Here is a 288,358-nt window from a genome sequence, read left to right as displayed (position 1 = left end):
ACGTAGGCAACCTGCTCACAGGTTCGGTTGAAATCTTTGTTGAACCTTAAGCCATTCTTTGAAAAGCTCTATCCTACCTATAAAGTCCTTCAGATGTTCAGAATCAAAGATCCAAAACTGAAAAAATAAATAAAGAAAAGAACGGAGTTTGAAGATCTGCTAGACTGAAAACCTGAAAGAGCGGTCTAGGCAAAATTTAAGATCATTCCCCTGCTAAGTTGAAAACCCGAAAGGGCAGCTTAGGCAAAAGTCAATGGGATAGCCTGCTGAGTTAAAAATTCGAAAGGGGGACTCAGGCAAAAGTTAAGGCTAACACGGTCCGCCAAATTAAAAATCTTGAAAGAGGTGATTTGCTCACGGTAAGAGAATAATTATAAGAAGGCTACAGTCGGTATCAAGACTGAATCTCAAAAAAATGTTTAAGCGAGTTCAAGTGCCCTTCTAGAAATTGGGGGCATTGAAACCAAGCAATCCTAGGAATGGTAACCAAATCCTTGAGGCATTATTGTTTTAAGGAAGAAGTCCAGTGTTTATCAATTGAGAAACTACTATTTGAAATGATAGACTTACCAAACAAAACGTTAACTAAGTCAGAAGCATCATTGTGTCTGTCAGTATAGTTTGTCAATCTTTGTCATTCTAAGTTCACTCTTTCAGAGTTCCTCAATCCTTTGAATAATGTCATTTACCCAAATTTCCTCTTTACAAAAAGTCAACCACCGTCCTTGTGTCCAAATGATGGAAATGTCTTGGTGAAAGAGGCCCGGTGTCGGCAGCTCCCTGCATTGGTACCAGAGCCAACTTAATCCTGAAGGAAAGACCTTAAGAATCTAGTCAAGGAGCTTTATTTTAGAGAAGATCAGCTTAGAAATATTCAGAAGAAGAAGCATCGGAAAGTGCAGTTACAGTAAGAAGTAGGGCTGAACAACAAAACCGCTCAAACCGATAAACCGAACCGAACCAGGCCATTCGGTTCGGTTCGGTTCGGTTCGGTTTTTATATCTACCGGTTCGGTCGCAGTTACGATTTTCACAAAAGCGATCTAATCGGTTCGGTTCACGGTTAAGAAAATATTAATCCGCAAACCGAACTGAACCGGTTCAAATATCTATTTTTAGTATTTTTTGCCATTCAACTTCAAACTTCAAACGGTTCGTCCATTATCCCCAAAATCAAATGGTCCAAAGCTGTCCATTCTCCCCAAAAATCAAACGGTCCAAATCCAAACCCACTTTGAGACTTTAACTTAACCCAAACCCTAACCAAAAAGCCAAAAAGAAGTAAAAGACCCAAACCCTAAAGGACCCTTCTCTTCTCCTCTTTCACCACCCTTCCGCCCTTTTCTTGTTGAGGTCGCTGGTCTCTCTCGATCTGGACATTCTTCTCCCTCTTGATCTCTCGTTTTCGATTGAGAGCCAAAACTTTTCTCTCTCTCTGCAAAAGGGTTGAAAGCCAAACGTTCTTTTTTTTGTTATATGCTTTGATTCAATGGGGTTTTTTATTTACGATTTTTGTCTCTGCTTTGAAAAACCCATCTATGGCTTCTGATGAGCACATTTATGTGTGAATGGTAGGAGTTAAAAGCATATATTTTTCTCATTTAAGGCGGTACTACTAAGGTATTTTCATTTGTTTTTGGTATTTCAGGCTTTTGCGGGAATTCCGAGGAAAATAAGCTGAAGAGATAAAAATCAAAGGAAAACAACAAATTTCCAAGAAAATCCAAAATTTCAAGATACTTTGGTAGCCAGGTTCAAGATGCTTTAGTTGGGGTGAATTTAACGGTTCGGATTATCTTATTGCAATTAGTTTAAGGAATGCAATCAATATTTATATTGTGGCCCAATAAAGTGAACGGTCTATATCAGCCCACGAAAATGATTTTTAGGAGTTAAGGCCCATTTAGGTTGCATGCCATTAATTTGATGGTTTAGATCGTCCATAGAACTTATTTTCTAGGCACAACGTATGTATGAAATGAACGGTTTTGATCAACCCAATAAAGTGGGCGCACATTTGCATAAGATTGTAATGGCTATACCAAAGGGATGATCCGAACCATCCATTTGATATTTCAGTAAGAATTTTGGTCAATTAAAATGCAGCCCACAAATTTGGATGTTTGAGATCATCCTTAGATGATTTGAGGGTGAAATGAAAGAGTGGGCTGTAAATATCAATAGGGATGGGCTGTTTTGTCAAATTTGTGTGAATTGGGCTTGAAATTTAATCCAAAAAAGTGGTTCAGCTATTGTTGGGATTAACATGTGAAGCCCATACATGTGGAATCACACACGTGGGATAGCTCAAGGGTGAAGAAATGCCAACCTGCTATTCTAATTTTATCAAAAAGGAGTTGGAGTTTTTTTTTTGGAAATATCTATAGAAAGAATCACTCGGCATATATTTTTTTTGGTAGAAGGTTTTATATTTCTAAATTTGGTATAGTACATGCTATCTTCATAGTATTTCCTTCTCCTCATTACCAAGTCATAACTTCTATAAACAGCAGCAATGTTACTAAAGTGAGTGAGCTGGATGGGTGTCGTTATTAATAAGGGATGACACTGGAATAGCAAAGTTGTGGCTGATTTCTATATTACTAATAGCAACTTGCCATTTAATTTTATGAGAACGTGGGAATGAAGACAACTTACCATGTTTCTGCCATGATACAAAAAGGATGTTAATATATTTTTGAAGAGAGAAAGAGGGACGTGCAACATTTCAAGGAAGCATGGCACGTGGGACCCACTTGGAATAGAAGATGCCAAGATTGTTTCAAAAACAGCAGCTCACGCCTCTCTATCTATAGTTGCCCACGTTTCCTTTTGAAAGAAATAGCAATTTCCTAATTGCTATACATGCATATGTGGGACCCACTTGCACCTTCCCTTCTCTTTTGTCCATATATGCAAGCTATTTTGCCTTGTTTCAAAGAAAGCTACCCAATTAGGGGTGTAAACGAGCCGAGCCGAGCCGAGCTTGGCCAGGCTCGGCTCGGCTCGTTAATCTCAAAAGCTTGGCTCGGGCTCGAACCAGGCTCGGCTCGGCTCGGTCAGGCTCGCGAGCCTTACCGAGCTCGGGTTATATTAAGTTCACACCCCTCATCTTCCCTGGACAGCCCTATCTAGTGTAATTTGACTACTTTTTTTACACTATGTGGGGTGGTCCAAGTAACAAATGGGGTTCCAAAAATGAAGTGACATATTTTGCCTCCCCCTTTCACTCCCTGGATAACCCTTTTAGTGTATATATTAATATATAATATATATATATATATATATATATATATATATATATTTAAATATATTAAATTTTTAACGAGCCTTAACGAGCCGAGCCTGGCCTAAATCGGGCTCGGCTCGTTAAGGATTCGAGCCGAGCTCGAGCCAAAATTGACACCCTTATACCCAATTCCCACGTAAGGCTAGAGAAAAGTCAACTTGAAATTACCAACAAAAGGTACTAAGTTGCTGAAATTGTGAAGAAGAAAAGAAGAAGTTTGTCATTACAAACAAATAGTGAAGTCTCTAAAATTATCAAAGACAGGTGGAGTTGCCAAGAATACAAAAAGATGCCAAGTGGAGATGAAAATAGAAGGAAAAAAAAAAGCTACATATTGGAGAAGAAGAAGACATTATTTTTTTCTTCTCTACAACTCTTTACACTCTTTCTCTCCTCTCTCTCCATTCTCTCTACTTCTCTACCACTCTCAAGCTCTCTCACTCTTTCATATTTTTTTGGTTCTCTAATTTGTAATACTTGGAATTTTCATCAACAAAGATCTTTCCCACTTGGAAATTTGGTTCAACACTATTCTTCTTCAAGTTTATGTTTCGGCACCGTCATATCTCTCGGCCAAGGATTCAATCATTGCGAAAAGACTAAGTGTTCTTTTATTTTTGTTCTTTCTTCCAAGAATTAGTTAAATGTATTTTTGTTTCAAATTCAATTAAAGTAGAGCTTTTTTTGTTTATTTAATGGCAATTCCAATTTCCCTCTCTATTTTCTGTGTTTCTTTCCTCTTCTCCATGAGTAGCTAAACCCACTATACTTAGGGTTTAGATGAAGCCATGGGGAAGGAGAAAGAGAAGTAATTAAAACAAGTAGATTATATAACAAATTATGTAAGATTTTGTTTTTGTACAAATCCCAATCATCCATGCCATTGACTTTCCCCTTTTGTATGGATGATTGTTGATTGACAAAGATTAAATTCTATGTAATTAATATAAATTAGAGGGTTAATTCGATTAAATACTGATAAATAATGACATCTTTTAGATCTTATTATTTATTGATTGTTTAGTTGGATTTTCAACCTAATTCAAATGATTGTTTTAATTAATCAATTTTATCCAAACCCATGGCGGATTCTAACCCTAAGTATTCTCTTATATTAAATTAAAGTTTTTACACTATTCCAAATTACTTTTGTAATTTTTCAATTTACTTAAGCCCTTAGAATTTGGTTTTCTAATTAGATTAGATAAGTAGTTAATAAAGATCATTAGAATTTTGGTACACTTTGCCTAAATTAGGATTTTAAATCAAAAAGATCTTAGTTGAATTCGATTCTTAGATTGAATAGAATGCACGCTTATATATAGTGTTGGCTCCGAGGTCAAGTCCATGGAAATCCTGAGATTTTGCCAGGCAACATTATATCATAGCTAGTATTCTAATCGGTACAAGAATAGGATTGACAACTAGATTTCTCTTCTCTGAGTTCGACCTGTATTTACACAATCCGTGCACTTGCGGTTATTTAATAAATCTAACAAGTTTTTGGCGCCGCTGCCGGAGAAGAGAGTGGCATTAGAATCTTAATTATTCGAAGTGTTAGATTAATAGTTCTTTTTAGTTTAGTTATATTTTTTTAGTTTCTTGCCTATCCATCTCTCTTACTTGGTTTTCTTGTGTTTATTACCGTAGGTTGGGTGCGGAACTCGGCCAATCGACTAGAAAGAGCAAACCGGTTAGAGACGGCGGAAGACATGGAACCAAATCCAAATCAACTAGTCATGGCGGAAGAACAAGAGCCACCAAAGATCTTACGCGATTGCTTCTATCTGGCCCGAACCGCGCAACCTTCTTGTATTAGATTGCCGATTGAACAGAGCAATAATTTTGAGCTAAAATCGCAATTTATCTCTTTGCTTCCTCATTTTCATGGCCTCCCTTCGGAGGATGCTTATTTATTTTTGCGTGAGTTTGAAGATGTATGTGCTTTGATTAAGTTGCAACAACTTACCGATGATGCGGTAAAGTTGCGGTTTATTACGTTTTCACTCAAGAATGGAGCCAAAAAGTGACTCTATGGCTTACCAACGAACTCCATCACCACTTGGGAGGAGTTCGCCGTCGCTTTCCTAAAAAAGTTTTTTCCATTACATAAAACTAATAAGCTTAGGAACGATATTTTACAATTCAAACAAAAGCCATTAGAGTCATTTTCTAAGTTTATGGAGAGGTTCAAAGACCTACTCCAAGAGTGTCCTCACCATGGAATTGATTTGTGGCACTTATGCCAAATTGTTTATGAGAGCATAGATTACCAAACAAAGTAACTTCTTGAATCCATGTGCCCTAACAGTTTTACATCTTTCACGGATGAGGCCGCGGCATGGAACTTCTTACTTGATTTGGCGGAAAAAACAAGAGAGTGAGAATCCACTCAAGACGGTGAGAGAGCCACTTCAAGTAAGGGATTTCTAATAGAGGGTGCCGTGATAAAAAAAGGCCCATCTTGATAGCTTAATCAAAAGGCTAGAAGCAATAGTTGTTAAAGGACCTTCACAAGTCAATCAAATTGCACATAGTGTTTCCATGTGTAATTGGTGTCAAGCCACGGACCATGTCATGGTAGAGTGTCCAACTCTTTCTAAATTTGGTAATTCTAATGAGAATGTGAGTGTTCTTTATGCTAATAATCCTTATTCTAACACTTATAATCCGGGATGGAGAAATCATCCCAACTTTTCAAGGAGTCAAAGTGGGCCATCTAATTTCCAAGGCCAAGGCCAATTCGGCCAACCTAGGCCCACCTTCCCTCCCACTTTTGTTCGGCCATCCCCTTCCCCTCCTACTTTTCAAAACCCCATGATTAATAATGTTTCAAATCAGCAACCGCCAGGTTTTCAAAAACAAGGAGAGTCGGCACGCATAGCTTCCTTAGAAAAAAGCATAGAACTTCTCACTAACACTTTCATGACAAGCCAACACAACATGGAGAAGCAAATCTCCCAACTTGCCATGGTGTTGCATGAGAGGGAAAATGGGAAGATGCCAAGTCAACCCGTTCCTAATCCAAGGAACGTGAATATGAATGTGAATCAACAGGTACCGCCAAATCAGTTGAATGCCATTCAACCAATTTGGCTGCCGCAAGAGCCCTCCAACGAATGTAATGCCGTATATGCTTTAAGGAGTGGTAGAGATTACCACAAGGAGGAGGTCAGATTTGAACCTTCTATAGATATACAAGATACATCCAAAAAGGTAAGAAAAGACTCCCCTCCAACAGGCTCGATTGCTGAACCCAAACAGGTAAGTAAAGAGCAGGCTGTTTCTCCACCTGAAAATGAGTATGTGCCTAAAGCTTCTTTTCCAAGGAGACTTGCTAATAATAAGAAGGTGGATGCCATGGATAAAATTTTAAATGTGTTTAAACAAGTGCAAATTAACATTCCTTTATTAGATGAGATTTCTCAGGTTCCTACTTATGCCAAAGTGTTGAAAGATTTGTGCACACAAAAGTGCACAACTAATGTGCCCAAGAAAGCTTTCTTGGCCGCAAATATAAGTTCCATCTTGTCTCAACAAATGGTGGCTAAGTATAAGGATCCAGGATGTCCTACTATTTCTTGCACTATTGATAACACAAATATTGAACATGCTCTTTTGGATTTGAGTGCAAGTGTAAATCTCTTGCCTTTTTCTGTATTTAAGCAACTAGGATTAGGAGACCTCAAACCAACCACCATCACTCTTCAATTGGCGGATAGATCAATGAAAACACCCAAAGGAATGGTTGAGGATGTGTTAGTTAAAGTAGGTGATTTTTTATTTCCCATAGATTTTGTTGTGTTAGATACCGAGCATGTTGCTAATATCAAGGATCAAATTCCTATCATCCTTGGTAGGCCGTTCCTTGCCACTAGCAATGCTCTAATTAATTGTAGAAATGGATTAATGAAATTGTCTTTTGAAAACACATCAGTTGATTTTAATGTCTTTAGATTGGGTAAGCAACCAAATTTTCATGAAGAAATCAATATGTTGCATTCCTTTCCTGACGATATTGTTTCTAATTTTGAAATTGATTTTGATGCAGGATTCCAAGAATGCTTGGACGAACTAGGAAATGATGGAGATGATTTCTTTTCCAACGCTTTTGCCATCCAAAACGTGGAGCCTGTTGGACCACTCCCAACATCTCTTCCAAAGACATCAATCGAAGAAGCTCCACAGTTGGAGTTGAAGCCCTTGCCTTCTCATTTACGTTATGCATTTTTGGGTGATAATTGTACTTTGCCTGTAATAATTGTTGCGGACCTAACCTCCCCTCAAGAGGAGGAACTCATTAAATTGCTAAAAGATAACAAGGAAGCCATAGGTTGGATAATGGCCGACATCAAAGGAATTAGCCCTTCGATTGTACAACATCACATCCATCTCGTTGAGGGTGCCAAACCTTCAAGGGAACATCAAAGAAGGGCTAAAAATGGTTAGATAATGGGATCATTTATCCCATCTCGAATAGCCAATGGGTGAGTCCCGTCCAAGTAGTGCCTAAGAAGTCGGGAGTCACGGTTATACAATCCGCCACCAATGAGCTTATTCCAACTCGCATTCAAACGGGGTGGCGGGTTTGTATTGACTACCGAAAGCTTAATGCCGCTACTTGGAAGGATCACTTTCCTTTGCCTTTTATTGATCAAATGTTAGAAAGGTTAGCAGGTCATGAGTATTATTGCTTTCTTGATTGATATTCCGGTTACAACTAAATTCCTATAGCTCCTGAAGATCAAGAGAAAACGACATTCACATGCCCCTTTGGAACGTTTGCTTATAGACGTATGCCTTTTGGGTTATGCAATGCACCGGCAACTTTCCAAAGATGCATAATGAGTATCTTTTCTGACATGGTGGAGACCTTCTTAGAGGTTTTTATAGATGATTTTTCTATTCATGGCTCTACCTATGCCGAATGTTTACATCACTTAAAATTGGTCTTAGAAAGCAGTAGAGAAAAGAACCTTGTCCTCAATTGGGAAAAGTGTCATTTTATAGTAAAAGAGGGCATCGTTCTAGGACATGTGGTTTCTAAAGAGGGAATTAAGGTTGATAAAGCCAGGGTGGATCTCATTGTCCATCTTCCACCGCCCAAAAGTGTGAAGGATATTCGATCATTTTTGGGCCATGCAGGCTTTTACCGGCGTTTTATAAAAGATTTTTCTAAAATTGCTAGGCCTCTAACCAACTTGTTAGCAAAATATCAAAAATTTGAGATTTCCAAAGAATGCTTCGATTCTTTTGAGTGTTTGAAAAAGGAGCTGACTACGGCTCCCATCATTCAAGCACCTAATTGGACCGAACCGTTTGAAATTATGTGTGATGCTTCCGACTTTGCAATAGGAGCCGTGTTGGGTCAAAGATTCAATAAATTACCGCATGTAATCTATTATGCAAGTAGAACTCTCAATGATGCACAACTCAACTACACCACTACCGAGAAAGAATTTCTAGCGGTTGTGTTTTCATTAGAGAAGTTTCGGTCCTACTTGATTGGATCGCATGTGATAATTTATACGGACCATTCAGCAATCAAGTATCTTGTTGGAAAGAATGATGCTAAAGCTCGCCTCATTAGGTGGGTTTTACTTCTTCAAGAGTTTGATTTGGAGATTAGAGATAAAAAGGGTACGGAAAACTTGGTTGCCGATCACTTGTCTAGACTTCCTAATGCAAAGAATGACGAAGGTCCAATTAATGAAAACTTCCCTGATGAGCAATTGTTTGCTACTTTTAGTGAGCCATGGTATGGAGATATTATGAATTACTTGGTTACAGGTGCTACACCGGATCATTGGTCCGACCAAGACAAATACCGGTTTCACTCACAGGTAAAGTATTTCTTTTGGGATGATCCCTATTTGTTCAAAACTTGTTCGGATCAGATTGTCCGACGATGTGTGCCCGTTCATGAGTAGGGCTGTGCATTATTCGGTTACAACCGAAATAACCGACCGAACCGAATTCGTTCGGTTATTTCGGTTCAGTTGGAAGATCAATCGGTTCAGTTTCGGTTTTCATGGATGCCAAATTTTGATTTTCGGTTTCGGTTTCGGTTTTGAGTGGAAAACATTCAGTTTGACCGAAAAAACCGAATTATTATAGCAAACTTGCATTCGGTTTGTTCGGATTCGGTTTTCGGTTTTCGGTTTTCGGTTTAAGGTTAAAAACCGAATAATAAGAAAACAAGTAAAAATGATATCACCTCCTTTTTTACTTAGGACAGCCAGCAGTGAAGCAGCAATGGCCAATGGGGTGTGTCCCGAGTAAAAAATGGGTGAATATTATAATTAAAAGAAAATAAAATCGTGAGAGTACTTCAGAGTTAGGGACTTAGGGTTTCTCACTTTCTCTTTTCTTCTCATCTCTTTTCTTCTCACTTAGAAAGCCTCCACCGGACCACCGCCTCCACGCCTCCACCACGGCTCTACGGGTGACGGCTCCACGGCTCAAGCCCGGGTTTTCCATTTTCTTCTTCGTTTCACTTTCAAGTTTCAACCCTACTCCGGCTCCACGGCTCAACTCCTACCACGGCTCCACCATCCGACGACCCTAACCTAGGGTTTTCTTCTTCGTTTCTTCCACCTCCACGGCTCAAGTCCTCAACCTCGAACAGGTACCTTTATTTATTTTAATTTCTTTGGGAAAAATTTATGATATGGGTTTCTGATTTTCATGCTTGAAATGGGGAAAAATTTATGATATGAGTTTCCCATTTTCATGCTTGAAAGGGGGAAATTTATGATATGGGTTTGAGGGTTTCTTATTTTCATGCTTGAAAGTTGAAAGGGGGAAAATGTTTAAAAGTAATATTTGTTCTTTCCCATTTTAGGCCCTGTTTGTTTTGGATTTTGAGAACATGATTGTATGTTTTGGATTTTGAGAAACTGATTTTGTATGTCTTGGATATTGACAACATGATTGTGAGTCCAAATCTGATTACTTGATTAGGGCCCATTTGCCCGTTTGGATGCCGAGAAGCTTTTGATTTGGATTTCTCACATTTGCAGCCCTTTTTGAATTGTAATTTGGATCGGATCAAAATCTTGGATCCCTAATTCAGCAGCTGACAGTGAAAAAATCAGATTTCTAAATATGCTGTCGAAATAAGAAATTAGAAATCCACAGATCTTGTAGTTTCTTTCACCCTCTTTGCTCCTCAAGCTCTCCCTTAGTCCCTTTGCTGTCGGATCTATTCATTTTGTACTCAAAAGTCAAAACTCAATTCCAAATCCAAATACAAAATGGGAGGTAATCCAAATACAAAATGGGAGGTATCCAAACGGGTCCTTATTTAATTTTGAGTCCAATAATCAGTTTTGGATTCTCAATTCGTTATCAAAATCCTAATCATACAGGGCCTTAAATTCTTAAATTCCTATAGTAGCTATTACATGCCTGTTCCAAATTAGTTCTTGTCCTATAAAATAGTTATTACAGGCCTGTTCCAAAATTAGTTCTCCTAGAAAATAACATATTTCCAAATTAGCTCGACTGTGGCATCTGTGTAATTTTTGTTATTGGATTGGATACAGTGGTGGGATTGGGTTCTCTCAACTTCACTCTGCAATTGTGGGGAAGTTATATAGGAACAAGAAAAAGAAGAAGGAGAAGAGATAAACAGTAAAAATATCAGGTATATAGTTTTTTTTATTTTCAGTCTTTATAGAGAAAGGATTGCAGTCTCTTTCGAAATCTCCATATTCTTCTTATAAATTAGTTGCATGTACTAGTCATTGCTCTCATTTTGGAGCCATTTTTTTCTTCTTTAATCTATTCATAGAGATGTAGTTGCAATTTTTGAGTTTAAAGTGACCATTTACTTGCAATTTGAGTAGTGGTTTGATATTCTGATATGCATTTATGATGCACATTTCTTTTTCTCCTTAGATGTCGCACGAAGGAGAGGCTCCTAATATTATTTTGAGCGAGGAATCTTCAAACCCCATTGACTCAAACCAAACAATTTCAACCTCACGTAAGAGAAGGGGGATGAAGCCAAGGTCAGATGTGTGGGACCACTTTACCAAATTTGTTAATGAGAAGGGTGATCATAAGGCTAAGTGTAACTATTGTGAGAATGAGTTATTTTGTGATCTAAAAAGAAATGGAACTACCTCACTTAGGAATCACCTACCTTCATGTAAAAAGTTTCCCGCCAATATAAACACAAACAAGCACAGTTGAATTACCAACAGATCAACGGTCAAGAGGGGGATGGTATTGGTACCCTTACTACTTGGAGATTTGATCAAGAGGCTATTAGAAATGCCTTGGCCTATATGATCATTGTAGATGAGCTTCCTTTCAAATTTGTAGAGAAGGAAGGGTTTAGACATTTGATGACGGTTGCGTGTCCTCGGTTTCATATCCCATCACGTTCGACAATTACGAGGGATTGCTACCAATTCTTCTTAGATGAGAGGACGAAGTTGAAAAATTTCTTCAAACACTCAAGTCAAAGAGTTTGTCTCACCACAGACTCGTGGTCCACTTTGCAGAGAATCAACTATATGTGTCTCACAGCTCATTTTATAGATAATGATTGGAAATTGCACAAAAAGATAATAAAATTTTGTCCAATTTCTAGTCACAAAGGTGAGGCCATTGGAAAGGCGGTTGAGAAGTGTTTACTTGAGTGGGCGATTGATAAAGTGTTCACCATTACCCGTAGATAATCCAAGTTCTAATGATGTTGCAGTTGGTTACCTGAGGAGAAGAATTGTTAATTGGGGGTCTAGTGTTCTACAAGGAAAATACCTCCATATGAGATGTATTGCACACATCATTAATCTAGTTGTGAGTGACGGCTTGAAAGAGGTGGAATTTCAGTTGAACGGGTTCGAGCGGCGGTTAAATATGTGAGGAGTTCTCCAGCTAAGTTGAAAGTCTTCAAAGAGTGTGTTGAGACCGAAAGAATCCAAAGCAAGAGCTTCTTGTGTTTAGATGTTGCTACTAGATGGAATTCAACTTACTTGATGTTGAGTACAGCTGAAAAATTTGAAAAGGCATTTGATAAGTATGATGACCAAGATCCTTTCTTTAGTAGTGAACTTGATTCGGGGAATGAGAATGGGATTAGGAAGCCCGATTGTGAAGATTGGAAAAACGTGAGAAGAATGGAGACCTTACTTCAAAACTTTTATGACCTCACCATACGGGTTTCAGGCTCCTTGTATGTTACATCTAATACCTTTTTTCATGAAATTAGCGAGGTTGAATGCCTTTTTAAAACAATGGAGAGAGAGTGAAGACTTTGAGTTGGTAATGATGGCCATAAGAATGAAAGAAAAGTATGATAAGTATTGGGGAGACGTTGATAAGATGAATAAGATAATTTATATAGCGGTTGTTTTTTACCCCCGACATAAATTGGAATTTGTGAAGTTTGCACTTACCGCAATGTATGGAGATAAAAAAGGAAAAAGAGTTGGGGGGGAAAGTGTTTGATGCCATATATGAATTGTTTAATGACTTCAACAAGGGCAATATCAACACCGTCAATACACCGCAAGTTCACTTGGGGCAATCAAGTTCAAGTGAGAATTCTCAAAACTCACAATCTCAACAACCGAAACAATGTATGAAGATAATGTTGCAAGAAATGTATAAGAAGCACAAGATCGAGTCGGGTGTTGGAGATAACAAATCAGAGTTGGATAGATATTTAAGTGAAGACACCGAAGAATGTAGTGATGATTTTGATATTTTAGAGTGGTGGAAGGTTCATAGTCCTAGATTTCCTATTTTATCACAAGTGGTTCGAAGTGTGTTGGCGGTTCCCATCTCTACTGTTGCCTCGGAGTCTACATTTAGCACGGGAGGACGTGTTCTTGATACATTTAGGAGTTCTTTGACTCCTAAGATTGTACAAGCTCTTATATGTTGTCAAGATTGGCTCTGATCATCTTCGGTTAATATTGAAGAAGCTTTAGAGGATCTTGAAACAATTGAAAATGGTAAATTTGTTTTCTTTATTTTTAAATTTTTCATTGTGTTCTATTTATTTTATTTTTTAACTTGGAACTTCTTTTTTTTTATATTTGTTTTCTTATTTGCAGAATTTTCAAACATTGGGGTCCTTGGGGATGTTTCTTCAACTAAAGATCTTTGAAGCCTGAGGTTTCTGACTTTCAGGTTTGATCCAAAGTATCTTTGCCTTGGAAAGTTTATGGAAAAGGAAGGGTAGCAAGTTTATTATGTCTTACATGTTCTAAAAGGGCATCTAAATTGAATGCAGGAGTGTTCTACAGTCTCTGTTCTTGCTTAGCCATGGAAATAAGTGCAAAATTTTATAACACACGGGCTCATCTCACCACTCTTTGACCTAGATTTTGTGAACAAATTAGTGTAGAACATGATCTTGCATCTAAATTAACTTCTGTATTGTCAATTTTGATATTTTCCATTAGGCTACTGATATTCCCACTACCATATTTTGATAACGAGACAAACTCAACTTGTCTTTTATTATTTAAGCCGCTGTCAAAAGCTATTACAATTCCCAAAACGTTCTCAGCAGCCAATTAAAAAGGAAAAGACAAGGTAAGTTTGTCTCATTGTCAAAACATGGTAGCAGGAATATCAGTAGCCTTTCCATTTTTTCTTTGAGCACACATGCGAGTTAAAGACATAAATAATGGATAAAGTTTCTACACCTAAACCTAGCTTGCTGGCTTCCATTATATTTTTTAATGATTTTTTTTGTTTTGTTGCTGACTTCCATTGTATTTAGGTGTCTACTACTCTCGTCCAGAATCTTTTATCATTAAGATCAGCTCTATCTGGTTTTGCTGAGTTTTAAGTATTTTAATTTTAAATATTCCATTCTAATCGTAGTGAAATTGCATGCACGTAAATTTTGGCCATCAAATAAGTCTTATGCCTATCTCTTGTACTACTGAATTTGTTTTAATTAGGTTAGATCTTTTGCAGGGACCCGAATATGAAGAATTTGTGAAAGCAGCAACTACTGATAACGAAATTCAGTTTGTTGAAACTAGCAATCCTGAGGTCGCGGTAGTTCTTTTCCCAGATACTACACTGAAAAATCATTTCCTTGGCATTGTAAAAAATGAGCCTGAGAGATACGTGATATTTGGTAAGTAGGTGGTTTTTGGTGATATGTCCAACTACCTCTCTTCCACTTCTAAATGGGGGTTCTGATCATTGAATATTATGACCTTTTGGTCGAAGGTTAAAAACTTGAAACTTGTTCTGGTAAGATCTTGAGTATTTTGTGTTTAACATGCTTATGGTACAATCTGATTTTTTTTTTCTGAGTTATGTATTGAGTCTTTTGGTTTAAAAAGTATCGAGTTACTCAACCTAACTAGTCACCCAAGTCGATATGAATCAATGAGTTTTTCAAGATCTTGATTGAATTTTAAACGTGATGATGGAGTAGACTAGAATTGGTTTTCAAGTTGGTTTTTTCTTCCAATGCCAAAAGATGATTCTGAACACCAAATGCCTCTCAAATGTTTTTGTCAATGGTGTGAAACTGTTTTCTAGTCGAAGCTCATATTGGTGGCTTTGAGATGATCTTTGTCAAAAAGTTGGACTTGATGCTTCATATGATTTTCATTAACTGCATTTGTCAGCAAAGCTGTTCTCTTTGTTGTCTAGGATATTGGTCTTTTACTGTGGCCTATTTAATCAATATATTTGAGTGGTGCTTGTAAAAATTAGCAAGATATATGTAAGAGTTCTTATGGTTGTAATCTACACAAATCTATCTTCACATTATTTATGTTTATCTGTTTCTATGATGCATGGTGTGAATTCAATAAAGATCTTTTTTTGAATGGAAGTCAATATCTTTCAGAAAAAGATAAAAAATAAAATTAAAAATAAATGAATATTGTTTCAATTCATGTATAGCTTTAAGCTTTTCATTCAAATTCATTTCTGTTCAAAATTCTCTCGTTAAATGTTCATTTACATAGAGTTTTTATATGGTGCCCGATTGTCAAGTACCGTCAAAACGGTACCACCCTTGATATTTGATCCAACAGCAACCCACCTTTTAAGAGGCTGCTGTTGGATCAAATATCAAGGGTAGTACATCTGACACACCACCTTCACGGGACTTGACGGTCGACCACCATATAATTTCTCTTATATAGATTAAAGAGAGTACCTTGTATTTGTGTCAAGTGTGCTGTTGTGCTAGAAATTAAAACAAAAGAAATTGCAGTTGTGAAGTCATGCATGCCTTTTTCTTGGAAATCATTTTTTCAACAACAACTGATTGTTGACACCTCAGTGAGGAGTGCCATTATAAAAAATACAGTGCTGATAGCCTGAAAGACAGAAAGAATGCCTGATACCTTTATGACAAAGTCACTTTTCGGTTTTTACCGAACTAACCGGAAAAACCAAAATATTTATTCGGTTTCGGTTATTTCGATTGGGAGCAATTCGGTTTCAGTTTCGGTTCCCATTTTTAACTAACTGAATTAGGTTCGGTTATTTCGGTTCGGTCTATTCGGTTCGGTTAAAACCGAATGGACACCCCTAATCATGAGCACAAATCGATTCTATCTTTTTGCCATGATCAAGCCTGTGGTGGCCACTTTAGTGCAAAGAAAACCACGCACAAAGTTTTACAATGTGGTTTCTACTGGCCAAGTATTTTTAGGGATGCTTTTGATTTTTGTAAGGCATGTAGATCTTGTCAGTCGTTAGGAAGAGTTACAAAGCGAAATATGATGCCCCTCAACCCGATTTTAGTGGTAGAAATCTTCGATGTGTGGGGTTTTGATTTTATGGGTCTGTTTCCCAACTCTTTTGGAAACTTGTATATTTTGTTAGGTGTAGATTATGTGTCAAAATGGATTGAAACCATTGCTTGCAAATCCAATGACCACAAGGTGGTGGTCAAGTTTCTTAAAGAAAACATTTTTTCACGCTTCGGTACACCTCGTGCCATCATTAGTGATAGGGGTAAGCACTTTTATAATAGACCGTTTGAAGCTCTTATGAAGAAATATGGTATTACTCATAAGTTGGCCACCCCTTATCGTCTTCAAACGAGTGGTCAAGTAGAGGTTTCAAATAGGCAAATTAAGCAAATTTTGGAGAAGACAGTGAATCCAAACCGCAAAGATTGGTCCATTAGATTAGTGGATGCCTTGTGGGCTCATAGGACGGCATTCAAGACTGATCTTGGTCACTCTCCTTACCGCCTTATGTATGGAAAAGCTTGTCACCTTCCGGTTGAATTGGAACATAAAGCTTTTTGGGCTATTAAGAAACTAAACTTTAATTTGTCTTCTGCAAGTGTTCAAAGGAGATTACAACTTTCTGAGTTGGAAGAGTTGCGGAATGATGCCTATGAGAATGCAAAAATCTACAAAGCGAAGACAAAAGCTTTTCATGACAAACATATTTCGAGAAAATTGTTTCAAGAGGGCGACCAAGTGCTTCTCTACAATTCCAGATTGCATATCTTTCCAGGTAAGTTAAGATCCCGTTGCGATGGACCATATGTGGTTAACAAAGCTTTCTCCCATGGTGCGGTCGAGGTTCTAAATCCAAGCAATGGTGAAATTTTTAAAGTTAATGGTCAAAGATTAAAGCCATTTATTGAGTTGTCAAAGCCGGATATGGAAGAGGTCATGGATCTCCATGAACCTTCCTATTCGAATCATGCCTAAACAAATACGGTACGTACCCTCATTTCTATTTTTAGTCCTCATATTTTTCTTTCTATTTTTAACGCATTGAGGACAATGCAAAATTCAAGTATGGGGGGTAGCTTTTAGAAACTTTCCTTCTCTAGTCTTTTCTATAATTTAAAGTTAGAAAGTTTCTTTTCCTTTTGTTTTTGGTATTTCTCTCAAATTAGAAAGAACTTGGTATTCTTAGAAAGAAAGTTGTTTTCCTATTTTAAGAAATAAAGTTAGTGGATGTTTTAATTTTGGAATCCGAAAAAATTAGAAAGAATACTTTCTTTTCTTAGTTTTGTTTTCTTTTGGAATCTTTCTTTTAAAAAGAATTTGAAAAAGAAATAAAAATAGAAACTTGCTTTTTATATGGTATGGTTAAAAAGGAAAGAAAGGTTGAAACAAAACAAAGAAAGAATTATTTTTAGAAAGTTTACTTCTTGATTATAGTTTTGATTTATAGCCTTTTTGACTTGAGCTATTAAGTCTGAAGGGTTTTCATGCCTAGTTCCTTAAAGCCAACTGGCTTGAGAGCAACTGGCTGAAAACTCCATACATGGGTCAATTAGAAAGCTTAATGAATCAAAGCATTGCACATAATGAAAGGTAAAGCTTGGACTCATATGCATCAATGTCTATGACATATGCAAATCAAAGATTAGTCGGACACTGCTTAGTAGCCTGGGTGTCTGGTGCATGCCCTGCATGTCATTCATACCAAAAGCAGTAGATGATTACAAAAAGTGAGTTCTATTCTTAGAAAGTATGGGAAAAGTGAAAAGTATGGTGGGCCATATAAATTTGTAAATTTTCTACAAAGTTTCCGAATCAAATTTCTTTTATGGTACGATTACACTAGAACCAAATTTAAGGGAGAAGAGTAGGACAAATTCAAAAGAAGATTCCTTACTTAAAGTATTTTTCTAATTTTTTCAACTTGGGATAGGATGCAAGGTTCAAGTATGGGGGTATTCTTGTTCTTCTATTTTGAGTAATTTATCCAAGAAAAAGGATTAGAAATTTTTGGCTTTATTCTATAGTGAGATTTGGAAAGAAAAGTTTATTTTTAGAATTTTGTGTGTATATTCACTGCAAACACTCACGAGACACAACTCGTCCACTAGGGTAACCTAGGGATTTAAAGGCTTGTTGCACATGCTAAGTATAATCGTAATTCCTACGAAATTGAGTTAGGTCATTTTTGTTTAGTTTTATTTTCTTTCTTGTTTTGGTTTTCTTTTTCTTTTTTTTTGTTTGCTTGAGGACAAGCAAAGCTCAAGTGTGGGAGAATTTGATGAGCACATTTATGTGTGAATAGTAGGAGTTAAAAGCATATATTTTTCTCATTTAAGGCGGTACTACAAAGGTATTTTCATTTGTTTTTGGTGTTTCAGGCTTTTGCGGGAATTCCGAGAAAAATAAGCTGAAGAGATAAAAATCAAAGGAAAACAATAAATTTCCAAGAAAATCCGAAATTTCACAATACTTTGGTAGCCAGGTTCAAGATGCTTTAGTTGGGGTGAATTTAACGGTTCGGATTATCTTATTGCAATTAGTTTAAGGAGTGCAATCAATATTTATATTGTGGCCCAATAAAGTGAACGGTCTATATCAGCCCACGAAAGTGATTTTTATGAGTTAAGGCCCATTTAGGTTGCATGCCATTAATTTGATGGTTTAGATCGTCAATAGAACTGATTTTCTAGGCACAACGTATCTATGAAATGAATGGTTTTGATCAACCCAATAAAGTGGGCGCACATTTGCATAAGATTGTAACGGGTATACCAAAGGGATGATCCGAACCATCCATTTGATATTTCAGTAAGAATTTTGGTCAACTAAAATGCATCCCACAAATTTGGATGTTTGAGATCATCCTTAGATGATTTGAGGGTGAAATGAAAGAGTGGGCTGTAAATATCAATAGGGATGGGCTGTTTTGTCAAATTTGTGTGAATTGGGCTTGAAATTTAATCCAAAAAGGTGGTTCAGCTATTGTTGGGATTAACATGTGAAGACCATACATGTGGAATCACACACGTGGGATAGCTCAAGGGTGAAGAAATGCCAACCTGCTATTCTAATTTTATCAAAAAGGAGTTGGCGTTTTTTTTTTGGAAATATCTATAGAAAGAATCACTCGGCATATATTTTTTTTGGTAGAAGGTTTTATATTTCTAAACTTGGTATAGTACATGCTATCTTCATAGTATTTCCTTCTCCTCAATACCAAGTCATAACTTCTATAAACAGCAGAAACGTTACTAAAGTGAGTGAGCTGGATGGGTGTCATTATTAATAAGGGATGACACTGAAATAGCAAAGTTGTGGCTGATTTCTATATTACTAATAGCAACTTGCCATTTAATTTTATAAGAACGTGGGAATGAAGACAACTTACCATGTTTCTGCCATGATACAAAAAGGATGTTAATATATTTTTGAAGAGAGAAAGAGGGACGTGCAACATTTCAAGGAAGCATGGCACATGGGACCCACTTGGAATAGAAGATGCCAAGATTGTTTCAAAAACAGCAGCTCACGCCTCTCTATCTATAGTTGCCCATGTTTCCTTTTGAAAGAAATAGCAATTTCCTAATTGCTGTACATGCATATGTGGGACCCACTTGCACTTTCCCTTCTCTTTTGTCCATATATGCAAGTGAAATACTCAAGAGGGGGGGTGAATTGAATTTTTCTTCACTTAAATAAATATTTGGTTAGTGCAAATATAATTGAAAGAACAAAGTGAAATGCCAAACCAAAACAATAATGGAAATGCAAGAGTGAGAAATTGACACACCGATATATAGTGGTTCGGCCAACGGCCTACTCCACTCTACTCAAGGTCGCACTTGAGGGATTCCACTATAGGAGACCTCCACGATGCCCGGCTCCGAGGCGGTTACAAATCCAAGGGATATTAAACAAGGATGCCCTTACACCTTTACAAAGACTCTCCTTCTCCGCCGAGTTCTAAGCGGTTGCTCTCTAGGGAATTAAAAAGGGAATGCCCTAGCCACCTACACTAGATTTGAAAGAGAATAGCTTGGCTTCTTCTTGAAAGCTTGATGCTCTTTGTAGACCCTTGATTGCTCTTCAAAGATGGTGATTTGCAAGTGAAAGCACTACTATATCCAAACTCAAAAGATTCACAAGTGAAAGGCAAGTTTGGGATGAAAAACAAAAACTCAAGCTAAAATGGATTGCAAATGTTTTTGATGCTTAAGGATGTTTTTCAAAGATCAAGAGAGAGTGAAAAACTTCTCTACATGTTGTATATATAACCACACCAAAGAATATGACCGTTTGGGGGTGGACATATCAAAAACCAACAATTAATTTGAATCCCAACGGCTATTTTTTAGTCTGTCGCGAGGTTCTCGGAGTTCCGAGAACCATTCTCGGAGTTCCGAGAATTCTCGGAGTTCCGAGAAATATTCTCGGAGTTCCGAGACAACGGCCAGAAGAAATAAAATTTCTACTGGACCATTTCTCGGAGTTCCGAGAAATTGTCTCGGAGTTCCGAGAAAGTGTCCAGATGCTACTGGACCTTTTCTCGGAGTTCCGAGGGAACTCTCGGAGTTCCGAGCTCGGAGCTCCGAGAAAAATTCTCGGAGTTCCGAGAAGCCTAAAAATCCGCACTTTTTGATTTTTATTGCAAATTTGATTTTTAGCTTTTGGAACTCAACTCCTATGGTTATTTTGGAATGTTTATGAGGGTCCCAACATGTTGGTCCACCACATAACCATTCACTAATGCATTTTAAGTTCTTAAGTGTTCTTTGAAAAAACAAGTTGAAAACACTTTGCCTTGACTTGGAAATCTAAAGAGAAAGGATGTACAATGATACCTATGCAATCTTCAACTTCTCTTTAGTCTTGGTCTTCAATTGATCTTCCATCTTGTGTATGCTTTGCTTGAGAGATGAGGTGAGCTTCACTTAGCTCCTTTGACTCTTGTATGGGATTATCTCCAAGCATGACCATGTTGTGTGTTGGTTTCTTCAATGATCAATCCTATCTTAAACACAACACTTCAAAGCAAATTGATTAGTATTCAAAAACACAATCAATTATGTTTAGAATCATCAAAACAAGATAGGAGAGTAGACCCTTGGGCTTACAATCTCCCCCTTTTTGATGATGACAAACAAAATTGATTATGAGGTGTGTGTTGAGTGACATAGTAGGCAAGTGAATACTAGAACTCCCCCTCAATATATGCACACATATAAATGATACAAGTTATAAGCAAGTGGTGCATATAGTCAATTGAATAGATAATCAATTTCAAACTTCTCCCCCTTTTGTCATCGACAGAAAGGGTGTAAAAAAAAATAGGAGTGGATAACTCCCCCTGAATCAATGCTTATGGTATAAAATTATATAACTAAGTAATGCACATATACCTGTTCATGATCGAGATGTTGACATATGTCAAGATGTTAGGTATTTTAATTAAAGTGAAGATACCTCTCCAACTTAGAAAAACTAAGAAGGCTAAGAATATCAATTGAGTGATTTTTAAGATTAAAAATTTGACATCTCATTCATGCAGATACTACCAAACAAAGATTATATATATAAATACTATATAGATAAGCTGGTTAAAGGCACAAAGTATTTATTTGGCAATTTCTTTGATTTGATCCGCACTCCATATGTTTAAGGCACTTCGGATATAGCAAATTCTATCATCACTAAGGGGTTTTGTAAAGATATCCGCTAATTGTTCTTCAGTGTTGATATATTTTAAGCAAATATCCCCTTTTTGTGAGTGATCTCTGATGAAGTGGTGCCTAATCTCAATGTGTTTTGTTCTTGAGTGTTGTATGGGGTTCTTTGTTAAGCTTATAGCACTAGTATTGTCACATTGGATGAGAATATTTTCCATTTTGATTGCATAGTCCATCAATGTGCTTTTCATCCATAGGACTTGAGCACAGCAAGCTCCAGCTGCCACATATTCTGCTTCTGTTGTGGACAGAGCTACTGAATTTTGCTTCTTGCTAAACCAAGAAACAAGTGATTTACCCAAGAATTGGCAAGTCCCACTAGTGCTTTTCCTATCTACTCTACATCCAGCAAAGTCTGCATCTGAATATCCGATGAGAGTGAAGGAAGATGATCTTTCATACCACAGTCCTAGACTTTGGGTTCCTTTTAAGTACTTGAAGATCTTCTTAACTGCCGATAGGTGAGATTCTTTAGGATCCGATTGAAATCGAGCACAGAGACAGACAGTAAACATAATGTCTGGTCTGCTGGCTGTCAAATAGAGCAAACTACCTATCATACCCCTATACAATTTCTGATCCACAGATTTGCCAAATTCATCTTTTTCTAGCTTAGCAGTAGTACTCATGGGAATTCTTGATGTCTTACTGTTATCCATGCCATACTTCTTTAATAACTCCTTTGTATATTTTTCTTGATTTAAAAATATTCCATTTTTGTATTGTTTAATTTGGAGTCCTAAGAAGTAGGTTAACTCTCCCATCATGCTCATTTCAAATTCATTTTTCATTAAGGTTGCAAATTCATCACACAATTTTTGATTAGTTGAGCCACAGATGGTATCATCCACATAGATTTGGACAAGGAGGATATCATGATTTTCTCTTTTGATAAATAAGGTTTTATCCACCTTTCCCATCTCGAATCCCTTTTCAACTAAGAAAGTGCAAAGCCTCTCATACCAAGCTCTAGGAGCTTGCTTTAATCCATATAAAGCTTTATCAAGCCTGAAGACATGGTTTGGATGTTTGAAGTCTTCAAAACCTGGAGGTTGCTCAACATACACTTCCTCTTGGATATAGCCATTTAGGAAGGCACTTTTGACATCCATTTGATATAGTTTAAATCCTTTATGAGATGCATATGCCAAAAGTATCCTAATAGCCTCCATACGGGCAACAGGAGCAAATGTCTCATCATAATCTATCCCTTCCTCCTGATTGTACCCTTGGGCTACAAGCCTAGCTTTATTCCTAGTGATAATTCCATTTTCATCCAATTTATTTCTATACACCCATCTCGTGCCAATGACTGGATGATCACTAGGTCTAGGTACTAGCCTCCATACCTTGTTCCTTTCGAATTGACTCAACTCTTCTTGCATGGCCATCAACCAATATTCATCCTTTTCTGCTTCCTTGATGGATTTTGGTTCTAATTCGGATAGGAATGCCAAATTATTGCTCACACTACGATAGTATGATCTAGTTCTTACTGGCAGTGTGGCATCACCTAAGATTTGGGATTCAGGATGATCAACCAATGTTCTCCTATCCCTAGGTAATGAGGCATCATCTTCATTTTCTACTTCCTCACTAGGTGGTGTATGACTAGTAGATGCATGAGGAGGAGCACTCAATTTTGGAAAAAGATGTTCAACGGGTTCATCCTCATCATGTGGCATTTCTTGAGGTGTTGGCTCTCTTTCATCAAATGTCACATGCATGGATTCTTCTACTACTAGGGTTCTCCTATTAAATACTCTATATGCTTTGCTATGAGAAGAATACCCTAAGAATATTCCATCATCCGACTTCTTATCAAATTTATGTAAATTATCTCTAATGTTCAAAATGAAGCATTTACATCCAAACACTCTAAAATAGCTTATATTTGGTTTCAAGTTTTTCCAAAGCTCATAAGGTGTTTTCTTAGAGATTGGCCTTAAGTATACCCTGTTTATGATATAGCAAGCGGTGCTAACCGCTTCCGCCCAAAAATATCTAGGGAGATCATTTTCATGCAACATTGTTCTAGCCATTTCTTGGAGAGTTCGATTCTTTCTTTCTACTACTCCATTTTGTTGAGGTGTTCTAGGTGCGGAAAAATTATGTTTAATGCCATGTTCATTACAGTAAGTGTCAAAGTGTACATTTTCAAATTCCGTTCCATGATCACTTCTAATGTGGGAGATGGCAACACCTTTTTCATTTTGAATTTGATTGCATAATGTTAGGAAGTTTTCATAAGTTTCATCTTTATGTCCTAGAAATATGACCCATGTGAATCGTGAGTAGTCATCAACAACTACAAACACGTACCTCTTTCCACCTAGGCTACTAGTCTTCATTGGTCCAAAAAGATCCATATGAAGTAGCTCCAAAGGGTAGGAAGTTGAAATCATATTTTTAGGTGCAAAAGAGCTTTTCAATTGTTTTCCTAATTGACAAGTTCTACAAATGTGATCCTTGATGAATTTGAACTTAGGCAATCCTCTAACACTTTCTTTTGAGGAGAGGGTCAAAATGAGATCCATTCCGGCATGACCCAACCTCCTATGCCATAGCCAAGAATCCTCACTAATGGCATTTAGACAAGTCACTTTTTGGAGTCTAAGATCATCTAGTCCAATTGTATAAATGTTATTGTCTCTAGACCCTATGAATTTTACTTCTCCATTTATCTTATTTTTAACAATGCATTTGTCGGGATTGAAGACAACTTCAAAACCATTATCACATAATTGACTGATGCTAATAAGATTATGGGACAAGCCATCAACAAAGAGTACATCATGTATGGGAGAGGTAGAGTTACCTATGGTGCCTTCACCTTTGACTTTTCCTTTCTTGTCATCTCCAAAGGTAACTTCTCCACCATCCTTGAGTGATAGGGATGCGAATTGAGTGAGATCTCCGGTCATGTGTCTAGAGCATCCACTATCAAGGTACCATGTGTTCCTCTTGTTGTGGCTTTTAAGGCATACCTACATAGGAATAGGCAAGTGAGATCCCTTAGGTACCCAAATCTTCCTAATCTTGCTATGTTCATTTGTTTTCACTTTAGAGTTCAATTTGATCTTATCTTGTTTAGCATGCAAGCAAGCAACTTTATAATGACCTAACAATCCACAATAAAAGCAAATTTTGGTACTACTAGAGGAGGTCTTTTCAAGTTTGTTTTTATAGTTAGATATTGTGGTATTCCATCTATGTCCAAGTCCACTTTTGTCACTTGACATTCTTTGAAGATTTACAAGTTTATCCAATTTTAATGAACTATTTTCAAATTTTTCAAAGAGTTTCTTGAGTTCATCATATTCAAAAGATAGTTTACCGTTTTCATGCTTTAGTTTGTTATTTTCAATAGAAAGATTTTGTCGATTTTCATTCAAAGTCTTAATGGTAGCATTTAGCTCATGAATCTCTACTTTGCATTTTTCATTTTCATTATCTAAGAATTCATGATCCTTTTTTAACCAACCAAATTCTTTTGTCATGTTAGCAAGAGAATTTTCAAGTGATGCAATTTTATCAAATTGAATTTCAAGTTCATCATTTGCACTTTGTAAGGAATCTAAAACTTCTTGTAAGATAATGACATCATTTAAAGTGTTTACCTCATTGTTGTCATTTGTTGAGGCCATGAAGCACACATTTCTTGCTAATAGGCAATCTTCCCCATCATTTTGTTCGCCTTCGCTTTCAATCTCCTCATCCCATGTGGCGGACATTCCTTTCTTGCCTTCTCTTCTCTTGAAGCGGTTGTTTGAAGTAGGTTCATTGTTGAGTGGACAATCCGGGCGAATGTGTCCAAGCTTCTTGCAACCGTAACATCGGGGTTGAGAAGATCCATCACCAACTTCTTCTTTCTTCTTGAATGGAGGATTGGTCCTTCTATTTCTCATGCCTCCCATGTTTCTTTGCAAGAACTTGATCCTTCTTGTTAGGAGAGCTACTTCATCCTCGATGTCTTCCTTTGCATCTTCACTTTCACCTACATTACAAGCAAAAGCAATTCCTTTTCCTTTTTCGATTTTAGTTTCGATTTCGGGTGTTTTTGTTTTGAAAATCATTTCATGTGTGATCAAGGACCCTATAAGTTCATCTAGGTTCAAAGTGTTCATGTCCTTGGCTTCGGTGATTGCGGAGGTTTTGGATTCCCAAGACAAAGGTAGGGACCTAAGAATTTTAGTTACTAAATCTCTATTGGAAAATTGTTTTCCAAGTCCCCTTAATCCATTTACAAGGTTGGTGAATCTAGTGTACATGTCGGCAATTGTTTCATCGGGTGTCATTTGAAAAAGTTCGTATTGCCGAAAAATATGGTTCATTTTAGATTCTTTAACTTGATTGGTTCCTTCATGGGTGACTTCTAGAGTGTCCCAAATTTCCTTAGCCGAATTCAAATTTGATACTCTATTGAATTCTCCGGGAGATAGAGCACAAATGAGAGAATTCATGGCTTTGGCATTATAATTCGAAGCTTGTTGTTCGGCTTCGGTCCAATCGTTCAAATTTCTTGTGGGTAGGATATATTCATTATTAATTGCTCTCCACATTTGATAGTCTTGAGTTAAAAAGATTTTCATTTTAGTTTTCCAAAAACCATAATTTGTACCATCAAAATAGGGTGGCCTAGTGTTTGAATAACCTTCATGATGTTGAGGGTAGTTTGCCATTTTTGAATCTTTACTCTAAACCGGTTAGGGTTTTCAAAAAAAATAGAGACGAGGCTCTGATACCAATTGAAATACTCAAGAGGGGGGGTGAATTGAATTTAACTCAATATTAGGCCTTTTGAAAATTATCTATAAACCCTAATTGGAATTTTTCTTCACTTAAATAAATATTTGGTTAGTGCAAATATAATTGAAAGAACAAAGTGAAATGCCAAACCAAAACAATAATGGAAATGCAAGAGTGAGAAATTGACACACCGATATATAGTGGTTCGGCCAACGGCCTACTCCACTCTACTCAAGGTCGCACTTGAGGGATTCCACTATAGGAGACCTCCACGATGCCCGGCTCCGAGGCGGTTACAAATCCAAGGGATATTAAACAAGGATGCCCTTACACCTTTACAAAGACTCTCCTTCTCCGCCGAGTTCTAAGCGGTTGCTCTCTAGGGAATTAAAAAGGGAATGCCCTAGCCACCTACACTAGATTTGAAAGAGAATAGCTTGGCTTCTTCTTGAAAGCTTGATGCTCTTTGTAGACCCTTGATTGCTCTTCAAAGATGGTGATTTGCAAGTGAAAGCACTACTATATCCAAACTCAAAAGATTCACAAGTGAAAGGCAAGTTTGGGATGAAAAACAAAAACTCAAGCTAAAATGGATTGCAAATGTTTTTGATGCTTAAGGATGTTTTTCAAAGATCAAGAGAGAGTGAAAAACTTCTCTACATGTTGTATATATAACCACACCAAAGAATATGACCGTTTGGGGGTGGACATATCAAAAACCAACAATTAATTTGAATCCCAACGGCTATTTTTTAGTCTGTCGCGAGGTTCTCGGAGTTCCGAGAACCATTCTCGGAGTTCCGAGAATTCTCGGAGTTCCGAGAAATATTCTCGGAGTTCCGAGACAACGGCCAGAAGAAATAAAATTTCTACTGGACCATTTCTCGGAGTTCCGAGAAATTGTCTCGGAGTTCCGAGAAAGTGTCCAGATGCTACTGGACCTTTTCTCGGAGTTCCGAGGGAACTCTCGGAGTTCCGAGCTCGGAGCTCCGAGAAAAATTCTCGGAGTTCCGAGAAGCCTAAAAATCCGCACTTTTTGATTTTTATTGCAAATTTGATTTTTAGCTTTTGGAACTCAACTCCTATGGTTATTTTGGAATGTTTATGAGGGTCCCAACATGTTGGTCCACCACATAACCATTCACTAATGCATTTTAAGTTCTTAAGTGTTCTTTGAAAAAACAAGTTGAAAACACTTTGCCTTGACTTGGAAATCTAAAGAGAAAGGATGTACAATGATACCTATGCAATCTTCAACTTCTCTTTAGTCTTGGTCTTCAATTGATCTTCCATCTTGTGTATGCTTTGCTTGAGAGATGAGGTGAGCTTCACTTAGCTCCTTTGACTCTTGTATGGGATTATCTCCAAGCATGACCATGTTGTGTGTTGGTTTCTTCAATGATCAATCCTATCTTAAACACAACACTTCAAAGCAAATTGATTAGTATTCAAAAACACAATCAATTATGTTTAGAATCATCAAAACAAGATAGGAGAGTAGACCCTTGGGCTTACAGCAAGCTATTTTGCCTTGTTTCAAAGAAAGCTACCCAATTCCCACGTAAGGCAAGAGAAAAGTCAACTTGAAATTACCAACAAAAGGTACTAAGTTGCTGAAATTGTGAAGAAGAAAAGAAGAAGTTTGTCATTACAAACAAATAGTGAAGTTTCTAAAATTATCAAAGACAGGTGGGGTTGCCAAGAATACAAAAAGATGCCAAGATTGTGTCTTTTCTTGGAGATGAAAATAGAAGGAAAAAAAAAAGCTACATATTGGAGAAGAAGAAGACATTATTTTTTTCCTCTCTACAACTCTTTACACTCTTTCTCTCCTCTCTCTCCATTCTCTCTACTTCTCTACCACTCTCAAGCTCTCTCACTCTTTCATATTTTTTTGGTTCTCTAGTTTGTAATACTTGGAATTTTCATCAACAAAGATCTTTCCCACTTGGAAATTTGGTTCAACACTATTCTTCTTCAAGTTTACGTTTCGGCACCGTCATATCTCTCGGCCAAGGATTCAATCATTGCGAAAAGACTAAGTGTTCTTTTATTTTTGTTCTTTCTTCCAAGAATTAGTTAAATGTATTTTTATTTCAAATTCAATTAAAGTAGAGCTTTCTTTATTTATTTAATGGCAATTCCAATTTCCCTCTCTATTTTCTGTGTTTCTTTCCTCTTCTCCATGAGTAGCTTAACCCACTATACTTAGGGTTTAGATGAAGCCATGGGGAAGGAGAAAGATAAGTAATTACAACAAGTAGATTATATAACAAATTATGTAGGGTTTTATTTTTGTACAAATCCCAATCATCCATGCCATTGGCTTTCCCTTTTCGTATGGATGATTGTTGATTGACAAAGATTAAATTCTATGTAATTAATATAAATTAGAGGGTTAATTAGATTAAATACTGATAAATAATGACATCTTTTAGATCTTATTATTTATTGACTGTTTAGTTGGATTTTCAACCTAATTCAAATGATTGTTTTAATTAATCAATTTTATCCAAACCCATGGTGGATTCTAACCCTAAGTGTTCTCTTATATTAAATTAAAGTTTTTACACTATTCCAAATTACTTTTGCAATTTTTCAATTTACTTAAGCCCTTAGAATTTGGTTTTCTAATTAGATTAGATAAGTAGTTAATAAAGATCATTAGAATTTTGGTACACTTTGCCTAAATTAGGATTTTAAATCAAAAAGATCTTAGTTGAATTCGATTCTTAGGTTGAATAGAATGCACGTTAATATATAGTGTTGGCTCCGAGATCAAGTCCACGAAAATCCTGAGATTTTGCCAGGCAACATTATATCATAGCTAGTATTCTAATCGGTACAAGAATAGGATTGACAACTACATTTCTCTTCCCTGAGTTCGACCCGTATTTACACAATCAGTGCACTTGCGGTTATTTAATAAATCTAACAGCTTCAAAAGTCCTCCATTTTTTCCTCTCTGATTTGAAGGAGAGGGTTTCTTATCTGATTAAGTACTTTGTTTGCTTGATCTTTGGGGTTTCCAATAGTCGTGTGCTTGTGGGTTTGGGGAGATAATGGTACAAGTAATTTCACCTTTATTTCATTTCCAATTTATAAGTTTAATCTAATCTCTAATTTATATTTTTTTAATCTAATCTCTTCTGTTGTACAGAACCGTTGAAGGTTGTCAAATAAGAGGAAAGCAAGGTAATGCACTCTGCAATTAGGGAGAAATTTGGGTTTTTTCAGATCGAAATTTGGGGATTTCTCTATGTTTTTTTTGTTACTATTATTTCTTGGCAAAAAAGTTCATGAACATTATAGAACTTTGCTTAGATTTGCTTAAATTTTTTCAGAACTTTGATGGAATTTGGGGGTTTATGAAATTTTTGATTATATGTGCTGAAATTTCTTACATTTGCTTAAGTTATGGTGGGAGTTTGGTTGTTTGTGCTAAAATGACTTTTGATAATTACGTTGTTTTTTCAGTACTGCTTCTCGGTTACCATTAAAAAAGTTTTTTTTGTTATATGATGGTGAAATTTCTGAGAACTTTGATAAGTTGATTGCCACAGTAGTACAACTATTTAATTATGCCATGGTAGTACTAATACTAGGAAGCAAAGCCCCTACCACCATCCAAATCCATGTTGGTTGGAAATTTATTTGTTGTTTGTTCACTGTAATTTGAGCTAGGTGGTGGTTCAAGTTTTGTTACTTATTGATTCATATGTTTTACAAATTGATTGGGTTTTTCTTAATCTGTGTTTTCTCATTTCTGTGTTATAGTTCTTCGTGTTTGAAATCTCCATTTCAAAACAAGTGGTCCAAAGTCCAAACAAAGGAGATCTTGTCTAAACAAGCGGTTAAAATTACAAAACAAGTGGAAGAGCACGAGCAATTCATCAACAAGGTACCTTCTTATTTTTGTTTTTGTGGTCTATTTTGATCATTTATTTGGGTGTTTGTATTAATGGGGCTTTTCTTATGTTCATGTGAATAATAATCATTTGGGTGGTTATGTTGGCAAAATGGCAGATGTTTGTGGGTTTCTCATGTTGATTTCATCACATTAAATTTTATTTACTGATCATTTTGGTAACTTTTATTCATTTTCTTATTAGAAGTCAAGCATGGGAGATACCTCCAATCCTACTGTCGAACGTAGCATCGAACAACCTGCACAAGAAACCTCTGGATCAAAATCAAAGGGAAAAAAAAGCCTTACAAATCTGATGTGTGGGATCACTATATTAAAATTGCAAAAGTGGAAGGAGCAAAGTCTTCTAAGGACAAGGTAAAGTGCAATTATTGTGGTGTTGAATACGTGCATGGTAGTGCTAATGGGACTAGTACAATGCGCACACACTTACAAATATGTGAGAAGTATCCCTACAATAATGACAAGTGACAAAAGCTTCTATCTTGGCAATCAGTGACACAAAAAGAATGAGATAGTAGTCTTGTCTGTTGGAAATTTGACCAAGATGTATGTAGGGATGCGCTTGCAAAGATGATAATAATAGATGAGTTGCCCTTTAAATTTGTGGAGCACGAAGGATTTCAGTATTTTTGTAGTGTTATGCAGCCTAGGTTCAAGTTGATCTCTTGTTTGACCGTAGCTAGAGATTGCTTAACTTTGTATGCTGTGGAGAAGAAAAAATTAAAGAATTTGCCTCACTACGGATATATGGACTTCTTTGCAAAACATGTCATTCATGTGTCTCACCGCTCATTTTATTGATAAAAATTGGAAAATGCATAAAAGAATTATCAATTTTTGTGTTATTGCTAGTCACAAAGGTGATGCCAATGGAGGGGCAATAGAGTCGTGCATGCTTGATTGGGGTACTGAAAAATTATGCACAATAACTGTGGATAATGCTAGTTCTAATAATACTGCTATTGCATCTTTGAAAAGAAGAATTGTTAAGACAAATGCTAGTTCAGAGAATTGTTTGTTGTTGAATAGTGATTTTTTGCACATGAGGTGTTGTGCACATATACTAAATTTAATTGTGAATGATGGTTTAAATGAGGCGAAGATGTCAATCAATAATATTCGTGGGGCAATGAGGTATATTAGGATTTCTCCTGCTAGAAGCCAAAGATTTAAGGAATGCGTGGAGAAGGAGAAAATCACATATAAGGGTCTTCTTTGCCTAGATATTCAAACAGGATGGAACTCAGCATACCTTATGTTAGATGCTGCATTGAAATTCCAAAAAGCCTTTGAATGGATGGCCGAAGAAGAATCATCATATTTGATTGATCTAAATGATGCGGTTCCTACAGAATTTGATTGGGATAATGCTTGATTATTTCATAGATTTTTGAAGTCCTTTTATCATATGACTACTCGTTTGTCTGGAACTTTGTATGTGACTTCTAATATATATTTTCATCAAGTGTGTGTTGAAAAAATTCTATTTGATTGGTAAAAAAATGTAGATCCATCTTTGAAATTAATGGCAATGAAGATGAAGGAGAAGTTTGATAAATATTGGGGAGATATAGAAAAGGTCAACATGATGTTGGTTGCGGTAGTGCTGGATCCTCGATACAAATTAGAGTATGTGACATTTTGTTATGGAAGACTTTATAGTTCTGAAAAGGTTGATTTACTTGAAAGGAGAGTGAGGGACACATTGAGTCGTCTTTTTGAGTATTACCAAAAGGTAGACTCACTCTCATCATCTTCAAGTAGCACACCTAAAGTTGCAAGTGACATGGATGTTGATCAACCAAGTGTTGAGGGATGTGAGCAAGTAAAGTCAGATTTCATGTCGGATTTTAGAAAGAAAATGAAACAAGATAAGGGTTTGGAATGCAAGACAAAATTAGATAGATATTTAGAGGAAGATGTTGTGGAGGGAGGGTCGACATTTGAAATATTAGATTGGTGGAAGTTAAATTGTTCCAAATTTCATGTTCTCTCATTCATTGCACGTGATGTTCTAGCTATTCCTGTTTCCACAGTTGCCTCGGAGTCGGCTTTTAGTACGGGAGGTCGAGTACTTGATAAATTCTGTAGTTCTCTAACTCCTAAGTTAGTCGAATGCTTGATTTGTACACAGGATTGGTTGCAAGCTTCACCAATTCCTATAGATGTTGAAGAGAACTTACATGAGCTAGAAGATTTTGAGTCAGGTATTTTTTTTCTCTTTGTTTTAATTTTTAACTTCTTGTTGGCAATTTTAATTAATGCCAATTTGTGTAGTTATCGATTCTAATACATATATAATAATTTTACTTTTTTGTAGGCATAACTACGGATTTTGAAGCTTTTGATCTTCACTCTTGAGTAACATAACTCTTGAGTTACTTCATTCATGGTAAGATTTGAGGAAAAGAGGTGCAAGATTTTTTTTCTTTTCTATTTGCCATTTTGCATTTTTATTTTGAAACCTTCTTGGGATCATTTGAATTCTTTCATGTAATATCAATGGAGGAACTGAACTATGAAGCTGAGATGTTTTACTTTATCATGTGCTGTCTGTCCAGTTTGATAATAGAATGTCAGAAACCATGAGTCCTAACAACTAGGGTAGAAATGCCCATTGCTCACTTAACTGCCATTTTCTTTTTTGTGTTTCTGTTGTCAGGCATCGAAACTCTTCACAAAAGCCGTCTCTCTCCATAACACAAGGACTGATTATTGGATTATCATAAAGGACAAGGTTGTGGTGATGGCTTCATAATTCATATCATTCCCAGTTTGGTGTTGTTTAGATGGAAGTTGGAACTACCATGCTTATGGCACACTATACTTATTACTTGATGTCATGTAGGTATATGATGTTACTCTATATGTGGAGGAACACCCAGGTGGTGATGCAATATCATATCTTTTGTAGGATACTTGGTTCTTTTCCTGTTTTGGTGTGAATGTTGTTTCCTTTCCTTTTGAATCTTGATACAGGGACTAAAGTACATTTGACTATTTGAGGGTTTTACTATTTGGGTTCAACTATTTCTTTTACATATCTTTTTTGAATTGGATTCATTTGTGAACGTAGATAATATTTTCACCTAATATTTGCTATGTAGACAGTTGCCTATATCATCTGGGATCTTGATAAACTTGCTGAGTGGTTGACTACTAGCTAGGTTTTATTATTTGCAGCATAGATTTTTTGTTATGCTGGATACTCGTTGACCCTTGTTCCCAACAAATTTATGCATGATAACTATCAACACCTTCTCCATTACATATGCACATCCATTTGGTTTATATGAATGAAACAATTATATACTACATATACTGGTATGCAAATCATAGGGTGATTTGATAAAACTTACAAATTCTTGACTGTTTACCAGGTCCCAGCTTTGAGTATCGTCTCTCTTTTGGCTGCTGGATACCTTTTACACACATGAAATTGGATATGTGTGTGTGTGTGTGTGTGTGTGTGTGATACATATACCATTCAAAATACACACACACATATTATGTCTTTTTCTATTTATGATTGCCCATTACTTATAGGAAAAATACAGATAAACCGTGAACCGAACCAAACCGAACCGGTTTTGACCGGTTCGGTTTGGTTCGGTTCAACTGCCAATCGGTTCAGTTACGGTTTCGAATCCAGACCGAACCATGTGCAGCCCTAGTAAGAAGACCATGCCCCAGAAGGGGACACGAAGCTTGAGAGAGCTTTGGATGTGATGATGGTTGGGCTAATTTCTCAGAAAGATGAACCATTAAAATTCAGAATTTCCTTTCAGTTAGTTGAATACTATCCTGGTTAAGAAATGTTATTCTAAACACCTGTCAAGAGGAAAAATCCCACTTCCCAATTTTCAATATCCAAGAGAGCCGTTATTCTAGATTACCAATCCCAGGTATTGGATCAAGGTTTCAGTTATCAAAATCTCTAGAAGAAAAGACCATCAGTCTCTTTGCAAAAAATCTTATTGAAGCTTTCTGAAAGTGTTCCTAAACCATTCTCGTTAGTCATGCTTCTTCATTCCTAAGGTTTGTCGTCTCGTCATTCGTCAAAGTCTTAGTTTCAAATATCTTCATCGGGTACGATCTCTATTATCCCCGATTTCATCATTCATTGATTTCAAGAAACTAAAGTTCATCCAATTCAACTTCAAATCGAATTCAAGTTCATTAAAAATCTCCAAATTCTCCATCTTCAAAGTCATCAATTAATCAACAATTGATCAACCAAGCAATCTGAATTTGATCTCCCATCTCGCTTGCAAACAAGTTAAATCTCTCTGACTCCATGTAAATATGATATTTCATTCTCTCTGAGTCCATTTGAAAATGGTCACTTATTATTTTTTAGCATCATACAAATGTGATGTCTCATTTCTATGAACTCCGTATAAATACGGTATTTCATTCTCTCCGAGTCCATACAACTATGGTCCCTTATTCTCTTTGAGCATCATACAAATATGATGTCTCATTTCCTTAAACTCCGTATAAATACAGTATTTCATTCTCTCAGAGTCCGTTCGAAAATGATCTCTTATTCTCTTTTAGCATCATACAAATGTGATTTCTCATTTCCACGAACTCCGTATAAATATGATATTTCATTCTCTCTGAGTCCATTCGAAAATTGTCTCTTATTCTCTTTGAGCATCATACAAATGTGATGTCTCATTTTCATGGGAATTCGTATAAATACGGTATTTCATTATTTCTAAATCCATTAAAAAATGGTCTCTTAATTCTCTTTGAACATCGTACAAATAAGATGTTTCATTTCCTTAAACTCCGTATAAATAAGGTATTTCATTCTCTCTGAGTCCGTTCGAAAATGGTCTTTTATTCTCTTTGAGCATCATACAAATGTGATGTCTCATTTCCATGAACTCCGTATAAATACGATATTTTATTCTCTCTGAGTCCATTCGAAAATGGTCTCTTATTCTCTTTGAGCATCATACAAATATGATGTCTCATTTCCATTGGAATCCGTATAAATACGGTATTTCATTATTTCTAAATCCATTAAAAAATGGTCTCTTAAGTCTCTTTGAACATCATACAAATATGATGTCTCATTTTCTTGGAATCCGTAAAAATACGATATTTCATTCTCTTCGAATCCATACAATTATGGTCTCTTATTCTCTTTGAACATCATACAAATATGATGTCTTATTTTCTTGGAATTCGTAAAAATACGGTATTTCATTTTATCTGAGTCCATTAAAAAATGGTCTCTTAATTCTCTTTGAACATCATATAAATATGATGTCTCATTTCCTTGGAATTCGTATAAATACGATATTTCATTCTCTCTGAGTCCATTAAAAAATGGTCTCTTAATTCTCTTTGAACATCATACTGTAGACACCCCATTTTGACAAGGCCCTAAATTCCCAAAAATTAAATAAGAACTTCAAAAATCCAATGAAATTCCCAAATTCCTATAGGCCTGGGCCCAGAATGAGGGGAAGGCCTGAGTCTTTGAGCATCTTATTGCGCATATTCCTGGGTACAAATTCCCCAGGAGGTTGTCAGTATTCTCGAGAATCCCCCTGCAAAATTTTAGGACAATCGGGCGAAAAATGAAGAATAAGACAGGCGAAGTATGTGCGATAATCAAAGCTGGGTTGTGGTAGGGTGAATTATCAAAGCATGGTTGTGTGGATATCCCCCCTTTTTCCAAAAAAGACAAGATATTTTGTTTGGCAAAATGGTGATTTGCCATCCTTGGAGGGGCAATGTTGGAATTCCAATAATACTTAGGGTGTAAGCAAACCCTAATGGCCCTTGGATCAAATCAAATGGTCAGGATCGTTTGAAGAGAAGAAAATTTCTACCCTTGTTTTCCAATCAGCCCGGTTAAAAATTGTCAAAGAATACACTAGGGGCGGTTGTCCAGGGAGGATAGGGGGGAGAAAATTCGGCATTTTCCCATATATGTCGTCGGTTTAGGGTTCGAGAGAAAAGGGGGGAGCCTCATTTTACTTTGCAAAAAATCGAAACAGAGAGAGGGAGGAGGAAGAAAAGCCGCCGGCCATCCACCCTTTTCCGGCAACCCCCATCTTCCACCACCTCCGCCTTGCCCTCTCTTCCACCTTCATCTCCATCTCGACCGTCTCCTCCTCCATTTTCCCCTTTCTCTGCAACCACCACCTCCTCCATCTTCTCCTTCGTTCACAACCACCGCCAGCCAGAATCCGGCAAGGACAAACCCCATCTCCGGTAAGCCATCCCCGACCCCAACCTCTACAACCCACCTCTCCTCAAACCCGTTTTCCATCTACCACCACTTTTCTGCAAACCCAAAACCCATTTTTCGAAAAACCCAAGCTCCGGCCACCCTACAACCTCCGGCCACCATCCAACCTCCGGCCTCTTCCCAGCCACCCTCACACCTCTGCAATCCTCCTCCATCTTCTCCTCTAAACCCCCCTTTTTTCTTTTTTTTCTTTTTTTTCCCTCTCCTCCTCCGGCCGAACCCACCACCATTTCCTCCTCCACCGAGCCGCCACCTCCATTAAACCCCCTTCTCTTCCCACCTCGCCGCGCCTCCACCATACCCGAACCACCTCCATCAGCCATCGCACCCCACAACCTCTGCAACCCCACCTCCACCGTCGGCCACCACTTCCACCTTCACCCATTCTACCCAAACCCATTTTCGAAAACCCTACCTCAGCCACCCATCATCATCTCAAAACCCATCCCCAACCTCCATTAAACCTTTCATCCACCACCACCACCTCTACCATTTCCCCTTTTTTTATTTTTAAAACCCATCTTCCACATTTTTTTTTCTTTTTTCTCTACCTCCATCGCCGGATTTGTACGCAGAGAGGAGAAGAAGAGGGGAAATTGCAGAGGAGCTTTGGCTCCGTCATCACCTCCATCGCCTTCTCCGGCCGGATTGCCGGAGCTCCGGCCAGCATCACCACCTTCTCCATCTTTTCCCTCATCATAGCCTCATCTTCCTTCATTGAAACCCCTTTTAAGCACCCAAAACCCATCAATCCCAGACCAATGCCCCATTCCCATCAGGTTTAACCCCTTTTTGTTCCTACCTGTTAGCTTGAAACCCATTCGGACCTCACCCATTTATTTCACCTCTAAAACAAAAAAACAAAAAAATTACTCCACCAAGATCCAAACCGACCGTCATTACCACCTTCATAACCCATATCTGCCCTTGGAACCCACCCCTTCCACCCTCACCGTTTCAATACCTTCTCCCACCAACTCCAATTTATATCTCCTAAACCGCGGCTCATTCCCATTTTGAATTACCCAGACAAATACCGCCATCGTCCCTCTCACATCGGGCTGCGTCTGTTGCCTTGGCTTGTCCGTGAATCCACCATTGCTAGCGGACTTCCCAAAGAATCAAGGAACTGTCCGTAGCATCAACCTACTGTAAGTGTAGATCGCCACCTTCAAATCTCTTTGTGCCTTGTTCTTGATCTTATGATATTTTAATGTGCATATCATTGCTGCTAGGATGGTGCTGCGATTTACATATGTTTTGTGTGGAGTTCGAATATAAAAAAAATTTTATTATGCGAATAAAGGGTTGTTTTGCTGCAATTTTCCAATTCATGTTTTGTTCGATCCATTTTTCTATATAAAGGGATTTCGATTTCATAACAGATTTTACAAAATCCTGTAGGTTCGGGGATAAATTGTTAGCGAAAGGTAAGTTGGGCTCTCAGAGTATTGTTCTCTTTAGTTGTTTATTTCTTCCGAGCAGTTGTGATTTGAAAATTGTGCCTTGTTACCAAGTGGTCCAACTCTTGTCTTTGGAAATCCCCAAATGCGAGCAATTTCGACTTACCGGACTCATGGTATATTGTTTTCTGCTCGGGTGTGCAAAGGGGTCTGCCGGTTTTACATGCTCGCCACCCAATGTTCTAAGCTTTAGATCCATACATAGATCTCTCCTCTGCTCTGTGTCGATGCATTTGGGGAATTGTAGCTTCCATACTCGGATGGGTAGGTTTTCAAGCTATGTTTTATCACTTCTTTTCCTCTGCGTGTGCGTGCGTAGAACTTCAGTGCGAAATTGTTAAATTTCTGGGCAGTTGCTCTTGTCGAGGAGCCCTTCAAGAACTTGATCTTTCTTCTCAATTTAGTTCACAGCCCTGTGGGCAGCTAGCGCCTTGAAATAGAGTGATTTCTATAGGATCATCGAAATAGAATAGTGGCTACTGGGTCTGTTTAGACTTTTGATCTCACCCTCATTTTGTTTCTTTGATGTATGTGTTTTAATTCTTGGACTTTGATTCATTGGGTCTCGGTTATGCTTGGTTTATTGATTTCTGAAGACAGAGTCTAGTCTCTTATTACTGTTTTTACTCAGACTCCATGGTACGGAGTGGATGTCCGGTACTAGCTTCCTTTCTTTTACCCTACCATCATAGAGTTTAGTAGCCCGTCCTATCCATCCTAGGGTTTGGGGAGTCTGTCCTACCCTTGTAGAGTTTAGGATTCCGTCCTTCCATCTTTCAGAGTCAGTCTTCAGCATAGGAGTCGGTCCTTCAGTCTTTCAGGAGTCTGTCCTATCTTCATAGGGGTTAGGATTCTGTCCACCCTCTCATCAAGTCGTGTGTTTTTCTATCCACTCCTGCAAGGTATAGGATGCTGTCCAACCTTTGCGGGATATCAGGAGTCAGTCGTACCCTTACGATGATAGGGTTCTGTCCTCTGGTGTCAAAAATTCCAAAAAATATTTCAAAAACACTTGAAAATTCAAAGACATCTAAAAATCAAAAATCTCAAAATCTCGAGTCATTAGGGGTAGTCAAGTCCGAACTACGGATGGCTTGATCCCTAGCTGAGGGGTACGTAGGCAGCTCAGGCGTGCAGCTGGCATCCTGAGTCCAGTCACCTTTTTTTTTACACCATTTTTACACCCTTTCACCTTTTTTTCATCACCATTTTACAAATATTTCTCACCTTTTCGTCCGAACTACGGATGGCTTGATCCCTAGCTGAGGGGTACGTAGGCAGCTCAGGCGTGCAACTGGCATCCTGAGTTCAGTCACGATTTCACAACTTCCATAAGCTTCAAAACCTTTCAAACCTTCCAAAGCTTCAAAAAATCTTCAAAATAACCTTGCAAACCATTTTCAAAAGATCTTCCCATAGAGTTAGGAGTCTGTCCTGATTTTGTGGATTTGCTGTGTCTTGTCGTGTGAGTGTCCTCAGAGTTAGGAGGCCTCGAGTCGTGGTCGGCTAGACACTTAGTCGAGCTGATGGCTAGACTAGGACGCGCTTAGAGAGCCCATGGTTTTCCTTAGGACACACAACCTAGTCACACATAGGGTGTAGGGTCCACTTGCATTAGTTAGGGCATATAGGGAGTCCTAAAAATTACCATTCACTCCAACTTAAATAATGGCGCAAGAAGCTTTAAAAACTAGTCAGGTCTAGTTTGATCGAGTCTAGGATAGCGGTCCTAGAAGGTTAGGCATTGTAGTTTAGCATAGGTCGCCGAACTACGTTGGTTCTGATTCTTCCCGAGGCCGGGATACGTAGTGCAGCTAGGATGGATGGCCATCTTGGTCCGACTCAAGTATCGCATTAGAGTCTAGGGTTTGTCATATTGTATGTTTTGCTGTGTTTTCTTACTTTCCTGTACAGATCCTATACCTTTAGCTGTAGCATGCATGTGTTTGTCCACCAGAACATAGACACCAATTAGGCATGACACTCATAACCTAGCTATTCTTAGGTGGCATGTCTTTCGTTTCTTTTTTCTTTTGTGTATGCTTCTTATTCATCTCCGAGACATGCATGATTAGCTAGACGTTATCTCGGGGATATTCGTTCCCATTTCGCATGATTTTTGCCCAAAACTCTTCAAAGTTAATAATAAATGGCATAAGAGACCAGGTGCTTGCACTTGGGCGAATTGGGGGCGCCTAACCCCTTCCCCATTTGTCATCAGGCACGGACCTTTTGTATCTTTGGTTATCTGTTGCGACAGAGCACAGCATGGGATCCAGGGCCTACTTCCTTGGATGGCGACTCTTTCTTTGTTTAAGGTACGCCTCGAATCCGGGCTAGTCCCCGAGTCGAGAGGTATCTCATTTTACATCGCCGCTCATGCTGTGAGGGGCACTCTTTCGAGAGTTCCTTGGCGGAGCTCTCCTTCACGTGGATGATCGCGAGACTCGCGTGGGGGCACGTCCCCCCGCCTCTCTCGGATCGGGGTCCACAGATTGGCGACTCTGTTGGGGATCTTTTGAAACATTGCCTAACTCTGTAAAAATGCCATTTTAATTAATTTTGAAGAAATTTGGGTCAAAACCAAGTTAAATGGGAACTTTATCGTTAGAAATCCAAGGGCACCAAGTAGGTGCGTAAGTAAAACAAGGGATTCACACACTGCACAGTATGCATTGTCATATTTTTTATTTCTTTCATTGTCTTTCATTGTTTTTCATTATTGGTTCCACGGGATAGATTCAATGCGTGCCCGACTGGGATGTTATTACACCCTGATGGTACTGTTGAATCTATTTCCAAGCTATGCGCCGGTGCTGCAGCCGTAGACATTGGGCGTACTTTTGTCAACAGCAGCCGATGAGCAATGAAGCATACTATGTATAACATGGGGCGTACTTGTGTTATACATATTAAGTATGGTTCATACCCATAGTACCCGATAGATTGAGTCCGGAGCCATACGTTGTTTTATATATTATGTATATACTTACTGACTTAGTGAAACCCAACTAGGAAGTACCCGTGTTTATTTACATCTATATTGCATTCATATGAGGACGAACATATTGCATTCATATGAGGACGAACATGTGTTGCTTACACATGTGAAGCCTAGAGTTAGGAGCCTTGTCCCATTTGTAGACTAGGATGGCTCACCTTGCGTGGCTACAGCGCGGTCCTAATACACTCATCAGTCTGTCACGAGTCGAGACCTCCTTGGCTCCGCTAGATTAGACTAGGGTTGGTGCCCCTGGTTAGTATATATATATATATATATATATATATATATATATATATATGTACATATTTGTTATTAGATTAGGGTTTACTTCCTAGTTAAGTTTTCCTTCATAATCTAATCAATTATTCTTCTCTATCCATTCTGTGGATTATCATCAGATGCTTGGCTCTTTTGGCCATGATCTATCTCCCATGTGCTTGATCATTTGATTGATCCTGATCAGATGTACTCCGCATGTCGATTATGAGTCTATCTTGCCATTATCATTACCGGAGTGTGTGTTCTTGCTGAGAGCCCTGCTTTATCTTGACCATGACGGCATACTCTTCATGTTTAGTTTCTGAGACCCTCCTAGTATAGCCGTCATGCTGCCGATTTTTTTTTAGAACCCTTGAGCGTAATCATTATCCTTTTGGGTTCGTTGACAAACCATGTGCTTACCTTACCACATCTCCTAGTATAGCTGTTATGCTGCCGAATTTTCTCCGAATACTTTGAGTGTGGTCATCATCCTTTTAGGCTTGTTGACGAACCATGTACTTGCCGTACCACATCTTCATGTACAGTTGTTATGCTGTCGGATTTTTATCCAAGGGAAGGATGTCTTTGTGCTGCCTTTTGTTTCAACTTGCGCATTACATTGTCATGCGATTAATTCTCATTGAGCCTAGTGTTTATGGTATCCATGACAGGAGTCTTAGTCACTCGTCTACCATCAACCTCAAAAGAGCTTTCATCTCTGAACTCGCTTGATCTAGCTAGTCCGTTGTACCTATTTCCTCTCACATTACCCAGATGGCTGAGTAAACTGAAAATCTCATCTTAACAGAAATGAGAGAGATGATGATGATATCCATGACCTGATAGACAGGGATCCCCTCATTATTCTTGAACTCAAGTGCTTCCAAGAACCCTACACCTAATCGTGTTGCACCTCCTACACCCACCATGGGAACCACTCTACCCTTTCAACCCTTCATAGATCTCACCACCTTTACCTGTACCACCTCTGGGCTAGAAAATGATTGGGAAGGAAAAAGAAAAATGTCAGAGCTTGAACTCCTTGAAAACATCATACCAGAGAAAGCCTTGCCATGGTCAGGTGCTAAAGAACAATTTGAGCTGGGTCAACAGAAACCAAAGAGGCCCTCTCTTCTGAGATTCTAACTCCAGGATTGCTCTCACCAATCATTATCATCATTAATGAAGGCACGTTGTCCTTGAACTTTTAGCGCCAATCCGTTGCCTCCGATGAAGTGCCTCATCTTTGAAATTTGTTTTGAAGTGTGTATACCAACCCCCCTGTCAAAGTTGGTAAGTCTAACCATGTCAATATCAATTCTAAGTACGTTGTGTTTATTGGTCTCTCTCATTGTGAGCCAATATCCAGTCTTTTGTTGAATTTGATGGAGAGCCTATCGTGGCGCGTCAAAAATCATTGTATGTACTTCAAACATTCAATGCAATGAACATTTCATTCCAGTGTCGTCAATATTCTTGTATATTTTCGCTCTTGGATCTAATGTTAATAAACAAATTAAGACACCCTCCTCGGAAGAGGATGCCGATGAAATTCTCCTCGAGATTTGAAAGATAATCAAACGAGAGGAAGAGTGTCGAGCAAAGCCACTTGAAGATGAAATCGATACCGTGGATAGTGGTATCGAAATCCGAAACTCGGGAAATAAGGATTGGCAAAATTTTATCTCCCGAAGAGCGCAAAGAATCGATAAACCTATTTAAAGGGTTCAAAGAAGTGTTGCTTGGTCCTATGAGGATAAACCGGAAGCATGCCTTGGCACTGTTCAACGTAAGTCACCCTCAGCTTCAGACATCAGGTCGAAAGAAGAAAAATTTCAAATGAAGAATACCAGACATCAAATGAAGTTAATGAGAAATTGAGAGAAGACTTTCGAACAACAAAGTCATGAGCATAGAACCTGAACCCAAAAAAAAAAAAACTTGGGCTATACATTCCGATGGAATTTTAAGTCAAAGTAATCAAGGAGTAGGGGCATTCCCGCATTTCAAGTGAAAAAAGAAGAAGAATGAAAAAAAGAAGAAGATAGAATCCAGAGAAGAAAGGAGAGGGGAGCATGCCCCACGTCAACTCCTCAAGAACGTCAGAATCGCAAAAAGAGAGCTGATAAATAGATTGAAAGATTTCAAAATCTTCAGCATTCAGAGAAGACCCAGAGTCGTAGAATCCCGAATATCAGTGCGAGATCCCAAAGAAAAAGTGGGAATTCAATCAGTCTAGCTTGCACAGTGCAGATGAAGTCTTGCCAGGAAATGCCGCCAGACTCCTCAAAAAAAAGAGAAAGAGAAAAAAGTTCAAAGCCATTGAACCGTAGTCACTCAAGAAGCTTGTATGCCAAAACACCAGAAGGCCATCCTTGGACGCCTGCGCTTTAAACGCCAAAAATCCCAAGTTTAAAAAAAAATCCTTTTGCAAATACCTTCAAGCCTCAACAAAATCAAACATTCTTTTCAAACACCCTCAAACCAGGGGCATTTATGTCCAAACTACGCGGACCTGATCCCTTTCTACAGGGTACGTAGGCAACCTGATCAATTCAGGTTCGGTCAACCTTTGGAATAAAAGTCAAATTATTCCCTTTCAACCTTTGAGCTTAAAAGCCAAATCATTCTGTTCTAAACCCAGCGAAGTATGCAGACCTGATCCTCCATTTTTGGAGTACGTAGGCAACCTGACCAATCCAGGTTCGGTTGAAACTTTGAAATCCAAAATAAATATTCAATCCTTTTGAACCCAAGCCCGCCTAGAAAGTCCTTCTGGTGAACAAGCAGAGGTTTAAAGTCAAGAAGAAAAGACGATGGAGTCTGAAGACCCGCTAGGCTGAAAACCCGAGAGGGCGGTCTAGGCAAAATTTAGGGTCATTCACCCGCTAAGTTGACAACTGAAAAGTCGGCTTAGGCAAAAATTAGGGTATCAAGCCCGCTGGATTGAAAACCCGAAAGGGCGAACCAGGCAAAAGTTAGGGCAAGCGGTCCGTCAGATTGAAAACCTGAAAACGCAATCTAGTCAATGGCAATGACTTCCAACAAAAAGCGAATCATTGAGATGGAGAAACAGTCTTCAACCAGGGTAAAATCTCGGAGTCCAAGTAGTGCCAGCAAGCTTACTTTAACATTCCTCTAAACTGGGGGCATTGAAACCGAGCAATCCAAAATGGATAATAACCATGACATAAACACCGAAAGAGGAGAGTAGTGCCTCTTGACATGGTCTTCGAAATACTCTAAGAGTGGCCAAGCCATACCCTTGAAAAATAACACATCGGATCCAAGAGTGAGTCGAAAGCGAGTCGAGTCCTTCGAACAATAAGAATCTTCTTTGATTGAGTCATTGGAAATCTGTTTCTCCTTAATATTTGAGTTCTCTTTCCTTGCAAAGTCCAAACTGTCGGGTGCTAGAAGAATGGGAGTGTGCCCTCCAAAGTGCAAAGAAAATTCAGAGTAAATCCTGGTTTAGGTATCAGAAGGGGCGAGAGACATCTTGTTCAAACCTACCAGAGACCTTAAGCCTCCAAAAGTGAGCAGTACGAAAGAAGGGATTTTCAGACTCAGCCATCATGGTGATTGTCCTACTCTCTCCATACAAAAAAAAATACTGTGCAACCTCAAGCCTTCATGAAACGATGCATCTTTCTTCAACCATCATTGTCCTGCCTCCTTAAAACTCCTGTCATGGAAACACAATATACTAGGGACATCTTGTATGACGTTGTATGACTTGCGTCATAAAAGATGTCAAGCACACAAAGGCAATCAGTAACAATGTCTCCAACAAGTTAAGATAAGAAGGGTACGAGCACATCTCAAGCCAAACCTCTAAACTCCTCAGTTGAGTCCACTCTTCAGAAGAGTCAATTCTCCAAGAAAATCAGTTTCTCTAGCGGAGTCTAAAATTTGCTCACGCAACCTTCAATCCCAGGCAAAATTCAGTTCTCTCAAAAAAAATGGTCAATACTCAAAACCTCAGCAAGTTACTTGTGTCTGGTTCTCAGCAGAGATCGCGCACTCCTAAAGTTCTCGGCAAGAGACAATCAATCCTGTAAGGGAATCGATCGAAATCTCGATTTCTTGAATCAAAATTGTTCCTTCTTGAGTTTCGTGTTCTTGATTCCTAGAGTGGTTTGATCATGATAACTATCTTATCATTCCGCTTTGTTCATCTGTCAAGATGCTGTCTTCTCAGATCCCAATTTAGGAATGATCATGATGCCGTCTAATCATTCCGTTTTGTTCATCTGTCAAGATGTTGTCTTCTCAGATTCCAATTTAGGATTGATCATGATGTTGTCTAATCATTCTGCTTTGTTCATCTGTCAAGATGCTGTCTTCTCATATCCCAATTTAGGTTTGATCATGATGCTGTCTAATCATTCCGCTTTGTTCATCTGTCAAGATGCTGTCTTCTCATATCCCAATTTAGGAATGATCATGATGCCGTCTAATCATTCCTTTTTGTTCATCTGTCAAGATGCTGTCTTCTCAGATCCCAATTTAGGAATGATCATGATGCTGTCTAATCATTCCGCTTTGTTCATCTGTCAAGATGCAGTCTTCTCAGATCCCAATTTAGGTTTGATCATGATGCCGTCTAATCATTCCATTTTGTTCATCTGTCAAGATGCTGTCTTCTCAGATCCCAATTTAGGAATGATCATGATGCCGTCTAATCATTCCATTTTGTTCATCTGTCAAGATGTTGTCTTCTCAGATCCCAATTTAGGAATGATCATGATGCTGTCTAATCATTCCGCTTTGTTCATCTGTCAAGATGCTGTCTTCTCAGATCCCAATTTAGGTTTGATCATGATGCTGTCTAATCATTCCGCTTTGTTCATCTGTCAAGATGCTGTCTTCTCAGATCCCAATTTAGGAATGATCATGATGCCGTCTAATCATTCCGTTTTGTTCATCTGTCAAGATGCTGTCTTCTCATATCCCAATTTAGGAATGATCATGATGCAGTCTAATCATTCTGCTTTGTTCATCTGTCAAGATGCTGTCTTCTCAGATCCCAATTTAGGTTTGATCATGATGCTGTCTAATCATTCCGCTTTGTTCATCTGTCAAGATGCTGTCTTCTCAGATCCCAGTTTAGGAATGATCATGATGCCGTCTAATCATTCCGTTTTGTTCATCTGTCAAGATGCTATCTTCTCAGATCCCAATTTAGGAATGATCATGATGCTGTCTAATCATTCCGCTTTGTTCATCTGTCAAGATGCTGTCTTCTCAGATCCCAATTTAGGTTTGATCATGATGCTGTCTAATCATTCCCCTTTGTTCATCTGTCAAGATGCTGTCTTCTCAGATCCCAATTTAGGAATGATCATGATGCCGTCTAATCATTCCGTTTTGTTCATCTGTCAAGATGCTGTCTTCTCAGATCCCAATTTAGGAATGATCATGATGTTGTCTAATCATTCCGCTTTGTTCATCTGTCAAGATGCTGTCTTCTCAGATCCCAATTTAGGAATGATCATGATGCCGTCTAATCATTCCGTTTTGTTCATCTGTCAAGATGCTGTCTTCTCAGATCCCAATTTAGGAATGATCATGATGCTGTCTAATCATTCCGCTTTGTTCATCTGTCAAGATGCTGTCTTCTCAGATCCCAATTTAGGTTTGATCATGATGCTGTCTAATCATTCCGCTTTGTTCATCTGTCAAGATGCTGTCTTCTCAGATCCCAATTTAGGTTTGATCATGATGCTGTCTAATCATTCCGCTTTGTTCATCTGTCAAGATGCTGTCTTCTCAGATCCCAATTTAGGAATGATCATGATGCTGTCTAATCATTCCGCTTTGTTCATCTGTCAAGATGCTGTCTTCTCAGATCCTAATTCAGGTTTGATCATGATGCTGTCTAATCATCCTCTTTGTTCATCTGTCAAGATGCTGTCTTCTCAGATCCCAATTTAGGAATGATCATGATGCTGTCTAATCACTCCGCTTTATAATCTCCAAATCCTTGAGTGGCTTAATTACAGGCTGTCTAATCATTCCATTCTGCAATTTGCGAGAATCTGTCTCGTCAATTCATCTTATCATTCCTTCTCGATGAGAATCTGTCTCGTCGATCCATCTCGTCACCCCCTTGCATCCCTTTCGTTTGTAATCTTGGGCCAGTCAAAATGTGTTGTCTGCTCGGCTTTGGCTTCCGTGCGACAAGCACACTCTGCCAAAGAGGGGCATCTATAGACACTCCATTTTGACAAGGCCCTAAATTCCCAAAAATTATATAAGAACTTCAAAAATCCAATGAAATTCCCAAATTCCTGAAGGCCTGGGCCCAGAATGAGGGGAAAGCCTGAGTCTTTGAGCATCTTATTGCGCATATTCCTGGGTACAAATTCCCCAGGAGATTGTCAGTATTCTCGAGAATCCCCCTGCAAAATTTCAGGACAATCGGGTGAAAAATGAAAAATAAGACAGGCGAAGTATGTGCGATAATCAAAGCTGGGTTGTGGTAGGGTGAATTATCAAAGCATGGTTGTGTGGATATCCCCCCTTTTTCCAAAAAAAGACAAGATATTTTGTTTGGCAAAATGGTGATTTGCCATCCTTGGAGGGGCAATGTTGGAATTCCAACAATACTTAGTGTGTAAGCAAACCCTAATGGCCCTTGGATCAAATCAAATGGTCCGGATCGTTTGAAGAGAAGAAAATTTCTACCCTTGTTTTCCAATCAGCCCCCCCTCCCTTTTGGGGTTAAAAATTGTCAAAGAATACACTAGGGGCGGTTTTCCAGGGAGGATAGGGGGGAGAAAATTCGGCATTTTCCCATATATGTCGTCGGTTTAGGGTTCGAGAGAAAAGGGGGGAGCCTCATTTTTCTTTGCAAAAAATCGAAACAGAGAGAGGGAGGAGGAAGAAAAGCCGCCGGCCATCCACCCTTTTCCGGCAACCCCCATCTTCCACCACCTCCGCCTTGCCCTCTCTTCCACCTTCATCTCCATCTCGACCGTCTCCTCCTCCATTTTCCCCTTTCTCTACAACAACCACCTCCTCCATCTTCTCCTTCGTTCACAACCACCGCCAGCCGGAATCCGGCAAGGACAAACCGCATCTCCGGTAAGCCATCCCCGACCCCAACCTCTACAACCCACCTCTCCTCAAACCCGTTTTCCATCTACCACCACTTTTCTGCAAACCCAAAACCCATTTTTCGAAAAACCCAAGCTCCGGCCACCCTCCAACCTCCGGCCACCATCCAACCTCCGGCCTCTTCCCAGCCACCCTCACACCTCTGCAATACTCCTCCATCCTCTCCTCTAAACCCCCCTTTTTTTCTTTTTTTTCTTTTTTTTCCCTCTCCTCCTCCGGCCGAACCCCCACCATTTCCTCCTCCACCGAGCCGCCACCTCCATTAAACCCCCTTCTCTTCCCACCTCGTCGCGCCTCCACCATACCCAAACCACCCCCATCAGCCATCGCACCCCACCACCTCTGCAACCCCACCTCCACCGTTGGCCACCACTTCCACCTTCACCCATTCTACCCAAACCCATTTTCGAAAACCCTACCTCAGCCACCCATCATCATCTCGAAACCCATCCCCAACCTCCATTAAACCTTTCATCCACCACCACCACCTCTACCATTTTTCCTTTTTTTATTTTTAAAACTCATCTTCCACATTTTTTTTCTTTTTTCTCGACCTCCATCGCCGGATCTGTACGCAGAGAGGAGAAAAAGAGGGGAAATTGCAGAGGAGCTTTGGCTCCGTCATCACCTCCATCGCCTTCTCCGGCTGGATTGCCGGAGCTCCGGCCAGCATCACCACCTTCTCCATCTTTTCCCTCATCATACCCTCATCTTCCTTCATTGAAACCCCTTTTAAGCACCCAAAACCCATCAATCCCAGACCAATGCCCACATTCCCATCAGGTTTAACCCCTTTTTGTTCCTACCTGTTAGCTTGAAACCCATTCGGACCTCACCCATTTATTTCACCTCTAAAAAAAAAACAAAAAAATTACTCCACCAAGATCCAAACCGACCGTCATTACCACCTTCATAACCCATATCTGCCCTTGGAACCCACCCCTTCCACCCTCACCGTTTCAATACCTTCTCCCACCAACTCCAATTTATATCTCCTAAACCGTGGCTCATTCCAATTTTGAATTACCCAGACAAATACCGCCATCGTCCCTCTCACATCGGGCTGCATCTGTTGCCTTGGCTTGTCCGTGAATCCACCATTGCTAACGGACTTCCCAAAGAATCAAGGAACTGTCCGTAGCATCAACCTACTGTAAGTGTAGATCGCCACCTTCAAATCTCTTTGTGCCTTGTTCTTGATCTTATGATATTTTAACGCGCATATCATTGCTGCTAGGATGGTGCTGCGATTTACATATGTTTTGTGTGGAGTTCGAATAAAAAAAAATGTATTATGCGAATAAAGGGTTGTTTTGCTGCAATTTTCCAATTCATGTTTTGTTCGATCCATTTTTCTATATAAAGGGATTTCGATTTCATAACAGATTTTACAAAATCCTGTAGGTTCGGGGATAAATTGTTAGCGAAAGGTAAGTTGGGCTCTCAGAGTATTGTTCTCTTTAGTTGTTTATTTCTTCCAAGCATTTGTGATTTGAAAATTGTGCCTTGTTACCAAGTGGTCCAACTCTTGTCTTTGGAAATCCCCAAATGCGAGCAATTTCGACTTACTGGACTCATGGTATATTGTTTTATGCTCGGGTGTGCAAAGGGGTCTGCCGGTTTTACATGCTCGCCACCCAATGTTCTAAGCTTTAGATCCATACATAGATCTCTCCTCTGCTCTGTGTCGATGCATTTGGGGAATTGTAGCTTCCATACTCGGATGGGTAGGTTTTCAAGCTATGTTTTATCACTTCTTTTCCTCTGCGTGTGCGTGCGTAGAACTTCAGTGCGAAATTGTTAAATTTCTGGGCAGTTGCTCTTGTCGAGGAGCCCTTTAAGAACTTGATCTTTCTTCTCAATTTAGTTCACAGCCCTGTAGGCAGCTAGCGCCTTGAAATAGAGTGATTTCTATAGGATCATCGAAACAGAATAGTGACTACTGGGTCTGTTTACACTTTTGATCTCACCCTTATTTTGTTTCTTTGATGTATGTGTTTTAATTCTTGGACTTTGATTCATTGGGTCTCGGTTATGCTTGGTTTATTGATTTCTGAAGACAGAGTCTAGTCTCTTATTACTGTTTTTACTCAGACTCCATGGTACGGAGTGGATGTCCGGTACTAGCTTCCTTTCTTTTACCCTACCATCATAGAGTTTAGTAGCCCGTCCTATCCATCCTAGGGTTTGGGGAGTCTGTCATACCCTTGTAGAGTTTAGGATTCCGTCCTTCCATCTTTCAGAGTCAGTCTTCAGCATAGGAGTCGGTCCTTCAGTCTTTTAGGAGTCTGTCCTATCATCATAGGGGTTAGGATTCTGTCCACCCTCTCATCAAGTCGTGTGTTTTTCTATCCACTCCTGCAAGGTATAGGATGTTGTCCAACCCTTGCAGAGTTGTTATTCTGTTCATTCCCCCGCTGTGGGACTCGATCCCGCGAGAGGGGTGGGGCGCGAGCCGCCACACTCTCTCTTGGTCTCTCGTACCCACGCGATTGGCGTGTGCTCTTTTATTATCGATTTTAATTCGTCTTTTATGTGAATTTGGGATTACTAAGGCAATCCGAATTCCACACAAAAGAGAGTGACAGAGTCGCCACCTAGATGTGGGATCTAGGACCCATAATTAACCAGAAATCTAGACTCGCTACCTGGTTACGAGAATGGAAGGTATGGGGAGTTATCCACCACATGCACCATTCCTGCCCGATAATCGGTCTTCGATTCCAAAAGCTAACTCTTTTAAATTTATTTTAAATGGCTCATTCAACTCTCTGTTAATGTGCGAACTATGTAACATGCATCCTATGATCTAATTTCAATGTGAATCCTAAATGTGTATCTTGATTTATTAATTTGTCTGGATTCAATCTAAGTGAAAGTTCTCCTAAAATTCTAATTTCATGGAAAATCCTAAGTGATTTAATTAAGCATTTACAAGAAAATTAATATACAAAACACCACAATTTGTTGTCGTGCCGACTCGCGGTTGGTATGCCATCAGACATCCAAGCTGCCTATGCACCCAAGCCTCACTGGGATCAGAGTCGACGTAGTTCGGTGCACCTAAGCTAAGCTACTTATGCCTAACTCAACTAAGACACAGACTTAGACGGGATTGACTGTTTCAACAGTTTTAAGAGAAGTTATTTAATTCAAGTTGAAGATTTTATTATCTTAGGATTTCATCTAGGATGCTATATGATCCTATCTAAATGCAAATTGTTTCTTAGACTAATGCAGGTTAGCCTACATCCTAGTTTACTAGGCTTGTCCTAGGGAAAGATTGGGTGACTAGTGTAACTAGACCTATGGGTGATAAGGCTGGACTCCTAACTCTAGGACTCCCTAAAACCTAAGACTCCCTAAAACCTAGGACACGACCTAACACCAGTGTTCCTAAATTGGGCTCTAATGATTCTTATGACGGAAACCGTGATCCAACAGTTCCTAAAGACACGAGATGAATCGATTTCAGTTCTTGAAGTTAATGAATTTCAGATTTTAAAGATTTTCAGTTTATGGACAGTTAAGGAATACCAATGGTTCTAGGGTTCACCAATTTCGGCCCAGAATGACATCCAAGGAAGGGAATCGTGCGCTCTTTCCTTGTGCAATTTAATACTTAGGTTATAGCATCTTATTGCCTGGCATATCTCAAGATTTTCGTGGACAGTGAACCTCGGAGCCAACAACATGCTATAGCTTAAATATTCAAATTGTCAAAGATCGAGTGCAATTGGGATACGATTATGGCTGCACTGGCCATTTTTCCAGGGAGATCTAAAGATCCTAAAATTTTTGTTTCAATAGATTAAGGAGTGAACGTGTGACAGAGTTTTAAGGTTCTTTAGAAGCTTTAAGATGATTTTTAATTAATTTTCGTTTTTCAGTGGATTTTATCAATTTTAAACCGTATGAGTGATTTTACAAGTGAAATTATTGCAAATGAATTCGAAATAAATTGAAACTTCTACAGCAGTAAGACATGATGGGATGTAGCTTACTGGAAGATTTTTGCAGATTTTTACAATAAGCTCATATTTAATTTTGATTTAACAATAACGAGACCAGATTGCAAAAATAACACGGAAACTACTAGAAATAGAAATATAAATTCATTGAAATTTCTACAGTAGTGAGATATAAGTAAAAATAGCATTCTCTGAGATTTTCATGAATTTTAGAAACTATTTACTATCAATTTTGGATTTTTCAATTTTCAGACCAGATTATGAATTAACACTACATCCCATAGGAAACAAGATCCAAATGAATTGAAAATTTTAAAACAGCAAGAAATATGAAATATAAGACTACTGTAAAAATGTTGTAAATTTTAATGGTGATCTGATGTCAGTAAAAATTCTCACAAAATCTGAAACTTTTCAAAGAAAGCATAAAATAATATACCAAACAAAATCCAAAAATTCTCAATAATTCAAGGTGGAATGTATCAGCATCATATTATTTTGCCCACAAAATTTCATTGTTTTTGGAATCTGTTTAGTATATATTTTATTTTTCTTCGTCGAAATGATATTTTTGAAGAGTTTTTCCATTTTTAAAACACAATTTTCGAGAAAATTACGACTCCGGAAAATGTCCTTTAATATTGTTCTGATATGATGAACACAAGAAAAATTTTAAATTCCAAAAATAGATCATCCTGAGATGGCTATTTTTTCGAATTTCGTAATTTCTTAGCCATTATTTTAAATAAAATTCCACTATTCACTCAAATTCTAAAAAACCTTTGATCCAATGTCCGATCCGATCCGATAGTTATTTTAGTCTATTTAATTATATCATTGTATTAAATTTCGGGACGAAACGGAATTGAAACACTCATGTAGATCGTGATTTTGAGCACACACATATAATATTAAATTAAATTCAATTAAATGCTAAAAATCGTGCAAAATTACATAAAAAAAATATCAAATAATCCTGGAAAAATCTGAAAATAGTGCACCTACCTGTGATGGAGATTTTGGGTATCCTTTGAATAGGACAAGATTTGAAGGCGGGGATATGGAGGATTTCTCTAGTAGTTTTCTTTGAGTCTTCTTCCTCTCTTTTTTCTCCTTTTCTGAAAGAAGAGAGCATGGGTATTTATAGGTGAGGGATGAGCCAAGTTGTCATCTTTAGGGCCTAGAGGTGTAGGGTGGAGATTGAGTGATGGAAAAAGGAAGGGGAAAGAATGGCCAAGATCGGATTTTTCTAGAATATTCTCCATCTTCTTTGGCATCTTCCATTTAAGCCATGGCTATGTTAAAAATGACAGGCACTTATGCGGCCAGGATCAAGTACTAAAGATTTAGGAACAATTCAAGGTCCAAGATGATGCCATTTGTCCTTGAAATCTTTGTAGATTTTGGAAGCAAATTTCAAGGTAAGGAAAATGTCCAATTTGGTTGCCTTTGTAGAGAATGGCAACGATTTGGATGGTTGCGATTAACTGCAATCTCCATGTGATCAAAAGAACGGGCGAGATCGGGTCTCCAAATATCCTGAAATCTTTGCAATGATATGGAATAAGATTGGGTGGTTGAGATCAATTCGATCGAAAGAATAGACGAGATGATGCCTCCAAATCTCCTAGAATCTTGTAAAAGATTTTTCAAATATTTTGAATGTAAAAATCGAAAAACGCGGTTTTCAGGAGATTTTGAAGTCCGATTTCGATAATTCTTTCGCCATTAAAATCGTCGATTTTTCCTCTTTCATTTAAGCCCAATGTTGCCATAGAAATATTATTTTCAGAATTTTTGACCAATGCGAGCCGTCGGTTTTTAACAGCGAATCGTTTTTCCAACCGTTGATCAAATTGACGATTCGATTGATCCAACCAACTTAATCAATTTTTGATGAATGATCCTAACCTTTGAAATATGAATTTTGACAACAATTAAAGTACTGAAAGCACTGTTGTTGATAATTTGGTTAAATTATTTCGACGGCTCTCGTTCACCCACATTGAATCGTGATTTTTCACTGGGTTTTTGCTCAATTAAGTGACACAATGTTTAATCTGAATCTGAGATTAACCTTGATCGATCCTATTTTGACTAAATGATCACAAATTCTTAATAAGGAAAGACACCCAGGTTAAGATCTGCCCTTGATCTAACGATTTACGGAAATCGGGTCTCGGAATGGAATCAGGTCCCGGGCTGTGAAGTGACCCTAGCTTATTTTGTCCCGAATGATGATCCGTAAAGTCAGATTGAGATATTAATGACATAAAACATATAAATCCATGATAGAGGGGCTCTGGCATGGATTTAACACACTAAATTCACCAATCAGGGTATTTTTCAATTTTTCGGATCTAATCATCTCACCAGGTACATCTCTTTATCATTTCGGTTTTCAGAAAATTTGAGGATGCATACTTTACCAATGAAATTCCACGGATCAATATATTAGGTTATTGTTGGTTAAAGTGTAGCAAAATGAGGGTGTCTACACCCGCAAAGCATAGGATGCTGTCAAACCTTTGCGGGATATCAGGAGTCTGTCGTACCCTTACGATGATAGGGTTCTGTCCTCTGGTGTCAAAAATTCTAAAAAATATTTCAAAAACACTTGAAAATTCAAAGACATCTAAAAATCAAAAATCTCAAAATCTCGAGTCATTAGGGGTAGTCAAGTCCGAACTACGGATGGCTTGATCCCTAGCTGAGGGGTACGTAGGCAACTCAGGCGTGCAGCTGGCATCCTGAGTCCAGTCACCTTTTTTTTTACACCATTTTTACACACTTTCACCTTTTTTTCATCACCAATTTACAAATATTTCTCACCTTTTCGTCCGAACTACGGATGGCTTGATCCCTAGCTGAGGGGTACGTAGGCAGCTCAGGCGTGCAACTGGCATCCTGAGTTCAGTCACGCTTTCACAACTTCCACAATTTCACAACTTCCATAAGCTTCAAAACCTTTCAAACCTTCCAAAGCTTCAAAAATTCTTCAAAATAACCTTGCAAACCATTTTCAAAAGATCTTCCCATAGAGTCAGGAGTCTGTCCTGATTTTGTGGATTTGCTGTGTCTTGTCGTGTGAGTGTCCTCAGAGTTAGGAGGCCTCGAGTCGTGGTCGGCTAGACACTTAGTCGAGCCGATGGCTAGACTAGGATGCGCTTAAAGAGCCCATGGTTTCCTTAGGACACACAACCTAGTCACACATAGGGTGTAGGGTCCACTTGCATTAGTTAGGACATATAGGGAGTCCTAAAAATTACCATTCACTCGAACTTAAATAATGGCGCAAGAAGCTTTAAAAACTAGTCAGGTCTAGTTGATCGAGTCTAAGATAGCGGTCCTAGAAAGTTAGGCATTGTAGTTTAGCATAGGTCACCGAACTACGTTGGCTCTGATTCTTCCCGAGGCCGGGATACGTAGTGCAGCTAGGATGGATGGCCATCTTGGTCCGAGTCAAGTATCGCATTAGAGTCTAGGGTTTGTCATATTGTATGTTTTGCTGTGTTTTCTTACTTTCCTGTACAGATCCTATACCTTTAGCTGTAGCATGCATGTGTTTGTTCACCAGAACATAGACACCAATTAGGCATGACACTCATAACCTAGCTATTCTTAGGTGGCATGTCTTTCGTTTCTTTTTTCTTTTGTGTATGCTTCTTATTCATCTCCGAGACATGCATGATTAGCTAGACGTTATCTCGGGGATATTCGTTCCCATTTCGCATGATTTTTGCCCAAAACTCTTCAAAGTTAATAATAAATGGCATAAGAGACCAGGTGCTTGCACTTAGGCGAATTGGGGGCGCCTAACCCCTTCCCCATTCGTCATCAGGCACGGAACTTTTGTATCTCTGGTTATCTGTTGCGACAGAGCACAGCATGGGATCCAGGGCTTACTTCCTTGGATGGCGACTCTTTCTTTGTTTAAGGTACGCCTCGAATCCGGGCTAGTCCCCGAGTCGAGAGGTATCTCATTTTACATCGCCGCTCATGCTGTGAGGGGCACTCTTTCGAGAGTTCCTTGGCGGAGCTCTCCTTCACGTGGATGATCGCGAGACTCGCGTGGGGGCACGTCCCCCCGCCTCTCTCGGATCGGGGTCCACACATACAAATATGATGTCTCATTTCCTTGGAATCCGTAAAAATATGGTATTTCATTCTCTCTAAGTCCATTAAAAAATGATCTCTTAATTCTCTTTGAACATCATACAAATATAATGTCTCATTTCCTTGGAATCTGTAAAAATACGATATTTCATTTTATCTTAGTCAATTCAAAAATGGTCTCTTAATTCTCTTTGAACATCATACAAATATGATATCTAATTTCCTTGGAATCCCTAAAAATATGGTATTTTATTCTATCTGAGTCCATTTAAAAATGGTCCCTTGTTCCTCTTTGGGATCCATATAAATATGATGTCTTATTTCCGTGGAATCTATATAAATACGGCATTTCATTGTTTGTGAGTCCATTCGAAAATGATCTATCTCTTATTTTCCTTTGGCCTGTATAATTACAGTGCCTCATTTCTGTTGAGCCTTTTTGAAAGCAGTATCCATTCAAAATTGATCTCTCATTTCCTCATTGCCTGTTTGAAAACGGCGCTGCCTCATAATTATCTTTCATTTTGAGTTGCGTAATTTTTGCAAATCAGATTGGATCCATTTCTCCATTATTCTGAACCCCAAGTCACGGTGTTTAGAGTAAATGATCTTGATTATGTTCTTGGACTTCATCTAGGGTCTTGTATTAGGTTAGGTTGCATTGTCTAGTGAATCATTTGTTGATTAATGCTACGCAAAATAGTTCTGTCACTTTTGCTTTGATATTCGATGACTACGTCATCTTTACCAAAGAGGGGCATCTGTAGACACCCCCATTTTGCTACACTTTAAAAAAGCAAAAGATTTGGTAGTTTATCAAGTTTTGAGTCTGTATTCCACCTAGGATTAAGCATCTGTGCATTTTAGGATAGATTTCGCCTCGTTGAAGGAATTCTGAAGTTGATTCGCGATCCTAAAGGTTTCTAGGGTGTTCCAATGGTATCTAGAAGATGAAAATTCTAGTTCTAACCAACTGAAAAAACCTGTTATTTTTAGAATTTTTTGGCTTTCCCTCATTTTTGCCCATTTTTACACTACAGGGGTATTTTGGTCATTCCCAATGTATCTTGTCTGACCCCCGAGTTATATTTGAGAAATCTTGAGTGATTTTACAAATTTTGAAAAAGCTGCTATTTTTAGAAACTCATGGGGCTTCCACATTTTCATCATCTTATGAATATTTCAATCATTTCTCATATATCTAAAACCACCTTGAGGGTACGGCTGATGGATTAGGAGTAATTTCGTAAGATTAGGAAAATCTGTTAAATTTAGATCTCTCAAGATTTTCTCTTAGTCTTGCACTTCGGGGGTATTTTAGACATTTTCAACATATCATATTTGGTCTCTAAGTTGTGTCTAAGAAATCTTGAGTCCGTTCATAAATTTTTGAAAATCTGCTATTTTTGGAATTTCTCAGGGTTTTCCCTAGTCTCGCCAAATTCTAGTACCTCAGGGTAATTTGGTATTTTCCTGTATAATTCTTTTGATCACCGAAATATGTCTGAGAGATTATGAATGATTTCCTGAATTTTGGAAAACCTGCTAAATTTAGAATTTCTCAGGGGTTTCGCTTAATTTGGAAATTCTGAGTGTTAGGGCATTTTGGGTATTTTTAGGGGATACCAAATGATCATGTTTAATATTGCTCATCGAAAGGACCCAATTTTAAAAGTTTCTATTTTTTAAGTGTGACCACCAAGACTTTCCATTTTTAATTTTTCCCTTTAGGGGTGGACCAATCTAAGGGTATTTTGGTCGCATTTGGATGTCTAACAGTCAAATAGGGGTATTTTGGTCCGAAAAGTTATTTTCTAAAAAAAGATGATCAGATCATGTGTGAGGGATGCACCATAAATGTCAAATTGGTTCGGTCCATATATAGAATGTTGAATTTAGAAAGATTTTATTGAATTTTTACGAAAAAACCCGAAACCCGTGTGAAATGGCCCATTGGGCTAAAGCCCGCAAAGATGGAGCTCATGTGGGTTCACCCATATGGGTCGACCACCATGGTGGGCGCCCCACATGAGTTGAGCACCCAACCTTGATGATGTCACAATGGTGACATCATATTTGTTAAAAGAAAAATAAAAAGAATAAAAAAAGAAAAGAAGGAAAGAAGGAAAAGATGAATGATTGCTTAAAAAATGTTTTCTTCCAAAGAAGCAATGTGGAATGAGAATACCATGTCTTGATTGACAAGAAATTAAGATTGGAGTAAAATCCAATTTGAAAACAAGAAAGAAAGAAAGCAAGAGGGGAAAATTGGAAACAAGCCAAAAATGGAGCTCTTACATTGGAAACTACTATTTCTCTCTTAGCCCTAGCTTTTTTATATAAAAATCAAAGCAAACAATCCTAGGAATGATCCAAAAAAAATCCAAATTCGTCATTTTTCTATCTCCTCCCAAGAAAAAAAAAGAAAAAGAAAAAGAAAAAAACCTCTTCTCTCTTGAAGTGTGTTCATCTCTCTCAAGGGTTCTTCACAAAAGGGATTCTTAAATTTCCTTTTCTTCTTCAACAAATCATACATTAAGGATCTTTGGGGTGTTCTTTGGGTCTTCTTCATCATACCAAAAGGTTGGACAAAGCGAATATCTCGGATTACCAACCCAAGAGACACGGATCGCGATCGACGGTAAGAATTTTCCTTCTTTGCGAATTAGAAAAACATGCTAGGGTTTTATTTTTTTGAAACATCAAATCTATAAGTTTTCTTTTAAAATTCCAGTATGTTATAACATAGATTATAGGCTTTAAAATCTAAAATTTCGCACGAAAATTTATTTTCCTCCACATAAATCTTGAAAGCAAGTGTTTGAAAAAAAAAGATCTTTTTCAAAAAACAAATTTTTTTAGAGTTCTAAAAATTCTAAAACTACTGAAAATCATGATCTTTGACCATGGTTTGACCGCCTCGGTTTCCGTTCTATTTTTCGAAAGTTAACCCAACAAAGGGTTATTTCTTGAAGAACAAAATGGAAAACGGGTCCAATCAAGTCCAAAATTTATGAAATTTTGTTTTCCAGCCGATTTTTGGATTTCGAGTTCACCATAAAAGTTTTGGAATTGTTTGATTTTTTTAATCCGGTTTTAATTTACTTTAATTTTGGGTTATTTTTAATAAATATCAAACGATTTTAAAAATTGATGAAACTTTCCAAAACTCATGTTTAATTATAAATTGAACTTTTCATGGAATAAAATTTGAAAAAAATATTTTCTTTACTGTTTTTTAATCAATTCTTCGGTTTACGTGCCGCAATTCTTTTTCGTATTAAATTAGTAAATTTTTTGAAATTTTTCTTTACAAACCAATAACTTAGGTTACTGGAATGTTAGAGAAAATTTTTCAATTGGTTTTGCAAAGTTTTAATATGATTTTGTAATTTATTTTAATAAATGAGTTTCAATTCCTAGGAAACAAATTCCCCTTTTCTATTTAAAAATCGATTTTATGGAGGAGATTTAATTTTTAAGTTCTGAAATTTTGATAGAAAATTTTATAATCTATTATATATCTACTAAAAATTTTTATTTGATTTTAGGATACCATTAGGTTTGCTTTTTAAGTAATTCTTTGGTTTCATCCGATGTTTGTGTGAATTTCAATTGGCATCAAATCGTAATAAAAAATCATGAACGTCATACAGTAGTCTAATTTCATGATTATCTTTATACTGTAAGAGTTTGAGTCGATTTGAAATTGATATGTTATAGGTTGTTGTGTTAATCTATAATCTGATTTGAATTTTACAAAATCGGAAATTGATATCAAACCTTAATGATAATTCATGAAACATTTCTAGTAAGCTCTAATCATCTATATCTTTATTCTGTGAAAGTTTGGATTAATTTGAAACTGATATACTATAGGTTGCTGTGTTAATCTATAATCTAATTTGAATTTTGAAAAATCAAAAATTGATATCAAATATTAATGATAATTCATTCAGTAAGCCACAATCATCCATATCTTGTTACTGGAAAAGTTTCAACCAATTTGGAGTTCGATTGCTTAGGGTTTCTGTGTAATCCTAGCAATCTGGTCTAAATGTTAATAAATCATAATTTAATAGCAAATCAACACAAAAGTCAGTAAAAACCTCCAAAAAATCTTAACTTTACATCATGAATTTAATCCCCAACTTGTTTGAAACAGAAACCTTAGGGTTCATAGATCTCCCATGTAAATTTGCTATACCGCGATAGTCTAACTGCTGAGATCGCAACCACAATCGTATACTAATTGTGATTAATCTTGTATAATTGGAGTGCGTAAATTATAGTATGATATTGGCTTCGAGGTCCATTGTCCACGGAAATCCTGAGAAACATGCCAGGCAATAAGATACTATAACTTACGTGCTAAATTATACAAGGGTTGAGAGCATGATTCTCATCCATGGTTGCGATTCGAGGCCGAAACTAATCAAGCCCTAGAGCCTTTGGTATTCCATAGATCTTAGGTTTCGAAAACTTTCAAAGAATTAAAAATCCTTAAGTTCAACAAATCGAATTAACTCGATCCGCGTCTTAGGAGCCGTTGGATTACGGTCTCCTATCGTAGGTACCTTTAAGGCCTCTTAGGAACACTTACGTCACATTGTGTCCTAGATTTTAGGAAGTCCCAGAGTTAAGAATCCAGCCTCATCACGGCCGTTTGCTATAGATAGCAACCGTTCTATAGATCTAGTTATACTAGTCACCTAATTTTCCCCTAGGACAAACCTAGTTACCTAGGATGTAGGTTAACCTGCATTAGTCTAAGGGATGTCTTGCACTTGGCTAGGACCATATAGCATCTTAGATGAAGTCCTAGGATAATAAAATCTTCAACTTGAACTAAATAATTTCTCTTAAAACTGTTGAAACATTCAATCCAGTCTAGATCGGTATCCTAGATGAGTTAGGCATAAGTAGCTTAGTTTAGGTGCACCGAACTACGTCGACTCTGATCCCAGTGAGGCTTGGGTACGTAGGCAGCTTGGATGCTTGATAGCATACCAATCACGAGTCGCCCCACACACAAATGGTGGCGTTTTGTATATTACTTTCTTATGAATTCTTAACTAAATTAATTAAAATACCTAGGATTTTTCATGAAACTAGATTTTAGGAGAACATTCACTTAGATTGAATTCAAACAAATTAAGAAATCAAGATGCACATTTAGGAATTACATTGAAATTAGATTTTATGATGCATGTTACGTAGTTCGCACATTAATGTAGAGTTAAGTGAGCCATTTAAAAGAAATTCAAAAGAGTTAACTTTTGGAATTGAAGACCGATTATCGGGCAAGAATGATGCTTGTGGTGGTAATTCCCCATACCTTCCATTCTTGTAATCAGGTAACGAATCTAGATTTCTGATCATTTACGGGTCTTAGATCTCTCATCTAAGTGGCGACTCTGTCATTCTCTTTTGCGTGGAATTCGGATTGCTTTAGTGATCCCAAGTTCACGGAAAAGATGAATCAAATTAATAATAAAAAGGACACGCTAATCGTGTGGGTACGAGAGACCAAGAGAGAGTGTGGCGCCTCTGGCGCTCGCAACCCTCTCGAGGGATCGGCTCCTACAGTAAGGTACGAGGTGGTGACATTATAAACCAAAGCTGAAGTGCCAGGATCTTATAATATAAATCCCTCTACCTTTCTTTTACTTTTCTGCAATTTCCTTTACAAAGTAAGGTACGAGGTGGTGACATTATAAACCAAGGCTGAAGTGCCAGGATCTTATAATATAAATCCCTCTATCTTTCTTTTACTTTCTGCACTATCATTTTTCGTTAGTTTTAAGTTAACCTGATCATGAGTAGTTGCGAGTTATACAGAGAGCCGTACACAGCTTACAACACCAATCATGATAACAATCACTTATTTTTAGTTTTTTCTGTAAATTCAATCTTATTTACATCCTGGAATTAAGCATAACTTAAATAAAGGATAAAAAGATAAGTTATCCTAGTTCAAATTCTTCGAAAAATGCAAACATAAGTTAAGAGATCGGATTCATCCGGGCAAGCGGGGTGCCTAACACCTTCCCCAATTATCACCATAACCCTTAGCCAGATATCTGTAAGGACCATGCCTCAAGCAAATAGAGCAAAATATAAGGTTCAAAGGCCCGGAGCTAAAGAACCCCTTTTGTTACTGTTCTTCCAACGAAATTCGAGTACCGCTACTCATTTCATTGGAAGAACAAGCACGGGTCCTAGGTCCTAACCTAGGTGGTGACTCTGAGTTTCTCCATCTTTCAAAGTTAGGATCACGGTCCCGAGTCCTCAAGTAGCGCAGATCAAATAAACACTCCCAGAAAACCCGATGTGGTGATCCCCTGTCGTCCTACGCTCGCGGGAAAAAACCGGATACGACAGGCTGGCGACTCTGCTGGGGAGATTGATTTTTCTTTTAGTAGACTTGTTTTCAAAATAAAAAAAGGCTATAAATTTGCATTAACCTAACTTGGCATTTTTGAAGAATTTAACGAAATAATTTGGCTTTTTCTCCTTTATTAGGGTTATCCTTAACCCGATGTAGCCTTTAGAGGTATCCGCAAGTTGCGAACACCCCTAATGTTCAAAATAAAACAAGTGTTAGACTTATGTTTCAGTACCATACATATGTTATGCTCGCTATGCAGGGATTGCTAAGAGCCAAGGCCCAAAATTGCCACCAATTGTGCGAAAATGCCCCGGGAGGCACCTAGGGTTGCCCATTTTATATATGCAAACACGCACACACCATTTGAGATTTCATCACCCGCTTGCATACCTATTTACCCTTGGGAGTGACTAGCACTTGGAACAGATTCGGTTGTATTTGGAATTTCATCATCTGAATCTGCTGGTCTCGCCTCCATTTGATGTGAAAGCACCACCTCTTTGCACGTCACCCTTGTGGTGGCATTAAAACGATACTGTATTAACTTCCCGCCGCGCTGGGGCACACCTGGCAAGGGTTGTTTAATCACTTCGGTAAGAGGAACCTTCACGCCTTCATCAAACTGCATAAACCCAGCATACGCACATAGATGTTACCATGCCTGCATAAGGCATGCTGAGCTTACAGTTAGGCAAAGCCTACCAGTTACTCTTGAGAGATGTGAGCGTCTTCCAAAATAGGAATACACTAAACCTTTGGCCCACCTCGGGCATGTCGAGCGAGTCTAGAAAGGTGTCCTCGGGTTGCCATTTCTTGATAGGGATGTCATTGCCCTAGCCCTATGCGCAAACGGTCGCAGTTTACTTTTGCCCAAGATTAGAGGTTACTTCTAACCTTTAGTTTTGTCCAGAGTCGTCTTTGCAAACCCATATCATCACATTCTTTGGTTAAGCAACCGTGGTACCCTGGAGGAATGTCCGTCTTACGGTTAATACGCTTAACCAAAAGACCCTCATTTTGGTCCCATCTTTCAAAGGTTATTACAATCGCTCAAACATTTTCCCATCCAGACCGTCTTGGTCTCAACCGCATCAGGCTCTACTGCTTTACGTGCCTTGGTCCGTCATAACTATCATTATGGTTAAGACGACGAAGCTCTGTTCAAATAAAGTCTATCTGTCCCTAGACTCATCTTGACCACCCCGATCAAATCCCCTTTTGAGTTGTCTTCTCACACAGAGACAGACCTTCCCTGATCCCTGTTATGGTCAAGAGTGGTGGAGCTCTGCCCAAATTAACTCATCTTCTTTTACGAAGATAATCATGTCATGAACATTGTTATGGTCACAGTACCCGAGCTCTGGTCAAATTTCAAGTCAGTCTTTTAGAAAGATTAGACTCATCTCGACCACGCCGTTCAAATTCCTTTTGAAGTTGTCATTCTCACACAGAGATAGACCTTCCTCGACCTCTGTTATGGTCAAAATTGGAGGAGCTCTGCCCAAACAAACCCATCTTCTGGTACGAAGATAATCTTTTCATGACCATTGTTATGGTCGCAGTACCCGAGCTCTGCTCAATCCAAGTCAGTCTTTCCAAAAGGTTAGACTCATACCGATCACCCATTATGGTCAAGACAGCAGCAGAACTCTGCCCAAATTGTCTTCATCTTCCTCTGGGAAGATGGCCCTTTCTCTAACCAGTGTCTTGTCTGTAACTCAGGAGTCACACTCAGGTCATGTTGTCTTCACTTTTGAAGACAATCCTATCCTGACCATTTTTCATGGTCATAGCGTCAGGGTTCTGTTCAAATGAATATGTCTTCTCGTGAGAAGATATACCCAGCCAAACCTTTGTCATTCAAAGTGTCGGACCTCTATCCAATTGTCATCACAAAATCAGGGTTTGGTCTGTATCTCAACTCTAATCTTTCTAAGGGTGTCCTCCCAATTCTCAAATCGCAAGGGCAGATTTTACTCGCAACTCCTAGCTTGTCCAGGACCGGTCCAAAATTTGTAAAAATTACAAAAAAAATAAAAATATGCGAACAAATGTTACACCGGTCATTTTACTGTTATTTTGTCGTGTTTTTGTTCTCTGTCTTCCGTATAGGTAGATCATGGACCCAGACGATCTGGTCGATTGGATGCACCGATTTTACTCTCCGGAAAGTCTCAAGCATGTCGGATGGATGATAGATCCCAATGAAGAATTTGTTCCCCTCTTGCCCACCATTATGGTAGAGATGAATTTTCTTAGGGCAGCTAATACATTTTGGGACACCCAGCATCATGTTTTCCGTTTTGGATTAGAGGAGATATGCCTAACGTATGAAAAATTCTACGCTTTGTTGAGGGTATCATCTAAAGGACCTATGGTCATTCCTACGGTTATGGGTCGTCGTCGAGCGATGGTCCAACGGTTATTCTGTTGGAATCACTTTGAACCTTCCACATTTCAACACGAGGGTGGTATCATAACCTACACTGTCCTTCGGGCTTTCTCCCCAGATAGAGATTTGGAAGACTCCATCTACAAAATGCATCGTTATAGCACCCTTCTATTTTGTGTATGTGCCCAATACGTCACTGTCCAAAATTATGAGATAGCTTCTCCTCGCATCCTCAACCTTGTTGATCAAGCCCCAGGCAGAGCCAATCCTGTTTCTACTATCTTAGGAGAAACTCTTAACGGTCTAGATAAGGTCTCTGCAGATTTGAGTCTCACCTTTCCAGGATCTCCTGTTCTGTTGTACATTTGGCTTACTCTCAAGCTTGGAGTTTTTATCCCAAGATCCGAGATAAATATCTCCATTTTCAACTTTAATGCTTGGGCGTTTGGTCCACGTTTCACTACTGATCCTGAATGGAAAGCCAGGTTAGGCAATCGCTCTTCAGGAGACATATATTGGCAATTAGGCGGATGTGCCTCTTTTTCCCTAACAACTCATAAATCCAATCATGTCGAGATCTTGGCCTTAGAAAAAACCTCTTTCTATGTTCCAGATCACATCATGTGGCAGTATGGAGCCAGACAGGAAGTTTGTCACCCTCTTTATTGATTCTGTCCTCTAGCATACAGCAAACAAGGTGGTCGCTAGATAGAAAAAGAGGATTATCATCTCCAACCACCATGTCTTTGCAGCCCAAGTAAATGAGGTGTCACCCGACTATTACCCCGCTTTGCAGAGAGATGTTACTGGTCGGATGCTGACTTTCGACCGTTGATCTAGCCTGCGTAGGGACAGAGAACATCGTCTTTTCTTTTACTTGTTTTTGTTTTGTAAATAGCCTGATAATGGCCTCTGTGTAAAACAAAAAGGAAATGTGAATAAATAAATAGTATGTGCATAGGTATTGTATCAATCTTTTTGTTTGTCTGAAGTTTCTTTGTTATCTTCTGTATGGAACAAACCATGTCTGCAGAAATGATGTTCGGATGGATACAAAGCTATGGTGAGTCAAGAAGATACTTATGGTTCAGTCATCTCACGGAGCATGAGCAGACTTTCCCCTTGTATGATTCTATCCCAATAAATTGGAACCTCCTCAAAGCCACAACCAAATGTTGGGATTCCCGATACCATGTCTTTCGTTTTGGTCTTCAGGAAGTGTGTCCCACTTTTGAAGAATGTTGTACTCTTTTGCAGTTCATGCAAAACGGGCCAATCATTCGCCTTGAAATTAGGTACGGAATGAAGAGACTCATGTGTCAACGGCTACTTTGTGTTCCAGGACAAGACCCAGAAGACTTCATGTCTTCATATGGCCTTTACTTGGATAGGGTCATCGATACCTATGCCTCGAAAGGAGACTTAGAGGACCTGACGTTCCAACAACGTCATCATGAGGCATATATACTTTGCGTATACGCCAAATTTCAGGTGGATATGTAGTTACCATTGCCTTTCTTAGTGTGGTTGAAATTCCAAGGGTGGTCCCTAGTACGGCAACTTTGAGGAGTGAAAATTAATTAGGTTTCAAACAAGTTTTAATCCCTTTTGAAAACTCAAACCTAAAATGAAGATTAAGAGATCAAAAAGAAATTCAAGCACACAAGTTAAATCTAAAGTGCAAATGCAAATAAAGAGCAAGAGTAAGAGAGATTGCACCCGAGATTTAAAGTGGTTCGGTCCTCCAAACGCGAGGCCTACTCCACTCCACCAACCAAACCCGTTGATGGCTTCACTATGTGATCTTCTTAACCTCGGCGAAGATCGGTGCCGATTACAAATTCCGATTACCTTTAACCTTGGTGGCAATCTTCACCACGGAGAGTGGGCTACGCTTCTCCGAACACTCGCCCGATACAAGTTCTTGACTAAGAAAGAAAGAACAAAAAATCCCTCACAAGGGTTTACAAATTGTAGAAGATGTACCAATTGAGCCTATAGATCTGAATCCTAATCTTTAGAGGATGAGAGGCATAATCAAGTTTGGTTCACTCTTTGGATGTTCAAATGAAGTTTTAGAGTGTTAGGATTGATGATTTGAATGTTTGGAATGCCCATATATATAGGAAAACCAAAATATGACCGTTCAATGGCATTGTTGTAATTCCTGGAAAAATCGCAACGGCTAAAAATCCGACCGTTGTAGTTTTCTCGGAGTTCCGAGAATATTTCTCGGAGTTTCGAGAATTCTCGGAGTTCCGAGAAAAAATCTCGGAGTTCCGGGAATACTAACAGAAGTTAAAAAAAAGTCTACTGGACCATTTCTGGGAGTTCCGAGAATTTATCTCGGAGTTCCGAGAAGCCTATGAAGAGCAGATTTTCACTTCATGTTTTTAGGCTTCCAACTTAACACCAAGTTGGGATTGCTATGAGGGTTCCAAGGTGTTGGAACTCCACAAGGACAATCACTTAGTTATTTAGGGTGTTTGTTTATTTGCTTAATTATGCCTCTAAAATCTAAAACTAAGATTGGATCTTTTACAATCTAAATAAGACTTTGGTCTTCAATGGATTCTTCAAGTCTTCATTTGTCTTGGACTTCGATGTCTTTGGCCTTCATGATGTGGTCCAATGAGATCTTCTTGGCCTCAATCCAAGCAATGTTGTCTTAGCACCAATGTGATCTACAACTTAGACAATCAAACACATTAGTGATCATAAATCACTTGTGTATTGGAATCATCAAAATAAGATGGGAATGCCAAGGTGGAAACCATTGGGCTTACAGTGGTGGATCAGTTGTCACTGGAAGCGAACCCCATACCCACCATACTCGCTGAAACATTCAGAGGGTTAGACTTTGGCTCTAAATACCCTCACCCACCCTTCTCAAGATGCCCAATCCTACTCTATATTTGGTTGTGTCTAAAGCTTCTCATAGTGATTCCCCGTCCCCGGACAACCCCTTGCATCTCGAACTTTGGGTCATGGCGACCAGAAGTTCATTTCGATAGTGTACCTAGTGGCATGACTGGTTAGAAACCCGTGGTAGTTATGATATCGCTTGGAGGGCTCCAGGTTCTAACTCTTTCACCATGAGAACTGCCAGAACTAAATATGTTTGTCTCCTTGACTTAGAGTACACGTCCTTCTACATCCCTCACCGGATCATGCGTCAGTTCGGAGGAAACCAGCAACCATGGGAACCTCTCTCGCGTTTCTATCCGCCAAGGGAAATCAGCTCGAATCTCGACAGGACTTTGTACTCAACATGGGAAAATCATATAGTAGTCCCCTTATGCAACATCTATATTTCGTGTGGAGAAAGGATACATCCGGATTACTACTCCACACTCCTTGTACACATCCCACCAGATAAAGAGCCTGCAAAAGCCGAATAGCTCCCTGCTACTTTTCACTCAGCTCAGGACATCCAGGCTATGGACTGTTTCTGTACAGAAAATAACAAGTTTCTTTCCTGTTTTGCAAAATCTTGTAAAAATGTTGGTTAGAAGTCAGGCTAGCACAGGCCTTGTTGTACAAAAAGTTATAAAATATTGGTCAGACATATAAATAAATAAAAGTTTTGTTTGTACTCTTCCAATTGCTTGCACAGCTCTTCCACCTTGCATGGATGAAATCTAAAACTAGTGTATCTTCTCATCTATAGGTTGAAAGTTCTTACACTTGAAACCATTGCACCTAAGAGGCCAAAAGCCTGGGCACGTACCCAAACCCGTTTAGAAAGAACCTTGGATCTACCTAGCCCTTCAATTCCTACTCCTTCTGTAGCAATTTCAGGACCGTCTAGTCCTTCAACTCCCCTTGCCTTCATGGCAGAACTGATGGACCAGTCTCAAGTTATCCAAGAGCTGCAACAGGCAGTAGCTGAACTCACTCAGAATCTCCGTCATCTTTCAGAAGAGAACGGCGTGTTGAGGTCACCTCCTCAGGTCATTATGCCACCCGCTGTGGGAAACCAAGCTTTCTTGGTCCCACCACTATCCCTAATCTAAGATGCATATTGGAACTGATAGGGACCATAAATTCCACAATAATGGCATCTAACATGAGGGTTAGATATACTACTCTTATCATAAAACACATGATTAGGTCTATGACTAGCCTTCTTCAAGATTATTTCAATAGTTTTATCACCATTTAAAAATCCATGAGGACATAATCTTAATCTTTCTTTTTCATTATAAAGATGGGTTATTTGGTTCAAAAACTCATTTTTTCATCTTCTTAACATTTGGAAGAGCTTGCCACATTTTGGAATTTGACTATTTGGTAAGTTTTCTCATCCAAACCACCCTTAAGGGTTTCAATCTCAAGTTTAAGATTTTCAATTTACACTTGAACTTGAGATTTGGAAGAAGATGATTCATTTTTCAACATATCAAGCTCATTTTCTAATTTGAAAATAGATTTCTTAAGAGCTTTATTTTTTAAATTTTGGGAATGCAAAGTATTACACAATTCATCATAAGACATGTTTCCACTATCACTACTAGACGAACTATGAGAAGGGTTTGAATTTATCTCATCTTCATGGGTAAGTACCATGAAGCATAAATCATCTTTCTTTGTTTCCCTTTCACTTGAGCTTTTGCTTGAAGCGCTTTATGCATCCCAAGCGGCTACAAGACCTTTGTTCTTCTTTTAATCGTTCTTCTTTCCTTTTTATATCGAGGATGATGACTTGAGAAGTAGACACTCTGGTCTTTTGTGTCCCGTCTTCTTACAATTGTAGCAAGTGTTCAAAGAATTCTGCAGTAGCGGTTTCTATAATAGTATTTGTTTTCAAATTTAAGAATCTACAAGCTTTAGAGTTTTGAGCATATCCTAAAAATATTGATTTTATACCGTTTGGGCCAGACTTAAGTCTTTTCTGAAACGGATCTAAAGCATATGCAATACATCCCCATACTCTAAAATAATTTATATTTGGTTTTTGATTTTTCCATAGTTCATATGGAGTTTTATTTTGTTGTTTATGTAAAATCCTATTACATATATGATTTGCAGCTAATAGTACTTCTCCCCAAAAACTAGATGGTAAATTAGCACTTACCATTTCCATTAGTGTTCTATTTTTACGTTCCGCTACTCCATTTTGTTGTGGGGTTTTAGGAGCAGCAGTTTGATGAATAATTCCATGAGTTTCATAAAATTCTTTAAACTCATTGGATAAGCATTCTCCTCCATCTGATCTAAGAATTTTAATTTTCTTTCCTATTTGGCTTTCAACTTCTGCTATAAAAATTTTAAATTTATCAAAAGCCTCATTCTTAGATCTAATTAAGTATACATAAGTATATTTTGAAAATTCGTCTATAAATGTTATAAAGTAACGTTTTCCTCCTCTAGCTTGTTTAGATTTATCACATATATCAGTATGTATTAATTCTAATAGTTCAGTAGTTCTCTTAACAGATTTAAATGATTTCCTACATAATTTTGCTTGGGCACAACTTTCACATTTATGTATTAATAAACTACTACTATTCATAGGAACTAATTCAAATTGCATCATCCTGTCAAGAGTTTTCTTTCCTACATGACATAATCTATAATGCCAAATATTATTTGAAGAACAAAAGTAAGAAGAAGCCGGAATATCTTTATTCATAATAGAAAACACATACATCACTTTGTCGGAATCAAATACAACACGATAACCATGATGGTTGAGTAGGAATACAGAAATAAGGCTCTTCCTCATGGAAGGTGCATGAGATACATTCTTTAATTTTAGGACTTTTCCACAAGAAAGAGGAATTTCGACCGTTCCAGTACCAACAACTGGAATTGAAGTAGAATTTCCCATAAACAACACTTCTTTAATTGGTTGGTAAGTCTTGAATGCACTCTTATAAGGAGTCACGTGACAAGTAGATCAGGAATCAATCCACCATCCGTTGTCAACATCCACCAGGTTAGATTCAGATATCATTGCCACCCATTCAAGTTGTTCTAGGACATTTGCCTCATTCTTACCTTTTTGATCATTTTGATCCTTTTGTTGTCCCTTTCGGTGGAAACAACGACTTGCAAAATGTCCTTTCTTTGCACAAACGAAACATGATCATTTCTCTTTCTTCTCCTTCATATTATCCCTTTTCCTGGGTTTAAAACCCTTTTTAAAGAACTTCTCTTTCTTATTCCTTTTCCAAGGTTTGTTCTTGGACTCCTCAACCATATGTGCTTTTTCTCCTTTCAATTGAGTTTCTTCAAGTAGATCACGTTGGCGAGATTGCTCCTCAATTTGAAGATGTTGAAGCAATTCTTCCAAAGTTTGAGATTCTTTCTTATGGTTCAACATTTTACGATAATCCTTCCAAGATGGTGGAAGTTTTCCAATAATAGTTGAAACTTGAAAGTTCTAGTCATTGGTTCGCCTATTGCCGCTATATCTTGAGCTATACGTTGCATTTCATGTACTTGCTCAAGTATAAGCTTTTCATCTACTATTTTAAACTCAAGATACTTATTAATTAGGTAAGAACGATTTCCTAGCATCTTCAGTGACATACCTCGCATGGAGCGCATTCCACATTTTCAAAGCAGTTTTGTGAAGATAGAAAATGTCAAATAGAGTATCCGTCATTGCATTTAGGATGGTGCCACGGCATATGTAGTCATCTTCCAACCACTTAATTTGTTCCGCTGTATAAGTATTATTTGTTGCATTTTCACTTGAAGATCCGCTTTCTGGATATGGTACTTGAAGAACGTACGCCACTTTTTGTATCGTCAAAACATAGTGAATTTTCAAAATCCATCGCTTGAAGTAGAGACCATCAAATCGATTCAATTTCTTGAACTCAACAGTAGGAACCTTCACACCGCTTGTTGCCATTGGGATTGAAGAAGTTCTACTGTCTTAAAATTGTTGGAAATAGGCTAAAGCGGTGAACGAATTTGAAAATGACGGGAGGAATAAAATTTGATGGGAGGAATAAAATATGATAATAATCAATATAAGGGCAAGGCGCACCACTTAAGGTACTGTCTTTAAGACAGTAGATTCCTCCACAATAGGATGATATCCAAAAAAAATTCCAGCTGCTCTAGGAATTTCTGCCCCTAGGATACAATGCCCGACACGTTCTAGAAAATCAACGGCTATAATCCGTTGATTAACAATAAATCAATTGCCCAAAAATAACAAGAAACAAAAAATAATATTGGTAAGGGTTAAGTCAACAAGAGCACTTAATGGGAGATCATATGAGAGAGAGAGAGAGGGCACATTTTCAAAGTGAGTGTATTGTTGGAAAGAACACTCCCTTTTGTAAAGTGTTTTTTTCTCTCCTTTCTGTTTTGTTTTTTCACTCTATTTATAGAGTTGTAGAATTCTGCCAACTACCCTTTTTTCTCAAAGGGATGTGTCTTTTAAGACACTTTTCCCCATTTTTCTCCACCCATTTGAATTCTTGCACAAAAAAGGCATGCTCTTGAAAAGACTTGAACCCATGACCTTTAATATAGAAAATCAAATACTTACCGCTATACCCAAATGCTTTTTAATGAAAAAACATGGACTATTAATAAATTTAAGATGATTTCTTTTGTAAATACCCCAACAATTATATCTTCATATCCATCCCCGTAGGACCCAAAAATTGCCTATTACCATTGCACTAAAAGTGGCTTTATTGGTAGCCCCTCTCTGAAAATGAAACTACTCCATGGACAAATTAGTGTTACAAGTTTAGCCTACACTGTACCTACATGTCATACACCAATACCATGTGTTCTCGTTGGGATACCAGGGAATTTGTATATCCGCCCCCATGTAAAGAAAAGGGGTGAATTTATCATTTCCCATCACAAAAACAAAAAACACAGTGAGTGATCTTTTCTAAATAGGAAACCATTTAGGCAGAGTTTAAAATCAAATGGTAATATAGACTAGAAATAGAACTAAACGGCCATTTATTCAAATTTCGAAATCAATCGCAAATTTTAGAAATATACTCCAGAACAAACATCCATACATCTTCTTCTTCTACGTCACAAAAAATCCAAAAGAATATCTGGCTCCATAATCCCAAGATTTGAATAATCAAATCCAATAAAACAATGAAACAATCTTTACAAAGTAAAATATACAGAGAAGAAAAACCCCATGAATTCATGGATACCACTCTGGAACTCTTCTTTCTCCCCTTGGGATCTTCAAATCCTCCTTGAAAACTTGTGCGGCCCGATGTAACACCATATCATCATCAAAGAGCACAACGTTTCATGCATTTCGGACAAATTATGCTTTCATTCACATACTTTTTCTCAACTTCTACCACATGAAATTTAGAACACCAGTAACAAATCGTCCAAAACCATGAGGGAAAAGTAGTAGTAGGAGGAGCACCACAATCGAATTTAGAAGCTTTGGTCTGAGGTTTCGGTTGCGGTGACGGAGGAGCGTCCGATCATGACCGATATCGAGGAGTAGCAGTAGTTTGATCATCATCTGGGCCGTCCATTTCTCCACAGCTTCTTTTCCTCTTCAACTCATCATATCTCTTCCTTTTGCTTTCATCCAACAAGAAATCCATAGCTTCTTTAACCAATTTAAACACTCCTTTAGCAGCTACAGAACGATTCTTGTCCGGGTGAATCTCCTTTGAGAGCTTCTTATATTGGGTCTTGATTGTTTCAACATTGGCATTCTCATAAATGCCCAGAATTTTATACCAATCCGTAAAATCTCTATTTTCGGCCACTACAAGATGAATGTCGTAAGCTTTAAGAATTGCGTGGATTGTGGGAAGTGACGTTGAGTGTAGAGAAGATAAATCAGGGCTAATTTCAAATCCCCTGCCATGAATTTCTCCTCTACAATTTCTAGCGCTCTCTCCTCCCACTTATGGATGCTCTCAATATCACTGGTTCCTGACATTTCCAGCTTTAGGGTTTTAAGTTTTTTTCGGGTTCGTTTGATTTGAGAGAGGCTGTGGGAGATGAATGAAAATTAAAAGGAAGAGACTCAATATAAAGAGGAGAGAAACTCGTATAGCGAAAGTAGCTTTCTAATTTAGACAGTATGTGCCTTTTTGAGAAAGGGAAGGAGAAGAAAGTAAGCCAAATTTTCCCGTGATCGGACATGATTTGACATTTTTCATCGTTCATTTGTTTTCTCAGGAAAGCGGAATTACACCAGGTGGAAAATATAAATAATGACATGGAAAGCCAACTTTCTTGCACTTTCCCTCTAAATTTTCTCACCAAAAGGATGGGAAAATCACTTTCCTATGAAAACCACTTTGCTTGCATACTTTCTTTTCCTTTCTCAGCTGAGTGAACAACGAAATTTTCTCACAAAAGGAATTTTCTCACAGTTTCTCTTCCTTTCTTTTCTAGTTTTCCATGTCAGATTCTTTTCCTTTCTTTTATTTTCCTGCGGCTAGAAAACAAGTGAACAGAGCCTAACGGTTAAGGAGGAAAGCTACTTTCTAATTTAGACACACCGTGTGTTAACGGTTCAATTTCCTCCACGTATCACATGCTGGACCGGCTAAGATTTTTACTGTTTTGAAAGCGAGTGATTGTGCACTTGCTTTAAAAATTATCATAGGAAATAGGGTGATGATTGTTTCGCCCCACTGTAGGATAATACACCTCCTTGTTGACGTGATTTGACATCAAAAAGAGTTAAGTCTGCCCACAATTCACGTTAACAGTGGTGTATTATCCTATAGGTGGCGAAAAAATCATCTCCCATCATCTTAGGAAAGCACGCTGTTGTGATCTTTATCCACCTTAAACGACACTCGTAGCCCTGCTATGATGGTATTTTTGTGCATTCTATACTCATTAATTAATGTATTTACGTTAACATCTACCGAACACGTGTCTGGATTTCTAGCTGGAAATTTTATATGCGGTGTGCGCGTGAAAGTCCAGTGAGCCCACTTCATTAGATGATCCAAACTGTCCACTTGTATTACGAACACTTAAAGTGGTATCACTAATTAAAATTAAGCTTATAATTATTTTTTCAATAAAAAGATTAATTTAAAAGTAATTTAGAGGTTTCAGTTGCAATTTAATCAATCCAATATTTGCAAGATATTCTTCAACCTCATTACCTTGCTACGGGAATAAGGCCCCCTTTGTTTTGGATTTTGAGTCCCGATTGTGACTCCAAAAATGATTATTGTGGTCTAATTATGTTTTAGACCCTATTTGGCAACCTTAAAAGTTTTTTCTATGGAATATTATAGTTTAATCAAGTGGTGAGAGAGGGGTACGGGTAGGGAGTGAGAAGTAAAAAAGTAAGTCTTTTTTTAGTGGAGTTTTATTTTTCCTTGTTTTTCAGGCTTTGGTTACCCTCTCATTACTCAGTCCCTCTAAGGCACAATTCCACGTTTCCACCCCCTCACCATTGGGTAAGCTAATATTCTATGGAAAAAATTTCTTCATTGCAAACATGCGGCCTTAATTTAGTTTGCAATAATCAATTTTGGACTTATAATCAATTCTCAAAATCCAAAATAAACAGTGCCTAAGGACTTGTTTGGATATAGGGAAAAGAAAATTATGGAAAATTATATTTTTCTTGAAAATTTTTATGGGTTTTTATTTTCTAGATTTTCTTTTTCTTTGATTTGATCTACATCCATCAATTTTTTTAGAATTTTAAATTCTTTTTCTTTGATTTGCTCATCATCCAAGGCATGGGTTGCTGTATAAACGTTACAAAGACAGAAACCCCTATGCTATACAAAAAGACTCCTTTTACAAAGCTGTCGTCATATTGCAAGAAGATATTTCGCCAATGGTAGGAAGAGATTGGAACTGTTCATGACTATGAAGTCCATAGCTAGAATAATTGTTTAAAATTTCTTTAGTAGAAAAAACTCTTTGGATTCTTCACTTCTATGACCTCTTCAACGAACTGATTTAGTGATTTCCCTACCGGTTGCTTACTGACCTTTTTTTTAATCGCTTAATATTAATAGTTCTAATTAGGCCCTGTTTGTTTTGTATTTTGAGAACCAATTTTGGGTCGAAAACTGTCAGCAATAATCAGTTTTGGGCTCGCAATCAATTCTCAAAATCCAAAACAAGCAGACTCACCATCGGTTCTAAAAGTCCAAATCAAGCAATAGATTTTAATTTTTTTTAAAAGAATGGTAGGCCTTATTCTATTTATGCTATTGTGCTTTATTTGATTCTAAAGCTCTAAATCTCAGATCATTATAGAAATCAATTTTCTAGTTTATTTGAATTGTTGAGTTGCATAAGATCCGGCCCCACTTTGCCTCGTTTACTTGATCATATCTATTGCTCCAAGAGGCAACCCATAGGGCCGGACAAATGCTGGTGAGAACTCTTGATCGGATGATTCTTGGCTCTCTATCTGCGAACATCAACGGTTCTGATCTCACAGCTAATTAGTCCAACTTGATAGACGGATATCCATTTACGTGCGAATGTTTAGAACCAAACGGCTATTTATTCAAAATTCAAAATCCAGTTTTACAAATATACAGGAAGAACATAAGACCATCTTCATCTTTTCCGCCAAAAATTTCAAAGAATTCCTAACTCCATAATCTCAAAAGTCTGAATAATCAAATGCAATAAACAATGAAACAATCTTAAACAGCAAAAAAAAAGGCCATGAATTCAATGATAACACTATGTAACTCTTCTTTCTCCCGCTGTGATCTTCAAATCCTCGACATGCAATTCACATGCAATTCACTACACCAATTACAAACCTTCCACAACCGAGATTTCGGCCGATATCGAGAAGTGGCAGTACTGGAGTGTTGGGAAGTACTGCAGGCAATTCCTTTGAGTGGTGTTGGGAAGAGGCGTTGAGCGTAGTGAATTAAAATCCGGGCTAATCTCACTCCCCTGCCTTCAATTTCTCCTCTGCTATTTCTACCATTTTCTCCGCCTCCTTACGTATCCTTTCCATCTTCCTTACACTTTTGGGTGCTTTGATTTCAGGGTTTCTGATTTTTAGGGCTTTTAGGGTTCTGGGCGGGTTTGATTCGAGAGAGGTGTTGAGGGAGATGAAAGGAAGTAAGTTGAGAGTGTCTCATATATGAAGGTAAGAAACTTGTGGAGAAAGCAATCTCTGTTTCTAAAAACACTCCTTAGATTAACGGTACGATGTTCCTCCACGTGGAGCACATAGTAACGGTCACAACAGGAATTAGTTTGCACGAAGGCAGTCTCAGGTTTTTTGCCTTTTCCTAAATTGCCCTCGAAATATCGGCATGTACAAGTTCCTGAATAAGGCAGATATGGTGACATTTTTGTCCTTAAAATGTTCATTAATCGGCTTCCTGCATCCCTCTCTCGAGATTTTATTATTATATGCCCTGCAAGCGCCAATTCCAGTATTTTTCAAAATGTACAATGCGGCCCACTTCATAGATGTTCCAAAACCGTTCATTTGTTTGGCAACAACATAAATTGTTTGTATTGTGTTATGTTGTGGCCCCACAAATGAACTGTTAGGATCATCCTGTGAAGTGGACCTGACATGTAAAACCAGGTCCGTTGCATATAAAATTTTGGAAAAATTACCGACAAGGGACACAAAAAAGCTGGAATTGCCAACCGGGGACACAATTTTGAAAAATTGTTAAAGAGGGTTGATAACCCCATTTAGAGGGTTGATAACCCCCTCTTAGAGACTTGATAGCCCCCATTTCGTCCCTCTCTAACAATTTCTCAAAATTGTGTCCCCCTTTGGCAATTCTCGTATTTTGGTGTCCCCCATTAACAATTTCTCCTAAAACTTTAAGCAAGCAATGATTTATAAGAGGCGGGGAATGCTAAACTGAGGGGGCCTGGTGCACAAGGCTCCCAAAGGGGTGTGATTATCAAAAGAAATGAATGGAAGCTGAGACTAGAGACTAGATGTAGGGAATCAAACCGGGTAGAACTCGCTCCTAAAAGCTAGCCATTAGAGGAAGGGTGCCCATTCCCTTGTAACCCATCCCCATGCATTTCACTTGTCGGATGTAGGACTTTTTGCTTTTGCGAGCTACCTTGGTTGCACAGGGAGAAGGGGCTTAAGCCGCATTCCTCACGCTCTACTAAGGCATAATTAAAATCAAGCAATTAACAATACCAAAGAGTGGATTTCCCTAAGGCTCTGTTTCTTTCGACGTAAAATTTGTTTTATATTGTAAAAATGAACATAAAACAAATTTTACGTCCATTTTTTACGTTGAAAAGAACAGAGTTTTCAAGACGAATTAAATGAAACACAAATCTCATTAAAACCAGATCCGTGAACTAAAAAATCAAACCAGATCTTTACTAAAACCGTGCTTGTTGAAAATCATGGCCATTGAAAATGGAGGGCCATTTGGCACCTTTCAAATGACAATTTGCTAGATTTAACCAAGGGAAATGTTATCAACACCACTGTATTTTGATGGGGGCACTCCTGACTTGATTAAAAGTACGGTATGGCCCACAGGAGATAATTTTTGGGGCACAACCTATTTAGGCTGTGGTCCGTCTAATGGACGGTCTGGATCATCCTATGGTGCGGGCCATACTGTACTTAGAGTGCCCGCATCAAAATACAGTAGTGCTGATAACATTTCCCTTAACCAATTAAAAGACACGTAAAACCACTTCATGATCAAGGGCTGAGCATCCATCATTTCCGCATTTCTTGTTCAACCAGATCACATGGTACACATACCTATCGGCCCCACTTTTACCACGTTTATGCGATCAGAGATTCATTGCTCCAAGAGGCAACCATAGTGCTGGCCCATTACTGGTGATGAATCTCAACCTTCGATTCCACAGGAGCAGTTAAACCGTAAATTTTTTTGGTTCTTTTGTCTTATGCATGAAGACATGGAGTGATTGTTCGAAATGAGACCAGGACAGGGTGACTCGTCTCTTGATGTTTTACAACATCAACTGTCCAGATCTCAAAGATTATATCCCCGTCTACTCTTCTAGCACCCAAAATTTCTCTATTACAGTTAGTGTAAAAGTGACTTTCTGCGTAGGGTCTCTCAAAATGAACCAACTCCATGGACAAATGTGTTCTCGTTGGATGACCATTTTCAGAAAACAAAATAAAATCGGTGAAAATGTTAGAAAAGAAGGGTGGAAATACCATTTCCCCTTACAAAACAATGGAAAACGAGAAAATTTAAAGCTAGAGGAAGAACCAAAAAAAAAAAAAAAACAACAGAGTAAGATTAATACCATTCCCCACACTTTATGCAAACAGTGGTAGCAGGAAATTGAAAAGATCAAATGCTAATAAAAAAGAAAGATATTTAAGTCACAAACGAACATATATACATCCATCTTTTTCTTCTCCCACAAAAAATTGAAAGAATCACTATAACTGCATAATCTCAATGTCAAATTAAAACAAAATGAATAGTAAAAAATGTACAAATTGTGAAGAAAAGAGGCATGAATTCATGGATACCACTCTGGAAATCTTCTTTCTCCCCTTGGGATCTTCAAATCCTCCTTGAAAACCTGAGAAGCCCTACGTAACACCATTTCACCATCAAAGACCACAAAACTTTTCTTGCATCTAGGGCAATTTGCACTTTCATTCACATACTTTGGCTCTACCTCTACCACATGGAACACAGAACACCAGTAACAAACCGTCCAAAAACGTGAAAGAAGAGGAGGAGGAGGAGGTGCACTACGGAATATGAAACCCTTCGACCGAGGCTTAGGAGGCGGTGAAGGAGGAGCTTCCAATCGCGGCCGATATCGAGAAGTGGCCGTACTTTTTTCATCATCTGAGTCGTCCATTTCACAATGGCTTCTTTTTCTCTTAAGCTCTTCGTATCTCTTCACAATTTCAGAACGATTCTTGGCCAGATGAAGGTCGTAAGTTTTGAGAATTGAGGCAATTCCCTTGTGAAGTGGTGCGAAGAGGCGTTGAGCGAGATGAAGTAAAATTCGGGCAACTCTCACCTCCCCTGCATTGACTTTCTCCTCTGCAATTTCCACAATTTTCTCTGCCTGCTTTTGGATCATATCCATCTCCATTAAACTCTTGCCTGTGCTTTTTGGTTTCTGGGTGATGGGGTGTAAAAACTCCAGCCACTCACAGGCTGCCACCTGTCCCAGAGTAGGTGAACTCCAGCCACTCACAGCCTGCCACCTGTCCTGGAGTAGGTGAACTCCAGCCTCTTACAGGCCGCCATCTGTCCTGGACACCTCACCAGGTTTTCCCTATAAAAAGGGATTCAAAGCTCAAACCAATGGGTAATGCGAAAATCCCTTCTCTCCCTAAACTCTTAGACATCTCCCCTTCACTCCTGCTCATACTGACTTGAGTGTCGAAGGGCCTGTCCGGAGTAAAACCCGGTCTGGTCTTCTGACCTCGCTTGCCTTGTGCAGGACTCAGCCCTCATAGCAGGACTCTCTCTCTCGACCACCTCACTCATCGTTCACCCCGGTCCTTCAGGACTCAGCTCCCCTAGTCATCCAGCTCAGCTCTTACATCACTGCTGTACCTGTTACCGATTTTAGGCCTAACAGATTGGCGCCATCCGTGGGACCCCAGAACTAAAAGCTGTCTTTACACATCCCACTCACAAAAATGGCAGAACGCAAGAGTACGCGGATGCCTACTGCGCGGGCGCGGACTACCCAAACCGCGCTACCCCGCAGGACCCGGAGCGAGCGAATTGCATCACTAGTAGTAGCAGCTTCTGCTACAGGAGAGCAGAGCCCGGCTCGCTCAGAACATCTGAACCCCTTGCCCACCCCGGAGCAGGTTCAAGCTCTATTTCAGCAGATGACAGCCCTCGTTGGGCAGTACCAGCAACTACTTCAACTGTCCCATCAACCTCCCCCAGAGGCTCCGCGATCTGTCCAAGGAAGGCCAGACGTCCACAGGGGAGAGTCATCACACCATGGTGAGGGCCGAACTCATCATTCCACCAGACAAGTCCCTCACCCCACGACGAGGCATGCCCAAACAGAGCCTCATCACCGTGAAAGGTCGCGGTCCCCCTCCGCACAGAGGCGCCGAGCTCATCAAGATCGTGTGCCACCGGGGAAACCTCGACCTCGTCGTATGAGTCGGGAGAGCCAATCCGGCTCCGCGGCGAGCCAGTCTGTGGAAAGGATCAGGTCCTTGGACCACAGGACAGATCCGCTGCTACAGAGAATGGAGGAGATGGACCATCGGATAGAGGAACTGGCGAAGGACCAGAGCCGGCCCGTCTCCAGGGCGTTCTCAAGTAGGACGCCATTCACTGATGATGTTCTGGGTGCCCCAGCACCCAGAGGGTTTAAAATGCCCGCCGTCCCTCAGTATGACGGCACTACAGACCCCGTGGACCACTTGGAGACGTTCAGAACAATTATGCTCCTGCACGGAGCTTCCGATGGCTTTCTTTGCAGAGCGTTTCCAACGACGCTAACTGGCGCAGCAAGAGACTGGTATTCCAGGATCAAACCAAACTCCATCAACAATTTTGATGATTTTGGGGAGGATCTTGTCCGCCACTTCATGAGCAGCCGCAGGCCAAGGAAAACAACAGCTTCCCTGATGGCCTTGCGACAGGACGACAACGAGCCTCTGAAGGTGTTCGTCCGCCGATTCAACAAAGAGGCACTTCAAGTGCCAAATCTAGATCCCTCAGCAGCAATGAATGCGCTCCTCGCAGGCGCCAGGTCTAATGAATTCCGTCGAGCGGTGGCTCGACAAAATCCGCACTCACTAGCGGATCTTATGGCCGGGGCAGAAGAGTACATAACGGTGGAAGAAACACTGGCAGCTCTTAATTCAAATCGGAGGATAACCTCTGAAGAAAAGAATCTCCCTAAGCAGCGCAGGGAGGATAAACCTCTCAGGAGAGAGAAGTCTCCGCCTCCTCAGAGAAGAGAAGAAAACTTCACGCCTCTCAACACCTCCAGAAAGCACATACTGGCGGCGATCAGCGAAGAAGAGTTCGTGAAGTGGCCTGCTAGAATGATCTCCAAGGGAAACAGGAGAGATCCCTCAAAGTACTGCCGGTTCCACAAGGACCACGGCCACGACACAGATGATTGTTGGCAACTCAAGCAGGAAATTGAACAACTCATCAGCCGGGGCTATTTGAAAAAGTATATCCGAACTGACAGCCGCAACCAAGAGCGCAGAGGAAAGAGCCCCCAGGGCCGCAGCCCTCGAAGATCACTGCAGCCCCCTGCTCGGGACAAAACTCCTCAGCTGGGCAATGCGCAGCCTGAGGCACCCCAACCTCAGCCAAGGGGGGTCATCGGTACAATTATGGGTGGGCCTGCAGCTGGGGGCACCTCTTCTACCGCCCGCAAAGCATATGCACGGCGAGTTAACGCCGTGCACACAACCAGCAAAAAGACGAGAACGGAGAATGAGATCTCATTCTCAGATGCAGATCTGGATAATCTTATCCTGCCCCACGACGATGCACTGGTTTTAACCATGCTCGTCGCCAACTGGGAGGTGAAGAAAATCCTCGTAGACAATGGGAGTTCGGCGGACATTCTATACTACCACGCCTTTGAGAAAATGATGATAGGCGACGACCGTCTGAAGCCGGCAAACTCAGATTTATTTGGCTTCTCCGGAGAGGTCGTGAAAGTGGTGGGGCAGATCGAGCTCCCTGTTCTTGTCGGAGATCCACCTTGTCAAGCTTTCGCCATGATCAACTTTCTAGTAGTAAGGGCCACTTCGGTCTATAATGCTATCTTGGGACGGCCTGGCCAGAACCTCATCCGTGCAGTAGCCTCGGCCTACCACCAAAAAATGAAGTTCATAACCCCCAATGGTGTGGGGGAAGTTCGAGGAGATCAGCCTCAATCCAGAGAGTGCTACGCAACGGCACTTAAAGGCAAAAATGCAGTAGAGTCACTGCCAATTGAACTGCTCGATGTAAGGGACGAGCTCAGAGGGACTCAACCTGCTGAAGACCTCCTCTCCATCCCACTGTGCCCAGAGGACAGTGAGAAAGTCGCTCTGATCGGTTCCTCCCTCAGCACCGACATTCAGCACCAGCTCATCACTTTTCTCCAGGACAATGCAGATGTCTTTGCATGGGTTCCCGCCGATATGCCCGGCATTGATCCAGAGATCAGCACACACAGGCTCAGTGTTGATTCAACCTGCAGACCGGTGAAGCAGAAGAGACGACATTTCGCCTTCGAAAGGCGGCAGGCAATAAAAGAAGAAGTGGAGAGGCTTCTGAAGGCTGACTTCATTCGCGAGATTCGATACCCGGACTGGTTGGCAAACGTAGTCCTAGTCAAGAAGACTAATGGGAAATGGAGGACCTGCGTCGACTTCACCGATCTGAATAAGGCTTGTCCTAAGGACAGCTATCCACTCCCGAAGATCGACCAACTCATTGACGCCACAGCGGGTCATGAACTGTTGAGCTTCATGGACGCCTTCTCCGGATATAATCAGATCAGGATGTACGAGTCGGATATACCAAAGACCTCCTTCGTCACAGATCAAGGGACTTACTGCTACCGAGTTATGCCCTTCGGCCTCAAAAATGCCGGAGCCACTTACCAAAGGCTTGTGAACAAACTTTTTCAGAACCAGATCGGCCGTAACATGGAAGTCTATGTAGACGATATGCTGGTCAAAAGTCGGAGTGCGCAGGATCATGCGTCTGATCTCAGAGAAACATTCCAGGTCCTGAAGAAGCACAACATGAAACTTAACCCCACCAAGTGCACATTTGGTGTCAGCTCGGGGAAGTTCTTAGGATTCATGGTGAGCCAGCGAGGAATAGAAGCAAATCCAGAAAAGATCAGAGCCGTCATGGAGCTTACTGCCCCAAAAACCATCAGGGAAGTCCAGCGGCTCACAGGAATGATAGCGGCGTTGGGTCGCTTTATCTCCAAATCAGCGGAAAGGTGCCTCCCCTTTTTTAGCGCGGTCAAGGGACTCAAGACCGCGCCCTGGACGGAAGAATGCCAGGTTGCATTCGAAGAGCTGAAAAGATATTTGTCCTCTCCGCCATTATTAACAAAGCCGGAGCCGGGCGAGGAGCTATTTTTGTATCTCTCCATCAGCTCCACGGCTCTGGCAGCTGTACTCGTCCGTGAAGAGCACCGCCAGCAAAAACCTATTTATTATGTTAGCAAGGTTCTTCACGACGCAGAAACAAGGTACCAGTGGGTCGAGAAATTGGCTTACGCGCTGGTAATGGCCGCCAGGAAGTTAAGGCCGTACTTCCAAGCTCACACTGTAAAGGTCTTGACTGATCAGCCACTTCGACAAGTTCTCCATCGACCAGATATCTCCGGGCGACTTGTGAAATGGGCTGTAGAGCTAAGCGAGTTCGATATTCAGTACGCACCCAGGCCAGCTATCAAGGCCCAAGTACTGGCAGATTTTGTAGCAGAGTGCACTATCCCCCAGCAGGTCGTCGACCCTGAAGCATTGCAGCTCCCAGTTATAGAGAAAGTAGTCCCTGAAGAGCGTATGACAGAGGAAATTCGGACAGAAATCAGGCCACCTTCAGCCGGACAGGACTCCATAACCAGCACACCGACTTGGGAAGTATATGTCGACGGATCTTCAAATAAAAACGGCTGTGGAGCTGGCCTCATCCTCACTGGACCTGATGAGTTCACTGCGGATTACGCCCTGAGATTCGGGTTCCGTGCATCAAATAATGAGGCGGAATATGAGGCCCTCCTTGCCGGAATAAGCCTAGCAATTCAGACCGGCGCCCAAAAATTGAAAGCATACTGCGACTCGCAGCTGGTAGCAAACCAGATCCAAGGTGTCTACGAAGCCCGAGACGAGCGTATGATTAAGTACCTCGCCAAGGTTTGCCAACTTTCCAGCCGGTTTGCAAGTTTCAAGGTCATCAGAGTGCCAAGAACAGAGAATGCCAAAGCTGACGTGCTGTCAAAACTGGCTGCCTCTGGATATACCACTCTCGGAAGCATACACATGGAGTTTCTACAGAGGTCCAGCATCGACAGTAAAGCCATGGAAGTCATGCAGGTGGAAGATGAGCCGTGCTGGATGGATGAGATCATAGGTTATCTGCGCGATGCTAGACTCCCGGAGGATAAGAAAGAAGCTCGTAAGGTGATACAGAGAGCTGCCCGATTCTCCCTCAGTGGTGACAATCTATACAAAAGGTCATATACTCTCCCATATCTGAAGTGTCTGAGGCCGAGCGACGCCGCGTATGCACTACAAGAGACTCATGAAGGAATTTGCGGAGAACATCTGGGGGGCAAAGCCCTGGCGATAAAGGTGCTGCTCAGAGGACTGTATTGGCCTACTATCAGGCAGAATGCCCTGGATCTGGTTAAAAGGTGTGAGAAGTGTCAGAAGTTCTCTCCTAGCATCCACCAGCCTGCCGTAGCAATGGCTCCAATTATTAGTCCGCTTCCCTTCGTAGTATGGGGGATAAACATCCTAGGCCCTTTCCCACCGGCCTCTGGAAAGCGCATGTTCGTGGTAGTAGCGATCGACTATTTCACTAAGTGGGTGGAGGCAGAACCTCTGGCCCAGATCACTGAGCAGAATGTGCAGAACTTCTTCTGGAAGGCAGTAGTCTGTAGATTTGGGATTCCCCGTATCTTGATCACAGACAATGGCAAACAGTTCGACTGCCGGAACTTTCGAAAGTTCTGCTCGGACCTAAAAATTGAACAGAGATTCACTTCGGTTGCTCACTGATGAACACATTTATGTGTGAATGGTAGTGATAGGAAACACACATATTTTGTCCTTTAAAGCAGTGCTACTAAGGTATTTTCTTGTTTTTGGTGTTTCAGGGTTCTAAGTGGATTTTTGAAGGAATTGAAGCTAAAAGATGAAATATTGAAGAGAAATAACCAATTTCCAATGTTGGCTGAATTTCACAAGAGACCAAGAGGGTGGAAATTTTGACTATATATGATGATCCAGACCATTTGTTGGGCAACCCAACTGTTGGATTTGTTGATATATCCGGACAAGATCATATTATTGGAATTGTAATGTCCCAATAAAGTGAATGGTTTGGATCGGCCGTGGGAAATGATTTGAGGGGTTTTACTAACATTCATTAAAATTGATGGTTCGGATCAAGTTATGGAGATGAATTAGAGGAGTACAACCAATTTACATTATCGCCCACTATTTGGACGGTTAGATTGCTCTATGAAAACCACTATGGAGACTTTCATATTGGTGGTTTGGATCATGCCATGATGCGCAATTCACTTTCTCTAAAAGAGGGAACTACATTAGCATTTTTAGAAAGTGATGGAATTTTTAGAAAGTGATGGATCAAGAAAAAGTAAACATTCTCGAACATGGAAAATAGCATATCTATTCTTTGATAAATAGAAGCTTCACTTTTATAATTTGGGCCCACTTGAGGTTTGCCTCAATTCAGAAAACGTTGGGAAAAAGGGGTTGTGGTTACTAATTTGAAAATTCTAAAAACTTTGGAATTGTTGACCATGGCAGTGAGCAAGATGCCATGTATAGAATTTTCTTGTTCTATTCTTGCTTCAAGAAATCACATGCAGCCACTTTTTGGAAGGCAATATTTCCTAATTGCTACACATGCATACTCACGTGGGACCCACTTGGACATGGGTAAAAATATAGCATGCATGCAGCCCACGTTTTTGAATTTGTAAGAAAAGAAATACTTTGCAATTTTCTACATGCAATGGTGGGACCCACGTGTGGCTCTCTCTATTGGATTGGGAAAGCATCCCACGTTTTTGGTTTTTGGCTTGCAATATATATTATATAATATAAGTGGAACCCACCAAAGAAGGAAACAAAGAGTTGCCAAATTCTCCACCTTTCCCACGTATTTTCTAATTGCATGTAATTTATATATATTCAATTATGTGGGACCCACTTGCATTTGCTAAAATTCATTCCCTTTATGTATGAGATTTTATATGGTGTATAATATATGCATAATCATTCTATTTCGTCTTGTAGCAAAAATCTTAACCCATATTCCTACGTTGGAAGGTCAAAAAGGAAGAGACAACTTACCAAAAATGGGTGCTAAGTTGCTGAAATTGTGAAGAAAGAAAAGAGTAAGTTTGCTCTTACCAACAAATACTAAAAGTTTCAGAAATTGCCAAAGACAGGTGGGGTTGCCAAAAATACAAAAGATGCCAAGATTGTGTCTTTTCTTGGAGATAAAAATAGAAGGGGAAGAAAGCTACATATGGGAAAAAAGAAGACATTCTTTTCACTCTATTTTTTTCTCTTTTTCTCTCCACTACTCTCAAGCTCTCTCCCTTAGGTTTTCTTGTTCTTTTCTTTTTCTTTTTCTTTTCAACTCTCAATCCAAGGCATCATCACCACCATTCAAACTCAAGGTGACATTAAAGCTTGAAGGAGGAAGATGCAACCAAAGTTGGAGGAGAAAAAGACTAAGTTCTATTTAATTTTTGTTATTTATTTTAAGTTCAATTTCATGTAATTTTGTTTCAATTCAAGTTAGTGAAGAAGTAATTAGTTTTTGTTTAATTTTCTTTCAAGTTCTATATGGCAATTCTTCTCCCATCTATCTCGTTTATTTTTGTTTTTCTTCCCTTCTTCATGAGTAACTAAATCCTATTTACTTAGGGTTTAGTTGAAACCATGGGGAAGGAGAAATAACTACAATTAAATCAATCTACTCAATTGAAAAATTGTGTAGGAGTTTGTGTTTGGAAAATCCCAATCATTCATGCCATTGGCTTTTCCCTTTCGTATGAATAATTGTTGATTAACAAATATAAAGTTCTATATAATCAATGTAAATTGGAGAGTGGGTTTGATTAATTACTTATAAGGAATGACATCCCTTTGATCTTATTCTTTATTGACTAGTTAATCGAATTTTCAACCCAATTCAAGAGTTGTTTTAATTAATCAATTTAATCCAAACCCATGGTGGATTCTAACCCTAAGTAATCTTTTATATTGAATTAAGGTTTTTACACTATTCTAAATTACTTTTGCAATTTTTCAATTAACTTAGGCCTTTAGAATTTTAGTTTTCTAATTAGATTAGATAAGTAGTTAATCAAGATCATTAGAATTTTGGTACACTTTGCCTAAATTAAGATTTCCAAATCAAGATCATAGTTGAATTTGATTCTTAGATTGAATAGAATATAAGCTTATATATAGTGTTGGCTCCGAGGTCTAAGTCCACGGAAATCCTGAGTCTATTCCAGGCAACATTATATCATAGCTAGTATTCTAATCGGTAAAAGAATAGGATTGACAACTAGATTTCTCTTCCTTGAGTTCGACCCGTATTTACACGATCCGTGCACTTGCGGTTATTTAATATTTCAATCAAGTTTTTGGCGCCGCTGCCGGGGAAGAGAGTTGCATTAGAATCTTAATTATTCGAAGTGTTAGATTAGTAGTTATTTTTATTTTAGTTATATTTTTTTTGTTTCTTGGCTATCCATCTCTCTTACTTGGTTTTCCTGTGTTTATGAGTGAAGGTTGGGTGCGGAACTCGGCCAATCGACTAAAAAGAGCAAACCAGTTAGAGACGGAGGAAGACATTGAACCAAATCCAAATCAAGTAGCCATGGCGGAAGAACAAGAGCCGCCAAAAAGTTTACGCGATCGCTTCTATCCGGCCCGAACCGCGCAACCTTCTTGCATTAGATTGCCAGTTGCGCAGGGCAATAATTTTGAGCTAAAATCGCAATTTATTTCTTTGCTTCCTCATTTTCATGGCCTCCCTTCGGAGGATGCTTATTTATTTTTGCGTGAGTTTGAAGATGTATGTGCTTTAATTAAGATGCAACAACTTACCGATGATGCGGTAAAGTTGCGGTTTATTACGTTTTCACTCAAGGAGGGAGCTAAAAAGTGGCTCTATGGCTTACCAACGAACTCCATCACCACTTGGGAGGAGTTCGCCGTCGCTTTCCTAAAAAAGTTTTTTCCATTACATAAAACTAATAAGCTTAGGAATGATATTTTACAATTCAAACAAAAGCCATTAGAGTCATTTTCTAAGTTTATGGAGAGGTTCAAGGACCTACTCCAAGAGTGTCCTCACCATGGAATTGATGTGTGGCATTTATGCCAAATTATTTATGAGGGCATAGATTACCAAACAAAGCAACTTCTTGAGTCCATGTGTCCTAACGGTTTTACATCTTTCACAGATGAGGCCGCGGCATGGAACTTCTTACTTGATTTGGCGGAAAAAACAAGAGAGTGGGAATCCACTCAAGAAGGTGAGAGAGCCAACACAGGTAAGGGATTTCTAATAGAGGGTGCCGTGGCTAAGGAGGCCCATCTTGATAGCCTAATCAAAAGGCTAGAAGCAATAGTTGTCAAAGGACCTTCACAGGTCCATCAAATTGCACATAGTGTTCCTATGTGCAATTGGTGTCAAGCCACGGACCATGTCATGGAAGAGTGCCCAACTCTTGCTAAATTTGGTAATTCTAATGAAAATGCAAGTGCCATGTTTTTAAATAATCCATATAGTAGCACATATAATCCGGGATGGAGGAATCATCCCAACTTTTCTTGGAATCAAGGGAATTATCAAGGAGGGCCATCAAATTTCCAAGGTCAAGGCCAATTTGGCCAACCTGGGCCCACCTTCCCTTCTATGAATGTTCGACCACCCCTAACCACACCTCCACCTTTTCAAAACCCAATTTTAAATAATGTTTCAAATCAGCAACCACCGGGTTTTCCAAAACAAGGGGAGTCGGCACGCATAACTTCCTTAGAAAAGAGCATAGAACTTCTCACTAGCACTTTCATGACAAGCCAACACAATATGGAGAAACAAATCTCCCAACTTGCCATGGCCTTGCATGAAAGGGAAAAGGGGAAGATGCCAAGTCAACCAGTTCCTAATCCAAGGAATGTGGCCATAAATGGGAATCAACAACCACAGGTAAATCAGTTGAATGCCATGCAACCAAACTTGCCGCAGCAGGAGCCCTCCGATCACTGTAACACTGTATTTGCTTTAAGGAGTGGCAGAGAATATCAAAGGGAGGAGGGCAGATCCGAACCTTCTAAAGATGCTCAAGAATCTCCACTTAAGGTAAGTAAAGAGTCATCCTCCATTGGTTCCGAAGAAGAGCCCGAACAGGTAAGTACAGAGCAGGCAGTTTCTCCACCTGAAAAAGAGTATGTGCCTAAAGCTCCTTTTCCAAGGAGACTTGCTAATAATAAAAATGTGGCTGCTAAGGAGAAAATTTTAAATATGTTTAAACAAGTGCAAATTAATATTCCATTGTTAGATGCGATTTCCGAAGTCCCGACTTATGCCAAAGTTTTAAAAGACTTGTGCACACAAAAGCGCAAGTCTAATGTACCCAAGAAGGCATTCTTGGCTGCAAACATTAGTTCCATCTTGTCTCAACAGATGGTGGCTAAGTACAAGGACCCGGGATGTCCTACCATTGCATGCACTATTGGAAATACTCATATTAATCATGCTCTTTTAGATTTAGGGGCCAGTGTGAATTTATTACCTCTTTCTGTTTTTAAACAATTAGGATTAGGAGAACTCAAACCCACCACCGTCACTCTTCAGTTGGCGGATAGATCAATGAAGAAACCGAAAGGGATGGTTGAGGATGTCTTAGTTAAAGTAGGAGAGTTCTTATTTCCTGTAGATTTCATTGTGCTAGAAACTGAGCCCGTTGCTAATATCAAGGATCAAATTCCTATAATTCTTGGTAGGCCTTTCCTTGCTACGAGCAACGCCTTAATTGATTGTAGAAATGGTTTAATGAAATTAACTTTTGGGAATGCTTCCATGGACTTTAATGTTTTTAGATTAGGTAAGCAACCTAATTTACAAGAAGAAATTAATATGTTGCACTCCTCTCCTGAGACTAATTGTGAAAATATTTTGAATGCAGGATTTGAAGAAGCTCTGGATGAAGAAGGCTTGGAGAATGTAAGAGATATAGGGGACTCCTTTTCTGATGACCTTAGCATCCAACAAATAGAATTTGGAGCATCCCTATTTCCGCCCCTTCCCAAGTCTCCACCCAAAAAGGCCCCACAGTTAAATTTGCCGCCTTTGCATTCAAATTTAAGAAAAGCATATTTGGGTAAGACTTGCACATCTCCTGTGACAATCAAAATGGACTTAAACTCGACCCAACAAGAAGAGTTAATTAATTTTTTAAAAGAAAATAAGGACTCTACTTGGAAGGACAAGTTTCATTTACTCAGATTGAAGTCCTTTGTTGAGTTACCAAGATCTAATTTAGAAGAGGTCATGGATCTTCATGAGCCTCTTTATTCAAATCTCTCTTAAAAGAAAAAGGTATGCCCCTCTCTTCTCTTTATTGTCCTTGTTTCTATTTTTGCATGCATTGAGGACACTGCATGATTCAAGTATGGGGGGGTAGCTTTTAGAAACTTTCTTTTCTAATCTTTTCTATAGTTAAAGTTAGAAAATTTCCTTTCTTTTTATTTTTGGTAATTTTTCGCAAATTAGAAAGAACTTGGTATTCTTAGAAAGAAAGTTGTTCTCTTATTTTAAGAAATAAAGTTAGTGGATATTTTAATTTTGGAATTTGAAAAATTAGAAAGAATACTTTCCTTTCTTAGTTTTGTTTTCTTTTGGAATCTTTCTTTTTAAAAGGATTTGAATAAGAAATAGAAATAGAAACTTGCTTTTTATATGGTATGGATAAAAAGGAAAGAAAGGTTGAAACAAAGAAAGAATGAATGATTTTTAGAAAGTTTGCTTCTTGATTATAGTTTTGATTTGTAGCCTTGTTGACTTGAGCTATTAAGTCTGAAGGGTTTTTATGCCTAGTTCCTTAAAGCCAACTGGCTTCAGAGCAACTGACTGAAAACTCCATACATGGGTCAATTAGAAAGCTTAATAAATCAAAGCATTGCACGTAATCAAAAGTAAAGCTTGAACTCATATGCATCAATGTCTATGACATATGCAAATCAAAGATTAGTCGGACACTGCTTAGTAGCCTGGGTGTCTGGTGCATGCCCTGCATGTCATTCACGCCAAAAGCAGTAGAGGATTACAAAAAAAAAAAAAAAAAGAGTTCTATTCTTAGAAACTATGGGAAAAGTTGAAAGTATGGTGGACCATATAAATTTGTAAGTTTTCTACGAAGTTTCCGAATCAAATTTCTTTTATGGTACGATTACATTAGAGGCAAGTTTAAGGGAGCAAAGTATGACAAATTCAAAAGAGGATTCCTTGATTAAAATATTTTTCTAATTTTTTCAACTTGGGATAGGATGCAAAGTTTAAGTATGGGGGTATTCTTGTTCTTCTATTTTGAGCAATTTATCAAAGAAAAAGGATTGAAATTTTTTTTTGGCTTTACTCTATAGTGGGATTTGAAAGAAAAGTTTATTTTTAGAATTTTGGGTGTATATTCACTGCAAACACTCACGAGACAAAACTCGTCCACTAGGGTAACCTAGGGGTTTAAAGGCTTATTGCACCTGCTAAGTGCAATCGTGATTCCTACGAAAGTGAGTTAGGATTTTATTTTATTCCTATTTTGTTTTAGTTTTTCTTTTTGTTTGCTTGAGGACAAGCAAAGCTCAAGTATGGGGGAATTTGATGAACACATTTATGTGTGAATGGTAGTGATAGGAAACACACATATTTTGTCCTTTAAAGCAGTGCTACTAAGGTATTTTCTTGTTTTTGGTGTTTCAGGGTTCTAAGTGGATTTTTGAAGGAATTGAAGCTAAAAGATGAAATATTGAAGAGAAATAACCAATTTCCAATGTTGGCTGAATTTCACAAGAGACCAAGAGGGTGGAAATTTTGACTATATATGATGATCCAGACCATTTGTTGGGCAACCCAACTGTTGGATTTGTTGATATATCCGGACAAGATCATATTATTGGAATTGTAATGTCCCAATAAAGTGAATGGTTTGGATCGGCCGTGGGAAATGATTTGAGGGGTTTTACTAACATTCATTAAAATTGATGGTTCGGATCAAGTTATGGAGATGAATTAGAGGAGTACAACCAATTTACATTATCGCCCACTATTTGGACGGTTAGATTGCTCTATGAAAACCACTATGGAGACTTTCATATTGGTGGTTTGGATCATGCCATGATGCGCAATTCACTTTCTCTAAAAGAGGGAACTACATTAGCATTTTTAGAAAGTGATGGAATTTTTAGAAAGTGATGGATCAAGAAAAAGTAAACATTCTCGAACATGGAAAATAGCATATCTATTCTTTGATAAATAGAAGCTTCACTTTTATAATTTGGGCCCACTTGAGGTTTGCCTCAATTCAGAAAACGTTGGGAAAAAGGGGTTGTGGTTACTAATTTGAAAATTCTAAAAACTTTGGAATTGTTGACCATGGCAGTGAGCAAGATGCCATGTATAGAATTTTCTTGTTCTATTCTTGCTTCAAGAAATCACATGCAGCCACTTTTTGGAAGGCAATATTTCCTAATTGCTACACATGCATACTCACGTGGGACCCACTTGGACATGGGTAAAAATATAGCATGCATGCAGCCCACGTTTTTGAATTTGTAAGAAAAGAAATACTTTGCAATTTTCTACATGCAATGGTGGGACCCACGTGTGGCTCTCTCTATTGGATTGGGAAAGCATCCCACGTTTTTGGTTTTTGGCTTGCAATATATATTATATAATATAAGTGGAACCCACCAAAGAAGGAAACAAAGAGTTGCCAAATTCTCCACCTTTCCCACGTATTTTCTAATTGCATGTAATTTATATATATTCAATTATGTGGGACCCACTTGCATTTGCTAAAATTCATTCCCTTTATGTATGAGATTTTATATGGTGTATAATATATGCATAATCATTCTATTTCGTCTTGTAGCAAAAATCTTAACCCATATTCCTACGTTGGAAGGTCAAAAAGGAAGAGACAACTTACCAAAAATGGGTGCTAAGTTGCTGAAATTGTGAAGAAAGAAAAGAGTAAGTTTGCTCTTACCAACAAATACTAAAAGTTTCAGAAATTGCCAAAGACAGGTGGGGTTGCCAAAAATACAAAAGATGCCAAGATTGTGTCTTTTCTTGGAGATAAAAATAGAAGGGGAAGAAAGCTACATATGGGAAAAAAGAAGACATTCTTTTCACTCTATTTTTTTCTCTTTTTCTCTCCACTACTCTCAAGCTCTCTCCCTTAGGTTTTCTTGTTCTTTTCTTTTTCTTTTTCTTTTCAACTCTCAATCCAAGGCATCATCACCACCATTCAAACTCAAGGTGACATTAAAGCTTGAAGGAGGAAGATGCAACCAAAGTTGGAGGAGAAAAAGACTAAGTTCTATTTAATTTTTGTTATTTATTTTAAGTTCAATTTCATGTAATTTTGTTTCAATTCAAGTTAGTGAAGAAGTAATTAGTTTTTGTTTAATTTTCTTTCAAGTTCTATATGGCAATTCTTCTCCCATCTATCTCGTTTATTTTTGTTTTTCTTCCCTTCTTCATGAGTAACTAAATCCTATTTACTTAGGGTTTAGTTGAAACCATGGGGAAGGAGAAATAACTACAATTAAATCAATCTACTCAATTGAAAAATTGTGTAGGAGTTTGTGTTTGGAAAATCCCAATCATTCATGCCATTGGCTTTTCCCTTTCGTATGAATAATTGTTGATTAACAAATATAAAGTTCTATATAATCAATGTAAATTGGAGAGTGGGTTTGATTAATTACTTATAAGGAATGACATCCCTTTGATCTTATTCTTTATTGACTAGTTAATCGAATTTTCAACCCAATTCAAGAGTTGTTTTAATTAATCAATTTAATCCAAACCCATGGTGGATTCTAACCCTAAGTAATCTTTTATATTGAATTAAGGTTTTTACACTATTCTAAATTACTTTTGCAATTTTTCAATTAACTTAGGCCTTTAGAATTTTAGTTTTCTAATTAGATTAGATAAGTAGTTAATCAAGATCATTAGAATTTTGGTACACTTTGCCTAAATTAAGATTTCCAAATCAAGATCATAGTTGAATTTGATTCTTAGATTGAATAGAATATAAGCTTATATATAGTGTTGGCTCCGAGGTCTAAGTCCACGGAAATCCTGAGTCTATTCCAGGCAACATTATATCATAGCTAGTATTCTAATCGGTAAAAGAATAGGATTGACAACTAGATTTCTCTTCCTTGAGTTCGACCCGTATTTACACGATCCGTGCACTTGCGGTTATTTAATATTTCAATCACTCACCCCCAGACCAATGGGCAAACGGAAGTAACTAATAGAATCCTGCTTCAGGGGATAAAGAAGAGGCTGGACGAAAAAGCTGGCCGTTGGGCAGCTGAGCTCTACCACGTTCTGTGGGCTTACCGCACTACTCCTCGCACGACGACTGGTGAATCGCCATTCAACCTTTCCTTTGGTACTGAGGCTGTGATACCAGTCGATATAGGCGCTCCGTCTCCCCGAATCACCAGCTTCAACGAGCAGCTTAACGGCGACGGGCTCCGTGCCGATCTCGACTTACTAGAAGAAATCCGGGAAGAATCTCGAATCCGGGTCGCCGCTTATAAGCAGAGGGTATCAAATTATCACAACTCCAAGATTCGCCCCAGAGAATTCAGGACAGGAGATTTAGTCCTGAGAAAGGCAGCCGTCTCCCAACCGACGAAAGTCGGGAAACTCTCCCCGACTTGGGAAGGGCCATATCGAGTGAAAGAAGTTATCCGGCCAGGAAGCTATAAACTGGAGACACTGGAAGAGCACTTATTACCTCACGCCTGGAACTCCAAAAATCTCAGGAGATATTATCAATAGACAAAATGTACAGCGTAAAAAGGTGACTTTGTAAATTTGTCAATTTGTTGTTATAAATAAATAATCTTTTTGCAGACTTTGTTTCACTCTTACTCTCTGGAAACCCAGTTCACAAAACTTGGGTACTCACTGGAAACCCAGTTCTTAAACTTGGGTACTCACTGGAAACCCAGTTCACAAAACTTGGGTACTCACTGGAAACCCAGTTCTTAAACTTGGGTACTCACTGGAAACCCAGTTCACAAAACTTGGGTACTCACTGGAAACCCAGTTCACAAAACTTGGGTACTCACTGGAAACCCAGTTCTTAAACTTGGGTACTCACTGGAAACCCAGTTCACAAAACTTGGGTACTCACTGGAAACCCAGTTCACAAAACTTGGGTACTCACTGGAAACCCAGTTCTTAAACTTGGGTACTCACTGGAAACCCAGTTCACAAAACTTGGGTACTTACTGGAAACCCAGTTCACAAAACTTGGGTACTTGTTGTTCCTGAACTTGGGTACTTGTTAAAAGACCAGTTCGTCACAATTCGACTATCAACAGCCTCAGTCCCAGGTTATCAAAATTAAAAAGACACAGTCAAGCAAATCACTCAGTTGAGAAGTATCAGAGACAGACATGTGATTTCATTGATCAGAATATGTGGGGCCTCGAGGGCCATTACAAAATTCACTTTAAAAAGGCTGGTAAGAGCTGTAGGGTCTCAAGGACCATTACAAAAAGAGGTCAAAAAAATAATAATAATACTAAGCATCTGGAAGAGAGGTGATGTCAGCAGGAGCATCAGCAGGAGCATCTGGCTCCTCATCAGTAATCTTCGGCCTGGCAGGGAGAGTCATGTTCTGCATCAATAAGTTTGGATTGCAGGCCTGGAGCTCCTGGAGGCAGTCGTAGTATCCAAGACTATAAGCCTCGCTCGACAGGCTGAAAAGTTCAGCCTCCTTCGCCTCTGTGGCCTCCTTCACTGCCTTCTCCTGCCTCTCAGTGGCTCTTCCTCTTTGAGCCTCCATGGCTTCAGCAGCCTTGACCAGTTTCTTCTTCTCTGCGGCCAGATCCTCCTTCAACAACCTCTTCTCCTCCTCTACTCGCCCGATGCTCGTTTGAAGCTCCTGCACCTCAGCGGCCAACTTTCCGTTCACCTCTTCAGATGCAGTAATGGCTTGGGAGAACTTCTTACTCTTCTCCTTGAGGTCATTATAGTAGAGCAAGATCTGAAGAAAGAAACAGGCATCAGTATGGTGAAAGGAAGAAATGGGCAGAAAGTTAGCAAACGGATCACCACTTCCTTACCTGGTAAGCTGAGGATAGCACAGCCTCCTCTCCTGTAGCTGGCGGCTCGTGAAGGATCTGTTGCTTGTCCTTCCGCAGCAAACACTTGCTCATGATCTCTGCTGCCACTCGGCTCTCGCCTAGGGCAGTGTCATCCTTCAGAACGGCCAAATTGGGTCGAAAGACGTGCTCACTAAGCCCCGTAGGAGGACGAGCCCCAGAACCGGTTCCGGTAGAAGCACCACCGGACTTAGAAGAGCCACCGCCCTGAGCAAAGGGGCCTATTAGCTTCACCGTAGTCTTGGGCCTCTGGGATGGGGGAGGAGTGCCCTGTGACGGGGCCGGACTCCCCAGTACAGTCGCCTTTCTCTTATGGCGCTCCTGTTGTGCCTGTGCAGCACCCTCCTGTGCCCGTGGCTGGGCTCCCTGTCTTATCTTCTCGACAGTCGATTGTTTCTTCATTTCTGCCAGACAAGCAAGCAGTCAGAAGCAAGCATATAAAAGTAAACATATTTTAAAAGACAAGTCTAGCTACATACGTTCTGGAGTCGCGGCACTCACGCCCAGTCCAACTAGCACCTCCTCTCCTGAGAACTCTGTACAGCGGATAAGGCCTGATTGCTCAATCTCCTTCCGCATCAAGGCGAAAGTCTCTTTGTCCTCACTCTCGAGGAGCGGCTTTCGACTTAATTTGGAAGTGTCCGGAGTGTCCCACACTAGAGGGACAGGCCAGGGCTCACTGACCTCCTTATCCTCGACGTAGAAGAACCTATTCTTCCATGAATGTATTGACGAGGGGATACTGGTGATGATTTTGAGTTCAGGGCGCTGGCTGATGTAGATCCAGCCCCCTTCCTTATGCCTCTTCAGATGTGCACAAGCACGGAATAGCGACAAGCTCACGCTCCTCTCTAACCGGCCGTGGACAAGATACAAGAACCCAGTCAGTAGTCTCCATGAGTTCGGAGCTACTTGAGCTGGGGCCAGTTCGTAGTATCGAAGCACCGCTGCGAAGAATGGGTGCAGAGGAAATCGGAGTCCCGCCCTCATTGACTCCTCATAAATACAGAGATCTCGACTCTCGTTACAGGCTCTGTCTCCCTCTATAGCTGCCTTCAGTTCAAATCTTGGAGGCACACAGTACTTATTCCTAATGTCGCCTAGCATGGACCTGGTGAGGTAGTTCTCTTCGACTAGAGCTCGCAGGTTGTATTTCGGGTTGGCATCCATCCGCGCTCTAGCGACTACCTCCACCGCCTGACCAGGAGGGAATGTTGTAGACGCCTCAGCAACGTCACTTTCAACACTCCCTTCTGCTCGGGAGAGACTAACAGTGGGGAGTGGAGTGGCGTTTAAGTCTAAAAACACCTCCTCCTTGTCCCCTTCGTCGTCACTATCTACAAGATCTACTCTAGCGGACGTCCTAGCCATTACAGGCTCCTGCGGCGGCCTAAATTCTGAACTACTGCTAGTGGAGGACTCCGTACCGGACTCGGAACTCGAATTACTATCAGACATGTAGTAAAGAGAAGGGCTGAGAGGAATACCGGTGAGTGGAGCTCGTCAAGTCCTTGCGCAACTCGAACTGCGAACTGCGAACTGCGAACTGCGAACTGAGAACTGAGAAGTCGAAGCTCCCAGAGCAAGAAAAAGAAGAAAAGATGAAAAGTAAAAAGGAAAGAATGAAAGGGGGTAAAACCTCCTTTTATAGCTTTTCAGAGGCGGTGGGGCATTAAATACGACGCACGCATCTCGAGGACACTCGAATGGCGCCACGTGTCCCATATTTATGACGGACACATTCTCCCACTCAAAAATACGATCAAGCACGCGCGTGTTCCTACGTGCATGAAAATTCACATCTCCCCTCCGTACTACATGCTCCGCACTCCATGCTCCGTACTACATGCTCCGCACTCCATGCTCCGTACTCCGTACTGGATCTTTAAATCCGAACTGGATATAACGCGTTTCAACAAAACGACAAAAACCAGTCCGGTCCGAACCGGACTGGCCGCAAGACGACAAAAATCAGTCCGGGAAAATCCGAACTGGATATATAACGCGTTTCAACAAAACGACAAAAACCAGTCCGGTCCGAACCGGACTGGCCGCTAGACGACAAAAATGAGTCCACATCCGGACTCAACTTCCAGCCGGACTCCGGACTGGACCTCCGGACTCAACTTCCAGCCGGACTCCGGACTGGACCTCCGGACTCAACTTCCAGCGGGACTCCGGACTGGACCTCCGGACTCCACTTCCAGCCGGACTCCGGACTGGACCTCCGGACTCAACTTCCAGCCGGACTCCGGACTGGACCTCCGGACTCAACTTACAGCCGGACTCCGGACTGGACCTCCGGACTCAACTTCCAGCCGGACTCCGGACTCCACTTCCAGCCGGACTCCGGACTGGACCTCCGGATTCCACTTCCAGCCGGACTCCGGACTCCACTTCCAGCCGAACTCCGGACTGGATCTCCGGACTCCACTTCCAGCCGGACTCCGGACTCCACTTCCAGCCGGACTCCGGACTCTACTTCCAGCCGGACTCCGGACTGGACCTCCGGACTCAACTTCCAGCCGGACTCCGGACTGGACCTCCGGACTCCACTTCCAGCCGAACTCCGGACTGGATCTCCGGACTCCACTTCCAGCCGGACTCCGGACTGGATCTCCGGACTCCACTTCCAGCCGGACTCCGGACTGGATCTCCGGACTCCACTTCCAGCTGGACTCCGGACTGGACCTCCAGACTGAACCCTCCGATTCACTTCCACACAACACCTGTCCATCCAGATAAGCGATCAACCACACTTTCCCAAGTCACTCAATGACTTGGAAAACTGGGGGGCAACTGATGGGGTGTAAAAACTCCAGCCACTCACAGGCTGCCACCTGTCCCAGAGCAGGTGAATTCCAGCCACTCACAGGCTGCCACCTGTCCCAGAGCAGGTGAATTCCAGCCACTCACAGGCTGCCACCTGTCCCAGAGTAGGTGAACTCCAGCCACTCACAGCCTGCCACCTGTCCTGGAGTAGGTGAACTCCAGCCTCTTACAGGCCGCCATCTGTCCTGGACACCTGTCCAGGACACCTCACCAGGTTTTCCCTATAAAAAGGGATTCAAAGCTCAAACCAATGGGTAATGCGAAAATCCCTTCTCTCCCTAAACTCTTAGACATCTCCCCTTCACTCCTGCTCATACTGACTTGAGTGTCGAAGGGCCTGTCCGGAGTAAAACCCGGTCTGGTCTTCTGACCTCGCTTGCCTTGTGCAGGACTCAGCCCTCATAGCAGGACTCTCTCTCTCGACCACCTCACTCCTCGTTCACCCCGGTCCTTCAGGACTCAGCTCCCCTAGCCATCCAGCTCAGCTCTTACATCACTGCTGTACCTGTTACTGATTTTAGGCCTAACACTGGGTTTCTAGTTTTTAGGGTTTTTGGGTTGGTTTGATTCTAGAGCGAGGTTGAGGAATTCTCAATACAAAGGTATGAAACTTGTAGAGGAAGCTATCTATGTTTCTAAAAATCACTCCTAAGATTAACGGTCGGATGTTTCTCTACGAGGGGCACGTGGTAACGGTTACTACAGTAATGAGAGCCCCAAAACTTGAAAAAAGAGCAGCAATAGTACTCTACATCCTTTTTTTCTTTAATACCAAGGTATGATTTAATCTTGTAAACAAACCAAGAAAAGAAGAACAAAGGAGAAGAGAGGAGGGGAAAAGTGTTTGTGGGTTTTCTTGATGATACCCACAACTCTATATGTTTATTATATATAAAGCACATACATTAATAATTACAAGAATACCCCTCATAAGTGATGATCCCCTTCAATGAGGTATAAGGCAAAATATATCAACACCTCTAAAAATGCACCATGTTTTCTGCATTGTGGAACTTTTCTACTTCTGCCACTATTTTTATAAGCAGTCTATAAGCAATGAATAGTTTATGTTGCTCATCCCCAGTTAATTTATTTTTTTTTGCGTTAATTTCAATATTCCTTTGGAACTGTTCAATCTAGGATTTGAAGCATGGTTAGTGCCCTATCCTTCTACAGAAATTATCGAGGCTTAGATTATATGTACAGAACTAGGAAGTTTTTACATAGTTTTTGATATATGTTGTCTATCTGTTGGTAAAATAAATAGTATTTGGCTCATCTCATTTACCTGACATCTCGATAGGAAATTTATTTCCACTTTGGTTCTATGTCAGGCTACAAGCAGACGTGAAATGTATTGTTTTTGTGAAGAGGATCATTATTGCAAGATCATTAGCATTTATACTTGGGAAAATAGAATCCCTAAATTTTTGGAAATGCGAGTTCCTTGTGGGATTTCACTATGGACTGAAGAAGATGTCGCGGAAAATGATGAATGGCATTGTTGATAAATTTCGCTCTGGAAAGGTACTATTGTGCCATTGTAACCACATGAAGTTATTTCTGAAATTATATTGTAAATTACACATGATGTGTTATGATGAACATTTCTGTTTAATACCACTTTTTTCAATTAAATGAATTTTGGATGCAATAAAATCCAACCGAAAACCTGATAGAATTGGTTTTCTTGGTTGAAAGATGTGAATCTTCCGAGGTATGCATGCCAACTATGTTACAGCTCTCATGGGAAGTCAATGCAATAATGAAAGAAATGCGAAATGGCATGCATACCTCAAAATTTAGCCAATGGCTGAATGGCCAATATCAAAGACTTGTCAATGAAATGGTATACATAATATTATTTGGACCGAAACCAAAAGTACATTGAATCGGAATTTTACTTGATTTCCCCGAAATCTGAAATTTCAGACCGAAATTTTGTTTTTCACCTTTTATTACAAAATTGCCACCGAAATTACCGAAATATCCACTGAAATGGCCGAAATTTCCATAGAAATGACCAAAATTTTATACATTTTGGTGGAAATTTAAAAAAAAAAAAAAAAAAATTTGTCCAAATTTTACATGATTTTGGCCGAAATTTCCACTGAAACCGAAATACTTCGGTTTCGGATCGCCGAAACCGACATTTAAAACCTTATCCCAAACTTGGTGGGGTTGGCTAACAAATCCTTTAGAAATTTTTCATGAAGAAAGGTGAAAGAATCTACCCGGCTCAAATTGACCAAGTCTAATCCTTACACTAGTTGGACACAATTACCTTCAATACTGAAAATAAACTTTAGTTTTCTATAAATAATCTTCAGAAGTGAAAGTTCCACCAGCGTAGGTAATGAACAATTTTTTGGCAAAACCTTTGGAAACCAGTAACTACTAGTCCATGATCTAATTATTCAACATGTACTGTCTTACAGTGGTACAATTCTATCATATACTCACATTATCCCTGATGTGATCATGGTTTTAAATTTCGTCCGAAATTCGAAATTTTGGATTTCGGTTGGGACCAAAACGAAATTTCATGAAATCCAAAATTTTGGATTTCCCAAATTTCTTTCGGCCGAAATTCCGAGTTTTTTTTTTCAAAAATTTAATATTTTTCCTAAATTTCAGCCAAAATTACCAAGTTTTTGGCCGAAATTACCGAAATAATTAATTGATTAATTTTTTTTACCTGATTTCGACCGAAATTTCTGTTCGGCCAAGGCCAAAACTGAAACTGAAACTGAAATTTAAATCCATGGGTATGATGTTATGTGATTGAAACTAGTAGTTTTTGTATGGTGTCCGCACGTACGTGCAAGTACACCGAAAAAACTCAGTGGGGACCACATTATTTGATGATCCAAACCATTCACTTTTTTGGGTTTGTAAAGGTTTTTTATGCGTGCCATCCTTTTTAAACGTCTACACATCAGATGGTTAGGATAATCCAATGTAGATGGTTTTCGAGGCACGGCCTGTTTAAATCGGGGCCCAAAAAATTAATGGTTTGGGTCTTCCAATAATGATTTTTTTTTTCCGGTGTGCCAGTGTGCATTGCGTACACCATATAAAAAACTCTTGAAGCTTGATATCATGTAACTTCTCAAACTTTCTATCACATACATATCACTCTAATTTCCTTATCAAAATGATATTGGGGCTACTCTACACCTAAGGCGTTTAAGAAGATACATGCTTTACTTTAAGAAAACAAATTTCTTAATTTTCTCAAAGGTTCAGCTAAAAAGTTTCGGAATTTACCCAAAATCTTTCAGGAAAACCAACACTTAAATCTTTTCTTCGAGTGGGCCCCCACTGTATTTTAAGCTAACTTATCTACACCAGTGTATAAGAACCCTTAGCACCTACATTCACCCAGTAGCAACTAACAAACAACTTTAGATGTTTCAACTTTCAAGCATTCTTTCCTAAACATTTGCATGAAGAGACAAACAAAAAGGAGTGGAAAAGCTGGGAAAGGCGATGGAACTATGCCATTTGTCTTCCAGGAATTGTTTTTCACGCGTCAAGCGGAGATGAGGATGAAATCGGATAAAAAAAATCAGGAATTGTTTTTCAAGCGTCGACTCAAGCTGTCCTTAAAATAGACTCCTCTCGGCTAGTGTTGGCCATGTATAGTGAGGTTATGAGTAATTTCTCCAGGCCTTATTGAATAGCAGAGGATTTATCAACGTTGTGTGTGATTCGCTAAGCTACAACAAACGCTGCCAAACATAATGACATGAATAGTGTATGAGAGTGTGCGTGCACCATAAAATTCTAAAGTGACATGTGTATCATGAGCCAAGGCAGTTTCTATAATAGATATAACTTCAATATTCTTTCTCTTTTGACTTTCCTGAGCTGAATCGGAATTCATCTGTTGAAATGCCTTCCTTTATACTGTATGACTCTTATAACATTTACCAAGTGCTGTTTTTTCAATAATGTTAAATTTTTTTAGATAGACATTTACCAATTGTTAGTACTCCAAAAGGCACGTGTAATCATTCCAATGAATATTTAGTCTCATTGTTGTAAATGAACTCATTGCTTGACTATCGAATACTCTGTGCAGATTTTCACCAGCAGCTATGATGGATTCATTCGTTTGATGGATATCGGAAAAGAGAGCTTTAATATGGTTTATTCCAGCGACGATGCTATTTTCTCCCTCTCTCAGCGGCCAAATGATATAAAGTCCATATATTTTGCTGAGGCTCATGGTAATTTGAAGGTTTGGGATGAAAGAGCAGGATGCATCTCAACCTCGTCTATCCTGCATGCCCACAGGATCAACTCCATAGATTTCAACCCTGAAAACACCAATTTGATGGCTACAAGTTCAACGGATGGAACAGCTTGCATTTGGGATTTGAGAAGTATTAATGTCCGTTACCCAAAAAGTCTCAAAACGGTAGAGCATCAGAAGGCTGTTCATTCTGCATACTTCTCACCAAGTGGAAGATGTCTTGCGACGACAAGGTACTTCTCCAATATCTCTCTTTAGATTTCAGGAAGTATGTGTATGGTTTTGTTTAATAATGGTTTCAGATATATGAAACACAGTTACTCAATAATATTACCCCTACCTTCAAAAGAATGAAATAGTCAGACTAGTGCCTTCATTATTTTAGCTTGTTATTGAGTTCTTTCACCTTGTTTTTTTTCCTTCCAATTTTGAGTTCAGGTTCATCATGTATTTATCAGGTCCGTGTAACTTGTTTGCCACTAATTTTACTTGGAAGCACATGACATTCTGCAACAAGGACAATCTAAGCCTGACTGGGTGCCTTTGAATGAAATTGACAGCTCCAGAAAATTCACAGCCCTAATTGTAGGGATACAAACTCATGAAATGAACCTTTTAAAAAATTAAATAAATACGGACTCATGAAATGTTCTTGTCAAATATTATTTAGTTAGGAATCTCGGTGACCCTTATCCATGGCAGTAGATGCTGCAATGTTGCATATCCTATTAGGTACTCGTTGAAGGTTATTGAGTTAGGAATCTCAGTGACCCTTATCCATAGAAATAGCTGTTGCAATGTTGCATATCCTCTTAGGTAGCCAAAGATCTTTTGAGTTTTGACAAATTACATGAAAGCTGTTCATTGTGTGTTTTAAGCTAGTGAATATTCTCTAGGAAAACAGAGGTTGGATTAACTCACTTTCATTTTGACTCCGTGGGTCCCAAGAAGGATGCCCCAGTTGTCTGGACCAAAGTTCTACGATGACTGCTTCCGCCCACTGCAACTTTCTTTCTTCTCTGAGGGACCTCATGCTCAAAGCTTAGACATCATTGTGTGACTTAAAGCATATCCCTCCTGTTTTTCCCTGTGTACCAGCCCCGTCTACTCCTATGCAGATTTCCTCAATTTTACTGCCAATTTATGGATTTGCCAAGTTAGGATTTGTATCCACTTATGTAATTATTCATTATTATCTCCAATACTTTCTATCACACATGTCTGATAGACACATGAACTTGTGAATTCCAGAAATCAATATTTGTCACCGTGATAGTAACTTAACTGGTGAGAAGTGACACTTCTGAAATATGTTTCAATCAGGGATATGATGGGTGGAGCCTCACTAATTTTCTGTTTTAATCATTTTACACAGTTACGAAGACAATATCAGATTACTGAGTGGTGTTGATTTTGGGGATATGGCCATGATTAGACATAATAATCAGACTGGTAGATGGATTTCTTCCTTCAGGTATGGCATTTTGTTTGGGTACATGAGTTATTATGTTTTCGTGCCTTGAGAAAAAGTGTGCTTGATGTTGTGTCTTGATATAACTAACTGGTAGGATCTTCCCTTTCCTGAAATTGTGGCTAGCTTCCCAAATGAGATTAATTTTCATCCGTTACGTTGTTATATAACTAAATGGTAGGATCTTTTTTATCCTGAAGTTGTTGCTAGCTTCCCATGTCCATGAGATTAATTTTCATCTGCAAAAATAAAAATTATACGACATATTTTTACAGATTTCTCGGATATTTAGGCCTTTTTATTATGGAGTCTTTTTATTATGGAGTCTGATAGTGATAGGTAAGGATTTGCCTCTTGAAATTTTTAGTGTGATCTGTTTCACAATGCCTTCTGCTTTCTTAAAGTGTGAATCTTTTCAACTACTTGAGACTGCCATGTTTGCTAGATATAGTACTGCAGGTGGTCTTTTTCTTTTTGGAAGAAAGATATCATTTATTAAGTAAAAGATGATTACAAGTGCACTTTAGGGGGTATTGGGCTTTCAGGCTTTCTGTGCAACACTCAAATGCTTCTGAAGCTCTCTTATTTTTTCACGGTTTCAGCCAAATCTAGTAGTGTTCTTATTTTTGTGTCACGAGTCTTAAAGTTAATGAAGGGAAAAGTGGAAAATTTTGACAAACACAGTAGCAATGAGTTGCCTGTTTCATAGCCAGTTAATTAAAAACAGATTTCCTGAAGGCCACTCAAACTTTATGCAAATTTCATGGCCTTATAATACAGTAATCTTTTTTTTTTTGAAAGGTCAGCAAAGAAAACATCCAATTACAGTAATCTTTTCTAACATCTAATTATACTCCCACTCGGTCCCAGCTTCAGATTCAAGTTCCACTATAGCCATTGCCCATCAATGCAAAGATTCCACCAAATCCAGCTTCACCTCAACTAACATCCTTTTGCTTTGCACTCTCTGACATTTTTCTAATCTGTTCATTGAGCCATTTATTAAATAAAAAAAACTAGGTTTTACTAAAAACCCACATATTGGGTCCAACTCTTGTATTAATGAAGGAAATCAGTCAAACTTAATTTCTTTTGTTTAGTTTGGATGAAACTCAGTGTTATCAACCAAGCTCTAAGCGAATCCAAGTGGCTGCACCTGTAATCCGCCGAAAGGAGGGTGTTCATCATGGAAGCAAGCCGGGGTTTATTTTATCCTTGGAAAGACTTGATATCTACTGTTCATGTCGACCTTTGTTGTTGGATAAAATTAGTAGATCAAAATTGAACTGAAGACGAGATAATTTCAAGATAAAACTTATCCAAGCGAGATAATTAATCCAGGGAACGGCTTATCCAAAGATTTTTATTCCCGTTGTGAATATCGTGGTGAATATCCCCAAAAGATTAGACCTGATTTATGTTGCCCCTGGCATCACGGAAGTGTGGAGTTTACCTTTTTCCATATTCAGATATATGCAGGGGTTTGGTATACTTCCTTTCTGTGTAGAAGCTGGTTCCAAACGTTTTAACAACTTTAGTACCTTGTCCTCTTTAGCTTCCCACATACAACAACCACAGACATTATCTACCATGGATTTAAAGTTTTACATCCTAGAAACACCACCTAATATATTGGTGGTGCAGTGCCACAGTTTACACAAGATTCCTTTTCCATGTTATCCAGATCACATGCACGATAATTCACTGATGAATAGGGGTTCTCTGGTTATCGGTTATAAGCTTCCACTAGGTAAATCATCATTATATTGGAACACCATTTCCGATGAACTGATTCTTGTAGCCTCGCAAGATTTGCCCTCCATCTGAAAAAGTGATTAGCAGAGAAAACACTCCTCATTGCCTACTCCAAGATAATGGTTTCACTATTATCTGACAGACATGTCCACATTTGTTTTATTGTCATGCAATATCTTTGCTGAATGTCCTAGAGATTTGTTTATAGCTGTTCTTTTAACAATATTTTTTTCGTGTGATGTTACAGAGCCATATGGGGATGGGACGATTCATATCTCTTCGTGGGTAATATGAAAAGGGCAGTGGACGTTATCTCCACTGTTAAGCAAACGGCCAAAGCTTTGGAGAGCCCGTACATGACAGCAATTCCTTGCCGCTTTGCTTCACATCCTTACAGGGAGGGAACCCTGGCTTGCGCCACAGGTGGGGGTCAGGTATACATGTGGACAACAAGCTAGGGAAGTAAAAAAGGAATGCAAATGGTTGAGCAAAACATTGCATGTGAAAGCAAATCAATTTAGTCTTATATTTAATCTGAAGCAGCATAAGAGTTATTCCATTGTAAATTTTGCCGAACAAAACAAACATGGTTCCTCTGTACTCTGTAGTATGCTACTTTAGAACTTGTATATCATCTGCTGGCATTCAAGTTGCTGATTTTTAGTACGAGCTTCATCAGAGCTGTTTTCTTAATCTAAGTTGCCTAATCTACAAATATTCTAACAGCAAATAATGAATAACTCTCATTTTGGAATAGATCTTTTTCAGGACAATCTATTCGAGTTAAGCAATCTTTAGTGCGAGGAGCGAAGAAAGTATGTGGGGCTCACCGCTTACCTATTTAATGATTGTCGCACCATGGATGAGCTAACCCTTCAACTATTGTTGAATGTCCATCCAAATTACATGCCTCCATCAGTTTGGATCACCCCATGGTGATCTCTGCATCATGCAGGGGTAGGTGCAAAATTTAGTGGATAATGTTTGGGCAAAATGAATGTTTAGGTCTAGCCCATTGGTCCCTCTACTAGTGGGAAGATGATTCTGTACGCATTGTTCCACAAATTTAGATTTACCATAACTGCTAGTTGGGAGTTACACGAAAGCAAAGATCCCACATCAAAAAAAGTGAATTGGTGTGGAAGGTTTATAAAGGCTTGGGCAGCCTCCCCTTAAAAAGGCTAGTCCCAACACTGCCAACTGATAAAGAGCCTCCATTTCCAGTACCCGGATCCCAACACTCCCAACTGATAATGGCGGCAATGGCATTGGAAACATGAGGACCCGTAATAAGGCGCTATTGGGGAAATGGATACGGAGATTCGGGGTTGAGAAGGAGGCTTTATGGCATGATATTATAAGGGAAAGATATGGATGTGGTTGGGGTGAATGGGATTTTAATAGCCCTTAATCGGGAAGGGGATCTGCAACGTGGTGATCAATTTCCAGTACCAGATCCCTCATTGCTCTTAACATTCGTTTCAAAGTGGGAAAAGGTGACAATGTGAGATTTTGGAAGGACCTATGGGCGGGTGACACTCGCCTTATGGATGCGTTCCCTGATTTATACCATTTAGCCGTTGATCCAGGAGCTAGAATTGCTGACTATCTCGAAAGAGGCGACAGTCACGGTAATTCATTCTGGGATATCCGTCTTAGAAGGGACCTTAAAGACGAAGAAATCTGCCTCTTTACATCTTTGCTACAAATATTGGAGCCATACTATCTGTCCCCCAATGTGGAAGATAGTTGGATCTGGACCCCTGACCCCAAGGGGAGTTTTTTCTGTTCGATCCTTTTTTCGTCTCCTGACTGATGACCAAGGGAAGATTTCTAGGATCTCTAGCGTATGGGATTCCATTGTTCCTCTGAGAGTTGCTGCCTTCGCGTGAACGGTTGGTCATGGGTGCATTAACACTTGTGAACGGTTGAAGAAAAGGGGTTTTCACATGCCAAACTGGTGCGTTCTATGTTGAGCTGAGGTGGAGTCTTTGGATCATTTGTTCGTCCTGTGTAACTTCGCGCACAGGGTGTGGATGGCCATGTTTAAAGCCTTTCGTATGGACTGGGTATTACCCAATCAGATATCTTCTATTATACTTCACTGGGCCGGTGCATTTAATGCCTGCATCGGGCAAAGCATGTGGAAAGCCCTTCCTTTGGCGGTTATTTGGCATCTTTGGAGAGAGAGGAACTGTCGAATTTTCCTCAATAAATCTATAACATGGCAGCATCTCGTTCTGGACATTCGCATATCCCTTATCTCATGGTCTCACTGTCGTGCTGGTATTCCGTATCCCATCGGAGTGGCCCTGCGCAATTGGATCATCATCATTTCGGAACGAAGGCGGTCCTGTAGCATCACTCCATGTTGGGCTCCACGCCCGGATGAATGGCTTAAACTAAACTTTGACGGAAGTTCTATCGGAAATCCTGGAAGAGCCGGTATTGGGGGTCTTATTAGGGACTCCACGAGCCTCACCATTATGTCTTTCTCCAGCTCTGTTGGTGTTTGTGATGCCAATGAGGCTGAGGCAAAGGCTCTCGTCTTTGGCCTAAAATGGTACGCATCTAACAACCTTGGGTCCCTCATGGTCGAAGGTGATTCGGCCAACGCGATTGGGTGGGCTCTTGGAAGGCCATCTGATCCGTGGAGATTGTACTGTACGCTGGATCATCAAACCTCTGATTGGGCACAGAGGAGATCGGTAAACTCTCATGCCCTATGTTCTAGCTAAGGAAGGGGTTGATATTTCACCAACGCGTATTGTAACTATGGACATTGGGTTATAATTACCTCTGGGTCCTATGGGGTATCGTTGATCAATGTAACACCTGTGGGGACATCTTGTACCCTTCTATTTACGGAATAAAAATTATCGTTACCTTTCAAAAAAAAAGATAAAAGAGCCTCCATTTTCATGGGACTCTGCACTGGGAACAATCCGTGCTCAACGAACATGGAATGGAAGCGTTGCCATATTGAGAGTGAAAGAGAGGGAAGCGATAGGCATGTATTAAAATTAGTATCATCCACTATTAGACGCCTCATTGGCTTGGTTTGGTTTCTTACGTGGTTGGACATATCCTCTCTTTCTTTTCTTTTGCTTTTTGTGTAATGATCCTACTTCCACTGGAGTCTGCTCCAATCTTCACCATAAAGCTCAGCTGCTCAGCAATCCTAACCATCTGATCCAGACTTACGTTCTTAATTTGAGACATTGAATACTTTTGTTCACTAATTAAATGCTTAGGATTGTTGGATTAGCCTAACTTTGGAGCTATGGCATCCTCCAATTGTGATCATGATCAGCGTCAAGTGGCTGGAGGACCAACTTCATTTCATCAAAGAAAATTAGATCATTGTGCTACCCTGTGACTTTGGGCACATCAGTGCAGTCTGGGTGGACCGGCGGGTCACCTGTATTTTTTTTTTTTACTGTGTTTATTCTCACACTATAATAGGATGGTCCAAACCGCCCATTTGACGGGCCATAACGTAAATAGGTTGTGCCAAAAAAAATCATTTCCATAGGATGATCCTAGCCCTCTAATCTATCGAGAAATTACATATTATTATTTATGGAAACCTCTATAGATCGGAGGGCTAGGATCATCCTATGGAAATGATTTTTGAGGCACAACCTATTTACGTTGTGTTCCATCACATGGACGGTTTAGATCATCCTATGATGTGGTGGTCCTCACAGTATTTTTGAATGAGAGAAAGGTCTGAAATTGTTTGTGATATATATAAAAAAAGTAAGAACACCAAAAAAAAAAAAAAAAAACAAAGAAAAGGAGGGTTAGTACGTTTTCACACCTGCCAACTTCTCTTAAAAGCTTTGCCATAAATTCATCAAAACTAATATACTTTTTGACTCGGTTATGCGAGACCTCTGTTTTCGCCAACCAAATCCACACAAAAAAAATAAAAAAATCCCACGCTCTTCCTCCAAAACCCGTTATTTTCTCCTCTGTTCCGTCTTTCCCAGCGTCAGAGCTCTGTCGAGAGGAAGATCGAGAGAGATCGATCTTCGAGAATGGCGTCAGATCGCTGCTTTCTTGCGTTTCTCTTCTTCCTTTTGACGAGCTTCGCCTCTTCTTCTTTCATTTCAGGTGACAAGATCCCAAACCCTACCTTTGTAGATTTTATAAACTAGGATTTTAAAATCCTAGATTTTACAACCTAAAACCTTAATCTCATACACTAAAAATTAAAATTTTCATTTTCAGGATTGTAAAATCCGAGTATTAGCTTGTGAAATCCACGATTTTGCAATCCTGGACTATAAAATCGATGCATCTCCAGATCTGATAATAAATAATAATCGCTCAATTTCACGTTTTTTGACGCTCGAATTTCCTGATTTATTTCAGATGATGTCTTTGACTCTCACGGATCTACCGGTCGCAGCCTCCTTCAGGCCAAAAAGAGTGAGTTTTTCTTTCGTCGGTTTTTTTAGGTGAATTGTCGTGTTTTGTTAGAGAATATCAGATAATTTAGATTAGAAGATTATCTAGTTAGATGGGATTAGGAGATTAGGATTATGTTTTCCTTATCTCTCCAAGTCCATTCTTATCTTTTATTATTTTTATGTGTTATGTTTGTTTTGAATCTCGGGATCGGATTCTAGCTCGGAAACTGACATCTTGTTTTTCTTCGACTTTTTTTTCTCGCCTGGTTATAGAAATTGAAGAATTCATAGTTAAAAAGACATGACATTGTATTAGAAAAATATCCGAATTTTTAGCCATTTTAATTGCATTTAGGGGAATTATTAGACAAAGAAATATCTTGGGAAGGGATTCTAGCTCGGAAACTGGGATCTTGTTTTTCTTTCACTTTTTTGCTCACCTGGTTATGAAATCGAAGAATTCATGGTAAAAAGCCATGACATTGTACTAGTATGTGTAGTATGTGTGCTTGATATGTGAAATTAGGGTTTTGGCCATTCATTCACTTTAAAGCAAGGAGTTTGGCGTTGGATGTTGTCGGATTTTCAATGGTTTAACTGTATGTAGGGGAATAATTAGAGAAGGTGAAACCATAAGGTAGAAACATAACTGAATTTTTAGTCATTTTAATTGTATTTAGGGGAATTATTAGACAGAGAAACGAGTAGCCAAATGGAAAAGAAATGCTTTTGGAAATATAAAAGTATACAAATTATATGTTTATATGACTTGAGAACAGGAGATGGGTTGTTTTTTGTGTGACATTTGTTTTGGAGTTCGTCTTTCTCACTTTCTTTTTGGAATTTAAAAAGCATGGGATGTCATTGCTTGATCTCTTAGAATAGTTATCACAGTGGTCTGCTTTGAGGATGCTGGTTTCCAGTTTGAAATTGCCTGTTAGAGAAGGAATAATTTCATGTAAAGGTACATTTTTTTTCTTTGTAGGATGGCCACTAATGCCAACATTCTGTGAAGAATTGATAGAACAGAAGGGATCGTTGACTTGATGTAATGTGTAGATCCCACCCAATCACTACTTGTATGTGGTAGTAATGTAGACAAGTAATTAAATGAATAAGGATCTGTTCAAGAGGCAGATGGGACATATCTTGCTATTAGTTAATCTAGTAAATGATTATTCCAAACGGAATACTTTAAACTAGTGCTTTGTAACTCAATTGGAGCTCAGAAGAATTCTGGTTGAGTTAAGACTTTAGAGGTAATAGCTTGATTCCAGTTTTTACACCTTCAGAAACTAAATCAAGCTGTTGAAAAATATTGTTCAAGACAGTGTTCCAAACCTCGTTGGATGAGAACCCTGCCACAATAAAAGAGAGTCAACTCGGGCGACTCAATGATTGACACGGTCGATTTTTTGATAACTTGGGCAAATCAAAGGAGTTTTGATTGATTTGAAGGGAAAAACTTGGACTCAGACAGAATTAGACCAAGGTAACACGGAGTCGACTCGGGAGAGTCGACGATTGAGCAGGAGTGTTTAAACAGTGGTTCAAGTTGGAAGGTAGCATAATTTTATTTTATTTTTTTGGAATCAAAATAGTTGCATACGTTGTCTAAACTTGAAAAGCTTCATCGAGTACCATCATCGAGTACCAGGTCTGGTGTCTCTTGAACTTGAACCATCATCTAGTCTGCTTCAATTTTCTAGTTTTGCACACTGTTTTAAACCAGTTTCATACTTTTATGGAGATGGGATGGTTGATTCTTATTTAAGTTTTGTTACTGGGAAATCTTGGTTCCAAAAGTCTATTCTTCTGTTTTTAAGGAACAATATTATTCTCCTATTGCTCGTAAGTTATAACATATTGTTGAACTGAGATGGGTAGGATCGATGACTACATCACGTTAGGATCTGGAGTTTTCATATATAAAGGTGGATGTATTCAAATGTCAAGATAGAGACTCATGTGTATCGTTCTGTTAACAAGTGTCGCTAAAATTAAGTATATATATTTTATGAATGGTTAAAATTAAGTATATTAATTTGTTGAAGAATTAAGCTTATTACAACTTCATAAATAATGTGCTAAAATAAGGAAAAAAAGATGAAGTAGGATGTGTAGCACGATTGCACATTGGACACCATCAATTTTTTTATTTTTTGGGTACCGACAACTTTTTATTTTTTGAACTGAAGTGTCCTTTTTACATGGCGGCCAACTATGTTCCAACAGTGGCATGATTATTATTCTTTCCAAAATCATTGAAGGTACCTCCTGTAAGTTAGATTATAATATAAATACTATAGAAAAGGAAAAAACATTACTGCACAGCTTTAGCCCACCATCCATTCCCATGTTTCACATGTATCTGAGTAGTATGTGTCTGAGACTTAAATCCGCAGCATTGTTTTGAAATATGGAGTTCTCCTATTACATTCCTTCAGTTTAAAACATCGCTAGGTTAAAAATGGAACTTGGTTTGGTCTATGTGAAGATCCAATCCCCAGTCACCTCAAAACCCGGTTGGTAGAGTAGTCGATCAAGTTTTTCAAGTTTCAAAGGCTTATATTGTAGTCTGATTGTGGGAGTTTTTGAATACCCAAATGATTTTATTTTAGGATCTGGAAAAAACTATTTACCTTGCACTTGATCTGGCCACTTGGGTGTTGATGAGTTGTCACCAAGTATTTTATTTTACACCATGATGAATATTGCAATCATCTAATCTCTTTCTTTGCAGGTTGCCCCGTCAACTTCGAGTTCCTGAACTACACGATCATCACAAGCCAGTGCAAAGGACCCAATTACCTGCCCACGCTCTGTTGTGGAGCATTCAAGGAATTTGCTTGCCCTTATGTAGATGAGATAAATGATGGCAGTAACGACTGTGCATCGACCATGTTCAGTTACATCAACCTCTACGGGAAGTACCCCCCAGGCCTGTTTGCCAGTGAGTGCAAGGAAGGGAAATATGGACTGGCATGCCCGGCATCAGCGCCCCTGTCAGAATCAGACACTGCAAATGGATTTCAGATGACTCGGACACTCTCCCTGCTCCTGATACTCACAGTCGACATTTTATTACTGTTCCAGATTTTGTGAAACTCATGTTTTCTTATCTAAAGTTCCTCTTTTTATAATCCTTGGAAACCTATCATCGAACTGAATTTCGTTCGAGACTTTTGTTTTCCGGAGCATCTTGTTTCCAGTCCATGTACTCTTATCAAAAGACGCTGAGACATGATATTTGTTAATTAAAACAACGTGAAAATTTATTTATTCATGCATTCCACTTACTTGTTATGGTGTATGCGATTTGGTTACAAAGTAGTTATTGTAGGCTTTTTTCATTTTAGATTTGTGGGTGTTAGTTACTTGTATGTGTCATGTAAGTGAGGGTGTTGGTTATTTGCTATGTGTCATGTAAGTGGGTTAATGGGGTAGTGATATGGAACTACCTTTGTTCTTGTATTTAAGAAGTGTATTTGAATGAAATGAAAAAGGAAGAAAAATTTACAGCAAACAAGGGAGACTTTGTTTAGGAGAGTCATGGTTCCTCTCGATTTGAGCCATTAGGAGGTCCGATTGGCTGGAATCAACCTTCCCCCATCTCTTTTTCTATTTTCCATTTGTTTATTTCCGTTACGGCCGATTAGGCACGTAATATGTGCATGTTAGTTAGAATAGTTAGATTGTGGTTATTAATTATGTGGTTATGGGTTTAAGGCTGTGGATATTAGTTATTTCCTATGTGTTATGTAAGTGGGTTAGTAGGGTAGTAGGGTAGTGCTGTAAAACTACCTTTATGCTTGTATTTAAGTTTGTATTTCAATGGAATGAAAAAAAAAAAAAATTCTACAGCAAAGGAAACTTTGTAGGAGAGTCATGGTTCCTCTCGATTTGAACCACTAGGAGGTCTGGTTGCCTCGAATCAACCTCCCTTCCCTTCTCTTTCTATTTTCTCTTTGTTTATTTCCGTTATGGCCAATTAGGCACATAACAATTTTTTATTATTAGTTGTGAACAATTCATGAAAATTCATGAAAATTCATGAAAATGCATTTGTGATATCATGAACCACGTAACTAGATCATTTGTGAACAATTCATGAAAATGAACATATCAAGAACAACGTCAATTTATGGAAGGCTTAAAAAAAATCAGCACAACGATAGAGGAAATACGCAGATACGAAAGAAGGCTAAAACTTGAAGATTTTGATGTTCGGACAAAGAAAAAAACGGCAGTTGATGATCATGAAAAATCGCATTTCTTCTCAACTTTGATCACAATAGATTTCCAAAATAAGATTCGAAAGATCACAATCATTATCTATGAAGAGGCCCCGGAAAGGGCAATCTCGACAATAATTCGGGTGGCAACGGCATTTCTGATTCTAATTCAAGGACAAGGCCTTCTGTCTCGGTCGCCCGGTATCAGGCCACTCATTCACAGGTACCTTTTTGTTTTTCTTCTTCTTCTCTCTTGTTCATATGTGATTTCCATGTATCTAATGACTAGTAAATTGTTTCTTCAACCCATGGGTCCTCCTTGTTAGTCAATGATGCTCATAAATAGAACATTGAGTTTAAGTAAGATTGGATTGTTTTGTATGAGAATACCATCATCTTTTCTTTTCTTTTATTGATTAGTAGGCATTCAGTGATTTTCTGGGGCACATTTAGTGTTGAATGACACCCTCGACTATTGGTTTTTCATCACCAATACATTGAAATTTTTGAAATTAAAAATAAAAAGCTTCCTGATAGAAAAATGTCAAGGCTTGCATTTTTAACTCTTTGGACTGGCTTTGAATTTGGATGATAATCCACAACTACTTCACCCAAATGTATGGATTTTACACAGGAATAGTTTGTAAACTTTTTTAGCCATTCAGTCCTATAATTCAGTTTGGGTCCCATCCGGATGATTCACAACACTTTTTTATTCAAAAACTGCACCTAAATTATACAATTCAGTCAGAGTGAAAACTTGTACAATTTCATGACTCTTAACTACATGTTATATTATAAATTGAAGGGTGATGAAATTTAATACTATGTAACATACTATGGTTGGATTTTTTTCCCTTCTCCTATTGATCTAGAAGAGATTTGTTATGATATGTTGTTCGTTACTACCTAGAAATGCCACAAAAAATTGTAGTGACCAACTGTTGGATTTATATTATCAACTCTCCCATTTTTTCCTCTTAGTTCTATGTGTTTCTACTTTTGTTAATTTTCTAAAAAAAAAATTGAAGACGATGGCGACGAGGATCCTCAACCGCTTTTCTGGCCGGTTCCATCCGTCAGACCCTGATGACGAGCATCAGCACCGGAGCGGAAGATTTGTGAATACTGAGAGAGGATCTGGCTTTCCGGAAACAAGCCTTGACGATCTCGGGAGTGAGTTCTTTCTGGCAAATGAAGACGATGGAAGAGAGAGCACAAAGGGTAGGTTGGGTTGCCGGCTATCCGCTGCCAGCCTTTCGACGTTAGGGACCGTAGTGGATGAGAGTTTGAGAAAGGGGTTGTTGGTATCAAGAAACCATGGAAAGAGCAAATTCGATAATAATTCGGGTGGTAAGGACGCTTCTAATTGTAATTCAAGGAGAAGGCGTTCTGTCTCAGTTTCGGGTGACAAGGACTCTTCCAATTGTAATTCAAGGAGAAGGCGTTTTGTCTCGGTCTCGCGGTATCAGTGCAGTGATTCAGAGGTAACTTTGTTTTCTCTGTGTGTGTGTGTGTGTGTGTGTGTGTGTGTGTGTGATATGGGATTTCTACATATCTATGACTACTAGATTGGTCTCCTTTTTGGCTACTTTTATTATTCTTCAAGCAACCGGGGTCCTAGTTAGTCAATGATGTGCATAAATGGAACGTCAGTACGATTCTACTGATTTGTATGAGAGTAACATGATTTTTTTAATATAATTTTTTATGTTAAAATATTTTATCTAATAGATATAACATTGCAAAGTAGGATGTAAGTTTGCTATTAGTAACGATATGGCTTTGGATTCTTCATATTTTTATTATTTTTCTGCCCGTTAAACAAGTAGTGATTTTATTGATTAGTAGGGTACAAGCCTAGATTCAAGCAAACTTGGTAACAATGGCTTTGGATTCTTTATGTTTTTATATTTTTCTGCTCGTTAAACCAGTAGAAATTAGATTAGGGTTAGAAGCTGTGTTGCATGGATTCGGATTCGAGGTGTCGGATTCGGCAAAACCCAAAATGTAGGATTCGTGGATTCGATATTTTTTAAATAAAATAAAATTTTAAAATTTAAATTATATATATATATATATATATATATATATTCAGCAACCTATATATATATATATATATATATATATATATATATATATATATATATTCAGCAACCTATATATATATAATATATGAAAATATTGAGGATGGAGGGTTGAGGCCTTGGAGTTTTTATTAAGAGAGTCAAATAAGAAGGAAGGGGGTTGGTGTTCTAGGTTCGAGGGACTATGGCTTTTATTAAAAGAGTACGGGTTGTGCTTTCATATAAAAAAAGTTAGGAAGGAAGCTTGTTTAAAGGGAAAATATACAAGATTTACATTTTAAAAGAGACAATAATGAGTCAGATTCACCGAAAAAAACAGGATTAGTACGGGACACAGCTACAAGAAGAATCCGGGTGTGTCCCACGTGAATCCTTGTCCGAGTCACATGTGGAGACGTGTCGACACAGATTCTGCATAGGGGGGGCAAAGAATCCATGCAAAACAGGTTATAAGAGAGGAAGAAGAAGATGAGTAGAGAAGATGAGAAGTCTCCACTAGGGAGCTCCTCATGAACATGATGTATATATAGGCCCAAACTAGGCCAACAATGTAAAATGACTACAGTATGATGCAGGACAATACTCCTCATGAATATGATGTATATATAGGCCCAAACTAGGCCAACAATGTAAAATGACTACAATAATGCAGGACAATACCTAATTGTCTTTTCGGTCCGCACCATAAACATGTATAATTTCTTGATAGATTTTATATATAGAATAGAGAAAAGCTAATTCTTACTTCTTTTATCATGAACAGAGTGACACGAAGCATTCTCCTAATTCCATCAGTCATACCAAAACAAAGAGTTTCAGTAATGGGAACTTCCAAAGGCCCTCATTGCATAAACCCAACACCCCAAACCATCAACATGTCTTGAAAAGGTCTCTGAGTCTAAAAGATTTATTACAGTAGCATGATGGCTACTCTGTAAGTATTTTTTTTATTTATAATAGTTAAGGGGTCGTATCCTTCTCTTCGAGATGGGGTGAATGCTCTTTTATTGAAAGAAAAAATAATAGGAATAAGGGGTACATATGGGCTGAAGGACCACCTTTTCTCTCTTAATTCTGTCTTTATTTTGTCTCACCTCTATGTTTAGAGTGGTTTGAAGAGAGCTCACCCTGAAAAGGAAGAGAACTTATAAATTTGGATCTTTTCAGAACTACTCCTCTGCATTAACTGATGATGAAGAACAGGATGCTTGAGGTCAAAAAATGGGATCGAGAAGACAATACGTGCAGTTTATGCACAGGAAAAAGTTAAACTTCTTCACTACTGTTTGTTAATTAAATTGCCAATATCTTCAACTTTAAATGTTTATGATTTACTTCTGTATCTTGTTACGCTTGCAGTCAGAACATCCCATTGGGGATGGAGTGGATCGTGGATTGTATGAAGCCATGCGGCTAGAAGTTAGGCATGCTGTTGAAGAGATCAGGACTGAACTTGAACAAGTAAGTTTATGCACCAATATTGCTAGAATATACCATTTACAGTTTAAATCTCATGAATGAAGCTGAATACTGTAGAAACTGGTTTAAGGTTCCTGATTCATATTTGGTAAAAACTGTATACGGACTGTGTGGTACAGTAAAAGACTAGGAGGATATCGATTCGTGTTTGTTAATGGTTTGAAATTTTAAAATTAGTGTCTTATGATTGACAAAAGATAGAGTGGACGAGTTTTAACATACTAGATTTGATTCCCTTTCTAGGCTTTATTCTTTTGATGCTTTGTATGGTTCATTATTGCATTAAAAAGCAATATATAACATAATTCAATTTATTTAGACTGATGGAATACAATTGATTTGGTTGTATCTAATTTTCTCATAATTTAAAGGTGATATTTTTTTCATCAATTTTCTGAAAGAAAAATTACTATCCAAATATTGTTCATTCTGTTGAGAAATCTGTCAGGTAAAATCCGATCTGATCGTGCAGAAACAAACATAAAAGTAGAAATAAAAGTAAACCACAAGTTGAACATCGAACTTTTACATGGTTCGGCTAAGATGCCTACGTCCACGGGAACACTATCTTTTTTTTTTTTTCTGTAGGTAAGCTGGGATTGAACCTCCGACCTCTAGGTTGAAGAGCAAAGCCTTTACCATTGAGTTAGAGGCTCAATCCCAAACACGATCTTCATTATGAGAAAGAAAATAATACAAGGATTATAATGGATTATAGCGCCATTACTACAAATTGTAACCCTTTCCTGTTCTTCTCAACCATGACCGTACGTAAGAGAAACCAAGAGAAAACCGAGAAGCAACCCAAGAGAAAACCAAGAAGAAAACCCTTCCCTCTCTTTTTCTCACCTCTCGCCTTCCATATGGAGAAACCGTACGCAAGGGCACTCATGTCTCCCACTCCATATCAACTTTCCTCTCCATTGTGGTCATGTGTAGTGTTGTCCTTTTTGACCTAGGATTTTAGAAAACCTAAAAGGGCCATTCTTGTTTTGGTTTCCAACTACAATACCACAACTAGAAACCTAGTTGTATTTGGGAACTCCTTCATGAGAAACAGGGCAGCTTTCCCAACACATTCTTACATTAAAAAACAGTATATAACATATTTCAATTTATTTTAGACTGTTTGAATACTTTTGATTTGGTCATATCTAAATTTTCATAATTTAAAGGTGATATGTTTTTAACAAACTTTCTGAACGAAAGATTGTGATCCAACTTTACATGTCAGTTCTTTCTGACACACTCAAGATATTTTATAAGCACGATTATAAATTTCCACCAAAACTGACACGAATGACGAAACGATTGAAATGCATTCGTTTTCATCCCTACAGAATTACATACTGAAATCGAAATGCATACCGAAACCAAAACTGTAAATGTATTAGTGGCATGCTATATTAGCATGTGTTATATAATTATATTTATATGAATTGCATATGAAATGTGGTGTATATATTATGTATAAAAATCTAAATGAATTACATGATAAATGTGGTATGCTAAATTATCAGACATGTGCAACAGTGGATGTCGTTAGGTGTCTGATGTTGTTAAACCATTATGGAAGGCTGGTTTACTTATTCGATGATTTCTAGGTGCATATTTGTGCTTATTCTAGTATTTTCTAAAGTTCCATCCTATGATTTGTGGACATAGATATGAGTGTCACGTCACTCGCGTGTCAACATGAACACAAAGTGTCAGACATGGCAACCTCCTAAAATTCTTAAACAAGGACACGGCTAAAACAAAAAGTACACACACACACATATATGATTTATGCACACAATAAGATACAATGAATATAATAATGGAATAAGAGTTTGCTAGGGTTTTAGGTTTAGGGGAGGGAATAAAACAACAAATATTAGTCAAACAAGAGTTAAAAGAAGAGTATATAATAAATGAATAGTTAATAATAAAACAGGTAAACACAATATTCAATAATAAAACAAAATTATAACTCTTGACAGGGTACAAAAACGTGTTGACACATTCACATTAAGTCGTACACTTCTAGCAGTACATTTATAAGTATCGAAAGGAGTGTTGACATGTGTTGACACACGTGCTAGTCTTGACACAACACAACACGTGTCAATAATAAATTCACAGTGTCAGCTAAATCATAGATTTCATCGTGATATTCTATCATTTGCAATGTTTTCATACGTTTTCGTGATTTTACAGGATTTTCACTGAAATTTTCAACCGAAACCCGTGATTTTATAGGATTTCTACCGGAAGAGAAACTGAAACTGAAACCAAAGTTTAAAACCTTGGCTATAGGTTTGTTTAATAGTGAAATTAATCATTAGTCAAAAGCTTAAAATTTATAAATTCTTAAGATGCTAATATGTACTATTTAGTAGTAAACTAACTGGTAATTTTTAAATTACTTCAAATTTTTTGGACTGGGTTATATCGTAGTAGTAAACTGTAAACTAACTGTTAATTTTTAAATTACTTTAAATTTTGGACTGGGTTATATCCTAGAAATGCTAGTTCCTAATTAAGAAACAGGTTTTGTAGTCCGAGCAAGTTCGGGTTTTTAAATTGCTTTAAATTTTTTGACCGGGTTATATCCTAGAAATGCTAGTACCTACTATACCTAGGGCATGGTCAAGAAACAGGTTTTGAAGTCTAAGTAACTTGGGGACCCTGCAAATGTTTTCCCCCCAAATGTAGTGTCCTTTCTAAATAAGTTGTGCATACTTGTCGTTAACTCACACAATTTTGCTTGGTCATAATTTAAACAGAGGAGCAATGAGAGAGGCAGGGTGTCCAGGTGTTTGACAGAAGAGGCAGAGAAGCACTTTGAGGATTTCATTTCAAACATCGAAGATACAGATTTGTCATCATTTGACGGGGAAAGGAGCGATGCAAGTTCAACAATGGGACGAAGCAGAAAGTTAACACAGTGCACGAAAAGCGAAATAGGTGGAAATCCAACAAGAGCTGGTAGTTTGACTGTTGAAATGGATGGGATTGTTTTGCCATGGTTGCAGTGGGCAACTAACAATGAGAGCTCTCCTTTATCATTCAAGACTAAGATGGAGTTGGCAGTGGCATCAGGGAATAATGTGCTCAGTACAGCTCAGGTAATTTATTAGAATTGTCTTCTTTGAATTGATCTTGAAATTAAGGTTTCCTTGCAAAATAACTTTTTATATTTCACTTATAAGAAATTAATTTTAGAGGCGAGCCTTGGCGCAACGGTAATGTTGCTCCACCTGGTGGTCACGTGTTCGGGTCACAGAAACAGCCTCTCTGCAAAGCAGGGGTAAGGCTGCGTACATCAAGCCCTCCCCAAACCCTGCAATGGCGGGAGCCTCGTGCACTGGGCCGCCCCCTTTTTAATTATAAGAAACTAGTTTTCAGTATGACTGGATTGGAAATATGAGAAATTATATGATGAGTGGGCGTCCATGCAAGGGGAAACAGCCCTTGATATTTGATCCAACAGCAGTCCCATCAAAAGATGAAAAAGTGGTCTGCTGTTGGATCAAATATCAAGGGTGGCTTTGCCTGCAGTGCAGTTCCCACTCACTCATCATATAAAATCTCTGGAAATATATTGATATTCCCACCTTATAAGATTTTCTCTATAGCTATAACATTGCTAGAGCTTGCTTGAAACTAAAAATGGGTTAGCATATTCTTGTTTATGGCTAGATATGTTGACATTTGCATACTTGGTAATTAGTGGCTATGTGCATTTATTTGTATGCAGATGGACTTTAATAATAAAAATTGGGAAACATTTAAAAGGAAAACAATGTGTAGCATGGACCACTTCATCCAATACCCACTACAATTTGGATGGATAAACGATTTGATAGATGGAGTGAAAATCAAAGTTTTTAAAAAGAGTAAAGTGTTCCTGAGCAGGGAGCTCCCTGATTTGTGGGTTTACTCAATTTTTGCTAGCGTCCATCGCATAAGCCATTTCGCAGATGGTCTGTCGCATTTTAGAGCAGCCACACAGGCCCACTCTTCGGCAGATTTTGTCTTCATTCATAAGGTGGCTGCTCTCACATGCGACAGACCATCTTCGAAATGCTTTTTGCGATGGACGCTAGCAAATCCCTAATATTAATATTAATTATATCATTCAAAAAAAAAAATTATATTAATTCAGCATTGTTTTTTGTCTGGTTTTATTTTTTAGGATCGTGAATTTTCATTGTTATATAACCTTGAATGCAATATTCTGCATTAAATGCCGTCATATAATGCGAAAACCAATTTTATTGTAAATATTGAATAAATTTGACGACTTCTTTTTTTCTCTCTTTTTTTCACGTCTTTTTTTTTACTTTTTTATATTTCTGATCTTATTTTTATTTAATATTATTTAGAAATTTTATGGGCAAATTGGAATTATGACTCAATATTGTCGTTGACAATAGTGATTGAATCATATTGCTATAGTTGCAATAGGATCGATACACAGAAAATAAACCCGATATCAACATTGTATTTTGCCTACCATATCAGATCATATATTTTATGATTCTTATCTTATGTTCGAATTTGAATCATCTTGATGAATGTCTTGCATATTAAGTTGAATCATGTTTTACAAACAGTACACAAACTCTAAACTCCCTTAGAAACGGAAAGGCACAGGATTTCATTATTCCCAGGAGTTTTGATGTTCACTTCATAATATAAATTGCGGGTAACATGCTGTCACCAAATTCTTTTCATTTCTAATTGGTCTAGATTATTCATTTTTTTTTCTTAAATGGAGATGCTATGGCTTATATTTCCAATGAATTGTTTTTTATTTTTAAGATTTTCATATTTAAAATCTAAAGAAATTCAATGAGATTTGCCTAGTTGGCCGTAATAGAAATAAACAAATTTAAAAAAAAAATAGAAAGAAGGGAGAGGTTGTTTCGGGGCAACCGGACCTCCTAAAAAAAAAACTTGGGCTTATGTTCTTGAAGATCCAAACGTTTTCATAAAGTGAGGCCTACGTTTTCAAAGATCTAAATCATTCAATTGGTGGGCCCCACGTTGAGAGAGAAAGAGAGAGGTGTACGGTGTGTGTATTCAGTGCTGATAACAGCTAATAGCCAAGAGTTTGTTTATACGTATTGATGATCCATGCGGACAAATGAATGTGGTGTACGCGTTTTTGACTCGGTTATGCGAGACCTCTGTTTTCGCCAACCAAATCCACACAAAAAAAATAAAAAAATCCCACGCTCTTCCTCCAAAACCCGTTATTTTCTCCTCTGTTACGTCTTTCCCAGCGTCAGAGCTCTGTCGAGAGGAGGATCGATCTTCGAGAATGGCGTCAGATCGCTGCTTTCTTACGTTTCTCTTCTTCCTTTTGACGAGCTTCGCCTCTTCTTCTTTCATTTCAGGTGACAAGATCCCAAACCCTACGTTGTAGATTTTATAAACTAGGATTTTAAAATCCTAGAGTTTACAACCTAAAACCTTAATCTCATACACTAAAAATTAAAATTTTCATTTTCAGGTCTGATAATAAATAATAATCGCTCAATTTCACGTTTTTTGACGCTCGAATTTCCTGATTTATTTCAGATGATGTCTTTGACTCTCACGGATCTACCGGTCGCAGCCTCCTTCAGGCCAAAAAGAGTGAGTTTTTCTTTCATCGGTTTTTTTAGGTGAATTGTCGTGTTTTGTTAGAGAATATCAGATAATTTAGATTAGAAGATTATCTAGTTAGATGGGATTAGGAGATTAGGATTATGTTTTCCTTATCTCTCCAAGTCCATTCTTATCTTTTTATTATTTTTATGTGTTATGTTTGTTTTGAAGCTCGGGATCGGATTCTAGCTCGGAAACTGACATCTTGTTTTTCTTCGACTTTTTTTTCTCGCCTGGTTATAGAAATTGAAGAATTCATAGTTAAAAAGACATGACATTGTATTAGAAAAATATCCGAATTTTTAGCCATTTTAATTGCATTTAGGGGAATTATTAGACAAAGAAATATCTTGGGAAGGGATTCTAGCTCGGAAACTGGGATCTTGTTTTTCTTTCACTTTTTTGCTCACCTGGTTATGAAATTGAAGAATTCATGGTAAAAAGCCATGACATTGTACTAGTATGTGTAGTATGTGTGCTTGATATGTGAAATTAGGGTTTTGGCCATTCATTCACTTTGAAGCAAGGAGTTTGGCGTTGGATGTTGTCGGATTTTCAATGGTTTAGCTGTATGTAGGGGAATAATTAGAGAAGGGGAAACCATAAGGTAGAAACATATCTGAATTTTTAGTCATTTTAATTGTATTTAGGGGAATTATTAGACAGAGAAACGAGTAGCCAAATGGAAAAATAAATGCTTTTGGAAATATAAAGGTATACAAATTATATGTTTATATGACTTGAGAACAGGAGATGGGTTGTTTTTTGTGTGACATTTGTTTTGGAGTTCGTCTTTCTCACTTTCTTTTTGGAATTTAAAAAGCATGGGATGTCATTGCTTGATCTCTTAGAATAGTTATCACAGTGGTCTGCTTTGAGGATGCTGGTTTCCAGTTTGAAATTGCCTGTTAGAGAACGAATAATGTCTTGTAAAGGTACATTTTTTTTCTTTCTAGGATAGCCACTAATGCCAACATTCTGTGAAGAATTGATAGAACAGAAGGGATCGTTGACTTGATGTAATGTGTAGATCCCACCCAATCACTACTTGTATGTGGTAGTAATGTAGACAAGTAATTAAATGAATAAGGATCTGTTCAAGAGGCAGATGGGACATATCTTGCTATTAGTTAATCTAGTAAATGATTATTCCAAACGGAATACTTTAAACCAGTGCTTTGTAACTCAATTGGAGCTCAGAAGAATTCTGGTCGAGTTAAGACTTTAGAGGTAATAGCTTGATTCCAGTTTTTACACCTTCAGAAACTAAATCAAGCTGTTGAAAAATGTTGTTCAAGATAGTGTTCCAAACCTCGTTGGATGAGAACCCTGCCACAATAAAAGAGAGTCAACTCGGGCGACTCAATGATTGACACGGTCGATTTTTTGATAACTCGGGCAAATCAAAGCACTGCTTGATAAAACTTGAACTGTTCTCACATAATTCATGGCACATTGTGTTACATTTATTGAGTTGTTTGAATATGGGTCTCCAACATTATGGTTTCAGCAAATGAGGCAGCAGGCTCATGAAACAGGGGAGTCAGCTGCAATTCCAATTACTGTGAGGCAGCTCGAAGCTATAATAAGGTTAAGCGAGTCGCTAGCAAAGATGAGACTGTAAGTAAAACTTCTAGAAACTTGAATACTCGCATGGAATTAAACTTGGTAAAATGGCTATAAATCCAAAATCTGGTCTTTGTATCATTGGCTTGTGAACATGGGTCATAAGCACTGGTTCTGAACCCGAAACCATAAATATACCAAAAAATAAGAATGAACATAGAATTTGATGAATAGTCTTGAACAACTGAAAATTTTAATTGGTATCTCTACTCTCTTGTCATTCACTGTGTTTGGTTTGTACTATTTTACGCTGTTCTGTACATTGATGTGTGAAGTTTGAATCCAGTTCTGTTGAAGCAACTGAGGAGCATGTTAGAGAAGCACTCAATCTCTTCAAAGTTTCCACCATGGATGCCGCTCGATCTGGAGTAAGCGCACAAGTGAATTTGACTTCTGAGATGGCAACTGAGATCAAGGTTCGTATTTGACAACCAGACCTCCCTCCAAGATATTTTTAGTTTTAAAAAGACTACTAAATTTTTTGTTGATTATGATTTGATGAGCAGCAAGCGGAGACACTGATAAAGAGAAGAATTGCAATCAATAGCCATTTATCAGAGAGACGTCTGATCGATGATATCACCAGAATGGGGATGAATGAGTCCATTGTAAGCAATATAAAGGCCTTATCCTACATGAATGCTGTTTTAATCCCTACTTATTAAGTAGCCAATGTGTGCCATATCACCTTTATAGCTCTTGTATTATTTGTGCCAGGTGAGAAGAGCTTTATTGATCATGCACCAGAGAGAAAGGCGACTCATCTTTCGTAAAGCTTGATTTTCATTACAGTTACATGCGTATACAGATTAGGAGCCACCAGTGTTGGTTCAGTTAAAAAGTAATTAGTTAAGTCAATTTGAGACCAGTGTAAACTAATCAATCCTCAGCTACAACACCAATGGAAATTGGCCAGTTCAGAAGCGGTCAATTTGGCAGAGCAAGGCGCAGATCGGAGTTGGGCTTATTAGTAGTGACGTTTATCCGATTTTGTAGTGTTTTCGTTGATTCTTGATTTTTGCACTGTGTATTTCAGTTTCTTGAGTACACCTTCACTACTTTGCTTCTTTTCTCTTGCAATGCAATTATCTTTCTCTAGAAAAAAAAAAGTACTTCGTTAAATTGTCATGAGATGGTCAACTTGTAATTTCATCACAATACAGTTGAAAACCATGCTTGGAATATGGCCTGTAGAAGAGAGCAGTTCGGGTGAACCATCAAAATCTTTCACTTCCCAACAGGCATCCACATAAAAGCAGAATTGGAAAGAATGTATTTATTTTTCATTTTCTTTTTGACATGTGAGAAAATGACCACCCCATTGCCCACATTTTATGCACTTTGTTCATCCTCCATGCTGCCAACTGGAAGCTTGAGTCTTGTTTGCCTGTGTACCATTACCATTGCTCATCTACACTAAGATCCACCATATGGATGGTCTGGATCAGTTGGCCTTCCAGCCGTCTGTGTGATGGATGCCCCCCCACAGCTAGTCGCGATTGACCTTTTAGACCAATCCAATTTAAATAAAGCCTATAAGCGGAAAGACGCAGTTGGTTTCAAATTGCATCCTTATTCCTGTCGATCAGATCCTTGCTAGTTTTACAAACTGCAGTTTTATAACTTTGAGGTGGCTTTCTAGTTTTGGGGTTGGGCCTATAGCTCAATGGTTTTGGCCTTGTATCTCAACCTTGAGGTTCAAGGTGACAAATGCTTGCAAGGAGGGCATTGCTATCAGCTCATCTCTTGTGTGAGAAATTATGAACTCATGTGTTTGTTGAGTAAATTCACTTAGAATTTTAGTGTGCTGAATTGTGCCTATGTTCTATGGTAAATAAAAACTGAAGCTTGTAGTAAGTGATGTTTCCACTTATGTTGAGGATGGAATTCACAGAGAGAAGCCCTGTAGCTGCTTGCGCAAATGCTTGAGTGAATGAAATACTACTTTTCTAACACCATTACGGTTGTTGAAGTGAAAATTGGAGAGGCTCAGGCGGCGCACCCATAATAGTTCTTTAGTGCTTCAAGGTTGGCTATTGAGGCTTTTACATGATTCTTGGACAAAGATTTTCATGTCTTGAATGCTCATTTCAGGCTCTTCATTAAAGGAAATGAATCTTAGGAATTCTTTCTGGGCTCTGTTATTAAGCCAAGGGACTTTGTTTCTTGACCACTAAACTTATTGCTTCTATCATTATTCTATCCATATTCGTTGTTGTTGAAACCACCCTGTGTGATAGTGGTGGTGGTTATTCCCTGTGCATCTTTAGATCAGTAACTGCAAGAGCTACTTAAGACATTTATTGCATTTTCCTACGGATCTGTGCGTTATTGATGTGTGCTATGTAGAAACCAGGAGCAAGTTGCCAGGAAAAATTGAATGCTATCCATTGCGTACCGGTTGTGTATTTGTTATTGACAAGTTCAATCCATATTCAAGGAGGACTGATCATAGACAGAATTCTGATGCCATCATGTTGTTAATGTTGAATGTGGCAAAAGAAATGCAATACATGTGCTTGCTAGTTGGTTGAACAACATAGGAACTAACTGATTCTTTGTATTTGTAGCCCACCAATATAGCAATCAGAATTGAGTTTGTACCTAAATTCAATAGTATTGTACGCGAATCAGCGAATGCATGATTTGAGATAATACAACTCAGTTTCCATGGGCGACCAGCATTTGTTGATCTTTGAGAATTACAAACCAATGAGGGATTTGCAGGTCCTAATTACAACCTACTATTAGCTAACTGCCATAGCATCTGAATTGTCATTCTCTGAGCTACTAAAGCTTGTTACAACAAGGTGGATATTAAAAAACTAAAAAAAAACAAGAGAGACTGTTCACTCAACTTGAAACCTAGAGATCTCGCCCCTTCAGTTGGTGCCTACCTATCTACTTGGTACTGTTCTGAATTGATCCCATCGCAGTGCGCCTCTATTTTGAGATGCAGAAACCCTCATTGGTAGGTGTATTTCCCTGAAGCCCTTCAGATCTTCAAGAGAACTAGACCCAACATTCATTCATAGCAGAATCAAACACAGCTGCCAACGGACTGCTCTATTAAGCGTGACAGGTGTTGATGAGTTGATACTTTGTGGAATCATAAAGTTAGGATTTTAAAAAAAAAAAAAAAAAACTTCACTAGCCTGTCAGAAATGTTAAGATCAACATTGTTTGTGTCTAGTTCATACCGGAAGAAGAGGCAGAACAGTTCGAGGGACCTTATATCTGTGTTATACATTGATTAATTGGCTTTCTATAAGCAAAGGGGATAAGTTCCACACATTCTCAAGAGAATTTTATTCCTGTAAGTGGCTCGTCTTCTTGATTTGTCCCATGAACAAACAAATGCAAGGTCAGGCATGATCTAGTACAATTTCAGCTAGCAAGCAGTGATTCTCAGCTCATGCAGTGACTTCACGGTTTTATTACAGTTCTATGTCATTTTCAACGGACTTTTGACCATAAACAGATTCATTTCAGCAGTCACTTCATTTTCATGGACATAGTTCAGATCAGTTTACTACTAAAAGCAAGCTTAACACTCTTCAAGTTTGAATCCAGGTTTCTGAACTCCGTATTAGTTTCCAGGAACTTTCAGCATATCGTCACAGGGCAGTGGTTCAGATTTGACTCTGTATGGCAATTGAAGACAGCAGTTTTCATCATTTGTTAACTGTGTTTCTTCTCGCTGATTCAAAATCTGAGCCAAGAGTTTCTGGATTCATTTCAGCTTAATCAAGAATCAAGAGTTCAAAGGACAGCATTTGTTAATATAGTGATTGAATACAAGTTTGTTTCTTTTCCCACCTATGGAGCCACCATTTGTTCCTTACATCTATGGCTATGGTGATGTTGAGACCGAGTGCATGATTTGGGCCGACGCACTCGACGCGCATCATAGATATTATAGCTTCAACCATCGTGTGACATTACGGCTTGCTAGAGAGACTGTTAGACTAAGTGCAGAGTCTATGTGGATGCTCATAGAAAGAGAGCGTCGTGGCATGGGCAAACCTCCGTTCTGCCGATGGGAGCATGTCCGTGATAGCTTTTTGAGGATTTATGCTCCGACAGAGTATCGACGGCGATGTGATGAGGAGAGAGCCCAAAAGGACAGGTGGGAAGTGTTCTTGGCCCAGCATTGCCAAGAACAAGAGGCTCACCATAAAGGGAAGGATATTCTTGATTCCCTCACCATGCAGTTGCAGAGACTCAAGCGGCATGCACATATAGCTCCTTCTCCACCCCCCACCCCTAGAGGCTGATGATGAGGCTAGCGAACAAGAAGGGGAGGGAGAAGTTATGGATAATACTGAGGATTCACATGGCCAGCCAGGAGAGGTTGTTGATACCATCATTTCAGAGCCAGACGATGGTGGTGACGAGCTTGACACTAGTGATGTTGTTGATATTAGTGGTGAGCTTTTTGTCATTGATAGTGAGGCCAATGATGACGATGATGATATTGAAGCTATGCCAGAGCATGTTGAGATAGAGTTCGTCACACCGTTAGTGAGCACAGTTGTAGATGAGGAGTATACACTTCCAGATGTCACAAGTGACATAACCATTACCACAGTCGTAGAGAAAGTCTTGGTAGATGTTGTTCATGTTGAGATGGTGCTGCCTATAGCCATTACACCCGATATAGATGAGATATTTAGTGAGATGTTGGTTGGCATGGCAGACCACTATACCAATGCCACTTTCAGCAGATGCTTGTTTTAATATGGACTAGTACCCCTCTAGACCGGTACATTTGCAGGGATGATTCATTCTTGTTGAGATGCATGGGGCGAGCTGACTTCTATGGATTACTATTCTCCTTGAGAGAGTGGATCATCTATATTTTTGACCCTGCCGGATTCCTTCCACTGCGAGGTTGATGGGAACTCGAGGACGAGTTCTTTCAAGAAGGGGAGTTTGATGCAGGAGCATCCCCTTGGCATTTTACGTCAGCCTTCATGTCTCCTTAGTGTGTTTTCTTTTTGTTTCACTAGTGTTAGTCATGTAGTTTCATAATTGTATTTTCCTTACTTTCATGTGTGTTTTGTGGTCATTTGCTTACTAGGGGTAGTTAAGTCATTTTATATTGTAATGGGCTAGTATATAAAGCCCTATGGTCTCTCATTTTAGGAACCTCTTAATGATTTGAAATTTGAGAGGGAAATTTTCTCTTGTATCTCTTTTGTTTTTCTTGGGAAATTGGAATTGTAAGCTGTAGCTTTTTCTCAATTTCTCCTATCATTTCATCCCTTGTTGCATGCAAGGTTGTTGCCGACGATTCCGCGCTTGATCCGATCTCGTGTGTCCCCACGCTCGAAGTAAGATCAAGAACCCTATCTTCTCCAAAATTTAAAGGAAAAAAAAAACTGTAGATCCGATTTGATTTGTGCTTCTTCCGATTCTGCGCTCTACATCAATTTGCTAGCCCAAAGATGTGTCCGTACGACTTCTGACATCAGTCTTACGTTCCTAGAGGTTACCTTAAGCCCCAAAACTTGAAAAAAGGGCACTTAAATTATTTTTTTTTGCGTTAATTTCAATATTCCTTAGGAACTGTTCAATCTAGGATTTGAAGCATGGTTAGTGCCCTATCCTTCTACAGATCTCTATTTGAATTAATTGAATGGTAACATATTTAAAATAAATCGAATGCACTAATCTTGTATTTATTGAGCTCATCTGGACTTCCCTGCAAAAGAGTACAATGCAGTGATTTATATTTGAAATTTTGAACAGTTCCAGATCATATTAAGTAGAGACTAACATTGAAGAAATTATCGAGGCTTAGATTATATGTACAGAACCAAGAAGTTTTTACATAGTTTTTGATATATGTTGTCTATCTGTTGGTAAAATAAATAGTATTTGGCTCATCTCATTTACCTGACATCCCGATAGTAAATTTATTTCCACTTTGGTTCTATGTCAGGCTACAAGCAGACGTGAAATGTATTGTTTTTGTGAAGAGGATCATTATTGCAAGATCATTAGCATGTATACTTGGGAACATAGAATCCCTAAATTTATGGAAATGCGAGTTCCTTGTGGGATTTCACTCTGGACTGGAGAAGATGTCGCGGAAAATGATGAATGGCATTGTTGCTAAATTTCGCTCTGGAAAGGTACTATTGTGCCATTGTAACCACATGAAGTTATTTCTGAAATTATATTGTAAATTACACATGATGTGTTATGATGAACATTTCTGTTTAATACCACTTTTTCCAATTAAATGAATTTTGGATGCAATAAAATCCAACCGAAAACCTGATAGAATTGGTTTTCTTGGTTGAAAGATGTGAATCTTCCGAGGTATGCATGCCAACTATGTTACAGCTCTCATGGGAAGTCAATGCAATAATGAAAGAAATGCGAAATGGCATGCATACCTCAAAATTAAGCCAATGGCTGAATGGCCAATATCAAAGACTTGTCAATGAAATGGTATACATAATATTATTTGGACCGAAACCAAAAGTACATTGAATCGGAATTTTACTTGATTTCCCCGAAATCTGAAATTTCAGACCGAAATTTTGTTTTTCACCTTTTATTACAAAATTGCCACCGAAATTACCGAAATATCCACTGAAATGGTCGAAATTTCCACAGAAATGACCGAAATTTTATACATTTCGGTGGAAATTTAAAAAACAAAAAAAAACAAAATTTTTGTCCAAATTTTACATGATTTTGGCCGAAATTTCCACTGAAACCGAAATACTTCGGTTCCTGATCGCCGAAACTGACATTTAAAACCTTGTCCCAAACTTGGTGGGGTTGGCTAACAAATCCTTTAGAAATTTTTCATGAAGAAAGGTGAAAGAATCTACCCGGCTCAAATTGACCAAGTCTAATCCTGACACTAGTTGGACACAATTGCCTTCAATACTGAAAATAAACTTTAGTTTTCTATAAATAATCTTCAGAAGTGAAAGTTCCACCAGCGTAGGTAATGAACAATTTTTTGGCAAAACCTTTGGAAACCAGTAGCTACTAGTCCATGATCTAATTATTCAACATGTACTGTCTTACAGTGGTACAATTCTATCATATACTCACATTATCCCTGATGTGATCATGGTTTTAAATTTCGTCCGAAATTCGAAATTTTGGATTTCGGTTGGGATCGAAACCGAAATTTCATGAAATCCAAAATTTTGGATTTCCCAAATTTCTTTCGGCCGAAATTCCGAGTTTTTTTTTTCAAAAATTTAATATTTTTCCTAAATTTCAGCCAAAATTACCAAGTTTTTGGCCGAAATAATTAATTGATTAATTTTTTTTACCGGATTTCGACCGAAATTTCTGTTCGGCCAAGGCCAAAACTGAAACTGAAACTGAAATTTAAATCCATGGGTATGATGTTATGTGATTGAAACTAGTAGTTTTTGTATGGTGTCCGCACGTACGTGCAAGTACACTGAAAAAACTCAGTGGGGACCACATTATTTGATGATCCAAACCATTCACTTTTTTTGGGTTTGTAAAGGATTTTATGCGTGCCATCCTTTTTAAACGTCTACACATCGGATGGTTAGGATAATCCAATGTAGATGGTTTTCGAGGCACGGCCTGTTTAAATTGGGGCCCAAAAAATTAATGGTTTGGGTCTTCCAATAATGTGGACCCTACTGAATTTTTTTTTCCGGTGTGCCAGTGTGCATTGCGGACACCATATAAAAAACTCTTGAAGCTTGATATCATGTAACTTCTCAAACTTTCTATCACATACATATCACTCTAATTTCCTTATGAAAATGATATTGGGGCTACTCTACACCTAAGGCGTTTAAGAAGATACATGCTTTACTTTAAGAAAACAAATTTCTTAATTTTCTCAAAGGTTCAGCTAAAAAGTTTCGGAATTTACCCAAAATCTTTCAGGAAAACCAACACTTAAATATTTTCTTCCATAAAATGTTTCGCCAAAATGTTTTGAAGTTTAAAAACTTCTCCAATACCTACCCTTCTCCCACCACCACCACAATCCCCTCTCCGAACCAAGTAACCAACTCCAATAGGCAACCCTTTTTATAATTTTATAGTAAGCTATGTCAATCTTAAAATAGTTTCAATAAAAACAATGGTAAATTTCTGTTGTTGGTAGCACATCATGCATGTAAAATTTTTTGTAATGATTTTCAAAGCTTTTGTCTCCTTCATGATTTTGTTTTGCTATCATTGTTATAGGCCATGTCTGGCTGTTCTTGTGTGTTCGATATCTTTTTTGTTAATAGTGAATTTTCTTTTTTCCCTTCATTTATTCCTTGGTCTACTTATTTTCTGGTCTACTTATTTTCTGTGTTTTTTTTATCTTGAACAAACTTATTCCCTTTGTTATAACATCCTAAACTATTAAGACCACTGATTTACATGTCTAGGTGTAGGGATTATACTGTGTGTGTGTGTGCGTGTTTTTTTTTTTTTTTGTTGAGCAAACGGCTAATGGTGACTGATGAGTGTGTTTTTTAGTTGTTAGTCTATTTTGAAGATATTTGTTGGTTATGTGGTTGATGGCTGTTTGCATTTGAGCGATCATATGATTGTTTCATTAGACCCAATAGACACCAGTGAATGTCTCCCATTATCAATGTGAACTCTTTTATCTCATGACATGTTTTACTCAAATACAAGTGCAATTGTGACTTTGCCCATTAAAAGACTATATTCTTACATACTTATTATGAACTTACTGTGTATATACAGTTTTCATGTTTTGTGGGACCAAAACTTATAGTTACGAGCCAGGTGCAAACCATGTACTTGTCTACTTAGGTACCAGGGAGAAGATATTAGACATGGTAGATGGACAGGCCATATGGGCTCTCTTTCCGATTTTCGCAGTGCTTCTATAAACCTATCTCTGATATTCTGTTCTCTTCCTAATGTTCTTCTTTTATAATTATTTCTCTGTTCAATTTTCATGGTTGTCCTAAATGCCACCATGAGTGCAATCCTCAAGTTCCTGGATGGCATGCAAAAGTTAAAGCATGTAAAGTCAATTTTAATAACTAATATAATGCCTTGAAATTGTCTTCTTTCAAATTTTTAATGCCTGCTTAATGTAGTTAGGTTACTTCTGTCTGATGATGCCTCAGTGCAGATGGGAACACCTAAGTTATTCTTTCTTAACCTAGAGAGGAACTTACCCTGGAGGCTTATTTTTACAATTACAAAACATTTAATTTAACATGAAAGCTTATGAGTGAAGTTACTGTGTCCAAAGGTTGAACTGTCTTTGTAGTTTTTCGTTTTTTTCCTTCTTACTGCAATAGCATCTATAACTGTTCCGCTGTTAGTTTTAATGTAATAGTCCCACATCGGAAGCGGAGAGAGAAAGTTCTTGGGGTATATGTGTAGACGTCCACCTTCCCTGTGTAGACGCATTTTATGTGGAAAAGCAAAACCGGGGAGGGCTCCGGCCTAGAACCGGACAATATCTACACGGTGGCCGGGGCGTTACATTTAAGGCATCATTCTTCTGGATGCTATGAAAAAAATGAATTTATGTATCATCGGATAAACAAGTCATTCATCCAAGGAGGCTATAACATTCTATGAGAACGATGCACAAATTGTTTATCCAAAAACACTATAATGTGTCACCTATGAGAATGTTTGTATTGGATGATATTGTATCATACATGCTGGAGTTTGGGGCGTCTGATACAGACATATTTCCAGTACTTAATTCATGTGTTGGGATTTTGGGTTGTTGATACTATTAAATAAAACTTGGTCTGGTTGGGTGATCAGATTACTTGTCTGCCCTCTTCTGTGGTTGAAATCACTGCCCTCTTCTGTGGTTGAAATCAAACGGACCTATGTAAAGCGTGGGTGGTTCCCATTAATTCTGGGACAGGTTTCATGATTTTTTAGAATGGAAGACTAGTTCTCTGGGTAGGGCTGGCAACGGGGCGGGTCGGGGCCTGATGTTGGGATCCCCTACTCCTTCCCCTATGCGGGGAATTTCCCCCCTCCCCTTCCCCTCCCCACTGCGGGGATGGTGGGAATCCCCCTCCCCTCCCCACGGGGAATATCTAATCCCCATCCCATCCCCTTTCCCGCCCCGCATCCTTCGGGGACAATCACTTTACTTTCTCATTTTACTTTGTTAAATGTTAGGTTAAAACTAAAGATTTGCTAGGGACAATCACTTCAGGCATGTTGCGGCTTGGCTGTTGCATGTGAGAGTAGCCACACAACCCACATAGGCTAAGATTTTGTCTTATTCATTTTATTAACCTGGGGACAAAGGTGGTTGCTCTCAGATTCATTTAATTGATCACTAGTCCTTAGCAGATCCCTAATTCCCAATCCCACTTGCCAAAAAGTACTGTACGTGCCACACCATAGGAAGATCCAAACCGTCCATTTGATGGGCACACCATACTACCATAGGCATAGGATGATCCAAACCTTCCACTTGATGGGCACATGTAGGATGATCCAAACTGTCCATTTGATGGGCCACAACGTAAATAGGTTGTGGCCAAAAAATCATTTCCATAGGATAATCCCAACCCTCTGATCTATAGAGGAATTGCATATTTTGGTACCTTCTACAGATCGGAGGGTTGCAATCATCCTATGGAAATGATTTTTGGGCCACAATCTATTTACGTTGTGGCCCATCAAATGGACGGTTTGGATGATCTATGGTGTGGCCTGTAAAGTACTTTTAAATTATAGCCTATCAAATGGACAGTTTGGACCATCCTATGGCGTAGCCCATACATTACTTTTTGAAAAATAATGGACTATGGGAGCGCACACCATATAAAATCTCATCACTCATCAGAGAGATGGTGCCTTTATTTGGGGGAGGGAGATTTTCAAAGAATTTAATGTTGCCTTACAGTGATGGTTCGAGGGAGAGATTTTAGGGATTTCTATGGGTAATATACTAATATAATGAGGGACAATGCCCAATGGATTATGGGTAAAAGAAAACATAAAAAGCTATGTAAGGGACAAAACTGTACTAATGGAAATTATGAAAATTTTGGGAGAATCTTGTAGATATGTTTTGATCTAAGGGGTTTCTAGTAGTTTTTCCAAAAAAAAAAAACACTTAAAAAAATATAAGAAAAAAATGGCATTAATGCGGGGCGGGGCCAACTCCATCCCCTTCCCCGCACCGGGGAATTTTTTAAATCCCCTTCCCCACTCAAATCGGGGAATCCCCTCCCCAAGCGGGCGGGGCGGGGCGGATCCCCGCTTTTCCGGGTGAAATTGCCAGCCCTGTCTCTGGGGGTACCATTTCTTTTCTCATACTAGGTATAACTTCATATTGTATCGATGAAACCTTTGGTGATAGACATTCAACTTAATTAGATTATAAAGGTAGATGTTACTGTTGAGAGAGGTAGAGAAAAGAGAGAAAGTAAAGAGTGAGAGAAAAGATTGAGTTAGGGTTCTCCCCCTCACTCATGTAATATAAATAATAAAGAGTGAAGTACAAAGACAAGTATGCCCTTGGGCATTACAATAAAGACCTAAAGACCTGTTAACACTCCCCCTCAAGTTGGAATGTAGATATCTAACATTCCTAGCTTGTTACAATTATCAACTAACTTAGCTCTACTTAGAGGCTTCGTGAACATGTCTGCTAATTGATCTGTAGATCTGGTAAACACGAGAGATATGTAGCCTCGCTGAATCAAATCTCTAATGAAATGACAATCCACTTCAATATGTTTGGTCCTCTCATGGAAGACTGGATTCGTTGCAATATAAATGGCGGATTTGTTGTCACAGTATAACTGAGCTGGAGAAGAAGAAGGAGGAGGAAATCCAATCTCTGAAAGTAAGGAACATAGCCACATGAGTTCCCCACTCGTATGAGACATAACTCTATATTCTGCCTTGGCACTAGATTTAGACACGACATCTTGTTTCTTACTTCTCCATGAAACAAGATTACCTCCAATAAAGGTGCAATATCCTGTAGTAGACCGCCTATCAGCCGGAGATCCTGCCCAGTCTGCATCAGTGTATCCTTCAATTATCTGGTGCCCATGCCTCTGAAATAACAACCCTTTACCTGGCGAACTCTTCAGATATCTCAATATCTGAAGTATAGCAGCCCAGTGTGAAGTGCGAGGTGAGCTCATATGCTGGCTAACAACGCTAACTGCAAAGGTCATATCTGGACGTGTAACAGTAATATAAATGAGCTTACCAACTAACCGTCTGTATCTCCCTGGATCTTCTAACAGAACTCCCTCCCCAGGGAGTAATTTCATATTCTGGTCCATAGGAGTTGAGGCAGGCTTGACTCCTAAACAACCTGTCTCATCAAGAAGATCCAGAACATACTTCCTCTGTGAGAGGTAGATACCCCTAGTCGAGTAGGCAACCTCAATGCCCAGGAAATACCGAAGACGGCCCAAATCCTTAGTAGAGAACTCTGTCTGAAGGAAGGATTTGAGCCTCTGAATGCCACTTGTATCGCTACCAGTGATAATGATATCATCGACATATACTATCAACAGAACACAACCAGCCTGAGACTGAAAACTGAAGACGGAGTGATCAACTGCGCACTGCTTCATGCCAAAGCGAATAAGTGTAGCACTGAACTTCCCAAACCAGGCTCTCGGAGATTGTTTGAGACCATAAATGGATTTCCTCAAACGGCAAACAAGAGAAGATCTCTCCCCCTGAGCAACATATCCAGGAGGTTGCTCCATATAGACCTCTTCCTCCAAATCACCATGAAGAAAGGCATTCTTTACATCCAACTGATGAAGATGCCAGCCATGATTCACAGCAAGGGATAGCAGGACACAGACAGAAGGAATTTTCGCAACTGGTGAAAAAGTCTCGCCATAATCAAGCCCATATGTCTGCGTGTACCCTTTGGCAACAAGTCGAGCCTTAAGGCGCTCAACTGTGCCATCAGGAAGGTGCTTGACTGCATAAACCCAGCGACAGCCAACGGGGCGAGCACCATATGGTAGAGGGACCAAATCCCATGTCTGATTGGCCTGAAGGGCCTGCATCTCAAGATCCATAGCTGCCCGTCAGCCTTGATGATCAAGTGCCTCCTGTAGAGTCTTAGGTAGAGAAATAGAGGACAAAGACGAAACCAAACTACGAAATACAGGGGTGAGAAAGTCATAAGACACAAAAGAGGAAATGGGATGAGCAGTACTGCGAGACCGAGTGCGAGAGGCAATGGGAGAGTCAGAATGTACCTCAGAAGTGGGGATCTCTGGCGGGCGGGGCTGAATGAGCAATAGATTTGCACCGACGCTGATACTGCTTCAATGGTGGAGGCAGAGGGGCTGCACAAGGCGCTGACGTCGGCATAACAGTAGAATCAACTGTAGGGGAGGAACTGGACACCGGAGATGTAGAAACAGGGATGGGATCAGGAAGAACCGGAAGAGGAAGAACAGGAGTTTGCGAGGAATCCTCCTAAAGTGTAGAGGGGGAGGGATCCAACGAGATGGATGGACTAAAAAAGTGAAAGAGGTAGAGAAAAGAGAGAAAGTAAAGAGTGAAAGAAAAGATTGAGTTAGGGTTTTCCCCCTCACTCATGTAATATAAATAATAAAGAGTGAAGTACAAAGACAAGTATGCCCTTGGGCATTACAATAAAGACCTAAAGACCTGTTAACAGTTACTTTGTCATATCTGCTTGGTATTTCTGTATTATGTTGGACTTCTAGTCATGTTTCAGCCTGTGATTACTCTTTTTAGGGCCTGTTTGGTAGCCACATGCCTGGCATCCTCAAGGATGTCCAAAGTATAAAATGCTTTTTGGGCAACTTTTATGGTGTTTGGTAGCCAATTTAGAATCAAAATCCCTAGAGACTATTAGACAAGATTCAAAGGTAATAGTTGCTTGTCTGGTGACGTGGCACCCATCTTCCCTACATGTTCCCTACTTATACCTTGTCATTCTCTTCAAAAAATCAAGAATTTGTTGTGTAAAATTTCTCTCTCTCTCTCTCTCTCTCTCTCTCTCTCTATATATATATATATATATATATATATATATATATATATATATATATATATATATTGGTAATGACACCCCCTCCCATTACTCTTATGAGATTGGAAACCAAACACTACTTATTACTATTCTACCAGGTAAATCCTAGGTAGATCAAACATTACAAATGTTTGTCTCCTCCCTATTGACTACTTATACCACTAATCTACAAGGTAACTATCTACATCCGTTTGATCTGGCAGGTGAATCTACTGGTCGCAACTAATGTGGCTGAAGAAGGACTTGATATTCAGACTTGCTGCCTTGTAGTGCGGTTTGATCTACCAGAATCTGTCACCAGCTTTATACAATCTAGAGGGCGAGCACGCAACAGTCCGAATATGTAGTTTTGGTAGAGAGGTGATTTATATTTCCATATTATGTCTGTGCGTTTAGGAATTTAATACTATATTTATTTGTCTAAATTAGTTCATATTGTCTGCCTTCTCGACATAGTAGAGATAACCAGCGTGAGCTTAAATTGATCGAGGATTTTATGTCTGATGAAGAATGCATGAATAAGCAAATTACATGTAGAACATCCATAGAGACATTTGTTGATTTAGAGGAGAAGAGGTATCAAGTTGATTCCACCGGTGCTTCCATCAGTACTGGATCTAGTGTTTCATTACTTCACCATTATTGTTCGAAACTTCCCAAAGATGAGTATGCCCTAACTTTAATTGTTACTTTTATTTCAGAATCCCACTTCCTATTTTTGGAGCTTACTAAATGTTATCGGTTCCAATTTTTTTTATGTTTCTGATAATTCACCCAGTTAAAGAGCAATGGTGTTTATGTGCAGGCATTTTTCCCCTAAGCCGGAGTTCTTTTATTTCGATGATTCAGGTGGGACTGTCTGCCGCATTATCCTCCCTCTCAATGCTCCAATTCGTCAAATTGACAGTCTACCCTGTCCTTCAAAAGACGAGGCTAAGAGAATTGCATGTCTAAAAGCCTGCACAGAATTACACGCACGGGGTGCTTTGACGAACTATCTTTTGCCAGGTTCAGATGATGATACAAAAGAAGGATTTGTTGAACATACTTCTGAGTCTGGTCCCTGTGAAGGTACACTGTTTTCTAAATGGCTGCTATATTGCCTTCATTTCTGCATCTCGCTGCCAGGAACTGTTATTAGAATAAAGTATTTTTGTTGGCAGAGGATAATTTGCGAGGAGAACTTCATGAGATGCTAATCCCTGCTGCACTTAGAGTACCATGGATTTGTACTGAAAGTCCTATCCGCCTCTACTTTTATGATAAGCGATTTATTCCTGACCCGGATGATAGGCTCTACAGAGATTTTGGACTTTTTGTCAAGAACCCTCTACCTAAAGAAGCTGAAACTATGAATGTTGATCTTCATCTGGCCCATGGTAGAATTGTTATGACACAGCTTATTCCTTCAGCGATTATTGAATTTGATGCGGATGAGGTAATGTGTTACTTCTAAACAAATTCCCCACTTGTCTTATTTAATTTTAGTCATTATCTGACAGAATTTGATACTCATACAGATAACGCATGCACAGAATTTTCAAGAAATGTTTCTCAAGATCATCCTTGACAGATCAGAGTTTGTTTCTAACTTTGTTCCCTTGGGTAAGAAAGCTTCATCTCATCTAGGCTCATCAACCTTCTACCTGTTACTTCCTATCTGGAAACATGAACACGAGGATAAAATGATTGTTGATTGGAGCTGTGAAGGGCTGCTTATCTTCACCAGTTTTCAGATGTCCGACACGTGATACTGACAAAGGTCATATGCCTGTGAGCAACTCTTTGGAATTTTTTGATGGCCCTATACATATAAGTGACATCCCAAATAGTTTAGTACTCACTCCACATAACAAACTGTTATTCTTTATTGTTGATATTCTTCATGGAACAAATGGAAACAGTCAATTAAAGGGCCCCAAAGTTTTGAGCTACGCAGAGCACTACGAGAAAAAGTAGGTAATTTAGCTATGCTACTTATTATAACTATAATTATACCAAGTGACTCAGTTGTTGATGCATATCCTCATTATTACCTTCATTCTTTCTTGATTTATGGAACATGAAATGACCTCTGTTGCATTTCATACATCATTGGTTGTTTCTAATTATTGGTATGATGATCAAGATCCTTTTTGGTCGATACACTTCAAATAAAGCCTGCTTTCATTTTTCAGGTATATCTTTTTGTTTATTTTATGCATGTGAATGTAGTGCATTATGTTTTTTTAGTTTGTTTTCATCTATAAACCCACACAAATTTACGGTTTTTGTACTAATCATCTTTGTCGATTGCATTGGAAGAAGACTTAAAAACTCAACTCAAGTCAACTAAGCCTTTGTCCCAAACTAGTTGGGGTCGGTTAATGAATCCTTTAGAAAATTTTCATGAAGAAGGTGAAAAGATCTACCCGGCTCAAATTGACTAAGTCTAATCCTGACACTAGTTGGGTTCGTCTACATGGATAATTTTCTTCCATTCTCTCCTATCCAAGGTCATGGTCTCTGTTATGTTTCTAGCCATCAAGTCGTTCCTCATTGTTTCTACCCAAGTTTTTTTTTATCTGCCCCTACCTTTTTTTACTCCATCAACTTGGCACGAGTCACTTCTTCTCAATGGAGTATCCAAAGGCTTACGTTGGATATGCCCAAACCATCTTAAGCGGTGCTCTCTCATCTTCTCCTCAATTGGTGCCACCTCCACCTTTTTACGGAGGTCTTCATTTTTAATTTTATCCAACCTTGTGTGGCCGCACATCCATCTAAGCATTCGCATCTCCGCTACACTCATCTTATGCACATGCTGCTTCTTGGTGACCCAACATTCTGAGCCGTACAGCATGGTTGGCCTCACAGCTGTCTTATAAAACTTTCCCTTCAACTTGGTAGGTATTTCATGGTCACATAGAACTCATGAAGCATGCTTCCACTTCAACCAACCTCCTCTTATCCTGTGGTTATCATCCTCTTCAATCTATCCTTTCTTTTGTAGGATTGAACCAAGATAGCGAAAGATATCCCTCTTAGGTACCTCTTGTCCAGTCATATTTACTACATCCTCGCCCCACTTCCTTGCATTGACAGAAGACTTATATTACCAAATTCTTCGTAAAGATTTTGTAGATCGAAATCTCGTAGGAACATTCCTTAAATATGCTGACCGACTGCAATAACTCGGGCTAGTTTTTAAGGAGTTGTATCAACAACAAGGATCGATATCAGCCCAAGACTAAAAAAATTAAAATCTTTAAGGGTATTATTCCAAATATGTAGCCCACGATTGCAACTACCAACTCCAGAAATAATGGGCTGAAAATTTTCTTCTAACAAGGCAACGCCCATGATTAGAAGAAGGAAAATACCTTTTCCAAAAACAACTTCTTTCAATTCTGTTACAGTTTTATAATGGTTATGTGGTTGCTGGTATATAATGGCCCTTCTAATCAAGTTCAAATATCTGTGACTTAGAATATGCTATTTGATTCTGTTCACTCTATTGTTTACATGTTGCCTCATTAATAGTAGTGTTCTTATTTTGAAAATCAGGTTTAGGATTCATCTTTTATACCCAGAACAACCTCTTTTGAAGGCAAAACAACTTTTTTCTTTGCATAACCTATTGCATAATCGGTTGCAGGAGAATACAGGTATGTCTCTTTTATTGATTTTTGAATTTGTGGAAGTGTCATTTCTTTTTTTCTTCCATACCTTTTCTCACCTTTAGTTATTCTATTTTCTTATCTTTGATTGCATTTTCCCATTAATATACTCAATATTGGTTCAGACCATAATTGAAGGACTAAAGGATATTTGCAAATTAAATTTTGCCTATATGTAGAACAAAACCATGATGAGATTTTTCAAGAGTTCGTGTCTACACAAATTTGAAGTGTGGAAAAAAGAGAACAATCTAAATTACAAAATTTTCCCCTTTCTAGTTATTCTTCTGTGGGAAGTAGGGGCTATACATCTTTGCATGTTTAGCCATTCATTACCTATTTGATTTATAGAGAACACCATTGATTATTAATGCAGAGGTGTAGCAGAAGCTCCAATATTAAACTAGAAAAGGGAGGTGGAATGGCGGAAGGCGGTGAAAAGGGTTATTGAAAGAGGTAGTTATGGGGTATCTCGATGGGTGGTTGGATTAGGCAGTGGGAAAGAAGTGAATTAGGATGTGAAGGGGTGGTGAGTTTTAGGGAGTGATGTAGTGAATGTGGAAAGGGGTCTCGTTTACAATGATGAGAGTTTTTGAATTGTTTCAAGTGGTTGTCAGCTAAAGAAACAAGGTGTGTATTCGGTTAAATATAGGATGGAGTGGTTGTTGGTTTAAGGGATGAATTGGTTAGAAAGGTGGAAGTTTGGGGTGATTAAAGAAGATCAAGAAGTGTGTGTGTGTGTGTGTGTGTGTGTGTGTGTGTGTGTGTGTGTGTGTGGGCGTGCACGTGTGTTAGATCAAAAGAACCGGGAAATTTGGGAAGGTTTTCTCCTGGACGAGGAAGGTAAGCTGGGTTGAATTTATGTAGGAATTCGTATGGAAGGTGGGGTAGCGCTCACTCTTGCAGCAAAACCTGTCGGTTGTCGCAAGTGGTCGCAAGTGGTTGTTTTGCAATCCGCTGAAGCAAGGGTGGGTGGCAGTTTGCTAAAGTTCAGCAGTCAGCTGAACTTGGAAGCCTGAAAGTTGGATGAAGTTGCGTCTACAGTAGCTGGATTTTATGGCTTATCACAACTGAAAATGGGCAGAAAATTTCTGCTCTCCTCTTGCTGTGGGTGACTGATAACCAGGTGTTGTTTTGTGGCTGGTATGCGACTGAAACAATATGCAAGGTGGCTTTTTTTCTTTTTTCTTTTGAGTCGTGAGATGATGCTTGCTGCAACCAAGAAAACTGCAGGAGCCGTGCGATTCTCAGAGCTCTTGTCTGGGCAGCGACTGAGAAACCAATCTTGCTAGTTCCAATTCAGCATTGAGGATGGGAAGCGTGCATTCAACAAGCTCGAAAAAAAACTTAGAATCAATCGCTTTCTCTGAGAAAACTCAATCCACTCTTACTTAGAGCAAAATATTGAAGAACCAGGTGTAAAGAATAATTTTCATTTACAATGGTGGATATATATATATATATATATATATATATATATATATATATATATATATATATGAGCAAACTGTTGGTGAGCTTAAGCGCACCAAACTTATGGTGCGCTTAAGCTCCCCAATCACATGGGTCCCACCTTTTCTGTGGTGATCCAAACCATTCATTTGCAAGGCCTTATGATAGATAGGGGGTGTACCAAAAATCAGCTCCATAGGATCATCCTAACCCCTCCATTTGTGGAGGACAAAAATGGACAGATGATTTTTGATACACCCCCTATCTATGTAAGGCGCTTTCAAATGAATGCTTTGGATCATCCTAACAAAGTGGGCCCCCATGTGATTGGGTGCTTAAGCTCACCATAAGTTTGGTGAGCTTAAGCGCACCAACAGTTTCCTCTATATATATATATATATATATATATATATATATATATATATATATCCTAACCCCTCCATTTGTGGAGGACAAAAATGGACAGACACAAATCTGCCCATTTTTTGTCCTCCACAAATGGAGGGGTTAGGATGATCCTATGGAGCTGATTTTGGTACACCCCCTATCTATCATAAGGCCTTGCAAATGAATGGTTTGGATCACCACATGTGATTGGGGAGCTTAAGCGCACCATAGGTTTGGTGCGCTTAAGCTCACCAACAGTTTCCTCATATATATATATATATATATATATATATATATATATATATATATATATATATATATATATAGAGAGAGAGAGAGAGAGAGAGAGAGAGAGAGAATTTTTAGGTGGCCAACTCCTACCCCAACAAAGACTTATAAAACTACAACAACTAAAACTTCTGCGTAAAACCCATTCCCATTCCCTATCACGTGAAGACTTTCAACCTGCATAAAACTTCTAAAACTCATCCAACTCCTAAACTTAGTCCTAAGCCAAACTTCACAAAAAAAATGTAATAGACTAAAACCCACAAGGCTTCTTTATTCATCCTAATTAATAACGAATTATTTTCCTCTCTCATATTGACAGAACCTAGACGGACCGTAGATCTGATGGTGCCTGGATCTTCTGATGATCTGGGGCGGTTGTCCTTGGAATGGTTCTCCTCTTCTGTAGTTTGGGCTTGATTGATGATCTGGATCGCCTGATTATTGATCTGATGGTCTTGGGCAGTCCGATCACAGATTTGGAACTCCTGGTCGTTGATATGTGCGATCTGGAGGGATGGAGGGACGCACCTGCATCAATTATCTACTATGAGGGCTCTCAGCTATGGCAAATGGAGCTATGCATCAACTGAGAACCCTCAATAGAATCCATCAGTATTGTACGCGAATCAGCGAATGCATGATTTGAGATAATACAACTCAGTTTCCATGGGCGACCAGCATTTGTTGATCTTGGAGAATTATAAACCAATGAGGATTTGCAGGTCCTAATTACAACCTACTATTAGCTAACTGCCATAGCATCTGAATTGTTATTCTCTGAGCTACTAAAGCTTGTTACAACAAGGTGGATATTAAAAAAACAAAAAAAAAACAAGAGAGACTGTTCACTCAACTTGAAACCTAGAGATCTCGCCCCTTCAGTTGGTGCCTACCTATCTACTTGGTACTGTTCTGAATTGATCCCATCGCTGTGCGCCTCTATTTTGAGATGTAGAAACCCTCATTGGTAGGTGTATTTCCCTGAAGCCCTTCAGATCTTCAAGAGAACTAGACCCAACATTCATTCATAGCAGAATCAAACCCAGCTGCCAACTGACTGCTCTATTAAGCGTGACAGGTGTTGACGAGTTGATACTTTGTGGAATCATAAAGTTAGGATTTAAAAAAAAAAAAAAAAAAAAAAAACTTCACTAGCCTGTCAGAAATGTTAAGATCAACATTGTTTGTGTCTAGTTCATACCGGAAGAAGAGGCAGAACAGTTCGAGGGACCTTATATCTGTGTTATACATTGATTAATTGGCTTTCTATAAGCAAAGGGGATCAGTTCCACACATTCTCAAGAGAATTTTATTCCTGTAAGTGGCTCGTCTTCTTGATTTGTCCCATGAACAAACAAATGCAAGGTCAGGCATGATCTAGTACAATTTCAGCTAGCAAGCAGTGATTCTCAGCTCATGCAGTGACTTCACGGTTTTATTACAGTTCTATGTCATTTTCAACGGACTTTTGACCATAAACAGATTCATTTCAGCAGTCACTTCATTTTCATGGACATAGTTCAGATCAGTTTACTACTAAAAGCAAGCTGAACACTCTTCAAGTTTGAATCCAGGTTTCTGAACTCCGTATTAGTTTCCAGGAACTTTCAGCATATCGTCACAGGGCAGTGGTTCAGATTTGACTCTGTATGGCAATTGAAGACAGCAGTTTTCATCATTTGTTAACTGTGTTTCTTCTCGCTGATTCAAAATCTGAGCCAAGAGTTTCTGGATTCATTTCAGCTTAATCAAGAATCAAGAGTTCAAAGGACAGCATTTGTTAATATAGTGATTGAATACAAGTTTGTTTCTTTTCCCACCTATGGAGCCACCATTTGTTCCTTACATCTATGGCTATGGTGATGTTGAGACCGAGTGCATGATCTGGGCCGACGCACTCGACGCGCATCATAGATACTATAGCTTCAACCATCGTGTGACATTACGGCTTGCTAGAGAGACTGTTAGACTAAGTGCAGAGTCTATGTGGATGCTCATAGAAAGAGAACGTCGTGGCGTGGGCAAACCTCCGTTCTGCCGATGGGAGCATGTCCGTGATAGCTTTTTGAGGATTTATGCTCTGACAGAGTATTGACGGCAATGTGATGAGGAGAGAGCCCAAAAGGACAGGTGGGAAGTGTTCTTGGCCCAGCATTGCCAAGAACGAGAGGCTCACCATAAAGGGAAGGATATTCTTGATTCCCTCACCATGCAGTTGCAGAGACTCAGCGGCATGCACATATAGCTCCTTCTCCACTCCTAGAGGCTGATGATGAGGCTAGCGAAGAAGAAGGGGAGGGAGAAGTTATGGATAATACTGAGGATTCACATGGCCAGCCAGGAGAGGTTGTTGATACCATCATTTCAGAGCCAGACGATGGTGGTGACGAGCTTGACACTAGTGATGTTGTTGATACTAGTGGTGAGCTTTTTGTCATTGATAGTGAGGCCAATGATGACGATGATGATATTGAAGCTATGCCAGAGCATGTTGAGATAGAGTTCGTCACACCGTTAGTGAGCACAGTTGTAGATGAGGAGTATACACTTCCAGATGTCACAAGTGACATAACCATTACCACAGTCGTAGAGAAAGTCTTGGTAGATGTTGTTCATGTTGAGATGGTGCTGCCTGTAGCCATTACACCCGATATAGATGAGATATTTAGTGAGATGACTGTTGGTTGGCATGGCAGACCACTATACCAATGCCACTTTCAGCAGATGCTTGTTTTAATATGGACTAGTACCCCTCTAGACCGCTACATTTGCCGGGATGATTCATTCTTGTTGAGATGCATGGGGCGAGCTGACTTCTATGGATTACTATTCTCCTTGAGAGAGTGGATCATCTATATTTTTGACCCTGCCGGATTCCTTCCACTGCGAGGCTGATGGGAACTCGAGGACGAGTTCTTTCAAGAAGGGGAGTTTGATGCAGGAGCATCCCCTGGGCATTTTACATCAGCCTTCATGTCTCCTTAGTGTGTTTTTCTTTTTGTTTCACTAGTGTTAGTCATGTAGTTTCATAATTGTATTTTCCTTACTTTCATGTGTGTTTAGTGGTTATTTGCTTACTAGGGGTAGTTAAGTCATTTTATATTGTAATGGCCTCGTATATAAAGCCCCATGGTCTCTCATTTTAGGAACCTCTTAATGATTTGAAATTTGAGAGGGAAATTTTCTCTTGTATCTCTTTTGTTTTTCTTGGGAAATTGGAATTGTAAGCTGTAGCTTTTTCTCAATTTCTCCTATCATTTCATCCCTTGTTGCATGCAAGGTTGTTGCCGACGATTCCGCGCTTGATCCGATCTCGTGTGTCCCCACGCTCGAAGTAAGATCAAGAACCCTATCTTCTCCAAAATTTAAAAGAAAAAAAAAACTGTAGATCCGATTTGATTTGTGCTTCTTCCGATTGTGCGCTCTACATCAATTTGCTAGCCCAAAGATGTGTCCGTACGACTTCTGACGTCAGTCTTACGTTCCTAGAGGTTACCTTAAGCCCCAAAACTTGAAAAAAAGGCAGCAATAGTACTCTACATCCTTTTTTCTTTAATACCAAGGTATGATTTAATCTTGTAAACAAACCAAGAAAAGAAGAACAAAGGAGAAGAGAGGAGGGGAAAAGTGTTTGTGGGTTTTCTTGATGATACCCACAACTCTATATGTTTATTATATATAAAGCACAAACATTAATAATTACAAGAATACCCCTCATAAGTGATGATCCCCTTCAATGAGGTATAAGGCAAAATATATCAACACCTCTAAAAATGCACCATGTTTTCTGCATTGTGGACCTTTTCTACTTCTGCCACTATTTTTATAAGCAGTCTATAAGCAATGAATAGTTTATGTTGCTCATCCCCAGTTAATTTTTTTTTTTTGCGTTAATTTCAATATTCCTTTGGAACTGTTCAATCTAGGATTTGAAGCATGGTTAGTGCCCTATCCTTCTACAGAAATTATCGAGGCTTAGATTATATGTACAGAACTAGGAAGTTTTTACATAGTTTTTGATATATGTTGTCTATCTGTTGGTAAAATAAATAGTATTTGGCTCATCTCATTTACCTGACATCCCGATAGGAAATTTATTTCCACTTTGGTTCTATGTCAGGCTACAAGCAGACGTGAAATGTATTGTTTTTGTGAAGAGGATCATTATTGCAAGATCATTAGCATTTATACTTGGGAAAATAGAATCCCTAAATTTTTGGAAATGCGAGTTCCTTGTGGGATTTCACTCTGGACTGAAGAAGATGTCGCGGAAAATGATGAATGGCATTGTTGATAAATTTCGCTCTGGAAAGGTACTATTGTGCCATTGTAACCACATGAAGTTATTTCTGAAATTATATTGTAAATTACACATGATGTGTTATGATGAACATTTCTGTTTAATACCACTTTTTTCAATTAAATGAATTTTGGATGCAATAAAATCCAACCGAAAACCTGATAGAATTGGTTTTCTTGGTTGAAAGATGTGAATCTTCCGAGGTATGCATGCCAACTATGTTACAGCTCTCATGGGAAGTCAATGCAATAATGAAAGAAATGCGAAATGGCATGCATACCTCAAAATCTAGCCAATGGCTGAATGGCCAATATCAAAGACTTGTCAATGAAATGGTATACATAATATTATTTGGACCGAAACCAAAAGTACATTGAATCGGAATTTTACTTGATTTCCCCGAAATCTGAAATTTCAGACCGAAATTTTGTTTTTTACCTTTTATTACAAAATTGCCACCGAAATTTCCACAGAAATGACCAAAATTTTATACATTTCGGTGGAAATTTTTAAAAAAAAAAAAATTTGTCCAAATTTTACATGATTTTGGCCGAAATTTCCACTGAAACCGAAATACTTCGGTTTCGGATCGCCGAAACCGACATTTAAAACCTTATCCCAAACTTGGTGGGGTTGGCTAACAAATCCTTTAGAAATTTTTCATGAAGAAAGGTGAAAGAATCTACCCGGCTCAAATTGACCAAGTCTAATCCTTACACTAGTTGGACACAATTACCTTCAATACTGAAAATAAACTTTAGTTTTCTATAAATAATCTTCAGAAGTGAAAGTTCCACCAGCGTAGGTAATGAACAATTTTTTGGCAAAACCTTTGGAAACCAGTAGCTACTAGTCCATGATCTAATTATTCAACATGTACTGTCTTACAGTGGTACAATTCTATCATATACTCACATTATCCCTGATGTGATCATGGTTTTAAATTTCGTACGAAATTCGAAATTTTGGATTTCGGTTGGGACCAAAACAAAATTTCATGAAATCCAAAATTTTGGATTTCCCAAATTTCTTTCGGCCGAAATTCCGAGTTTTTTTTTTCAAAAATTTAATATTTTTCCTAAATTTCAGCCAAAATTACCAAAGTTTTTGGCCGAAATTACCGAAATAATTAATTGATTAATTTTTTTTACCTGATTTCGACCGAAATTTCTGTTCGGCCAAGGCCAAAACTGAAACTGAAACTGAAATTTAAATCCATGGGTATGATGTTATGTGATTGAAACTAGTAGTTTTTGTATGGTGTCCGCACGTACGTGCAAGTACACCGAAAAAACTCAGTGGGGACCACATTATTTGATGATCCAAACCATTCACTTTTTTGGGTTTGTAAAGGTTTTTTATGCGTGCCATCCTTTTTAAACGTCTACACATCAGATGGTTAGCATAATCCAATGTAGATGGTTTTCGAGGCACGGCCTGTTTAAATTGGGGCCCAAAAAATTAATGGTTTGGGTCTTCCAATAATGATTTTTTTTTTCCGGTGTGCCAGTGTGCATTGCGTACACCATATAAAAAACTCTTGAAGCTTGATATCATGTAACTTCTCAAACTTTCTATCACATACATATCACTCTAATTTCCTTATCAAAATGATATTGGGGCTACTCTACACCTAAGGCGTTTAAGAAGATACATGCTTTACTTTTAGAAAACAAATTTCTTAATTTTCTCAGAGGTTCAGCTAAAAAGTTTCGGAATTTACCCAACATCTTTGAGGAAAACCAACACTTAAATCTTTTCTTCGAGTGGGCCCCCACTGTATTTTAAGCTAGTGTGTAGATAACTTATCTACACCAGTGTATAAGAACCCTTAGCACCTACATTCACCCAGTAGCAACTAACAAACAACTTTAGATGTTTCAACTTTCAAGCATTCTTTCCTAAACATTTGCATGAAGAGACAAACAAAAAGGAGTGGAAAAGCTGGGAAAGGCGATGGAACTATGCCATTTGTCTTCCAGGAATTGTTTTTCACGCGTCAAGCGGAGATGAGGATGAAATCGGATAAAAAAAATCAGGAATTGTTTTTCAAGCGTCGACTCAAGCTGTCCTTAAAATAGACTCCTCTCGGCTAGTGTTGGCCATGTATAGTGAGGTTATGAGTAATTTCTCCAGGCCTTATTGAATAGCAGAGGATTTATCAACGTTGTGTGTGATTCGCTAAGCTACAACAAACGCTGCCAAACATAATGACATGAATAGTGTATGAGAGTGTGCGTGCACCATAAAATTCTAAAGTGACATGTGTATCATGAGCCAAGGCAGTTTCTATAATAGATATAACTTCAATATTCTTTCTCTTTTGACTTTCCTGAGCTGAATCGGAATTCATCTGTTGAAATGCCTTCCTTTATACTGTATGACTCTTATAACATTTACCAAGTGCTGTTTTTTCAATAATGTTAAATTTTTTTAGATAGACATTTACCAATTGTTAGTACTCCAAAAGGCACGTGTAATCATTCCAATGAATATTTAGTCTCATTGTTGTAAATGAACTCATTGCTTGACTATCGAATACTCTGTGCAGATTTTCACCAGCAGCTATGATGGATTCATTCGTTTGATGGATATCGGAAAAGAGAGCTTTAATATGGTTTATTCCAGCGACGATGCTATTTTCTCCCTCTCTCAGCGGCCAAATGATATAAAGTCCATATATTTTGCTGAGGCTCATGGTAATTTGAAGGTTTGGGATGAAAGAGCAGGATGCATCTCAACCTCGTCTATCCTGCATGCCCACAGGATCAACTCCATAGATTTCAACCCTGAAAACACCAATTTGATGGCTACAAGTTCAACGGATGGAACAGCTTGCATTTGGGATTTGAGAAGTATTAATGTCCGTTACCCAAAAAGTCTCAAAACGGTAGAGCATCAGAAGGCTGTTCATTCTGCATACTTCTCACCAAGTGGAAGATGTCTTGCGACGACAAGGTACTTCTCCAATATCTCTCTTTAGATTTCAGGAAGTATGTGTATGGTTTTGTTTAATAATGGTTTCAGATATATGAAACACAGTTACTCAATAATATTACCCCTACCTTCAAAAGAATGAAATAGTCAGACTAGTGCCTTCATTATTTTAGCTTGTTATTGAGTTCTTTCACCTTGTTTTTTTTCCTTCCAATTTTGAGTTCAGGTTCATCATGTGTTTATCAGGTCCGTGTAACTTGTTTGCCACTAATTTTACTTGGAAGCACATGACATTCTGCAACAAGGACAATCTAAGCCTGACTGGGTGCCTTTGAATGAAATTGACAGCTCCAGAAAATTCACAGCCCTAATTGTAGGGATACAAACTCATGAAATGAACCTTTTAAAAAATTAAATAAATACGGACTCATGAAATGTTCTTGTCAAATATTATTTAGTTAGGAATCTCGGTGACCCTTATCCATGGCAGTAGATGCTGCAATGTTGCATATCCTATTAGGTACTCGTTGAAGGTTATTGAGTTAGGAATCTCAGTGACCCTTATCCATAGAAATAGCTGTTGCAATGTTGCATATCCTCTTAGGTAGCCAAATATCTTTTGAGTTTTGACAAATTACATGAAAGCTGTTCATTGTGTGTTTTAAGCTAGTGAATATTCTCTAGGAAAACAGAGGTTGGATTAACTCACTTTCATTTTGACTCCGTGGGTCCCAAGAAGGATGCCCCAGTTGTCTGGACCAAAGTTCTACGATGACTGCTTCCGCCCACTGCAACTTTCTTTCTTCTCTGAGGGACCTCATGCTCAAAGCTTAGACATCATTGTGTGACTTAAAGCATATCCCTCCTGTTTTTCCCTGTGTACCAGCCCCGTCTACTCCTATGCAGATTTCCTCAATTTTACTGCCAATTTATGGATTTGCCAAGTTAGGATTTGTAGCCACTTATGTAATTATTCATTATTATCTCCAATACTTTCTATCACACATGTCTGATAGACACATGAACTTGTGAATTCCAGAAATCAATATTTGTCACCGTGATAGTAACTTAACTGGTGAGAAGTGACACTTCTGAAATATGTTTCAATCAGGGATATGATGGGTGGAGCCTCACTAATTTTCTGTTTTAATCATTTTACACAGTTACGAAGACAATATCAGATTACTGAGTGGTGTTGATTTTGGGGATATGGCCATGATTAGACATAATAATCAGACTGGTAGATGGATTTCTTCCTTCAGGTATGGCATTTTGTTTGGGTACATGAGTTATTATGTTTTCGTGCCTTGAGAAAAAGTGTGCTTGATGTTGTGTCTTGATATAACTAACTGGTAGGATCTTCCCTTTCCTGAAATTGTGGCTAGCTTCCCAAATGAGATTAATTTTCATCCGTTACGTTGTTATATAACTAAATGGTAGGATCTTTTTTATCCTGAAGTTGTTGCTAGCTTCCCATGTCCATGAGATTAATTTTCATCTGCAAAAATAAAAATTATACGACATATTTTTACAGATTTCTCGGATATTTAGGCCTTTTTATTATGGAGTCTTTTTATTATGGAGTCTGATAGTGATAGGTAAGGATTTGCCTCTTGAAATTTTTAGTGTGATCTGTTTCACAATGCCTTCTGCTTTCTTAAAGTGTGAATCTTTTCAACTACTTGAGACTGCCATGTTTGCTAGATATAGTACTGCAGGTGGTCTTTTTCTTTTTGGAAGAAAGATATCATTTATTAAGTAAAAGATGATTACAAGTGCACTTTAGGGGGTATTGGGCTTTCAGGCTTTCTGTGCAACACTCAAATGCTTCTGAAGCTCTCTTATTTTTTCACGGTTTCAGCCAAATCTAGTAGTGTTCTTATTTTTGTGTCACGAGTCTTAAAGTTAATGAAGGGAAAAGTGGAAAATTTTGACAAACACAGTAGCAATGAGTTGCCTGTTTCATAGCCAGTTAATTAAAAACAGATTTCCTGAAGGCCACTCAAACTTTATGCAAATTTCATGGCCTTATAATACAGTAATCTTTTTTTTTTTGAAAGGTCAGCAAAGAAAACATCCAATTACAGTAATCTTTTCTAACATCTAATTATACTCCCACTCGGTCCCAGCTTCAGATTCAAGTTCCACTATAGCCATTGCCCATCAATGCAAAGATTCCACCAAATCCAGCTTCACCTCAACTAACATCCTTTTGCTTTGCACTCTCTGACATTTTTCTAATCTGTTCATTGAGCCATTTATTAAATATAAAAAACTAGGTTTTACTAAAAACCCACATATTGGGTCCAACTCTTGTATTAATGAAGGAAATCAGTCAAACTTAATTTCTTTTGTTTAGTTTGGATGAAACTCAGTGTTATCAACCAAGCTCTAAGCGAATCCAAGTGGCTGCACCTGTAATCCGCCGAAAGGAGGGTGTTCATCATGGAAGCAAGCCGGGGTTTATTTTATCCTTGGAAAGACTTGATATCTACTGTTCATGTCGACCTTTGTTCTTGGATAAAATTAGTAGATCAAAATTGAACTGAAGACGAGATAATTTCAAGATAAAACTTATCCAAGCGAGATAATTAATCCAGGGAACGGCTTATCCAAAGATTTTTATTCCCGTTGTGAATATCGTGGTGAATATCCCCAAAAGATTAGACCTGATTTATGTTGCCCCTGGCATCACGGAAGTGTGGAGTTTACCTTTTTCCATATTCAGATATATGCAGGGGTTTGGTATACTTCCTTTCTGTGTAGAAGCTGGTTCCAAACGTTTTAACAACTTTAGTACCTTGTCCTCTTTAGCTTCCCACATACAACAACCACAGACATTATCTACCATGGATTTAAAGTTTTACATCCTAGAAACACCACCTAATATATTGGTGGTGCAGTGCCACAGTTTACACGAGATTCCTTTTCCATGTTATCCAGATCACATGCACGATAATTCACTGATGAATAGGGGTTCTCTGGTTATCGGTTATAAGCTTCCACTAGGTAAATCATCATTATATTGGAACACCATTTCCGATGAACTGATTCTTGTAGCCTCGCAAGATTTGCCCTCCATCTGAAAAAGTGATTAGCAGAGAAAACACTCCTCATTGCCTACTCCAAGATAATGGTTTCACTATTATCTGACAGACATGTCCACATTTGTTTTATTGTCATGCAATATCTTTGCTGAATGTCCTAGAGATTTGTTTATAGCTGTGGGTCCTATGGGGTATCGTTGATCAATGTAACACCTGTGGGGACATCTTGTACCCTTCTATTTACGGAATAAAAATTATCGTTACCTTTCAAAAAAAAAGATAAAAGAGCCTCCATTTTCATGGGACTCTGCACTGGGAACAATCCGTGCTCAACGAACATGGAATGGAAGCGTTGCCATATTGAGAGTGAAAGAGAGGGAAGCGATAGGCATGTATTAAAATTAGTATCATCCACTATTAGACGCCTCATTGGCTTGGTTTGGTTTCTTACGTGGTTGGACATATCCTCTCTTTCTTTTCTTTTGCTTTTTGTGTAATGATCCTACTTCCACTGGAGTCTGCTCCAATCTTCACCATAAAGCTCAGCTGCTCAGCAATCCTAACCATCTGATCCAGACTTACGTTCTTAATTTGAGACATTGAATAATTTTGTTCACTAATTAAATGCTTAGGATTGTTGAATTAGCCTAACTTTGGAGCTATGGCATCCTCCAATTGTGATCATGATCCGCGTCAAGTGGCTGGAGGACCAACTTCATGTCATCAAAGAAAATTAGATCATTGTGCTACCCTGTGACTTTGGGCACATCAGTGCAGTCTGGGTGGACCGGCGGGTCACCTGTATTTTTTTTTTACTGTGTTTATTCTCACACTATAATAGGATGGTCCAAACCGCCCATTTGACGGGCCATAACGTAAATAGGTTGTGCCAAAAAAAATCATTTCCATAGGATGATCCTAGCTCTCTAATCTATCGAGAAATTACATATTATTATTTATGGAAACCTATATAGATCGGAGGGCTAGGATCATCCTATGGAAATGATTTTTGAGGCACAACCTATTTACGTTGTGTTCCATCACATGGACGGTTTAGATCATCCTATGATGTGGTAGTCCTCACAGTATTTTATGAAAAATACAGGACTACATTGGCTTACACCAAATAAAATCTCGATCATTTGGGTTTTCACGAGCACTTGCCCAATTTTGACGGGACCCGTACGGACCGGTTCAAATTTCAACGGGTCACTAATTTAGTGACCCGGACCATAAATTACGGGTAGACTGGGTGGAACTGCGAGTCCTGTTCACTTTTTGCTAGTCTATTGAAGAGGACAAACAAACGTGATACCGGTCAATAAGATTTGTTCTTCAATTCGTAGAACAAGAAGTTGATTAGAAAGATATATAAAAAAAGAACAATTATTTGGAAAGCAATGCCATGTTGCCATTGGTAATCATTCGGGTTGGGATCATCTTATGGAAATATTTTGAGACAGCGTACATACATCCCACACCAATTTTTGAATGAGAGAAAGGTCTGAAATTGTTTGTGATATATATAAAAAAAATAAGAACACAAAAAAAAAAAAAAAAAAAACAATGAAAAGGAGGGTTAGCACGTTTTCACAGCTGCCAACTTCTCTTAAAAGCTTTGCCATAAATTCATCAAAACTAATATACTTTTTGACTCGGTTATGCGAGACCTCTGTTTTCGCCAACCAAATCCACACAAAAAAAATAAAAAAATCCCACGCTCTTCCTCCAAAACCTGTTATTTTCTCCTCTGTTCCGTCTTTCCCAGCGTCAGAGCTCTCTCGAGAGGAAGATCGAGAGAGATCGATCTTCGAGAATGGCGTCAGATCGCTGCTTTCTTGCGTTTCTCTTCTTCCTTTTGACGAGCTTCGCCTCTTCTTCTTTCATTTCAGGTGACAAGATCCCAAACCCTACGTTGTAGATTTTATAAACTAGGATTTTAAAATCCTAGATTTTACAACCTAAAACCTTAATCTCATACACTAAAAATTAAAATTTTCATTTTCAGGATTGTAAAATCCGAGTATTAGCTTGTGAAATCCACGATTTTGCAATCCTGGACTATAAAATCGATGCATCTCCAGATCTGATAATAAATAATAATCGCTCAATTTCACGTTTTTTGACGCCCGAATTTCCTGATTTATTTCAGATGATGTCTTTGACTCTCACGGATCTACCGGTCGCAGCCTCCTTCAGGCCAAAAAGAGTGAGTTTTTCTTTCGTCGGTTTTTTTAGGTGAATTGTCGTGTTTTGTTAGAGAATATCAGATAATTTAGATTAGAAGATTATCTAGTTAGATGGGATTAGGAGATTAGGATTATGTTTTCCTTATCTCTCCAAGTCCATTCTTATCTTTTTATTATTTTTATGTGTTATGTTTGTTTTGAATCTCGGGATCGGATTCTAGCTCGGAAACTGACATCTTGTTTTTCTTCGACTTTTTTTTCTCGCCTGGTTATAGAAATTGAAGAATTCATAGTTAAAAAGACATGACATTGTATTAGAAAAATATCCGAATTTTTAGCCATTTTAATTGCATTTAGGGGAATTATTAGACAAAGAAATATCTTGGGAAGGGATTCTAGCTCGGAAACTGGGATCTTGTTTTTCTTTCACTTTTTTGCTCACCTGGTTATGAAATTGAAGAATTCATGGTAAAAAGCCATGACATTGTACTAGTATGTGTAGTATGTGTGCTTGATATGTGAAATTAGGGTTTTGGCCATTCATTCACTTTGAAGCAAGGAGTTTGGCGTTGGATGTTGTCGGATTTTCAATGGTTTAGCTGTATGTAGGGGAATAATTAGAGAAGGTGAAACCATAAGGTAGAAACATATCTGAATTTTTAGTCATTTTAATTGTATTTAGGGGAATTATTAGACAGAGAAACGAGTAGCCAAATGGAAAAATAAATGCTTTTGGAAATATAAAGGTATACAAATTATATGTTTATATGACTTGAGAACAGGAGATGGGTTGTTTTTTGTGTGACATTTGTTTTGGAGTTCGTCTTTCTCACTTTCTTTTTGGAATTTAAAAAGCATGGGATGTCATTACTTGATCTCTTAGAATAGTTATCACAGTGGTCTGCTTTGAGGATGCTGGTTTCCAGTTTGAAATTGCCTGTTAGAGAACGAATAATGTCTTGTAAAGGTACGTTTTTTTTCTTTCTAGGATGGCCACTAATGCCAACATTATGTGAAGAATTGATAGAACAGAAGGGATCGTTGACTTGATGTAATGTGTAGATCCCACCCAATCACTACTTGTATGTGGTAGTAATGTAGACAAGTAATTAAATGAATAAGGATCTGTTCAAGAGGCAGATGGGACATATCTTGCTATTAGTTAATCTAGTAAATGATTATTCCAAACGGAATACTTTAAACCAGTGCTTTGTAACTCAATTGGAGCTCAGAAGAATTCTGGTTGAGTTAAGACTTTAGAGGTAATAGCTTGATTCCAGTTTTTACACCTACAGAAACTAAATCAAGCTGTTGAAAAATATTGTTCAAGACAGTGTTCCAAACCTCGTTGGATGAGAACCCTGCCACAATAAAAGAGAGTCAACTCGGGCGACTCAATGATTGACACGGTCGATTTTTTGATAACTTGGGCAAATCAAAGGAGTTTTGAATGATTTGAAGGGAAAAACTTGGACTCAGACAGAATTAGACCAAGGTAACACGGAGTCGACTCGGGAGAGTCGACGATTGAGCAGGAGTGTTTAAACAGTGGTTCAAGTTGGAAGGTAGCATAATTTTATTTTATTTTTTTGGAATCAAAATAGTTGCATACGTTGTCTAAACTTGAAAAGCTTCATCGAGTACCATCATCGAGTACCAGGTCTGGTGTCTCTTGAACTTGAACCATCATCTAGTCTGCTTCAATTTTCTAGTTTTGTACACTGTTTTAAACCAGTTTCATACTTTTATGGAGATGGGATGGTTGATTCTTATTTAAGTTTTGTTACTGGGAAATCTTGGTTCCAAAAGTCTATTCTTCTGTTTTTAAGGAACAATATTATTCTCCTATTGCTTGTAAGTTATAACATATTGTTGAACTGAGATGGGTAGGATCGATGACTACATCACGTTAGGATCTGGAGTTTTCATATATAAAGGTGGATGTATTCAAATGTCAAGATAGAGACTCATGTGTATCGTTCTGTTAACAAGTGTCGCTAAAATTAAGTATATATATTTTATGAATGGTTAAAATTAAGTATATTAATTTGGTGAAGAATTAAGCTTATTACAACTTCATAAATAATGTGCTAAAATAAGGAAAAAAAGATGAAGTAGGATGTGTAGCACGATTGCACATTGGACACCATCAATTTTTTTATTTTTTGGGTACCGACAACTTTTTATTTTTTGAACTGAAGTGTCCTTTCTACATGGCGGCCAACTATGTTCCAACAGTGGCATGATTATTATTCTTTCCAAAATCATTGAAGGTACCTCCTGTAAGTTAGATTATAATATAAATACTATAGAAAAGGAAAAAACATTACTGCACAGCTTTAGCCCACCATCCATTCCCATGTTTCACATGTATCTGAGTAGTATGTGTCTGAGACTTAAATCCGCAGCATTGTTTTGAAATATGGAGTTCTCCTATTACATTCCTTCAGTTTAAAACATCGCTAGGTTAAAAATGGAACTTGGTTTGGTCTATGTGAAGATCCAATCCCCAGTCACCTCAAAACCCGGTTGGTAGAGTAGTCGATCAAGTTTTTCAAGTTTCAAAGGCTTATATTGTAGTCTGATTGTGGGAGTTTTTGAATACCCAAATGATTTTATTTTAGGATCTGGAAAAAACTATTTACCTTGCACTTGATCTGGCCACCTGGGTGTTGATGAGCTGTCACCAAGTATTTTATTTTACACCATGATGAATATTGCAATCATCTAATCTCTTTCTTTACAGGTTGCCCCGTCAACTTCGAGTTCCTGAACTACACGATCATCACAAGCCAGTGCAAAGGACCCAATTACCTGCCCACGCTCTGTTGTGGAGCATTCAAGGAATTTGCTTGCCCTTATGTAGATGAGATAAATGATGGCAGTAACGACTGTGCATCGACCATGTTCAGTTACATCAACCTCTACGGGAAGTACCCCCCAGGCTTGTTTGCCAGTGAGTGCAAGGAAGGGAAATATGGACTGGCATGCCCGGCATCAGCGCCCCTGTCAGAATCAGACACTGCAAATGGAGTTCAGATGACTCGGACACTCTCCCCGCTCCTGATACTCACAGTCGACATTTTATTACTGTTCCAGATTTTGTGAAACTCATGTTTTCTTATCTAAAGTTCCTCTTTTTATAATCCTTGGAAACCTGTCATCGAACTGAATTTCGTTCGAGACTTTTGTTTTCCGGAGCATCTTGTTTCCAGTCCATGTACTCTTATCAAAAGACTCTGAGACATGATATTTGTTAATTAAAACAACGTGAAAATTTATTTATTCATGCATTCCACTTACTTGTTATGGTGTATGCGATTTGGTTACAAAGTAGTTATTGTAGGCTTTTTTCATTTTAGATTTGTGGGTGTTACTTACTTGTATGTGTCATGTAAGTGAGGGTGTTGGTTATTTGCTATGTGTCATGTAAGTGGGTTAATGGGGTAGTGATATGGAACTACCTTTGTTCTTGTATTTAAGAAGTGTATTTGAATGAAATGAAAAAGGAAGAAAAATTTACAGCAAACAAGGGAGACTTTGTTTAGGAGAGTCATGGTTCCTCTCGATTTGAGCCATTAGGAGGTCCGATTGGCTGGAACCAACCTTCCCCCATCTCTTTTTCTATTTTCCATTTGTTTATTTCCGTTACGGCCGATTAGGCACGTAATATGTGCATGTTAGTTAGAATAGTTAGATTGTGGTTATTAATTATGTGGTTATGGGTTTAAGGCTGTGGATGTTAGTTATTTCCTATGTGTTATGTAAGTGGGTTAGTAGGGTAGTAGGGTAGTGCTGTAAAACTACCTTTATGCTTGTATTTAAGTTTGTATTTCAATGGAATGAAAAAAAAAAAAATTTCTACAGCAAAGGAAACTTTGTAGGAGAGTCATGGTTCCTCTCGATTTGAACCACTAGGAGGTCTGGTTGCCTCGAATCAACCTCCCTTCCCTTCTCTTTCTATTTTCTCTTTGTTTATTTCCGTTATGGCCAATTAGGCACATAACAATTTTTTATTATTAGTTGTGAACAATTCATGAAATAAACAATTCATGAAAATTTATGAAAATGCATTTGTGATATCATGAACCACGTAACTAGATCATTTGTGAACAATTCATGAAAATGAACATATCAAGAACAACGTCAATTTATGGAAGGCTTAAAAAAAATCAGCACAACGATAGAGGAAATACGCAGATACGAAAGAAGGCTAAAACTTGAAGATTTTGATGTTCGGACAAAGAAAAAAACGGCAGTTGATGATCATGAAAAATCGCATTTCTTCTCAACTTTGATCACAATAGATTTCCAAAATAAGATTCGAAAGATCACGATCATTATCTTTGAAGAGGCCCCGGAAAGGGCAATCTCGACAATAATTCGGGTGGCAACGGCATTTCTGATTCTAATTCAAGGACAAGGCCTTCTGTCTCGGTCGCCCGGTATCAGGCCACTCATTCACAGGTACCTTTTTGTTTTTCTTCTTCTTCTCTCTTGTTCATATGTGATTTCCATGTATCTAATGACTAGTAAATTGTTTCTTCAACCAATGGGTCCTCCTTGTTAGTCAATGATGCTCATAAATAGAACATTGAGTTTAAGTAAGATTAGATTGTTTTGTATGAGAATACCATCATCTTTTCTTTTCTTTTATTGATTAGTAGGCATTCAGTGATTTTCTGGGGCACATTTAGTGTTGAATGACACCCTCGACTATTGGTTTTTCATCACCAATACATTGAAATTTTTGAAATTAAAAATAAAAAGCTTCCTGACAGAAAAATGTCAAGGCTTGCATTTTTTACTCTTTGGACTGGCTTTGAATTTGGATGATAATCCACAACTACTTCACCCAAATGTATGAATTTTACACAGGAACAGTTTGTAAACTTTTTTAGCCATTCAGTCCTATAATTCAGTTTGGGTCCCATCCGGATGATTCACAACACTTTTTTATTCAAAAACTGCACCTAAATTATACAATTCAGTCAGAGTGAAAACTTGTACAATTTCATGACTCTTCACTACATGTTATATTATAAATTGAAGGGTGATGAAATTTAATACTATGTAACATACTATGGTTGGATTTTTTTTCCTTCTCCTATTGGTCTAGAAGAGATTTGTTATGATATGTTGTTCGTTACTACCTAGAAATGCCACAAAAAATTGTAGTGACCAACTGTTGGTGTTATATTATCAACTCTCCCATTTTTTCCCCTTAGTTCTATGTGTTTCTACTTTTGTTAATTTTCTAAAAAAAAAATTGAAGACGATGGCGACGAGGATCCTCAACCGCTTTTCTGGCCGGTTCCATCCGTCAGACCCTGATGACGAGCATCAGCACCGGAGCGGAAGATTTGTGAATACTGAGAGAGGATCTGGCTTTCTGGAAACAAGCCTTGACGATCTCGAGAGTGAGTTCTTTCTGGCAAATGAAGACGATGGAAGAGAGAGCACAAAGGGTAGGTTGGGTTGCCGGCTATCCGCTGCCAGCCTTTCGACGTTAGGGACCGTAGTGGATGAGAGTTTGAGAAAGGGGTTGTTGGTATCAAGAAATCATGGAAAGAGCAAATTCGATAATAATTCGGGTGGTAAGGACGCTTCTAATTGTAATTCAAGGAGAAGGCGTTCTGTCTCAGTTTCGGGTGACAAGGATGCTTCCGATTGTAATTCAAGGAGAAGGCATTATGTCTCGGTCTCGCGGTATCAGTGCACTGATTCAGAGGTAACTTTGTTTTCTCTCTCTCTCTCTCTCTCTCTCTCTCTCTCTCTCTCTCTCTCTCTCTCTCTCTCTCCCTCTGTGTGTGTGTGTGTGTGTGTGTGTGTGTGTGTGATATGGGATTTCTACATATCTATGACTACTAGATTGGTCTCCTTTTTGGCTACTTTTATTATTCTTCAAGCAACCGGGGTCCTAGTTAGTCAATGATGTGCATAAATGGAACGTCAGTACGATTCTACTGATTTGTATGAGAGTAACATGATTTTTTTAATATAATTTTTTATGTTAAAATATTTTATCTAATAGATATAACATTGCAAAGTAGGATGTAAGTTTGCTATTAGTAACGATATGGCTTTGGATTCTTCATATTTTTATATTTTTTCTGCCCGTTAAACAAGTAGTGATTTTATTGATTAGTACGGTACAAGCCTAGATTCAAGCAAACTTGGTAACAATGGCTTTGGATTCTTTATGTTTTTATATTTTTCTGCTCGTTAAACCAGTAGAAATTAGATTAGGGTTAGAAGCTGTGTTGCATGAATTCGGATTCGAGGTGTCGGATTCGGCAAAACCCAAAATGTAGGAATCGTGGATTCGATATTTTTTAAATAAAATAAAATTTTAAAATTTAAATTATATATATATATATATATATGAAAATATTGAGGATGGAGGGTTGAGGCCTTGGAGTTTTTATTAAGAGAGTCAAATAAGAAGGAAGGGGGTTGGTGTTCTAGGTTCGAGGGACTAGGGCTTTTATTAAAAGAGTACGGGTTGTGCTTTCATATAAAAAAAGTTAGGAAGGAAGCTTGTTTAAAGGGAAAATATACAAGATTTACATTTTAAAAGAGACAATAATGAGTCAGATTCACCGAAAAAAACAGGATTAGTACGGGACACAGCTACAAGAAGAATCCGGGTGTGTCCCACTTGAATCCTTGTCCGAGTCACATGTGGAGACGTGTCGACACAGATTCTGCATAGGGGGGGCAAAGAATCCATGCAAAACAGGTTATAAGAGAGGAAGAAGAAGATGAGTAGAGAAGATGAGAAGTCTCCACTAGGGAGCTCCTCATGAACATGATGTATATATAAGCCCAAACTAGGCCAACAATGTAAAATGACTACAGTATGATGCAGGACAATACTCCTCATGAATATGATGTATATATAGGCCCAAACTAGGCCAACAATGTAAAATGACTACAATAATGCAGGACAATACCTAATTGTCTTTTCGGTCCGCACCATAAACATGTATAATTTCTTGATAGATTTTATATATAGAATAGAGAAAAGCTAATTCTTACTTCTTTTATCATGAACAGAGTGACACGAAGCATTCTCCTAATTCCATCAATCATACCAAAACAAAGAGTTTCAGTAATGGGAACTTCCAAAGGCCCTCATTGCATAAACCCAACACCCCAAACCATCAGCATGTCTTGAAAAGGTCTCTGAGTCTAAAAGATTTATTACAGTCGCATGATGGCTACTCTGTAAGTATTTTATTTATTTATAATAGTTAAGGGGTCGTATCCTTCTCTTCGAGATGGGGTGAATGCTCTTTTATTGAAAGAAAAAATAATAGGAATAAGGGGTACATATGGGCTGAAGGACCACCTTTTCTCTCTTAATTCTGTCTTTATTTTGTCTCACCTCTATGTTTAGAGTGGTTTGAAGAGAGCTCACCCTGAAAAGGAAGAGAACTTATAAATTTGGATCTTTTCAGAACTACTCCTCTGCATTAACTGATGATGAAGAACAGGATGCTTGAGGTCAAAAAATGGGATCGAGAAGACAATACGTGCAGTTTATGCACAGGAAAAAGTTAAACTTCTTCACTACTGTTTGTTAATTAAATTGCCAATACCTTCAACTTTAAATGTTTATGATTTACTTCTGTATCTTGTTACGATTGCAGTCAGAACATCCCATTGGGGATGGAGTGGATCGTGGATTGTATGAAGCCATGCGGCTAGAAGTTAGGCATGCTGTTGAACAGATCAGGACTGAACTTGAACAAGTAAGTTTATGCACCAATATTGCTAGAATATACCATTTACAGTTTAAATCTCATGATTGAAGCTGAATACTGTAGAAACTGGTTTAAGGTTCCTGATTCATATTTGGTAAAAACTGTATACGGACTGTGTGGTACAGTAAAAGACTAGGAGGATATCGATTCGTGTTTGTTAATGGTTTGAAATTTTAAAATTAGTGTCTTATGATTGACAAAAGATGGAGTGGACGAGTTTTAACGTACTAGATTTGATTCCCTTTCTAGGCTTTATTCTTTTGATGCTTTGTATGGTTCATTATTGCATTAAAAAGCAATATATAACATAATTCAATTTATTTAGACTGATGGAATACAATTGATTTGGTTGTATCTAATTTTCTCTAATTTTCTCTAATTGATTTGGTTGGAATACATGAGACCCTCATTGTCGAAGGAGATCCCGCGAACACCATAGCATGGGCGAGCAATCGGTGTGGTGGGCCATGGCAAATGGCATCTATTATCAATGAGGTAAGAGACCTTGTTCGCGTGATCAAGCCGCAACTGCAACATAGAAGGCGGACGGCGAATGAAATGGCCAATGGGTTGGCAAAGAGTGGCGTTAATCAAGAAGAAGTGTGCATCGTTATGGGAGAGATGGTGGTGTGAACTGTAATTTTGGGCATTTTAGATTTTGGAATTACATGAATGTCTGGGGTTTCCTTAGCCTCCTCTGACTGGGGACATCTTGTCCCTCCCATGTAATGTTTATATATTAATAAAGTTATCGTTACCTGTTCAAAAAAAAATATATGTTCAGAAGTGAGCCTATGTGGCTGCACTATCATCAGACAGCCGTTCTGCGTTGGTCCCTAGCAAATCCCATCTGAAAAATAGAGTCAAAACATTTATCATAAAATCCTGGGCGATGTATGTATATATAGTCGATAATAATTTTACGATGTCATTCCCTCCTCCAGTTGCCGCCATAAATTTCATTTACTGTGACGGCAATAAATAACTGTCGTGATATCAATTAAGAGCAATAGGTAGTAACCGTTGTGGATGGACATTTCAACATCAGCACCAAATTTTACCGCCAATTATTAGTTTCAATGAACGTGACGGTAACCCCTTGGGCCTTGGGCATAGTCGGGGTACCATTATCTCTCGTTATCAATCAATCAATAATGCAATCAAGCATTTATCGCCTTTGATCGCTCCCGGCTCGCTTTCGGTGAACCATAATCTTGCCCCGGCTTGCTTTCGGTGAACCGTCATCTATCTATATCTCTCTCTCTCTCTCTCTCTCTGGCGTGTTTATTTTGCTTATACCTGTCATAGTTTGACATTGAAGGTGGTTCTTTTGTTTTTTATTTCTCCAGACTGTTTTTCAATGCATGTGATTTAACTAAACCCATTAATAATTGTCGAAATATAGACCCTCAATGGAAGTAAAGATAGCGGCATAGCCGTAGAGTGCATTGGAAGTTTATATACTGTTTAATCTGTTTTAATTGTTCTTGCTTATAATAGTTGCGTCTCTAAACATTACATGAAAAAAGTGATATAAAAATAGAAAATTATGGGTGACTTACATAAGTAGATTAGGTCAATTTGTTCATTTTGTTTCGTTAATTGTTACTTATTTATCAACAGATTTTTTATACTTTGCAAGGGTCATATTGAAAGTGTTACAAATACTGATAGACTACTATATAGTTAGAATTCTTTGCTTGGTTGTAGCACAGGCTATCTTGCTAGTACAACTTAACTCAACTATGCCTTTGTCCCAAACTAGTTGGGGTTGGCTAATGAATCCTTTAGAAAATTTTCATGAAGGTACCCAGCTCAAATTGACTAAGTCTAATCCTGACACTAGTTGGGTTCGTCTACTTGGATTATTTTGTTCCAGTACATATAAAAAAAAAAAAAAAAAAAGGGATATGACTACACTCAAATGTCTCCAAAACGCTAACAACAGCATATTAGAGATGTTTAAAACGAAAACAAGGACTGTCAATAGGAAAACAAGGGAATGGAGATACAATCTCAGCAAATATACGAAAAACTGAATAAGTTTTTCTCAATCGAGGCTCAGATGAGTTTTTTCCATTTGCATTGTTTTTGTTTTGTGATTCTATCTTTGAATGTTAACGAGCTCAGTCAGACCGTTTAGTATTTTGTTATTTCAATAAATTCTTTTTTTGGGGATAAGCCGGGATTGAACCCCGATTGGGTCAAATAACAAAGCCTTAACCATTGAGCTAGAGGGTCAATCCCTCTTTTAATAAATTCTTTTCATTATCAACATAAAAAAGGGGGAAAAAAAAAATATCAAAAACTCAAAATCTCAACTCGACTCAAAAGAGAGTTTAGTTGAGACAACTCAAACTGAGTTTAGTTGAGACCACAAGAGCAAGTAACTCATGACTTGATATAAACTCCTCATAATTTTCGATTTTGAACATATAAATTTTATCAATTCTGTGTACTCTATACAATATTGTAAAAGCAATCTGAAGGTTGCAGAGATAAATGGTTGATTGTGTTGTAAATATTGGGGTAAGTTATAGGTTTACAAAGAAAACCACGTCAGATTTTTTGGTTAAAAATTTGCAAATTACATGTATAAATTTGAGGCTACATATCTTGACATAAGCAATCAATAAAAGGAAAAAAACAAATGATTTTAAATGTACAAACATCACAAAACTTGACGATTTGCTCGTCATCTTCTTCAAGCTGTGTTTTCAGCGGCCATCAGGCATCAAGCTGCAGCAAGGATAGGTCAGTTACTTCTTTCCGGTGAATCCAGTGAGACATGTTTCTTCAATAAGAAGTTTCTTTGGTACTTTGAGATTGATCTGACATGTATTCCATCCAGCTCCCTCCAACTGTTGGAGAAAATCATCAAACCTTTCTTCCAATTTCGAGAGGCTTTCCTCAATATGAAAGAAGACTTGATCTGATCCTCTCCAATGCTGGTGAAGCCAATAAGCCTGCCACACACAGCGCAATACAGACAGGCTTGTAGCTCCCACCTACATAATATGGAAGCTTCACTCAGTCCATCTGGTGCTTATATTCTTCTAACCAATGATAGGCTACATGGTCTGAAGACTGAACATAGGTTTGATGGTCTGGCGTTAAACCCAAAAATCTTTTTTCTATTACAATTTTTGGGTGCACCAGCTGGGGTAGCCAGCTTAAATTCAACATAAAGCATGGAGTTAGAAAGAGAAAATGTAAGTATGAAAAGTTCTAAAAAAAGTAAAGAGGAAATGCATGGGAAATATCATTAAAAGCCAACATGAAGCATGCAATAAGTCTCATTGGAAACGGATTAGAAATGCATAGAATGAGTAGGGTTATAGTAGTTGAGTAAGGCTTAGGAGTTTTCGCAACATATTAGAATTACATGTTTTAGGGAAGTTTCACATGTTTTATTCATCTAGATTTAATGTGAAGTTTTTGGAAAAAAAATTCACATTAGTTTCGTTTGAAAATTGAGATGAGTTTTTAAGTTTTCAATACTCTTTTTTTTTTATCAAATACGCTACTTTGGTATTATCAAAAGGAACAACACTCTTTTAGGAAAAAATAATCGCCAAAATAGGTAGCAAACTCTTAATTAAGAGGAAACACATAGGAACATCATGAGAAGCATTCTTGCCCTAAATTTTTGGAAAGGGAGAAGAACTTAGCTTCCGAAGCAATCTTTTCATTCAACTAGGAAGTTTCTAGTAACTATGCATTCAACCGACTAATTCAGCAAATTCTAATTGAGGTGGATGCAAAAAATCATTCCCTAAAAGAATTAAATGCCAAAAACAACAACAACAACAATGATGATGATGATGATGAAAACAGAAGAGCCTTCTAGATGCAAGCTTTATGCAAATGATTTTCTTCTTTCTTTTATCAAATCTCATTTCATTTGTTTTTTCTTATCTAATCTTTTATCCTTTAAAAAAAAAATAGAAAATCGCAAATCCAGTTGATGAAAAAGCTGATCAACTTCAGTCTAAAACTCTATTCATTATTTAGTTTAAATTCCTCATCTTATACTCTTCTTTTCTCCACAGTTTTAACCATGCCACCAAAAGGAGGACCTGCAAGCAACTTCTGACAACTTTTCTTATTAAAAATTTACAGTTTGTATAATATAAATATCTATAATATTTTGGCATTCCATCAGTTCTTTGTATTTTACATTTTTTTGATAAAATTAATTTTTTTGGTTTGTTCAATTTTTTTTTCCCATTTAACCAATTTGATTCAACCCCATTTAGGCCAGCATCCACTCAGGTTAGTAAACATTGATTCTAACAAATGCCAATCTGAGATAAGAATGTGTTTAGAACGTACCTTGAATGTAACACAAACTTCCAAGTCTCCTATCTGCTGGCATTGCTTTGCGACAAGAATGTATTTTTCCTGTGCATATAACTTCAAAAGCTCCTTAATCTGTTGCAAAACTTGAGTTAGACCACTATATTTACTGGTTTGGCTGATAGGTTCCATAGAACTCATTCAAGCAAATATAGCTTAACTTTCTTTTGGTTTGGATTGTCTTAAGTATTAGTTTTCAAATCTGCTATGGATATAGTTTTTCAGACTGATTACCATGCTTCGTTGCTTCCACACCCTGACTTTTTCACAGGTCTACAAACTTTCCAATTTGAAGGCATGAGAGCCAACGGTCTAACAACTTTCCACCCCATTGTTTAACTACTGACAGGTACAGGTAACCACTGGAAGACTACTTGCGGGAACGAGGCTAGTTTTCTTATGAATAAAGCACCGAACCCTACAATTCTAAATGAATTCCATAGAGAACAATTCATAACTAAAATAAAATCCTAATGAAAAAAAGTCATATTTGAATTGTAAAATTCACTAAAAAATGGAAAATTTATAGATTTTCATGACTAAAATAAAATCCTAATGAAAAAAAGTCATATTTGAATTGTAAAATTCACTAAAAAATGGAAAATTTATAGATTTTCATGACGGTTAAAGGTTTTTAAAGTTATAGAGAGAGAGAGAGAGAGAGAGAGAGAGAGAGAAGGGTTGTTGCTAACGTTAGCAGCTAGCTTAGCTGCTAACGTTAGCATAAAACAAAGGTGGGGCCACATTGTTGGGGTTTCTAAGCATTCATTTGAAAAGGTTTCTGAGCGATACCTCAGATAGCTTATCTGAGCAAGCTCATATAAATAGGGTAGGTAGCTATGTTGTTTGGGTTATGTTACTATGGAAGTTACATTGGGGACCAGAGGTCCCAACTTGCAATACAGGGTTATGTTAGATATTGATTCTATAGGAGTTAACATCGATAGGGTAATTGTAGGAAATCATCTCTATAGGATCATGCTGAGGCTTGATTTGTGGAGGTTTAAAATGGACGGCTATAAAATGGGTGCATTTTGTGCCTCTGTAGATCGAATGGTTAGGATGATCCTATGGAGATGATTTCTTAGGAGCACCTTATCTATGTTAGGTTTTATGGAATGAATGGTTTAGATGAGTCAAACAGCATGGGTGATGTGCTATTTATAGTAGCTTGCTCAGATAAGCTTATCTGAGGTATCCCTCATAAACTTCGCCCCCTATATATATATATATATATATAGAGAGAGAGAGAGAGAGAGAGAGAGAGAGAGGAAATGGTTTGTGAGCAGCTGCTCAGATAAACTTATCTGAGCAGAGCTCATGAACCATGTGGGGGGGGGTGGGGGGGGGGGCATTTTTGGGGGGGGGGGCATTTTTGGGGGGATCCAAAGCATTCATTTGGAAGGCCCTTCCATGGATAGGGTTCGTACCAAAAATCAGATCAATAGGATCATCCTAACCCAATCAAAGGTGGAGGGGAAAATGAAGAGACACTGTGTGTCCATGTTTCTGCCCATTTTTTTCTCTTCAAAAATGGCAGGGTTAGGATGATCCTATAGGGCTGATTTTTGGTACACACCCTATCCATGGAAGGGCCTTCCAAATGAATGCTTTGGACCCCCAAAAAAATGTGGGGCCACATGTGTTTGTGAGCTCCTACTCAGATAAGCTTATCTGAGCAGCTGCTCACAAACCATTTCCTCATATATATATATATATATATATATATATATATATATATATATTTTTTTTTTTTTGAAAGACGACATGTTTTCATTGATACTATGAAAGTTACATTGGGGACCAAGAGTCCCAACTGTCATTACAAAATATCAATTAAAGCTATTCAGGGCATAGCTCGAACCACAAACTAAAGAACCATGTAGACCTTTACTTCCTATTCATTCCATGGGCAGATCTTACCCTACAGATTATCCGTCAAAGATTTTCCCCTATCACACCCAAGATTTTAACATGTATTGCCACTACTCCCCCTCCCCCTTACATCGATTATCTTTCTTGAGTCCTGAATTGCCGCTCCTCCTCCTTACATCCGACCCCTAAATTTCCAGGCCATCACATCCTCAATCCTTTGGTCGTATCGCAACCAGTACTCCTTAAGCGAAAGACCGTGATCTCTCAAGCTATCAGGAATCAACTTCCTACCATTAGTACCCTGAAATTTGGCTTTATGGGGGCCAGTTCCTCCCACTATTTCACCGACCTGTAACGACCCGATTTCCGTCAAGTCGTTACGAGCAAAAGAACGCAAAAATCATGGAAATAATTTTTTTTTTTTTTATAATCATCAACCACGATAAAATTTTATTCTAAATTAAATATGTCTTACCATAACAATTTCAATACTCATACTTCAAAAGAAAAGTAAAGTTTTAAATTACCAAAGTCCAAACCAAATAAAGTCTTGATAGAAATAAAAATGATAAATGACGCAAGACGTCAAAATACAAAAATCCCAGAAGCGAACTCTCTGATCACACAGTCCCTTATCCCATGGTTCCTTCATTTGCAAATGCTCCGACATCTAACGCCTCAACCCCTGTGGTGGAGTAAACAACGTCAGAGTAGGGTCCTCCAGAGACCGAGCAGAGTAAGAGAGACAATATAAAAAGTATAGGCAATATAATCCAGATCCTCAGCAATATATAGCAACAATAATAAAAACTGGAAAGGAATTACGCTATTGATTGCAATATAAATAACAGGAGTGACAATAATCCAAATTTATACTATGTATGCAACAATTATATAAATTGAGACAGCACATTCCCCAGGTACATCCGGCTTTTCCCCACTTTATTTTTCTGTCAGTTCTTTTCTGACTTTCCCATTTTTTTTTTCTTTTTGCCGGTGTCCTTGCCGCACGACTACCCACTACCCCTGTCTAAAGGTAGTGGCGTTATGGACTCGGATTTCGGTCTCGCATTTAATGCCGAGCCGTTTCGGGGATACTATCCCTTTGGATGGTTTGCCAACGAAAGGCTCTACACGCTTCTCGCGTTGGCCTTTGGACCTTAGGTCCCAGGATGATACCACCACACCCTTAAGTTCCCCTTCACTCTCCCCCATGTATGATATGCAATTAGGAAATTAAAGTACATTACCTTTGTCTCCCTTCCTGCATTACTTCGCATAAGATTTTAGAACAATTTATTTTTCATTTTTATTCATTTTATTCCAGGCAAGCAAGTAAAATCAAACTAAGCAGGTATTAATAAGACAAAATTTTATAAGTACGGCTATATTGCATAGACAATTATATTGGAAACCATTACAAGCAAGGTCTAGCTGTCACCTGCCTTCCAGTTAGATTTGAGGATAAAAATTTGACGAGCCCCCTAGAGGAGGTGGGAAGATTGATAACCTGGCAAGGATGAGATACATAGTTTATACCCTAATTTATACATCAAAATTGTACCATGTCTACTTAGTTATTATACACAGATTTTTACGTATACATTAGTTTATACGCATTACCATTCAAAAGAGCATTTATACCCATACATATGTATAGTGTTCTTTTTTCTTTTTTTTTTCTTTTTTTTTTTAAAACGAATAAACAATAAGGGGGTGTCTCAAGGTAAAAACGAGGGCATAAGCATGTACATATTTCGTTCTTTCTTTTCTCTTTCTGCCTTGCTTTATTTGATTACAGCATCTCTAATTTCATTTTAACGAAGATAAGGGTTTTTGCAGGTGATTAAATCGTGAGATTTGGCACGGAAAAATCGTGGAATCGATATGGGTAATGTATAAATCATTTTATTTATTTTATTTTTCCTTTTTGCATCTGCTTCTTTGGTTTGCAGAAACCCTATTTCCATTTTTAACGAGATGAGGTTTTGCAGGTTTTGGAGTGCGATAGAGGGCATGGAAGAAATCGAAAATGAAATGGGTAAGGATATATCACTTTATTTATTTTCTCTTTTTGTATCTTGTTTTCTTAGTTGCAGAAACCCTAATTTATTTTAACGTGGATGCGGTTTTCTGCAGGTTTTTGGAGCTTGAGATATAGGGCATGGCAAAATTCGTGAAATTGAAATGGGTTTTACAGAATAACAAGAAGGGTTTCATCGCATATATGGTTTAGGGGTTCCGTTCCATGGTTTCAAAAATAATAGAAGAAGAAGAAGAAGGTGTCATGGGATTTCAAGAACTAAAAAGAAGCATACCTTTCTGCTGGTGAATGAGGAAGTTGAAGAATCGAGATGGGTTTCCCGGCCAAAAACGAGGATGATGCAACCGAGCCTCTCTCTTTCTCCCTCTCTCTCTCACTGTATTCTTTCCCCTCTTCTTCTCTTGATTTTTAATCTTAACAATAAGGTATGTAATTGATTTGGGTGGAATTTTTACGGTTTTCTAAGCAAGAATGGGTGATTCCACAGACTAAACGATCTATATAGAAATTTTCCTTTTTTTTTTTTAACGTTACTAGCCTTCTTAATTTAATCCTCAATTAATCCTAATTACTTTCCTTAACTATGAATATTGAATGGCTTTAAAAACATTAGATCAATTTGATAACAGACTTACTATAAAGATGGATCTTTAAAAATAGGAAAGTTCACACGTTTTCCCACAAGAGGGAAAACGTGGAACTCTCTTAATTGCCATTTATTCTTCATTTTTAACTTGATTTTCCATATACAAGAATTTCCAAGAAAATCTTATAATTAGCAGCCATTTCATGAATTTATATTTCATGAATTTATTGAATTAAATTCTTGAGTCCTGAATTGCCGCTCCTCCTCCTTACATCCGACCCCTAAATTTCCAGGCCATCACATCCTCAATCCTTTGGTCGTATCGCAACCAGTACTCCTTAAGCGAAAGACCGTGATCTCTCAAGCTATCAGGAATCAACTTCCTACCTTTAGTACCCTGAAATTTGGCTTTATGGGGGCCAGTTCCTCCCACTATTTCACCGACCTATCAACAATACTGTGTTAAAAACTATTGACAAGCTAAAGCATTACTTTGTAAGTACTACAAGTTTAACCCCAGAATCCAAAATCCGAAAAAACCAAAAAGTCTCAATCTATTCAAACTCCAAACCTAGGATTCCCTCAAAAAACTAAAACTTCCATGCACCAACCAATCAAATCAGGGAGCACTTCCTTAATTTGCCAAGGAAGAATTCTACGCTATTCTGCAGCCTCTTATCCTTAGAGGAAAAAACTATCGCAAACTCCGGTGTAGGGACTTCCTCCATCGGATCCTCCAAAGTAGCAATTAGTTCCTCCAGCTTACTGATACAGATAATTCGGTCCGCCTCCCACCCAATTCAGCGCAAACTATCTTTAAAATTCAGCTTGTCCTTGAAAAACTGAAGCTTATAAACCGGTACACATGTTCTCGATATTTCGAGTGCCAGTCAAAGAAAATAACTCCTCCACATTTTGTTGTGCGTCCTCTTTAAGTTACTTCCATTGCCTCTTAAGTTCCCGTTTTGCAAGCTCACTTGGGGTAGGATCTTCAATGGATGCTCTAATCTCATTATACGCAAGCCCTCTTGCCTCATCCTAAGTGTGAATCCAAAGAGAGCAATCTACCAATTCCACCCTTCTTCGTCTAATAAATTGAGTTTCCAGAGTATTAGGATCCCATTGAAACGACTCTTCTGAGCTCAAACCGTATTAACCTAAAAAACAGGAGGCTTCCTTACAATTTCCATTTAACAATTCCTTATAAAGGAAGGAACGTACCGAGCAAGATACATGTCAGAAATCTTAAGCATGGATTTAGGAGAGAAGCCACCTCCTCATATATAAAGGTTGATGTCGAGAGTTAGAATATATTTTACTTGAGCATATCTCTTTTTTACAGTTAGAAAGAAAACATTTATCAACTTAAATAAAACTCAAAAAAAATACATACTGAGATTATTGTTGAAAAAAAGGCTAAGGAGTTTTTAAATTTAATAAGAGCAATATAAAACATCCTCTGCATTTTACCCTATTTGTATATTTGTACTTTTAAAATGAACAAAATACCCTTACTGGTTGCATGAGAATTTAAAAAAGAAAGAGAGAAACCATGAAAGATGGTGGACAATAAAGGAAGAAGAGAGCAGAGAGAAAGCACAAAAATTGGAAGAAGAGATATAACTAAAGACAATGAATTTCAAGACAATGAATACATGTAACTTCGAATTTTTTTCTTCTAATCAAAGCTTTGAACCCCAAGAAGAAAGCTTGATCCCGTTTTTGAATTTAAAAAATTGTTTAACATGGAAGCAGTCCAACAAATTCAGATCTTCGTTTCTAAGTTAAGACAAAGTCCATTAAGAATTGCTCAATCCCTATTAGTAGGCTTGCTTCAAAATAAGGCATATAAGCTACCGGTGGCGAACATGTTTTGATAATTGGCCAGAACTCACCTAGTTGTATATTGTTAAGAGGAGGAAGAAGAGGAGAGAGTTTGAGAAAGAGTGTGTTAGGGTCTTCTCCCCCTCAAATATGTATTTATATAAAGAGTGAAGGTACAATGACCACTATGCCCTTAGGCAACATACACACACATAATACATATCTAACACTCCCTCTCAAGCTGAAAGGTAAATATTGAGCATTCAAAGCTTAGTACAAATCATGGTTTTAAATTTCGCATTTCGGCCGAAATATTTCGGTTTCGGTGGAAAACGAAACGAAATTCACAGTGAGTCGGAAAAGTACCAAACTTCGCCGAAATGTTTCGGAAATTTCGGCCGAAAAGTTTTGTTTCGGTAAAATTTCGGTGAAATTTCGGAAATTTCGGTGAAATTTCGGAAATTTCGGTGAAACGTTTCGGAAATTTCGGTGAAAGATTTCGGTGAAGTACAAAATTTCACCCGAAATTTCGGAAATTTCAGTCAAACGTTTCGGAAATGAAATTTCGGTGAAATTTTTAAAAGATTTCGTCCGAAATTTCGTACCAAAACCGAAACGTTTCGGTTTCGGTGATGACCGAAACGTTTCGGTTTCGGTGATGACCAAAACCGAAACCGAAACCGAGATTTAAAACCTTGGTACAAATATCACCAAGTCTAGCCTCGCTTCAATTATCAAAACATGTTCACACCAATATCGGTAACCTATATATATATATATATATATATATATATATAGAGAGAGAGAGAGAGAGACATACTAGTAAGACTGTAACGACCCGATTTCCGTCAAGTCGTTACGAGCAAAAGAACGCAAAAATCATGGAAATATATATATATATATATATATATATATATTTTATAGTCAGCAACCACGATAAAATTTTATTCCAAATTAAATATGTCTTACCATAACAATTCCAATGCTCATACTTCAAAAGAAAAGTAAAGTTTTAAATTACCAAAGTCCAAACTAAATAAAGTTTTGATAGAAATAAAAATGATAAATGACGCAAGACGTCAAAATGCAAAAACCCTAGAAACGAACTCTCTGATCACACAGTCCCTTATCCCAAGGTTCCTTCATTTGCAAACGCTCCACCATCTAACGCCTCAACCCCTGTGGTGGAGGAAACAACGTTAGAGCAGGGTCCTCCAGAGACCGAGCAGAGTAAGAGAGACAATATAAACAGTGCATACAATATAATCCATGGCAATATAAATAAAAGGAGTGACAATAATTCAAATTTATACTATGTATGCAACAATTATATAAATTGAGACAGCACATTCCCCAGGTACATCCGGCTTTTCCCCAGTTTATTTTTCTGTCAGTTCTTTTCTGACTTTCCCATTTTTTTTTTTTTTTTTTTTTGCCGGTGTCCTTGCCGCACGACTATCCACTACCCCTGTCTAAAGGTAGTGGCGTTATGGACTCGGATTTCGATCTCGCATTTAATGCCGAGCCGTTTCGGGGATACTATCCCTTTTGGATGGTTTGCCAACGAAAGGCTGTACACGCTTCTCGCGTTGGCCTTTGGACCTTAGGTCCCAGGATGATACCACCACACCCTTAAGTTCCCCTTCACTCTCCCCCATGTATGATATGCAATTAGGAAATTAAAGTACATTACCTTTGTCTCCCTTCCTGCATTACTTCGCATAAGATTTTAGAACAATTTATTTTTCATTTCAATTCATTTTATTCTAGGCAAGCAAGTAAAATCAAACTAAGCAGGTATTAATAAGACATAATTTTATAAGTACGGCTATATTGCATAGACAATTATATTGGAAACCATTACAAGCAAGGTCTAGCTGTCACCTGCCTTTTTAAACCTGGAGATGTGTGAGATTAAGATGGCCCTTTTATGTGGGAGAAGGAAGTAGTAGGCCTGTAGATCAATTATTTAAAAATATTATATGCATCACTGATGAGATATTAACCATACACAAAATTTGTACTAAGAGGGCTACTAGTGTAGAACTGATTTATTTAAAATTATAAAAGAAAATCATTTTGTAAGATTTATTAGGAACTGATAAAACCGCGTATTACCACTTTCTGGGAAATTAAGAGTCCCTTATATAGTTTTCATTTGTGACCAAAAAAAAATATAAAAATGCTGGAACAGACGCATGTCTTTTTTTTCTTTTTTTTTTAAACAAAACGAATAAACAAAAAGGGTGTCCCAAGGTAAAACAAGGGCATAAGCATGAAAATTTCGTTATTATTTTCCCCTTTTCTGTGTCTTGCTTCATTTCTTTACAGCCTTCTTCTCTTTTAACATAGTTGTGGGTTTTTTTTTTTTTTTTTTTGCAGGTTTTGAAACGTGAGATTGAGCATGGAAAATTTCGTGTAAATGAGATGGGTAATGTATAGATTATTGTATTTATTTATTTATTTCTCCTTTTTGCATCTTGCTTTCTTAGTTGCAGAAACCCTAAATTCGTTTTAACGTAGATGTCGGTTTTCTGCAGGTTTTTGGAGCTCGAGATTTGGGCATGGCAAAATCGTGGAAGTGAAATGGGTTTTGAAGAATAAACAGAGAGTGTTTCAACGCATACACGGTTTTGGGGATGCCGTTCCATGGCTTCCAAAAAAAATAGAAGAAGTTGCCATGGGATTTCAAGTAGATATTGATCAAGGGTTTCAAGTAAAACTCAAAAGAAGCATACCTCTCGGCTGTGGTGAATGGGGAAGACGAAGAATCAAGATGGGTTTCCCGGCCAAGAACCGTCCGAGCCTCTCTTTTCTTCCTCTCTCTCTCACTGTATTCTTTCCCCTCTTCTTCTCTTGATTTTTGATCTTAACAATAAGGTATGTAACTTATTTGGGTGGGATTTTTAAGTTTTTCTAAGCAAGGATGGGTGTTACCACAAAATAAATACGATCATAAAGAAATCTTCATTTTTGCCCATTCTTCTCTGAAATTTTGAGATCGTGATTTTCTTCCTCATAATTTCCAACCGTTTTTCCTTTTTAACGTTACTAGCCTTCTTAATTTTCATCAAATGACCCTAATTACTTCCCTAAATTATGAATATTGAATGGCTTTATGCAGTTTTAAAAATAATTTTATAACGATGGACTCTCCACTTGCTACGATAATCTCAACTCTAAATTTTTTTTGATTCAATGGATTAGAATTTACAGTTTTTAAAAATAATTTTATAGATATAGATTTAACAAGGGTAGTCTTTACAAAGACACCCCATGCAATGCATGGGGCCATATGCATACAAGTAAGAAACACACTATATAAATATGAATTTGATGTAATACTAATTGGGTATGTAATCATTGGTAAATTGAAGGTATCTCCATAATGAGGTACATTTCTTTCAAAAGACATCCTAGGTTTAGGGGAGGGGTCTGGGGTGTAGGCGGGGGCTAGGGAGAGTGGGGTGAGGAGTTGGGGGGCCTCGGGGAGGGGAGGCGAAGGGCGAGGGACAGCAGAGAGGTGGCGGACGGCGGTTGGGGGTGGGGGTGGGGCTGAGGGTGGGGAAGAGAAGGGTTAGGGTTTGGGAAAAAAACAATGGTGAGTTAAAAGAAGAAGGTTAGGGTTTTGGGGAACAATGGTGAGTTAGAGTGTGGAGAAGAAGGTAACAATGGTGGTCCCTAGGGGTCACAACCCTAGGGCTCTGATACCATGTTGAGAGGAGGAAGCAAAAAGAGTTTGAGAAAGAGTGAGTTAGGGTCTTCTCCCCTCACTTATGTATTTATATAAAGAGTTATGGTACAATGACCACTATGCCCTTAGGCAACATACACACATAATACACATCTAACGTATATGTTTTAACCAGGTGTCAAAGGTTATTACAATTCCCAAAAATTTCTCAGCAGCAGGTTAAAAGATATATTAGAAGGTGAATCGCGTCGATTATCAAAACATGTTCACACCTATATCGGTAACCTATATATATACACACACACTAGTAAGACAAACCGTGCGATGCACGGAGCCATCTACATACAAATCAGAAACACACTGTATAAATATGAATCTGATGTAATACTAATTGGGTATGTAATCTTTGGTAAATTAAAGGTATCTCCATTATGATGCACATTTCTTTCAAAAGACATCCTAGGTTTAGCTTCTCTCCTCAACACCATCCCACTTCAAATAACCATATAAAAAAAGGAACTTCTTGCCCCACTAAAGTGCAAAACCATGTACTAAAATGTATTGCAGTGAATGGCACAAAGCTTCCAATGTGTATAATGTATATTAACAAATAAGATGCAATAACAAAGAATGGCACCGGAGTAACTTAAACAGATAAGATTATAGGAAGTAAACGTTCTCTTTGTGGTCTAATAATATAACCGCCAAAACAAATTAATTGATTCTTGAAGCTACAAAAGGATGCATATGAGCCTAGCCCTTCAACAACAAAAAAGGCTTTCTCAAGCATTATTTGAGAATCCCTGTGTGATGCATAGGCAAACAAAAACGGACAGGAGAATTATGACACTCAAATATAGGCCTCAGAGAAAAATTATGACACTCAATTTTGGATTAAAATACAACTTTACTATTCACTCCTTTTTAAAATATATTCTTAATTTGGTGTGGATGCTATAAGTCATTGTTGAGGCAGAAAAATGGCTATCATTTTGCTAGAATATCCTTCCTCGAATTTCTAGAGTACAAACTAATAGCTTGCAAATGCAAAATTGCACTAATAGATATGGATTCATAACGGACGACTGGTCATGGATTTCCTCAAACATATAACTTGCAAATGCAAATACAGTAACCCAACATTAAGAAAAGTTACAGAATAAATGTTTTGCTGGGAAATGATATTTCCACGCCATTTTCCAGCACTTCTAGCTTTTCCTTCTGTTAACTTACCAACTTCTCCAAAAGCTTAAGCTTTTGGAGAAAGGCAGTATTTATCTTTTATACTTTCACACTCCCCCGCACGTGTGGCCCGCTTGGCAAACATGTGGCACATGTGGTCCCACCATTGCATGTGGATTTTTGCTATCCGGGAGGTTTGAACTCGAGACCTTTGGGTCTGATACCATGTTAACTTACCAACTTCTCCAAAAGCTTAAGCTTTTGGAGAAAGGCAGTATTTATCTTTTATACTTTAACACCTTCTTTAAAAAATGGCTGCATTTCAATCCACATGTAACTGTTTTTTTCCCTTGAAAGAAGAAGAGAAGCCCTCCATACCTGGTAGACACAAAAGGGTCAGAGGATCCCTCTCTCTCATTCTACATGTACCACCGAAAAAGGGGTTCCGAAATTCCCTAGAAAGGGAATTCAAAAATCCCTAAATCCCTAGGAACAATTCTCTCTCTACATGTATTTTAGAGAGAAGCTCTAAATCCCCTTTAGAGAAAAATCCCTAAATCCACTTAAAGAAAATTCCTAAATCCCCTTTAGAGAAAATGCCGATAAACTCATTAAAGTACACTCATCGGCATAATAATTTTTTGAAAAACAAAAATTCGAAAACCATTACTATGTATATATACTAAAGGGCCATATGTTTTAATAATATGGTTATGAAAACTGGGTGGCAAGAGACACTACCGAGCAACTGGACCTGGAGCTCTTTCCTGCAATCATTTCATCCAGGGGTACACCAAAGATGATTCGTGGCTTTAAGAATCTTTCCCATGACAAAATATTCTCTTCCCTATTGCAATCAACATATCCTGCATCAACAACACATTCAATCCACAAGCTTCACGCTTCACAGCCATATAATACAACAAGAGCTACAAAAGCTTGAACAAAACAAATATAACTTCACCAGGAACAATAGAGTGTAGAGTGTGTGAATTCACCAACATTCGAGCACGCTTGAGATTAATCTGTTCCCAAAGGAAAAACATTCCATTCATAAGCAAAAACAGATAGAAATGCAGCATTCATAAAAAAAATGAATAAATATAGCAAGAGCTCTAAAATTTAATAAAAAATTGCACCTATTAATTTAACAGAAAGGATAAAAAGTGAAACAAACTAAAAATGAAGAATTCCTAAAAACAAAATTAACCGGGTACAATTTGCATGATATAAGAGAAGTAAATACAATAATGGTTAAAATAGAACGATATGTAGTATTCAGCAATAAATAAATAATATCTTTTTTTTTTAAAAGTCGACAAAATATATTGATAATCATACGAGAATTACATGATAAAGGGACCAGGACCCCCCCATGAACCATCATATAAGGTCCTAGGAGATAGCTTCAGAACCCTTGAGCAAGGTCCAGAGCTATTCCCCCTTACATTCCCCTGTACATCTACCAAACAAAATACTAATATTTCAAGAACTGTAATCTTCCTAGAAGATCATTCCTACTAGTATCCCTATTAAATCTACTAAAACATCTTTGCGATCTTCAACGAAGATCTTAGAAATAACCCTTTATAAGATAAGGCAACCTTCTTGTGCGATCTTCCTCGAAGATCTTGACAACCTGCAGAATTGAAACAAAACTCAAAACAATTCACCAAAATCCAAAAAGCGCCTTCAGAAGATCTTCTGTTCTTTCTGTTTATCGAATCTTCATAATCTTTCCAAAACTCCCAAAACAAGATAATTCCCCCAAAAAATATGTATATACTAACATACTAACACCCCTAAACCTAGGAGCACTTCCTTAACTCACATAGAAGAAATTCAACCTCGATTTGCAACTCCTTTTCTTTAGGGAAGAACACGATAGCAAACTCGGGTACAGGGACTTCTTCCATCGGGTTCGAATTAATAGGAATAAGTTCCTCTAGCTTCCGAATACATAGCAGACGGTTTGCATCCCAACTAAAACGACGCACCCTTTTCTCATCCTCAAATCGGTTCTTGAAGAAAGGAAGCTTGTAAACCGGCAAATAGATATCCTTAATGTTGCGAGTGCCTGTCAAGGGGAAGAGCGCCTCCACGTTCTGCAGAAAATTTGCTTTGAGCTGATGCCATTGTCTTTTGATGGAACGTTTGACAATCTCTCTTGGAGTGGGTGCTTCAAGGGAGACTTTGGATTCATCATACCTTAATACTTGAACTTCAGTTAAAGTCTCAATCCAAGATGAGCAGTCTAATGTCTCCAACCTTTTTCGTTTGAAGGTTCTAACTTCCGAGGGGGTGGCTCTGTTGGAATCCATTTTTAAACTCTATAGATTTGATTTCCTTTCCTTTTCCTGAAGAGACCCAAAATACTACCTTTTAAGGAAGAACCGTCTTAACTACCAATAAATGGACCCCCCAAAATATGCGGAAACGTGCGAAGCAAGTAATGCTATTCTGATATAATCGCTTATCTTCTCAATACCTACAAGCAAAGTGGTTTCATTATCGAGGGTTTCGCAGCCTCCCAATTAATGTAGGTGGTAACAAAGAGCCATCTGTCACTTAAATCGAGAATGTACTTATTCCTTTCCAAAAAGCACATTTCCCCAGAGATCTAGATTTTGCATATTCCATTTAATTTCCGTCCTGAAAAGCCACCGCTTCCGAAATTTGTCCTTTACCCAAAAGGACTTATAAAAAAAGAGGAGAGTTGAGGGCTCTCCTCCAGGCTTGTCAACCCAGCACTTGCTGCAAATATTTACACGTCCTGGACACTCCATACTTCAAAAATGTGGCCTGGGAACTCAGATCTTTTACTGATTGTCCAAAGATACCTCTCATTCGGGTACCAAACAGCTTTTTTGCTTTTGTGTTTGATTTTTCGTACCTCAATTGAGCCGAGGTTCGGCGCCAAGCATTGTTTTTGTCAGAATGACCCTGCTGTCCTAAAGACACACCTATTGGAGGTGGTATAGCTAGCTTTGGATCACCCAAAGCTTTACCTGTTTCTAATGGTTGTTCTTGGAGGACCCATTCTGATTAGACTGTTGAGTTTGAATTTTGAATTTCGAAAATGTTCCGGCTGACCCGCCCAGGGCCCACCAGGGCGGTCCTGGTGAATTATGGGCGGCCCAAAAGCATTGTATTGACCAGAAATTTCGCCTCCGATTGACTTCTCGATATTCTGGACACCCAAGCATGGGGTCCTCCTCCACTGAGCTGGTGGAACGGCCTGGAATTCCTTAGGACCTGTCGGCGGCCGATTCAATAGTCCCAGACGCAATTCCAATGGGTCGACCAGGGCAGAGGAGGCCCTGACAGGCATTTTCTTATGAGTATATATAAGATCCTATGTCATTCTTCGGTTCGAAGGCATGGATGCCTGAATTTCTATACCTATTCTGAAACAGATATCATGTACCCTAATATGAACAAAAGGTTTGATTACATGCCAATCCGAGGTAAGAATAAGTGCCAATGCATGGGTCATACATTGGCCATGGCTTCCTTCCATTCTTACGTCCAGGACTTTTCCAAACAACCTTCCCAAAGCCTCCACAGTTGATGTTGCCCATACATGTAGGGGGGTCCCAATAAAGTTGATCCAGATTCCCCTTTCCTCTTGCCTTTTTTCCGGGCTCCACGCGAAGAGGGAAGGGAGGAAGTTACCGCATGCCTTTTCTTCCATCTTCAAAACCCTGAGTGCCATATCTTCACTTGCAAACATGAATAAAATCTCATTAGGGCCAAAAATGCCTTGCATAGATAGGGTCGGAATTTTCCATAGAATCTTAGCCCGATTCCATATATCAATAAGAATCCAATTTTTCCATTTTAGCCCACCAACCAGGCAAGATTTTAGAAGATGACTACGAGCCTCCACCTCCTTCCCAGAAATGGTTAAAGTTGGAATCCCTTCTTCCGAGCCGGCTAGGATATCCCCAGAATCAGGCCAAGCCCCCTCGAACCCTTCATCTGGTGGTTTGGGAGTGTGGTCTCCTGACGGCGGAGACCGCCAGGGTATACCTTTCGCTCTCCCAAGCTTGCAGCACCGACATCCTCTTCACCATCTGAAGTTGTGGTAGCCGCATTTAGAGCAGATCCAGTCTCCCCATCTCCTCTTCGCCATCTAGTGTTCTTGTCATACTCTATGTTTTCTCCACTCTTTGCCCTCTCAAGTCTCTCTCTCCCTCATCCGCCAAATATTCTTTAGAATAATTTTTCATGATTAATAAATAAATAATATCTTAAAAACAAGAACAAAGTGGAAAGGTGAAACTCGATCGTTAAACCCTGTCTGAAACTCAAGTATTTGAATTCTATCTTCCTATGAAGTGACCAACTTTTGAACCAGACATAAAGGTGCATGATAAAAAATTACCAAATCAAAGACATTTCGGTTGGGTAAATCAATCCTGAAAACAAGTCCATAATAATTTCCAAACCATACAAAAATAGAGTAGGGGATATTACTTATTAGAGTTGGACAATTGTGCATTAGACAAATGTGCAACTGCGAACTTCACTATAAGTGCTTGAAGTAGGTTGGAAAAAAATGTTAGAACAAAGAAAAATAAATGACAGCCAGAAAATCGAGCCATATCCACAATGTCAATTTTCTCACTCATTTCTTTCATTTCATTTCTTATTTCTGTGTAAGCTATAAGTTTGGCAAGTGGGGATTGCATGTCCAGCAAAACCACGCTGAATTCAAAGAACCAACATCCACTGGACAGTTAATGCATGATTAAATTTTGTTGCAGTCTATTCTCTTCATAAAGTAAGAATTGCAACAATCCCACAACTTGCAAAGAAACATACCCATTTCTCAATGCTAAAATATTTGATCCTAGAGCATTACAGAATTATCAAAATGAATACAAACTGCGTAGCAACTGGGGAAAGTAAGCAAAGGACAAAGACATGCACTTTCAGTCTAGTCAAGGAACATAGTTTACAAGGCCTAAGTACTAAATAAACAAAAAAGATCCGAAGGACTCGTATAATTTCAGTTTCAGTATGACTGGATCTTTTGTCAGGACAGATTATCAAAACAATATTAGAGGAAGGAAAATTAGATAGAGAAAAGTCCTTGGACAGGTTAGCATAGCTGTGGTAGCCCATAAACTACACGTAAGGGCATAAAAAATTGTACTGCCTCTCTCTTGGTAAAAAATCACTGCCTCTCTCGATAAAAAATACAAATGGATACATTAAATAACCAGCCTAAGTGTCTCAAGAGGAGCAGATAACTAAGAAAGCACTTGGAACAAGTCATACATTCAAGGACATGGAGGCTTTGGGTGCCTCGTAAGTAGCAACAGTTTAAGGCATTCAAATTATATTCAGATAAGAAGATTGGATCGGTACTTACAGTGTTAAATCTCAGGACTGAAAGTGATTGATAACGTAACCAAAGGTGCAGCAGCCGCATGGTCAACCATGTGAATGCTAGTGTAGAATCTGATGTTTGAAGCCTAGTTGTATCCTGCATTATAGTTCCAGAGTTTTGTCAACTACATCTAACCAAGGATTAGAATTTACTTTATGTTCAAATAGTGAAAGACTCTTAGTAGGCATACAACCTTTGATAGTAAAAAATAAAAATTCCTGAAATAAATACCATGACCAGTATGCCAAGAGTGAGGCCAACCATTTGGGCAGCCACTTCCCACACTTCCTCCTAAAACATTGATAGTAAATAAATTTGGTTTCAGAAAAACCTGAAGAAATATAGAATCATAATAGACATATTGTCCTTTGAGAGAGCTTAGTCATAAAGCTTGATTTGAAAAGGGAAAAATAAAATTCCTGATCAAAGATCAACTAAAGAAGGAAAACATGCTCATGAATACAACAAAATGGCATCTTCAACAATGCCATAACAGAACTTAGGTAATATATCAGAATAAAGCTTATTACTTTCCCTATCACAACCATCATTTAAATTCATTGTTCTCCGTCAATAGGCATCAAGCTTGCTCTTCAATCTCAGTTGATAAAATGAAAAAGCCTCTAAAGAAGGGGAAGCAAACCCACTACATGTAGCAGCATTGTCCTTGTTCGCATCCAAGGGCTTGAAGTCCATCAGTTCATATTTTGTCCAAGTACAAATAGAAAAGCACCAGCCACCCTTTTGAAAGCATACAAGGTTAAGGGGCCCAGAATGCTAATAAGGTAATTGGTGACATCAGTTTCAAGTTCAGAAATGAGTAATAATGAGATGCCTGGTCATATATATATATATATATATATATATATATATATATATATATATATATAGAGGAATATGATTGTGAGCTTGAAGCTCATATAGCTTATATGAGCTTGAGGGCCCAAACACATGTGGCCCCACATTGTTAGGATGATCCAAAGCATTCATTTGAAAGGCCCTTACATAGATAGGATGTGTACAAAAAATCAGCTCCATAGGATCATCCTAACCCATCCAAAAATGGAGGGCAAAATGGACAGACACCGTTTGCCACAAATTTGCCCATTTTTGCCCTCCGCTTTTGAAGGGGTTAGGATGATCCAATGGAGCTGATTTTTGGTACACACCCTATCTATGATGGGGTCTTGTAAATGAATGGTTTGGATCACCACAAAAAATGTGGGACCCATGTGTTTGGGCCCTCAAGCTCATATAAGCTATATGAGCTTCAAGCTCACAATCATAACCTCATATATATATATATATATATATATATATATATATATATATATATATATGAGGTTACTGTTCCTGCAAAAGTGTGCAGGTAAGCCTACCTGCACACAAGTGCAGAAACAGGGTGGGGGCCCACATTTTTTGGGGGTCCAAAGCATTCACTTGGAAGGCCCTTCCATGGATAGGGTGTGGCCCAAAAATCAGCTCCATTGGATTATCCTGACCCTGCCATTTGTGGAGGGGGAAAATGGGCAGAAACATGGACACACAATGTTTGTCCATTCCCCTCCCCCCCCCCCCCCCCCCCCCCCTCCCCACGTTTGATTGGGTTAGGACCAATGGGGCTGTTTTTTGGGTCACACTCATCCATGGAAGGGCCTTCCAAGTGAATGCTTTGATCCCCCCAAAAATGTGGGCCCCGACCTTGTTTCTGCACTCGTGTGCAGGTAACTTACCTGCACACTTGTGCAAGAATAGCTCTTTCTCTCTCTCTCTCTCTCTCTCTCTCTCTCTCTCTCTCTCTCTCTCTCTCTCTCTCCACACACAAAGTGTTTCTAGTTGGTTGACTAGAGAACCTTCTCTAGTCCGCCGACCAAAAACATAGTAGGCCCACGTTGTTGGGATGATCCAAAGCATTCATTTGATGGGCCCTGACATAGATAGGGTGTGCCCAAAAAATCATCTCCATAGGATCGTCCTAACCCTTCGATTTGTGGACGTTGAAAATGGACAGTGGAGGTTAAAAACACAGTGGGCCCACGTTGTTTGGATGATCCAAATCATTCATTTGATGGGCCCTGACATAGATAGGGTGTGCCCAAAAATCATCTCCATAGGATCGTCCTAACCCTTCGATTTGTGGACGTTGAAAATGGACAGTGGAGGTTAAAAACACAGTGGGCCCACGTTGTTTGGATGATCCAAAGCATTCATTTGATGGACTCCCCCTCACTTATGTATTTATATATAAAGAGAGAAATATACAACGACCTATATGCCCATAGGCATATACATACATCAACACTCCCCCTCAAGCTGGAATGTATATGTCAAACATTCCTAGCTTGCTACAATTATCACTCAATTTGGCTTTGTTCAACGGCTTGGTAAACATATCCGCTAATTGGTCCACCGATCTAGTGAACACTGAGCATATTTCTCCTCTTTGAATTCGATGTCAGATGAAGTGGCAATCAACCTCGATACGTTTAGTTCTCTCATGAAAGACTGGATTTGTGGCAATGTGAATCGCTGCCTTGTTGTCATAGTATAACTGAGAAAGAGATGATGGGGAGAAGTCAATCTCTGACAAGAGAGAGCGTAACCAAATAAGCTCTCCACTTGTGTGTGCCATCGCTATAGATTCCGCCTCTGCACTAGATTTGGAGATAACATCTTGTTTCTTATTTCGCCATGACACTAGGTTACCTCCCACAAATGTGCAGTATCCAGTGGTAGATCTCCTGTCAGCTAGAGATCCTGCCCAATCTGTATCTGTGTACCCTTCTATCTTCTGATATCCATGTTTCTTGAATAACAACCCTCTACCTGGAGCACCTTTCAAATACCGAAGAATTTGAAGAACCGCTACCCAGTGTGAAGTACGAGCTGAACTCATAAATTGACTGACAGCACCAACAGCAAAGGAGATATCTAGGCATGTGTCTGTAAGATAGATAAGTTTACCAACCATCCTCCTGTATCTGCCTGGGTCATCTAACAAGTCTCACTCTTCAGGCAGTAACTTCACATTTGAGTACATAGAAACCGAGGCAGGTTTCACTCCAAGATAACCTGTCTCCTTAAGTAAGTCTAAGACATATTTCCTTTGTGAGAGGGAAATCCCCTTTGTAGAATATGCAACTTCAATACCCAAGAAGTATCTAAGACGACCTAAATCTTTGGTAGAGAACCCATTTTGCAAGTAGGTCTTCAATTTCTGAATCCCAGTTGTATCACTGCCGGTGATGATGATGTCATCGACATAGACTATCAAGAGTACACACCCAACTGTAGACTGATAGTTGAAGACAGAATGATCAACTACACACTGCTTTATGCCAAAGCGCATAATGGCATCACTGAACTTTCCAACCATGCTCTAGGAGACTGCTTGAGACCGTAAATGGATTTCTTTAATCGACACAGAGAGGAGGACATCTCCCCCTGAGCAACATACCCTGGAGGTTGCTCCATGTAAACCTCCTCTATGAGCTTACCATGAAGAAATGCATTTTTGACATCCAACTGATGTAGAGGCCAGCCCTGATTGACAGCAAGAGAAAGTAGAACACAGACTGGGGGATTCTTTACCACAGGAGAAAAGGTCTCACCATAGTCCACTCCAAATGTCTGAGTGTACCATTTTGCAACCAAGCGCGCCTTAAGGCGCTCAACAGAGCCATCAGGTAAATATTTGACCGTATAGACCCAACGACACCCAACGGGACGTGCACCAGGAGGCATAGGAACTAAATACCAAGTCTGATTGACCTGAAGGGCATCCATCTCAAGGTCCATAGCAGCGCGCCACCCCGGGTGATCAAGTGCGGCAGCCAAAGACTCTGGCAAAGAAACCGAAGATAGAGAGAAGAAAAAACTGTGAAAAACAGGTGTGAGAGCATCATATGAAAGAACAGACGAATTAGGGTGAGGAGTACTATGAGAACGAGAGCAAGAGGCAATAGAAGACTCGACAGATACCTCGGAGGTGGAAGGAGGGAACTCCAGAAGGGCTGACGATGGCGCTGCTAGAGATGGATGAGCTGCAGAGGTATGGCGGTACTGATAGGTCTTAGTGACGGGAGCTGGAGGCCGAACAGGTACCAGTAAGGGAAGAGAGGTTTCAGGAACAGGAACCACAGCAGGAGAAGGTAAGAGAGACGATGGAGATGGACTGACTACCGGGTCAGGAAGAACGGGAATCGGTAGAGGAAGATCTGAAGAATGAGAGAGAGGCGTTGTATCCGGAGAGCTCAGAAAGAAGGGATCACTCTCTAGAAGGTAATATCTGCCGAGACATAGGATCGACGTAACCGAGGGCTATAACAGCGATAACCTTTCTGGGTCCGTGAGTAGCCGATAAAAATACATCATTCAGATTTAAGATCTAATTTATCCAATCCAGGCCCAAGGTAGTGGACAAAGCAAACACACCTGAAGACCCGAGGAGTAATAGGAAACGGCTCATGATGAGGACATAAAAGTGAAAAAGGGGATGAACCGCCTAGAACAGAGGAAGGAAGTCGATTGGCAAAATAGATAGTAGTGAGAACTGCATCACCCCAATAAGACTTGGGAACTCACATCTGGAAGAGAAGAGTGCGAGCTCCATCTAATAAGGATCGCATTTTCCGTTCGGCAACTCCATTCTGTTAAGAGGTGTGAGCACAGGAATATTGATGAAGGATACCACAAGTGGAAAGGAACTCCTCAAAACCATTGGATTTTGAGAAATATTCCTTGGCATTATCAGTGCGAAGGCATTTAATAGTGCAATTAAATTGGTTAGTAACTTTTGAATGAAAAGTACGAAAAACAGATAACACTTCTGAGCGGTCCTTAAGTAAAGCCAACACATACATGAATAATCATCAATAAATATGACAAAATAGCGATGTCCAAAAACAGAGGTAGTCCGCGAGGCTCCCATACATCGGAATGCACTAAATCAAAAGGGTGTGAGGCCCGACTAACAGGCCTAGACAGGAAGGACACCCTATGGTGTTTCCTAAGTTCACAGGCCTCGCACGAAAAAGGTGTAACAGAAGAAGAAACGATAGATGTCCACACTGCAAACGATCAAGGCTGGGATGTCCAAGACGGCAGTGCCATTGATATGCGTCGCTGGAGCTGTGTAAAATGGCACGAGGAGGGCTACAGTCCAGACGATAAAGCCCATCAATCTCACGACCAGAGCCAATCATCCTCCCAGTCAAGAGATCCTGAAACAAGCAAAAAGAGGGATAAAATGAGACAGAACAGTTGGGCTTTTTAGTAATCTGACTAACTGAGAGTAAACTAAATGGTGACTTTGGCACACATAGGACAAAGGACAATGTTAGACCAACACGAGGAGAAATATCACCAACACCAGAGATAGGAGTGGAGCTCCCATCAGCAACTGTGATAGACTGATCAGAAAGAAGACAAAATGAACTAAGTGAGGAAGAAGTACCTGTCATATGATTGGAGGCTCCAAAATCTATGATCCACGATCTGGAGCTAGTAAGAAGAGATGCAGAGGAGCTACCTAGCTGAGCAAAAGTCGCAGTCGGGGGATGGCTGGTAGACCTGAGATGCTGTAACTCATCATAGTCGGCACGAGACATAAAGACCTCATCAGCATGAGGCCCAGTGATGGGCGAAACTAAGGAGAGGACTCCTTTGAAGATTCTAGTGCTGCTAGATATGCGGAGCGGCCAAAACAAGACTCAGAGGAAGGACGAAACTCAAGGTGCAGTACATAACAAGTCTTCATATAGTATCCCTCATGACGACAGTCCGAGCAATATGGACGTGATCGGCCACCACGCCCTACAAAAAGATAGCGTCCACCGCCACGACCAGAGTCACGGCCACGGCTAAAGGTGCCCCCACCGCGTGTAGCACGATCACCTACGCCATAGGCAGCAATGGCAGTAATATCGACCGAATGAGCCTACACAGAGTCACCAAGAGCACATTGTTGGGCACGCAAATAAACCTCCTAAAGAGAGGGCATCGTGTCAGACCCAAATATTTGCTGACGAAGGTGCATGAACTCAGGACCCAAAGTCTCGAGAAACTGAACGACACGTATCTGATCACGCTGCTAAGCGGCTGTAGTCAAATCAGTGGTAAGAGGCATAAGAACATCTAACTGCTGGCAATGGGAAACAAACTGACTGTGGTAGGTCAAGAGAAGAGTGTCTCCACGGCGAAGGTTCATCCACTGAGAATAGGTGGCACAGATTCGAGATAGGTTGCCTTTCCCAAGAAGGTAATAGCAGTATGATCCCAAACCTAGCAAGAAGTGGAAAGGTGTATCATGGTCCCGGCAATCTCAGGGGACATACTCTGCCAGAGGAGAGTACGAATAAGAGCATCATCTTGCTCCCGCTTCTCATAAGTGGGATCACTAGAAGGGGGTCACGACAAAGAATAGAGGTCTTCCCCCTAGCAATAAGATAGGTCTCCACGGCCACTTTCCAATTCAGATAATTGGAACCATCAAGTCTGACTGTGGTCATTGGAGGAAATGAACCATCTATCGAAGAAGACGGGGAGTTATAAGAGGGTGAGGATGGGTGAGTGGTAGGAACAATAGCCATTGGGGGCCGCCCGAGAGAGGGATCCTCAATAACGGGGCTATCGATGAGTAAATAATCAAAGAGAGAGAGAATCAACTAATGAGAAGAAACGATGCAGAGGCGGAGAGCAGAGAAATCAATAATGGAGAACGCGGCTCCGAAGAGAGACAAATGATCAATAGGGCATGAAAGAAACTCTTGATGACATAATGAAGACAAACGGATCTAGGGATAAAAGATCGGAGCCGCGAAGAGAAGAGGAAAGTAGGTAAAAGAGATTTAAGCCATTAGAAGAAGAAAGAAAAGATGTGGGAGTAGGTTTCTAGGTTATAGAAATTGTTATTTTATTTTACTTTTGTTTTTTTGTATGTGTGAGGGGCTGGGGATAAAAGGGGAAGGGACGCGAGTGGAGAGGGGGCGAGAGGGAGGGGGGTACGGGGGCGCAGTTGGAAAGGGAGGGAGGGAAAGGGAGGGGCGTGGGGGCTGGAAGAGAAGAGGGAGGGGGTACGGGTGGAGAGGAGGCGAGAGGGAGGGGCACGGGGAGGCTGGGGAGGGAAAAAGGGAGGGGCGCGGGGGGCTGGGGAGGGAAAGGAGGGGCGCGGGGTGGCTGGGGAGGGAAAGGGGGAGGCTGGGAAGGGAAAGGAGGGGCGCAGGGGGCTAGGGAGGGATTCGGGGGCGGGGGGTGTCTTGGGTTAGGGTTAGGGTCAGGGGTAGAGGAAAGGGACAGTGGGGGGAGGAGAGGTGGAGTTAGGGTTATGGTTAGAGGAGAGGGGAGAGAAGAAGAGAGGGGGTCCCTAGGGAATCAAAACCTTAGGGCTCTGATACCATGTTGAGGAAAAGAATGAGAAGAGAAGATTGTGAGTTGGAGAGACTCCCCCTCACTTATGTATTTATATATAAAGAGAGAAATATACAATGACCTATATGCCCATAGGCATATACATACATATTGAATAGCTGTGATGCCTGGTCATATTATCCAGAAGAATAGAATGGGTACGCAAAAGCAAAGTATGCATCACTCTTTCAGTGATGCATCTGCTGGGTCCTCCATGAGTTTGCAATTCCTCAGAAACTTCCTCAGTTGGACAAGCGAAACATCTAACCAAGGGAGATTTTCACATTGAATGTGAATCCCTTTCTCAGTTGGACAAGAAAGTGAGGTGGTATAAGCAACCTTAAAATTTGGCATGACGCTATGTTTGTTCTATATATGTATATATACGGAAACAATGTAGTCTGATTTGGATATTATACCTTTGCAGCAACCTCTCCCAGATTTCTAGAGGTGGCGAAATGATTTTGAATCACTCGAAATGACGGGTCTTTTAGTCCTCTTGCTATAGCCTGTTTTAATATAAAACCAAGTTAAACTCTACAAAGCAATTATATCTGTAAATACAAATTTTGCAATTTGCATAGTAATGTTATGATGATGGAGCGGACAAATTGTTATGCAATATGTTGTTCAATCATATACACCATAACAGAAAATAAAAAATGTCAAGATAGTGATCATAAGGTGAACGTTTACCACAAAGATAATGTAGTTTTGATCTCAAGTGGTTGCCAAGAGTGTTCAGACTTGAGAGAATGTACATAATATATCAATGTTAGTGGGTTTTTTTGCATTACTTATGTCAGCAAGGGTAGATATGTCTGTTTTGTAAATATCGCTGATTTTAAATTTTTAATAGAAAAGGTGGGCTAACCGTATGACATTTAGACCATTCATTAAAAATTTCTTTCTCTTCCTTTTCTTCTTTTTCCTATCGATTTTCGTCTACTTGATATCAAAGAAAAATCCAAATTCCATTCCCACCTTTCATACACTCAAGGATCAGACACCAAATTTGAACTGAGCACGTCAAGATCTATACGCTGTATACTCGTTCAAATGAAGTACAACCACTGAATTTTGTGGGAATAGGATTGACAGGATTAGGTTTCTTTATGAAGAAATGTTTCAAAAGTTGTATGGAACAATTCCAAGAATAGTAGAGGGAACTTGTGCTGTGTGAGATCGCTCCCTCTTTTCCTCGCTCAGATATAAATAATTGAAGAGTTTATTATATTGCCGTGAGAAACTTCCTAGCCCTAAAGACACATTTCGTAACTCTATCTTTGTTATAGAGGCTCCTTCCTATCTTTTAAACTTACTATGTGAAGAATTGAGAATAGAGATCGATCCTACAATAACCTCTTACGGAAAGGTCTCGCAGGGGGACATATAACTGTAATCGAGACCATTGCTCTTGTAGGCCATCGTGAGGTGACCTAAATGGTTCTAGTCCCATGTAGAAACTAACACCCCATCTGTAAGTCTAAGACCTAGAAAACTCAACAGTCAATTTTTTGTAGTCCTGTAACTTACAAATGCGATGTCTTTTTGGCATGACACCATAAGGATTTGGATCGACTCATGACGACCTACAAGATCAATGGTCTGTTTACACTTACATGTCCCCATAAGGGGCCTAAAACTTAATATTTAACATTAATTTTAAACCATTGATTTTCAATAGTCCTTTATCGTACGGTTGACATGGGACCGATACCATGTGTCTTGTCATTATGGCTTACAATATCAACGATCTCAATTACACATATAGAACCCAAAAACTGATCGCCAGTGGTAATTCTAAGCCACCAAAAGCAATCCTTACACAAGTTAAACAAAGTTATGTTAATTAACGTAGATTAAGTTCTCTTGTTAGATTAGGAAATATATGATATCCTAAAAGCTACATTAATCAACTTATTAGGTATATTATTATTGTAGGAAAAATAAAGAATAATTTCCTAATAAAAGGTAAATATTTAAAAAATTGGTACATGAGCGAAACAAATATTTATAAAGCTAAAAATTTATAAAAAAAACATTAAACAAACAAAATAAATAGTAAATTGCTATTTAGAGAAGATATTTGAAATATTAAAGATAGCAAAGGAAAAGGGAAATAACTCAAAAAATCATTTACTCATAAAGAATTAATATTAAATTTCTCAACTCAACTCAACTAAGCCTTTGCCCCAAACTAGTTGGGGTCAGCTAATGAATCCTTTAGAAAATTTTCATGAAGAAGGTGAAAGAATGTACCCAGCTCAAATTGACTAAAAGTCTAATCCTGACACTACTTGGGTTCGTCTACATGGATCATTTTCTTCCACTCTCTCCTATCCAAGGTCATGTTCTCTGTTATGTTCCCAGCTATCAAGTCTTTGCTCACTGTTTCTACCCAAGTTGTTTTCAGTCTGCCCCTACCTCTTTTTACTCCATCAACTTGGCACGAGTCACTTCCTCTCACTGGAGCATCCAAAGGCCTATGTTGGATATACCCAAACCATCTAAAGGGTTGATCTCTCATCTTGGTGCCATCCCCACATTTTACGGATGTCTTCATTTTTAATTCTATCTAACCTTGTGCGGTCGCACATCCATCTAAGCATTTGCGTCTCCGCTACACTCATCTTATGCACATGCCGCTTCTTGGTGGCCCAACATTCTAAGCCGTACAACATGGCTGGCCTCACAACTGTCTTATAAAACTTTTCCTTCCAACTTGGTAGGCATTTTACGATCGCACAGAACTCATGAAGCATGCTTCCACTTCAACCAACCTTCTCTTATTCTGTGGTAACATCCTCTTCAATCTCTCCTTCCTTACGTAAGATTGAACCAAGATAGCGAAAGATATCCCTCTTAGGTACCTCATGTCCAGTCATATTTACTACATCCTCGCCCCGCCTCCTTAATATTAAATTTCTAATAAAAATATATACATAATTGTGGGAGCCGATTTTTCCCCGTGCGCGGTGGGCAGCGGGATCACCACTTCGGATTTTCTAGGAGTGTTTTGTTGATCTGCGTTTCTTGTGAACTCGGGATTGTGGTCCGGATCTCATAAGAAAGAGAAACTCAGAGTCGCCCCTAGGTTAGGACCTAGGACCCGTTCCAATTCTTCCGATGAAAAGGGGATAAGTACCCGAGTTTCATTCGAGGAACAGTAACCAAAGGGGTTCTTTTGCTCTGGGCCAGGAACCTGTAATTTTGCTCTGTTTGTTAAGGCCTGGTGCTTACAGATATCTGAGTAAGGGTTATGGTTACAATCGGGGAAGGTGTTAGGCACCCCTCTTGCCCGGATAAATCCGATCTCTTGACTTGTTTTGGCATTTTTGAAGAATTTAATCAAAATAATTGTCTTTTTATCCTTTATTTGGATTAGGCTTAGTTCTAGAATGTAAAAAAAATGAATTTACAAAAGAAAGAAAATAAGCAGTTGTTATCCTGATTGAGATCATATGCTGTTATATGAGTCCCGAAAGATCTCGCAGTTGACCACAATCAGGTTAACTAAATCAAATGGAGAAGACATTATAGAAGGGAAAAGAAACTTTGGGTTTATGATACCCTCCGTTTGTCCAACTCCTTGGAGCGTCAGGGCTCTCGTCTCTGTCTCGTTTGTCTATGGTGGGACCGGAGACAGAGTGGTGGGATAAGGAGAGGGAACGTAGCCCTATTTACAGAGAGGAGAGGGGTTTACGTTACAGGATTTATGTAAGCCCAAGGGTTCAAACATTCACCTTTACCTTCTTATTTTGATGCTAGCAAACCCAAATTGATTAGTCTTTATGAACTAATGTGTTGTCTTTGAGTGTTGTGTCTTAGACATGAACTTCATATGTCATATCGCCATTACATAATACAACACAACACAAGGCTTGAGGATCAACATGTGCAAAGGAACTAAGAGAGCTTGCACACATTGGAGGCATAATCCTTGGAAGATTTCCAAGCATAAAGCTCAACTTAAAGATCCCACAAGCATGCCTTGCATAATGCCAAGACGAGCTTGAAGATGAACAAGTGTTGGTGACTATCTCAAGCATTCAAAGTGAAGATGCAAGCTTTTTCAAGTGTTCACTTCCAAGCCCAAGATCCCAAGGAAGACCTTTGACGCCAATACGATCAAGGTGCTAAGTAGTTTTACATTTCTAAATTGTATTGGAGATCTTTTTCATGTGATTTTGCATTTCAAAGAGTTTTTCATTCCCTTTTCAAAACCACCATTGAGACCAAAGTATATTTCATGAAAAACCATTTTCAAAGGTCCTAAATATTCTTAAAACAAAAGGTCATAGTCCAAGGATTTAAATCTCAAGTGCTACGTTAAGTTGAAAAGTGAATGACATCAAAATTGGCACTTGAATGATGGCAAGGTTTTAAATCTCGGTTTCGGTTTCGGTCATCACCGAAACTGAAACGTTTCGGTTTCGGTACGAAATTTCGGACGAAATCTTGTAAAAATTTCACCGAAATTTCACCGAAACGTTTCACCGAAATTTCCGAAACGAAACGTTTCGGCCAAAATTTCCGAAACGTTTCGGCGAAGTTTGGTACTTTTTCGACTCATTGTGAATTTCGTTTCGTTTTCCACCGAAACCGAAATATTTCGGCCGAAACGAAATATTTCAGCCGAAACGAAACGTTTCGGCTGAAATTTAAAACCATGAATGATGGACAGCAACTTATTTCCACTTTAATCTGTCCAAAACATTTTCAAATATTTTTGGAAATATTTTTAATATATAGATCTCATCGTTTCCATTCAAATCAAGTATAAGAGCGTCAAAATCCGATACGAAACGAGTGAGAAATGAATTTTAGAAGATCGCGGCCAGAAACTGTTTTTGCAGCCGCGACCGACCGGGGCAGTCAAATTGCAGTTTTTTAAAATTCCAGGCGCCCTCCGACGGGCGACCGTGCGACCCCGGTCGACCGGGACAACGCGAAAAACTAGCCGTTGGGGTTTAAAGGCTAGTTGCTTTTTTGTTCCGTTTTGGATCTTTTCTTGCCCAAATCACCTCCAAACGGTCATAAATCATTATGGACTATAAATATATGGTTTTATCATGGATTCAAGAACTTTTGGACTTATTGAAAACCTTATTGGAGCTTAAACCTTCAAATCCATTAGTTTTCTTCAAGAGCTTTGAACTTGCATTTTTCATACTTGAAGAAGATCTCCATAGGGCTTTATTGGTGTAATATTTTGGAGAGATTGTGAGCTATTGATTGTATGTATTAGCCTATCAAGAGGCATTGAGTGAGCTTCATCTTTTTCCTATCTATTGTAATTGGGGTCTACGATTCGGCCCAACAACAAAAGTGAATCCGGTTCGCAAAGAGGAGTGATCCCTTGGAGGCGGTTTGCAAAGAGGGTTAATCTCCTTGGAGGCGGTTCGCGAAGAGAAGTTATACCCTTTGAGGCGGTGGGAAATTAGGGTTGACTTCTTGGAGGTGGTTGTGCAAAGAGGGTTTGTTCCCTCGGAGGCGGAGAAGATTCTTGTACAGCCGGGGGATTTGGCTATAGTGAAATCTCATCTTAGTGAACTGCCCAAGGAGACAAACTTGGAAGAGTGGAGTAGGTCTAGTTGAAGACCGAACCACTATAAAATCTTGTGTGCTTCATGTGTGGTATTTTCTCTATCCCCTCTATCTCTTCTCTATGAATGCCTCTTTATCTCTAGTTAGCTCATAATCATCTTTGTTATATCATATTAACTAACTAGGAAATCATCTAGTGTCATCTAGTAACTAAAATCTTAAAAGTGCTTCAAGATCTCAAATCCACACAACTAAACTAAAACTTGATTAGCACAAGATTAGATCAAGGGTGAATCTTAAAAAGGGATTTAAAAAGAGCAAATTTTTAAAAGGGAACCAATTAACCCTCTTGGTTGCCTACTTGGGATTTCAATTTAGGACAAAAGGAGCCATAAACCCCGTAACTACCCTGCACCGAGTTTTGTAATAGAAATACAGAAAGCTAGGAAATAAATGTAAATTTACCGAAGGAGCGAGACCTTGTCAAGAAATCGGCGGCGTAACGGCGCTAATTAGATAAGAGGGCTTCAGGGTTACCGAGATTTCGGCAGAACAACAGCGTTGCTTGGACAAAAGAGCTTCGGGTTTGCCGAGATTTCGGCAGAACAACGACGCTATTTAGATAATAGGGCCTTGCGTTCTCCTAAATTCAGCAGAACAACGGTGCTATTTTGAAGGGGCTTCAATTTTGCCAAGATTTCGGCAGAACAACAGCGCTATTTAGATAATAGGGCCTCGTGTTCTCCAAAATTCAGCAGAACAACACCGCTATTTTGACGAAAGAGCTTCGAGTTTCCCGAGGTTTCGGCTGAACAACTACGCTATTATGGAAAAATAGCTCGTAGTCCTGCGAAATTCGACAGAATAAAGACGTTATTTGAAGGATGTCGCTCCGAATCTTCGAAAATTCAGCAGAATGCCGACGCCCAGTGTGAGCTACCCAAGAACTTCTCTACTTTCTCTCTTCTAAAGCAAAGAAACTAGGATTTTCTGATATTCATAAGGGTTTTTGAACTGAAAAACCAGAAGAGAAAAATAACAAGAAATTTTAAAATTAAACTAGAGAATAGTTAAAAACTTAAAATCAGATTTCTACTCTTACCCCCCCCCCCCCTATTTATAATAGGGGTTCGGGTCACAATTTCGCAGAGTGCGAAAATAAATAGGGCTTCAGGTCACAATTTCACAGAGTGCGAAATTGGCCCTGATCGGCAACATTTAAGAAAATGTGATTTTTCGTCTCTTTGTTTCGAAAAACGTGCTTTTTCCTCTCTTTTGACGGGGTTTCAGGGACTTTCGTCGGACCGTAACTCCACCGTTTGAACTCCGAATTGCACGCGGTGAGATCCGTTGGATTCCTCGTTCCGAGGAGATTCCAATGAACCTAATATCGGTGGTTTTCAGAACACAAAGTGTTTTTGGGTAAAAACGAATGTTTTTTACTCAAAGCTAACTTCTCAGTTGAAAGGCCGTGTGAAAATGGGCTTTTTGGCCGTGCCGTGAAAGGTGGCATACCGTGTAAAGACGAGCTTTTGTTTCACCTATGCGGTAAAGTTCATTTTTTGAAAAATTATCCTAGTTTCATAACCTAGAGAGAAATTAAGATAAAGACTACAGGTGCTCTGGGACTCGTCATGAGACTCTTCCTCGCGACAACCTATCATTAGTTCCACCTTGACAAAATTGGGTGTCTACAATAATAAAAGTAAAATTAATAATAAATGGGTTTTGCTGGGCACTCGTTAGGCATCATTTAATGACCATTGGGAACATGATTTTGCGCGCACTTTTATACTTTTACACCCTGTTAAAGTATAAAAGATAAATAACGCCTTTCTCCCAAAGCTTAAGCTTTTGGAGAAGTTGGTAAGTTAACATGGTATCAGAGCCAAAGGTCTCGAGTTCATACCTCTCGAATAGTAAAAATCAACATGCGATGGTCAACCCAAAGTGGAACCACATGTGCCACATGTTTGCCAAGTGGCCACACGTGCGGGGGAGTGTTAAAGTATAAATAACGTCTTTCAACTTTTGGAGAAGTTGGTAAGTTACCACACCCATTTTGAGATTTTTTCCATCGAAGTATGTGTAATTTCAAGATCCCCAAGTTCATTAAATGATGCTTAACCAGTGCCCTTAGCGCTGCATTAGCAAAACCCAAAATAAAATATTTATAGTTAAATAGTAAACAAAGAATGAAATGATCAAAATAAATATTTATATAGGTAAATATTAACAAAAATGAGGAAATAATAAAAACAAATGATCACATTCTACCATTAAATCGTTATACAATTATACTAGTGTCATGAATTAATGAATATAACTTGTGCTTGTACTTTGCAGTTGTCCCTAGTTGCCCCATGCAAATGAGGGCGCCCAGTACGCAATGATATATGCAGTGATGTTAGTGTTTTGCATATTTTTATTGTGTATATTATCATTTCTTTAGTTAAAATAGTGGTTTTCTATGCTTTTGCTTTAGTGCCAGTGTTTTCAATGGAGAAGACATAAGGAAAGCCATTCTCTGAATTTCAAATTAAAAATTAAAAAAATAAGAAAAAGTATAAAAATACTAAAAACTAAAAAAAATTATCATTCAACCATCAATGCATTAACAAAATAATCTATCATTACCAGGTTACCAACCAAAGAAGACAACGAAGCGATGGATATATATGAAGAAGATCAAATTCACTACAGTAGCCTCAAATATTTGAGAAAAATAGCTTTGTATGGATATAAAAAGGAAATACGCAAAAAAATTAGGGTTTTTTATTCACCGAGTAAAGGAATGCACAATCACAAAGTTTTCCTCAAACAAAAGTTTCATTTTCTTGAGAAAAATCCATCGGAAGCGACGAATTTTGATTCCATCAGATGGTTGGAGAGTAATCCCAAAAACAAAGGACATGACAAAAGTTCCTGAAACAACAAAACTCTCTTTAATCTCTTAAAACCCTTTCTTAAAAATTGTCTTAATAGGCTATACTTAACCTGAGTACATGGTTTTAAATTTCGGCTGAAATGCCGAAATTTCGGATTTCAGCCGAAATTTCTGAAATATAGGCAACATATATTTTTTAATTTCAAGTTTTTGCTGAAATTTCTATTTTTTTATCAAATTTCGGTTCAGCTGAAATTTCAGTTTTTCGGCCAAGATTTTAGTTTCGGCTATGGCCAAAACCGAAATTTTAAACCTTGCCTAAGTTTTAATAGGTGATTAGGGGAAGAAAAATTAAAGAAAAAAAGTGAAAATGAAATTTGGGGGGTTTGAGTTGTGAAAATTATGCTTTTTGAGCAAGTTGCCTGAAAGGCGTACTCCTCAAGTGAAAGGTTTATGCTTTTAGTCGAAGGTGTATGCTTCCAGTGGAAGGCATATGCCTTTTGCACCTCATCACAACCCACTCACCTGAGGCTTGCGCCTTTTGGACATTGCATTTTTTATTAACGCCTCGAAAGGTTTTAGGTGCACCTCACCTTGAGGAGTACATGTCAAAAGCCTCTGAAAAAACTGGTAGTAGCTAAAAATTTTAACAGACAATCAGATAAACAGCATTTGAACTAAATCATTAAAAATAGAAGTAAACACAAACACACAGTCGAAACATTACATTTCACTATTTCTAAGATCATGAGAATCCATCACCCAATTCAAACTGATATAATCATATAACTGATATGGCCGATATAAATATATCAGTCAAATATAATCATATAACTTAATGCACACCGATCACCAAATAATATGATAGATTCAATTCCTTGGCCTGAAGATATGCAGATCACTGATGATGTCGATGCCTATGCCAAACATATAAATCGTTGTATGAAGAAGCTAAGAGTACGATTGAAGCCAACAATTGCAAATATAAATAGATCTAATTTGCAAAGGACTGAGTATGAAGTGGGAGATCAGGTCATGGTATTCTTGAAGAAGGGATGACTTCTACAAAAGTATACATCACAATTTGAAAGCAACGAAATTTTGGCTGTGCACAATATTACAAAAGGTGGGACCAAATGCCTATCTGTTGGAATTACCCCCAGAACTCAACATCGGTTTTGTTCTCAAATTTGCTGATTTATACGATTACCCAGGATGATTAACTTCCTAAAAGACCAGCAGAAGATATTAAAGCATACTTGATACAAAGACTACGTCACACAAAATGGAGTGTTGAAAAAGATCCTAATCAGCTGGAAGTACAAATCAATCATCGAAAGCACATGGATTATGAAGGCTGAATTCCAAGAAATAGAAGCATATTTGCCCCAACAGTATTAAGAAGCTAACTCGTCGGACCCGAGTTCTTCTCAGCTAGGAGTACTGATGCAGAAGCAACATCTAAGCTTTTTAAGAAAACATACCTCTATTTCGGTTTTATTTATAAGAGAACCATCAGGTAGTGTGCTATTTATATTATTTGTTTGGGGTTATTCGGTAGCACATGAGCATTCTAGGATTTTCAAATAAACATCAAAGGATGGTTATTAAGAGGGTCATGGGCATGCTTTGGACTTAGATGGAAGATTTGAAGTGTTGTTCATAAAAACCTTCCCTAGAGTTTTCTTTGTTTTTGGTGCTTGTTTACTTTATCAGATCTTATCAATAAAACTCATTCTAACCGAGTGTCATTTTCAACTGGGTTTTCGGCATCACATTGAGGCAAGGGAAAAATAATATCAAGTATGAATTTTATCAGGGGTACAAATGCGATGCTACCAAGAAGAGCGAAATGGATTAGAAAGTTTCACAAGCCAGAGATTTGAAAGTTTCTCTGTCCTAGGGATCAATATTCAACCATTACTAGAAAATAAAATTTGATATAGCAGTCGACACTAGAAAGTATAACTGATGCAAAAAGATGTCGAAGCGTAAAACAAAACTAGAACCAATATGCGCTTTGTTATCTACTACTATACTCATCCAATGAATCTTCTCTTTCACACCGTTACTCTCTGTTACGAGAGAGATAGAGAAAGAGAAATGTGAGTTAGGGTTGTCTCCCCCTCACTGATTTATTTATATACTAAAAGAAAGGTACAATTACTAGAATGTCCATAGGCTTATTCTAACACTCCCCCTCAAGCTGGAATTATAAGTTATACATTCCTAGCTTGCTACAAATGTCAGTCAAGTTTGCTTTGCTCAATGGTTTTGTGAACTATCAGCCAACTGTTCTGCAAAACAAGTGAATACAGTACCTATCTCCCCTTTCTGAATTCTCTGACGAATGAAATGACAGTCGACTTCGATATGTTTTGTTCCCTCATGGAAGACTGGATTTGTCGCAATATAGATGGAAGCCCTGTTGTCACAATACAACTGTGAAGGTGAAGGAAAGACAACACCAATCTCAGACTGGAGTGACCTCAACCAAAATATCTTTGTACTAGTATAGGCCATTGTTCTGTATTCTGCCTCAGCACTTGACTTTGCAATGATGTCCTGCTTTTTACTTTTCCATGAAACAAGGTTGCCTCCCACAAAGGTATAGTACCCCGTAGTTGATCTCCTATCAGAAGGAAATCCAGCCCAATCAGCATTAGAGAACCCCTCAATTTGCATATCACCATGCTGCTTGAATAGTAAGCCTTTCCTGGTGCACCCTTCAGATACTTGAGGATTTGAACTACTGCACTCCAATGTGAAGTACGAGGAGAGGTCATGTACTAACTAACCACTCCAACGGCATAGGATATATCAGGACGAGTAACAGTAACGTATATGAGCTTACCCACCAACCTTCTATACCTACCAGGATCCTCCAACAAGTCACCCTCTTCTGGAACTAGTTTTACGTTGGGATCCATAGGTGCAGACACAGGTTTTACACCAAGATTTCTTGTTTCTTCCAACAAATCCAAAACATACTCTCTGTGATAGAGATAAGCAACCAGAGGAGTATGCCACTTCTATCCAAGGAAATATCTGAGACGTCCCAAGTCCTTTGTAGCGAACTCTTTTTGTAAGAAAGCCTTCAGTTTCTGAATTCCCCCTGAGTTACTACCTGTAATAATGATATCATCGACATATACAATCAACATAATACATCCTGTTGAGGACTGATGACTGAATACTGAATGATCCACAGCACACTGTTTCAGGCCAAACCTCATAACTGCATCACTAAATCTGCCAAACCATGCACGTTGAGACTGCTTCAACCCATATAATGATTTCTTGAGGCGATAGCCAGAAGAGGACAACTCCCCCTAAGCAACATACCCTGGAGGTTGCTCCATATACACCTCTTCAAGGAGGTCGCCATGGAGAAAGGCATTCTTCACATATAACTGGTGAAGATGCCAGCCATTATTGACTGTAAGGGACAGCAGAACCCGAACTGAAGGTATCTTCGCAACCGGTGAAAATGTTTCATTGTAATCAACGCCGAAAGTCTGAGTGTACCCCTTTGCCACGAGACGAGCCTTCAGTAGCTCAACAGTACCATCAGGCAGATATTTAATTGAGAACACCCAACGACAACCAACAGGTCGAGCACCAGCAAGTAGAGAAACCAGATCCCACGTCAGGTTAGAATGTAGAGCACCCATCTCAAGGTCCATGGCAACCCACCATCCTGGGTGATTGAGAGCCTCATCCAAAGACTGTGGTAACATAACAGAAGACATAGAGAGCACAAAACTTTTGAAAGTAGGAGTTAGACGATCATAACAAACAAACTGAGATATAAGGTATGCAGTAGAATGAGAACAAGAACGCGAAGTAATAGGTGAGTCAGATACAACTATAGGAGAGGATACCTGAGTAGATCTGTGCCTGTGAGGACGATCTGTCAGGGTGAGGCTGTCGTACTTGTTGCTGACGACGTTGATATTGAAACTTAATAGGTGGAGGGTCCACTCTGGGAACACAGGAGTCGACGTGACCAGGAGGGCAGTCAGAAGGGGATGGTAAAGATGCAGCAGAATTGTCCGGAAAGACAGAAAGAAAAATGGACACCTCAGGCTCCATCCTGGAGGAGGTATGGACAAAACCAGAACCGAAGAAGGGTTTGGACTCAAAGAACGTGACACTGGCAGATACAAACCATCTACGCAGACGGGGACTGTAGCAACGATATCCTTTCTGGGTACCAGAGTAGCCCAGAAAGACACACCGTTCGGAACGAGGATCAAGTTTATCACGACCCGGACCCAAATGATGAACAAAGCAGATGCAGCAAAAGACACGGGGCGTAAGGGGAAAAGGATCCTGTTGTGGGTATAATTTGTGATACGGAGAATCGTTATTCGGCACAGAAGACGGAAGGCGGTTTGACAGAAAACATGCAGTGAGAATAGCTTTAGCCCAAAAGGATTTGGGAGCCTGCATCTGAAAGTGTAGAGTACAGGCCACCTCAAGGAGATAGCATAATTTCCTTTCGGCTACACCATTCTGTTGCAAGGTGTATGCACAGAATGATTGATGTGTAATACCATGAGAGGAGAGGTAATCCTGAAAACCATGAATAGCAGAGAAAAACTCATGAGCGTTACCTGTACGAAGACATTTAAGACTGCAACCAAACTCATGATGGCATGATAACAATAAAACTCAGATTACATGCAAGCTTACTCCTTTACAGCTCTTCCAAACAAGCACCAAGCTTACTCCTTAACAGCTTTTCCAAATCCAGCATGTTAGTCTTTCTTGACCATACCCATCATGTTCAATATTAAATGGTTCAAGATTTTGGTAATCCAAGTCCACAAGCTCTTGGAGTTAAGCCTCTTATAGTAGAAACCTAGCTACACATCAGTAACACCATGCATCTCTAAGATTCATCTAGTCATGTCCAACATTAGTACATTTCCCACAATTGTTCCCTGCATGCAACCTCATTCATTGTATCCAATCTTTCAGCATTCACAAGGTCTTGGAGGTAAGCTCCTTTTAGTGGCAACCTAGTTACCCATCAGTAATACCATGCATCTCTATGATTTATCTGGTAATGTCCAACCATGGTTTTAAATTTCGGCCAAAATCCAAAATTTCAGATTTCGGCCGGGGCTGAAATTAAAACTGAAACTGAAATATAAAAATTTCGGCCAAAATTATAAGATTTTCACCAAAATTTCTACCAAAACCAAAATTGCCACTGAAATTTAATTTTCGGCTGAAGCTGAAACCGAAACCGAAACCGAAATTTAAAATCATGTGTCCAACAAAGACACATGCTCTAAGTCTGTTTCGGGGACTTGTTACCTGCATGAAGCCTCATTCACTATATCCAATCTTTTGGTATTCAGCAGCCATTTTCTAGATTATTGTCTTACCGTCTCCTTATATTACCTGTATAAACTGCATGCCGATATGATTCATCCAGTAAGTACTTTTATAAAGCCATACATACATTACCATGTAAAGAAATAAAGGGACTCCTAAAGATATTTATATGTGAGTGAACGGTTACATTAATCTCCAAAAAAATCAACAAAAACAGAATACCCACAAAAGGATTCCATTCGAATTTAGACTTCAGTGTTAAATGCAGTAAAGAAAATCAGCAAAATAACATTTACAAAATTTAGAAAACAATACCACATAGGAAGCACAATCAATGAAAGGTACAAGAATTTCGATGTAGAAAGAGACCACCTACCAATAAAAGGAAAAGCTTCGAAAGTAAATGTAAACTTAACATTGGAGTACCTTAGCAAAATTTCCTAAAGATGCGAGTGGAAGAAAATACGCCGGATATAACGGTGTAATTAGCTCGAAGATACTGCATGTTGGATTCATCAGTGTATAATTTTTAATATGTTCAAAATCTATTTAAAAATCATTCATATTGAATGGAACAAGTCGTGATAGAAACCTTCCCGCACTGCCAATGAAATCTGCATACATACGCCATTGTTTGGGGTCATCATCGAAAAGATTTCCGAATCGTCCACCTGGAAATGATAGCAATGGTTCTCAGCTGGAATACATGCAACAAATAACTTTTATTTCTTCTAGGTTTCCTGGATGGTTTTCAGACCAATGAATAGCCGTCCAACAGCTCCAAGACCATCCTTTGAAACCCATCTGCAAAAAAGATTAAATAAGCATATAAGAGCACGTGCAATGCATGGAATTTTTTATCCGTCATAGAGAGATTCCAACTTCACCAAAGACCAGCTTTTTCCTTACTAATCCAAAAGAAGTCAAACGCTTAGTACCTAAGCCAAGCAAAATCTGAAGCAATTTCACTGTTTGTTTCTCACTTTTCTTTTTCCTTTTTTTTGAAGGGAATTCCTCTCACGCCCCTGAGATAATGGGTTATCACTTGGGTTTTCTGGAATGATAAGGGCAAGGAGAAGAAGAGGCGGAGAAGAAAAGGATAAGGAGAAGAAGAAGAATCAGAGGAGGGGGCGAAAAGGAGAAGAGAAGAGACAAGAGAAAAGTGGCTTGAGAATTAGGCTCAATGAGAAATCCCCCCATGTGACCTCTTTATATTAGAGAGTAATATAAATTACAAAATGAACACTAATAACAACATTTTTACAATATTACCTCCATAAGACATAAACTACACATAACTTAAATTTATCTGGGTCGATGATTGAGGGGTATTACTGATGTTAGGGGTAGCAGAGATAATACCCCATATTCTCAAGGGCATAAGAAACATTTTCACTTTTTGTTTTGGCTATGTAAAGATTTCAACACAAGTTTTAGCACTGAGATCAGCTGAGTTTCCTTATGTGTTTTACTTCTTCTGAGTTACACTCCTATATTATCATCTATGTAGTTTTAAAAAAGGATGCCTCAGGAATTCCCATTATCCCACTGCTGAATCGGTGGAATTGAAAGTCAAACAAACAAAAGGTAAACTTAATATGAGCCATGAGGCTAAGATTGTTTTTTTACCGCTCTTCTCGCTCTCTTATTGTTCATAAAACAAATGAATATGTAATGCCGCTAAAAGAACAAATTTACTGCTCACGCTAAAAATTTTACAACACCAGATATATTTTTACCATTATAAACTACATTTACTCCACTAATAATATTTTTACCATGGGATTTGGTAGCCAATTTGGCGGAAAGCCATTTCGCGGCTGGCTTTTGCATGTGAGAACAGCCACCTCACTTGAATTAAATGAATAAGATAAAATCTGACAAAAAGTCAACCCATGTGGCTGTTCTCACATGCAAAAGCCAGTCGCGAAATGGCTTTCCGCGAAATTGGCTAGCAAATCCCTTTTAACATTAAAATTTTTTTACTGCTTTAATTTGTTTTCACCAAAACTCGTTATTCACCATTTAAAATCATTTTTTTGGTTTTTCCAGATTTTTTCAGTATTTTTCTTTTTCTTCCCCTTTTATTTTGCATTACTCTGTGTTTCATGTTTTTCTTCTTCATCTTCTTTCCTTGATCCCAATCATTATTTCTCTCCATCAAGACTTCAGCCACTATACTTGAGAAAAAAATCCAAAGAAGAACTGAAAGAAGGAAAAAATAAAAAAACTGGTAACAAACCTTAAACAAGGAGAAAGAACAAGAACAGAGAAATATGGAAAACCCAAATCTAAATTTTCCTTCCAGGCACATTACTCAGATCGAGTGAAGAATATGGGTGAAGAGTCACTATAAGAATACAAGATGTTCTACTTAACGATTCTAAAAAAAGAGCATATGCACAAGAAAGAAAATGGAAAATGGAAAAAGAGAAGATGAAGAACAGGAAGAAAGGTAAGAATCCTAAAAAAAGTAAAATAGAAAAAATGACAAAAAAGAAAAGCAAAAGACAGAGAAGACAGAAGAAAAGGAAAGAGAAAGAGAGACGGAGAGAAGTACAGAAAGTTAAGTGCTCAGAAGCACTGCTTAAAAATGTGGATGCGGGTCAAAATGCGGCCAAGAAAAATCCTTGTTGACTCGGCGCAGACACGGCCAAGAACGTGGTTGACACGGTTGAGAACTCGATTGACACAGTCATAACTCAGAAGAGTCAAAGGAGTTTTTACTGACTCTGTAGGGAAAAATGCGGAACACGGCCAAGGGAAATGGGAGTCGACTCGGGGGAGTACACAATGACGCGGGAGAGTTTTAAAAGTATGCTCAGAAGGGTATTTGGGTCTTTTTTCCAATACGGAAAACCTTTGTCGCAATAATTTTAAAAGCGTACCTGAATAGCATTTTCGGAAATTTTTCAAATTTATGGGGTAGAATTTTTTCCAAAGTAGATTGTCACACTATGGGTACTTTCTAATAAACTGGTGCACTTGATGTTAGCAGCCATATGATTATTTATGGTGTAATTAGCATGGTTACCGGAAATGCCCTCCGGTGGGAATCTCGCTTATAGGAAATCGCGTTTCGGAAAGTGTGTTTCCAATTCGTGGGAAGCGTGTTACCAATTTCTTGGAAACACGTTGTCCAAATTTAGGAAGCGAGTTTCCAATTTCTTTTTTTTTATGACATAGGGTATCCCCACTCCAATTTTTAGGGCGGGACTATCCCCAAATTTGGGAAGCGAGTTTCCTATTTCTTGAGAAGCACGTTTCCAGTGGAACTTCTTATGGGATGGTTTAGATGAGAAAAAGAAGATTCATATGGCTAGATGGAGAGATGTATGTGAACAAATTAAAGCTGGAGGTTTGAGTTTCCATGGATTAGAAATGTGAATAACGCTCTTTTAGGAAAGTGTCTATGGAGGTTCGGTGAGGAGCGCATTGAGGCTAAGTATGGTTCCTATTCAGGAAGGTAGATTATGGACCAGGGTCATTGAGAGTCAGTATGGTTCCTATTCAGGAAGGTAGATTTCTAATGATCAGTTTACAACCTAGGGGCTAACTTTTTGGAGAGATATCTTGAAGATTAAATATAAGTTTAAGGAAGGGATAAGATACATAGTATATAAGGGGGTCAGGAAAAAGGTTTGGCATGACAAATGGTGCGAGGGGTTAGTTTTGGCTACAAAGTTCCCTGATATGTAAGCGGTGGCATTAGATAAGGAATCCTTTATCATGGAGTGTTTTCAGTGGAAGGACGATCAGATCTCCTGAAAAAATTAAGTTCAGGAGGAATTTCTTTGATCAGGAACTAGAAAGCATATTCCGGCTTCTAAATCTATTGACGATGAATACATCAAGAAATTAGGCAAAAACAAAAGAGTATGGATTTGGAGCCCATATGGGGTATTCACTGTCAAATCCTTTTACCATAATCTTGGACCTTATCCTCTCTTCTTCCAAGTTGCCAGAGTGTGGAGGATTCTGGTTCCTCCTAGGATATGTGCGTTCAGGTTGACGGTAGTGCAAAATAAGATTCAGACAGTGGACCATCTTCGTAATCATCAGATGTTTATCATTGATCATTGTGCCACATGTGTTGAGGTGGAAAAGTCGGTTGATCATCTCATCTTACACTGTAGATTTGCCAGAGATATCTAGGTTCGCATTCTTGGGCGATTCGGTACATCATGGGTCCTCCTGGAGCAATTTGTAGATCTCCTAGGTTGTTGGATGTTAGATCCTTGGACGAATAGGGAAAGGACATTATGGAGTTGTGCTATTGGCCTAATATGGGCATTTGGAAAGAAATAAATGATAGGATATTCAGAGATTATCGGAGAATGACTAAGAAGGTTTTTTCTGGCCCCATTGGGATCACTGATTCCAACGACGCGGAGATGAGATCATGGAATTGGTTTAGTTGAGGAGAGGGATCTAAGAAGATTGATAGTAGAGGGAGACTCGCTCAAGGTAATCAGATGGCTAGATGGGAGCTGTTCTTACCCTTGGTGGTTTGACCCAGGGGTTGATGAGATCCAGGATCGTGTAGCAGGTTCTCATCTTCATTTTATCACGAGAGGAGATTGGCAAATGCGGATGCAGATAGATTAGCTCTAGTGGAGGTGGGCGGAGAGTCTCTAGATATCTTTGATTTCCTTCCCGCTCGAGGGCTTTTTCTTGTTTTTCTCTGTATTCCTTCTTTTTCTGTATTCGATTTTCTTCTGGTATAGACCTCCTTAGTCGCGCTTTCCCCTATTTTCATTAATGAAAACTCTTCCTACCATTAAAAAAATGGTTCACAATTTTTTTTCTTTTTTTGTTTGTTTGGAATATATTTTCTTCTCTTTTCTGTTCATTTCCCCATTTACTTTTAATTTATTTTCTGATTAGATAATAAGTATTTATATGTCAAAATTGTTAATTACTTAATTAATTATAAGAAGAGGAAGAAAAAAATAGTGTGTATTTAAAGTTTCCAGTAAAAACTTATACATTTGTCCCACTTCGTTTTAGTGTGCAAGTAAAGTTGACATGTTTATTTACTTATAGTCAATTGACAAGAAAAGTAATGTTTGTTAGTTTCTCCACTTAAGCAATTAATCATTTAAGTGGATTCATCATTTAAATATCCATTACATAAGAAAATTTTGTATTAACTTTGATATTTGATATTTTGATTAATGGTTTGGATTTGGATTCGCATGCAAATTGGTTATTTTGGATGGAATTAATATTTAATGTTGGTTGAAATTTTGATTTGTTTATGGTGGTTGGATTTGATTTTCTTAACTTCTTGGAAACTTAAATTCACTTAAATTTCAATTTTTATAAACATTGAAAAAAATTATTAAACCTTATTTCTAATTTCACTAATTTTTTAAATTATTTTATTTTTTCATATTTTCATTATTTTTTATTTCATGCACCTTCTTAGTTGAGTTGAGTTGAGTTGAGTTTTATTTCATGCGCTTCCTGTTCGCTTCCCTGGATCTTCCCTTTATGCTACTATGTCGCTTCCCATGACACTTCCACAACCTTGACGCTTCCTCCCTTCCCGAGAGCCCTCGCTTTCCAGCTTTTGCTTCCCACACCAGCAACTATGGTAATTAATTCTATGCACAGAGCATAATGAGATTGAAGTTATCAAAGACGGAAAATACAAGATGATAAGCTTTTTGGAAAATAATGAAACAAGATGAAAGCTGGAAAGTCAATGTATGGGCCAACTGAATACAAGTAGTAAGTACAAAAACATTGAAAAAATGAGAAAGGTTTACCCAATCAACCTGATGACACGACACAATACGAAATGCAATTGGATATCTTTAATAATTATATAGAAATAATGATAATTTGGAAGAAATCAGTAAGTCATAATGAGAAAAGATGCGAACAAGCTCAACTTAATTAAATCATGATGAAGTATCCATGCGTCAAGGGTTTTTTGGACTTCTTCTGCTTCAAGTCAGTGGTCTTCAGTTTAAACTTTAAAGATCTTTTGAAATGGCAATATATTGAAAAAGGAACCGAGATGGTCCACCAGAAATACAAAGAGGAAAAGCATAAAAAGACAACAAAATACAATGGAAAATACAGGAACAAACTTCTCACTGGGGAAGGAAATCGAACCACTCCAACCCCACTTTATGTACTCCAGATCTAGCGAGAGAATCCGCCTCACCATTTGCTTCGCGTCTAACATGCTTAAAAACCATAGACGACTCTGAAATGAGATCAGAAATTTCCTCAAAGTAACTAAGGAATCTCCACGGAGGAGCCACTCTCCCAGATAACCAACTAATTACATTTGAAGAATCTCCCTCCACAATCACCCTATCATAAGAATCATCACTTAGGTGCTTTATCCCTTGATATGCAGCCCTTACTTCCGCTTTAGATGAGTCAGACCTTCCAATTGGACCTGCAAAAGCCCACGATACCATCCCTCGGGAATCCCTGCATAGCCTTCCAACCCCAGCTGGACCCGGATTACCCAGGTAGGACCCATCAAAATTTAATTTAAGAAAACCTTCAGGAGGGGCTTCCCCATTCTGACTTCTTTTCTCTCTCGTCTTACCTTCAGAACACACAATGCGCCACCCCTCCCACAGATCGAAGGCTGATACGAATGTAAACAGAGGGATGCTCTTCACCCAATAAATAACCATGGCGATGATTTTATTATATAACCAATATGATGACTTTGCCACTCCTTCTAAAACTCTCGAGTTTCTTTCCTTCCAAATGACCCACCACAAAGCTATTAAACATAATCTCCAAAGCACCTTACCTTTCTTTTTCCAGGGCACAAAATCCCAACTCGAAAATAGTTCTGCTAGAGACTTTGGAAAGACCCAGTAAATACCAAAACTGTCCAGAATCGGTTTCGGTTTCGGTGGAAAATGAAACGAAATTCACAGTGAATCGGAAAAGTACCAAACTTCGCCGAAACGTTTCGGAAATTAAACGTTTCGGCTCGGAAATTTCGGTGAAACGTTTCGGTGAAGTACAAAATTTCACCCGAAATTTCGGAAATTTCGGTGAAACGTTACGGAAATTTCGGTGAAATTTTTACAAGATTTCGTCCGAAATTTCGTACCGAAACCGAAACGTTTCGGTTTTGGAGATGACCGAAACCGAAACCGAAATTTAAAACCTTGTCCAGAATGAGACCCCAAATCTCCCTTGTTACCTTGCAATGAATAAAAAGGTGGTCAATTGATTCCCCATCTCTAAACACAGCGAACAATGGTCCACCAGGCACATACCCCTTTTTCTTAGAAACTCAATGGTCAGAATCCTCCCATTACACACTGCCCAGCTGAAAAAAGATACCGATGGCGGGCCATGAAACTTCCAAACATCAGCAGAGATAGGGGCTCCAAAAGTAGGCAGCAACTGACAGTAAAAAGATTTCACGGTAAATAAGCCAGATGAATCCCATATCCATATCCTTTTGTCCAACCCACTTCTTTTTATATAACACCCCTCAATGAGATGAAGCATATGAGAGATAAACTGTAATTCTCTCTCAAAGAAATTTCTTCTGAAACAAGGATTCCAAACCACCTTATTGTGAACTCTCTCGAAGCAATCACATACCATCACTTCTTTGTCCAAGGCCATCGAGAACAAACCAGGGAAAAGCACCGCCAAAGGCTCAGCAGAACACCATGAGTCCAACCAAAATTTTATACGATCTCCTTTATATACTTTAAACCGAATTCCCGCCTCAAAGCTTTGCTTGAACCTCAAAATATTACGCCAAATTGTCCCTCCTTTCTTACCATACTTATCATCCGAACACTAGTTACCATGTAGGAAACCATACTTGCTCCCAATAACTTTTACCCATAAAGAAGATTGTTCCACACCAAAACGCCATAGCCATTTACCCAAGAGAGCACGGTTGAACTCTTTCATTCTTCGGATCCCCAACCCTCCATTCTTTATAGGAACACAAACCTTATCCCTTAAAGATCTTTATTCTTTCGAAGTTAATAATTTTACAATATATACACAAAGAATTACAATAAACAAACAAGATAAACCCTCCAAAACTAAGATAAATCAACAGAAAAGTGAGAAAATGACTTGAGAAGTACACTAGATGACCTCTTTGGTACAATGATGGATGAGAAATTCAACATCTCAACAAAACTGGATTAAAAATGAGACCACAACAAAAGAAAGATAATTTTTCCTACAATCATCAGAGTGGTAAAATTACCTGATGGCGGCAGCAGAAGCAGCAGTGCTACTTCCTGAAAAAGATCCTACACCAACAGCCTGGTACAGTTATTAAGTAAAACAATTAGCATTAAGTTCCATTCAGTCTAAATATGTTATATCACAGAATTTAAAATGCAAATAACAGAATCGGAAAAGAATAGAAGGAACAGTCAAAATAACCTAAAAATGCTTGCTCCATAATTAAAGTAGCAGCTTATTCACCTCATTTCAACACCATGAGTCTTGAAAAAGTTCAATTGATATTTCAATGGTGCTAGGGGCGTAATAAACCAATCAAGATAATGAGTTGAGAGGTTCAAATAAATACATAGTCAGAATTTGTGCCTATACGAAACCAACATTTAGCGAAAGTTCCTTAGGGTAAGTGATACTCCCCTGTCAGCAAAGTCAAGCGTAAAGAGGATTATAGATAGACAAAAAACTATCACCTCTCAATCTAACTGCAAAAAAGTAAATTATTTGATCCTCGTCATGCTTTACAATCAACTTAACTGATATTTTCTTTTCCTATACGAATACAAGTCTAATCTAGATGATACTTCGAATGAAAAATAAAAAATTTCACCATAGTGAATTGCAACTGAGTTTCAATAAAAAAAATATATATTCATAAAGGAGATGATACACACACTGTTTTTAGTTCCTTAGTACACATTCCCAAGGAAAAAGAAGTCACATATTTGGGTAGAATTGAGCATCTTACTATCATCAAGTACCTTTAGGAGACTTGATGTCACCAATGTTTGACAGATCCATGCGGTCACATTTGTAGGGAACTGCAATAGCATATATTCCAAGTAATCATCTGAAACAGATCCTGGATAATAGTCCCGATGTCAAAATACAAACTTAATACATCACTCAGGGGATCATAATTGAAGCATTAAATGGTCTTGAAATCTAATAATTTAGTTATTTTTAACACATGCTTCTTGGTATTCCAGATCAAGACATAAGAAACTTTTGAATGGATGGAAAACTGGCAAAGGGGTCATTATCAATACAATTTATCTCAGAATAGATGTTCTAGATTGGAATAAAAAAAGAAGCAAATAAAGAGTCAATCAACGAGATCTGTAGCAAATTGCATTCAATAGACTTCATTACCGTTATCCATGAATCAGAATGACTGCTGAACCTATCATTATAATACTAATAGGTAATAGCTACATTTCTTGAATCCAAAATATCTTCGCGAATTTAAGAGCAACAATATGGGATATCAATTATTCTGGTTTTGATATATAAACCCGAAATTGGTCCATCATATCTCTCAGGACTTTTTTTTTGAATGGTAGCAATTTTCATTCAAAAGCAAAAAGGAAGACTAACGAGGTCAACCCAGATAAATACAAGGGAAGTGAATCGTATCTTTCTGGACTTCTACAACCTTCTCATCCACGATGACAATATTACCACCTTACCATGATGTTTCAACGAGGAAAAAATCCTCTATCACTAAGGGATTTCCAGTCCATCTGAGGAGTCTTATGTGCTTTCAACTTTGTTAAAGTATAAAAGATAAATAACGCCTTTCTCCAACAGCTCAAGCTTTTGGAGAAGTTGGTAAGTTAACAAGGTATCAGAGCCAAAGGTCTCGAGTTCAAACCTCCCGGATAGCAAAAATCCACATGCGATGGTCGGCCCAAAGTGGGACCACATGTGCCACGTGTTTGCCAAGTGGGCCACACGTGCGGGGGAGTGTTAAATTATAAAAGATAAATAATGCCTTTCTCCAACAGCTAAAGCTTTTGGAGAAGTTGGTAAGTTAACATGGTATCAGAGCCAAAGGTCTCGAGTTCAAACCTCCCGGATAGCAAAAATCCACATGCGATGGTCAGCCCAAAGTAGGACCACATGTGCCATGTGTTTGCCAAGTGGGCCACACGTGCGGGGGAGTGTTAAAGTATAAAAGATAAATAACGCCTTTCTCCAACAGCTTAAGCTTTTGGAGAAGTTGGTAAGTTAACAAACTTATCCTGAAGTTTTGAATCATTTAGCTTGTGACGTGTTGACCGGGGCTAGGGCCAACGAAGAGGCCCCATTAGTAAGGAGGAGTGGACTCATGATCACATGGATCGCACTTGTTACAAAATTGGAGGGAAAGATTTTGAGCAAGCGACAGTTGAGGGTAGGGCGTCAAGAAGTCTGTAGTTTGTCTATTCCACTTATAGTCCTGCCACTGGTAAGCACTCAACAAAATCTGCAGCTGGCCCCGGGAGTTTTAGAACTCGAGAAGCTGCTTAGAAAGAATTTAAGTTTTCGGTTATCATTGTCGGAAGTTTGTCACTCTCACTACTAGAATCTTTAAGGTGAATAATGAATGACTGACAGTGGTATGACAATTATATACAACAATAAACAGAACTTGATCTCCTCTTTGCAATCATGATTTTTGTGGATCTTTGGATGTTTTGTCACTTTATTCATGTAATTGAGTATCATCGCAAAAACCAAACGTTCAGCAACTGAGAAGATGCAGCTCCAATTTAGGATAAGAGTTTCAATAGAACAAGAGAACAACATATTCGAAGCATTTCATATTTAGATACAATCACAATATGCTTTTTAATGGTTGGATACAGTCACAATATTTCATTTACCAAGCTGTATAACGATGAGATGTAAGGAACTACATGTATTTTTCATAAAAGTTATTGCCTAACTAGCAAACAAATTGTCAGAAATAAATATATATAGGGAATTGCTAGCAACCATCGCAAAAGGCATTTCGCGGCTGGACTGTTGCACTTCAGACCAGCCACCACGTGAATGGAGACAAAAGCTGTTGTCTCCATTCACGAGGTGGCTGGTCTGACATGCGACAGACCAGCCGCAAAATGCCTTTTGTGATGGACCCTAGCAAATCCTATATATATATATATATATATAATAAGAGAAAACAGTTCCTGCGCTCGAGCACAGATAGCTTATCTGCGCTCGAGTGAGAAAACAAGGGTGGGCCCACATTTTTTGGGTGATCCTAAGCATTCATTTTAAAGGGCCCATAATGGATGGGGTGTGTACCAAAAATCAGCTCCATTGGATCATCTTAGGGTGTCCATTTGTGGGGGGGAAATGGACAGATACTGTTTGTCCACAAATCTGCCCATTTTTCACCCGAAAAATGGAAGGGTTAGGATGATCCAATGGGGCTGATTTTTGGTACACACCCCATCCATGATGGGGCCTTTCAAATGAATGCTTAGGATTACCCAAAAAATGTGGGCCCACCATGTTTTCTGCACTCGAAAGCAGATAAGCTTATCTGCGCTCGAGCGCAGGAACTGTTCTCTCTCTCTCTCTCTCTCTCTCTCTCTCTCTCTCTCTCTCTCTCTCTCTCTCTCACACACACACACACACACACACACACACATATATATATATATATATATATATATATATATATATCCAGAGGTCCTTAAATTAGAGACTAAAAAAAAGATAGAAAATAGCAGCACTGTGATTGCCATACATAATTTTAGATAGGGATTTCTGCCGACATGTCCCGAAACAAGTCCCGTATTTGAATACCATTTTCCACTTAATCATTGAAAATTCGGTAATATCTAAGCAGTAAGGAATTTAGAATTTTATTACTAGAAGATCCCTAAAGGTCGACCTCTGTTAACTACTGTAAGTGTTATTAATTAGATCAAAACTTCACCCTTTTTGGCTTATTAAGCATATGACCAGGGAGAGAGAGAGAGAGAGAGAGAGAGAGAGAGAGACTCCTCAAACCAGCTAAACCTTGCAAACTAGCCAAGAAGCTTTGATGCATTTTTCTCTTGAAGAACCATCGATTACAAACGGTACTTTGTTGGTCCTAACCTCCCTTGCATTATTGCTACTGATAGAAGGCTTCAAAAACCAGGAAATTCCAGTTTTCAATTGGAGATCCATGGATTCCAGTTCCACAAACACTATTTTCAAGGCCATGTATGCATAGGATTACAATAGTAAAAATGCCAAAATAGCCTACAATTTAAAGGAACTGCATAATAGTATAAGAATCGCATGCAAATGCAACAATTCAGAATGAGAACAGACCACGATCTACACAGAACTACTAACATAAAATTCAATCAGTAAAGTATATGCTTTAGAAGATGAATAAACCAACCATGGAGTGAGAATATGAACCACGAACAAATAAGGAAAGCATGATGATTGTCACCTGGAAATCCGGCAGGTAAGATAAAATCCTTCACAATGTTTGGGAGCCAAGATAGTTCTGTGTTGAGGTTTGTATCTTGAAATTCATTTTCTGTGGATCCACATTCCTCCAAAACAGTTTGTAACCGTAAGTCATAGCCCAATATGTACCTGCTAGCATAATAATTCATGAAAACAAACAAGAAAACAAATTACCAGCTTGTATGATCTGAAATCAAGAAATCTTGCACACAAGCAGATTAGATAATTTTGGCTGACGATGATGTGGAGAGAACTAAACCACTTACCCACTTTTTTTGCATCTCAAACACAATAAGAATAAAATAAGCTTCTCATTTTTTGAAAGTCTCAACAAAGCCTGAGAGAATACGCAAATCAGAACTACCATAGTCGTTAAGGGCAGATGGAACAGGGAGTAGTATATTACACCTAGTAGTTTCAGTTTTAGTTTTCCTCAATAGCTTTGGTTTCATCACAACAAAATAATCGTTAAGGGCAGATGGAACAGGGAGTAGTATATTACACCTAGTAGTTTCAGTTTTAGTTTTCCTCAGTTTAATAGAGGGTGTCAATACTGAGAAATATGGCAGATGCATATCCAGGGATAACACTGTAAAGAATGTCTAATAACATACTAGAATACTGAATAAGGATATGGAGCTCACAAATGGAACTTTATTCAAGAAAAAATGATACATGAAGGCTCAACGAAATGGAACCCAGGAGTAAGGCATCCATATGAGTGAATCATCAATAAAAGGCCTTAAGGTCTTGTTGTTTGTGTTGTAAGAGGAGAAGAGAGAAGAGAAGAGAATGTGATAAGTGTGAGTTAGGGATAGCTCCCCCTCACTATGTATTTATATAAATGAGAAAAGAGTACAAGGACCAAAGTGCCCTTAGGCACATATACACTTGTAACACTTCCCCTCAAGCTGGAATGTATATATCAAGTATTCCTAGCTTGGTACAAATATCATTTAGCTTAGCTTTACTCAAGGACTTGGTAAAACATCAGCTAGTTGTGACCCTGCCCCGTCTGCATCACAAAATCCTTCCAACTACTCATGCCCATGTTTCTTGAATAGCAATCTTTTCCCTGGAGCACCTTTCAAGTATCTAATAATCAGAATTACTACTACCCAATGAGAGGTATATGGTGAGCTCATAAACTGGTTGGCTACCCCCACAGCATATGAGATATATGGACGAATGACTGTGAGGTATATAAGTTTGCCAGCCAACCTACTGTACCTGCCAGAATCATCTAACAATTCTCCCTCATCTGGAAGAGGTTTTGCATTTGGGTCCATAGGCATGGCAGTAGGTTTCACCCCAAGAGAACATGTCTCATCTAATAAGTCCAATACAAACTTTCTTTGCGAAAGGGAAAAACCACTGCAAGAATAGGCTACCTCAATCCCAAGAAAGTATCCCAAGCGACCCAGATCCTTCGTGGAGAACTCTTTCTGTAGGAAAATCTTCAACTTCTGTATGCCCACTGAATCACTACCTATGATGATAATGTCATCCACATGCACTATAAGAACATGCCCGCCATCAGACTGATAGCTAAAGACGGAGTGATCAACTATGCATTGTTTCATGCCAAATTTCATAATAGCATCACTGAATCTCCCAAACCATGCTCTAAGAGATTGTTTGAGACCATATAACGATTTGCGAAGTCTGCAAATTGAGGAGGACATCTCCTCCTGAACAACATACCCAGGAGGTTGCTCCATATAAACCTCCTTAGGGAAGTCCCCATGTAGGAAGGCATTTTTAACATCAAGCTGATACAAGGGCCATCCTCGGTTGACGGCTAGTGAAATACACACTCGATCCGAGGGGATTTTGGCAACTGGGGAGAATGTCTCTATATAGTCAACTCCAAATGTCTGCGTATAACCCTCGGCAGCCAAGCGCGCCTTAAGGCGCTCAACTGTCCCATCTGGCAAGTATTTGATGGAAAATACTTAACGACAGTGCACGGACTAAGCACCACGACATGGAGGGACCAAATTCCAAGTATGATTGGCCTGAAGAGCGGCCATCTCAAGATCCATAGCAACACACCATCCTAGATGAGCTAGGGCATCGAGCACAGACTGCAATAAAGAAATAGAAGACAAGAAAGATACAAAACTGCGAAATAGAGGAGAGAGGTGATCATAAGAGACAAAGTTAGAAATACGATGTGCAATAGAATGAGAATAAGTACGGGTAACAATAGGAGATCTACATGCACATCTGGAGAGGGAAGAAGAGGTACCTGAGAGGGAGAAGCCAGCATCTCGGCTGAGAAGACGATGCCTCGGGAGTAGGGCGGGGGACATCAGGCCTCGGTCGCCGCTGATAGATCTTCAAAGGAGCTGGAGGAGGGGCCGAAGTCACCTGTAATGGAGGAAAAGATGACACAAGAGGATCGGGCAGAATGAGAAAAGGAAGAGGAACTTGAGATTCGGGGACAATGGGGCTGCTCTCAGCAGGAGCAGTAAAGAAAGAAACAAACTCAAAGAAGGTGACATTGTGGAAACAAATAAGCAACGCAGCCGAGGGCTATAACAACTATAACCCTTTTGGGTGCAAGAGTATCCCAGAAAGACACATCTCTCCGCCCAAGGATCGAACTTATCGAGGCCAGGAGAGAGGTTGTGGACAAAGCAAACACAACAAAATACCCATCGAGTGAGGAAAAGGTTGTTGAGGATGTAAGACGGAGAAAGGAGATTTTCCCTCAAAAATAGAGGGAAGGCGATTAGCCAGGAAACAAGAGGTAAGGATGGAATCGCTTCAATAGGCCTTAGGGACCCGCATCTGAAAGAGAAGAGCGTGGGCCATATTAAGTAAATATCTCAATTTTCGCTCAGCTACACCATTTTGTTGAGAAGTATAAGCACAAGAGGACTGACGCACGATGCCATGAGTAGAGATAAGAAGTCTTGAAAGCCATTAGATGTAGAAAAGTAATCCCTGGCATTATTATTGCGCAAACATTTAAGAGTAATTATATTGAGTGGTAATCTTTGCATGAAAGGTGCGAAAAGCATGAAAGACCTCACAATGGTCTTTAAGTAAAAAGAGCCATGTCATACGAGAAAAGCCAACAATAAAAATGATCAAGTATTTATATCCAAAAAAGGGACATAGTCCTCGAGGGACCCCATACATGTACCAACGCAAAAGGACTCGAGACCCGACCAACAACTCTGGAGGAAAAGATACACGATAGTGCTTCCCAAGGTGACAATGCCACTGATAAGCGTCGACGGAAGTACGCAAAATGGCATGCGAGGGTGTACAGTCAAGACGATAAAGTTCATCCACCTCACATCCCGAGCCAATCATCCTCCCAGTCGAGAGATCCTGAAATAGACAATAAGAAGGAAAAAAAGAGACAGGACAGTTAAGATTCTTGGTAAGTTGGCTAACATAAAGTAAATTAAAACGGGACTTAGGAACACAAATAACTGACGACAAGGTAAGAACATAATGTGGAGAGATAGTACCAACACCTGAAATGAGAGTAGTGGCCCCATTAGCGAGAGTAATAAAATGAGTGACAGAAGTAAAGGGCCGAAATTAACTTAAGGAAGCATAATTACCCGTCATGTGATTCGAGGCCCCGGAATTAACAATCCAAGAACTGGAGGTAGTGAGAAAAGAAGCGGGTGAATTACCTTACTATGTAAAACCTCTAGTAGATGGGAGACTGGTCGTGCGGATGCGCTGAAGCTCCTCAAAGTCGGCCTTGGAGACAATAAAAGTATCACTAGGTGTTGCAGCTAGGCCGGCAAAGGATGATGTAGGCACATCAGGAAAGGTGGCAATAGTGATATGAGTAGAACGGTGTGGATGGAGCTCGGGATGCAAGGCATAGCAAGTATCCACATGATGTTCAGCCACCTGACAGTGAGTGGAGTAAGGGCGGCCCCGCCCACCAGTACCACAGCCACAACCAAAATCTCGATCACCTCCACGGCCTCTACAACCCCTACCACAGCAAAGGTACCACCGGCGTGGCCAGAATTGTCACCACTATCAAAGGCGGCGAGTGCAGAACCATCAGCAGAGGCAGCATGAGAAAAATCACCCAGGAGACACTATTGGGCACGAGAATAAAACTCTGTGATGGAGGCAATGGGCCCGGAGCCAATAATCTGCCGTTTGAGATGCAAAAAGTCAGCGCCCAAGGCGTCAAGGAAGTGAACAATGCGGAGATGTTCCCGTTGCCAGCATAAAGTGGCCAGATCAGCGATGAGAGGCATAAATACATCGAGCTGCTAACAAAGTAAACCAAACTAGCTGTAGAAGGCAGCTAGGGGTGTATCGCCATGCTGGAGGCACATCCACTACGAGTATGTGGCACAAGCGCATGTGAGGTTATCAACCTCAGAATATAGGACAGTTGTATGATCCCAGATCTCCTTGGAGTTCTTAAGGCACATCGTCATGCCCGCAACGTGAGGTGGAGGGCATCATCCTGCCGCCATTGAACAGATGAGGGATACATAGAAGAGGGAGGACCACGCTCAATGAAATCAACCTTACCTCTAGCTAGGAGGTAGGTCTCAACCGCCATACACCAATTGCAATAGATGGACCCATCAAGTTTTTTGGAAGTTATCTGTGGGTAAGAGTGCTCCATAGAAGGAGAGTAGCTAGAAGAAGACAAAGGTGGAAGAGTCGAGATGACAGCAGGAGTCATGATGACAGGGGGATCCATGATGACAGAAATAAAAGGAGACTCTCAACCACAACTACGGCAAAGGAACAAAAGAAAAGGGAATCACACAACGGGCCTATACAAGATACAGCAGCTCCGAAAAAGACATAGTCGACATAGGCATAGTATCACTAGCGAAAAGGAGAATATGGGCTAATAGAGAAGATCGGAGCCGATAAGACGTGAAAAATATAGAGCAAGGGTGACTTAGGTCATGACCTGGAAGTGGAGTGAAAGAAAGAAACCCTAGTGTGTCTTAGAAAGGATTTGGGAGAGGAATACTGATGCAGGCGCATCTTATGGTGAAATCATATCCCGCTGAATATCCCTCACGAGAGAGTTATCAGACATTCGCAAGATTACATTCAATAATATCTTTGTTTCCTTTTGCAAGTAAGTCACTTTTATTTAGGGATTTAGAAGTTTAAAAAGTAGAAAAGTTTACTTTATTAGAATTCTAGTATAAGTTTATATCTATTTTTTTGGAAGAGTAATTTTAGGATTTTAACTAAGGTAGTAGTTGTTTGTAGTAGGAGTCTTAATTAGGGAATTATTGGTCTTTTGTATATAACTGTCGAATGTGGAGAATAGGGGGACTTTTATCGACAGAAAATATACTTGGGTTTGTTAATAGAAGCGTAGCTTCTTCTGTGGGTTACGGTTTCCACACCATCTCATTAATTTGGTATCAGAGCACAAGGTTGTTAGTGCCGTTCGTTGTGAAGAGGCGACTATCATGTCAAGCAATCGTGAACGTGATCGAGGTGTTCATGCTCCTCGTCAAGATCATCAAATAGATGAAAATGAAGATTTAAGGAGGCAAATCCATCAACTTACGAAACGTGTAGCGCATCTCGAAATTCGGAGAGGTTATAAAAATAGTCTCTTCTCGAAAGATTTTAACCCTTTTGATCATCGTGCTTCGCGGGGTGAGACAGGTGAAAGGGAAGTTCAAGATCGGATGGGTTTTGGCTATATAGAGGCGGCGTGCCCAAACCGAAGTTACTTTAATATGAATGAGGAATTTGATGAGTTGGTCGAATCAAAGGTTTTAAATGAACAACCACATCTAGAGTTGGTCGAAGAGTTTGAAGAGTTGGTCGAATCGAAGGTTCTAGATGAACAACCGCATTTTGACGACTACAGTGATGATGAGGGTGACGAGATCATTTTGAATAATCGTGGCGAGGCATTGGTTACTCGGCGTACTACGAATAATATTATCATTGATGGTGGGAGTTGCGAGGATGTGGTGACACAAGAGATGGTTGTTGTTTGCTACGAAACCATGAACGGAGAAGCAAAAGAAATTGGATCTGACGGCATGGAGATCGAAGTGGAGGGTAAATGGCGAAATACTAATTTGATTTCTTCATCATTTTTCTGGATCCATTTTTATTAGATGATAAATCAAAGCCCGTAACGGATGTTTATGAATTCACGTCGTTCAAGATCAAGAAAGATTATCTATTCGTCCTAGAGATTATGCAGAAGAGTCTGATGCTCTAGAGTTTCAAATGATTAGTGTTCTTCGACACTTCAAAATTCGAGGACGAGTTTTTCTAATTCATGGGGACATGATGCCAACGAAAATTAGTAAGAACGTGCACTCTTTAGAGATTCAAATCCGAGGACGGATATTCTCCAACCCGAGGAGTTATTGATGCAGACGCTTCTATCACGGAGACTTGTTTTGCCGAAAATTCAGCTAGAAAGGCATATTAACAAACCTGCCTATCTAAAGGATTTCTTTCCCTAATTTTATCATTATCTTTAACTAAAATTTAGTAGTGTAGGATTCTAGGATTTACTTAGTTTTCTTTTGATTGATGGGTTAAGTAATTGCTTGTGTTAGGAGTCTTTTTAGTGATTCTTTTTTGCTTTATGTAAGTATAAAAAAAAGTATGAACGATTAGAAAAGGGACTTGTTTTTTTGGATGAAATAAAACTTCACATCTTGGTGGTTTGGGTGAACAGAAGCATTGCTTCTTCTTGGAATCGGTTACGGACTTTTTCTAAAAAAATGTACTAGGTGTTATTTTTGGTTCTTCCTTCTTTGCTCTCATTAAATACTAGGGCTTGAGGAGTAGAGTTAGGATTTGGAGAGTTAAGAAGATTAGGATGAGGACTAGGATGGTAGGGTTCGGGTTAGGATGTGAGGGTTAGGGAAGGGTTGTCAGGTTATGGGTAGTCGGGATTTTGGCGGGTTTTGGGGTAGGGGTTAGGGTCCGAGGCAAATTTTGGGGTAGGGGTTAGGGTCGAAGGGGGGTTTGATGGGCCTGGAAAGAGAATGAAAGAGGCGAGGTGAATGTGGGGATTTTCCGGCCGGTGTTGGAGAGGGAATGAAGAAGGCGAGGGGAATGGGAGGGTTTCCGGCACGTGGTGGGTTAGGATACGGTTTGGGGTTAGGGTAGAGGGTATGTACGTGGAGATGAGGATGAAGGCTGAAGAGGGTGAGGGTTTAGGGTCTGATAGCAGGGAGGAGATGGTGGGCTGATGGCGGGGGGGAGAAGAAGGAGAAGGGAGGGGGGAACAATCGTGGTCCCTAGGGGATCAAAATCCTAGGGCTCTGATACCATATTGAGAGAGGAGAAGAGAGAAGAGGAGGATGGAATAAGTGTGAGTTTGGGATAGCTCCCCCTCACTTATGTATTTATATAAATGAGAAAAGAGTACAAGGACCAAAATGCCCTTAGGCACATATACACTTCTAACAGTTTGCAAATAGAAAGTAACAGAAATATCATTTTTTAAACCAGTTCTTGCATCCACAATTTGATTGAGTGTGATGGTTTACCAGAGAAGGTGGATTCCTCTGATTTTTAATTTACCACTATGCATTAAATTCCAAGCCAGCAAGATAGAAATTGGAAGAGAATATTAGAATTCACCTCTTTCTAGTACCATTGTCATATCTTTCAACTAATAATGTATGTGTCTCTCCTGGGGATCTGCAAAAAAAGTAATATGATGGGCAAAAGAAAAATGCAGCAGTAATAAACAAGACACAAGTTTAGCACAATCCACCAATCCTTGAAAAAGAGGAATTACCTTCAGCCAACAGCTGGAATACGACATGAAATGTTAAATATAGAAAATAATAAAAAGGTAATAATTACAATAATCTAAATAAATGAATGGAAAATGTTAGTTGGAATTACCATTTTTGTTTAAATGTTCTATAATTTGCTAGTATTCAAGTTACTTGCCAAACAGAGTTCTTCTAAGTTATCCTTCTGTCGTCCAGTTTTTATTCTTCTGTACTGTATGCAGGGCTGTAAACACATCATCTAGCAATAGAGAACTTAATCTGTTTCAGTGTGCATGTTCCTCTCTTTTTGCAGGGTAGCAGCAGAGCATAATATGAAAATAATAACTTAATTGTTCGGCCCCACCAAGGGTGTAGAGAGAAAGAGTGCAGTTGGGCCCCACCAAGGGTATGAAGGGGAGAGAGAGAGAGAGAGAGAGAGAGAGAGAGAGAGAGAGAGAGAGATTTTATTAACCTGTTGAAGGAATGTGTCAGACTTAAACTATTAACCGGTTAAATGAGGATATGTGGAAGACTACGCTTTTGGCGTCAATTCATGTTAAAGGGAGAGAATTTATCCTACAAGGGGGTGCGAATTTATCATCGCCCATAAAAAAATGCAAAGCCATGATTAGCCAATCGGTAGTGTCATGGACCATAAGCAGCATACGAGAGGATATTGATCTTTTACATAATCACTTTATGATGTAAACTAGACATGCACCTTCATTTTGAAAATGCATCAACGATTAGGCACAATGTCATGGTGTCAATGCTAAAGAATCTTTAAAAACAATTATTCAACATAAAAATTTCTCGATTGCTAGCTTAGCAAAGTGTGTTAACTATCTGAATCAAACAAATTTAGCATTAAATGCTACACTAACTATCATTAAACCTTATCCTATCACGCAACAAAGGTTAGTTGAGGGTCAAAGTGTCACTTACAAGACTGATTCCTCATATGTTAACATGCTTAGGAATCAATCCTACCCCAAGTAGGTGATATGATCTCAAGCATGCATGGTTAATAACTAGATGTGACATATCCAATGTCCCGCACAGTTATAATAAGCTGCATTGTTGCCTATGTATGCAAATGCACTCTTCAAGTCTCGATAGATAAGTTCCAAACAATTATCGATAGTTCAAAACCAGCTACGCTTCTACTTCGTAACATTATATCTAGTTCCTTGTCAATCATCATTCTTGTCATGTTCTTTCTACTCTAGCTCTCTATGCAGCTTTTGCAACATAATGTATACGATGGAACCCTCAACTGCTTCATCTCCTATAAAATCACAATTCTTAGTCCCATGATCATCATTAGTAGATGTATCACCAATCTAGCATATGTGCTTATACATTACTAATTGCTGAATAGGAAATAGCATACAACCATTCGTACCACATATTGGCATCTTTGATCTTTCTGTATAGGTCCACAAAGGTATTTCTGAATCTACTCCAATATTATTTTTCATATTCCCACATATTTCTGTCATTAAGATTATGTTATTTGTACCACAAACTCCCCTTGTCTTTTATTATTTAACCGGCTGTCAAAAGTCATTACAATTCCCAAAAAGCTCTCAGAATGTTATCAAATAAGAAAATACAAGTTAAGTTTGTGCAAGTATCAAAATATGGTGGTGCCAATATAAGTAGCCTTTAGTTAATGGTAATTAATTCAAAGAATTATATGATTAAGAAGATGTCAAGGGAAGAATAGGAAATTGGTTCTTAAAAGGTGGAAACGAGTTTCAAAAAAATGGGCAATGGGATTTTTTTTTTTTTTTTTTTTTTTTTTTTTTTTTTTTTTGGAGAGAAATAAGAAATGGGTTTCTGAAATTTTGAAAAAGCAATTGAGTAGAATTTGAGGAAACGTGCTCCCCATTTCAGAAATGAGTATGCACTCATTTTTCTAGGAAACATGTAAGACAATCAGAAAAGAGCTCCCTGATAACTATGGTTCTTGCTCAGCACTATTCTTTTTGTTTGTAAATGGCCTTTTACCAAATGAACATGAAAACACCTTTCCTCATGGTGAACATTTACAAGGAGTTTATGCATGAAACCCCATCCAATTAGTCTCCTTTGCAATCTACATAAAGCTTTATATGCCCTCAAGCAAGCTACTAGCATGCATGGCTTTCAGAATCACAATTTTGTGATGCGTTCTCTTGATTGGTGTTTGATAAGTCTCCTTCAGTTTCATCATTATTCACTTCCACCTCCACTCATGGCTTTATTTTTCTCACAGTATATGTTGATGACTGTCAATTAATGCAACGAGTTTGAGTCCATCCATAAGTTGGAGAGACATTGTCAAAGCCAGTATTTGTTTTTAAAAATTATCATCAATCACTTCCAAATAAGATTTGGGTCACCTCCACCACTTCCGAAGAATTGAAGTTGCTTGGTCTTGGTCCTCTCATGTTCGTTTCCTAATACAACAATAACAAAGCTGTGATCTTCTATGTCAACTGAAATTTGAAGTATTTTATATATTATTGTGAACTTCTGACAGTCAGTTGGCAGCCTCCTCTACCTAACACTCGTTCTTAATTTATTCAATTCAAGACAATCTTAAAATAAGAAAATTTTGAGAAAGTCAAACAATATTTTGAAGTATCAGTGAAATATTTTATTCAATTCAAGACAATCTTGAAATAAGAAAATTTTGAGAAATTCATACAATATTTCGAAGTATCAGTGAAACTAAAAATCCAAAATATATATATATATATATATATATATATATATATATATATATATATATATATATATATATAAGAAATCCATGTCCTAGTCAGTTCTCTAATAGTTTATGAAAAGTATCAGGACCAAATATCCTTGCATAGTGGATAATTATGATCTCTAACTTCTAATAATTTATCCATATAATTTATTAGAATGTTTAGAGCCCACTCGTTCATGAACATGTAACATATAGTTTTCATATATTTACAAAATGGTATATAGATACATAACCAAGAAATAAAATTATAAAGAGAAATAATGAATATAGGGGAAAATGTTTAAACTATTAAACTTATTATCCAACTAGTCTAGAAGTTCACATCTATGAAAAGAAACTTGTAATGCTCTTTTGGGTCAACTGAGATTATTTAGTTGGTATTTGTAGTTTCCCAATTTAGTTGTTTGTAAAGACTTAATTTATTATTCTTATACATTGGGTAATCTAAAAGACCCCTTAAATCCCTCAAGTACCTTCAAATATAGACTTCTTAATCTAAAAAGATTTAGATATCTCATTAAAATACTATTAGTTTAACCTTATTTACATGCTAGAATGTAGTTGATAACCTTTCCCCTTAATGAGAGTTATAAAACTCTTCTTTCCTTTTTAGCAAAATTTAAATGATACTGTTAGAAGGTGTATGAATTTGCCTACGGGCATTATGTTCTTTGTACTCTTTCTCTTTGATATAAATACAGAAGTGAGGGGGAGCATCTCCCTAACTCACTCTTTTTCTTTCATTATCTTCTCTTCTTCTCCTCTCTCAACATGGTATCAGAGCCCTAGGATTTTGATCCCCTAGGGACCACCATTGTTCCCTCTCCCTTCTCCTTCTTCTTCTTCCTTAATCCTCCACGTCTCCACTCGCCACAACTCCTTCTCTCCTCCACGCAAAACCCTAACGGTAAAACCCTCCACGTCACTAACCCTCTAAACCCCATTTGTCGTGATCCTCATCTCTAACGCTCATCTCCAACCCCCATGCTCCTCCCTCCACCCTTGTTGAGAACCCTACATTCTCTCTAATACCTCTCTTATAATCCTGTTCACCAACTCATTGTGCCTTCAACCTTTTAAATCCCATCACTAAAGGGGTTTTTCCTTCTTATTGTACCTTTTTCCCCTCTCCTTCATGGCCTAAATTCCCGTTGATGTTCTTCTCATTCATCTCCGCGGCTCCGATTTCGTCCCCTCGCTTTCCTTTCTCCTTTTCTTTGGCTAGTGCTTATATCACCTTATCTATGTCTCTTCTTCGGAGCCGCAGTGCACGCCACGTGTTCGATGATATGTCCGAGTGAGGTGTTAAGCCTCCAATTTCATCTTCTAGCCTATCTTCTCATCCTGGATAGTGCTCATATTTCTATTTCTGCTATGTCTTTCCATCGGAGCCACAGTATCATGGCCAGGCCCATCGGTTGATTCGCCCTCTATATTGTTTATCCTCTACCGTCGTTGTGGTTGAGACTTGAGCGTCTCTATCTATTTATGTCGTCATGGATCCTCATGATAGTTAGCCTCATACTCTCGGATCGACCTCTTCATCTTCGTCTACCATCTCTAGTTCTTCCTCTTCTGTAGAGGTTACTTTCCCACAGATGACTTCCGTCCCACTTGACGGGTCCCACCCTCGCATGCCGCTCTTTATGCGGCTTCATGGGTCTAGTACCCCTTCCATTGGCACTTCTATTCTTGGCGCGTATCTTGGTAGTGATCATTCTAGCCGTGGCGATGGTTGCTTTGCCAGAGGTCCGGGCCGTCGAGGCCGTGTTCGCAGTCGTGGTTCTATAGGCGGTTGTGTCGCTGTGGGCGTGGACACCCTTACTTCCATCCCCCAACTCTGCTCACATCACATCTGCCAGCCTCCCCGGTGCCTCTACATTCTCCTCTGCTGGCCCAATAGCACCTGATGATTGTGTTCTTGTCTCGAGGGCCGACTATGATGAGTTTTGCGCCTACGTGAGCACCGTCGAGCCCCTACTGCATTGTTTGCTCAGCACAGTATTTCACCTACTTCTTTCCTCACTACCTCCAGCTATTGGATCATCGATTCAGGGGCCTCCAACCATATGAAGGATAACTCAGCCTCCCTTCATTCCTTTAAGCCCTTTCACTCCGCCTCACATACAGTTACTTTGGCCAATGGGACCATTGCACGTATTTATGGTATTGGTATTATTTCTTCTCACTCCAGTCTTCCCTTGTCCTCGGAACTTTGTGTTCCTCAGTCACCACTTAATTTACTTTTTGTTAGCCAAATTACAAAGAATCATACTTGTTCTATCTTGATTCGGGCCGTGTGGTGGATGGTCTTTATCGTCTTGATTGCATCCCTCGTCCTGCTGCTTTGCATACATCAGTAGATCATTATCAGTGGCACTACCGTCTCGGTCATCCCTCACTCCAAAAGCTTCTGCAATTATCCTTTATTCCTAGTCTTGTTCCTTCTTTCCAATGCGAGTCACGTGAGCTTGGGAAGCACCGTTGTGTGCCCTTTCCATCTCGAGTTCTTAGTCGAGCCTCCACTCCCTTTGAATTAGTGTGTTCTGATATATGGAGTCCCTCCAGGATCACGTCCCTTTCTAGTTATCAATACTTTGTCATTTTTGTGGATGATTTCTCCCGTATGACCTGGTTATTCTTACTTAAAGACCGCTCTGAGGTCTTTAATGTTTTCCGCACATTTCATGCGGAGATCACTACCCAATATACTTCTACTCTTAAATGTTTGCGCACTAATAATGCTAGGGAGTACTTCTCTGTTGTTTTTCACGATTTCCTATCTACCCATGGCATTGTTCTCAGTCCTCTTGCGCCTACACCTCTCAGGAAAATGGTGTTGCTGAGAGGAAATTACGATACCTACTTGATATAGCCCCCACCCTTCCCTTCCAGATGCGGGTTCCTCAATTCTATTGGAGCGATGCCATCCTCACGTAATGTTTCTTGGCCAATCGGCTTCTTCTTCTGTTTTAGATGGTATCTCCCCTTTCTCGGTTCTACACCCTCAAGGTGATCCCTTTCCCCTCACTTCACGTGTCTTTGGTTGTGTTTGTTTTGTTCACAACCTCTCACCAGACCTGGATAAGTTGGCTCCTCAGGCGGAGCGGTGTGTCTTTCTCGGGTACTCTCACACCCAGAAAGGCTATCGTTGTTATAGTCCTCGACTACAGCGCTTAGTTGTTTCCGCCGATGTCACATTCTCTGACTCTGTCTCCTACTTTACTGCTAGTGCTGCGAGTAGTCCCATTGTATCTGACCCTCAAGTTCCTCTTCCCCTTCCGGTCCTACCTGATCCAATTGCGTTCTCTTCTCCACCATTAGAGGTATCAGTGGCTCCTCTTGTGTCGGATTCTGCAACATGACCGGTCTCAACTCCTCCCCCTCCAACTCCTACGAGCTGGGAGAGGAAGGGGAGCCGGAGTCGCGGCGTTTGAGGTCAGATGCCCATCACTCTGCACCCGAGACATCGTCTTCTCAACCGGAGATACCGACTCCTACCTCTCAGGTACCTTCTCTTGCCTCTCCTGATGCCATTACAGATTCTCCTATTGCATCACGTACTCGGTCCTGTACGACCGCTCACCCTATTTCTTCTGTTGTTTCTTATGACCATCTCACCCCTATGTTTCGCAGCTTTGTCTTGTCCTTGTCTTCTCTTTCTTTGCCCTGGTCAGTACTAGAGGCTCTTGCTCACCCAGGCTGGCGTGCTGCTACGGAGACTGATATGGCCGCTCTTCAGGTCAATCACACTTGGGATTTGGTTCCTCTTCCTCATGGGGCTCAAGCTGTTGGCTGTCGTTGGGTCTTTGCCATCAAATATTTACCACATGGAACCGTTGAGCGCCTTAAGGCACGCTTAGTTGCCAAGGGATACACTCAAACCTTCAGGGTTGACTACACAGTGACCTTCTCACCAGTTGCCAACATTCCTTGTGTCAAAGTGCTTATCTCACTCGCTGTTAATCGAGGATGGCCCCTCTATCTGAAGGAAAATTAACCCCTTCCGACAAGATCGTTATGCGCAACAAATCAAAAATCGCATAGAACTTTAAATTTTTCTTTTCGATCTTGTAATTGCCCAAGATCCTAGAGTCTAAAATAGTTAATTATGTTAATTATGTTAATTAAACATAAAGAAATACCTCTTTGAATAAGAAATCAAGAAACCACGCTGCTTGATCAACTGCTCGAACGATTCGATCGTTCTGAATGCCCCAACCCCGCAAGTCGAACCGATGGATTCTTTTCTTTGCACCGTTGATCGTGGATGTGGATAATACTTATTCACTTCTTTAAGGTCTGATCTAATTAGTACCTTCGTTGTAGAGATCAACGAATTGAATTGGAAACCTTTTTCATTGAAACTATGGAGTGAAAATTCCAACAATTGGAAAATAGATGGAGGGAGAGAGAGGAAACCATTTCTCTAAGAGGGGAGGAGAGGAGGACGAATTTCCAAGGTGCATTACTCTTGAAATTCATTCAGCCCTTGTTCATTTATAGAAAATAGAGTTTTAGTTTGATAAATCCTTGTTTCTCTCTCCCAATTCCTATCCAATTGAGAAAAGAACTTGAATTGAGACTCCTCGAATGAATGGGACTCTCCCAAACGTCTTAGGCTGTGTGGAGACACCCAAGATACATAGGAGAACATGTATTGAAGTCTCTCTCCGGCCCTTGTGGCCTTATCTCATAAGAGTTGGTGTTGGAAACAAATTGCTTACTTTATAGATCCTACAATTTAGTAATTCTTATACAACAAGGAGTTTGAGTGCCACTCAAAGTCCTTGAACATTTGGGACTCCTTTCCCCAGCTCTCCAACTGTTTTGGGAGTATGGTTGGTCCCACAAACCTTATCCAAATGTGTAGCCATATCTAAGGTTTTAAATTTCGGTTTCGGTACCGATTTCGGACCCTACCGAAAATCCAAAATTTTGTAACATTTTTTTTAAATAAAAAATGGCATTTAATAGAAATTTCGAACCAAATTTACCGAAATTGCCGAAATTTCGGATTTCACGAAATTTGAAATTTTGGGAAATTTCCATTTCGGTCCCCACCAAAATCCGAAATTTCGGTCCGAAATTTCGAATTTCTGTCGAAATTTAAAATCATGGCCCTATCCTAATTCCCAATTCCGTTCTAATTCTACAAGTTTTGCAAAACCGGTTTAGGAATAACTATATCCTCAATTGGATTACACATTATTATGCTTATTATTAATCAAATTAATAATACATAATAATGTATAATAATTAAATAATTAAGTAACAAATTAATTAATTAATAACTCACATCCAATGGGAGTTATTTTGGCTCAAAATTGTCTTCGAAAAATTCTCTTACTGTCACTTATTACATACTTAACAAAGACATGTATATATACATATACCAACACACACACACACACACACACACAGATATATATATATATATATTTACTTAATTAATATCCATATTAATCTAACAGATCATATCCTTCTATTCAATTACATAAAATGCGGAACCCTAATCCGTTTGGGTGTTACCGGATCATTCGAGTTATGAGTGGGATCGTCGTAGGGATCTGACGGTCGATCCTGCAGAATCCAATGGTAGGCCCACTGCGATCACGCTCTGTAGTTAAACTACACTCGCATTAGGTCAGTGGCGTACATCGAGACGTAACCCTGAAGATGACTGTCAGATCATCTTACCCCTAATCACATCATGTATGTGCAAGTCCTTTCTTCGTAACTACATCTACTAAGTTGAGTCATACGGGAGGTGGACACATTTTACCCCCTTGGCCCACTCTTAGTATACCATTTTGGTCAAGCAATGTTCGGCCTCCAAATGCATTTGTAAAATCCTTTGAAAACTTTTTAATGCTTCATAAAATATTAAGATAAACCTTTTATCAAATTCGCCTGGCCAGGCTATTAATAGGCCTACCGCTTTGACAAAATTGTAGATGTTAATCCATAAATTTTAGGGCGAAGAATCCCTTGTTGAGTATCACTAATGGTCTCGAGGGTTTGCTCTAGGATATAGCTCTATCCGAATGTGACTCTAAACTAGAATCACTATGAGATGGACTAAGTGTTAGAGTATATGCCCAGAAAAGCCAGTAGAATGACATTTTCTAATCAATAAAGATTTATTTCATGACATGAATGGGTATTTACATTTATGAATGTGTGTGATGTGCTTATTTTATTGACACATGTTCGTCCTTAGGTAGCGTAGTAAAAATCCCATGCTCAAAGGATTCACAGATTCAAGGGAGCAAGGAGATATGGCATCTCGGTTCCATGCAAGCCTTAATAGTTCCCAGTTGGGAAAGAGACTCGACATCTCTTTCTGTATACAACTACCACCAGTATTGCCTACATGCAAATGTCGTGAGGTGACTTATCTCGGTCATCTGGGTAGTGGACCCTAAGCAAGAAGAGTGGGTGCGACGATTGGATCGCGCAACCGAACCGAATCAAATAAAGAACAACTTGTGGACAAGAAAGTATAAAGTTGTTCTTCCAGACAGGACCCTTCACATGTCGTTAGACCTGAGGGATCTTATTGGTCTGTCGGCCCATTCTAGGATGTTAGTCTATCTTATAGTGATTCTATTTTAGAGAAATATTCGGATAGAGCTATATCCTAGAGCTCGAGACCAATAGTGATACTCAATAAGGGATTCTTCGCCCTAAAATTTAAGGATTGACATCTACAATTTTGTCAGAGCGGTAGTGCTATTAAATAGCCTGGCCAGGCGGATTTGATAAAATGTTTATCGAAAAGTTTTATGAAACATTGAATTGTTTTCAAAAAATTTTACAAATACATTTGGAGGCCAAACACCGCTTGATCAAAATGGTATACCAAGAGTGGGCCAAGGGGGTAAATGGTGTCCACCTCCCGTATGACTCAACTCAGTAGATGTGGTTACGAAGAAAGGACTTGCACATACATGATGTAATTAAAGGTAACATGATCTGACGGTCATCTTCAGGGTTACGTCTCGATGGAGGCTACTGACCTAATACGAGTGCAGTTTAACTACAGAGCGAGATCGCAGTGGGGCCCACCATAGGGTTCTGCAGGATTGACTAATGGATCTCTATGACGATCCCACTCATAACTCGAATGACCCGGTAACATCCAAATGGATCAGGGTTGCGCATTTTATGTAATTGCACGGACGGATATGATCCGTTAGATTAATGTGGATATTAATTAAATAGATATATATATATATATGTTGATATACGTATATATACATGTCTTTGTTGAGTAAGTAACAAGAGACAATAAGAGAATTTTTCGAAGACAAATTGGAGCCGAAATAACTCCCATTGGATGTTAGTTATTAATCAATTAAATTATTAATTAATATATTATTTAATTATTGAATTATTATACATTATTATGTATTATTAATTTGATTAATAATAAGCATAATAATGTGTAATCCAAATGAGGATAGTTATTCCCAAACCGGTTTTACAAAAGTTACAGAATTGGAACGGAATTGGGAATTGGGATAGGACTACACACTTAGATAAAGTTTGTGGGGCCCACAACACTCCGAAATCAGTTGGAGAACTGAGAAAAAGAGTCGCAATTGCTTAAGGACTTTGAGTTGCACACAAACTCCTTGTTTGGATAAGAATTGTTAAATTGTAGGATCTACAAAGTAAGCAATTTGTTTCCAACACCGTCTCTTATGAGATAGGCCACAAAGGCTGGAGGGACGCATCCATACACATTGTCCCATGTATCTTGAGTGTCCCCATACAGCCTTGGAGGTTTGGGAGAGTCCCATTCACTCGAGGAGTCTCAATTCAAATTGGTTTCTCAATTGGATTGGAATTGGAAGAGGGAAGCAAGGACTTATCAAACCAAAACTCTACTTTACACAAAGTAGAGAGGGGAGAACGAAATTTCAAGTGTGGAATACTCAAAAATTCGTTCTCCCTTGCTTCCCCCCTTGGAAAAATAGTTTCCCATCTCTCTCAATTTCTCTTGCAATTGAAATAGTTTCAAAGAGAAAGGCTTCCAATCAATTACTCTATTCTCTACAACAAAGGTACTGATTAGATCAGACCTTAAATAGGTGAACAAGAGTTATTCATATCGACATAGTCCAAGCAAAGAAAGAGAATCCATCGGTTCAACTTGCGGGACAATCACAACCGTTCGAAGAGTAGATCAAGTAGCGTGGTTCCTTGATTTTTTCTTCAAAGATGTATTTATGTTTAATTAACATAATTAACTAATCAAGACTCTAGGATCTTGGGCAAAAGCAAGATTGAAAAGAAAAATCTAAAGTTATATGCGATTTTTGTTCTCCGTAGTGTTAATTAATCAACATATGGACTGTTTTGTAAAGATCTATAATTTCGATCTACTCATTGTGATTTTTTATCAGATCAACCTTGATGGTTAAAAAGTAGACTCGAATACGAGTCTAACGCATCACGAATCATCAAAATCCAATGAGCGGATTGGGAGATATGATTTTTACAAGTTAGGCCAAAAGTGTTGTCTTTTGCTGATTTTTATTTCGGGAATTACTTGTTTTATTTCAGAATGGCCCCAAATTTGTGAGAAAAATTTATTGCCTAAGATTAAATTTTTCAAACATTATTTCGGTGTATTTTAAGAATAATTAATAACTAATATGGTAGTCCGAATAATTTTTCTCCCACTTCAAATATTCGAAAATTATGCTTATTCTGAAAGGGCTCCCGAAAACCACTATTTTAGCTTTTCTCGCTCAAACGATTTCGTTTTTGCACGAAATTTTTTGTGGTGACTTCTGACATCATAAGGATTGATTATATCAAGTTTCTTTAGATGTCAGTAGTTTTACAGATGAATTAAAAATTATTTAATTTAATTTCAGCATGAGTTGATCTCTATTGGTGAAAATTGGGCAAAAATGATTATTCGACCTCTATCCATGCATGAGATGCATATGGATAATATTTGTGGATGTTTGTTATTTATTTTTATGGTTTGATGTTGCAGGAATGAAGCAATTAAAAGTCCGCAATGTAATAATTAAAGGTTTTATTGGTTTATGTACTTCCTCTAGGCAGTTGTGCAGACAACTGGTTTCCCATGGAGAATTTCTTTTGATGTATATATTATTTAGGCTAGTGTAGGACATTAGGGTAGTTTATTTTCATATTACATCAGAAGTAATGAAGAAATAAAATCGCTCTTGAGGTGGTCAATCGAAGAATCAAAGAACTTGGACATGACGGTGTTTCAAGAAGGCTATAGATGATGGCGGACCTCGATTCTATCGATTCACTGAAGGACGGACGCATTCTTTATGATTTTTACTGATCTAAAATACTTCATGTGATGAAGTATATCAGTACCAATACCATTGAAAAATCGCCTTGAGGTCGGCGGATTTTTCCTATTGCGAATAGCGAATAGTTGCCCAAATTTCACCCTTAATTTTGGAAATATGGAATTATGGAGATTAACTAACTCTAAAATAGTTAGTGGGAGAATCCCCATAAATCCAAGATGCCAAAATTAATATTATGGATTTGGTTGTTTTACTTTTCGGTGGTTTGGAAGTGTGATGGATGATTGCTTTTTCCTTTCCTTATGTATGTATTCCCATTGGATGGTTTGTTTTAGATGCATGCATAGGAATAAGTTTTTCCCACTTAAAAGAAACCCTCTTTATAAAATATTAAGTTGTAAATGGGGATTTAAATCGAAAGGATTAATCTCCATGGCCTTCCATAGCCATCTATTGGTTTGCTAGTTTAGAGAACAAGACGGTCATATGCCAAAGCAGAAGCCGATCTTGATTTTCTATCTAGAGTAACTAATAAATTCCTATAAGGTAAGGGATATTTGCAAAACACATTAGTTATATGCCAAAGCAGAAGCTAATATATTTTGTAAAATGATTCTGAGGCAGTGGGCTAAGCAAAGAGTGTTGATGCCTAAAGAATAGATACATTGCGATGCTTTGAGGCCAAAATCAAATCGGATATCATATTAATAATATGATGGATTGGATGAATCCACTCGTACTTAACAAAGTTGTTAATGAGCATCCGATGCCCATTGGAGAAATCATGCTATTTCTCTTGATTTATGTGTTTGAGGGCACATAAATGAGACAAGATATGGGCAATACCATTACAGATCAAAAACCCAGATCCAATGGTTACATGTCATGATAAATCTAAAATGGTTAATCTTGCTTAATTTATGCCTCATTTCCTTTGCATTAGATATGGCATCATTCAATCCATTGGCTAGGATTCTTGAGGACAACAAACTTACTGGTCCAAATTACGTGGACCGGAAGAGGAACTTAACCCTAGTGCTCACAACAGCAAAAGTTTATTGGGTCTTGATTTCTGAGGCACCTGAGTTGCCTGGTCCAGATGCTCCCCAGGATGTCAGGGACAGAGAGCCACAAAATGGCATAAAGATGACCAAATGGCTAAATAATATATCATTGGGTCGATGTCGAATGTGTTGCAACAACATGTCAGAATGGCTTCGTCCATAGATATTATGCACAATATTAGGGAGATGTTTGGAGAACAAAATCGCAGTGCCAGACAAATAGCGATAATGGCCTAGTTTCCACTAAAATGGTGGAAGGAACCCCAGTTAAAGATCACATGTTGAAGATGATGAGATATCTAAATGAGCTCGAAGTTTTAGGGGCCATGTTAGATTGGGAGTCGCAAGTCGACATGGTGTGAGCATCCTACCACCATCATTCAATAACTTTGTTATGAATTACCATATGAACAAACTGTCAATGACGTTGACAGAGTTGTTGAATCATCTTCAATCTACTGAGGATCTTTAGAAAAAGAATAAAAAACCCTATTTCTTAGTTGAAGCTAATGTAATCTCAACTCCCAAACCGAAAGGCAATGGAAAAAGAAAAGGTAAAGGCCAGGATTCTAAGAAAAATATTTCCAAGGTCAAGAACAAGAAAACTTTCAAGAAGAAGTCAACCAAGACCAATAATGCTTGCTTCCATTGAGAACAGGTTGACTAAGGGCGAACTCTACCTACATGTTAAAATAGATGCAATGGTTGCAGTCCAAGCTGTGGGTGATCTGCTACTAGCATTTTCATGAGGATATTTACATTTAAATAATTGTCTTTATGTACTTTCCATTAGAAGGAATTTGATTTCAGTTTCTAAACTTTTGATTGACAGTTATTTAATAACTTTTAATAAAAGTAGTATTTTTATCAAACAAGTTAATTCCTTGATCACAGAAGGTACATTAGTTGACGGATTATTTATAGTAAATGCTTTAGAAAATGCAAGTAATATTGAGGATATTCCTATTCAGAAAATTCCAAACCTCAAAAAGGCAAAGAATACGACCAATCCCACACATCTATGGCATCTTCGATTAGGCCATATTAACCTAGATAGGATTACAAGATTGGTAAAAGACGGTCCATTGGATTCTATCCAAGTGGAACCTTTTCCAACTTGTAAACCATGTCTTCAAGGTAAAATGACCAAAATTCTCTTCAAGGGCAAGAGTGGAAGATCCCAAGATTTGTTGAAGATTATACATAGTGATGTATGCGGTCCCATTTCTCATCCGGCAAGAGGAGGGCTCATATACTTCGTGACTTTTACGGATGACCATTCAAGGTACGGATATTTGTAACTTATGCGACGTAATTCTGAGACATTTGAAAAGTTCAAAGAGTTCAAGAATGAAGTAGAGAATTAGTTAAATAAAAGAATAAAGACTCTTCGCTCTGATAAAGGTGGAGAGTATCTCTCGGATGAGACCAGAATAAAAGAATGAAGTAGACCAGAATTGAATGGTGTTTCAGAACGTAGAAATAGGACTTCATTGGACATGGTCTGTTCTATGATAAGTTTCGCAGAAGCACCTCTATTTCTATGGGAATATGCCTTAGAAACGGCACTATATGTCTTAAATCGTGTCCCAACTAAATCAGTACCATCTACTCCATATGAGATATGTACAGGCAGAAAACCCTCACTGAATCATATGAGGATATGGGGGTGTTCCACACATGTTAAAAAGATAAGTGCTGATAAGTTAGAGATAAGAACCGAAAGGTGTATTTTCATTGGATATCCTAAGGAAACAAAGGGTTATATATTCTATAACCTAAGTGAGCAAAACTGTTTTGCAAGCAGGAATGCGGTATTTTGGAAGAAGAGTCCATCCAAGATACTGTCAAGAGGGACAGGATTGCCTTGGAAGAGCAACCTGAAACTCCAATGGAAAGAGAAGACACTGAGCAAGAGCCCACCATACCTATACAAACACTCCGACGTAGTAGAAGGGTCATCACACAACCTGATAGATTAGTCTACTTGAGCGAAAAATCTGATATGATTTCAGATAAAAATGATAATGATCTCCTTAACTACAAAGAAGCAATGTTAGACATCGATGCGGGAAAATGGATGGAAGCAATAAAATCCGAAATGGACTCCATGTACACTAATGGGGTATGGACTTTAGTTGATCCACCAGATGGCATTAAGACTATTGGATTCAAATGGATCTTCAAGAGGAAGAAAGGCCCTGACGGTAAGGTAGAGACCTACAAAGCAAGGTTAGTGGCGAAGGGATATAGTCAAAAGGCTGGAACTGACTATGAGGAAACCTTCTCACCGGTAGCCATGCTAAAGTCTATTAGGATTCTATTAGCTATCTCAGCACACTATGACTACGAGATATGGCAGATGGATGTCAAAACCGCTTTCTTGAATGGAAACATTCATGAGGATATCTATATGATCCAGCAAGAAGGTTTTGAAACTGCCGGAGAAGGAAGTTAGAAAGTGTGCAAGTTTAAAGCAAGCATCCCGTAGTTGGAATCTTTGTTTTGATCAAGCAGTCAAAGAGTTTGGCTACACACAAAACGTAGATGAGGGTTGTGTTTACAAAAAAGGTCAGTGGGAGTCCTGTGACATTTCTTGTTTTGTATGTAGATGACATTCTACTCATTGGGAATGATGCTGGAATGTTGTCTAATAAAAAAGTATGGCTATCTAGTACCTTTGCTATGCATGATTTGGGTGAAGCGTCTTATATCCTTTACTTTAAATTGTTTAGAGACCGTAGGAATAGGACACTTAGATTATCATAGGAAGCTTACATAGATAAGATACTGGTCAAGTATCATATGGCAGATTCCAAGAAAGGCTTAATACCTTTTAGGCATGGAATCAAGCTCTCTACGAAGATGTCTCCTAAGACATCTGAAGAGAAGGAAGAAATGAACATGATTCCCTACGCTTCGGCAGTGGAAAGCTTGATGTATGCCATGTTGTTTACAAGGCCAGATATTTGTTTCTCTGTAAGTATGGTTAGTAAATATCAATCAAACTCAGGTCCAAAGCATTGGACAGCAGTTAAGCATATCTTTTAGTACCTCAGAAGACCTAAACATTATTGTTTAGTATATGGAAGAGACGAATTAGTCGTTTCTGGATATACTGATGCGAATTTTCAGTCAGATGTCGACGACATGAAATCCTCATCAGGTTTTGTCTTCACCTTAGCTAATGGAGCAGTTTCATGGAGAAGTTGCAAGCAAGACTCCACGACTGAGGCGGAATACATCGCTGCGAGTGATGCGGCGAAGGAGGCGGTATGGCTGCAGAAGTTCATAAACGAACTTGGATTCGTGCCCTCTGTTGAGAGACCTATTACGCTGTATTGTGATAGCAGTGGGGCAATCGCTCAACCAAAGGAACCAAGGTCTCATCAGAAGTCAAAGAACGTCCTTCGCAAATATCATGTGATACGAGAGATTATCGACAGAGGGGATGTGGCCATAGCTAAAGTAGCTTCATTGGACAACTTAGCAGATCCTTTGACCAAGTCCCTTAGTCAAAAAGTTTTTGACAAGCATCTGGAAGGAATGGGTCTAAGATCATGCATGACTGACTTTGAGGGCAAGTGAGAGATTGTTAAAGTATATGCCCTGAAAAGCCAGTAGAATGACATTTTCTAACTAATAAAGATTTATTTCATGACATGAATGGGTATTTACATTTATGAATGTGTGTAATGTACTTATTTATTGACACATGTTCGTCCTTAGGTAGCGTAGTAAAAATGCCACGCTCAAAGGATTCACAGATCCAAGGGAAAAGGAGATATGGCATCTCGGTTCTATGCAAGCCTTAATAGTTCCTAGCTGGGAAAGAGACTGGACATCTCTTTCTGTATACAACTAGCACCAGTATTGCTTACATGCAAGTGTCGTGAGGTGATTTATCTCAGTCATCTGGGTAGTTGAACCTAAGCAAGAAGAGTGGGTGTGACGATTGGATCACGCAACCGAACCGGATCAAATAAAGAACAACTTGTGGACAAGAAAGTATAAAGTTGTTCTTCTAAAGTTGTTCTTCTAGACAAGACCCTTCACATGTCTTTAGACCTGAGGGATCTTATTAGTTTGTCGGACCGTTCTAGGGTGTTAGTCTATCTTATAGTGATTCTATTTTAGAGTCATATTCGGATAGAGCTATATCTTAGAGCAAACCCTCGAGACCAATAGTGATACTCAATAAGGGATTCTTTGCACTAAAATTTAAGGATTGACATCTACAATTTTGTCAGAGCGGTAGTCCTATTAAATAGCCTGGCCAGGCGAATTTGATAAAATGTTTATCGAAAAGTTTTATGAAACATTGAATTGTTTTCAAAAGATTTTACAAATACATTTGGAGGCCGAACACCGCTTGATCAAAATGGTATACCAAGAGTGGGCCAGCGGGTAAATGATGTCCACCTCCCGTATGACTCAACTCAGTAGATGTGGTAACATGATCTGACGGTCATCTTCAGGGTTACGTCTCGATGGAGGCCACTGACCTAATACGAGTGCAGTTTAACTACAGAGCGAGATCGCAGTGGGGCCCACCATAGGGTTCTGCAGGATTGACTAATGGATCTCTACGACGATCCCACTCATAACTCGAATGACCTGGTAACATCCAAATGGATCAGGGTTCCGCATTTTATGTAATTGCACGGACGGATATGATCCGTTAGATTAATGTGGATATTAATTATATATATATATATATATATGTCAATATATGTATATGTACATGTCTTTGTTAAGTAAGTAGCAAGAGACAGTAAGAGAATTTTTTGAAAACAAATTTGAGCCGAAATAACTCACATCCCATTGGATGTGAGTTATTAATCAATTAAATAATTAATTAATTTATTAATTAATTGTTTAATTATTATTCATTATTATGTATTATTAATTTGATTAATAATAAGCATAATGATGTGTAATATAAATGAGGAAAGTTATTCCCAAACCGGTTTTGCAAAAGTTGCAAAATTGGAACGGAATTGGGATAGGACTAAACAATTGGATACGGTTTGTGGGGCCCACAACACTCCTAAATCAGTTGGAGAGCTAGGAAAAAGAGTGACAATTGCTCAAGAAATTTGAGTTGCACTCAAACTCCTTGTTGAATAAGAATTGCTAAATTATAGGATCTACAAAGTAAGCAATTTGTTTTTAACACAAACTCCTATGAGATAAGGCCACAAGGGCTGGAGGGAGGCATCCATACACGTTCTCCCATATATCTTGAGTATCCGCACACAGCCTTGGAGGTTTGGGAGAGTCTCATTCACTCGAGGAGTCTCAATTCAAGTTGGTTTCTCAATTGGATTGGAATTGGGAGAGAGAAACAATGATTTATCAAACCAAAACTCTACTTCATATAAAGGAGAGGGGGGAATGAAATTTCAAGTGTGGAATACTCAAAATTTCGTTCTCCCTTGCTTCCCCCCTTTGGAAAAATAGTTGTCCATCTCTCTCTCTCTGTTTCTCTTCCAATTGAAATAGTTTCAAAGAGAAAGGCTTCCAAGCAATTTCTCTATTCTCTACAACAAAAGTAGTGATTAGATCAGACCTTAAATAGGTGAACAAGAGTTATTCACATCCACAATAGTCCAAGCAAAGAAAAAGAATCCATCGGTTCAACTTGCGGGGTCTGCGGCGTTTAGAACGATCACAACCGTTTGAGGAGTAGATGAAGCAGTGTGGTTCCTTGATTTCTTCTTCAAAGAGGTATTTATTGATGTTTGATTAACATAATTAACTAATCTAGACTCTAGGATCTTGGGCAAAAGCAAGATCGAAAAGAAAATTTTAAAGTTCTATGCGATTTTTGTTCCGCTGTGCACAGCAATCTTGCCGGAAGGGGTTAACCTTCCTTCACTAGGACCAATAAGATCCCTCAGGTCTAAGGAAATGTGAAGGGTCATGTCTGGAAGAACAACTTTATACTCTCTTGTCCACAAGTTGTTCTTTATTTGATCCGGTTCGGTTGCGTGATCCAATCGTCGCACCCACTCTTCTTGCTTAGAGTCCACTACCCAAAGATCGAGATAAGTCACCTCATGACACGTGCATGTAGGCAAGACTGGTACTAGTTGTATACAGAAAGAGATGTCCAGTCTCTTTTCCAACTAGGAACTATTAAGGCTTGCATATAACCAAGATGTCATATCTCCTTGCTCCCTTGGATCTGTGAATCCTTTGAGCATGGCATTTCTACTATACTACCTAAGGACAAACATGTGTTAATAAACAAGCACATCACACATTCATTAATATAATTACCCATTCATGTCGTGAAATAAATCTTTATTGATTTATAAATGTCATTCTACTGGCTTTTTAGGGCATATACTCTAACACTAACAGCTTGATGTCAAGAATGACGTTCTCCATAGTGACTTGACTAAGGAGGTTTATATGGAGCAACCTCCTGGGTATGTTGCTCATGGGGAGATGTCCTCCTCAGTATGCAGACTTCACAAGTCTTTATATGGGCTTAAACAATCTCCTAAAGCATGGTTTGGGCGATTCAGTGATGCCATCATGTGATTGAGCATGAGGCAATGTGCAGTTGATCACTCTATTTTTAGTCGTCATTCTGATGCTGAGCATGTCCTTCTCATAGTCTATGTGGATGACATTATCATTACAGGCAGCGACATAGCTGGTATACAGAGGTTGAAGGCCTTCTTGCAGAAAGAATTTTCAACAAAAGACCTTGGGCGTCTAAAATATTTTCTGGGGATTGAGGTAGCTTATTCTGGTAGTAGTCTCTACCTCTCTCAGAGGAAGTCTTTGCTATATCTGTTGGATGAGATTGGTTCTATGGGGATGAAACCAGCTGTTGTTCCCATGGACCCAAATACAAAGTTGCTTCCAGATGAGGGAAAATTGATGGATGACCCTGGCAGGTACGGTCAGCTAGTTGAGAAGCTCATTTATCCCACTGTTACTCATCCAAATATCTTATACATAGTTAGGGTAGTTAGCCAGTTTATGAGTGCTCCAAGCAAATCCCACTGGGCAGCAGTGGTTCAGGTTCTTCGCTATCTGAAAGGGGCGCCAGGGAAAAGCCTCCTATTTAAGAAGCATGGGCATGCAAGGCGGGAAGGATTTTGTGATGCAGATTGAGCACGGCCTCCAGCATATAGGAGATCCACCACTGGCTATTGCACTTCTGTTGCGATAACTCAGTGTCATGGCGAAGTAAAAAACAGGACATAGTTTCAAGTCAAGTGCAGAAACAGAATATCGAGCCATGTCACTTACGAGCAAGGTTTTAAATTTCAACCGAAATCCCAAATTTCGGGTTTCGGTGGAGAACGAAACCAAAATCATGAAAATCCGAAACACTACAAAATTTCGATTGAAATTCGTTTTTCCCGAAATTTCTGACCGAAATTCAAGGAAAATCCCAAAAAATGGAATTTTAAATTTTATTAATATCCTTCTGAAATTTCACTTCAAATTTCGGGCGAAATTACCGAAATTTCAACTGAAATTTTAGGAAAAGATAAAATAATATTTAATGGGTTTCACTTGATTTCAATCAAAATTCGAAATTGCAGTTTCGGAGAGGACCGAAATGCATTCGGAAACCGAAATTTAAAACCTTGCTTACGAGTGGAGAGCTTATCTGGTTGATATCTCTCCTATCAGAGATTGGTTTCACTTCACCTTCTCCAGCCCAGCTTTATTGTGACAATAAGGTTGCTATTCACATTGCTACCAATCCCGTCTTCCATGAGAGAACCAAGCACATAGAGGTTGATTGTCATTTCATACGCCAGAGAATCAAAAGGGCGAGATACACGTGTCCTTCACTCGATCAGTGGATCAGCTAGCTGATGTATTTACCAAGTCATTGGGTAAAGCTAAGCTAAATGATATTTGCAAGAAGCTAAGAATGTATGATATCTACATTCCAGCTTGAGGGGGAGTGATAGAAGGTGTATGTATTTGCCTAAGGGCATTATGGTCTTTGTACTCTTTCTCTTTAATATAAATACATAAGTGAGGGGGAGCATCTCCGTGACTCACTCTTTTTCTTTCATTCTCTTCTCTTCTTCTCCTCTCTCTACAGATACATTTTTCACTCACACAATTGGAACATGAATCATTAGAGAGATACACATATTATACATTTTTTAATATTTAATACAAAGTGTGTCCACCATTGATATGAATTATTAAAGCCCTGGCTGGAATTACAGTATTTATTATATACACCGGAGTGGGAGTGTCCAAAGTCCTTGAGGACCTGTTTGGATTGCAAGAAAAACATTTCTGATGGAAAATATTTTCCCAGGAAAACTTTTTCTTTCTACAATTTAGAGAGAAATGATATGATTATGATTAATTTAGAAGAATATCTTCTCCACTTCTACTTTTCCTTGACCCTAAATTAAAATAAGTTCAGATATGGAAAACAAAAAGAGAAGACGAAAGGATTGTTAAAAGGTAGAACATACCTACAATCGTCGTCCTTATCTTCTTCTTGGCCGTTGGATTCTAAAGAGGAGGAGCAGATCAAAGGGCTGAGATTTGTCTTCCTCTGTCTCGTCCTCGCACCAATGGTTCTTGTTTTCGAAGCAAATGTGGAAATGGGGAGATAGAGAGAGTAAGGCATCTGAGACTAAAAAAGGTGTAGTGTAAAGTACGGGTGGGCTTCAGAAATACGCTTAAAACGTTTGGTTTCAATGGGACGGAGAAAAAGTACTATAGACTGGTTTGTTAATTCGCGGAACAACAAAAATCGTGTCTCGCCTAAATCTCTGGCCCCTTATTCACGGCCACTGATATGAGCGCGAACATATTTTGATAAACTGCACGAACTCATCTCATCGTATACGTTTTAACCAAATGTCAAAGGCTGTTACAAGGGCAGTGATATTCCCTCGCCCCCCTTGTAAGATACAGCCGGTACAACACTACTAAACCACGCCCTCACTCTCCAACGTAAATGGTTGGGCCCCACAAGTAATTTGTTTAAATCTTTGAGCAAGGTCAGCCCCATCAATGTTTTACAAAATGAAGTGTACGGTCCACACTATAGGAGGATCCAAACCGTCCATTTGATGGGCCACAACATAAATGGGTTGTATGATGATCCTAGCCCTCTGATCTAAAGAGAAACTACATTTATGGCAACCTTATAGATTGGAGGGTAGCGATCATCCTATGGAAATGATTTTGGGGGCACAACATATTTACGTTGCGGCCCATCAAATGGAAGTGTACGGTCCACACTATAGGAGGATCCAAACCATCCATTTGATGGGCCACAACATAAATAAGTTGTGTGATGATCCTAGCCCTCTGATCTAAAGAGAAACTGCATATTATGTAAACCTTATAGATCGGAGGGTTGCAATCATCCTATGGAAATGATTTTAGGGGCACAACCTATTTACATTGCGGCCCATCAAATGGACAGCTTGGATCGTCCTATGGTGTGGACCGCACAATTCATTCTCAATAAAGTAATACAAAATGTCTAGAGTACGCTCCAAAAGAGAGAAATCCCCTCTTTTATTTAAAAGCTGCCCTTTGTTGCGAGTTAGAAAATGCGGCCAAACCAAAAAGAAAAAAAGAAGGAAATTCGGGTATCCACAGGTACCCACGGGTTCATCCGACTCAACCTATGTTTTGGCGGGTTGGGTCACCTGTGGGTCAATTTTGATGGGTCACTTGAATGCCCACCCATACCCACAAATTTACGGGTGGGTTGGGTCGACCTGTGGGCACGGGTCGATTTTTCCAAGTCTAGTTGGGCCTTAATGTTATGGTACAACCCATACCAACGGATGATCCAAGCCATCCATTTGATGGGCCACAACGTAAATAGGTTGTGCCCCGAAAATCATTTACATGGGATGATCGCAACCCTCCATCTATAGAGGTTTCCACACTATTCAATTTCTCTTTAGATCGGAGGGCTAGGATCATCCTATGGAAATGAGATTTTGATGCATAACCTATTTACATTGTGGCCCATAAAATGGACGGTTTGGATCATCATGTGGTATGGGCCGTACAGTTCATTTTGAAAATATATGAGTGGGACCTACCTTTCAACAAATTAATTGTTGGGCTCACCAATGGTGAAAGAGAGAAACCGGTTTGGAAGTGTTGTATCGGCTGTATCCTAGTGGGCCCACCTATTTAGTTGACCTAAACAATTCATTGGTTGCTACCCACGTCAGATAAATGTGGCCCCAAAATTTCTATATCGTAACCTTCTGTAGTTCTGTGTCGTATTTGGATTGTAAGAATTGGGGATCAGGTCTGATTTTGAATTCGTCGGGTTGGAGTTGTCAGAGGACTGATTTTGATACCGTGCGAAGAGGTAGTATTCTTTAATTTCACGGCTCTCTCCTCTCTCGCCTCTCCCTGCTCCCTCCCGAAAATGAATTCCCCTATCTACCCCCCCCCCCCCCCCCCCCCGCGAAAAAAAACATCTCACTCTCTCTCTCTCTCTCTCTCTCTCTCTCTCTCTCTCTCTCTCTCTCTCTCTCATCCTCCTTCTCAAAAAAAAAAAAAACCTCTCTATCTCAATTGTTAGGAATCAATCCTAACGGTGGATGTGGCCTTAGGAAGATCAACGGAGAAGATCAATGCAATTGGTTAAGTGTCTAAAGAATAGACGTATCCCTTTATTGTGAAAGGGTATATTTGGAAAAGGCGTAAACATAAAAAGACGTTTGAGAGAAGAGTCACTGTGATGAGGAGTTGCATCCCTTCCCTCAAACATCTATAAAAGAAACTATATGGTCCCTGCTTGCAAACAACACAATTCGTTTCCAATCTCTGTGAATCCACAGCATATTAAGAAGAGGAAATCGGTTCCCATCATCGTCAGTTGTGAAGCAAGGAGAAATACCGGAGTGGAATTCCTTCCAGTGAGAACAAAATGATATCCATGGCTTTCGGCATGTTCTTTTTATTGTTTCAATTCAATCCATACTGTTAACTGTATTTTTCTCAAGGTTGGACCGCAAAAGATTCGTTGCCAATGTTCCTATTCTGTTGAACACTAACATATGGTATCATTGCCTCCATTAATTCACAAATCTAATTGATGATTGAGTGGCACCATAATGTTGTTAGTGTTCCCACGAATCCAACGCATCAAACGGATCGTTGATCTGATGTCTGGATTGTATTTGGCGGCCATTTAAAGTAAGAAAAATCACTTTTTTGGGGCCTTTTAACATCGCCGGAGTACGACGTGCTGCAGGCAAATGGTTGCTCTGACCAGACTTTCTGGCATGCTTGCATAGTTCTTTGAGAGACGACTCCAATGGCGCAGACGACGCTTCAATCGAATCTCAAATGAATCCACAATTTGAAATCGAAATTTCAATATTTTTCAGATTTTTTTGTCTTTTTCTATTTAAAGAGTGTGGTGAATAGTAACAGGCCTCGCGGGCTCGATAAGGATCCACGCCCCTTTTTTTTATATAAATTTTTTTTTTCGCATCACCAAGACGTGCGTGTCACAGAGACACTGGCGACATCTTGGTGACACCGCGTCGTGGGCCCCAATCGACCAGACCCGCCTAACCAGAATCAACCCGATCGGCCCAGACCGGTCTGGCGGCCTAAACCAACCAGTCTGAACCGGTCCAGCCAACTATTTTGGGCCAGTTCGGCTAGGGGTGGTTATTCGGTTTAAACCGAACCGAATGAACCGAAATTGTAAAACCGAAAATATTTCGGTTACTATATTTGTTGAACCGAAACCGAAACTGATGGGTTAGCCACCGAACCGAACCGAAACCGAAAACCGAAATCGGTTTTTCGGTTTTAACCGAAAATCGAATTCACTAAAAATCATCGAAATTTGGTTTTTCAGTTTCGGTTTTGGTCCGTGCTTATGCACAAGCTTCTGCAACGCATCGTCCTCTTTAGGACTCCATGGTCCTTTGATCCGATCCAGATCCTTCCTCGAAGACGCGATGGATCGATCAATCGAGATCAATCAATAAACTTCTTCTGGTTTTTTTTGTTCCTCTAAGAGAGGAGGAGAGAAAGATAACACAGGAGGAAGAGAAACTATATGGAAGGGGTGACGGGGAATAACCAGTTGAGAATATTGAGATAACCGGTCATAGAACATTTAGGGGCACCGCTTCTTCCAGGCGGTTGCTTGCATATAGCTGTAATGTGTGCACGTGTCAAAATCCCTCTTGCTTTCTTTCCTTTTTCCTCTTTTTCTTTTTTCTAAAAATAAAAAAAGCATTCCCGATAAGGACAAAGAAGAGAGATAAATCTAGAAGACTAGAAGTGGTGACGTGGCAATAACGATAAGCTCGGTTGCCGAATCATTACTGCCATCCTGTTACATATGGAAGGGTAACAATCTTTGTGGCATTTTGTGTAATATCACAGCCTTTTTGGGTGCAATTATCAAGCTGGGGGATAATAATGAATATAGGTGGTTTTCTGTCCAGTCATAGGTGGCATTCAAAAGGTGGTTTCCACCCCTCACGAAGCGACCTCTTTTTTGCCCTATAAGAAGAGTTCCCCCTCTTCCAAGAATCTCATTAAAAAATTCATTTTCTCTTCCCAGCTTGTGAAATTTCGGTTTTCGATTAAACCGAATATTTTTCCCTTGCAAACCGAAAACTGAAATTTCATTTTCTCAAAACCGAATCCGAACCGAACCACCTTGGAACCGAACCGAATTGACCGACCGAATTCGGTTCGGTCGGTTAATTCGGTTCTAACCGATTAATGCTCACCCCTAAGTTCGGCCATATTTTTGGGGTTCTGGTCCGAGTTGGGACTGGTTCTTGGGATTTAGGACACTTCTGAACCCATTTTTGGGGTCAGTTTTGGCTTTTGAGCACTATATGATATAGTTACAGTGTAAAATTAATATTTTGATTTTAGGTCAATTTTTTGGTGGTTTTGGACCGGGTAAAACTGGTTCTTAGGGTTTAAACCCTTCTGAAGCTCATTTTGGGGATATGTTTATCCATTTGAGACTGATTTTTAAAAATCAAGTGTTTTCATCATTTTGGGTTTTTAATGTTTTTAGTTTGATTTTTGTTTCAAACTCCTAAGGATCTTAACCCAATGTCATGTAGCACTGGTTAATGAATGTTTTTAACCTGTTTTGTGTTTGAAATTCATATATTTGGCACACATTAGTTTCTAATCTCCAAATTAGAAACCTAAATGTTGTTTATATGCACCGTGCCATGCGTATAACTTAGAGATTTCACTTGTTTGTTGAAATCATTTGTGGACCAAACTTTTTATTTTAAAAACACTTTGTTTTGTATCAAACATACCCAAAATCCTTGGCTTTTGGTTATTGCAACTTGTTTGTGTATATCTTTCAAAAATCCTAATGCATTGATTTTGATATATCATGAACTTGATAAGTTGGTTTTATATACACATGTTCGTATGCTTTGTTCATCAAATTTCAATGTATATTGGATTATATCTTGTTATGATTAATAACTAAATGAATGGACAAAGGACTCTGATTTTGTTTGGGAATCAAAATTGCTTGAAATTAGTGGTTAAAATCCAGAAATGTGTCGCATACAGTGACACTATTTCTAGATCACATTCCACTTTCAGTTGCGTCTATTTGTCCAAGAGCAATACTCGACCCAACGGATGGCTGTTGCTTTGAACAAATAGGCGGTATGAGAGGACTAAGCTTGGATAACTTGGATTGGGATTGTGCTTTTGCCCAATGGTGATGTGCGCCTCAAGTATTGGGTTATCTGGCCCTAGTTAGTCTCATGGTTGAGAGCCAAATGTGTGTCATGGCATGGCCCAACGGACGAACCACGCCGACACACTGGTGTTTACCTAGAATCACATTTTTGTGTTTCTGTGATTCTGGGCAATCCAATTGATTTTCCTAAAAGATCAATTGACTTAATAAATGGAACCAATTGTGTATCGTGGCATGGCCCAAAGAACGTCACACGGTGGCACACCTAGTGTTCCATCAAGAACACAGTTATGTATTTTGTGTTTCTGTTTACTTTAGTCATTTCTTTTAAAGTTGGATTATTTTAAATAGTGGATTAAACTGAATGAATTCCAGTTGTGGATTTAAATGGTGTCTTAGATAGTGAGCAAAATTGTAATTGTCTGTCTTTTTCTTCTACAACATTGAACCCTAGTTCTATCTCTAGTTGTTTGTTCGGGATTGAGGTTTTGAGTGGGACTAATTTCAAAAAATGGAATGATCATATTCACATCGTCTTAGGGTATTTAGACCTAGATTATGCACTTAGGAATGACAAACCTAAAGTGCCTACTGAAGAGAGTACGACTGCGGATGTAGCTACCTATGAAAAATGGGAGCTGTCAAATCGCATGAGCCTAATGATCCTGAAAAGTACGATCTCTACCTCTTTCCAAGGAGGCATTCCCGACTTAGAGGAAGGTAAGGGTTTACTTCCAGAGAGTTCTTACAAGCATGTGTGGACCCGCGATCTCGAGGCTCACCCCGAAGGGGCCTCTCGATCTCCACATGATGGAGAGCTCTACCAAGGCTCTCTCGAAATGGTGCCCTCACAGCATGAGTGGCGATGTATGAGATACCTCTTGATTCGGAGACTAAGCCCGCAATAAAGACGTACCTAAAATTTGAAGAGCCGCCATCCATGGAACCAAAAATCTACTCTGTGCAATGGATAAATGCAGAGATAGTTGGGTCTGTGCCTGATTACGAACGGGGACGGTGTTAGGCACCTCATTCGGCCGAGCGCACTCAGTCTCTTATGTCATTTATTATTATTTTTGAAGAATTTTGGGCGAAAATCATGTGAATTGGGAACAAATATCCCCGAGAAGACGTCTACCTAAACATGTATAACCCGGGGATGGGTAAAAGAAAAGAAAATATCCAGGTCCTAATGAGAAGTGATATCAGGATTATCTGACATTGGAATAAACATTAGAATCCACCGTCTCTCAAAGAGGCGTAGAAAATTAGAGTTAATCCAATATCAGACAACCCTGCTACCTATCTCCACACATCACATCTAACATCCATGCCTAAAGAGAGTTGATATCAGTGTCATCTGTCATTAGAATAAACATTAGAATCCGCCGTCTTTTAGAGTGGCAGAGAAGACTAGAGCCAATCCAATGCCAAACAACCCTGATATCTATCTCCTCACATCATATCTAATCCTAACTCATCACATCTAAGAAAGCAGTAAACAAACGCATGCACAGCTACAACTAAACAGGTGATAATATAAAAGAGCAGATATTATAAGCTATAATAAGCAGGAAAGCAGTAGAAGAGTTACAGCTAAGCATGATAATCAAGAGATAATAAACCGGTAAGCAATAAAGAACTAAGTACACTACATCTAAGCATGTGAAGAGCAACAAGGAAATGAGTAAAAAGAATAAATACACTCCAGCTAAGTATGTGAAGAACAATAAGGAAACAATTTAACACTACAACTAAGTGTGTGAATAGCAAATAAGAAAATAGTAAAAAGAATATAGCACATTACAACTAAGTGTGTGAATAACAAATAAGAAAATAATTTAACACTACAGCTAAGTGTGTGTAAACAGGTGAGAGTATGTACGATATATATCTAAGGAATAAGCAATCAAGGCAAATAAGAAAACACACTAACATGTACCTGTATATAAACATTCCACAAAGGGAAAGAAAACACACTACCATGTATCTATGCAATAAACAGTGACAAGTACTAGACTGAAAACTCCTAAAACTCTAAAATAAAAAATCTGCAACAGTATCCCTGGACTTTGACGACCAATCATCCAAGCTACTTACGTATTCAAGCCCCTTTTTGGAATCAAGGTTTACGTAGTTCTGTGGCCTATTCTAAGCTACAATGCCTATTTATGCCTAGACCACTAAACTAAACTTGACCATCCTAAAAGACTTGACTTGACTTGTGATTAATGCTTCTTGAATGAAATTAGTTAAGTTGAAGTTGATTGTACATATGCCATAACTAAATGCAAGTTATCCTTAAACTAATGCTTGTGGTCCCTCCATCCTATGTGCAACTAGGCTGTATCATAGGGAAACAATGGGCTAACTAAGTGAATCCTAGTCTAGCCATCAACCGACTATGCGCCAAGCTATATAGTCAAACTGACTGCACAGGGGATCCTAACTCTAGGACTCTCCTCTCTAAAACTCTCTAGACGTCTAGGACAGACTCCTAATTCTAGAGGAAGATTTTTTCAAAAATGATTTATTACAAATGTTTATTTTTAAAGGTTTTTGGAAGGTTTGAAAAGTTTTATTTGAAAGGTTTGACTGGACATGGGATAAAGACCCCAAGCTGCCTACGTACCCAGTGGGAGAGGATCAAGCCAACGTAGTTCGAAAACATACTTTCCTAACTACCCTCCTAATGACTCTTAACTTTTCAGATGTTTTTGAATTTTTAAATTTCTATTGTTTTTTGAATTTTCAAATGATTCCACCCTTTTGGCCAAAGGGAACCTATACAACCAAACTCCATGATACACTGCCTGGAGGAATGTCAACACTAAGAACAGAATCCCTAGAGGCTAAGGGGTATACTCCTATCTAAAGAACAGACTCCTAAAAGAAAAGGACAGACTCATATACTCTATAAAGGTAGGAGAGAATCCTAACTCTACAAGGGTTGGACAAACTCCTAAACTCTGTGATAGTAGGACAAACTTCTAAACTTTGTAAAGGAAGGACAGACTCATAAACTTCACAAAGGTAGGATAGACTCCTAAACTCTGTGACAGTAGGACAGAATCCTATAACATTGTGATGATAGGACAGACAGACTCCTATGACTTTATGGGGAAAGGACGGAATCCTAAACTGAAGGACTGACTCACAATACTAGATGACAGACTCCTATCTAGATGACGGACTCCTAACTAGAGGGTAGACTTCTAGGCTATGGGGCTAACTCCTAATCTATGGGGCTCTAAAGGTGGTGCTAATTAGACTAAAGCAAGTCTCTTAGAAGAAGAGGAGACAAAAGGTACTAGCGAGACTGGGCAGGTCTCCTAGACACAAAAATGGGCTCCAAATATCCCTATCATCGCCCTAGCAATGATAAATAGGGTTACAGGCAACTAACATACCAAGTTGGTCTTCAACTAGTAGGGGTGCAACTTGTGAGACTTGGATTGTCTCCTATGTGTGACTCACTAATGAGACAAAGCCTGTTTCCAAAGAGTATGAATTTTCTACTGAGAAATAGTTGTCTCCTAAGGGGAGGCTCCGGATAACTCCATCATAGTCGTTGCTATGATTGAGAGACGATAGATAACTAAAATATTTCTAGGGACTAAGCAAGTCCCCTAAATAAAGGAATAAAAGAGGGGAATGCTATAAGGACTAAGTAAGTCCCCTAAAGGACGGGCTTGGGATGACTCCTTCATCGCCCTTGCAATGATAAAAGAAACATTAAATGAAACTAAATAAGTCCTAAAAGAAAGAGGTATAAGTTCTAAAAAGAAATTTTTACAAACCAATATCCATATCTTAACACGAAAAGTTGTTATAAATTCTTCTACTGATCTCAATAAAATTAAATCTATAAATTTTGAAGGCTCTTAAGTTTACTCAACTTCAAATTAACAACTTTTTTAAAATAATGACCCATTTCACACAGTAAAGGCAGAACTAATCTTGCCTTCTCATCAGTAGCTACAGACCCTTTTATGGCCCAAGTACATAAACATATATACTTATTAAATAAAGAGATCTTTCTATAGAGTATGGATGGAATACTTTCCAAGTTTCAATAAAAATGAATTTACCCACTTAAGGAACAAACAGAATGAACTAGTGAGCTTGAAAACAAAAGGACCACCTTTTAAACAACATCTCTTGGGTCATACCTTAATTACAATGAATGCACCTTATTTAATGTTCTAAGCAAAAAATTATTCAAATTATAAAAAATGACCATCCTTCTTTTCTAGTTTACAGTCTAAATAAAATAAGTTTAAAGCATAACCCCTTGAACTCTAAAGATTGATTTCCTTTCAACCAAGGTTAAAACCAAAGAATAATGATCATCCGATATATAACAAATTCTAACATAGAGGTATACGCACAATACGAAATCATAATTGAAACTTTCATCACAAATTAAAATGAAGTCCCTATAGAAACTCATGGAATTGGGTTTGGCCTATATAAAGAAAATTGTCCTCTTAAATGAACCTCAATGAAAGTTCTCTCCCTGCAAAGGCTTACACTAATTAAGTAAGGGTTATACCTAGCTCATTGACTAATGTTTACTTGAATTTGGGCAATTTATATGGAATTATACAATTAGAAATATATGATTGGATTAAGATTATCCTAAAAATCAGTGATCCTAAAAACATAATGCATACAACTCATGATAAGTCACATATGTAGTAGAACTAAATTGAATTTTCAAATGAATATAGACTGGTGACCAACTTGAACAATTTTGAAACTAAGGCATACATAACCATAGAATGACCATAACTATGAACTTGCAAAGAAAGTGAGAATTCAATTAGTCTCATCCCTTTCACTCATTTGCAATAACTTTTACAAAACATGGATCTTTGGCAACTCAAGGAAGACTCACAAAGCATTAGGACAAAGGTTATAACCACCTTTAGAACATGGCATCCACTAACTCTAACTTGATTTTGTAACTACGGTCATATATCAAATCAGTTTTTTCACTCTATTTGTCCACTAAAGTAGACACCTGGCTTCCTTTTGAGTAGTTCCCAGAATAACACAATGTCCTTTTAATTAAAATAATACATACAGAACAAATATGATTTAACACATCCATCAGAGTATTTGAAGGACTTTTCCCTAAGCTTAATAACATCAGTATTGCAACGATTTGGCAACCACATATAACCACATTAACTATCGCCATTTCCAAATGGACACGAAGATTAATCGATTTGGACAACAAAAGCAAACCCATTTTATAAAATATAACCATACTATAGACAGAGTTTTACATTATTGTAGACACCTCCATTTTGCTACGCTTTAAGTAGCGAAAGGTTTGTTTGGTCTGTGTCAGTCATCTGCATTAGGTTAGGCATTCTTGCATTTTAGGTTGAATTTCACCTCATTTTAGGTGTTTTGAAGTTGATTCGCAATCACGAAGGTCTCTAAGAGGTTCCATTAGTCTCCAGAAGATGAGAATTCAAGTTTTCAATCAAGTAGGAAAAACTGCTATTTTTGGGTTTCTCAGGGTTTCTCTCATTTTTGCTATTTTTGCACCTCGGGGATAATTTGGTCATTTCCAATGTGTTTTATTTGATCTCTAGAGTGTGTCTAGGGAGTCACGAGTCATTTCATGAATTTTGAAAAACCTGCTAAATTTGGAATTTCTCAGGGGTTTCGCTTGATTTGAAAATTTTGTGTGTCGATGGCATTTTGGGCATTTTCAGGGGATTCCAAGTAATCCTGTTTGATATCACCCACCAAAAGAAACAAACTTAAAAACTTTTTATTTTTTAGGTTTGACCATAAAGACTTTCTATTTTTAACTTTCCCCTTTGGGGGGAATCCAATTTAAGGTCATTTTAGTCGCCTTTGGGTGCGTAATGATCAAACAGGGGCATTTTGGTCCAAAAAATTATTTCTTCTAAAGGGGATGGTTCGACCATATGTCGAGGGTGCACCATAAATGTCATATGGGTTGGGCTCATCAATAAAAATTTTGAATTTAAAGGATTTTATTGAATTTTCATTGAAAAAAAAAACCAAAATACTTATCATAAGGCCCATTGGGCTAAAGCCCACAAGGTGGGGGTCCATGTGGGTCGCCCACATAAATGGGCTCCCCATATGAGGAGTCCACATGCAAAAACGTCCAACATGGGATGAGGTGGTTGGTGACATCATATTTGTTTTGAAAAAATAATAAAAAAAGGAAGAGCTATAATTAGAAAGGGCTAGTATGGCCAGGTTAGTAAAATGACCATAACTTTTTACCTTCTCATTCAAAAAATTTGTTATTATACTTGTTTCGAATGTCTCGAAAAGATCTACAACTTTCTATATTATGAAGTTTCCTGAATCAGCCTCTAAATAGGTCAAAAACAAGCTCAAACGTTGGACAACCCTTTTTGGACGAAAATAATTCATAAAAGCTAGTTTCCTATGTGAGAAGGCTTCTAGATTGATCTTGAATGATCTCCATTATGTAATTTAGCATTGCTTAGCTTGCAAGAAACAAGGTTTATAAATAAGTTCAATATAAAAATTAAAAAATGAGAAAGTCAAAGCATAAATTGGAAACTAACTAAAGGTAGGAGTCCTCACATTGGAAACTTCCAAATCCAATCTAACCCTAACGTTTTCTATAAAGATAAAGCAAGCACAACCTTTGGCCTTTCTCTAGAAAATTCATCCCTTTCTCTCTTCCTCCTTGGAATTCATTCATCTCTTTTGTTGCTTTGGTGTTCATCTCTTTTACATGGTTCTTCACAAAGTGCTTTCACATATTCAATACATTCAACATATTGGAAGCTAGTTTATTATTCTTTGGGATTTCTTTTGCGATTAAAAGGGTAAGTCAAAGCGTATATCTAAGGATTACTTACCCTAGAGACAAGGAGAGCTAGCAAGGTTGGTCTTCTAAAACCCTCTTTCATGTAGTTTAAACTAGAAGCACGCTAGGATTGAATTTGTGATTTTCTTTGAGAAGCTATGAATATGAAATTGTTTGCATGTAAAATTTTGAGGAGATAAGATCAGGTTTAGGTTATTTCATAATCTAAAATTTTTCTTAAAAAATCTATTTTTTAATATTAAAATCCAATTTTTGAAATTAAGAGCGTTAAATTCACATTACAAAGCAACTTTAATAAACCTTAGAAATTTCTTGAATTTTTCAATCTCTGAGTCTTTTGTGTATTAAAAAGCATAGAAATATGGAATTTACAAAAATTTTAACTTCGTTTTGACCATGATTTGACCTTTTGAACTTTAGTCTTAGAGGGGTAAAATTCTAAAGATCGAATTTAAAAAGATGTCAAAACAGATTAAAAATCAATGAAAATTTATAGATAATAGGCTTTTAAGGTTTTGAAAAAGTAAGAATATTTTGAAGAATTTGGGATTTAAATTAAGGGTTTTAAAAATTTATTTAATCTTAGGGGTATTTTTGGAAAAAACAAATTTTGAAGAACTATATAGAGTTTTCAGAGATGAAATTTAGATGAGAAGTAACTAAGACTTGATCTAATCTCCTGTGAATTGTTCAAGATTTTTGGTTGCTGTTAGATACTTGTTTATGATTTTTTATGCCAAATCAAGTGTTTCATATTAAATCGGCAAAAAATAGAAAATTGCAATAAAAACTTTTGGAAATATTGTATTGAGATTTACTACAGTAAGGACATGTGTTCACAAAGTTTTGATTGATTTGGATTAGATTTACTATGTGTTTCTTTGTAAATTCATAATCTGGACATATACTTTAAAATCTAACATTAATAGTAAAGCATCTTTACAATTCATGAAACTTTTGCAGTAATCCTTTCTGGTCCAGAGGAATCTATTGTAAAAATTTTCTCTTGTTTCAATTAGGTTTACTATGTGTTTCTTTAAAAATTCATAATCTAGATAGATACTTTTAAAATCATAAACTGATAGTAAATCACATTTAAAATTCATGAAAATTGTAGAAAAACCTTCTCTGGTAAAGTTCAAGTTACTGTAAAAATTTGACTTTATTTAGATTAGATTTGCTATGAGTTACTGTGCAAATCAATAATCTGGACAGAACTCTTCAACATTGTAAAACTGATAGCATAACATATTTATAAGCCATGAAAATTTTATAGTAATCTTATCTAGTAAAAAGTAAGCTACTGAAACAGAAACCTTAGGAATCATTGATTTCCTTTGTAAATTTGCAATGCTATAATGGTTTTATCGCCAAGATTGCGTTCATAATCGTATCTTAATCGCGATCAATCCTTAATAATTTGAGCATTTAAATTATAGTATGTTGTTGGCTCCGAGGTCCACTGTCCACGGAAATCCTGAGAAATATGCCAGGCAATAACATACTATAACTTACGTGTTAAATTATGCAAGCATAGAAAGCACGATTCCCTTCCATGAAATCAACTCAAGGCTGAAACTTGCCAATAATAGAGCCATTGATATTCCTTAGATGTTAGGAATCAAAAATCTTTGAAAAATTGAAAATCATTAACTTAATAAACTAAGATCATAAAGCTTCTTCAACATTAACTGATGATGAAGATGATCGGAGCCAAACTTGACAACATATAAGAGCTTATACAATCTTAGGAGTCAAAGAACTCCTAAATGTATCAAGAACACGTCCTCCCGTGCTAAATGCAGACAAGAGGCAACAGTAGAGATGGGAACCGCCAACACACTTCGAGCCACTTGTGATAAAATAGGAAATCTAGGACTATGAACCTTCCACCACCCTAAAATATCAAAATCACCACTATATTCTTCGGTGTCTTCACTTAAATATCTATCCAACTCTGATTTGTTATCCCCAACACCCGATTCGATCTTGTGCTTCTTATACATTTCTTGCAACATGTTCTTCACACATTGTTTCGGTTGTTGAGATTGTGAGTTTTGAGAATTCTCACTTGAACTTGATTGCCCCAAGTGAACTTGAGGTGTATTGACGGTGTTGATATTGCCCTTGTTGAAGTCATTAAACAATTCGTATATGGCATCAAACACTTACCCCCCCCAACTCTTTTCCTTTTTCATCTCCATACATTGCGGTAAGTGCAAACTTCACAAATTCCAATTTATGTCGGGGGTCAAGAACAACCGCTATATAAATTATCTTATTCATCTTATGAACGTCTCCCCAATACTTATCATACTTTTCTTTCATTCTTATGGCCATCATTACCAACTCAAAGTCTTCACTCTCTCTCCATTGTTTTAAAAGGCATTCAACCTCACTAATTTCATGAAAAAAGTATTAGATGTAACATACAAGGAGCCTGAAATCCGTATGGTGAGCTCATAAAAGTTTTGAAGTAAGGTCGCCATTCTTCTCACGTTTTTCCAATCTTCACAATCGGGCTTTCTAATCCCATTCTCATTCCCTGAATCAAGTTCACTACTAAAGAAGGATCTTGGTCATCATACTTATCAAATGCCTTTTCAAATTTTTCAGCCGTACTCAACATCAAGTAAGTTGAATTCCATCTAGTAGCAACATCTAAACACAAGAAGCTCTTGCTTTGGATTCTTTTAGTCTCAACACACTCTTTGAAGACTTTCAACCTAGCTGGAGAACTCTTCACATATTTAACCGCCACTCGAACCCGTTCAACTGAAATTTTCACCTCTTTCAAGCCATCACTCACAACTAGATTAATTATGTGTGTAATACATCTCATATGGAGGTATTTTCCTTGTAGAACACTAGACCCCCAATTAACAATTCTTCTCCTCAGGTAACCAACTGCAACATCATTAGAACTTGCATTATCTACGGTAATGGTGAACACTTTATCAATCGCCCACTCAAGTAAACACTTCTCAACCACCTTTCCAATGGCCTCACCTTTGTGACTAGAAATTGGACAAAATTTTATTATCTTTTTGTGCAATTTCCAATCATTATCTATAAAATGAGCTGTGAGACACATATAGTTGATTCTCTGCAAAGAGGACCACATGTCTGTGGTGAGATAAACTCTTTGACTCGAGTGTTTGAAGAAATTTTTCAACTTCGTCCTCTCATCTAAGAAGAATTGGTAGCAATCCCTTGTAATTGTCGAACATGATGGGATATGAAACCGAGGACACACAACCGACATCAAATGTCTAAACCCTTCCTTCTCTACAAATTTGAAAGGAAGCTCATCTACAATGATCATATAGGCCAAGGCATTTCTAATAGCCTCTTGATCAAACATCCAAGTAGTAAGGGTACCAATACCCATCTTGACCCTTGATCTGTTGGTAATTCAACTGTGCTTGTTCTGTATTTATATTGGCGGGAAACTTTTTACATGAAGGTAGGTGATTCCTAAGTGAGGTAATTCCATTTCTTTTTGGATCACAAAATAACTCATTCTCACAATAGTTACACTTAGCCTTATGATCACCCTTCTCATTAACAAATTTGCTAAAGTGGTCCCACACATCTGACCTTGGCTTCATCCCCCTTCTCTTACGTGAGGTTGAAATTGTTTGGTTTGAGTCAATGGGGTTTGAAGATTCCTCGCTCAAAATAACATTAGGCCTCTCCTTCGTGCGACATCTAAGGAGAAAAAGAAATGCACGTCATAAATGCATATCAGAATATCAAACCACTACTCAAATTGCAAGTAAATGGTCACTTTAAACTCAAAAATTGCAACTACATCTCTATGAATAGATTAAAGAAGAAAAAAATGACTCCAAAATGAGAGCAATGACTAGTACATGCAACTAATTTATAAGAAGAATATGGAGATTTTGAAAGAGACTGCAATCCTTTCTCTATAAAGACTGAAAATACAAAAAACTACCTGATATTTTTACTGTTTATCTCTTCTCCTTCTTCTTTTTCTTCTTCCTATATAACTTCCCCACAATTGCAGAGTGAAGTTGAGAGAACCCAAACCCACCACTGTATCCAATCCAATAACAAAAATTACACATAGATGCCACAGTCGAGCTAATTTGGAAATATGTTATTTTCTAGGAGAGCTAATTTTGGAACAGGCCTGTAATAGCTATTTTATAGGACAAGAACTAATTTGGAACAGGCATGTAATAGCTACTGTAGGAATTTAAGAATTTAAGGCCCTGTATGATTAGGATTTTGATAACGAATTGAGAATCCAAAACTGATTATTGGAGTCAAAATTAAATAAGGACCCGTTTGGATACCTCCCATTTTGTATTTGGATTTGGATTTGAGTTTTGAGTACAATGAATAGATCCGGCACCAAAGGGACTGTAGACACCCCATTTTGACCGAACCCAAGCTCGCTGCGTTTGTGCAAAACCCCATCCAATCACCAAGCTAGGATCCCAAGTTACACCTTAGGCTAGCTTGGGGTCTCACCAAGACCCCCGTAAAATTTCGTCGAGATCCGGGCGCGTTTGCTCAGCGAACGAGCCGAGAGAATGTGCGCAATGCGGACCAAAAAGGGGAGTGAATACATCTGAAAAGGGGGTTGTCCGCAGGAAAAATGAGGTAAATGTATCAGTTATATGAAAAAAGGGGGTACATAATCCCGTCCGGGCCGCGGCTGATTCGCGCGCCCAGCAAAATTCGTGCGCTTATCAATCATAGGAGTGCCAATATCAGCAACAGTTATTTTAATATATATATAAAAAATCAAAAAAAGAAAAGGGGAACGGTTCATTTTCTCGTAGAAAGCAGAGAGAGAGAGAGAGAGAGAGAGAGAGAGAGAGAGAGAGAGAGATTTGGGTTTTCCTCCCCTCCGATCGTCTTCTCCGATCGCCTTCCCCTAAAAATTCTGGTCATATTCCGTTGAAAGATTTAAAAGAGATTAAGAAGGAGATCTGAAATTTCTTCGTTGGAAATTCAGAGAAAGAGAGGGAGATCGAGATCGGAAAAAGAGAATTTCCAGATCTTCTCCGGCTAAGCTCGCCGGAGCTCAGGTTGTTCATTCTACCTTAATTTCTTCATCTTCTTTACCCTAACTTCTTTTTTCTTTTAGCTTTATTCTTACAATTTCTCAAGCCCTTCCTCAACTCCTCTTCTCAGATCCAATCTAATTTTCTCCGGTAGATCTGACCGGAGTTTGGTTAGTTTCTGTTTGTTTGGTGTACATCTCATAATATAGCTCAATTCTCCTACATCTATGCTAGTTTGAACCTTGAGAGAAAACCTCTTTAAACCTTAGATCTCAAACCTTAATTCATCCTAAACCTCGATCTGTGCTTCTAACCTTTAGATCTAATTTTTCTTCACCTAAATCCGCTTATATACTTCCTAAATTCATCATCTCATTGGTTGAATCTCATCCTTGCTAAGGATCCAGACCTAGTTTTTCATTACCTTCATTGATCTTTGGGAATCTCATCTCCATTGGCTGAGATCAGAACGAGGAAATTAGATAGGGAAAGGGGATCTCATGTATTTGAACCCTAATTTTTCCAACCATATTATTTTCTCCGATTAGATTTCTGGTCTTTTTCTTGTTAGAATTTTTCTCTTTGCAACTTTGTGATTTCTGTGTTCATCAGTTTCATCTTAGATTTTGATCATTTCTAGGATTTAAATCCTAATTCTGATATTGTTACTAGTAGATTTTGATCGTTCCTAGCTCTAATTAGTTCGTCAACCTTTCTTATCTAGATTTGATTTCCTTGTGATCTAAAGCTGTAGAACCTTAGATCTACCCTTGTTTAATTCGAATCTATGTGGTATTTGTAATTTGTAATCGAAGTATGAGCAAACACACATCTGTTGAGGCGATAAGGAGCAAAAGAAGGTTCAGAAATGGTAAAGTGAAAAGAAAGTTGAAAACAAGAGAGCATCTATATGAGAAGGCTCGCATTCGAGTGCTTGCAAGAGAAAGAAGCAAGATCAGGTCTTCAAAATTTATTTACACATGTATAATTTTCATATGTTTCTTCATTTCTTAAGGTTTTATTGTTTAATATTTTGGAATCTTGTTCTAATATTCTCTTTGATATGTATGTGTTCTAATTATGCTCATGTGAATATCTTTTAGTTTTAATTCAATGTTTGTATATGATCTGTGTATATAAAATCCTTATAAGAAATTGAAGTTTAGTGGTGAATCATCGCTGTTTTGGAAATTGACAATTTTCTTTAATTTCTTGTAATATGTTGATGATGAACTGTATTGAAGAATCATAGATTCTATGGTTAATTAGTGTAAATTTGTGTTCTCTTTTGTAAATCTTGATAGAGCCTTGTCTATTCGAAGTAGAAAAGAGAGATTGTTATAGATTTTTTTTTATTAATAAAAAATAATAATAATAATAATAAAAATATATAGAAGAATTAGTATTCAAATGTTTTGGTATATTCTGATAAAATATATTTGGATCTATATTTGAAGAACATAAATTTTTCATCTTGAAACCCCTATTTCCACACCTAAAATGCTTGTCACTAGGTGCTTTTCGTTGAAAACTCTATTATGAGAATTGAACTGCTGTTGGGAACCATGTAATTAGCTTAAGGGGAGTAAAAAATAAAAAAAAATAAAAAAAATGAAATGTTAGAGCATAACGGAGAACTGCTATGGGGGTGGTGTACATGAAGGTATATCTCATTATTATTTTAATGGAAAATCTGCTGGTGATATTTTTATTTCTATAGTTTTCTTCAGAATCTCATGCTATTTTGACGAAAATGAGAATGTATATGCATGTCTGTGTGAGTAGAAATGTTTAGATGTGGCTATGAATGTGCGCAAGTTGTACATATACATAAGAAAAAAGAATCTGAATCTATTGGATTAATCAATTCAGTTTTGACTATGGCATTGGAATTGTTGGTTGGGTAGTAATATAATATTCTGTGTCACATAGTTTATTAACAGCACTGAGAATCTCTTAGTTCTTATACTTTAAAATTGTAATATGAAATTTCAAGTATTGTTTGATTCTTAGAAATGAGAAGAGAGGTAGATATCAAATCATTTGATTTACACTTTATGAAGTCTTCGTTTCTTAGAAATTGTAATATGAAAAAAATGAAAATGATGAAATGTATAATACTTGAATGTTTTGGGGCATGCTCTATATGAAGAAACTTTACATAATGTTTCGGTTTAGGCAACTTTGTTAATTCATAGAAAGGAATATTTTGTTAGCTGTTATTTGAGCAATTTAAATTCGGTTTAAAATACTATATCCTGTAATTTCTCACAGGTAAATTATAACAGGGAATGAGTAAATTTAAATGCTAATAATGAATGCATGCACTGATTTTTTTTAATGTCGTAAATTTATCTAAAGTTACAGAGGTTGAAGTTTCACCTTGATTGAATTATAAGTTGAGAAAAGCTTAGAGTGTTCTTTTTTATCATTGAAGGGAATGAGTTGCCATTTTAATCTTGTACAGTTAGGTCCATACAAAATTGGTTTATTATATGGTTTTCAATTTCTACAGAATATTATTGGTTTATGTTTTTTGTAGTAGGCTTTGTATTAAAATCATTCACACTTCAGTGAATTCATAGTCTAAACTGTGGTTAGATATAAATAAATAATGTAATGCCTTTTATTTTTATGAAATCTTTATTCCATACATCCTTTAAACCAATACTCTTTTCATTAAGGGCAATGAAGGCGCTAGCCCAAGCCCATTATTCTAGGGGACTTGCTCAGTCCTAGTAGCGTCCCCCTCTTTTATTTAGGAGACTTTTTAAGTCTTTTAGATATCTTTTAGATAGAAGAACCTTTTGTTTAGGAGATCACTATGGTCTCAATAATGAGTTGCACTAGGAGACATGCTTTGTCTCATGAAGGTGTTTCTCCCTCGGAGACAAGCCTTGTTATTTAGAGCCTCCCTTCTGAGAGTCCTTTTTAGTTTGGTAGAGAGTTTGTCCATAGGAGGCAGGCTTTGCCTCATTTGCAGAGTCCTTGTTTGGGGACTAGCCTTGTCTCTTTTAGAGAGTTCCCCTTTAAGAGACTAGCTCAGTCTCACCTCCCCTGTTTTTCCCTCCTTTTGTCTGAAAGACATGTTATGTCGTGTGGGTATTCCTTTATTAGAGTGTTAGAGAGTCTTTGACTCATTTATCCTTTTTAGTGGTAGTATTAGAGAGTCTTTGATTTCGTTCCTCCTTTAAGTGGTACTATTAGAGAGCCTTTCGCTCACTCGTCTTTTGATTGGCATTGTTAGAGAGTCTTTATTTCACTCGTCCTTTGATAGCAGTATTAGAGAGTCTTTAACTCATTTCCTTCTTTTCTTTAGTTGCTCTCAAGAGTTTCTCCTTAGTGTTGCCGTCGCTCTTGTTTGTTAGGAGCTAGCACAGTCTCATTAGAGCTTTACCTTTTGTGATCTTAGATCGTTCCCTCGTCTTTGGCGTTAGTTTGCTTTGTTTAGGGGTTTCCCCTATTTTTCCTTAGGGTTTAGCCCTAAGATTTTGCCTTGTATGTTCCCTCCGGTCTTTGACCAAAAGGGTGAAATCAAAATTTTAAAATTCAAAAACATGTTAAAATATTTAAAAATCCAAAAAATATTGAAATACTTTAAAATTCAAAAACATGTTAAAACATTTAAAACTCAAAAGCATTAGAAATTTAAAACATCAAAAACATTTAAAAAGCCTAAAAAAGTCTAAAGTGTTGAGTGTTTTTTTAGAAACAGTAATTAGGAGAGTTCGATTTTCGAACTACGTTGGCTTGATCCTCTTCTGAGGTACGTAGTGCAGCTTGGGATTTACATCCCAAGTCCAGCCAAACTTTTTATAAATAATATTTTAAACTTTCTTCAAAAACCTTTAAAACCTTGTTTTTCAAAAGATCTCCCTCTAGAGTTAGGAGTTTCTCATAGATAGAGAGTTTTAGAGTTAGGTGTTTCTTTTGATAGGTTGTTTGTTTGTTTGTTTGTTGTGTGCTTGTTTTAGAGTTAGGGGTCTGTTCTAGAGTTATAGGAGCGCCTCCGTCCGGTCAGTCGGCGATCCACATCGCCGAGTGATGACTAGAATAGGATACGCTAGTCCACCCTTTGTTTTCCTTAGGAAACACAGCCTAGTTACACATAGGTTGTAGGAACCACCTGCATTAGCCTAGGGCTAATCTGCATTTAGTTAGGGCATATAGGGTGTCCTAAAATCCACAGTTCACTGGAATTTAAATAATCGTACAATAAACTTTAATAATTGGTCCGGTCTTTTAGATCAAGTCTAGGATAGAGAGCTAGGTGTCTTAGGCATCCTAGCTTAGAATAGGCGCGAAGAACTACGTTGCCTTGATTCTCGTGGAGGCGGGGATACGTAGGCTTCTTTGGATGAATACCAGACCATCCGAGGACTCGGGCTAATAATTTAGAGTCTTAGGATTTGTTATGTAGTTATTGTATGATTTGATATGTTTTCTTACTTTCTTGTACTAATCCTATACATTTAGCTATAACTTGCATGGGTTTGCACATCAGAACTTAGACACCTATTAGGCATGTCACTCATAACCTAGCTATGCTTAGGTGACACAATCTTTCATTTTATTTTATATGTGTTTATTATTTTTATCTTCAGGAAATGCATGCTTAGGTAGATGACTCTTGAGGATTGTTCCCATTTCACATGATTTTTACCCAAACTTCTTTGGAGTTAATAATAAATGGCATAAGAGACCAAGTGCTTGCACTCGGACGAATCGGGGGTGCTCTCAGACCTTCCCCATTCGTAACCAGGCACGAACCCATATATATTTCTGGTTATCCATTGCACAGAGGATTTGATTTTAGGGTTCCATGGCATATCCATGGATGACGACTCTGAGTTTATTTTAGGTATGTCTCGGTTTCGAGCCCTGGCTCCGGATCAAGACATATCTCTTTCTTTTTATATCGTCACTCGTGCTATGCTATGAGGGTGGCATCCGTTTTGAGAGTTCCTTGGTAGAGCTCTCCTTCACACGTGGATGATCGAGGAGCAAAGAGGGTGAAAGAAACTACCAGATCTGTGGATTTCCAATTTCTTATTTCGACAGCATATTTAGAAATCAGATTTTTTCACTGTCAGCTGTTGAATTAGGGATCCAAGATTTTGATCCTATCCAAATTACAATGCAAAAAGGGCTGCAAATGTGAGAAATCCAAATCAAAAGCTTCTCGACATCCAAACGGGCCCTAATCAGATTTGGACTCACAATCATGTTGTCAATATCCAAAACATACAAAATCAGTTTTGGACTGACAATCATGTTCTCAAAATCCAAAACAAAAAGGGCCTAAAACTCTAAAAGTATAATCTAGTTATGGGACATGAACAAAAATTACTTTCAAACATTTTCCCCCTTTCAACTTTCAAGCATGAAAATCAGAAACCCATATCATAAATTTCCCCCTTTCAAGCATGAAAATGGGAAACCCATATCATAAATTTTCCCATTTCAAGCATGAAAATCAAAAACCCATATCATAAATTCCCCCCAAAGAAATTAAAATAAATAAAGGTACATGTTCGAGGTTGAGGACTTGAGCCGTGGAGGTGGAAGAAACGAAGAAGAAAATTGAAAACCATAGGTTAGGGTCGTCAAATGGTGGAGCCGTGGTAGGAGTTTTCGCCGGAGTAGGGTTGAAAGTTGAAACGGAGAAGAAAATGGAAAACTCGTGGTAGGACTTGAGCCGTGGAGCCGTGGTGTTATGGTGGAGGCATGGAGGCGGTGGAGCTGTTCTACTTCTAAGAAGATAGAAATGAGAAGAAAAGAGAAAACCTAAGTCTCATACTCTCACGATTTTTCTTTTCTACTTTTCATTATATTATATTCACCCCGTTTTTATACTCGGGACACACCCCATTGGCCATTGCTATTGCTAAACTTCACTGGTGGCTGTCCCAAGTAAAAAGGAGGTGATATATCTTTTTAATCTGTTTTCTCATTATTCGGTTTTTTAACCTTAAACCAAAAACCGAAAACCGAATACCGAATCCGAACAAACATGTAGACACCCCATTTCGACAGGGCCCTAAACCCGCGTATTCGAATGAAATCCCGAGGTCAGGCGGAAAACGAATGGAATTAATCCGAGCCTAACCCGATTGGCAGTTGAAAGTCTCAACCCGAATTTCATGAATCGACCCAAGTCGCATCCCAACCCGTGTCTCGAGCTCGAGCTGGGCGTAGTTTAAAGAAATATGAAAGGGGAGGGTGAACTAGCAGGGCATGGGTGTGCCAATACTAGCTTACCATAGGCAAATCAAAGAATTTTTTTTTTATTCCGCCCCCTTTTTCTACCCGAGCCACCCCCCTGTAAAGATAAGAGTAGTTAAAATACACTAGATAGGGCTGTCTAGAGCAAAAAGGGGGGGGTCAACCATATCATTCTTCAAAATAGGGGTTTGGGCAAGAAGGGAATCAACCCATCTTCAAGGGTATTCTTGGATGTTCACATTGCTTGCTTGAGAAGTAATAATTCTAAGCCATAGGATCAGCAAGGAAAGTGTGTGGGTAGGATGAGGTTAGAAAGAGATTTTCTAGGGTTTGTAAAGGCAAGGGAGAGGATCAAGGGTTGAGAACAACCAAGGAAAGGAAGATGCCACATAGATGGTTAGGATTAGAGGTAGGGATTTAAGCCTAGGTATAAAAAAACAAAGAGAGTTCTTGCATGAAGGAGGTGGGGATCCTTTGGAAAGAAAAAAGAAAAAATCAAGAACAGAGGAGAGCAAGAGAGAAAAAAAAATCAAAAAAAGAAGAAGACCATCTCATCTTCTCCGGCAACTTGCCGGATTTCGGCCGTACCTCCTCCACCTGGCTTTCTTCTTCTTCTTCTTCTTCTTTTCTCCACCACCGAACCCCACCCCAAACCACCACCTCTCCCAAGTCCGGCCACCCTCCATCTCCTCCCTCCATCTCCTCCACTCATCTGCCAGTTCTCCACCACCATCTCTGCCGTTTCCCCCTAAAAAACCCATCATCTCCTCCAACCTCCACCGCAACCCACCTTCTTCTACCTCCAACCCACTCCACCGAGCCACCACCTCCATCGGCCGCGACCTCCACCATTGCTAGCCGCCTCCACCTCTGCGAACCCGAACCCTAGCCTCCATCAGCAAAACCCGTTTCAAAAAAAAAACAAAAAAAAAACAACACAGAGAGATAGAGGGAGAAAGAGCCGCCGGCCACCACCATCCCTCCGGCCAGCCTCTCCTCCCCCCACCTTCATCTTCTTCCCCCATTTTCTCCACCACCTCCCCCATCTTCACCCTCTTCACCACCGCGGCCAGCCGGAATCCGGCGAGGCCAAACCCATCTCCGGCCGGCAACCCGCCGGAATCCAAGCCACCATCTCCCTCGTTCTACCCACTCTATCTGCCACCTTCAAACCCCTCTCCACACCTCCCAAACCCAAAACCCATTCCCGTCGAAAAACCCCTTTTCTCTGCAACCACCGCCACCATCCTCACCACCACCGAGCCGCCACCTCCATTAAACCCCCTTTCTTCCCACCTCGCCGCGCCTCCACCATACCCGAACCTCCACCCTCAGCCACCGTACCCCACCACCTCTGCAACTCCATCGCCGACCCCTTTCCACCTCCTCCAGCCACCAAAACCCACCGAAACCCTCTCCCCCACCTCGTTGTTTTTCCCAACCCCCACTAAACCCAAATCCTCCACCCCATTTCTACTCACTTCGAAAACCCATCCCACCTCCTTTTTCTTTATTTTCCATTCCCCTCATTTTTATTTAGCAGAGAGAGAGAGAGAGAGAGAGAGAGAGAGAGAGAGAGAGCAGAGGAAAGAGTTCCTCCGGCAACCTTGCCGGATTCCCACCAACCTCCACCACCCCTCTCACCTCTTCATCTTCTTCAAACCCATTTCGTTTCCCCTCTTCCCATCCCCACCTTCTTTGTATCTCCATTGCCACGGCAGCTACCACCTGGAACCCCTTTAAAACCCACTTCAAATCTCATTTTAAACCTCCCTGTTAAAACCCTATCTTCTCCAATCTCTGAATTCAGCCAACTGGGGTTTCAGCAAAGGAAAGAGAAATGAATTCATTTTCCAGCAAGCTCGAGCTTAGATCGATTTGATTTCCAGCTTCTTTGGCCTCTGTGACTACATTAAATCTGAAGAGAGTAGCATCAGTCTTCGTTTGAACATTTTTTCCAGCAGAGTATTGGATTTATACCAATTGGTCTTTGGCTCAGGTATGTTTCATTACTGTTTTGGTGAGAATGCAAGTGCTTTTGGATCTGTAGTTTTAATTTTGGGGTAAATGTTCTAATTTCTATACACACACACACAGATCTTGTTTATTATTCAGAAATATATTAATTAGCAGTAAAATATTGTTGATAAAGTTTTGATAAAGTTTTGACTTTGAGAAGCTATCTAGCACAGGTTTATCCTAGTCTTTGAATGTTTTATGTTCTATATGAATTTAATGGATGTTCATCTAGATGATTTAAAGAGAAGAAGGCATGCTATCTTATCTGGAATGGCTTGAGCATTTAAATCATGTCATCAATTTTCGGATTGAATGGAATCATTGAGTTTAAAAGATTTTAGCTGTTCGCAATGTACGGCACTCTAAAATTTGCCCCTCAAAGGATATATGGATTACAGTAGTCAAAGTTGCTTGTAGAGAGGTTATTTGATCCATGCTAGGCTAGATGGAGCTCTAGCTTTCTCCGCCAGACGTCAAGGAGTCGGAGCAGGTTATGAGATGTTAGCAGAATTGTCAAGAGGGGAGAAGGCAGCGAATATTAAGTCAGATCCTGATATTGATGTCTTCATGAAGGTAGCAACGCTGAGAGGGCAAGATAGCAGTGGTGTGCGCAATTCACTAGCCTAGCATTGGCATATTCGAGGCTTTTGATGAGTTTTTCTTATTAGGGCTATGAAGGAGTCATCCCGAGCCCATTATTTTAGAGGACTTGCATAGTCCTAGTAATGTTTTCCCTTCTAATCTTTTCTGAGACTGTTTAAGTCTTTCAGGTTTCTTTCCTTTGTCATTTCAAGCCCATCTCTAGGGGGACTTGCATAGTCCAAATAGCATTCCATTTTCTCAAAAGACTTGCCTAGTCTTTTAGATCCAAATCTTTGGAGACAGGCACTGTCTCATTAATGAATCAACCTGAGTCAACCCCTAGGAGACTACCTCTAGTCTCACGGGTCTTAAACCCTCTTCTAGTCGAAGACCAACTTGGTCTGTCAGTTATCTCATTTTCTTATCATTGTTTAGGCAACGATAAGGTTACTTGGAGCCCATCCTGGTGCTTAGGAGACTTGCCCAGTCTTGCTAGCATTTCTCTCTATCCTACCTCTGTGTCTAAGAGACTTACCCAGTCTCATTCTCTTGCTAAACCTCCTTTTTGTGCATCGTTTGGTTTTGGGAGAACACCCTACTCGGCTTGACAGCATACCCCTACCCTTATTGGTATTGGGTTGCACATTTGTTGCACCCTAGGGCTAGGTAGCTGTCCGGCCCGGCTGGGTGTTTTACCTTTGCCAAATATGCACAGGGTCTCTTTTTCCTTATTACTTGTGAGCTTTATCTTGGTTTGATAGTCCACTAGCATAGGAATCCGTCCTTAGTCTAGAGAGTCAGTCATCTTGTTCAGGAATCCAATTCTATCATCATAGGGGTTAGGATTCCATCCAACCTTTCATCAGATCATGTTCTTCTATCCGCTCTTGCAAGGTATAGGATGCTGTCCAACCCTTGCAGAGTCGTGTTTCTGTCTTTTTCCCCCGCAAAGCATAGGATGCTGTCCGACCTTTGCGGGATATTCAGGAGTCTGTCCTCCCTTTATGATGATAGGATTTTGTTCCTCTTATGTCAAAAATTCCAAAAAACACTAAAACATTTCAAAAAACACTTGAAAATTCAAAAAATATCTAAAAAATCAAAGATCTCAAAATCTCGAGTCATTAGGAGTAGTCAAGTCCGAACTACGGATGGCTTGATCCCTAGCTGAGGGGTACGTAGGCAGCTCAGGCGTGCTGCTGGCATCCTGAGTCCAGTCACCATTTTTTTAAATCACCATTTTTGCAAATATCTTTCACAACTTCAAAAACTTCTATAAGCTTCAAAATCTTTCAAACCTCTCAAAACTTCAAAAATTCTTCAAAATAACCTTACCAGCAATTTTCAAAAGATCTTCCCATAGAGTTAGGAGTCTGTCCTAGGCGTGTGGGGTGTCTTAGAGTTAGGAGTCTATCCTGATTGTGCTGCTTTGCCGTGTCTGGTCGTGTGAGTGTCCCTAGAGTTAGGAGGCCTCGAGTCGTGGTCGGCTAGACATTTAGTCGAGCCGATGGCTAGACTAGGACGCGCTTAGAGAGCCCATGGTTTTCCTTAGGACATACAACCTAGTCACACATAGGGTGTAGGGTCCACTTGCATTAGTTAGGGCATATAGAGAGTCCTAAAAATTACCATTCACTTGAACTTAAGTAATGGCGTAAGAAGCTTTAAAAAATAGTCGGGTCTAGTTGATCGAGTCTAGGATAGCAGTCCTAGAGGGTTGAGCATTGTAGTTTAGCATAGGTCGCCGAACTACGTTGGCTCTGATTCTTCCCGAGGCCGGGATACGTAGTGCAGCTAGGATGGATGGCCATCTTGGTCCGAGCCAATTATCGCATTAGAGTCTAGGGTTTGTCATATTGTATGTTTTGCTGTGTTTTCTTACTTTCCTGTACAGATCCTATACTCTTAGCTGTAGCATGCATGCGTTTGTCCACCAGAACTTAGACACCAATCAGGCATGACACTCACAACCTAGCTATTCTTAGGTGGCATGTCATTCATCTTTTTTTGTGTGTGCTTCTTATTCATCTCCGAGACATGCATGATTAGCTAGACATTATCTCGGGGATCTTCGTTCCCATTTCACATGATTTTCGCCCAAAATTCTTCAAAGTTAATAATAAATGGCATAAGAGACCAGGTGCTCGCACTTAGGCGAATCGGGGGCGCCTAACTCCTTCCCCATTCGTCATCAGACACGGACCTTTTATATCTCTGGTTATCTGTTGCGACAGAGCACAGCATGGGATCCAGGGCCTACTTCCTTGGATGTCGACTCTTTCTTTGTTTAAGGTGCGTCTCGAATCCGGGCTGGTCCCCGAATCGAGAGGTATCTCACTTGACATCGCCGCTCATGCTGTGAGGGGCACTCTTTCGAGAGTTCCTTGGTGGAGCTCTCCTTCACGTGGATGATCCTGAGACTCGCGTGGGGGCACGTCCCCCCGCCCCTCTCGGATCGGGGTCCACAGATTGGCGTCTCTGCTGGGGAACGTTTGAAACATTGCCTAACTCTGTAAAAATGCCATTTTAATTAATTTTGAAGAAATTTGGGTCAAAACCAAGTTAAATGGGAACTTTATCGTTAGAAATCCAAGGGCATCAAGTAGGTGCGTAAATAAAACAAGGGATTCACACACTGCACATCATGCATTGTCATATTCTTTATTTCTTTCATTATTTTCATTATTGGCCTCAGGGAATAGATATGACGCGTACCAGATGAGTAATTATGACCTTGAGGGAACCGTTGTATCTATTTCCGAGCTATGCGCCGGAGCTGCAGCCGTAGACACTGGGTGTGCTGGTATTCTATAGCAGCCGATGAGCAATGAACATACTTTGTATAATGCTGGGTGTGCTAGCGTTATACATCAAGGGTATGGTCATAAGCATAGTACCCTGCAGAGATGCCTGGGCCCTACTTTTACTTCATTATATTATGTATGTATATATATTAGTTGCTCTCTTTAGAACCAAAATTAGGGAACCCTTGCTAGGACACTATATATATGTACTCATATAGGACGAACATGTGCGACCAGCATATGTGAGCCTAGGATAGAAGTCAGCCTACCTATGTAGTGTAGAAGGGTAAGCCACACCGTGGTTACCCGTCGCGTTATCTAGTACACTCACAAGCACTTTTGAGTCAAGATTTTCTTGGCTCCGCTAGATCAGGTTAGGGCCGGTGCCCCTAGTTAGGATATGTATGTATATATGTACGTGTATGTGTTGTATTTATTCTCAGATTATGACCTGTCTCCTAGATTAGGTTTCTGCGTCTGTCGCAGTCGTGCATTCCTTCAGATCTGATCGATGACCCTTACTCTTGCTTGGTTGTCAGCTAGATCATGATTTACCCTGTGATCTCTTATCATATGGCCCCCCCCGGTGTGTTGGGTTCATGTGTTCGAGTTGTTCTGATCCATTATCATCAGGTAGAGTCTATTCCTTCTTTCAGTTTGGGTCTGGCCGACGGTTTTGTTCACCACCTTTCATGGTCATGGTCCAGTCCTTGATTCCTTATTTTCCTGATCGGTCTTTGTGCTAACCTGTTAGACCAGGGTCTGTCTATCAATAGAATTTTCTGGTCTAACTATCAGCTACATAGTTTCATTCCCTAGTCTTCAAAATGGTTAATCATTTTCCCTGGTCTTTGTCCTGATCATGGTCTATGTTTTGTCTCCTGAGTGTACGGTGGTGTTGTTCCTTTGTACATGTATTATTCGCTGAGTCGATGTACAGTTTTGCCATCTTCTTGTACATACCCTATTTGTCGAGTCGGTCGTTCGGGTCAGGCTCCCTTTTGCAGTAAGGTGTTTCAGGTCTAATCCATCCTATTTGCACTCCTTCGATGCAGTCGATAGTATTTCTTTTACCTTTGTTGAGACTATATCTGTCGTTTTGTCCTCAGATTGTACAAATCTCTTTGGTATGTTATGTTTTGTCGGTTGGTTAGATCAGAACCCTCTTTTCCAATGAGGGATTCCTGGTTGAATCAATCATATGTACATTCTTTCAGAGTCACCTGGTTAGTGGTCTACACTCGTCACTCTCATGGCCATGGTCTATTCATGTGTCATAGATCCGTGTTGTGTGTGGATATTACTCGTTGGGTTAGATTTTCGCTACTTGCATGCTCTGTCTTAGATGTGGTTGATGGCTTGTCCGCTGTCTCTGTGACCATGATCTATCATTATCGATCCTCTTGATCATACAGTTGTCAATGTCCATCATCAGATTTGAGATCCAGTCTATGACCTACTTCTGTCATTTTGTGGTCGTGGTCTACCTTTCTGATCTATTCGAAAGTCTATGATTATTGATGAACAAAATCAGTGTCACCAGTTGTATCCTTACCATATGATCGGTCAAATTTATCCTTATTATTTCGATATTCGAGGTTATCTTCACTCTCTTCTGATCTTATCCTATCTGTGATTAGGTTAAATCATGTCGAACAAAGTGAAGAGGGTTTGGATAAGTGAGTCAATTCGAGCTCTCCCGCGCGAGCGTGGAGTATGGCCGACAGGTTCATCAGCACGTTTAATAATTTGAGCGCATCCGGTGTGAATTGGCAATTTCTTCAAGCAGCTACAAGACTCTGGGATCCTATTCTTCATGTTTTTCAATTTGGTCCCTTTGAAATCTGTCCTATATTCGAGGATTGGTGCGCCCTATTAGAACTCCCACCTGAGGGACTCTGGATCCAACCTTCGAGTATAGCGTCTCCTCGTTCCCTTTTCTGTAAGCTTTTCGAGAACAAAACTGTTGATGCTATACCCTATTTCAAGGACACGTACGTGCAATTCGATGACCTCATTGAGCGTTTTTCTTAAAACGTTGACCCTATCGATTCCCGTTTTCAAAATTGTCGAGGCAGTGCCTTAATCTTTGGTGTCCTTGCACGTCACGTCGTCCGTGAAGACTCCAGTATTGCCCCTGTGACCTTACTGAGTGTAGTCGATCAAATTAGCGAAGGAAGGAATCCTGTCCCAATCATGCTAGCAGAAACCTTCTCTGGGCTGGATCTAATTGCTCGGCAAGAGGTGAAGGATAATTTCCATGGGTGTGTCAAGCTACTTTATTTATGGCTCAGTGAAAAACTCACCATCCTTCGGCCACAGAGCTCCCTTCAATACACCCTCAAGGATCATCTTTCGACTCTTTCTTTGTTTAAGGTGCGTCTCGAATCCGGGCTGGTCCCCGAATCGAGAGGTATCTCACTTGACATCGCCGCTCATGCTGTGAGGGGCACTCTTTCGAGAGTTCCTTGGTGGAGCTTTCCTTCACGTGGATGATCCTGAGACTCGCGTGGGGGCACGTCCCCCCGCCCCTCTCGTCCCCCCGCCCCTCTCGAATGCAAGTTTGCTATAATAATTCAATTTTTTCGGCCAAACCGAATTTTTTCCACTCAAAACCGAAACTGAAACCTCAAACCAAAATTTTGCATCCATGAAAACCGAAACCGAACCGATTGATCTTCCAACCAAACCGAAATAACAGACCGAATTCGGTTCGGTCAGTTATTTCGGTTAAACCCGATTAATGAACAGCCCTATACGAGAGACCAAGAGAGGGAGACGGGCCGCGCCCCTCTGGCGGAATCGGGTTCTACAATTGAACCTTAAAGTTAAAAACTACTCAATTGGTGCTTTTAGCCTTCTTACTTGTTAAGAAGGAGACAGTACCCTCACCTTTAATCAATGCATCTAATTACTATGACTTCTTTCCAACATCTTAACCATGATAAGCCATATGTGCCTTGAATTGTTATATATATATATATATATATATATATATATTATATGCACATAATTAGGGGAGCATGAGTTGCTAAGATATCTCACCATCTCACTTGATATCATTTGAGTATCCTTAGCAAACATGTAATTATAGCCCAAGGGCTGTTTTTCAATTATTCATCTCTCAAACTCTTAGTGACTTTGTGTTGGACAGCCCTTTGGATTCATATTTTGTATGAGTCTCTAACAAAGGGGGACCTATATATGTAATATATGTCCTTCTTCTATCTTATCATATGTTGTTTGATATAGGTAGTATATTACATATGATAAGTATACTCATTTAGAGCCCCACTGCTCCATTTGTGTTGTAGTTGGGTCTTGTCTTATGCTTTCATTTTGGGACCATCTCTCATTTATGACAAGTACCCTTAGCCTGATCCTCAGTGTCACATCCTCTTAGCCTATAGACTTATCTTGGTTGTACTTATATGGTATCATCTCTTCCAATGATAAGCGTCTTGTTCTAGAACTTGAAAACTCTCTAGAACTCCTTCATAAGATCGTGCTTAAGTTGATCGTTTATTTTCCTATGAATTCATATACTTATCATGTGCATTATAAGTCATTTGCACCCAATTTTCATTATAAGTTTTATTGGCTATGTTCTTACTGCCACATCTATAGCCAGTTTGTATTGTCATGCCTTGCCTTATATGTTTTACCAAATGCCAATAACAAATACTTAGGGGGAGAGCCTAATTGTCTTACTAACATGTTTATATGCACTATGCTTGATTTTTCTTCTTCAATCTCTATGATAAGCATTAGATGAGCTTAACTGTCATATCATCATTAGTTTCATGGGCTATAGAAGTCATTTGTAGTATATACCTTTCACCTGTGCCCATCCACAAACATAGAAGTGTTTCAAACTGTTATCCCATATGTCTATGTTTGATTGTTCTTATCATGCATATTTTACTTTAACCATCTCATATTCATGATAAGTAGATAGGGGGAGTAATTATGGCACTATAGTTTGCACTTTAACTGTTATATTCTTCCATTTTGTTGTTGCCAAAAGGGGGAGAATTTTGAAATTTATTAAGTAGTCCACATTTTATATGCACATCTTGATTTATATTGTTATGTTACAATTGTGCATATAGTGAGAGGGAGCAATACTTTATTATTTATATCATTGAATGCTTATTTGTCTATTATTTTGATATCTCCTACCTCCTAATCAATTTGTTTGCCATCATCAAAAAGGGGGAGAATGTAAGCCCAAGGGTTCTCATGGGTTTAATCATTCACATTTACCTTCTTGTTTTGATGCTAGCAAACTCAAATTGATTACTCCTTATGGACTAATGTGCTCAAATTGGTTAGTCCTTATGGATTAATGTGTTGCTTTGTTGTGTTGTGCCTTAGACATAAACTTTACATGCCATATCGCCATTACACAACACATCACAACGCATGGCTTGCGGATCAACATGCACAATGAACCAAAGAGCTTGTACACACATTGGAGACATCATCCTTGGAAGATGTTCAAGTCAAAAGCTCAAGCCAAAGATCCCACAAGCATGCATTGCAAGCGCCAGAAGAAGTTTGGGGATGAACTAGCATTGGTGGCCTTCTCCATGCAACATAGAAGATATTCAAAGAATGGAGAAAGTCACAAGACCCAAAGCTAGTTGAAGAGTTCTCTCACAAGTTGAAGATGTCCAAGAAAGTGCTGAGGAGCCTGACATCAAGAAGACTCGAGGTTTTATACTTTTAGATTGTATTGGAGTCCTCTTACTTAAATGTATTTGCACTTTCAAAAAGTTTTCAAAATAGTTTTTATAAACAAATTTAACATCTTTGGAAACTATCTACACTCCCCAAAATGTATTTGAAAACCTTGGACAAAAGCCCAAAGACCATGGCCCAAAGCCCTAGAACTTTAACATTTAAAACAAGATTTCGAAGCAGAGCCGGTCGACCTGGGTATCCCGGGCGATCGCGGTAAGGTGGCTGGAAATCTAGCACCTACCGAAACTTAGCGGGCCTGTCAACCAGTGCATCCGGGGCGACCGTAGATATGTTTCTGAAAAATTAGAAACAATCCAGCATGGTTGGGGCAGTCAACCGTCATAGGTCCGGTCGACCGCGGATAGGTTTCTGGACCAAAAATAGAATGTCTAGAGAGCCCTCGCCGGACAACCGCCATAGGGTCAGTTGACCGCGACGGTTTGAAATTTGAAAATAAAAAAGGGAGCCCGATAAGGGCGGGCGATCGCCATACCCCGATCGACCGCCTTGGTCTGGAAAAGTAGCCATTAGGGCTTATGTGGCTTGAATTTTCTGTGCCAGTTATTTACGATTTTGCCCCCAAACGGTCATATATTTGCTTGGGTTATATATATCATATCCATGACTATCTAAACAACCTTTTGTAAGATCATTTAACATCTAGCTTGATCTAAACTTTCATATCAAAGGTTTATCCTCTTCGATGCTTTGATTTGTGCATTTCACATTCAATAAGAGGATCTCCATGGGCTTTTACATTTATTATCTTTTGAAGAGTTTTTGTGAGCTATCATCTTTGTATCAAGCCTAATCAAGAGGCTAAGAGAGTTTTTCTTTTATCATTATTCATTGTATTGAGGGTTTTCAACTCGGCCCGGTAAGAAAGGTGAATCAAGATTGTGAAGAGGGTTTTCGCTTCAGCCTTTGAGAAAGGAGAAGCTTGATTGTAAAGATGGTCTACGATTCGGCCCGTTAATGAAGGTGAATTCGGAGCAAAGAGGATTTGTTCCCTCGGAGGCGGAGAAGGTGTTTGTAAAGCTTGGAGATTCGGCGTATAGAATCTCACCATTAGTGGAATACCCAAGGAGACAAACTTGGAAGAATGGAGTAGGTCTTGTTGATAGACCGAACCACTATAAATCTTGGTGTGCCTCTTCTTCTCTTGCTTGCCCTCTACATTTGGTGATTGGTAATCTCTAACCTTTATTTGTGTTTATGCTTAAATGAACAAGGGTTAGACTTAAACTTATAATGCTTTCAAAATCCTAATTAAACTTAAAATTACTAATTGTTAAATTTGGTTTTAACATTACACCTAATTAGGGCAAAAATTTTAATTGACCAATTCATCCCCCACTTGGGTTGCCCCTACTTGTAACAGTCCATAAATGCATGAATTTAGGGGGAGCAATATGTTTGATAAATGCATGAATTTAACGATAGCAAGCACTCATTCTCACAATCTCATTGATTTCTCTATATGTGAATTCAACTTGGTAATACATTTTATGATATATTTGAATTCAACTTTGTAATACCTTTCACTGGTCGTGTGCTTAAATACAATGAGTTAAGAGGGAGCTACATGTTCTGAAACTATACTTGGCATATCTAAATCTCAAATCTTGATATCTATCTAAGCATGTTCTACTTGTTTTACTTTTTCAAAGACTTAAAAATTGACCTAATCATATATTGAGGGGTTGCTATAAATGTTTTATTATACCCAATAGGGGGAGCTCTAACCTCATAATCAATTAGGTTTGCCATCATAAAAGGGGGAGATTGTAAGCCCAAGGGTTTAACAACCAACCATGTTTTGATGATTGCCAAACCAAATTGATCATTGGACTAATGGTTTTAAGTGTAAGTTCTTATATCCTACTCCAGGGCTAAGGAAATGGTATTCAAGTTCAAACTCAAAGCAAGAACCAAAGCCCAAGATGATTGTACAAAGAGAAGACCAAGGACCAACGCTCAAGTTTATGCAAATTGAAGTTCTTTTTCCATAGTCCAAAGCCAATCAATTGGAGAAAAGAAGTCTTGAAAATCATGAAGGGAGATTATTTTTTACCTTAGAATGTAAATACATCCCTCCCAATTAAGAAACCAAGTTCAAGGCTCACAAAATGATTAAAATGACCCAAATGAACTAGAAAGATCGACGGCCCCGAAGTTCAATTTAGAAAAGCAATGGAAATTTTAAAAAATTGAACTTTGGCCTGTCCCGGTCAATTGTGGGCATGTTGGCTTGAAAATAAAAAAGAGTACATGAGTTACCAGAGAAAGTCATGTGCCCTACTAGACTTACCCGGTCGACCGACCGCTACGCCGGTTGACTGCGAGCTCCTCTGTGTCTCTTTTTATATAGCCACAATGGCTAGTCCACTGGTCGACCGTGTGGCTTCTGAACTAGCTGTTGGGAGCTCAATAACGGCTAGTTTGGTCTCTACTCTATAAATACTAGGTCTTTATGACTTTCAAAGTACTTTTAATGATTGTCCTTCATCCTAAGTTATATTCTTCACCTGGGAGACTTTCTTAGCTTACATTTAGTCTCACCTACCCTAAAGAGTTTTGATCTTGGCTATCAATTAAGAGGGATGGATTAAGTTTCTACTTGTATTTCTTTCAAAATGTGAGAGATGTGATTCATCTTTGTAATCAGCCTATCAGGAGAAAAAAGTGAGTTGCATTTGTTTCTACTTGTACATTGGTGGAAGGGTTACCGTCAAGGCCTTTGGAGCTTGGAAGCTCATCATTCTAATAGGCTCTAATCTCGGTTGTGAAGGAGGGATTGTATTGGCTCCGATCCGGCTATCAAGGAGGATCATTTTTTAGTGGATTCCCCAAGGATACAAACTTGAGAAGAGTAGACGTAGGGGGTTTCCTGAATCACTATAAAAGCTCGTGTACAGTCACTCTCTGTCTCTCTTTCTCTCTTCATCTCTTTTGATTGTGGTGATTGGTAATTTCTTTCCTTAATCTTGTTGATTCATTTATATTATCAATTTTAAGGAAATTCTATAAAGATAAATTTAAATTTGTTTTCAAAATTAACTAGGGGGATTTTTTTTTCAAAACCAAGAAGATTTTTTTTATAAACCAATTCACCACTCTTGGGTTGCCCCCTCCCGGATTTCAGATTGAGATTTTTTTAATTTTGTTAAATTAGACACTCCCTCATGTTCAGCTTGTAAGTAAAAAAATATGATGGATAATTTTTAGGTTACTATTATTGGCACTATCATGTTTTAACGAGAAATTATATGATGAAAGGGTGTACAAACACATAAAGGTAGTATGATGGAAGTACGACCCTTGATATTTGATCCAATAGTAACTTCTCAAAAAGTAATCTGTTGTTGGATCAAATATCAGGGATGGGATGATGGATGCGTGTTTGTACGCCCTTTCATCATACAATTTATCTGTTTTAACAATGGGACAAGCTCACCTTGTCTTTCTTTTTTAATTGGCTGCTGAGAGCTTTTGGGGAATTGTAATAGCTTTCCACAGCTGGTTGAATAATAAAAACCAAGGTGAGTCTGTCTTGTAAATGAAAACAT

At 38.9% G+C, this 288,358-nt stretch overlaps 7 protein-coding genes, 1 long non-coding RNA gene, 2 other non-coding genes and 1 pseudogene across 16 annotated transcripts; 7 read left to right on the top strand and 4 right to left on the bottom strand.

The window, feature by feature from the left end:
* Nucleotides 1–5,408: 5,408 nt before the first annotated feature.
* Nucleotides 5,409–5,515, bottom strand: LOC143856855 (small nucleolar RNA R71). The gene has a single exon (XR_013238398.1). It is a non-coding gene; the product is annotated as a small nucleolar RNA R71 (small nucleolar RNA).
* A 25,691-nt stretch (nt 5,516–31,206) lies between these two features.
* Nucleotides 31,207–31,767, top strand: LOC143855934 (zinc finger BED domain-containing protein RICESLEEPER 2-like). Its single transcript, XM_077365980.1, has one exon. It carries the CDS (start codon nt 31,207–31,209, stop codon nt 31,765–31,767), a length of 561 nt encoding a protein of 186 aa, XP_077222095.1.
* Nucleotides 31,768–89,307: 57,540 nt separating this feature from the next.
* On the bottom strand, nt 89,308–89,414 carry LOC143856841 (small nucleolar RNA R71). The gene has a single exon (XR_013238385.1). It is a non-coding gene; the product is annotated as a small nucleolar RNA R71 (small nucleolar RNA).
* Nucleotides 89,415–96,832: 7,418 nt separating this feature from the next.
* Nucleotides 96,833–97,534, bottom strand: LOC143855675 (uncharacterized). The gene is made up of 2 exons (XM_077365741.1): nt 97,434–97,534; nt 96,833–97,354 (listed from the first exon to the last, which is right to left on the bottom strand). The coding sequence occupies exons 1-2, from the start codon at nt 97,524–97,526 to the stop codon at nt 96,890–96,892; spliced, it is 558 nt and encodes a 185-aa protein (XP_077221856.1). The 5' UTR covers nt 97,527–97,534; the 3' UTR covers nt 96,833–96,889.
* Nucleotides 97,535–101,734: 4,200 nt separating this feature from the next.
* LOC143856268 (DNA damage-binding protein cmr1-like) lies at nt 101,735–108,464 on the top strand. The gene is made up of 4 exons (XM_077366436.1): nt 101,735–101,831; nt 104,392–104,798; nt 105,941–106,039; nt 108,039–108,464. Exons 1-4 carry the CDS (start codon nt 101,781–101,783, stop codon nt 108,247–108,249), a joined length of 768 nt encoding a protein of 255 aa, XP_077222551.1. The 5' UTR covers nt 101,735–101,780; the 3' UTR covers nt 108,250–108,464.
* Nucleotides 108,465–111,643: 3,179 nt separating this feature from the next.
* Nucleotides 111,644–115,499, top strand: LOC143856527 (GPI-anchored protein LLG1-like). The gene is made up of 3 exons (XM_077366776.1): nt 111,644–111,910; nt 112,172–112,228; nt 114,953–115,499. The coding sequence occupies exons 1-3, from the start codon at nt 111,835–111,837 to the stop codon at nt 115,312–115,314; spliced, it is 495 nt and encodes a 164-aa protein (XP_077222891.1). The 5' UTR covers nt 111,644–111,834; the 3' UTR covers nt 115,315–115,499.
* Nucleotides 115,500–116,291: 792 nt separating this feature from the next.
* On the top strand, nt 116,292–128,287 carry LOC143856301 (uncharacterized; annotated as a pseudogene). The gene is made up of 11 exons (XR_013238153.1): nt 116,292–116,667; nt 117,476–117,931; nt 119,295–119,465; nt 119,699–119,796; nt 119,891–119,992; nt 122,779–123,120; nt 125,582–125,638; nt 127,161–127,270; nt 127,563–127,692; nt 127,783–127,884; nt 127,994–128,287. The product of XR_013238153.1 is annotated as an uncharacterized LOC143856301 (transcript).
* A 13,050-nt stretch (nt 128,288–141,337) lies between these two features.
* On the top strand, nt 141,338–155,830 carry LOC143855932 (endoribonuclease Dicer homolog 4-like). The gene is made up of 10 exons (XM_077365978.1): nt 141,338–141,403; nt 141,509–141,648; nt 141,735–141,971; nt 142,111–142,376; nt 142,469–142,743; nt 142,826–143,260; nt 144,852–144,952; nt 151,215–151,407; nt 153,946–154,352; nt 155,495–155,830. Exons 1-6 carry the CDS (start codon nt 141,338–141,340, stop codon nt 143,054–143,056), a joined length of 1,215 nt encoding a protein of 404 aa, XP_077222093.1. The 3' UTR covers nt 143,057–143,260; nt 144,852–144,952; nt 151,215–151,407; nt 153,946–154,352; nt 155,495–155,830.
* A 3,195-nt stretch (nt 155,831–159,025) lies between these two features.
* On the top strand, nt 159,026–162,860 carry LOC143856313 (GPI-anchored protein LLG1-like). Its single transcript, XM_077366495.1, has 3 exons — nt 159,026–159,270; nt 159,531–159,587; nt 162,314–162,860. Exons 1-3 carry the CDS (start codon nt 159,195–159,197, stop codon nt 162,673–162,675), a joined length of 495 nt encoding a protein of 164 aa, XP_077222610.1. The 5' UTR covers nt 159,026–159,194; the 3' UTR covers nt 162,676–162,860.
* Nucleotides 162,861–169,820: 6,960 nt separating this feature from the next.
* RUS5 (root UVB sensitive protein (Protein of unknown function, DUF647)) lies at nt 169,821–251,547 on the bottom strand. 6 transcript variants are annotated; one of them, XM_077365747.1, is made up of 17 exons: nt 251,286–251,419; nt 229,535–229,594; nt 225,087–225,283; nt 221,919–222,067; nt 218,458–218,558; nt 217,719–217,777; nt 210,249–210,295; nt 210,084–210,162; nt 209,918–209,990; nt 196,125–196,214; nt 188,530–188,589; nt 188,281–188,394; nt 183,865–183,925; nt 183,642–183,766; nt 179,913–179,978; nt 171,672–171,770; nt 169,821–170,344 (listed from the first exon to the last, which is right to left on the bottom strand). In XM_077365747.1, the coding sequence occupies exons 3-17, from the start codon at nt 225,263–225,265 to the stop codon at nt 170,096–170,098; spliced, it is 1,551 nt and encodes a 516-aa protein (XP_077221862.1). In that variant the 5' UTR covers nt 225,266–225,283; nt 229,535–229,594; nt 251,286–251,419; the 3' UTR covers nt 169,821–170,095. The 6 variants fall into 6 exon arrangements, with proteins under 6 accessions (XP_077221862.1, XP_077221860.1, XP_077221859.1 ...); XM_077365745.1 differs by having other exon boundaries at nt 251,282–251,344; XM_077365744.1 differs by lacking the exon at nt 225,087–225,283 and having other exon boundaries at nt 251,282–251,547.
* On the top strand, nt 180,396–181,004 carry LOC143855680 (uncharacterized). Its single transcript, XR_013238055.1, has 2 exons — nt 180,396–180,455; nt 180,565–181,004. It is a non-coding gene; the product is annotated as an uncharacterized LOC143855680 (long non-coding RNA).
* Nucleotides 251,548–288,358: the final 36,811 nt, after the last annotated feature.

This window comes from Tasmannia lanceolata, unplaced genomic scaffold, assembly GCF_043159265.1.
Source record: "Tasmannia lanceolata isolate RefF3 unplaced genomic scaffold, GAP_Taslan_0.1 ptg000023l, whole genome shotgun sequence".
In the NCBI taxonomy this organism is placed as follows: domain Eukaryota; kingdom Viridiplantae; phylum Streptophyta; class Magnoliopsida; order Canellales; family Winteraceae; genus Tasmannia; species Tasmannia lanceolata.
Note: the sequence above shows the minus strand (reverse complement) of the source record. Positions and strands in the feature narration are given on the sequence as shown.

Coding starts and splice junctions, on each gene's coding strand:
- LOC143855934 (XM_077365980.1), top strand. CDS start 31,207: ATGCATAAAAGAATTATCAATTTTTGTGTTATTGCTAGTCACAAAGGT.
- LOC143855675 (XM_077365741.1), bottom strand. CDS start 97,526: ATGAGCAAGTGTTTGCTGCGGAAGGACAAGCAACAGATCCTTCACGAG. Junction 97,355..97,433: donor TGCTATCCTCAGCTTACCAG/GTAAGGAAGTGG, acceptor TTCTTTCTTCAG/ATCTTGCTCTACTATAATGA.
- LOC143856268 (XM_077366436.1), top strand. CDS start 101,781: ATGTCGCGGAAAATGATGAATGGCATTGTTGATAAATTTCGCTCTGGA. Junction 101,832..104,391: donor ATAAATTTCGCTCTGGAAAG/GTACTATTGTGC, acceptor TACTCTGTGCAG/ATTTTCACCAGCAGCTATGA. Junction 106,040..108,038: donor AGATGGATTTCTTCCTTCAG/GTATGGCATTTT, acceptor GTGATGTTACAG/AGCCATATGGGGATGGGACG.
- LOC143856527 (XM_077366776.1), top strand. CDS start 111,835: ATGGCGTCAGATCGCTGCTTTCTTGCGTTTCTCTTCTTCCTTTTGACG. Junction 111,911..112,171: donor CTCTTCTTCTTTCATTTCAG/GTGACAAGATCC, acceptor GATTTATTTCAG/ATGATGTCTTTGACTCTCAC. Junction 112,229..114,952: donor CCTCCTTCAGGCCAAAAAGA/GTGAGTTTTTCT, acceptor CTTTCTTTGCAG/GTTGCCCCGTCAACTTCGAG.
- LOC143855932 (XM_077365978.1), top strand. CDS start 141,338: ATGACACCCCCTCCCATTACTCTTATGAGATTGGAAACCAAACACTAC. Junction 141,404..141,508: donor ACTTATTACTATTCTACCAG/GTAAATCCTAGG, acceptor TTGATCTGGCAG/GTGAATCTACTGGTCGCAAC. Junction 141,649..141,734: donor GCACGCAACAGTCCGAATAT/GTAGTTTTGGTA, acceptor TGTCTAAATTAG/TTCATATTGTCTGCCTTCTC.
- LOC143856313 (XM_077366495.1), top strand. CDS start 159,195: ATGGCGTCAGATCGCTGCTTTCTTGCGTTTCTCTTCTTCCTTTTGACG. Junction 159,271..159,530: donor CTCTTCTTCTTTCATTTCAG/GTGACAAGATCC, acceptor GATTTATTTCAG/ATGATGTCTTTGACTCTCAC. Junction 159,588..162,313: donor CCTCCTTCAGGCCAAAAAGA/GTGAGTTTTTCT, acceptor CTTTCTTTACAG/GTTGCCCCGTCAACTTCGAG.
- RUS5 (XM_077365744.1), bottom strand. CDS start 251,439: ATGCCTTACTCTCTCTATCTCCCCATTTCCACATTTGCTTCGAAAACA. Junction 210,296..217,718: donor GCTTCTGCTGCCGCCATCAG/GTAATTTTACCA, acceptor TCTTTTTTGCAG/ATGGGTTTCAAAGGATGGTC. Junction 196,215..209,917: donor CTTTAGGAAATTTTGCTAAG/GTACTCCAATGT, acceptor ATATTAAAACAG/GCTATAGCAAGAGGACTAAA.